The 243793-nt window shown below is 47.9% G+C and overlaps 5 protein-coding genes and 1 long non-coding RNA gene across 7 annotated transcripts; 3 read left to right on the top strand and 3 right to left on the bottom strand.

The window, feature by feature from the left end:
* Window positions 1-8361: 8361 nt before the first annotated feature.
* NPM2 (nucleophosmin/nucleoplasmin 2) lies at window positions 8362-16938 on the bottom strand. Its single transcript, XM_054021138.1, has 10 exons — window positions 16853-16938; window positions 15502-15585; window positions 14080-14165; window positions 12998-13117; window positions 12101-12194; window positions 11335-11468; window positions 10331-10359; window positions 9787-9823; window positions 9071-9142; window positions 8362-8424 (listed from the first exon to the last, which is right to left on the bottom strand). Exons 2-9 carry the CDS (start codon window positions 15563-15565, stop codon window positions 9098-9100), a joined length of 609 nt encoding a protein of 202 aa, XP_053877113.1. The 5' UTR covers window positions 15566-15585; window positions 16853-16938; the 3' UTR covers window positions 8362-8424; window positions 9071-9097.
* Window positions 16939-19559: 2621 nt separating this feature from the next.
* PBDC1 (polysaccharide biosynthesis domain containing 1) lies at window positions 19560-24761 on the top strand. Its single transcript, XM_054017705.1, has 6 exons — window positions 19560-19635; window positions 20580-20645; window positions 21840-21899; window positions 23070-23210; window positions 23863-23974; window positions 24334-24761. The coding sequence occupies exons 1-6, from the start codon at window positions 19603-19605 to the stop codon at window positions 24453-24455; spliced, it is 534 nt and encodes a 177-aa protein (XP_053873680.1). The 5' UTR covers window positions 19560-19602; the 3' UTR covers window positions 24456-24761.
* Window positions 24762-25332: 571 nt separating this feature from the next.
* On the bottom strand, window positions 25333-118832 carry XPO7 (exportin 7). 2 transcript variants are annotated; one of them, XM_054017703.1, is made up of 28 exons: window positions 118798-118832; window positions 68006-68152; window positions 65780-65873; window positions 62636-62802; window positions 59850-59942; window positions 56145-56249; window positions 53589-53754; window positions 52571-52644; window positions 50338-50457; window positions 48973-49119; window positions 47347-47519; window positions 46513-46706; window positions 45644-45749; window positions 44056-44191; window positions 42551-42624; window positions 41367-41447; window positions 40349-40412; window positions 38929-39037; window positions 38349-38455; window positions 37769-37857; window positions 36661-36768; window positions 35261-35343; window positions 34354-34568; window positions 32406-32544; window positions 30529-30689; window positions 28482-28580; window positions 28003-28130; window positions 25333-26907 (listed from the first exon to the last, which is right to left on the bottom strand). In XM_054017703.1, exons 1-28 carry the CDS (start codon window positions 118813-118815, stop codon window positions 26814-26816), a joined length of 3291 nt encoding a protein of 1096 aa, XP_053873678.1. In that variant the 5' UTR covers window positions 118816-118832; the 3' UTR covers window positions 25333-26813. The 2 variants fall into 2 exon arrangements, with proteins under 2 accessions (XP_053873678.1, XP_053873679.1); XM_054017704.1 differs by having other exon boundaries at window positions 59877-59942.
* A 5570-nt stretch (window positions 118833-124402) lies between these two features.
* Window positions 124403-131792, top strand: LOC128832013 (kazal-type serine protease inhibitor domain-containing protein 1-like). The gene is made up of 4 exons (XM_054019012.1): window positions 124403-124949; window positions 126584-126744; window positions 127071-127218; window positions 128020-131792. The coding sequence occupies exons 1-4, from the start codon at window positions 124427-124429 to the stop codon at window positions 128115-128117; spliced, it is 930 nt and encodes a 309-aa protein (XP_053874987.1). The 5' UTR covers window positions 124403-124426; the 3' UTR covers window positions 128118-131792.
* A 2864-nt stretch (window positions 131793-134656) lies between these two features.
* DOK2 (docking protein 2) lies at window positions 134657-157212 on the top strand. Its single transcript, XM_054020225.1, has 5 exons — window positions 134657-134908; window positions 140524-140820; window positions 141326-141422; window positions 154567-154748; window positions 155613-157212. Exons 1-5 carry the CDS (start codon window positions 134846-134848, stop codon window positions 156555-156557), a joined length of 1584 nt encoding a protein of 527 aa, XP_053876200.1. The 5' UTR covers window positions 134657-134845; the 3' UTR covers window positions 156558-157212.
* LOC128832674 (uncharacterized) lies at window positions 144900-151601 on the bottom strand. The gene is made up of 2 exons (XR_008444031.1): window positions 150836-151601; window positions 144900-147314 (listed from the first exon to the last, which is right to left on the bottom strand). It is a non-coding gene; the product is annotated as an uncharacterized LOC128832674 (long non-coding RNA).
* Window positions 157213-243793: the final 86581 nt, after the last annotated feature.

Here is a 243793-nt window from a genome sequence, read left to right as displayed (position 1 = left end):
AATTCTCAGGGCGACCAATCAAAGGAGCGAACCAAGGACCGAATTGCTCAATATGACCAATAATGGAATCATAGACTTCAAGGCCAGAAGAGACCATCATGATCATCTACACTGACCTCATCCACAGCACAGGCCACAGAACCTCGCCCACTCATAATCTCTGGCTGCATTACTGAAGTCCTCACATTTTGATTTAAAGACATCAAGTTACAGAGAATTCACCATTTACACTAGTTTAAACCTGCAAGTGATTCATGCCCCATGCTGCAGAGGAAGGCAAAAAAACCCAGGGTCTCTGCCAACCTGACCTGGGGAAAAATTCCTTCCTGGCCATAAACATCAGTTAGATCCGGGGTCGGCAACGTTTGGCATGCGGCTCACCAAGGTAAGCACCCTGGCGGGCCGGGCCAGTTTTATTTACCTGCTGACACGGCAGGTTCAGCCGATCGCGGCCCCCACTGGCCGCGGTTCGCCGTCCCGGGCCAATGAGGGCGGCGAGAAGCGGCGCGGGCGACCGATGTGCTGGCTGCGGCTTCCCTGAGTTAGACCCTGAGCTTGTGGGCAAGACCCACCAGCCAGACACCTGGGCAAGAATTTCTCTGTAGTAACTCAGAGCCCTCCCCATCCAGTGTCCCATCTCCGGCCGTTGGAGATATTTGCTAATAGCCATCATGGACGGGCCATGTGCCATTGTAGGCCATCTCATTATAACCTCCTCCCCCCCGAAATGTATCAAGTTCAATCCTGAAACAAGTTAGACTGTTTCCCCCCATTATTCCCCTGGGAAGGCTGTTCCAGAATTTCACTCCTATCGAATTTCAAGCCTAAATGTACTGATGCCCAGTTATATCCATTTGTTCTTGTGCCAACATTGGCCTTTACCTCTCCCATCCTGGTGTTTATCCCTCCGATGTATTTATAGAGAGCAATCATATCTCCATTCAGCCTTCATTTCATTAGGCTAAAGAAGCCAAGCTCCTTAAGTCTCCTCTCCTAAGGTAGGTTCTCCATCCCTCTGATCACCCTTGTAGCCCTTCTCTGCACCTGTTCCAGTCTAAATTTATTTTTCTTAAACACAGAAGACAGAATTGCACACAGTATTCCATATGAGGTCTCACCCAGTGCCTGTATAATGGTAATAACACTTCCCTGTCTCTACTGGAACTACCTCGCATCATGCATCCCAGGACTGCATTAGACTTTTCCTCGGCCACATCACATTGGCATCTCACAGTCATCCTGTGATTGACCAGTACACCCAGGTCTTTCTCCTCCTCTGTTGTTTTCAACTGATAAGTTCCCATCTTATAGCAAAATTCTTCTTGTTGGTCCTGAAGTACATGACCTTGTACAAGGCTTGCATCTGAAGACGTGAGGTTCTGACCCACAAAAGCTTATGCTCCCAATACTTCTGTTAGTCTTAAAGGTGCCCCAGGACCCTCTATTGCTTTTTCCAGTTCTCAACGTCATCCAAATCTTCCTGTATGATATTCTGGTCCTCCTCCATATTGGCAATACCTCCAAATTTTGTGTCATCCACAAATTTTATTAGCACACTCCCATGTTTTGTGCCAAGGTCATTAATGAAAATGTCAAATAAGACTGGTTCCAAGACCGATCCCTGAGTAACTCCACTAGTACCTTCCTCCAGCCCGACAATTCACCTTTCAGTATGACCTGTTATAGTCTCCCCTTTAACCAGTTCCTTATCCACCTTTCAATTCTCATCTTAATCCCCATCTTCTCCAATGTAACTAATAATTTCCCATGTGGAACTGTATCACATACCTTACTGAAATCGAGGTAGATTTCATCTACTTCACTTCCTTTGTCTATCTTCTCAAAGAAAGGGATCAGGTTGGTCTGGCATGATCTACCTTTTGTAAAACCATGTTATATTTTATCCCAATTACCATTTACCTCTATGTCCTTAACTGCTCTCTCTTTCAAAAGTTTGTTCTCAGACCTTGCGTACAATTGAGGTCAAACAGATCAAAAGAGAGATCCCTCACCATCTCCTCCTGTGGTCTCCAGGCCAGCACTAAGCTCAAGAGAACTGGGCAGCCTTTCTAATAAAGGCTCTGTTCCCTACAGGCCAGCCTCTGGGATTATTCCTCGGCTCTAGCACCCCCAGCACTGGGCCTTTGGGGAGCCCCGGGGCTCTCTGCACAGATCTCTGGCACCGGGGCACAGTCTGCTGGGCTGCCCCCACCCTGACAGGTCCTGTGTCTCCCTTCGTCATCCCATGGGCTTCTCAGTTCTCATTGTGCAGGGAGGGAGGGGTGGTGGGGACATCTCCAACATGCTGTGGGCTCAACACATGGCCAGCAGACATGGAGGTGCTGGAGAGCAAAGCGAGGAGGGGCCTGTTTGTGGAAGCGGGCTGTGCAGGGAGAGGCTAGGTGGGGCCGTGCCTCCTATCAAAATCTTCTGCAGTGATGGCCTGCGGGGAGCCGCCGCGCCCGCCTGGCTGTGAGAGGGAGGGGATCTCTCGGCACATCACAGCCCCACCTGAGAACTGCAGCTGCCACAAGGAACTGGATCACAGGCAGCCCGGCAGGAATGAGGGGCTCAGCTTCCTCCAGCTGCTCTGCCTGCCCGGAGAGGCGGCCTGCTACAGGAAGGGACCTGGAGGCTGTAAGGCAGAGTTAGCTTCCCTACAGCAATACCCTGCCCACGCCGGCCATCCAACAGCATCCCACAGTGACACCTGGCTCCTCTCATGACCTACTGGAGACAGAGCTGCTGCTGTAACCCTCATTTCTCCCTTCTGGCTTCCTCCAGCCGCCTTTCCTCTCGCAAAGTCTCCAGGCTCTGTGCTCTGAGGAGCGTTTTCAGGGGAGGGGCCTGAGTAGCCAGGAGGCCCCACCCCGGAATGAAGCCGGGCATTGGACCTGTGTGGGCAGCTGCTGTGACTCACCCTGCACCGTGGCCTGGCCGGCAGCTACCCAGTGGTGGCTTCACGCTTCCAGCGTTTATGGCATCCCCATTTGTCTGCTGCTGGATGTGTGACTCCAGCTCCCGACAGGTGGGAGCCATCTTCACAGGGGCCGAGCCCTTCACACAGCCCTGCCACTTCCAGCCTTTGATCTCCCCTCGCATGCTGGGGCCAAAATAGATCATTAACGGCAGGGCAATGCCAGCGGGATGCTGGGTCCCTAGAACGTGCCACCCAGGGCTCATGCCTGAATGGGCTATGCTGGGACATCCCCTGGCTCAACAGGGACCTGCTGACACATCAGCTCCCCTGTTGAGAGGCGGTGCCAGTGCAGGGTAGGAGGTACCCATGCAGGGGGCTGCCACTGGGACCATGCGGTAACAGCCTTACTGTGGCATCCCCATGCTGCGCCAGTCCCCCAGATACTTTGGGGCTGCTGCCAGTGGCCAGCAGGGAGCAGGAGGGCCACATCAATTCATGATTGTCCCTGCAGTCCAGCGGGGAGGGCCATCCCAAGAGATGACCACCCTGCCCTGCAGCTCTGTCTAGCGCCCCATCTTCTGGCTCACAGACCGTTGCCCAAGGCCTTGGCACTTCAGCGGAGGTGGGAAGAATATGCTTTAGTTCAAACTGTCCCCTCTCCCCGGCCCATGCTGGGACCTGGCTTCTATTGCCCAGTCTAAACAACACTGCCTCGGTTTCTCCTGTAAGGAGCATCCTGGATAGGGGATGCAGGTACCCTCTGTCTTAGTGATTTAAGTAGCTACCCAGCTCAGGCCAGGGAGAGCAATGAGACGAGGGATGAGTATTAAACAGCAAGATCTGCCGGGATCAGACTGTAGAGAGGGAAGAGCCCCATTAAGCCCCATCTCATCTCTCGCCCAGAAGCTAGGGCAGGCGCATCCCCCTCCCCCAGTGCATTCTCAAACCAGATAGTATTATGGGTTCGAAGGGATGGGGATCCCAGCCTTTCCCAGGAGGCTGGCTCTGCAGCCTGGGAGATCTTGCTGCTGGAATGGTTTTCTCGGAGACTCCATCTTTAATCAGTTTCATCTCTGCAGGGAGAATGACAGGCTGAGTCTCATGGCAATACCTGGGGCTCGAGGGGGGTACATTGCGTGTGTGTGTGTGTGTATGTAGTAAACAGCTGATCAGATATTCCCTTCTGTGCCCCTAACCCTCTCATTCATTATCTCTCTCTCTCCCTCCCTCCCCCACTCACCCCCTTCCCTCCCCAGGGATAGCAGCAATCCCTTTTGGTTCATCCTCCTCCCCCCAGTCCAGTCTCTCTGCCACACACCTGGAAGAAAATTAAAGCTGGCCATTGTGGAAGGTTTTGCTCCCCTCTTGGAGCCAATCTCGCAGCACAGCAGTCTCCCAATATGCTCGGAGGGGTGGCAGACCTGCCACAAATACCTGCTAACTCCAGACCAAGGCCAGGTCAATGGGTTATAATTGTCTCTCCTGCTGCTTGGTAATCCACTATTGTCTCCTATTCACAGCCACACTTGTTACTCTGGGGACAGACTGTGTGTGTGTGTGTGTGTTTGGGGGGAGTGGGGGTGGCGAAGGGGGTTCTCCTAGAGGGACTTTTGAGCTGTCTGGTAGGGTATGAGCTTTTAAGAGAGGGGCATCTACTGCTTCAGAGAGAAACTCCAGAGCATTGTGGGGGTGATCTGTGCAGGCCCCACTGCTAATGGCAATGAAGATGAATGTTTTACAGAGTAAGGGGTGCCAGCTATCCTAAAGCACTTCACAAACTGCACCAATAAAAGGCTCCTTCACTGAAATGCAACTGCATCTGGGGTGCAGCATCACAACCAAGCCACACACAGGAAGGGGGCAGTAAGGGACATTTTGGCCAAGGATGGTAGGGTAAACATCTACAGTTTGGAAAAGCTTGGGAGGTGAGCTTAACGTCTGGGTTGGATGGTCTTGTAGCCAAAGCAGAAGGCAGGACTCCTGGGTTCTGGATACCCTGCATGAGAGCCTCACTGTGCTATGTTTCAGAGTGGTAGCTGTGTTAGTCTGTATCAGCATAAACAACAAGGAGTCCCTGTGGAGCCTTAGAATCTAACAAATTTATTTGGGCATAAGCTTTCGTGGGCTAGAACCCACTTCATCAGATGCATGGAGTGGAAAATACAGGAGCAGGTATGTGTCAGTTTCTGCCTCTGTAGAGTGAAAGCTTGTCCTAGCACGGCTTTGGGGTCAATAGAAGGGGCTGTCAGATCTGTTTAGCATGGAAGGCAGATGCTGCGGCCATGCCGGGTGGCCAGCCCAGCACTCCTAGAGCCAGCAACCCACTTTACTGCTTCCCTTAAATGGAACAGCTGGGTTTGCCTCTGTGGGTGACCTGGTAATTAGGGGAGCATGTGATGCCCCAGCTGGCATAAGAGGCCTGGTGCTGCTGGGGTTATCAAAACAAGACCCTGGCCAATCTAGCTTATTAAAGGTCGCATGGCACCTTGGCCGGCAGTTGAACGTTACCCCGCTGTTCTAGCCACAGTCACCAGTGATTCCAGGCAGGGGCAGTGGGTTCTTCAATGGTCAGATAGCTCCAGTCCCCTTCTGGGAGGGGCAGGGGTGGAACTGAGAGTGGGGGTCAGGCTTAGGGCCATAGGAGCCAGCAGTGGTGGCTGTAAGTCAGGTCTGAGGGGACATCATGGGTCCGTCTGCACTACGCTAAGAGACGGCCCAGCTCAGTCTTGGGATGCGGCGCTAGAACATGGGAGTGCCGACGTTCCGGCTTGGCCTGGAGGCCCTGTGAGGGGTCAGGTCTCAGAGCCCAGACTCTAGGCTGTGCCCCGCTCAGCTGACCCAGCCTCTGGAAGTGGGCACTATGGGGCCTTTTAGTGGAGCGTAGCCATCCCCAAGAAAGGTCTCTGAGAGGGGCAGTGGAGAGCTCAGGAATCTCTGCCCCTTACTCTCACCCTGACACAGCAGCACTCCCAGGCCCTTGTATTCCAAGCAGAAATGGGGTGGCCCAGCACGGCAAGCTGAAGACCACCCAGCGTCCGCGGCCATCCGTCTCTAGGACTGCAGAGTTTTTATAGCCCTGGACAAATTGGGAGCCTGGCCAGCAGAGCAGCAGTTGGATTCAGTAGCAGAAGCCTCTGTTCCTGCTTCCCACCCCCCAGCACTAAACCTGTCACCACCTCCATCAGGCTCTCTGCAGTCAGGTCCCAGCTCACATGTTAAGTGGCCCCTATTTAGCTTCCCTCCTGCAGATGCATTGCAGGGGGAGGGGGAGAGATGGGGACGCCAGCTACTGCAGGAGCAGCTGGGCAGAGACCACCCTTTAGAGCAGGGGTCGGCAACCTTTCAGAAGTGGTGTGCCAAGTCTTTATTTATTCACTCTAATTTAAGGTTTCGCGTGCCAGTCATACATTTTACAGTTTTTAGAAGGTCTCTTTCTATAAGTCTATAATATATAACTAAACTATTGTTGTATGTAAAGTAAATAAGGTTTTTAAAATGTTTAAGAAGCTTCATTTAAAATTAAATTAAAATGCAGAGCCCCCCGCACCGGTGGCCAGGACCCAGGCAGTGTGAGTGCCACTGAAAATCAGCTTGCATGCCACCTTTGGCATGTGTGCCATAGGTTGCCTACCCCTGCTTTAGACATCCCCCTCCTCACAGAGCTTCTGCTGCACATTCCATGCAGGACAGCAAAGGGTCTCAGTCAGGCTGAGCAGGGAGGTTTGTGCACAGACAATGAGGTCAGAAGTAGGCCAGGGATGGCAGAGGGGCAGGCTGCCCTCTCGTGGGGGTCACCATCCCTGGGAGGAGAAGCCCTTGCATTAGGTGGATGGCACCCAGCCAATGCTGCGCCGCTCCAGCCAGCATAGCCCAGTGAGCACATTGCTCACTCCGCAGTCCCTTCCCTTTGTACCTCTCCCAGTTAGGTCATGTCTGCTGGCTGCCAGTGCAGCCTGACGGCCCTGTGCACAGACTGGCCTCTGGTGCATGCCAAGCAGCAGAGGCTGCCCTGTCTCCTCACTGCCATGTTCCCAGTTCTAGGTGTTGTACTTCCTAGCTGCACAGCTACAGGCCGGACAGCCCATGGGGAAGGCTAGCATACCCCATACGGACCTCAGTCTACGGCTGTAGCAGATGCTGCCCCAGGTCCTGACAGATATACAGGGTTATTAATAATCTGAGCTGACTCAAGGGGGTAGAAGGAAGCTGGCAGACTAGGAGAGATAGGAGAGTCTGCCCTAGCAGCCTCCAGTCACCGTCTGAGCAGAGACCAGTGCCATTTCTGGGGCTTTAGCCTGACGGTGTGGGGTGACATTTCTGAACAAGCATAGGTGCTGGAACGAGAGGTGCTGGGGAGTACTGCTGCACCCCTGGCTTGAAGCGGTTTCCATCATATACAGAGTTTACAGTTTGGTTCAATGGCTCTCAGCCCCCCTGTGAACAAGGCTGGCTCCCTGCCACGAGCTGGTTCAGGATCAGAACCAGACTGAGTTTGAGGCTACGCATTGTTACCAAAGCAGATGGGATCTCTCTATGGAAAACAAGAGATCTGTACAGCGGCTCACTTAGACAGCATCCCTGCTCAGCCAGAGATGCCGTTCCAGTCTCACTGGGCTCAGAAAGAGCTGGCAGACATCCGCCCATGAAACTGCGTTCCATACTCCAAGGCGCTGGGAGCCCAGCCTCCAGCAAACCAGAAGGCTGCTGAGCTCTTTCCTTTTGCAGTGCTGTCCTCTACAGCACCAGAGCAGTACTACACTGCTAGAGACAGCAGGGCGTTCACTCCAGCAGAGCAGCCTTTTGGCACAGCTGATCAAGCTGCTCAGAAGGTCAGGACTCCAGCCCAGGAGGCTGGAAGCTATTTCTCATCCTGAAGAGGAAGGGTCTAGAAGATTTAGCGAGGGCTTGGAGCATGCAGCAGGAGGGGAGTCAATGACTAATCAGAGGTTTCTACTGGGGGTTCAAGGTGTCTTACACCATGACCTGCCGTTGTTCATGAAGATCATGCCCCCTCCACATGATTTGAAGGGGAAAGTCTTAGGTATTCTCATCATGTGACCCTATACAAGCTGAGCAATTGTCCCTACAGCGTAACACCCACTGCTGTTGCCGGTTTGGTAGACGACCTGCAGCTGAAGCATTAAGGCCTCGCCCTGGTGCTGTTGTATCTGAAAGCCTCTTACCAACAATGCCTGCAAATCCCAAGCTATGGGGAGATAGTGGAACATGGACTGGTCTAAGGTGTGCCGCCAAAACTAGACTATGGCTAGAATTTGAAGCTGCTGAAGGAAAAAAATCTGATCCTAGTTGTGGGGCCTGAGTCCATCCTGAAATTCTGGCTTTGGCTCCTTGGAGTCTCTTGCTCTGCCCAGAGGTGCCCCACCCTCTTCCAGGCTTAAGAAGAAAGCGAAACCCAGGGTGCAAAATAAAAGGCCCTTTATTTTTTCTAAAGACATTTACAGAAAACAGCACAAAAATCTCTCTGGTCTCTTCTGTACCAGGCCCTAGAAGGCAAGGGGAAACAGAAGTCAGATCTTCGCATGGCATAAGGGCAAAGTCCTGGAGCACTTCTGTGCCAGATGAGTTCTCCAGAGACAAGTCACTAGTTTGTACCTCCCACAAAGTTACCTTGCCCCACAGATGGATTCCAGTTGGTTCGGAGCCAGTGCACAATATGAGCATTTGTATAGCTTCAGAGCACTACAGAGCAGTGAATGACACAGTAAGTCAGTCAGAACCTGGGAGTCCTACCTCCAGGCATAGGCTGCTAGACCATTTTGCTGGCAGCTAGATACTATGCCAGTAGCTTCCTGCCGGAAGGATTCTACTTAGTGGATTATCCGAATCCCGTTGTGTTGTAATCCTTAGTCCTCTCCTTAAATACCCATCCCCAATTAGGTGGCATTTGATTAGCCATTTTCCTCACACAGCACCACTAAATATAGCATAGTGCATCCAGCATTTGCCCCCAGGGAGGACAATGGAGTGGCCAGACGGTTATGGTTCCCCTAGCCGCTGCATGCATGGGGAACCTGGGACACAATATTGGTCTCTCCATGACAGTACAGCCATCAGCTCATCTCCTTGGCAAGGCCTCATCTTGGTGGCTTGCTCTACTCAGCCAGCCTGCGGTTTGCAGAACAGCCTTACCTTGTAGATACCTCGCTGCAGATCAGTCTATTTCTTCACTGCTGGCTTTCTCCCTCTGCCAGCTCCTCTTCCCTGCAAAGGGAACAAAGCAAGGCTATGGCTTTAGAGTAGCACAGGCCAGTGGCTAGGCACCCCCAGATTCAATGGCCCCACTCACTAGGCCAAGATGTTAATGCAGAGCGACTCTGCATTGCTCCCACAACAGCACATGGAAAGTGATGAGGCATTAGAACTAGACAGCAAGAGCTCAATTCACGAGCGTGCAGATCTAAGCCCAGGTTTAGTTATCCATATGCCTGTTGGTTATTTTTCCTGCCAGGGTGGTGTTTTCATGTTTGACTGTCTGCCCTATTTCAGGGGTTGCCAGCTAATTAGAAGCAGATAGTGGCATGTGGCAGACACCCACCAGCTGCTAGAATATCTGGTACTCATTTTTTCAGCAAGTGATTTAGATAGACTGTGTCATTTGCAGAGTGACTTTTTACCTTTGACTAATACTAGTCATTCAGCTCTAGAGACAGCGACGCAGAGATAAAGCAGCCACAGATGAAATGGAAACGGGAGCCCCGTGCAGAACAGAGGGACAGCTTTAAAAACCACGTTTGCTTCAGAAGAGACTGCCACAGTGAAACACTTCTCAAGCCAGCATTAATGCTATTCATGTTTCTCCCTCAGTCTGTCCCAAGGGGCACAGAGATCAGTGCTTGGCTTCTTACCTTGCTGGGAAGGACATCATCATCAGAAGGAACGCTGCTACTCGGAAAAGAAGGGAAGAGAAGGATTGAGATTAGCTTCACTCCTGAAAACTCATGCCATACGTTCACAGATCTAACGACAGATACTGAGCTTCTGCCTCTCCCTGGGACAATCCAGATGTTAGTGTTTAGGTTTTTAGCATGAAGTTACTTAGACCTAACTGGTGGCTTTGGGCACATGTGATGGGGATAAGGGCATGCCAGTGTTCCTCTAGGATTTCCCATAGCAATTCACAGGACAGTTATCCCTTTGCTCTTTACCAGAGTTAGGCACCAGCGCAGCACTGCCGGGACTAGCCAAAAGGCTGTTATCTCCCATAGACCTGGAGGTTAGTCAATGTCACTGTGTGTTTCCTGGCCTATGGAATTCTAGTCCCCTCTTGCCCTGAGATCCTTAGCTTCCACCTGTGCCAGAGATCGGTCAGGCAGTATTCCCACCATCTCATCTAGAGGGTGCTATCCAGACTGTTTGACTCCCCTGCACCGCACCATTGATTATACTCACTTCTCTTCCTCTTTCTCCATCTTCTTCTTCTGGGAAGAAGAAAGATTGAGTTAAATTTGACAAGGCTAGCACAAGTTCTATGTCACGGGTGGGGAGAGGACATTTTTTTGAACTGCCCGAGCATAGTTCTCCAAAGTAGGAAGAATTGTGTAGCTTATCCCTATAGCAGGAAAACAGGTTATTGCACAGGCATAGATCAGCTGTAGCAGCAAGAAAACAGTCTATCCATGTGGGACTTTCCCAGGTGAAGGGAGGGCTCCAAGCACCATAGAATACATTCCAGAGATAGCAGTGACTTGGAAGCTATATGCCCACCACTGAAATGCAGCCACCTCTGGGCTAGAGCATAGCTGTTAAACCCTTAGCAATACTATGCAACAGGTTAGGGCAGCAGCATTGGAGGATGCAGTGTTCATTTGACAGGGGGCGGGGAAGAGGAGGTTAGGGAGCAGAACATTACATATAGTTAGCTACACTGGAATTTAACCAAGACACTCATTACCCGGCCTGCTAAGCCCAGGGTTGTGAGTTCAATCCTTGAGGGGGCCATTTAGGGATCTGGGGCAAAAAAACAAAAAAAAAAAAACAAAAAAAAAAACAGATAGTACGTGGTCCTGCTGTGAAGGCAGGGGACTGGACTTGATTACCTTTCAAGGTCCCTTCCAGTTCTATGAGATAGATATCTCCATATTGATACCCCCAGGACTCTTGGGGACAGCAATGCGGTCTTCAGTGGTCACAAGCACTCAGGAGTCTCATGCTGGAGAAATCACCTCCAGCAGAACATCAGCTGCTTCTCAGGGTTCATTGGGTGAGCCAGCAAGATTCTGCAAGGCCCAGGAGACTAGATAGGCTAGTTCACTCTACTCTCTCACTAGTCACCTCCACACCCGGGGACAGATTCAGAACCAGCAGGTCCACCAGGGAATTAGTGGTGCCGCCAGGGAGGAATTGGGCCATGCAACTGACAGTGGGTGCTCCTCGTTTGACAGTTCTTGCAGTACCTTGGCAATGCTACCCCGCTTGTTGGAAGCTGGATGCTTGATGGCTTTGGGGGGAGAATCCTCCTGAGATTCTTCTTCCTCAGCCACCTCCTCCTCTTCCTCCTCCTCCTCATCCCAGGAGAGATCTGGTACCACTGCAAAGCAGAGCAGCCTTGGCTCAGAGCTGTTCACGCACCCTTAAAGCGGCTAGACACGCTGATGCCTCTCAGTGACCTGCTGCTCATATTGGGGGACTTACACACTTGGCTTTATTCTGGGCCCTGATTAGAGCAAGCCCAACAAGCCACAGTTAGTAATGGCAGAGATGCTCCTCATTCCAAAGAGACGCTAACTTGAGCCGATTTTGGCCCCATTGAGAACGTAGGTTGCAGCACAGCTCAAGTTACCTAGATGTGTCACTGAGGTTAGTGGCTCCTTAGTAGGAGTGGGAGTCTTTAGAACTAGCCACTATCCCCAGAGCACACCTGCCAGCCATCCTGCCTGGAGGAAAGGGTAGGGAAGAGAACCTGTGGTTAGAGGCATGCAGCGCCCCTGCTCTGACAGTGGGACGTTGTGCCGAGGTTGTGGCCTTCCTGTGCCTGGAGATGGTGGAAAGTCACTGAATTCCCAAGGTGCTGGCACGTGGGTAGGCCTTGGACATCCTCTAGGGGACAGAATAGATCCAGCAAGTGCAGCTCCCATTGGAGCCAATGGGCATTGCATTACATTTACACAAGGATTGACTTGGGCTCAGATCCCCCCTTCCTACCTCGCTCCATTCGCTTACATGTAACGTGTTGTCCAGTGATGTAGACTGGGCCAGAGCCAGCTCTCAACCTGAAGGTGACAGGAGGAGTCAGCTCAACCCCCACCATGGTGGCCTGGAAGAGATTAATGTCACAGGTTATATGGGCCTTCAGCTTTCCCCCTCCTCCTCCTGCACTGCCTACAGACAAGTGCCAGAGCCTGGCAGGAGGTTCCCCCATGCATTTCCCTCCTAGGAGAGACTAGGGCTAGTTAATTTAGAGACAACACAGGAGTTGGTTTATGCACAGCTGAGCATTATCAGTGCTGGATTTTCAGTGTCCTGGCCTGTTGGGAAAGCTACCCATCTCCCCAGTGATAGTCTTCGTAAGCTCTTCAGGGCAAGGACTGAACCGCCTAGAAGGGCTGTTAGCTGGGAGAGCCATGCATGCATTGCTGCCCCCTTGGGCAGCGGTGAAGCAGCAGTGTCTGGTTGATAACAGGTTATGCTGAGTACTCAATTAGAAGCTATATCTGGAAAGCAGGTGTGCTCTCAGGCCTGACAGGATCCTAGAGCAAGTCTTCAGGAGGAAAGGGAAAATGAAGGCACACTTATTTTGCCAGGAGCTGAAGGCTGGGTGGATGCACTCAGCCTTCAGCTCATACATTTTCTCCTCCCTATAGGGCTGTTGCCACATCAAGCTTCCCTTTGCTATTTCAACCTGTCCACTGCCCAGGGCAGCATTCGGGTTTGCTCCAAGTCTGGCCTTTTCTAGTGAGCTGAGCCAAACTACAGGGTTCTGTCCACAAGCCATTCAGATCTTGTGTTTTTGTTCAGGCCCATCTCTGGTTGGACTTTATGCTTGATCTGAGCTAACCCCAGATCAGTGTCATTGTCCCCCACCAGAGTCCTTTAAGAGACTGATGAGTGGGCACTCACCATTGGCAGTACTGAAGGTTTCAGAGTTGCTAGGGGCACAGGCGTGGTATCCTGGCTGTCCTCAGAGGGTACAATCTCCACAACATTGAACTCATCTTTGGCTTTTTCTCCTAGGCAGATCTTTGGGTGAAAGCATGAGTCATCAGTACCCCTTTAGTGGTAGAACTCCAGCAACATCTGTGAAGGCTCCAACTCTAGACTTCTCCCCCCCGCCAAACTCCAGACCTGGGAAGGAGGGTTCCAGACAAGTCTGTAGGGCCCTAGCCTAGGGTTGGTCCCATCCAGGTTCTCAGGACCGTCCCTTTGGGGTCCCTGTCCCAGGAAATCTGGGAGGGTGCTCCATACACACTGCCAGCTGTCCAGTTTTATGGGTTCAGGAAAGGTCTTGGTATTTTGTGCCTCAGAGATGGCAACCCTACTAAAGCCTATAAGCCAATAAGGAAGACCCTGCCGCTGCTCATTAGAGCTCCACCACACTTTCTGCCAGTCCCAAGGGAGAGTGGCTTCCTTGACTGACTGATCAGGGCAGCCATTTACCCTGGCAGAGATCAGGGGTGGGAGAATTAGGGCCTATCACCCCGCACAGGTTGTTCTTCCACAGCAGCCCTTGTGGACATGAACACAGGAGCAGACAGTGGGGGACAGAGCATAGATACTCCTCTGCAAAACATGCCCCTCCCTTCTATGGCTGGAGCAGGCCAGCCTTGCAGGAAATGGTTGCACTGAAGGGACTTGGGCAGGCTGGTCTGGTGGCAGTGCCCTTTGAACTGCCATGCAGAGACCCATGTTACAGGTGCTCTAGGGCCAGTAGTGTCAACAAGCATGAATGAGTGCACGGCCCCAGGCAAGGGAGTAATGAGGCTGTTCTCTTCTCTCCCTGCAGGGTTTGCATGCCAGATGGTTCTAGAGGTGGGATTGGTCATATCTGAACATCATGGTACCTAGATTAGGGGTCTTCTCTTCCTCTCCATGTCCTTATATTAGCTTCCTAGGCCAGCCTGTGCTCAGCTACCCACTTCAAACACCAGCGCCCACACCCTGCCCGATAACCCTCTACGGGCAAGGACAGGCCAGGTACTCACTGTCCGCAGGGCCAGCTGCTGCTCATACTTCCATTCATCTGGGATCTTGAATGTATAGGTTTGCTTCTCATGGTTTAGTTCACATCCTGTGGATGAGGCAGAGGCCCCATCAGGTCAGCTCAGCCCACCGCCCGCCCCATTCTCGGCTGAGTCACGTCTAGGCTGAAGTGTCAGAGATGGTGCTTTCACCACACCTCGTTTTTGGTAAGGGGGGGTAGGAGAAGACATGAGAGAAGCCACCAATACATAAGTGCCCCCAAACTAGAGGCAGCAGTTTGGCTCCCCAAAGCTCCTCTCTGCTTCCTGCACCCATCAGGAAGGTTGATATTAGAGCCAAAACATTGTCCCGTGGAGCTGCCACAGGTGTTGACCAACGGGAGCTAAGAGATGCTTAAGACACAGGGGAAGAGTTCACTTCCTAAGAGATTAGGGAGAGAAGAAGAATTGGGTGGCAGTTTAAGGAGGTACAAAGTAATTGGACTGCTCAACTCAGAGATAGACTAAAGAGGAGACTGTACTGAGATGATTTTCAGGCAGATGGCTGTCCTGAGGCCCACAACAACCTAAGCACATCCTCATCTCTAGATGAGAGCACTCTCCAGATACCTACCACTGGAGCCTGCCTCCCTCCAGAGGGGCAGGTTTTCAAGGGTTCCAGTTATTTGGTTGGTCACCGAGAAGCAGAGCCTCTCAGCCCCTTGGAAGAATGGTTTCATTTCAGCTGAGGGCTGTGATTGTCAGGGGAGCCTTGGAATACACTTCCTGAAGTAGCCCGAAGCCACCTAGTTATTACAGCTTATATTGCAGTAGTACAGAGGTTGGGGCCCCGTTGTGCTAGGCACTGGACAGGAAGACATATGGTCCTCCCTGCCCTCCTGTGTTTGTACGGTTCTCAACCTTTCCAGTCTACTGTACCCCTTTCGGGCATTTGATTTGTCTTGCCTACCCTAAGTTTCACCTCACTTAAAAACTACTTGCTTACAAAATCAAACATAATAAAATAAAAGTGTCACAGCACAGGAGTACTGAGAAATTGCTTACGTTCTCATTTTTACCATAGAATTAAACAAATTGATTGGAATATAACTATTGTACTTGCATTTCAGTGTCTAGTATATAGACCAGTATAAAGTCATTGTATGATATTTTAGTTTGTACGGACTTTGCTAGTGCTTTCCTACATAGCCTGCTGCAAAACCAGGCAAATATCTAGATGAGTTGATGTACCCCCTGGAAGACCTCCGCGTACCCCTGGTTGAGAATCACTGGTCTAGACAACAAGATGCAACAGGTGGACAGAAACAAGCAGATGGGAGGGAGGACAAGTCAATGGAAACTTGTTTCAGCTGCATTCATGGCTCTTAATCACAGTATACACAGAAATTATATCCCCAGAAGCAGTCATGAGAGACAGGTTCTTACCCCAGATTAGAGACACTGGCTTCTCAGATTTACTGCTGCTGTTGGCACTACTGTTAAGAGCCATGGTTCCTAGGATTTACTTTCCTGGGAAGGAAGAAGATGTTATTTAGAGTGGAGTCTTTACTAAGCTAAAAAACTTTGCAACAGCCCCACTGATATAGGATTTAAGTTTTCCACAGAATTCAGGCCAGAAAGAAGCATTAGATCATTTAGTCTGACCTCCTGTATTTTACAGGCCATTAAGTTTTCACCCGATTACCCCAGTATTGAACCCAATAATTTGGGTTTGACTAAACTCTGTTTGGATCTGAAGAATCCACCATTCCCATCCCAGTTTTTTCCAATAGTTAACACCCTCACTGTTCATTTGGGCCTTGTTTCCAACTGGAATTTTTCTGGCTTCAGCTTCCAGCCATTGGCTCCTGTTATACCTTTCTCCACAGGATTATAGACTCTGAGGACCTAGTATTTTCTCCCCATGAAGCTACTTAAACACTAATTAAGTTACCTCTCAATCTTCTTTTTGGTAAACTAAAGAGATTGAGAGACTCAAAGAGCACAAGGAGAGACATTTTCCAGCCCTCAAATCTGTATGGCGCTTCTCTGCACCATTTCTAGTTTTTCCAACAACCCCTCCCCGCCATTTATTTTGGAAGTTTAAAAAAAGTTTACAAATCCCTGCCAGGTAACTATCAGAAACAAAACCAATCCTTGTAAAAGTGAACTTTTGTTTAGCGAGATATAATACATGGACAGTCATCAGATCTCTCTATAACAGGGTGTTACCATATCCTAGAACAGGGGTCATTGCATCTGAAGAAGTGAGGTTCTTGCCCACGAAAGCTTATTCTCCCAATACTTCTGTTAGTCTTAAAGGTGCCACAGGACCCGCTGTTGCTTTTTACATATTCAGACTAACACAGCTACCCCTCTGATACTTGCTAAGAGGGAGTTGCTCTGCTGGTCCAATGAAATCAGATCCCTGCTTGTCCCCAGCACTGGCAAGATAGGGCAAGTTACAGTTTCATAGCATCACTGTTGTGTCCCTGGTTATTCCTAGGGGATACCCTCTCCAAACAGCACAGCTGCAATTTTCAAGTCCAAATCCCCCGACCATCAATGGTGTTGTGAGCCTAATCCCTTTGAGCTCCTACAGCAATCCTACCACTACATCCGTAGCACTAGCCACACATAAGAGGACAGCAAATCTCTGCCTTCCAGGAGACATTTAGGACACACAATACAGTACCCTCAGGTTACATCTCTTCCCAGGACACAGACATTGCTAACTGCAAGAGGAAGCTTTAAAAGAAAAATAAGTGTTTGCTAACATTTGTATTTGATAACTCACCTCACTCACACAACTTAAAATAGTCTGCTAAAGGGACTGGCACTAACACTCCCTGCAAACAGAGACCTACCCCCCTCAAGCCATTTATAAAGTCAGATTAGGTGAGTGGGGTCAGTACTTCACCCAATCAGCCTCAGGCTTGTTGCTAGAAGCTGAAATGTGGCCTTAAGGAGGAACAGCCCTCTCCAAAGAGAGACAGTTCCACAAGCTCACCCTGGCCGAATGCAACTGTGGAAATAAAATCTTGATCATTAGCATCTAGCACATCTACAGCACTTTTCATGCTGCAAATAGTTACAGATACTAATGAGTGAAAGAAACCCACTGATCAAAATCCCAGGTTTCCCACAAGAAGGGAATTTATAAAAATCAATCAAGGCCTCAGCCCTGTAAACTGATCTTCATGTGAGCAAGAGTCTGTTTGTGTGGAGAAGTTTGCAAGATCCAGGCCAGTAGAAAATGAGCCCAGAATCAGATATGCAGAAGTCAGAGGGACTCTAGGCTGTTTGTACTGTTGTGACCTTTGTAGTCTAGTAGTTATGATGTTGGACTAGAAGACTTGACTTCTAATCCTGACTCTGGTGCTGTGTGAGCTTAGGTGAGTCACTTTTTGTCTCTCCTACCAGTTGCCCGTCTTGTTTCTTTAGATTTTGAGCTCTTCAGGGCAGGAACTGTTTCATACAAAGCATTTATACAGCTGTGAGCATAATGATGTGGGTTGGAGCCCCTAAGCCCCACTGTAAAAACTAATAGGTGACAATGAGATTGTAAACTCACTGAGTCAGGGGCTGTTTTTATTTTTATTGAATGGCACCAAACAACACATAGGAATAATAATAATTGTTTATAAAAAGATCCTGTTGTGTGACTGTTTTTCCTGTTAGTTTCTACTATTTGCCAACTTCCTTGGAAGCTGGAAAAATAACAGTTCACTCCCTTGTTGGCTTTGCTCTGCACATGGACCTGTCACCGATTTTTATTTCCTTAAGCATGTGGCTGACTATATTTAGGGCAATTTTATTTAATTCAAAAACCTTACCAAATGCTGTGTCCAAGAGTTTGGTCAAAACAGCGCCTTATGGGAGCCACACTGTTGATCTGAGCAAAGCCCTAGGAATAGGGTGTCCATATTTCCCCAAGTGAAATGTGACTGGCTGGCCTGAGGGACTCCCCACCCCCTTCTTCCTCCACCCCCTGCACAGGGCTGGCCCCAGGGGACCCCACCATGGTGCCGCTCACCCAAGACCCCCCCTGAATGTTCTTCCATGCCCCCCTATGGAGGATGCCCGGAATAGGGCTTAAAAAGGGGACTGTCCCAGCCAAAACAGGACATATGGTCATCACCCTGCCTAGGAATAGGGCTTGGCATGGGGATTGCTTGGACAGAACCATCATAGCTTTGTATAGTGTGGTTAAAGAGATTGCATGGGAATTATGTATCAGAGGGGTAGCCGTGTTAGTCTGTAAAAGCAGCAAAGAGTCCTGTAGCATCTTATAGACTAACAGACGTATTGGAGCATGAGCTTTCGTGGGTGAATACCCACTTCCCATGCATCCGACGAAGTGGGTATTCACCCACGAAAGCTCATGTTCCAATACGTCTGTTAGTCTATAAGGTGCCACAGGACTCATGGGAATTATGACATACTTAATTTTTGTAGGTCCCACAAAAACAATGGCTGTTGGGCAGTGCTTAATTTGTAATGAAAGAGATGCTGGGGCTGAAGCAATTTTTTTGATTTTCATAACTGATGCGGCAAGCTGAGGTGCTGGGGCTACAAGCTGCCAAGCTTTAGAGGTGCTGGAGGCTCAGCGTTGGCATGTCCTGGCACAAATTAAGCACTGCTGTTGGGAGCCTTTGCTATGCTTCCTTTTGGTTAGTTCTCAGCAGCAGAGTGGAACGCAAGGGAATATTCTCCGCCCATTAAAAATTGAGAAGATTGTGGAATTTGGGCCTGAATTTTGACAGCATATGGCTCTGTAATTTGCAAAAGACCCAGCCACATTAGGGAAGAAATACTGGCTTTGTAATTTACCAGTATGTGTGTATGAGAGAGCCCTGCTCGCGGGTGCGTGATCTCCTTCTGCAATTCAAAGGACGTCATTGCAATTAATACAACTGCAGGTACTGAGAGTCAGGTGTAGCCCACCTGGTGCAGGCCAGTGTTTGGGGATCAGAAGAATTGGGATAGAAAGCAAGGTAGGTTTGAAGAGGTGCTGTGGCTAGTGCACTGGCTCAGGATTTAAGAGAGCCAAATTCTCGACCAGCCTCTGCGGCTGGGTAACTGGCAAGTCAATTCTCAGCCCTTTGTCTCAGTTTCCCCATCTGTAAAATGGGGATAATGGGACAGCCCTCCTTTGTAAAGTGCTCTGAGTGTGATTGCTGAAAAATGCTACCCACCGGCTGGGTGCTATTATTCTTATTAAGGTGGGAGAGAGACCCTGGTGTCCTGGCGGGAGCTTCCTGGGATGTGGGCGGCACTGGGACCTTGGGGCCTAGGGACAGGGTGGAGAGGGACAGGCTGTGATGTGCTGGAGCTGCCACCAGAGGGAGCCAGGGGGCACCGCAATACCACGCAGCATCTGCCCAGTAAGAAGCGAATCAGGCACCCCCCCCTGCGCATGCGCCATTCCCTGCACGCTTCGACTCCCCCGAGCGCGGCTGTGCGCATGCTCAGTGACCACACTGGCTGGGCAGCTTCCGCTGTGGGCGGAAGGGGGACGATGGAGGGTCAGAGGTCACAGGCAGCATGGCCGATGCTGGAGGCGGCCTGGGAGCCTTGGTAAGGAAAAGTGGGTCCTAGAGGCCCGGGGGTCGAGCTCCGGTGGGGGGACTAATGGGGAGGCCGAGCCCCGGGCGGGGAGTTTGGGGGGAAGGTTTGATGGGGGGGGTCGAGCTTTGGGGGGGGGTGTTGGGGGAAGTTTAAAGTGGGGGGGGGCGGGGTTAGCAGATGCCAAGTCGGGGAGAAGATCTAGGGATGGATTTAGAGTCTTGGTGACTGTGAAGCCCTTGAAAGGAGGGGGGCACAGTCCTGGTTTTGGGGGTGCATGGGGCCGATCTGCGGGGGCTGCAGAGCCCTTGTAAGTAGGGATCATGGTGAAACAAAGTCTTTATGGGGGGCTGGAACCTTTGGAAGGGCAGAACAGAGGGTGTGATGCCTCAGAGAGCATCTAGAGGGGAGTTGTGTCCTAGGACGCTGTCCTTATGTCACATCCCTGTTTTCTGCCTTCCAAAGGCAGAAATTTGCTCTGTAGGTGAATTTTCATTGTGTCTAACTGGGGCTGAGCCCCACAGTGTCCTGTAATCGCTCAGGCATAGAAGGGAGAGCATAATGTGTACCTCCATCTGCCCCCCTCCCTCTGTGATGTCACCCAGCCATAGACTAGCGTTGCATGTATGTGTGGGTCTCGGGGAGCTGCTCTTTGTAGTGAGGAGTAAAAGGGTCTCTGCACATTTAGGGCTGCATGCCCAGTACAAGTGCTCTTTGCTTTTATGTTACAACCCTTTCCCCCTCCTTTGTGAATTATAAACTCTTCAGAGCAAGGATTCTGTACAGTCTTCTGCACCCTGACAGTGCTCGTTTGACTCCTTTGATTTATATATTTGCCATTTAGTTGTGCTGATTTGTTTCAATACAACTCAAACTCGCCCCACGTTCTCTTTATTTCTCTGTGTGGTTCCAGTTGTGGCTCTAATAGCAGCCATCTCTCTTTGTTTCATGTGCAGGGGGCCGGGGAAGCTGTGGCAGCAGCCCATGCGTTGTCCCTGCCAGCTGAAGCCTATGGCAATGATGTGAGTATTCCCAGAAAGGCTGGAGAGAGCACTGATGAGGGACTAATAGGGTTGTCTTTCTGCGGGTCCAAGAAAGGTGTTGAATAGGAGCAGCACTTAGTTTTACATTCGTTGATGTGTAGTTGTTACCCCTGAGGTCTCAGTTTCATGATGTATTTGACCTCAGAGTTGTTCCGAGCTGTTGCCTGAAAGTGTGTACTCCAGGTTTTTTAAACTTCCCAGTCCTTGTTTGATGCTATCTCAAATGAATACAAAGAACCACTTGTGATTGCTAAAAATCCCGTAGCTTGGCAGTGTTTGGTGGGTAGACAGGGGAACGCTTGCACTGTCAATGCCCATTTGGATATACACAGTATTTCAGTCTCCAAAGCTGTCAAATGGGCACTTCGCATCAGTGCTGCATTCACACCAGACCCCATCCCCTGTCCTATTTGTTAGTTCAGTGTCCCATCTAAATTCCAACATGAATAACTACAGTCTGCCTCTACCACAAATTTAACCATGTTGAAATATGGTTGTGAAACACGGAGGTGGCTAAAACCTGGTATAAATAGCTTATTCTTGCCTGGGTGGACAAGAAAAAACTGCTATCCACATTAGGGAAATATGTTCTTGCCTAGATGTGTCTGCTTATAACATTGTTCTCTAACCCAGTTATAATGTAGTCCCTGTAGGCAAGGGGGAGGGGAGGGAAACACATTCAGACATGATTTGGGCAGAAACATGTAAACTTTCCATTTTTGGAATGTAGATGGGGCTTAGGTTTCCCCTATAGTTTCATTTGTCTGTGTTCTTTTCCACTTCCTGTCTGTTTGACAATACTGTACAACTACTGTATTTCCATGTTCCACCCAGAGGTGGTTGCATTTTAGTGGTGAGAAAGTGTAATTGATGTATAGTTTGAATTGCATCTTAAATTGATAAGGCACTTTAGCATGAAAGCAGCCCTAGAATGTCAATGAATTGTATCTCCTCAGACTGATGCTACTCTTGCAGCTTTCTTCATATGCTCACAAGCCTTCCCCTGTTTTAGACAGGAAGTTGAGAAGAATATCAACATGAAACTAGTAGAAACCTAAGCCCTATCTATGTTACAAAAACGTCTGCAAATGCTTAGGTAATGGAAGGTGCTGGACACAGAGCCAGGTCAGCATTTAAGGGGATGTTACAGCTTTTTTTCCTCTTTCTCTGCAGCCCAACATTGAAATGATCTGGGCCATGAAAGCATATCAGCACGCTGAAGTCTATTTTAATGTAAGTCCATGGAGAATTGCTTCTCAAGCTTTTTATTTTAATAAAAATAACCCACTGATATTATCCTTGTAATAAGCCACTACCCGACTGGCGTATTTCACAGTCTCTCTGGAGAGAGGCCTCAGACTAAAATAGCAGAAGGGGGCTCAAGGTCAGGATTGAGGGGCTTTAGCACAGCAGTGTGTGGGGAGCCCAGGGCTGGAATAGCAAGGAGTGCTGTAGACACTGGAAGCAAGTTTGTTTCTAGCCAATGAGTTCTCATTTCCATGGGCACTGGAAATGAAGACTGAGATGTGGTAATTTTGTGAATGTGACTTGGTCAGTGAGGGGAAGGGATTGTGTATTGGCTTGTAAGATTTTCCCTTATGAATGTATTGATCTAATAAGGAGGTTGTGGGGAAAGCAACACAATCTGTATCGATAAGCAACCTCCTAACAAACACTGGGTTGGGGAATTACAGGACACACTCCAAACTGAAGTTGGGTAGTGCTGTAAATGGTTGGAGTGATCAAAGGACTGGGTAAGATTACAGTGACAGTGCCTAAAGCAGGGGAGAGTGGTCAGTCGCTCTAACATGGGCAGGTCCAGCTCAGATGAAGCTTTCGCCTTCCCCAGCTCTGGGGAATGGTAAGTTTCAGTATCAGGCTGAACATGCATATAGACAGCTGATTGTTTTCAAATCACTTGAACCATTTGCAGCCCTTCCCATTTTAGCTTCCAGCAGTTTGCTCTGAAATGCTTCTGTGCTAAATAAATACTTTGCTTGAAGAAAGCTGCTTGGTTACTGGACATCACTGTTACTGCTCCTGGAGGGAACAGAATTGCTGGGTATGGACCTAAGTCAGGCCTGCTGAGGTAATCAGGGTTGACATGTGGGGGACTGCAGCCCAGTCTGAGAAAGTGAACCACCAAGAGAGGTGACAGCGAGCTGTAACTGATAGACACTCTGGTCCAGAACTGAGGCCAGGTTGTTGGGTGAAGGGCTTTTGTTAAGAGCTGGTGTCACTGTCTGGCTGTGGTTCATGATGGCAAGGGAGTGGTAACTCTGTTACCACTGTGTTTGAAAGCCCTATGTATTTTTCCTCTCATTCAGCATGGATGCTGTGGCGACCCACCCCTCTGCTGCTTGCCTGGTCTCATTTAATCTGATTCTCATGCTTCCTTTATAGCTTATTTCCTCTGTTGACCCCAAGTTCCTGAAACTTACAAAAGTCGATGACCAGATCTATGCTGAGTTCAGGAAAAGCTTTGGTGACCTCAAGATCGATGTGCTTGATCCAGAGGAGCTCAAATCGGAACCAGCCAAAGCGGTCAGTGCTTTATGCGTATCATCACCCTTTGGGACTCAAACTGCCTACTGGTGAGCTTCTGGATCTGAGTGGTTGTGAGGGGGAAGGTCCCCCTCTCCGTGGAGAGCGTTTGTCTGGCCAGAGTGGGACTGGATAGTGGTATGCTGATATTTAGCTCAAAACAAAAGCTAAGGTGCTTTCCTTAGCTGCCAAATATTTCAAGTCATCTCCTGTTTGGTGTTGCTTTCTGACTGCTGTGTAGTGCAAGCAACATGCTTGCTATTCTCTTGCACAAGTGCTCCCTGCTACCCATAGTTTTGAGGCTCCTTGGTTAGCCTGCCTGTACTCTACTGTGTCCTAGATTTGTACATATAGCTCTCGCTCCCAACCAGAATTGCACTATTCAGAGAGACTTTCCCAAACTGAAGCCCCCTGCAATCCATCCCGTTTCATTGAGGAAGCCTGAAGCTCATCCCTGAGCGCCAGCTCTTTAGAGAAACCTTGGGCAGGATGTCTAGGAACCCCTGCAGTGATTCTGGCCTCTGCTCACTCTAGCTGAGTCCAGTGGCCGTGGAGCTCCCCAGGCCCTTGTAGGAAGGTGGCTGGGAGACTAGAGGACACAGTTTATCTGCCTCCCGGAAAGAAGGCTGAAAGCTCTCTTTGCTGTCTCCAGAAATGGCGCCCCTTCTGTATGCAGTTTGATGGAGTAGTTGAAGACTTCAACTATGGCACCCTGCTCCGTCTGGACTGCACTAAGGACTACACGGAAGAGAACACAATATTTGGTGAGTAAGCACCTGCGTACACCCTCCTCTTCTCAGACCTGGGCAGTGTAGACATTGAGGCTTGCTTGGTGCTGAAACTGCTCTGTGCCAGGGAGCCTGCCAGCCCCCAGAGCATTTGGCTGGATCAGGACCTTCGGGTGCATCCACAGTCCCTGCTGTAGTGCTGGAAAATCCTAGCTCCCAGGGTTGATGATTTTGAGGCAGCCTTAGGATGCCAGACTTCTGACCCAGAAGTCTGGAAGCCCTGGTGTCTCTTGTGCAGGGTGGTTTGAATAAAGCTTATATTCGAGTAAATCTCTGTTTCTTTGTGTATGCTGGGGGCTGTTAGGTAAACAGATTTTTTTTTTTTTTCCTTTCAGTCACCAGGATCCAGTTCTTTGCTATTGAAACAGCTCGTAACAGAGAGGGGTATAACAATGTTGTTTACAGCCAGGCCATGGAAACAAAGTCTGTTGCTGCAGAGAGGGGAATATCTGCATGAGGACTGGGATGGAAATATTTTGTCACTTTACTAGCCACGCATGGAGATGGACAGGAAAGGTGAGGAGGAAGATTCCCTGGTGCCAGGAGCATTCCTATTAATTGTTTAAAGTGGACTCTTACCCAGGAGAGGCACATGAATTCATGGTGGAGGGATAGAGAACAAAGCAAGACTCTGCCCACTTTGGGCCTGGACAACTTGGCTTCAATGTGAGAATTTGTTTGTGGTGCTCTTAGGGCAGCATTTCTGCCATGTTAACTACCAAGCACCCTGTAAATAAATGTGTGCGCGCGCGTCCTGGCTTAATTTGACATGAGTTCATGAAAGCAGTGTGGGAATCTAGCAGAGCAACTGATCCTGGACACAGGGAGAGTCTAGATGGAACTGCAAGCTATTTTACAGGATAAAATATTGACAAGTTTTTATCCAGCTATAATGGCAAAACCCAATGAATGAGCTCTTACTTTCATCTGTTAGATAGCTGTCATTAGCTTTAACAAGTAGTGCCTGAATGAGTTTAGGGCACAAAGGGCAGGTTTCACAGATTGAAGACCAGATACTAGCCTGTGGTTGACTTGATGTGGAACACTCCCCTCCCGGGAGTAGCAGCATGAAGCACAACAGAAGATTGTGTATTGTATAATGGCTACCAGTCTCCCCTTGGCTGTGGTAGTCCTGCTCCTTCTAACAGCCTAAAAATCTTAATATTTTATTTAAAAAGTGAAACCAAACTAATGGATGCACAGCTGTTAAAATACCTCCATCTCTAGCAGGCAGATCAGAGTGAGGGACATAGTCATCCTCTCATAGCAGCTCCCTTCAGGGGAGAGTAGAGGTGATGATCAGTACACAACAGTCAAGATCCAAAAAGACAAGCTCAGTAGAAACCATTGAAGTTTATTTGCAGTCACAATGCTTACACTGTATGCAGCAAACACCCTTACAAGTCAACCAGCAATCTGCTCACACAAAAAAGGACCCAACACACAATCGCCAGAGGAAAGAACAAAAAATTTTTTTAAAAATTGAGTGGGTGGTGTCAGGGAAGAGAAATTGAAATAAAACCTAAGGACAGTGTCTGTGGGCTAGAGCTGAGCTAGAGATGCACACAACTAGCAGCAACAATAGTGGAAAAGTACAAGGCAAACAGGTTGTCCCCTCCCCCCCCCTTAACTTTCTTCTGTAAGTAAATTTTATATCCAAAAACATTTAATATGGTGGTTTAGAAAAATGGATTTGTTTTAAGGGGGATGTTAGGTACTTCATGCTCTGTAGACCTTGTTATTAAGAACCCTCCATGGTGGTAGATTCAACACAAAAATCTTATGTTCTTGGCTGTGCCATACATTCAGGAGTGCACTCTATATAAATATACACATGCACTACCTCAAGGGAAGTCGCTGCAGTTCTTTTGCTCAGTGGGAGCGCCCCTTATGTCCTTTAACAAAGGGCTGGGATTTTTTTTTACAAGTACTAGGGAGAAGCTCAACCTTTAGAGGGCTCTTATTCCACCTGCACTTCCAGCTTTACAGAAGGGGAAGCAAAGGGACAATTTACAATTAAAAGGAAAATGTGTTGTGGGGTTTCTGGGGACAGGCAGGGGGAGAAGCATCCCAACCCACATGTTGAGTGGGAAGGGCCCTAAGCTGAATGACAACCGGACAGCATCTACTGTTACAGAGGGGAGACACCCATGGGCTAGCACAGCTGGATGATCGTACAGCATGGCTTAGAGTTCCTAATAACAAAGGGGAAACAGTAACAGGAAGTTGTGATTTAAAGGGCCGTATAAGAAAAAATATACATTTGGAATTTTACATTTTTTTGCTTCTCTCTACACTTGTCACTAAATATATCTCTGCACTTTCACACCCCCTTGCCCAGGAAAGCTTCAGGCCAGCATGAGACACACCTTCCTCACTCACATACACAACCCTCACGTCAGCATTGGTGCACTAGACTCTGTAAAAATTTCAATCATACTTTTTTTAAACTGAGTCAATATAAACCTTGTTCAAAATGTTATGAAAAAATGTACATGTTTATACAAGGCAGGCTGCAGCAGAGTGCTAGGGTTCCACCCAGACATTCTGGTAGGGAGATGTTGGATTCTCACCCCTGGGCTATGCCCCTCCACCCCCTCCCAAGGAAACAGAAGCACCCTGCCCTGGTGAGTTTTAACACTGCTCCTGTTCCCTCCTCCCTTGGACATGGAGTACGGCCAAACAGCACCGCAGTCCAACCCTAGGGAAGAGCAGGGATCAGAAACGCCCTCTTATCTTTCCATCGGAAACGTTAACCCCTCTGGTCCAGGCCAAAGAGATGCTGCTCTGTACAGGTGGGAGTCAGGGGAAGGTGTCAGCTCATCATGTCATTGCTGTTCACGCCATAGGTGGAGTTCTTCATAGAATCATTTACCTCTCGTCGGAACGCGGACAGGTTCTGAGTGAACCTACAGAGAACACAGACCAGCATGTTAGAGCAGGGGGCAGCCAAACAAGGGGCCTTGCGGGCAGCTTGCCAGCACTTACAAGGGCTACATGAAACTTGCTCTCTCCCCTTTAAAACTTTGCTATAGCCAGGAGGCTCCAACTCCCAGCCTATAATGCTAATTCTGGGACAAAGATGGAGCAGTGCATGCCGGGATCTATAGTGTCTGATCATGCATGAAGCAGGAGAGTAGCTACAGGACTGCATTTTGGTCACTCAGATGTGACAGGCTCCGCATTTCCACTGAAGGGTATCTGGTCAGGGACCTTTCAGGTCAGGTAGTGTTGGCCCTGCAGGTTTCAGTGAGAAGGCAGCAGAGGAGCAGTGAACATATCAGCCAGTGTGATAATGTAACCTGCAACTACCCAGCCATTCCCTCTGCAACAGGGCATGATGCACGAGTATCTAATCAGCAGTGCATACACAGAGGGGCCTGCCAGTTGGAACCACGTACAAGAGAAGATGCTATAGAGGCGGTTTTTGGTGAGGGAAAGGGAAGGGCCAGCAGCCCTTTGCCCCATCTCCCATTCCACTGAGCAGATGCACAGGTTTAGATCCTGCACCCCTGCTTTCTGCATGTGAGATGCAGGGGGAACACTGCAGCTTGTAGGAGGCTGCCATGCTTGAGTGCAAGAGTGAAAGGGGAGCCAGTGACAGTTCCATTATTCCTGCACATCAGCCCTAGGAAGCCAGTTTGCCTTTGAGCTGCTGCTTTTGGAACAATTCTAACATGTACACAATGTGTTGGACCCACCTGAGCTCCATATAGCTCCTGGGCAGGTGCTCAGGCTTTTAGGCCCTGGAAGCTGGTGTTACACCAAGGAATTCAAGAGTTTACTCCCACGAGATGCAGCACTTGGCCCCCAGGAGGCAAGAACTGTCCAAGGCATGACTACCACCTTGGGCACAAATGCCTGATGTGTCCACGGAGCCTAGCCCTTTCCCATGGTGTTCTGGGGGCCTTGACACATGCAGTGCCACCCCTTGAGGGGAGCTGTCAGCTGCACTGCCTGGTCATGAACCAGGTTCTTTGGCCAAGGGATTTTTCCATACTGACCTGTCCCTATTCTTGGTTAGCAGGTTGCGTTCAATGCCTTCCATGAGGTTCTCAAAGCAGAGGTGCATCGCCTGTTGCTTCTCAGGGGGCTGGCTGTTCACTATACTGTTCCGTAAGTCAGAGAAATACTGGGAGGAGACAAGAGAAGGAAGATCAGCCTTCAGAGGAGAGTGCTGAATGGCACCAGCTCATCTCATCTGGGCAAGGCAGAGAGCGCAATGATTATTTTGGATAGATTCTAGGACTTGGGAAAATGAGCAGCTCACAGGACTTAGAATTAATCATGGTGCAGGCAAGTGCCATGCAAGCTTCCCTGCTCAATCTGCAGTGCGCACAGCCATGCCAAGCCTGGCTGCCCACACCCCAGCTCTGCCTGAGTACCCCTTGTTCATTTGTAGAATACGAGACTGGGCTCAAGTCCTTGGGTCACTCCTGATTAAAGTCAGCTTAACCCAGCCAGAGGGGTTGGGCCTGCCTACCTTTTCATTGAGCAATATCAAGCCCAGCAGAGGTCGAGACATGGACCACTGATTCCTGCAGTCCTCAAAGATGATGATATTCAACACGGTTGACAACATCTGGAAAGATAGAGGGAAGTCCGCAGAGTTAGGCTGTTCCCTCAAACCCACCTCTTGCCCTGGGAGCATGTGTCAGTATTTACCATCCCATCCCCCTCCTGGGCCATTAGAGCTGACTGTGGGTTACCAATAGCATAATCTCTTCTCAGGTGACCCTTATTTGAAACCCAGGTTTGCCGCTGTCTCCCACTAGTCCTGGGTGGTCTCACTTTCGTTACTTTAATTGGAGGTCAGAAGCTGCCCCAGGTGTTGAGGCTATAGAGATTAACTCCAGTCTGCGCAGAGCTTCCTGGACTATTCACGTGTCTCCTATTTGAGCCTCAGCAGGTTGCCTCTTAATCCTGCAATGCTATCATGCTGTGGTAGGCAGAAATACCAGGAGAGACCAGGGATGCTCCCAATAGATTACAATGAACTCTTATGTAGGAATGTGTGCAGCAGCTGAAAGCCATTTGGGGCTCCATGGCGGAAACTCCCTCTATTGTCCCAAAGGGATCCCTGTCTAAGAACCACCTCAAACTAGATGCATGCAAGACCTAAAATGGAGTGCATGCAGGTGAGCATGCCCTTCAATCCATTGGAAAGCCTCTTCTCCACACTCTGTCTTCCCCACCCATGGTCTGCCAGGCCAAGTCAGAACTAGACTCAAAGGTAAGCCCAAGATCTTAACACTGTTGGTTCACACAAGCAGCTTCCAGTCTCTTCCTGTACCAGACTAAGGCTCCAGTTTGTGCTGTAGCAACTTCCTCTAACCAAACACAAAGCCTGCTGCTTTTTTCAACCAGATCTGCCAGGAGGGGGCAGCATGAGAGCAGCACAATGGTCTCTGATCCTCCTCGAAGTCAGGGAGAAGTGCTGGATGCCTCCATGGGAATGCAGTGTGCCACCACGGAAGCAAGCAAGTGTTGGGGGGGAGAAGAAAGGGGCACACGGGGGACAAGTGTTTCACCAAAAGGGGTGAATGAACAGATCCCAGTAATGGAACCTCTGGTGAAAAAGGGGCAGACCCACCATCCCAGGAGACATGCAGCAATTCACCTGGCAGATTAACTGAATGACAGAGAGAGAGGAAGTCAGTCTACAAGGAGCTGGGATTGATTCAGGCAAGGAAAAGGACTATTGGACTGGTTTTACAAGTCGTATTACAGATCTTACATTCTATATTCACGACCAGCAAAGGAAACTGGCCAGTTCTGTGTTCATGGAACAGCAGTAAGAGGAAGATGACAAAAGTGCTAACACGACTGCAGGAACAAAACCAGATTAAATGTATCCTGCAGAGGTGATTATGAACTCCAGCATAATGGCACCAAGGTAGTGTTTGCTGTACAAGGTAATAAACACAGCTTGAGTAGATAAAGCAAAAGGCTCAAGGCAGAGTGTTGATCCCCACAGGAAGAACCTGGTCATTGCCTCATTAAGCAGCAGGATTGTGCTGTTTCTGTTCTGTTGTGAACATATAGCCTCCTGAAGCTTTCTAGCCTCTTTTGAATTGGCTCTTGTGTTAAAATAGTGTAAGATTACATGCTTGCTGCTGGCAGATATTTTTCTGGTTTCAGCTTTACTAGCTACCAGTAAGTCCCACAACACAGGCTATACCTATTGGGGTATTTTTAAAATTATATTTAAAAAGTTTAGGTGGTTTTGACTATTTTTTTTTTCAAATTTAAGTTTAAAAACAGTGCATCCAATCTGTGGTGGAAAGGCACAACCTGCTGATTCCTAAAATTACCCCAACCCCATCTGGCTTCAGGTAAGTCCTTTAGCCCCGCTGGACTTCAGCTATAGAATTGGGGGGAGCAGTGCTGGGGACTGAGGATTAGCAACTGTGAGAGAAGATGAAAAGCACAGATAAGAGTTCAGCATAATCATATTTTTGACCACCAGATGGGGACAGCACACTGCAACAAGCAGCATATCCCCCCTACTGGTCCCCTGCCCTCTTTACCTGTTGAATCATCTCTGGGTGCTGCTGCATGATATGCAGGAACCGATCACTCTCCTGGGTCAGGGGAGTGGTTCTCTTCTTGGTGCTGCGGGACAGCTGCTTGAAGAGATACGTGACAATGTGGTCCAAACAGGAACAGCAGCCCGTGCAAACCATGGTGTCTATGAGGATAAGAAAAAGGGAATAGAGTGGGACAACACGAGCATTTCCCTCCATGAGACACAGCTGGGAAAGACCCCCCCCCCGCCCCCCAACAAGCCCATCACCACTTGACCAGCCCTTCTCCCCTCTGAGGCCTACCCAAGTAGCACAAATTTATCCTAAGCCAGCCAGCAGCAGACAAGTTGACACCCTAATGATTCTCCAGTGTGCAAGCCCACAGTAACTGGAGTTGAAGCAATATGGTACCCTGCATTAGCTCACTGTGCCCTGTTCATGTGTGCAGGACATGGGAAGCCATAAAAGTGTTCACTTGTGTTTGCACGTACCTAGGGTAACTCAGCACAGCTTCCCATGTAACCAGCAGATGTCTGGCATGTGATGCTCTCAGCTGCCTGCTGTCACAGTTTGGGTTGTGGGAACTGCAGTGCCTTTTTAGGAAGACTAAGCAGCACATTAAAACTACCTCTGTTGTATATAAGCAGCTCTTTCCCTTTAACAGACTCATTTGGAGGGAGCAGACCCCATTGGTACAGGGGTCATTTTTGTTGGGCCCACAACATAGTAGTTTAAAACGATGTTATGAAGATAAATCTTGGTACCACACATATCCATGTGAGTACAGTCACCATTAGCAATATAAAACTAGATACATCAAGACATGCATCTAACTTCCCAAAGTAACCACATGATCTTACTGATGTCCTCTCTGCACCCCTCCTTGTCGGTCATCACCACGTGTTATGTTAGGTATGACTATAGGGCCGGTAATGGGAAACTCGTTGCAGTAAGTGCTATTCCTGCCCATGTGCGTTGGCTGGGAAGGGTTCTGAGGTCACAAGTTATTTGGGACTATCTTGTGTGTAGAGCACCAGGAATACTGACAGCTAAATTAACACTCAGCCTGTTCATCTACAGAGCTCCATTTTTTTACAGCTAGATTTTTCTATTACGTTACCCACTGCTCTATTGCAAATTTAAGGGATTAAACGGAATTCCCCTTCCATATGGGGCATTAATTTAGCGAGGATTGCCATGCACAGTAGAGTTCAAAGTTGTCCTCCTCGTTTGCTCCTCCATGGACTCATTTCAGCCATCTTTATAGACCACATGTCTTTCTTTTCTTCCCTGGTTATGGCACTGGTCTGGGACACTGGGTGTAATTCCTGGCTCTACCTTCTTAGGCAAGACACTTAACCTCTCTGTGCCTCAGTCCCCCAGCTCTAAAATGGGGACAAAACAAGCTCTCTAATCTCGTCTATTTAAACTGTTAGTTCCGTGTGTGTGTGCACGCGCGCGCACACACACTGGGGGCAGCCTGTGTGTGCCAGGCTGGGGACAGCTGTCTCTGGTGGCCTCTAGGTACACCTCTACCCCGATATAACGCTGTCCTCGGGAGCCAAGTTTTTTTACGTTATCGGTGAAACTGCGTTATATCGAACTTGCTTTGATCTGCCGGAGCGCTGCTTTACCGCGTTATATCTGCATTAGTGTTCTATCCGGTCACGTTATATCGGGGTACAGGTGTACTGCCATAGACAAAAAAAGGTGTGCCATGAAAATTAAACAAACTCCCTCCCAATCTACATCATAAATAGTTCTGAACTCTAGTTCGTTAATGGTTTAAATTTATGCTAATTTAAACTAAAATCCTTAATCTTCCCCTCATTCCCAAAAGAGCCCGTTGCATGTATCCCCAAAAGAATATAGATGGTTACCTAGTGCAGTCAGACCTTCTGAAATGGAAGAAAGAATATACATGATTACATGGGGCTCTAGACTGGCTATAAAGTTCATGTGGTCCTGGGTAAGAACTTCCAGTAAGGAATAGTATGACTGGCTGAGTTTGGGGTAATCCTGCAGAGAGAGAGAAAGAGAGAGAGAGAGAAAGAGGGAAGAGATTTTAGGGTCTAATGGTTAATTTAGAATCAAGCACAGGACTTCCTGCAGAGCAGAGCAAGTCTAATCACATCCCTTTCAACCCACTTTTCAACCAATTGGAAGTTGCTCATTGAGAGAGTCTACTTGACTAACGCTTATGAAAACATTCCCCATGGACAACTTATGTGCGCTATATTTACATTTTTTAGCTCATCACTTTTATGTACTCAGTGTCACACAACAGTATCCAGCCACCTTTCCTTCATTAGTGTAATACTGGAATATCTTTTTCATCCAGTTTTTGGCTTGGGGACTTAGTCAGCTAACTCCAGTGCTGGACGTGCAGCCTTCTACTTTGATGGGTCAGGGGCAACCTATCAGACAAAGAACCCCCTGTGTGAGCCCTTGGGGCATTACGGTCAGGTTCTGCTGTGATAGGAAGTCTAGTGAGCACACAGGCCTGGATAATGATGCAAACTCTCACCAACCCTGCAGAGATTCTGGCCAAGCATGTCAGCACAGGCAGGCAGTGGGCAGAGAATACTGTACTCCAGGCTTGTATAGAAGACAGATGTCAGGCTGGCCTCTAACAAGACTGTGTTGATTGCTGATGTGCTGAGAGCTCGGCTCACAGCCTCAAAGGGTAAGGAAAAGTCTCCATTTGCATAAAGTGTTTTTCAGAGAAGAAAGGGATTATTTGGGTCGCTGCTCTACAGAGACTTGCCAACGCCCCCGATGAGAGAAGGGAAGAGAGAAGCTGCAGCATAACGCCCTAGGGAAATGGGGTGGGTGAGGAGGAATGGGGCTATTTTCAGACAGGACTCTGGGCATGCAGCAGACTGCTGAATATGAAGTAGTTCTGTCTTGCCCAGAATCCCAGGACCCTGTGGGAAAGGCACAAGCTCACTCATCTGTACAGTTTCACTATTTCTTCAAAAGCCACTGTTTAATTTCCCATCCTGCACTCTTCACCCTTTTAATAGTGCTTCCCTTCAAGGCAGATCTTACTGCAACTTGGAGTCCGAGCAGCTCTGCTGTAGAACAGAGAGATGATATGCAATGGATACCAGCCCATCAGAATCCCCGGCACTTGTCCCAGCTCATACAAGGCTGCACTGCCTGCTTTTCAGGAGCAGAGGGAGATCGTTGTGTGTACTGGGACCTGGCAGGATTGGCTGGAGCTGGGGCAGATGGGAGGGAAACTAGACACATTTGGAAAACGGGAAGACTGCCTAGAAGGCTGTAACTGCCCTGTTGTCGAATTAACTCTTTAAAGCTCAGCAACTCGGGCTCAGTATTAGTGCTAATGGCACTTGGCATTAGGAAATCCCTTCAATGAACACCAAAGGTCCAACGTTTCCCTTACTACAGTCCAGCTAGGTTTGTAACTCTAGTCTCCAAATACGTTACTGCAAGCAGCAGCATACGGGGAGGGGACAGGACAAGTACAACTCCTGTTTGTCAGAGTGAGGAGTAGCCTTCTGAGCAGCAAGACACTGAAGAATTACTTCATAGGAACACACACACTGGCACTATATCGTTTTCACTGCTGAGTTTGGCATATCTAATTGTGTGGGCCTTTGGGCATGAAGCACCGAACATGACCTACAATTGCCCTCTAGAGAGAGAAAAGCAGATGTACGTATATGAACATCCTAGCTAAGTCTGCAACAACAGGTATAGGTGTCAGCCGGAATCAGCACACAGGGAATGGGTGCTCTGCAGTTGGCACATAGCTCGTGATTAGATGAGATCTAGTGGTTAATCACAGGTGTGTTGGCTTACCAGAAGATCACTGTGCGGGATGGAGAGCAAGAGCTTAATAAAGGTTTGCAAGGCATTGTCGAGTGCATCGTCCCCGTACAGACGGAAGACACCGAAGTTGACGTAGCTGCCGCTTAGCGCAGCCTTCAGCATAGAGAAGCAGATGGAAATCCCCTTGAGCTTCAAGGCATAGACTTGATCCTTTGGGACCTCCCCTAGCGTTAGGATACGATTTCCTGCACAAGCACAGAAGGAGACTCAGTATCACAGCACTGCTTCCAGACCCCATCTCAGTGTATTGCTCAGTATGGGGAAAAAGCAGTAAAGCTGTCTGTCTGACCAGAAAATGGACACTTGGTGCTGAAACTCTGGGCCGGTTTCATGAGTAAAGCTTACAGCAACCACTTGTCCTGTTCTATGATGTGATAAGTCCCAACAGGAACTGGTTAGTAGCAGGGCTCTTTATCTACACACCACGCTGTTAGAAACCGTGAGAGAATTGGTCTGCCTGGCTGAACGCAAGCGTGTGGCTTTGCTGATGGAAACAGGACAGTGTTAATGGCTTCCCTTAGCGGTAGGATCCAGTCCCCAAGTAACCCCCAACTCCATACAGAAAGGCATTTGGTCATGTGAAGCTCAGCACAGCTGCTGCTTAGCCTCCACCAGAAGAGCCATGAGCTACCCTCTCCTTCTCTCAATCCCAGGCAAAATCCCTAAGCTCTCACCCGTCTGTCTGGCATCAGGTCGCGGAGAGAATCCTCCCCCTTTATACAAGCAAGGCCAGTAAGAATGTGGCAAGTTACTTCACCCTGCCTCTCACCCCAGTCTCCTCCTCAAAACCCCAGGCAGCACTGACCAAGGCACCAGCCCCTGCTCACGAAGAGACCAGCAGTCAGGAGCTAAGTCAGGGCAGACGCTGGGGACTCACCATATGTAGTTATCATTTTACTAGTTTCCCGGAAGAGCAAGATGCCGTTTGGTGAGGACACATCAAACTGTAGCCTTTGGGACCTAGAAGGGAGAACAGAACAAAGTAAACACAGAGCTGCTCACACAGGTGTGCGAAGGAGAAAGGAGTGACCATCGGCCCTGCTGATCTATTTTGTGGTATTCTTGAGCTTAGAGCCATTTGTGGCAGGTCAGAAGCAGTTGCCCCAGTCTGGTAATAATAATGGCACTATCTAAGCCAGACAGCTCAGAGATGGAGACAAGAGAGCTGCTGTCTCCAAAGAAAAGGCCTGTGCTTCACATGGTTTAAGAATATTAAGTTTCGCACATGCCAGAAATCCCACCTCAGCAATAACTGCTATGTTACTGTCATCGAAACCCAAGGAACATCTTGGTAGGCAGCCTTCCAGCAAGGTCTGGCAGTGCTGGGACTAACCCCTAGCCGTACTGCGCTGTAGGCACTTGGCAATTAGATAGTTTGCTTCCCTACAGATGAATACATTTTCAACTACATTTAAATGTAGTAAGGGAATCTTTTTTCTAGCTTACACCTCAACAAATAAGGGGGAGATTCAATAGCTTTGAGGACTTCAGTAACTCAGCCAGAGGTTATGGGCCAACTACACGAGTGGGTGGGCAGGGTTCTGTAGCCTGCAATGTGCAGATGATCATGATGGTTCCTTCTGGCCTTAGTCTATGAGGGTTTGTCCTTTCACAAATATCTCTTTTGTCTTTGGTCAACAGCACAACAATATGGATCCTCAAGAGCAATAAAGCCCCGTGTCTGTTCAAGTCTAGTTTCCTTCTTGCATGGCTATAACAACGCTTAGCAGTGCTCTCGCGTACAGAGTTCTGTTCACCTGGCAGTACTCCAGAGCTAAACGTTGGACAATCTTTCACTCACATGTTAGGCAGCTTCCCAATTATCTGAACAGTGGCAGAGATCTATCTATCTGCTAGCAAAAAGAACCACTGGTCATCTGACCACCAGATGGAACAGCACTCATTTTAACTGCATGTTTTGAAATCAATGTAAATTTCTCAGATGTTATGGCGATGGGCCCAGAAACAGGTACTCCAATAAACAAACACTGGTTTCTGATCTAGTCTCTCCACACATTCTCTTCCATTAAGAGCTTACAGAAGGACAGCTCTTTGGTTTAACTGGGTCATGATGCAGGATTAATATGTGAACTATTATATTTGCTTCCCTACTGAGAGAGTGGCTGCTTTTTTTGCTGGCAACTTGCAAAGCATAAACAGAGGGAAATGGAAGAGACATGGCTTGGCAGCAGAGAACATTATCAAGCCCCAAACTAATGGGTGACAGAGTGAAGAGACAAGAATTCCCATTTGCTTTTGGATGTTGGAGTCTCATACCTGTTATGCACCAACTCTGCCATCAATTTGAGCACAGGTGTAGTGCAGGCTGGGTCGTGGTACCACAGTTCAATCGCCCGCTGTAGAATTGGCATATAGGATGGATAGCTGCAACTCAGAAGCTAAGGAACTTTGTTGTTTCAATTATGAAGGAAAGCTCAGCAGTTTAAACTCAAGTCAAAGGTCTTGCCCTGCTCCAGCCTTTGGAGAGAGGCTCTCTTCCTCCTGGCCTCTCTCTGGGCACTAAACTCAGCCAATGGTGCTGGCCGGGGCTTACTCTCCTGGAGAACAGAGTCATTTGTTTCCATTTAAACCATCATTTGGCTGGTAATATTTATCTACACAGTATAATAACTGCAATCCATGGCTGCAAAATTTCGGGGCAAAGGGACATAATGGGGTATCTCTATGCCTGCATCCACTGCTGCCAAAGCCAGCCATGATCATTTTACGTTCACCTTTTCCAAGCAGCCTGCCCCATGTTATGGCCATGTGGCCTCCACCAGGCAGAAGACTACAAACAACACCTGGAGTCCACAGGTGTTGCTCCTTAATCAGCCTTATTTGGGGAGTCACCAAGGTGAACAGGCTACTTCCCAACTACTGCCAGCCCTAGGGAGCAAGAGATGTAGGGTGGCATTTTCAGAGGAGCCTAAAGGAGTTGGGTGTCTAACTCCCATTAAAAGCCAGAGGAATTTTGGTGCCTAAAGCCTTTAGGCCCATTTGGAATTCAACCCGAAACCTTAGAACTGATTTCTAGTCTCCTTTGTGGCAGAATGTAATACGAAACCACAGGCAGGGCTCCCGAAAGGAGTTTTTTCTTAAAGCTTGAGAGAGATGCACCAGGAGCTGTAAATTCTCTTGACTGCAAAGAGAAGAACTAAACACGAAGAGTTAACTGAATACAAAATTAACTGGGTGCTCAAGGGGTTCAAATCCTGCATCTTGGCAGGGGACTAGACTAGATGACCCTTATGGTCCCTTCTTGCCCTATTGTTCTGGGAGCAACAGCCCTGAACCACAGATCCCTCGATTCTAATGTATGGACGGCTAATGCCTTTAAGTCTTCAGTTCTGTCGTGGCCAGTGGGATTTTAGGGTGAGGATACATCCACTCAAAGAGCATCATAAAGCTGGTCTTGGCATTGAAGGCAAAGGCTATTCCCCTCAGGTCTCTCACAAGGCCGACCAAGGTCCTCTGAATTGGGAAGGGAGAGACACATTACATGTTTAGTGACATACTTCCTGACATTTCCCTCTCCTGGCCAGCACTAGCCCGCCGCCCTTCCAACCAAGAGCAATAGGGTGTTTCTTTGGTGGCCTCCAGTCTCAAAAATTGGACACTCCTTCTCCTTAAGCAACAGGAATGCACCCAAATTAAGCCAAGGCAGAGAGGATACTGAGAGGTGTCACTGGTTAAAGCCATGCACTGTGTCTGAGCTACTTTGGGTGAATGAGACACCTCCCTTCCCCAAATGCCTGGACCCCTTCTAGCAATCATTTGCCCTGTCTCTAAGAGATCAGGGTCTCCCCAACCTTGGCTACCACCTCCCAAAACATTGGGAGTAAAGCACTAAAGGAAGTTTTGATTAAGTCATGGATGACAAGGCCACTGTTGGAAAAAGAATGGATGCAAAATCCCCAGGCACCGATTAACTAGAAAGTTTGTCTTGCGCAATTCGGACTTACTTTTGCCTCTTGTTCATTGAAAGTGTTTGTGCTGAACATCTGTGCCACAGCCTCGAATGCAGCGGTGAGGGGCAGCATGAACTGTTCATACTGATCCTCATCTTCCCCTGAAAGAGAATCAAGAGAGAATAGACACCTTCCAGCCAGACTCCACTTCCCACAGCAGTGTGTGCGCAGGGGAGGGACAGGCACTGAGGGTGCTAATTTTAGGGAGCCTGTGTTCCTCTGAATAAAGATGGTGCCTTTATCAATCCCTAACATGGAGAAAAGACTAGGGATGCAGAAAGAACTTTGTGGAATCAAGACTGCATATGGGTTTCTCTGTAAGAGTCAGCTTGTGAAGGAAAACTTAGCTCTAAATATTAGTGGCATGCATCTCTCTCCTGCTAGTACACAGTATCACAGCAATCCCTCCCCCCTCAAGACTTCTCGCCCTTCCTGGTGGGGCTTCTGCTGTTTCCAATAGCTTTTACTGGCTAAGGCATCACCTTCCACAGTCAAGGGGACTAGAACATTTAAGAGCCCTGTGTACAAAAGTTAGCAACCCAATTTCCCCATTTGGTAACTGGGGTTGCAGTACCTAAGTCCACCATGAGGAGGCGCCCAAGTGCAGTGTAGAAAGTAGTCCGACATCTCATGTCAGTCAGGTTGGACTGATTGTTAATACCCAGGAATGAAAAGTGCTCACTCTGTCAATGAAAAAGCAAAGTTAACAGTGAGTGGCAGGTTTACAACAAGGCTTATATATTAGAGGTTCATGGGCATTTAGGGGCCCCTGATTATTTTGACTCATACTCTGTTCTTTCGAGGGCCTTGGCAGGACTGAACCACTCTGTTTACTTTGCTAACCACTTTACTTCTGCGGCTAACCTCAAAGAATAAATCATTAGAGGGCCACTCTCCCCAGTGCTGCGTGTATTACACAGATAACATTAACACATGTTCTTTGGCAAGGATACTTGGCCCTTTACCTTTAGTCTGAGGATTCCGAAGTGCTATATAAACAATTAAGTCTTGCTACACCTCCAATGAGGGAAATTAATTTCCTCATGTGTAAGATAGGGATGGTAAGAGGTTAGGAGAATTGCCCAAGGTGTCACAGCGAGTAGGTGACAGACCCAGGAGTCCTGATTTCCAGGCCATTGATCCTATCATATAGGTATTTCTAGGAGTCATCATATCCAAGCACCTGTGGTTGATATTTCCTCCCAATGAAAGCCAGGAAAACAATTTAATGCAATGTTATTTATTAATTTCCGGTAGCTCTGCAAACAGTAGAGGACCAGATCCAGGGCCTGCACAAGTACAGGAAACCTCCAAGGAAAACCCTTGAGTGCTGTTGTAACTGGTGTTGATTCTGAAAATGATCTTTGAGTCAACACCCCAGAACAGTATGAGAACATACTGCATTGCTGGAGGACCACCTATTGGCAGACCTGTAAGTCCGAGGTCCTGGCCTCTGCGGCAGCTAAACATCCTTTGGCCCTTTCCCCCCCAAAGGTAGGGGTGTCTATTAGATAGAAATGTGACCAGGATGCTAGAATGCTATTACATTTCATCTCCCTGAATTCCCAAAGTAGTTCCATCTGGATACAGTGTTCTTCACTTTCTGCCTTTAGGCTGTAGCAGTGCATCACAATGCCATACATTCCTCCCCAGAGTTGGCTGCCTTTCAGTGACGGGAATGACTGAGTGAGTGAGAGAGAGAGTCCTGTATTATGTTTGTAAAGAAGCAGGAATCATTTGGATGAGAGGGACTATATAAATCCAGGACGTCAGAATTAAAGTGCAGGCTTTGGAAAGAGGCAAAGAGAATAGAGATCATCATCATAAAACAGTCTCTCTTATGACGCAAGTATTCGGGAGACTTATAGTTAGACTGCAGAAGTGTCTCTGCGTGTGAAAACACACAAGGCTGGTTCTTGCTTTAGCGTGCACGCAGGCACCTGCATGTGAGGGTTTGTTACATGAGAGAGGCTGGAAGGGAATGAAAGACTTACCGTGTGATTGTTCAGCATGAACTGTACTGCGCTCAGTTTCACCAATTTCCTAACACTACTGTATGTAGAAAGGGTGTTAAGGAAACAGCAAGCAGAACCAGTCAGTCACTGGACGGTTCCAAGTGCCTGCAAAGCACATACAAGGGAATACTTTCCAGAGTACGTACAAGTTTTACACAATGCTTTCTGGCCTTCTGAATGGTTTCTCTTCTCAACCACGTTTTTTTGGACCAAATCCTGTTACCAAGGCCTCGTCTATACGAACAGTTGGTGCGCAGCAAGCCGGAGTGTAACTCTACAGTGCACAAGCCTTCCATGCAGTAAGTGTCTGTGTGGACCCTGCTATCGCGCATTACAAGTTCTGGAACGCGCTGGGATCTATTCTGCTTTGAAAGAGGACGCTGCACATTTTACCCTATTCCAGGCTCCATTTTCATCTTATTTTGGAAGGAAGACGTAACCCCAACCTGTACTATGCTCTTCGACACCTCAGCAGCACACAAATGAAGGCTGTGGGCAATAAGCTATGAAGTAGCCATGACCCATGGTTACAAAGCTTACAATACTACAGCCATCTACTGGGATTCTTTGCAACCAGGTGAAAAGGGTACCAAGTGTCTATGCTCTCTTGGCTACTCAGATGTTTGGGGGCTATGGGAAATTGCAAATCGGTGAGAGGGGCGGGAGAGGTGTTTTTTTTTTCTTTTAGATAAGCCAAGTTCACATGGAGAGTCAGCCAAGAATTGGGAGAGTGGATGATGGATGATAAAGTCAGGCCCAATATTATGTGGTTGGAATTTGTGGTTGGAGATGTCTCTCTCCAGCTTTAGGAAGTTCTTGGTGAACTGACAGACCTACCGGAGCATCCGTTAAAGATGCATTAGCTCAGTGGATGGCAATAACTAATGGACTTATGCAAAATGCTCCCATTTCATCTGAACACACTGGTGTAGTGCTCCCCAAATTCCACCGTAGAAGTGTGTTTTACACACCCAGGGCTCTCTACAGAAAAGGATATCCAATGGAGAGGTCATTGAGAAGCTGCAGCGTCTTGGAGGTGATAGGTTCGCATCGACCCCAGTACTTCAAGTTGGTGATGCTAGAGGAGAGGAGAATAAGAACAGGTCAGAGGGACGGCTTGGATTTCTTTTGTTGCAAGGTGAAATCTTCCATCAAACGTCACCCAATACCATCTCCACCCTCCAAGAAGTCACAGACATCACAAGCCACAAAATATTGGTATAAAATTACTGTACTTACATTTGGTTGACTAGAAAATTATCCTTCAGATAATCTTCACTACTTGGGTCCCAAGCTACACTGGCCCATACCCAGGCCCTTGGAATTCTGTGGCACTCCAGGGCTGATTTCTGCAGCAAGGGTAAGAGAATTCTGCGGCAGTGACAACATGCAGACGTATGCAATTCTGCACCTGCACCATCCACTGTCAGCTGCAGAATTCTAGTAGCCCTTGCTTCTTCCAGGAGAGCCATTTAACCCCTTGTGGATGTGCAGCTCAGGTGTGCAAGAGTGGACAGGCACCATGCACACCAAGGCAAAAAATGATGTGCGGAAAGCCGGTGGCCATGTGCATCCAGGCGCACGGCACTGGGCTTCAGCCTTGGAGCTACTGAAGTGGTTAAAATTCTAATGGTGACTGCCAAAAAGACACGACAAAACCCAATTGATGTGTTCAATCTGGAGGCAGCTGCCAAGCAATTGGCCAAGCAGGGAGTAGCCTACTAAAGTGGAAGAGTTTTAAGAATGGTACTGGCACTACTTTTGTACTGAGTTCTGCTATTTGAAAAGAAAACCTTTGAGAGAGCAGTCCCCTCCCCACAGTGCTTTCTTGGCTTGTGATTGGCAATAATGGTGTGGCAGTGAACGATAGTGGAGACTGCTTCTTGTAACAATGATGTCAGACAGCGGATTAAGTGGGCACTGGAATAAGAATCCATCATCCTGGTGTAGCTGGCAGGGGATTACATTTGTGTGTCTCCATGGCCCAAACTAGATTCCATGGTGGATAAATAACCCTGGATGCTGCACAGGACCTAAACCCCTGGCCACAGCCTACAATTCTCTCAAATAGCCAGAGGTTACTTTCTCAGTCTGAACAACACTGTCTTATATTGAGGTCGTCCCAGTTACACTTTCAAGTGAACCCTGGGATCCCCGATGACTGCAAGCAGAAATACTTACATTTTCCCTATGAAGACGCTCAGGACCATGGTCTCGTCATTCAATCCCAGGACCTCGGAGAGACGGCGGTACAGCTGGAAGGAAAAGAGAGCAACACAAGTTAAAAAGAAGCCAATGGAATTAGTGATACTTTTGCGGTAAGAGGGTGGGACTCTACTGGGGATGCAGCCTGAGCTTAAAAATAGCTATTTCGTTTCCCTGAGCACTAGGGCCTCCGAGCCGTTAAGCATGGAGAGCGTTTGATCCATGACCCACATTTATGAAGTGGCATGATAGCTCTTTCATTTTCTTCCCCGCTCCATGCGGCACTGATCCAGGGATCTATCTAGTCCATGCTTTTCAAGACCACCAAGAGAAGGTTCCTGCCCTGAGGCACTCCCATTCTAACTTAGACTGATACGCTACATGGGGTAACAGGTCAAACGAGAAGAAAATGTTGTTGACCTGCACAATTTTTCCATCCTCCTTTTCATTCTAGCGAAGTTCATCCCCAGCCAGGCTCACAGCAGCTACAGATGTTGTATACAAAGTGTGGGCATTCACTTTCTTTCTGAGAAGGGGGATTCCCATAGCTCCAATACGAACGCAGTTCCTCTACTGACAGCTATGAGTTCAAAGAAGCAATGAACTCTGCACTCATATCCCTGTGATCTAGCCCCACTCTCAAACACTCTTAAGCCCTCTGCACCTTCAGAAGCAAGAGTGTCACCCTGGTGCTTTAATCCGTGTCCCTGGGCGATAGTGAATTATGGGTTATCAGAATGGCTGAGAGTCAATTTTTGGAATAAAGCTCAATTCCCTTTTCCTGGGCTACTTTAAGCTCCAAGTACACCGATGTTAACTTCCAGTGTATCTTGCGAGAGAGAACATAGCAGGAAAAGTGAAAAAGGCCCACTTCCACAAACCCTTCCTTGTCTGCAAAAGCTGCCCTTTTAGGCAGCCAACGTGTCATGTTTCACCTCAGCGCAAAGGCTAGGGGTTTTTCAGAATGTCTGGAAAAAATTCCAGTAGGTTTTAACCAAGTATCCGAACTCCACCCCAGCCCTAACACCTCTCTTAGGAACTTATATGGTTCCCCATTACCCTAAACACTGAGAGGCACTCAGATCCCAATGCATTTCCCCCTCATGTCATCCCTGTGAAGTAGGGCAGGGCTATTAATTCCCATTGTACAGATGGGGAACTGAGGCACAGAGAAGCTAAGTGACTTGCCAAAGGTCACACAGGAAGCCTGCGGTGGAGCAGGGATATGAACCCAGGTCTCTTAAGTCTTAGGTTAGTGCCCTAATCAGACATTATCTTACTGAAAAGCAGTGCCAAAGCTGCACTGCTGAAGCTATAATTGTAAGACTGGGAATGCAGAAAGCAGGAAGGATGGGGGCTGCTAATAAGCTTTTTCTTAAAATGACAAGAGCAGATTAAGATCTAGCAGCTCATATGCCAAAAGATGTGAAGACATTATGGTAGCCAGCAATGCCTCAAGGCTGCATGGTAGAGGGAATTACCTTGGAGGATTTCTGCACCTGGTCTCCAATGTAGATCTTTCGGAACTGCTCAAAGAAGCTCAGCATGGCAAGCTCCAGTTTCTCGTTCCCAGCCTGTGCCAGGCGAGAGTCCGTCAGGTTCATCAACTGCAATACCCTGAAGGGAGGGAAAGAAGAAGCAACAGATCTACCAACCACTCCAGGAGGACAAGAAATACCAGCCTGCCTGAACACTGACAAGGGTGAGCAGAAAAGCGATTTCAGGCAGCTGGTATCATTTCAAAGCTGCATATGGCTGAGAACCCTTTTTGCTCTCTAGGAGGTGGCGTGGTGGGCCAAGAGCGATCGAAACACAGGAATGACGTTACGTTAAACTAAAGAAGATGACCCCACCCTCCCATGAAAAGGAGCCAGCAGAAGGCTATGCATCACTTAAGTCCCACTTAAGATATGGGCAGAGGGTGGGGAGGGGAAAGGGAGAGGCCTTGATGCCTATCCTCCATACAGAGGGGAATTTTCACCCCCCTATAGAGCTTATCAAATGCCAAGGTTCAGTACATTCTCTGAGCTATCCCCTGAGCAGAAGCCTCCAGCTCTCATTACAAGACTGAAGAGGCATTTAAGGGGTCACCTCCACCCCCACCACACCGATTTTTGTTATGGCCACGTGGGCCTTGTGGATAATGCCCATGAATGATCTATTGGGGTAAGAAAGGGTTTCACTGATTGAGGTTATAAACACGTGGTGGGGGGCAAAGCAAAGGTCAACTCTTTTTTGCGAGGTGGCCCAAAACGAATAGGGAGAGAAAAGGTTAAAGTAAACAGACTAATATGAGAAAGTCTCTTGTGTATAATATAAACGGAGGGCCACTCAAAATGTTTGAGGTCTCATATCTTCCCTCTACTAATGCACCAACTGCAGGAGGAGCTAGTGCCTGATTTACAGTTCCTCATTAACAACACTTATCACATGGCCACCTTCCATAAATTCTCAGATTCAGTCCTCTTGATCCCAGAGAAGCAGAATTAGCTTATGTTCTACATGGAATTTTGCTCAGCTTAGGGTTGTTTAAGAGCCATAAACTACATATTAATTACCTATACCAAATAAATCAGTAACTGTGCTAATAGAAGGCTTAAACGGTTCTGAAACAAGCTACAAAAATGTACCGGTGCCACCCTGTATAAGAATTCCATCTGCTGTAAGGTACTGCGATATTCACAAGATATTTACTGTCAAAGCCACTTTGGTTGATATCAGAAAAAAACATCGTTTCCCTAAAAAGAACCAGCATGCACTGGGTTCTACTCTGCCGTGGGTATTAAAAAAAATAGGAAAAATTCCACCCTTACATACTGTCCCCATGCTTATTTAGATCCCTTGCCAAACACCTATGCAGACATCCAGGTTTAGACAAATCCCACAGAAGTTTGCTCAGTGGGTCTAGCCACTGCTATCAATGTCTTTGTTCAAGGGCCAATTCCATCCAGTTATTTTTAGCGAGAAGAGAAGAGGGAAGGGAGAACACTTAAAGCCCCAAAGAGAATTACTACCATGCAGCCACAAGAATGGAACATAGCGCAGCTAGAAAGCATTCAACATTCCTACCGACAAACCAACTCGCCGTCCATTGCATCCTGCTCATCTGTGCTGGCGAACGAAACCCTGCCACCAATCACTGCCCCGATGATATAAACGAGCCATGTCAGGCGCCCTGAAGCCAACAGATGACATCAGAAACAAACACTTCACAGGCCACGTGGTAGAGAGAAAGGGATTCTTCGGGTTTTTCCTCTGGCAAAGCCAGGGTTCACGAAGAAAAAGATTTCTTAAGAGCATATTTTATTCCTCTGATCAAGAAGCTAAAGTTATGCCAGTGTTACTTGTTTTTCCACTTAGTGGAAATTATGTACAATTTCCAGAATCAGAACTGTAGTCTGTTTGCTTCAGAGCATCATTTCAAGCTACAGTGTGCTCACAACTTAAGATCACCCTCACCCCAGGAAATTCCTTTAATACAAGACCAGATTCTGTAGACTTTGCACATACAATGTTGTTTCCAAAAGGGGAGCACTCATTCTCTGAAAGCACACGAGGTTGATATGACAGATAACTCAAGCCCTAACCATCTGAAGTTGTACTGATTTAATTACAGCAGTGCAGTAAAGCAGCATAGTAAAGCAGCCCAAGGCCCACCCAGTGTGGATACATTTATACTGGTGTAACTTATTCCCAAATGGGACGAGGGTTATACCTGTGTAACTACAATAGGTAAAAAACCCACCCCTCTAACTGAAATAGTTATACCTGTACAAAAGCGGTGCACAGACCAGGCTGAATGCCCATTTTCTCAAGGGAATACTTGTAGGATCTCTCCTGATATGATTCTATCAGGAAAATGGGCTTCTGGAGCTGTAGTTTTTGGAAGGGGCAAACTGGTCAGGGCTCCCTGGCCACTGTTCTTGGAGTGCACTCACCTTCCTGCACTGCGATGTCCATGGGGCTGGCGGTGGCACTCTGTAGCAGCTCCTGGTAAGTCTGGGCTGACTGGTCAAAGAGCTGTACGAGGAGAGCACAGGTCTTTTCATACTCACACCGGCCAATGGTGGACAGCTGATCTAACTGCTGTTGCACAAGGCCAGTGTCGTCTAGTGGATCTTCCAACCCGTCTCTGCATGGGGAGGAAGCAGCATTATAAAGGAGCTTTTATACCAGTGCTAGCCTAACCCACAACACAAGCTTATTTCCAGCATGGAAGACACCTCTCCTAGGCACATGGCTATTTTTTAAATCTGATCATCTGATCCTTTGCCTCTAGTAGCAGTCATGGTGGAGCATTGCACAGACTGATGTAATACAACCAAGTGATCATCACTAGTGTCCTCTTGTTTTATGGGCACAGAAATAACTAACAGAATTGGCAGGGCCATTACAACCTGCAATGAGTAAGTTCTTATTGCAGGCTTAAGACAATATTTGTCCAGGGCTTTAGAACACACCACTTTACGTGTTTAAGAAGTGCCAAGTATTAAGGCATCTGGTTGTCGTTGTGCTTTAGTGTTTTCCATCTTTCATATTTTGGTTTTCTTCCATCTAATAAATTAACTTTAATTAAAATATACAAGGATGGCACATCTGATTCTGGACATCCCTACCAAGACACTCCATTGACAACCAAAGCAAAAACATCCCGGGGCCAGAGTCAACACTATTTGCCTATACATCTAATGCCACAGACCCTTGCGAGATTTTCCCTTATGTGCTGCAGGCACTGTGGTAGAAGTGTTCATGCGTCTCTAGGCTTCCCTTACCTCAGTATGATGTGCACAGACTCCAGCCTGGACGTGATGTAAGCTTTCGTGACCTCTGGAGTGTACGTTTCTAGCATATGAGGCTCTGTGGCTTTAACATATGGCACTGATGCTGCCAGCCGCTGCCATAGGCTTAGCAGATAATGTACGCTGTTTGGTGCAAACTCCCAGTGCTACAGATACCAAGATAGAGAAAGGAAAGGAAGCCAGTGAATTTAGGATCTTGCAGAATGTCACATTTGTCTTGAACGGTTTGCTGTAGGAGAGCAGATATTCAGAGGCTTTACACAGGATGCTTTGATGCTTCATTTTCCTATATAGCACTGAATTTAAGTCAGCATCCAAATTCCAGGAGTGCCTAAGGAAGAGAACTGTTCAGCAAAAGAGCCAGAGATACTCCAAAATATTCAGCTCCCAGTGCAGGTCTGAAAATACAAGCTTGCAGGATTAGAACCTTGGTGCCCTCCCTCAATCCTAACAGTCTTGCTGCTTTCTCTCCTCATTCATCTTAGCATTGTAGCGTAGTGAGGAAAACATGCACTGGTATTGCAAGGATACAGGCAGTGCAGGAATCATCATTTGCTGAGCTCCATCTCTATCATGACTCACTGTGCACAGCTTCTCTAACGCAGCCCCTTCAGTGGTATACACCTTCCACAGCTCAGGGAAAGCCACAAGAGAAGGACTGTCAAACGCTGCTGCACTAGACTTTCAATTTCTGGAGACCTGGGTTAAAACAGGTTTTTCTTGAAGTCATTTGGGTGGCCTGGTCCAGCCACTGCTGCTGGACTCCTACATAAGAAAAACAATTCTGTCCTAAAGGGAAGTTACATAGCTGCACAGTAATATGCATAATTACTGACATTTACATTACATAAAGGCAATACAGCAACACACAGTTCTGGTTTGATGAAGCGCCAGTAATACAATTTAGTCCCTCACCTGGGGCCATGCACACACAGCTTTCCTGCTTTTTAATATCCTAAACTGTTTTATTCAGAGCTCTTAGAAATCTCTATTGTTCTATCAAACATGCCCAATCCTAACTCAAGCTGTAAAATTCCAATGCTCCTGTTTGCCTCCCACTAAACCACTGAATTCACAAGTCATCCTAACAACACTTGATATTTCTAAAAGCTACATACACCCCAATTGTCTACAGATCAAGCCTGCCAGTTTGCAGTAGCTATCATGGAAGAATTTTTAAAATACCATTTTATTTTGTACAGAGATGTAGTTGTATGCTGCACAGCAACAGAACACACAGAGGCAACCTCTGCATGATATTGATGGTATCAGCAGTAGAACCACCCTCTAAACTACATTTTGATAATGGGTTGATGCATTATACAAAAATAACCTTGAATCAGCAGTTGCTACTGATGGGACATGGGAAAAACTTCAGAGCTGTAACTACAACCCTCCCCTCATGTGTTTTTCAGCCAGAGTTCATAGTACGATCAATATTGCACTGCCAGATTCTCCTGTTACAAAGCCTGTGTGAATGCTGCAGTCTTCTTGCCATTGGGCCTGACAAATTGGCATAGCTACTACAAAATAAATGCAAGGAGGGGAACTGCTCCATTTTGAGAGGCACCAACAAGGCCAAACGCAATGAGTTCCCACCTGTAGGCTGGTCACGGTGAAGTTGGCAATGAGTCGGATGACCTCAGGGTAGTTTTCCACCTTCACCAGCTCTCCCAGTTGATAGTTGCTTTTTAATCGAGCCAGCAACCTGCAGAACTCATGGTAATTGTTTGGGTCTGACAAACTCTGGGGAGGAAGAGAACAAACAGTATGTCAAATCATGAGACCGGTAGCACTGTCTAGTGTTTTAGAGCACAGGAATGGGAGTTAGGAGACCTGGTTTTTATTCCCAGCTCTGCCACGGACTCATTACGTGATTTGGCAAGTTATTTTATCACTCTGTGCCTCAGCTCCCCCATTTCTAAAAAAGGGGTAGTGCTTGCCCACCTCTAAATTGCTTGGAGCTCCTTACATGCAAGTGCAAAGTATGATCTCTCAAAGCCACGTGGTACAGATCACCAGCTAAAACGAAACCCTACCATTTATGGCAGGCCTTGGAACACGTCTAATGTCTGGCATCCAAAACACCAGCCTGCAACACACTTAATTCCCAGTAGCAAATTACACAAAGTTTAAACCACAAGACTCAAGTATCATTCTTGAGAAAAGGAAAGGTAATCTTCTTCCAACACAGATAAGTGATATTTAAGTGACTGGGAGCAGGAAACTAGAGGAAAAAAGTTAAAGAAGACAGACATCTTTCTTCCTTGGCCAGTGCAAGATTGTTCCCCTAAGCATATTTTCAGCAGTTTTGTCCAGTGAAAGTCTCACCTCTCTGTTCTGTAGTGGGGTAAACCCCACCATTTGTCTCCCAAGCCTTACTGATCTCAGTGCTGTGAAGTTTACCATATATTTAGCCTAAATTTCATCCCACTTTGTCTGGTTCTAGCCCTACATACCATACCAAACAATTCGCTTCCATCCCTGGGGTTTACACTTTTTAAACCTTCACCTCTGACCGTTATTCTCTCCTCTACCTTTTAGTCTCCCATTTAAATGAACTATACATATTTAGTTCATTAAACATTTTAGTTGCTCTTCTCTGATCTCTCATCATCTTCCTCTACATTTTTCTTGTAACGAGGGTGTGACAGGTTCCCCCCGGGGTGCCGCCTGGAACTGGGGTACATACAATCCAACAAGATATTAATGTCTAGCAGATCAAGACATTTAGAATGATACCTCACAAGGCATATTTTGTACAAAACATATCCTAATTACATGATCCAGGTGAATATTTGAGTGCCAGGGTGTGTCAGAAGGTATAATTTTTTTTTTTTTTTTTTTTTTTTTTTTTTAAAAACAGAAAAACAGGTTCCCTAACAGAAGAGTAGTTTATGGAAGCAAATGCAGTAAATTGGACAAGGAGTACTCTAAGAAATACCTGGCTTCCGATATGCTCACCTGGGGGTTTTCCAGTATTCGTTTAACGCCATCAACAAGATGAGACAGGAACTTTGCTCTCTCTGCATTGTTAAAAAGGGATCTGCGGACAGAAGCTATCTGGACTAAGCAGGACAAGACCTAAAGGAAGCAAAAGGAATAAAGTGGAAAGACTTTATTCAAACTGAAGGGAATGGTTTGAGTTGTTTCCCTTTCCAGAGAGAGTAGTTCATTCAAGTGTTCACCATACTCCTTAGCAATCAAACTCAGTTGCTATAGTTCAAAGGATGATTTTAAAATGAAGCAACCACCTCCAAATGTTCTCTCTATGAAAAGAGAAAAATAGGAGAAATCCAGTGGAAACAAGCAGCAGGGATTAAGAGACTACATTATACAAGGATCATCTCTCCAGCTTCAGGGCTCAATGAACACCCAGCTTTAGGAAGGCCCTTCCAGCCTTAAACTCCATTACTATGTTACAGTCTCCACTGTGTTGTCATGTGGTGACAGAGAAAAAAGATTTCCCCAAATAGTGAAAGCAAAAACGCAGGTTGTGCCCTCTCATCTGACTCGTGTCATCTGTCATTGTGTGTAAACAAAGGCTGACTTGAAAAATACTGGCAGTGGGAGAAAAGCCTGCCAGCCTCTCCATACAAGAGTTTACCATGGTCTAGGGAAAATATGAGAGAAGGAAGAATGGCAAGATGCACATTTGTTTAAGTTAAAGCGCTCCCATCTCAGCCTCTATTAAGCTGAAGGTAGATTCCAAGGATGCAGTTATGCAAGTGAATCCATTACCGCACTGCTGAATGGGATTATGAACTTCATGAACATTAGAAGCAAATTAATTATAGACTCTTCACACTGAGGCGAGCCCCGATTCCCCCAACCAGCCTAAGAGCTACCTGCTCTGCTGTTAAAGCCCCTCTGATTCTTGCTAGCTCACATTTTTAATGATCAAAGCTCAGAGCAATTACTGGCTTAATTGTTTTAAATTTCTGCTTAACAGTGTGTTTCTTTTTAAACTCTCTTGAATAACTGAGGCTTAAATCTCAGACTTGGCTAGCAGCATATAATGAAGTGACCAGCTCTGTCCTACCTCTCCTAGAAACATCCTTTTGAAGAAAGATCCTCCCTTCTCCAGCCAGAGTTAAGAAGTGTTTCCATTGCAGCATGCGTCTACGTTAACTAGGAAAAATATTTAGCCCACAGTATTTAAGTGCCTATACAAGCAACTGGTCCAGTTCTACCCCATGCTGAAATATTTAGTGCTTTTAAGGGAAACAATCTATCAACAGGGAAACTATGTAAGTTTCTCTCCTCCCTTCCTTTCTTTGCCTGTAATGACCAGCCTTGTTGATAACGAATTTTTAAGGTTTCTGGAGCAAAGATGTTTAATGCTTTGCTGGGCTTCTTCCTGAACAGCACCTGAAGGGCATTTGCTGATTCTGCTTCCCACCAGACCACAGACGCACACAGATCAGAGCAACTTCCAACTGAGAAACATCTTAGCGTGGGACTCTTGCTGACTGAGCCAGCGTGAGAGAAGTTTCCTGGATTTGAATGCTTTATGCACACAGAGTCCAGCCAGAGTGAGCAACTCCATGCACTGACACAGTTATTGGATCACCTGGTTGCTGGTAGGCAGACAGTATTTTAAAAGAAAACATCCAATCACGTGAATCCTTTACTTGGGCTGATGCTATTGGCCCTTTCCCCATATGGGAACACAGTCTTGTCTAGTGGATAGAGAATGGGACTAGGGGTCAGGCTCTTGGGTTGTACTCCCAGATTTGCCCCAGACTTGCTATGTGATTTTGGGCAAGTCATTTCAACACTCTGCTTAGCTTTCCCAGACTACAAAATGGGCATACCATCACCTAGCTCCCTCACAGGCAGTTGGGAGGCTTCATTCACTTAGAGCACTTTAAGATTCTCAAACGGAAGGGGCAAAAGAAGGGCAGAGTAGCAATATTTCAAACAAATGGGGACTGCTCCTTAATCCACTCCAAAAACACTGGATGTACCAAAACTATCAACACTAAGGAGGCTTGGCACAGCCTCCCTTTGGTCTTTGCGGGATAATACTATATTATCAAAATAAGCAACTGTTCTGAACATATTCTACATCATTTTAATCGAAAGGCCAGTATCTCAGGCCCATATACCAATGAAGTCCTTCGATATGGCTCTCCTGGTGCTGTAAAAGCTTTCTGATATTAGGCGTCATAAGAACCATGAACTCTGAACTCACCAGAGGTGAAAACGATGGAGGGATGGAATGATACAGGTCAAAAAACAACTGTAGGGTCGAGGAATCCAAGAATGCTGAAACAGACAGAAAGGAGCACCTTACTGTGAACATCTGCATTATTGCACTCTGTGGAGTACTTTGTTTACAAAGACACTTTTATGCTTGTCTGTCCAAAACTACAAGGGCATCCACACTCTTTGCGCTAGAAAAGATTACATGATGCAAAATGTTTTCAAAGAATTATAGTGCTATACTCCAGAGCCTCCTCTTCCAGAATACACATATTAAGCTAGAGAAATATAGCAGGGCATTTAAATGAAGCAATCTGTGACTGCAGAATGACTGCTAAGGGCCATGAGGATGTCAAGGATGGACGTTGTGCTCCAGGTGTCCCTAACCACCCCCGCCAGAAGCTGGGATTGGATGACAGGGCACGTATCACTCAAAGTGGCCCTGTTCTTTTAATTCCTTCTGAAGCATCTGGCACTGGCCACTATCAGAGACAGGATACTAGGCTAGATAGACCATCAGTCTGACCAAGTACAACCGTTACATCCTTAAGTGACAAGTGCGGAGGTACTGCCAAATAGTGCAACATTGTCTTAACAATTGCCTAGTTAGGGAATCCCATTTTGAAGTTGGGTGGCATGAGAGAAGCTCTGGATTTCAGAACTGACAAGGCTCCTTTCTGGCTTATTTTCTTCCCTTCTATGAAAAGTGTACTAAAAAAAAAAAAAAATTGAGCTGTCCACATAAGCCAAATTTGTGATTTCTGAAGTTCACATAGTGTAGGATTGAAGGGCCAGGAGGAAGGATGCTTGTGTGGTTTCGGGCCAGCAATACTAGCAATATGAATCACATCTGTAATCAGGTTAGGGGACAATGGGGCTGTACACCTGGTTCCCTGACACAAAGGTCTATTTATACACTGTGGACAGAGTATGCTGGCCAGCCAGCATATTTTCATTTGGCACACTGAAGAAGATAAGCCCGCTTCCCCCACCCCCCGGAGCATTACCTGATCTCCAACTGGTTGGAATCTGCACTGTGCAGAGATCATCTGAGGACTCATCTGTTGATGTGCCAATGAAATCAAAGTTCAGGCAGTTGTGTGTGAGCTTGAGTAGCTGCATGAGCAGGCCGTGTTGGCTTTCATCATTCAAGTTCAGGTTCTTCCCTGAAGCCTACAGAACACAGTGGAGAAAAAGAACAATGCAGTGGCTGAGGCAGGAGCAGAATTCCATTTCAACAGGAGATGACATTTGTAGGTATCACATGCCACCTTCATGTCAAGGCTGAGACAACACCCTAAATATCCCTGGTGCCCCACACTTTAACAACAAAGAATCTGTATTTGGCTTTTTAGTCCTTACATGAAGAGGGTGGACAGTGCTTTCTTTTCACTCAGTTCTCCTTGTACAATAGAAGAGCAGCAATGATTGCCAGCCAGTAATTATTCTGGAAGATCCATCAGATTAGGAAATTCTCAGCTGGGTAGAACACAGGAAAACACTATCTGCTTGACATGCAGCAGGGTCTCCTGTTACTCCACCACCCCAGGTAGGAAAACAAGTGCATTCACTTTGTTGCACAAACAATCTGGATAAATCCTACTCCAGAGTCAAAGCTCTGGGACTAGACAGAAGGATTCTGAAGCAACACAAGGTGATTAGTGGGTTTGTGATGCTAGATCAGCTCATAGTTGTTTTATAGCAGCACATGGGTCTGGAGACAAACCAGAAGGCCTGTGCTTTGCACAGTTGCTCTATGCTTTTCATAGAGCAACTAAACTTCTTCTACCCTAAATCTGCCACAAATTGATCTGGGCAGTTGCAATGGGACCCAGTATACTGTTTCACTGATTGTTGGAATTGTCTGCCACAACCACTCCAGAATGTCTACCAGACGGCATTGTTCTTAAATGACTGCCTAATTGCACTGTTTTATGACAGTGATATAGACATAATCATTAGTTCCTAGCAGCCCAATCCCTTGCTCCCTCCAAGGGAAAACAACTAGAGTCATTGGAGGATCACCTTGGAAACATCTGGTTTTATACACAGAAGCTTGTGCAAGCTGCCAAACAGATAAAGGAATAACTGGGGTAGTGGGCGTTAGTGACAGGAAAATAAGGACATTAAATGGGACAACAGAAAACATCACAATTTGTCCTTAAAATTGGGGCATCCTGGGAAACAAAAGCAGGATGATTGAGAGATAAAGACATATAAAACTAGAGGCTACCCCCCCAATGAGTCATGTCATTCAAGCCTCCAAGTTTCATTTCACCTTGAGGGACAAATCACAAATAAATCACACAGGCATATGGCACATGCAAGAGTTCTCGGAAACATTTTAGTTTTAGTTATGAATCCATGGTAACATTAAAAAGGACAAAGGCAAGAGAGACAAATCTTGTCAAACCCAAACTCTTTACCTGTATGACTAGCACAACCAGAGATTATTCAGACTGAATGGTTTTTCCAAGTGAAACTTGCTTTTCACCCTTTATGCAATTTGTTTACTTTAATACTTCAGTTTGAAGAGTAAAACTAAACTGGTGAATTTCACTCTGTTTCTATTCAGTGTCATCATTTCCCGATTTTCACACACTAGCACAACACTAGTTGTGATGACGGTCCAACGTGATGTTGCCACTTTGAGTGGATCTGGGGACCCTGTAGATCCATTTCTTGTTTGGAACAGAAACCAGGTGTGAAGTCAGGATTTTATCAGTGTAATTTCTTTTCTTACAAAAACATACACAATTGCTGTGTTCTTGAATAGAGGTGGTGAACTGCATAAGGCAACTTTCTCTTGCAGAAAAACCTTTGTGAAGGCACTGGTGCCCTATTGCAAAAAGCATGCGCCTTGGGCCTCTGCCTCTAGAATTCACACCAAACTGCACACACCTGTGCACCTTTTCCTTCTTCACTTTATACCTGGGAAACCACTAATTCAAAGCTCCCTTCAGACTGCACGGACTGGGAAAGGTGTCAGGGCCATTAACCTTCCTTTTGTGCAGCTGCTCAGCAGCATCAAGGAATTTTGGCAATACCTAACAACCCAGACAAAGGCCTTGTCTACATTAGAATGTTGTACCTGCTTTAATTATACCAGTATAGTAAAAGTGGTACAATTCCCTGAGTAGGAATGCCATTAGATCACTATAACAGTGCTTTATACAGGAATAGCTATCCTGGTACGGAATGGGGGAAATAAGCTATCCGAGGTGTTTTCATTTGAAAATTTTCAAAAAGGTCATGACATTTCTATCTTAGGTTTGTATTAAACAAAGTGAATACACAAAACCTAAATCAGGGCCTGACTTACCTAATAGGAAAATCAGGCTGTTCTATAACCTTGCCTGTAAATGAACAGCTAAGCACTTTTGCAGTACAGAGCTGTTATGAAGAGAAAGGTAGGAATCTAATCTGAAAATCTCCTTAAAGGCAGATGTGCGGAAAAACTGCCAAATCTAGAAAGAAAGGACTAGTTCCAAGGGAGTTACAACAGGAAGGAGTTTACACCTAAGTTTGATACAGGCATTTGACAAGAACTGCAATCTCCCTACCTGTTTCAGTAAGTTACACGAAAGCGTGAAGATATCAAATAAAGACGAGTCTCGGAACGAAGAGGCTATTTTCCTGTGCTTGGTCAGGGGATGGGTGGTGTCCGCCTGGATAGAGAGACAAGCAACTTTTAGAACTAGTTTATAGGAAGGAAACAAGGCAAATAGAATTCACAGGAATGTTGCTAATAAAACATTAGTGGCACACCAAGGCATTCCTCCCCCATAATTGCATTGCATCAGTTGATTAAACTGAAGGGACGTTCTCCAATTGTATTACATTCTATTAACATAAAATAATGGTTCCTATACTGCCATTAACTTTTTATTGAGCTGCTGATAAAACTATATTACCTGTCTTGGGTATTAAGTGAGAACAATGTTCCTAAACTGCTTAAACACACAGTTTCATCTCAAGCAAAAAAATCAAGTTTACTTGAGCTGGTTTTAAAGAAGGATTAAGGGTAACATTTTCAACAGCACTTAAGTGATTTAGGAGGTTAAAGCCCATTTTCAAAAACAATTTAAGCTGTTAATGTCTAAATTATTTTTGAAAATGGAATGTAGGTAAAATTTTCAGAAGTCCCCAGTATCTAGTTTGGGTAATAATTCTTGACCTACTTAAACTAGATCCACTAAATAATTCCTGATAGCTCATTACTCTTTCCACTCCCATATATGAAAGTGCTGGCCAGATGCAGAGTCCTCTACCAGCAGAGGATCACAGTCACAGTGAGAGCCAAGTGACAAGATACCTGGATGCACAGAAAATTACAAGAAGCCCTTAGCATTGGTGTGCATCACTTTGGATCTGGCCACATTGGTTTTTAAACTCATGTATGTGACTTGTAGCTGCATGACAATTAAGTATGCCAAGTGTGTTAGGAGAAGTAAGTGGATGTTGCTCGATATAGGATACCACAACCACATACTAATTTGAGAAATGTGCTCTAAACTCTGAATATAATACAGGTGATGTTGACCGCATCCTATGTATCATCTTGTAAACTACAGTGTTATCACTAGAGATTTTTTAAAATTCTGAATATTGCAAGGCTGGATTAAAATAAATGATCTATTCCCCCAGTGGCCTATGGTGAATTACTTTTTGGTGTGCAAGTAAAACCTTCTTCCCCCCACCCTCACAATCACTCATGGTACACAGGGAAAGAAGGCTTAAATGCATACCATAGACACATACTTAACCTGAAACCGCCTCTCCATTCAGAGTTTCATTATTAGACTACTGCTTGTTACCCTCGTTTATATACACTATTTATCACCTACCATCTTATACAGCCCCCGTTACTGTAGGATCCAAGCATCTTACAATCTTTACTGTATTTATCCTCACAACACCCTCCTGAGGCAGGGCAGTGCCACTATCCCCATTGTGCAGATGGGGAACAGAGGCAGAGAGAGACAGTCACCCGCCCAAAGGCACACAGAGTTTGTGGAAAAGGAGAGAATTGAACCTAGCTCTCCCTGTCCCAGAGTAGTGCCCTAACCACTAAACAGATATTTCTCTCATCTCTCCCCTATCAATTATCTATTCGATGAGGTCTAGAAAACAGGCACCCTGTATTCTCTACATGCCCATTGCTGATCTCATGCACTTTTTGCAAGAGTCAGGATTTGCTTCACTGTTGCTGGCAAGTTTCCCAGCTCTCCAGCGTTATGCCACACGCTACAAGCCAGTTTGCTGCTACTCTCCCCATACTAGACAAGGCAGTATTTCAGTATGTGTATTGTTTGTACAGCTCTTAGAGACAAAAAAAATGCTATATTAGTGTATATATTTTTATATACAAAAGCTACCAAAAATTCACTTTAAGAAAAAAGACTCATACAAATTACATGGTAATGAATCTGAAATTCACAGTTATGAAACCCCAAGTAAATCACCATCCACTGTATTTGCCACATACCAACCCAGTGACTGCTAGCAAGTGAGCGTGCTTTTAGCAATACAGTGGTGGCAATTTTAGGAGGGTGTCTTTAACCCAAAATGTATTTAGATAATATTTTGTGGTAGAATTATTCCTCACATATTTAAACAAGAGATTCACGAATCATGGCCAAAATTTTCTAACTTTGTTGCCTACAGCTAGGCACTTAAATATGGATTTAGGAAACAACTGGTGAGAGAACTTTTCTGTTTATCCAGTCTCCTGTTAGGTATTCGACCCAAGCAGGGAGATGCTGATCAATATATACTGATTCACTGCGTCTTGCTGGCTTGTTAGTTTTGCCCTTGATATTTGGGAGGTGGGAGTGGTTCTCTGGGCACAGGGAACTAAGGTCTGAGACAGAGAGGTCTCCTGCAGGGAAACTACAGAAGCATCCAAGGCTGAGGAGAAAGTCCAGCCACAGGTTTACAGTTACTTTGTTGTCTGAGTAACCAATGAAGCCAAATCCCAAGAAGTGACTTAAGTCTGGACTAAACACAATGGGTGGGAATAGATTCTCTGTTTAGAGTAGGGTGGGAGCTTGCAGGCTCCTAAACAAAAAAAGTGTCCCAATTTTTAGAGAAGCTGAACTTCACTTCAGTGTGAGCTGTGGGTGCTTTGCACAGCTTTAGACACCACAATGGGAAAGTTCTGGCCTATATTCCCTGTACCTAACAGACTGCAGACAATCATTTTTAATTAAGTTATTCAACGCCATGGTAGAGTTTCAAAGCCTGGGTTATTTTCAAGTGTTTACACATGTATTAGCAAAAGCAAAGTTAGTTTCCATATTAATGAGAACTTAAAAGGCTAAAACAAAACTAATTAGGATTGGTCCTTTCAGCAAAAGTCTAGATAATCTATCATCTAAACTAGAAGGGTCCCCAAGGAAAATTGCTCCTTGGGGTGACTGGTGGCAGTCTGGAATGCACTATTAAAATCTGTCTGAAGGAGTCATAGCTAGAAAATAAATTGGGCTTTAGGAGTGTATGATTATTTCCTTCATGCTTAGATGTGACCAATTAATGTCTCTAGTCCCAGCTTTTCAAATAAATACCAGAGAGGAAGAAAGATCTAGCAGAAATCAGACCATGGGACTGAAAGACAAGAACTCCTGAGTCCTAGTCCTGCTTATGCCACTGATTCAAATGTAGGCTTGGTCAAGTTACTTAACCTGTGTCCCTTTTTGCCCTGTCAGTGCTCCCCACAAAACCCAAAACAAAACCAAAAGTGCAAGAAATAGGGTCAGTATTTGTAAGGAGCACTGAACATGTAACGTTATGTATTCGGAACAGAAACTCAAAATATTTACCAGATTTGCTATGATTATATCCTATATTTATATCCCATGAAGAAGTTATTGTAATGATTGACAATGCAAAAAGTTAAGACATTTTTTAAAAATGAGACTGCATAAAGTTAAAAGAATGTATAGGAATGCAGGACAAAAGATGCTAATGATGCTTTGCTAATTCATGCTGTGGGGCTTTATCCTCACAGGCAAGATAGTACTGGACATGAACCCATTTGCTATTTTAGTGTTGCTTCATTTTTATCATGGAGCATTACATCCAGGTACTGGAGAAGATGAGAGATGCTAAAAGAGCAGGAGATGGCAAAGAAATTCTTAGATCAGAGGAAATATCAATATCTTACCACAAAAGTGCATGATAGCATAAAAAAAAAAAAAATCAGCGCGCGCACACACACACACACACACACACAGAGAACAATACAAATGAGAAAATTGGACACTTACTTCACTGAAGAAGGCTGTAGCACTTACTTGATTAATTTCATTCGTTAGCTGAGACAGGATTGTCACTCCTATGATGCAGTGTTCTACGCTATCCTGATAAGCGAGATTGGAGGGGAGAAGAGGAGGAATAAGCAGTGTCAAGTTGTTCTTGCCAGTTTTCACTGTAATTCCGAAATCCTTCTGCCATGCAGAAGGAAGTACTTGCACACCGTAAATCAGATATATTTGGCTAGATATGCCATGTCCTCGTAGAACAGTGATTGGAAAAAATGTTTAAGCACCATGTTTTTAAAAAACCCAGGAGTTCTATATTTAGATGCATTAAAAAAAAACTATTCATATTATTTACAATTTGATACGTTTGCCAGACTTCTCAGCAGCTAACAATTTCTATGAAATGCTCAAACAAAAGCACATGTTATTTAATGGCTCATCTATCTATTCTAAATCACATTTTTGGTGCCTACTTACCCCTGATTCGTCGAAGATTTACATGTGTGCTTAATTTTAAGTACTTAGTTCCACTGAAATCAATGGTAAGCTTAAGTGCATAAATCTTTGCAGAACTGGGACCTTAGTGATCATGAAAGCTGCCAATTGACAGCTCTGAAAATTGAAGTCTTAGAGCCACAGAACTCCTGCAGCATGAGAAGTGGCAGTTAAATTTTCCCCAACCACCACACAATCAATATCTCACTCCTGACAATGAGGCCCCAACTCTAGCAGTCAAGAGAGTTCATTCTCCATGGCCCTTACAGTCTTTGGCTTCTCTTTTATAGACTAACACATTGTTGGCAGTCTTGATACAAAACACCTGCTCACTGGGAATGAGACTTTACATACCAACTAACTTCACATAAGAGCTACCTCGGTCTCTTCTTTTGCCACAAGGAGTTCCCTTCCTGTAACTAGATGGGGTTCCCTTCTCGGGCTCCATTTTGGTTAGCACCCGCCTGCAGTAATTGTCCCAATTTCTTCTCTGATCCGAGTCTAAGTTCATCCCCTTTGCAGGAGTCGAAACACACTGCAGTTTTGGTGGGGAAGAGGCTACGATCACAGGCCTCTGTTTTGAACAATGGTCTCAAGCATTAACATGATACTATGTGGCTGTAGCCAGGAATCTTTGCTGAACCCATGACCTAAAACCAAATACAGCCTTCAACATGTCTCAGGAGACTGAGTTGAGAATTGAGTGAAAAGCAAAAGAATTGTCTCAAAAAGCTAGAAATCATTTGAGCTGTTTATGGAAAGGTGTAATACTCCGGCATTGTAATATTTTCTAGATATCACTTCTTGAATTTTACTTTTCTGCAGCAGTTTTTAAGTGCAGAGATCCCCAAACTCATCATACTATTCAACTGCCTATCCAAATAAATAAATCCCACCATCACAATATAGAAGTCCCACTCTAGTTCCTTTCCTCTTCTCCCACTGCAGCCATGTACTCTGGGATTATTTACTACTACTCTTCCATCTTCCTCTAATTTGTGGAAGTTAAGTTGTAAAAACATTAAATTAAAAAAAAAAAAAAAAAAGAAATGAAGTTGAGTGTGTTGTGAGAACAGTGCGATTTTATGCCATGCTAGCCTCCTCGGGAAGAGAGTCCCACAGTTTGGGGCCATCTGCTGAAAAAGTTCCATCTTCTGTCTGTAAAGCTATGCTCTTGTGGGCAGGGACTGTCTTTTGACTGTTTATACAGCTTCTAGCCAAATGGGTCTCTGATTCTGATTGCAATAGCACCCTGAGACCCCCATGTCTCATAATAATAATCATGTTATGGGATGGGATGTTTCTACAGATATATCTAGCCACGATGTTCCACATAAGATCTATGAAGATCTTCTATAACCAACCCCCCCACGTCTCACACACACACTATTAAAACTTTCCTGTCACACCCCCAACTCATATCTTGCACTCTGCAGCCAATGAGTTGTAGCCAGTCTTTTTCCACTTCTTCACTGAAGCTATGTTGGCCAGCCAGAGCAATGAGAGGTTCCCCCATGCTTAGTCTCTTTTCTTAGCAGTACTACCCTGATGGCTGCCCAGGGAACCCCCTCTCCTCCCTGGCACGGCACATTAGAATTTTAAAGGATCTCGCGGTCATTACAGCCAAAATTAATGACCTAAAAAAACAGATACACCCAAACTGATTGACTGATCGTTTTCCCATACTAAAGGGTCCAAATTCAAAATTGAAGGCCCTGATGGTTCTGGCTTAATACTAAAAGATTGGTATTTAAAGAAACCAAGCAGTTTGTCACATTCGAAGTAACAGCTGCAAATGAGGTGAGGTGAGGTGCACAGATCAGTTTAATGGGAAGTCATCCTGCTTTTCATTTTGGATGGATCATTTGGATTTGGGGCTTTGAGAGAGGAATTACATACTTGGAATCCTAAAGTTCTGCCATATTATTAAATACTTATAGCACACCATGAGTGCCAGGCATTTTACAGAAATCAAAATGACAGTCCCTACCCTGAAGGGCTTACAATCTCATATGGGACAGTTATCAGCAATAGCTATTAGCTATATTAACTAATTATTATATTATAATATATATATTATATAATATATTCACTAATTATTAACTAATAAATAGTTATTAGCAATAGCTAATGCAGAGGAAGTGGAAGAATAACTGCACACTTACCCTCAGAGCATTATATGGCAATTATGCACAACAAGAACACTCCAATCACACCAGGTTTTGGTCGTCCCCCCCTCCCCCCCCCCCCCCTTCACCCCCGCCCCTACCTCTTTGTTTTTTAAAGGTGTCCCTGACCTGTAAAAACCTTGTGACATCTGTGATCACATTTCTGAAGACATATTCATCCTTCTGACAGTCAAACCAGCCCAACTTTGTGATCCTGGCATATAACTGAATTAGTGCTTGTGTTACAAAAGTTGCCAACTTTGGCCTGGTGGCAAGGTAGTTGAGCACGTAGTTCCCTGCAAGACAAAAAATAAAAATAAAAATCAGGAAATTCCTAGACAAAAAGACCATTAAGCTGGACATAAGGTTGTGAATCTGCATTAGGAAAAATATCTTTATAAAGCTTACACCGAAACACAGGGAACAATCACCATGTTGGAAAGTATGGAAATGCAGTTATGGTATCCAGACAACCATAACTGATCTTTTATTCATGTCTTTTTTGAGAGACTAGTCATAATATAATACAATACACCAAGGGTTTGGAGGTTCTAGAGATATGAAATTGTGGGTGGGTATTCATGTAGAACAGTTTCTTCCCACACACAAGTGTGTTATTTTGTATTACAAGAGGAGTTCAGTCCTTTGAAAGAACACGTCTGGCAAGAACTGCTGAAAGGTTTAAGGACCATTCCTCAGAAAAGGCCCCCCCAACATCAGGACATTCTGTTGTCCAGTGAGAAAGGAGAAGCTGATCAACTCTGGCTTGTTAAAGCACCTATAACATGCTTTCTCAGGGACCCCAGATTGCAAGTCACCTTGCTATCCCCCTCCTACATCCAGTGTGACAGTCTTGTGCATGGTAGTTAGAGGTCATTCCTTCAGTCACACACACACTCTTCTGAGGGCTCTGGCAAGCCCTTACTCAGCCTTGCAGGTTAATAACAGGTGCACCCCAACCCACGAACCACCCTGAAAGCATCCCTCTTTAGTATCCAGCCTCTGTCACCAGACACTCTCAGTAATTACTACTCCCAAGGGAATAGTATATACACAACAGCTTGTTTGATTCAGCTGAGTATCAGCTCTAATATAACAATACAACACTGTAATCTATGTATAGTAAAAACAAAAGTAAGTTTAGTAACAAAGGGAAAGATTTAAGGTGCAGTAAACACAGATAAAAACAATGGGTTACAAGTAAAACAAAAGTATGAAATGCTTGTACTAGACTAAGACTGAACTTTAACAGACTAAACTTGTCTAAAGCAATTTCTCACCTACGCCCTTTCTTGCAGCATTTCAACCAAGGCTGGTTGAGATCCTGTTTTCATGGATATAACTGCACTGCAGGGTCACCTGCTCAAGTGCAGGATAAAAGAGTGATCCTTGTGCCTCTCTCTTATACCCTAGAGTCAGAAAGACTGCCTGGGGTTTCCTTCCTGGTGTGCTGGCACCAAAGTGTCTCCCCACACAAGTTTATTTCGCATCCCCTCTTGACCTGTTTTTCCTGTTGATTCTCACATGTAAATGGGGCCTCCTCTGTGCTAGGCTTTACAATGTTTGATTTACATATAAATACATGAGGTAGGTGATTCCACATCCCTTGTCTGGCAAAACCCACTTGCCAACCCTGCCTGAGACACAGATTCTAAAACATTTTCAGTACGTACATACAACTTCTTAAATATCACCTGTACATACATCACACAACTATTATGAGGATCCGTCTGACACAAGCTTCCATCTGACACCTCACACATACTATGAAAGCAGTGTGTTAGGACAGAGAGTTTGTCAGGCCTGATAAGAGTTGCTGTTATAGAACAGTAAACGCTTTGCCAGTTGGCACCAAAGGGTTCCTAGGGTCACAGCCACACTAAGAAAAGGAGATATCATAGTTACTCTCCCAACAAGACACTGGTCAGAGATAGCCTTCTACCCCATCCCATCAGAATGACTTTCCCACAGGAACTACTGCAAATGACAAGTGGAGTCCCACAAAGCATTCTCAATTCTGAAACCATATCTGCCATTCTCTGCCTGGTGGGTCTTGCGCACATGCTCAGGGTCTGATTGCTATATTTGGCGTTGGGAAGGAATTTTCCCCCAGAACAGATTGGCAGAGACCCTTTGTCTCTTTTGCCTTCCTCTCCAGCATGGGGCACAGGTCAGTTGCAGGTTTAAACTAGGGCAAATGGTGAATTCTCTCTAATTGGAAGTCTTTAAACCATGATCTGAGGACTTCAATAACTCAGCCAGAGGTTATGGGTCTATTACAGGAGCGGATGGGTAATGTTCTGTGGCCTGCAACGTGCAGGTGGTCAGACTACATCATCACTATAGTCCCTTCTGACATTAAATGTTTATGAGTCTATATCCTTGAAAGAGACTGCCCAAGTGTCCTATTCATTCTCCCTTCCTTCGCTGGTGCACTTTTTAGGGCAATCAGACCTGCTCTTACTCTATCACCCCTTAGCATGCAGATCACTGTCTGAAAAGACAGAACATACAGTAATCTGCAGTCACAATCAGGGTTTAGTTTTAGTCTTGGATTACTAGAATCTTAGTTTTCCAAGTGGCTTTCCACCTTGGCCCACTCTTTAGAGCTAGCTTGGATCAGAGCTGTGGCTGAGATCCTTTGTCCCTTTGATAGTAGCAGAACTGTGAAACTCACCAGTCTCAGTTCAATGCAATTTCGTATAGACAATAAAACATGAAAGTTATCCCTGTACTGGGTCATAGGCAAAAAGCAGATTTTAGCCAGTATCTGTCTTCAATGACTTGGGAGACAATGAACAGAAAGAAACCCCTCCCTTCTCTCCCCCTCCTGGCAAAGTAGAAGAACAAAGAAGGGCAAATACAAAATAATCACCTTTCCTAATAACTGGATTCATTAAGATACCCTTTGCTATTAAGGAACAAGTAGGGAAGAGAAAGGAATTAGAAGATGAATAGCCTAATTCATAAAGAACTGAGTTACTATCTTAAAAATTTGTTCATTCATAAGGCCACAAATTTGTGATTACTTTGGACCTGAATAACTCCTATCTATCTGGCATTCAAACCCAGTAGTCTCTGGGCTAGGAAAAGATATTGTCTGACAGCAAAGTTGCCTTTTCACTATACATTTTAGGCTACCAATGTCCATACATCTTAATAGCTTGCAGAAAGACTTCCTGTCACCATGTAGTACTGTTAATTAGTCATTATCCATAGTATTTGCTGGCTATGCCAGTGGCTTGGCTAGAGAAAAGAAAGCTTTCTACTTACGAATGTCTATTCGCTGTTCCAATGGCAGGGGGTTGTTTGTGCGTGACACAAGTTTTGTAAGGCATGTAGCTGCCAATAATTGGGAGTAGGATGACTGTAAAGAAAAAAACACAACAAGCAGTGGTTTAATGCAAGTTTCAGTACAAAAGAGGCCACAGCTGAAGACAAGGTGGTTGTGCACTACGTTAACCTAGTAACTTTCAGGTCTCTGGAAACCTGGGCTTCAATATTAGCTTAGTTCACAAGTCTAAATGCTCTGGACTGTCTTAGTTCCTTGTTTCTGTATACACCAAGTTTATCCAAAATATTTTAAAAAGAGCATTTAGAAGGAAAAGGTACCAGGGTGACGACAGCAGCAGAAGGATAACATACCCTCCACCTGTGTGCCCCCACATAGGGGTGGAGAGAATTATGACAAGCAAGAAGGAACAAGTGCCAATAGTAATATGCTGCAGGCAAGTGTTACTGCACACTCAGTCCTAGATTTTATACAAACACTTCAAACTCTTCCACTTGACTACAAAACGGGTTAGTTTTCCCTTCCCCTTCATATTTTATTTATATATCATACAGAACAGCACTCGGACCAATGGACATTACTAACTAATTTAATCCAGGGAATAGGATACAAATAATGTGAGTGAACCATCAGAAATCCTAGGTGGTATGAGATTCTATGAATTACAGGCAGTGTAATTGCAAATGTTTCTTGTGTTAAATAATACTCAGTACTATGAAAAGGATTTGCCTCCATAACCTATTCCAAGAATCCAAGAGACCAGAAACCCATTTATAGTAATATGCCCAAAGAGAGTTTAATGTAAGTGAGTCAGATCATCCAATTTGTGCATCAGCTTTACAAAATGGCAATATGACACAGACTACACATACATAATGGGTTATATTCAAAGTAATAAAACTGTGCATTAGAGACTTTCCATTAAAATTGACCCCTCCCTTTTCCCCTGTGCTAGTTGCTGGTTCGTCCATGGTAGACACAAATGCAATTTGAAACCCAGAGGCTAATTTATTTTTTATTCCAAAGAAATTAAGGAGTCCACACACACAAAAAAAAAAAAACTTACAACACAAAGAGATAAATAATTCAGCTCTTGTGTTCAGCTGGAACTGCACTGCACAGTGCCCAGTCTCATTCTGGTTCCTTGATCCTTTGAGATAGGGTGGCTAATGTTTCCTGATTTTTGTGAGCAAGCCACTGATCTAATAGACTCAAAGGGCTGAATGCACATTGGGCCATAAATCAAACCTCAAAAGGTCCTGTGGCCAAGCAATTTTAAGCATGATTTATCCTGCCACAAAGTGACTCAAGTGACCACTTGGGGAAAAAAAAAAGTACTGTAAAGATAAAAATTGTTCTTATTTCCCATGGTTGAAATTGTTGCTAGATTGCTTTGAGGACATTATTGGAGAGGCTAACCTTTGCTTTAAGAGATTCTTAGTAGTAAGCTAAAATGGCCCAAAGCAAACTCTGTTTTAATCCCATCCGAGTCTCAGATCTCATGCTGGGATTTTAATCTTTGATCACATCTTCCAAGCTATTTTAGAACTCCTAAAGCAGTAGAAAGAAGAGAATTTGCCTTTTAGAATTAACGTTGTATTCAGGCTGCATAATGGATTGGCCCATAAGATTAATCAAGAACCAATCCATCAAAAGACAGGTTCTTTTCATGTGATTCACACTATTGGTATAAACAGACACATGGACAAAATTGGAATGATTGTGCAACAATAGCTCTCCTGCTAGAAGTGTTAATGACACTTTAGCCCAAATTCACACAGTTTCCTAGCACGGTTATAGAGCCATACTTTGCACTCCCAATCACAATAACCCCTTCCACAGCTCATCTCCCACCAACCCTCCCAAAAAAAAAAAAAAAAAAAAAAAAACCTATGCTATATCAAGTCTGGACCACATTTCGTAACTGTGTTTAAGCATACTTATCTTTGTACTTTAGGATCTAAGCAGGATTCCTCAAAAGGGAAACCTCTTAGTGGGTACACTCCAATTTTTTTCTAAACCAACAGAAAATGCAGGATCAACTGAAGGTTTAATTCTGGCATGCAGAAGATGTTCATGAATATGACACGTTCCAGCTTACTGGGTATGCATTACCTAATGTGCTTCCCTGTTTTATTCAGAGCATTCACCCAAAATGCCAAATTTTAATGCCAGTTCGTTTGAATCTATTATGATTTTCTACGTACACTTCCTCTTTCAAGGAGGAGCTGGCACTTGCTCAGACAGTCCGGGCTGTTGGTGAACTCGACCAAGGCTTTTTCTGCCTGGAGCCGTGTCGCGGTGTCGGTAGTTTCATACAGCTGCTTGCACAGGTTCTCTAGCTGGGCTAGGCTCTGTAATGGAATGACCACAGGAAAAAAAAAAAATCAGTTAAAACAATAATTTCTTTTTACAGTTTTGTCAGATAGGTTGCACGGCTGAGTCGCTATCTCATCTTTTTTAGGGAATGAATATGTTGAAATTATACCTGGCTTTTCAGCCTATGCTACTTTTTTAAGACGTTTCATGGCCATCTTCACCTGAAGTAGGCACAAAACAATTGCTGCTTGATGGGCACACGAGAAATCCCCTCGCACTACCATCCTGTCCAAGAGCAACAGATAGCCTGCCAGACACCCTACCTAAGAATGTGTCTTGCACCATCTCTCTACCCCTCCCTAGCATATTGCAAGAGAACGAATTCCAGAGCTCTGCCACTCACTCCCAGGAGTTCAACTTTTATTCAGAGTGTGGCCTTTTTCTTAATGTATTGAGGATGGTCAGGAGCCTGGGTTCTATTCCCAACTCTACCACGTTTCTTGAGTGAACTTTAATAAGTCACACCTTTGTATCTCTGGCCCCAATCCCACAATAAGCTCCACGCAGATGGAGTCATATGCCTGCATGGAACCCCACTGACTTCGATGGGGTCTGCCCACCTAGCAATGACAGGATCAGAGTCCTGTAAAATGGGGATATAACACTTACCTACGATGCAGGGTTACCAAGAGGCTAGAGCCATTAGCTTGTAAGTCATAGATCTTTTTATAGAAGGAGTTATGCAATCACTATGCACACCTATGGTTCTCTATTATAATAATAAAAGTAGGATACGGATTTGGGGGTGGGGGCAGAAAGAGGGGCAAGCTGAACCAATTCTGCGATATTCTATCTTGAAAAGTAAAGAAGCCTGTACCACAATGGGACACTAATTGCTTTTCTGTGGCCAACATTCCTTTTCCTTTCCACTCCAAAACCCCCACTAATTTAGGGTTACCATACGTCCTCTTTCTCCCGGACATGTCCGGCTTTTCGGCAGTCAAACCCCCGTCCGAGGGGAATTGCCAAAAAGCCGAACACGTCCAGGAAAATGGCGGCTCTGCTCCTCCCTGACTCTTCGGCTCTGTTTAAGAGCCGGGCTGCCCGAACGCTACCGGCTTCATGGTTTGCCGGGCAGCCTCCAGACCCTGCGCCCCCGGCTGGGCGCTTCCTCTCCCGGGCTCCAGCTGCGCTGGGGAAGCGCCGGCCGGGGGCGCAGGGTCTGGGGGCTGCCTGGCAAACCGTGAAGCCGGTAGCGCTGGGGCAGCCCTTTCCCCGTGGCTGGGAGTGGGAGGGAGGAGGGGGCGGAGTTAGGGCGGGGAAGGGGTGGAGTTGGGGTGGGGCTAGGGGTGGGGAAATGGGTGGGGCCAGGGCCCGTGGAGGGTCCTCTTTTTTTATTTATTAGATATGGTAACCCTAACTAATTCCTTCAGTTACTGATGCTCCCATCACATCAGCCCTTCAAGATATAACAAGTTACAGAGCTTCCTCCAGGAGAACCACTAACGTAGTTCCAAATATCAGGTATCCCAGGGGCATTTTCACAATCATTTTTGCTGCTTCTTTTGCTTTCAGACTACACACAACAAGCTTTCCATTATACCCAATCCACTACTGGCCAGGGAGCAGGAGTAACTACGTGTCTTCTTGAACAGGTAGCTACCGTGTAATAGCATCATGTATTGCTGCCAAGACAGCTTGCCAGCCTGAACATCGCCATGAATGTATCTTTTGAGCTGGTGCCCTTCCTATCCCCCTACTCTTTATTGTCATTCTTGCCTCTAAACTTTGGTCTTCGCTCTCAGAATAAACTACTCTCTGCACACACTAAAACCTCTCTACTAAGAAGGTCCTTAGAATTACGCTGAAGTTATTTAAAAGTACAGATTATTAGCACAGCTTCCCCTCCACCATACACGTCGGCCTCCTCCTCCAGCGTAGGACTGGAAGCATTCTGTGCTTCGTAAACATTTTTAATTTATTTGCTACCAAAGGATTTCTAATATTAAAATTTCAGCTTGTTTTCCTCCCTTAAGTTCCAAGCGTTTGTGCCTGGGCCTGAAGGATCAGGAACACGGAACACTGCATTACAGAGATGTTTTATCAGGGGAGGAACTCAATAGGATAGGGGAAGAGAGAAAGAACTTCTTGAGGGGTGAGAGATGAGATGGGATCAGTAAAAAAGGCTGAATGCTTGAGAATGAAAACCCAGTGTGTTATTCCAAGTATATTTATATAGCCTTTGCCAGTGTGTCTCCTAACACCTCCCCCTCTCACCCCAGATGGCTACTGGTAAGCAATGAATCTCTGAGCTGCATGATTAGTTTAAGGTCTTGGTTTTGACCTATGACAGCCCTGTCTGGCTTGAGACCTGCTTGCTGGAGACACCCTCCCTTCCCATTCAATACTGACTGACTGAGTCAGCAGAGGCACTCCAACTGGAGTACCCCCTCCTCTGTTTAAGAAACAATTGCCAGCAAGATATTCTCTATGAAAGGCCTTCAAATACTCAAATTTCAGAATTTATTCCTCCTCCCTCCATCCCATAATCCAAAATGGATTATATCTGTGTAAATCCCATCCATTTACTCAGGTTCCTATGGAACAAAAGACAGCTGACATTTGTGGGTGAAATGTGGTGTTTTGAGTTTGATTTTCTCTCTGGTTCTAGAGGAGATTATTTTTATCAACTCTTAGACTATTTTAATTGAAGTAAGCGCTATCTAGAGCTCATATGAGATTATATATTTCAATACAGTTTCTTTGTGAAGGTGGCCTCTGACTATTCATATTATTATTTCAAATTTCTGGAGAATCTAATTTCTCTTCCACCCCAACTACGTTTATCGCTGTTACCCTCTAATGTTATGCAAAGGTGGGGACACACTTGTTTGTTGGAGGATTTTGTCTCAGATCGACTACATTCTTGAGAATACAAGTCTATGATCTGGTCTACTTTAGAAAAGTTGCACTGGTGTGACTAAATCAATTTTAAAAATCTATCAATGCATACCCCTAACATTCAAGTACTTAAACAGGTTTAAACCTCACTTGAATTGATTTAGCTTAATTCACTAAATTTACGAATTTATACTGATTTATCTTAAGGAAGGTTTAAACTGGTTTAAGTGCATCTATAGAGGTTTGCATCGGTGGAATTAAATTAATTTAAAATCTATTTAATTCTCCGGGTGCAACTTGTCTAATATACATCTACACTGACTTCAGTTTGTATTTGTAAGTGGTGACCTTTTGTTTTTAAAATAAATCTGTGTGTTTATTACCTGTAGTTGAGCAAGAGATTGTTGTTTCATTCAACAGTCTAAATTAAGGCTACGTCTTCACTAGAAACTTCAAAGAGCTGCCGCGGCAGTGCTTTGAAGTGTGACTGTGGTCATGCACGAGTGCTGGGAGAAAGCTCTCCCAGCGCTCCTGGTAATCCACCTCCATGAGAGGAACGGCTCCCAGCGCTTGGAGCCTGTCCACACTAGCACTTTAAAGTGCTCAAACTTGCTGCGCTCAGGGGGGTGATTTTTCACCCCCCCCCCCCCCCCGAGCGCAGCAGGTTGAGCACTATAAAATGTAAGTGTAGATAAGTCCTTAGTTTCCTTGAAACAAAAGCTGCCACTGGGCTCTCAAAGAAATGGACATGTGCAATGCTACGTCTGCTGTAAAAATCGCTTACCTCACTCCCATGTCTCAGATCAAGATTAAGATTCAAGGCTGCTCTGATCTGGTAGAAGACCACTGGCGCCCTTCACAGGCACACTCTCATGCGGCCTCAGAGATCAGTTTCACATCTTCTCAAATAACACTGGTCTACAATTTTTGAGAAGTCGTCTGCTTCAGAGATAAAATGTGCTATTTATTATGTATTTTGATGTGCTGAATTCAAATATGACAATTAAAACAACTGATTGGCTACTGTTTCTAAGATATTTAAGTTTTTACATTTTATGTCTATGTATATTGTGTAGATAGTAGAGTTTTAATCCTAAATTGTAAACCTAGGTCTTTTCATGTGTTTATGGTTGCTTTACGTGATAATATTTCACCTGTCGTGTTTATGTAACACTTTAAAAATCAGCAAAAGGATTATATAAATAAAATTTATTATGAAACAAAAAGGCAAAAAACTATTACGTACATAGTTTAGTCCTATTCAGTGTCTACTCGGCGCTTCTTGGCTTGTCTCTTGTATTCATTAAATGGAGCATCTCTTGTCACTGTCCAGCAATAGTCTGCAAGCATTGATGGGCTCCATTTGCCCTGATAGCGTTTCTCCATTGTTGCAATGTCCTGGTGAAATCGCTCGCCGTGCTTGTCGCTCACTGCTCCGCAGTTTGGTGGGAAAAAAAAAAAAATCTAGATGAGAGTGCAAAAAATGTATCTTTAGTGACATGTTGCAACCAAGGCTTTTGTTTGCTTTGAGGAGGTTTTCCACCAACAACCTGTAGTTGTCTCCCTTGTTGTTTCCGAGAAAATTTATTGCCACTAACTGGAAGGCTTTCCATGCCGTCTTTTCCTTGCCACGCAGTGCATGGTCAAATGCATCATCTCGAAGAAGTTCACGGATCTGAGGACCAACAAAGACACCTTCCTTTATCTTAGCTTCACTTAACCTTGGAAATTTTCCACAGAGGTGCTTGTGTTTAGTCAATGGCCTTGACAAAGTTCTTCATCAGACCCAGCTTGATGTGTAAGGGTGGTAACAAAATCTTCCTGGATTCAACAAGTGGCGGATGCTGAACACTTTTCCTCCCAGGCTCCAATGACTGTCGGATTGGCCAATATTTCTTGATGTAGTGGGAATCTCTTGCACAACTATCCCATTCGCAGAGAAAACAGCAGTACTTTGTGTATCCAGTCTGCTGACCAAGCAAGAGAGCAACAACCTTCAAATCACCACAAAGCTGCCACGGATGTTGGTCATAGTTTATGCACCTCAAAAGTTGTTTCATGTTGTCATAGGTTTCCTTCATATGGACTGCATGACCAACTAGAATTGATGGCAAAACATTGCCATTATGCAGTAAAACAGCTTTAAGACTCGTCTTCGATGAATCAATGAAGAGTCTCCACTCATCTGGATCGTGAATGATGTTGAGGGCTGCCATCACACCATCGATGTTGTTGCAGGCTACAAGATCACCTTCCATGAAGAAGAATGGGACAAGATCCTTTTGATGGTCATGGAAACCCTAACATCACCTGCCAGGAGATTCCACTGCTGTAGTCTGGAGCCCAACAGCTCTGCCTTACTCTTGGGTAGTTCCAAATCCCTGACAAGGTCATTCAGTTCACCTTGTGTTATGAGGTGTGGGTCAGAGGAGGAGGATGGGAGAAAATGTGGGTCCTGTGACATCGATGGTTCAGAAGTTTCATCCTCTTCCTCGTCTGACTCAAGTGAGAATGATTCTGGTGCATCAGGAACCGGCAGTCCTTCTCCGTGGGGTACTGGGCGTATAGCTGATGGAACGTTTGGATAATGCACAGTCCACTTTTTCTTCTTTGACACACCTTTCCCAACTGGAAGCACCATGCAGAAGTAACAATTGCTGGTATGATCTGTTGGCTCTCTCCAAATCATTGGTACTGCAAAAGGCATAGATTTCCTTTTCCTGTTCAACCTCTGGCGAAGATTTGTTGCACAAGTGTTGCAGCGTATGTGTGGGGCCCACCTCTTGTCCTGATCTCCAATTTTGCAGCCAAAATAAAGGTGACAGGCTTTCTTAACCATAGTGGTTATACTGCGCTTTTGTGATGCAAAAGTCACTTCACCACAAACGTAGCAGAAGTTATCTGCACTGTTCACACAAGTACGAGGCATCTCTGCTCACTTTGGCTAAACAGAAATGTGTCCCTTTGCAAAATCAAACACTGACAAATAAGAGAGCACGACACTGTATGATTTCTAGAGCTGATATAGGGCAATTTGTTCAGCAGAGTGATGTAAGCTTCGTTATGATTGCATCATCCATGACTTCTAGGAATAACATGATGCAATTCATATCATGTATGATGCAATACCAGCTTCAGATTGCATCATTCATTGTTTTGCCAAAAAAGCAAGTACTGTCCAAACCCAGTCAGATTTATTCATAGATCCAGTCAAAGATGTATTTTAGTCATTTCTGGTTTAAATTGAGATCCCTTTCCTTTATAACTCACTTATCCTCCACCATTCCCAAGTCAAGGGTTGTATATACTGACCCAATAGCATATCTTGAAAACTAGAGCCAATCAACAATTTTAAGCATCATTTTCGTTCTCAGTGACCCAAAATTAGTAAAATTTGACTACATTTATTTCAGAAGCATTTTGGCTGTAGAGCAGTGTAATCAAGAGGAAAATTTCCACTAATCAAATTCCAGAAAGTATTTTGAATCTTGTGAAATCTACTTTGTTTTCAAGTTTTAAGTGGCTCTTTTTAACTCATACCCAAAGGTATCAGTTCAAGATGTTTAACTCCAGAGACACAGTTCTGCCCAAGGGCCTACTGAACAAGAGAATCACACAAATCCCAGTGTCTCCCCAAATGAGAAGCCAAGGATATATTGGCATAGAGTTTAAAGTGAGCACTGCTGTGCTCAGTGAGAACATATTGCAATAAAAGATAAGGTAAGTAGCAATGAAGACAGTTTTATTACAGTACAATCCAACTGGTATATCCCAATAGAAGAAAGAATGTACCAATTAAGCAATCGAAGGCTCATTGGAAATATGTCATTCTGGAAAATGTTCACTTATTTCCATGAATTGCTTTATAAATAATTAATGTCTACAGCACTGAAGAATTACAACAAAACTAGCTTACTGCAGGGCTTTAGGCAGGACACGCATACCACTGATGTTCAAACCAAAGTAGGCCAGTAACAACCTCTCCTTTCTGGGGGTGAACATTACTGGATTAACACACATGTCCTTCTTCCCACTTTGGAAACCTGGGTTCAGGTAGTGGCGAAAGTCACAAGTATAATGAGTTAGGTCATTTTAGTCTCATATCGCTAAATCTACAGGGCACACTGGAACAATGCAGAAGAATCAGTAATCTTGGCTCAAGAAAAATCTAGCAATGGAGTAGAAGCGGGTGCTGCAGGATAACATTACAGTGCCTCAGTAGAGCTGTATGGGGAGAGCTTGCAAAGCTCCTGTTCATATTATGCCTTACCTTTGAGAGCACTCTCAATGGGCCACTTTCACAAGCACCAAGTTAGTCAGAGTTCAAGACTAGAAGAGTCTGTGACGGGTTGGATCACAGAAACCCCCTTGGGAGCTGCCACCTAATGTACCAAGACTACTTCTATTCCTGTTTTCCCTGCCAGCTCAGGACTCCAGCACCCTGTCTTGCTGAGCCAGACACTCCCATCTGCTCCAACAAAGACCCAGGGTCTGAATTACTTGCCCCAAAGCTGCAGGTTTACCTGAAAACAGCTCACAGTATTGTGCTTGTCTTTAGCACTCAGATACCCAACTCCTAATGGGGTCTAAACCCAAATAAATCCGTTTTACCCTGTATAAAGCTTATACAGGGTAAACTCATAAATTGTTTGCCCTCTATAACACTGATAGAGAGATATGCACAGCTGTTTGCTCCCCCAGGTATTAATACATACTCTGAGTTAATTAATAAGGAAAAAAATGATTTTATTAAATACAGGAAGCAGGATTTAAGTGGTTCCAAGCAGTAACAGACAGAACAAAGTAAGTCACCAAGCAAAATAAAATAAAATGTGCAAATCTATGTCTAATCAAAACACTGAATACAGATAAGATCCTCACTAGTTCCAGAATGCTCCCTTTTACAGGCTAATCTCCTTTTAGCCTGGGTCCAGCAATCACTCACACCCCCTGTAGTTACTGTCCTTTGTTCCAGTTTCCTTCCAGTATTCTGGGGGGTGGAGAGGCTCCTTCTTTAGTCAGCTGAAGACAAAATGGAGGAGTCTCCACGGGTTTAAATAGACTCTCTCTTCTGGGTGGAGACCCCCCTCCTCAGTCCTATGCAAAGTCCAGCTCCAAGATGGAGTTCTGGAGTCACCTGGGCAAGTCACATGTCCCTGCATGACTCAGTCTTTACAGGCCAAAGCCATTGCCCAGATGGTATCCTGTATGTCTCCAGGAAGACTTCTTATGTGGATTGAAGCATTCCAAGATGCATTGTTCCCCAAGTGCTTCCTGATTAGGTACTTAACCTTACGAATTCCTTCCTAAAGAAACTGACCAAATGCCTCACAAAGCTTACTTAGAAACCAAGCAAGTATACAGCCCATATTCTTAGCCTCAAGTAGAAAATGATATATGTGTACAAATAGGATGAATAGATATAGTAGACCATAACCTTTACGGAGATATGTTACATGGCACAGGCAGCACAAAACATATTCCAGTTATGTCATACATACATTTATAAGCTCCCCCCCAATAAAGCCTTATGGGGTACACCGTCACAGAGTCCACTATACCTAGTCTGACCCCCTACAGAGGATAGGCCTCCCCCACCTACCCATCCCACTAAACCCAACCACTGAAATTAGACCAAAGTATTGCAGCACTCAGAAGACTATAGACTATCATGTGCCATAGGCAGAGAGATGGAGCTGCACCAATTATTGAGGTCCCTGCAATGGCAAATTTCAAATGTGGTTTTACTTACTTATAAGTCATAGTAACATTGTTTAGGGGTCTATCACCTCAGAACATTAGAAAACATTACTGTTAAGTGAAAGGTCTCCTTTAAATGAAATGAAAGTCATTAGGCTGCCACTTATCCTTAAATGGGACTCTTGCAAAGGATGTAAAAACCTGGGGTGAAATTCTAGCCCCATTAAAATCAATAAGAGTTTTGCCAGCGACTTCCATGGAGACAGAATTACACTCTTGGTGAGTGCTTTTGTTTGTTTGTTTTTATGATGAATGAGGCAGATCTGAAAGTTACGTGTTCTTTCAAATTTAGAAGCATCAGGAATACAGAGTCTGGTCTTCCCTAGTTTTGTTGGAAGCCCAGTGGGAGTAAGAAAAGAGGTTTATTTTTGTGTTAATATCTTAATTTTAGGGGAACAGATGTTCAGTCTTTAAACACAGGCTTCCTTTATTCAATGTGTTAATAAGTCAATGAAGTTAAAATAGGTGTTACCATATACAATCCACCAAAGAGTTTTAATCTCCTCATTAAAAATCATTTCCCTCTTAACAGTTCAATTTTCACTCTTGCCTTTTGTGATATCATTTGCACCGGCTCTGCAAACATCATAGTCTTCCAGCCTAGACCAGGACAAGAGAGTTTTTAAAACACTAAACAAAAACACCCTGTGGAGAATGAGGGAGATGGCTTGGTTAGTTGTTAAGAAATCGCTATGTACTTCAGTTTACCTCTGATATTTGCCTGTCTCTCTGCATGCATCTAAGTTAAAAAAAAAAAAAATTTAAACACTGACATAGAATATCAGGATTGGAAGGAACCTCAGGAGTTCATCTTGTCTAACCCCCTGCTCAAAGCAGGACTAATCCCCAGACAAATTTTTGCCCCAGATCCCTAAATGGTTGAACTCACAACCCTGGGTTTAGCAGGCCAATGCTCAAACTACTGAGCTATCCAAAGGAGGCAGTTAGGTGGAACCAAGCAGGAACCTAAACAATGAGATAAGACACCGATGGTAAACAACTAGGAGGGAGTTAAGACAACAGTGGCAGAGCCAGTAAGTGGGAAGATGCTATTTTCCAGATGACAGGCACAGTTGTGGGATACCAATGCTGAAAAGCGTAGAGATGGGGAAAAAAAGACTACAGTTAAAACAAGGATGGGGATACTGATTGTCTGTAGCTGCCTGGGAGTGGGGTCCTGACAGAGAAACTGCAGCAAGCAAACTGACTATCCTCATCTAGAGATGGAAGTAACAGGGGTGAGTAGAGCTTACCAAAGCTTGCAAGAAAAGATTAAGGCTTAGGTCAGAGGAAATACATGCACAAGTCTTTGTTTTAACCCCTCTCTCGGCTGTGTATCCTTGGGTAAATAAATACTTGGCTTTGAAGAAGCCGAGAGAGTCAGAGTCACTTTAATCGGTTGCTAGTCCCAGGCTCCCAGAGGGAAAGGGTTTACTGGTGCCCAACAGGTGTTGGACCTGATGTAAAGTTGGTAAACAGGGGACTGCAGATCAGAGACCCAGGCCTTGGCTATACTCGCGGATTCAAGCGCGAGTGTAGTCGCGCAGCCAGCGCTGCGAGAGCTCTCTCGCAGCACTGCAAGTACTCCACCTCTCCAAGGGGAATAGCTTGCAGCGCTGCAGGCGCTGATTACACTGGCGCTTTACTGCGCTGCACTCGCTGCGCTCGGGGTGTGTGTGTGTGTGTTTTTTCACACCCCTGAGCGCAAGTGCAGCGCTGTGAATTGCCAATGTAGCCAAGGCTCCAGTCTAGGAGTGGGAGGACTGCATGGTTCCACCCAGAGAGGTGAAGGTAGCGAAATATGTCAAAGGGGTGCACTGGAGAGGATCTAAAAGGGATCTAAAGTGCAGCTTGCCTCATATCTAGACAGCCCCAAAACCTTGCTTCCCCCCAGATTTTGAAGAGATAGCCTTCTGGCCTATTGTATATACACATCAAAGCAACCCATTTTTTCCTGCTTTGTAGATCAACTGTAACATATTCAGGTATTGGATTAGATATATTAATGTGCACCAAAATAACCAGTGCAGAACAGGGCAAGTGAAGGATGAAGGAGATGCTTTTATTTGGCATTTCCTTGCATTTGTCGGTTAGAAGTAATGCCGGAATAGTAGTTTTACTGTTAATACGCTCAGACACCCAGAAAACATCCACAGAAGGCAGTACTCCAATCAGATCATTCTCTTTGATGAAAATCTTATTGATTCTAATTTTAGAAGAGTTTCACTGATGGATATTTATGCCCTCACGCTGGTAAAGTAATTACATGAATAAATGGACTCTCTCAACAGCCCTTGTGCTGCATTCTAGGTTTGCAGTGGTGAATTGTAAGTGAACCTCAATCTTTGTACCTTAGTGTCCTCATTTGGAAAATGAGCATCGTATTACTCACCTAACTTGTTTTGGAGAGAATAGATTGCAAGGCAAAATTAACCCTGTTAGCTAGTTCAGCCATCACAATAGAGTACAGGTGGACATGTTCTCTTGCACAAATAGAGCTCTGACATACAACAGTCACAACAGAAATTTTTGATGCTCTGTTGTTGAAACGGTTGACTAAGAAGCCATTAGGATGTCACTACCAGTAACAAACAGTGAGGAATTTTGTGCAAGTTGTTCTTCCCTGTCCCACATTATGTTTATTGGAACTTTTTGCTGCACTGCAGATTTTGTCTCCTCAATTCAGCTTCTTGAGAAACTGACAAAATAATCACAGCACAAAGAAACTTTAGACAGAAACAGGAAGACTTCAAAACAAAGCCCTGTGATTCCATCTTTGCGCTAATTCCAAAGGAGTGGGAATGTGGAAGTGTCTGAAAGGGACTGAGCTGGTGTACACCGAATCTCCATGCTCTCATCATAACAAGGTGCTCCTTGCTATATGGAATGCAAAACAAATCAGTTAAGGGCAGCGTACAGCTGCTACATTCAGTTCTCGAATGCCCTCATGCCAGCAGATAGAGTGCTCGCTAACAGGAGCTTGCCCTCTGATTTCTAAGCCTGTATTACACGTGTTCTCTGCAGTGGAAGGACTCACCTTTCAAACCAGGCCTCATACCTTGTTTTGGGAAGCTACAATCCAGCAGATAAGTTTCCATCATAAATTCCACTAGCTCACCTATAATCCTCTGTAATTCAGGCAAAGTGCCTGAAGAGCAGGAAAAGCAGCACACATGTGGTTGGTTGTGAAGTTCTAGCCAGAGACCTGAATCCAGAGATCGCTTAGGCCTTGGCTACACTTGCGAGTTACAGCACAATAAAGCCTCCCCCAGTGCTGTAACTCACTCCCCGTCCACACTGGCAAGGCATTTACAGCGCTGTATCTCCGTGGCTACAGCTCTGCATGTACTCCACCTCCCCGAGAGGAATACAGTGTATTGCGCCGCTGCTGCAGCGCTGCGGCGCCAGAGTGGCCGCCCAATGCACTGTGACTGGCCTCCAGAAGTATTCGGCAGTATCCCACAATGCCTGTTCTAGCCACTCTGGTCATCAGTTCAAACTCTACTGCCCTGGCCTCAGGTAACCAACCAACCATGTGACCCGCCGCTGGGAATTTTAAAAATCCCCTTCCTGTTTGCTCAGCCCGGCGTGGCGTGGAGTGCTATCAGCGAATCTTTCCAGGTGACCATGCCTCCACGTGCCAAGCGAACCCCAGCATGGAGCAAAGGCGAGTTGCTGGACCTCAGTGTTTGGGGGAAGGAAGCTGTCCAGTCCCAGCTGCGCTCCAGCTGTAGGAATTACGATACCTTCGGGAAGGTATCAAAGGACATGATGGAAAGGGGCTATGACTGGGACGCCCTGCAGTGCAGGATTAAAGTGAAGGAGCTGCGGAGTGCCTACCGCAAAGCCCGTGACGCAAATGGCCGCTCGGGTGCTCTCCCCCCACGACCTGCCGATTCTAAAAAGAGCTGGATGCGATACTTGGGGTTAACCCCATCTCCACTCCGAGCACCACCATGGACACTTCAGAACCGGAGTGGGAGGAGGAGGAAAACGGGAGGGTGGTGGGGCGGATGGAGACACCCCGGAATCCCTGGAGGCATGCAGCCAGGAGCTCTTCTCGAGCCAGGAGGAAGGTAGCCAGTCGCAGCGGCTGGTACTTAGTGGAGGACAAACAGAAGAGCAGGTTCCCGGTAAGCGGGCTTTTTCGGGAAGGAATTTTTTCGGTGCGGGCTCTTTGGGAGAGGAGGGTTAGGCATGCATGCCTAGATGCGGAATAGTGCATTGATGTGGTTTATCACATCATGATAATCGGCCTTGGTAATCTCTTCGAATGTCTCATCCAGAACATGTGCAATGTGCTTGCGCAGGTTTATCAGGAGAGCCACCGTGGTCCTTGTCCCAGCCAGGCTAACGTGTCCACGGCACTGTGCCACGAGGGGACCACTGCTGCACACAGGCAAGCTGCATATGGGCCAGGGTGGAAGCCGCATTGCAGTAGAAGACCCTCCCTTGCTTCCCAGGTCATCCTCAGCAGCGAGATATCGTCCAGGACAAACTCCTGTGGAAAATGTTGGGACAGTGTTCAGTGTAGGTGCCCCCTGCAGCTGTTGGCTCTCCCCAAGGCACAGAAACCCAGAGGACAGTACAGCCCTGAAACAATCAGTCCCCCTTACTCATTATTTTGAGGCTCCCGTGGGTTGTGTGTGCTCTGTATGGGACAGGAAAATTATGCTATTGTGTAGACCCTGTGTGTGCCCTCCTTAAGTGCGGGGGAAATCATTACTGTCTGGTTTAAACAATGTTGCCTCTGTTAAATGTTGCATTTTGCCTATACAGCTGCATCAACCTTGAGACTTCAGCCGTCCCTCTTATCACCTGCTCAGAGACTGCAAAGACTCAGGAAGAGACCGCGAAAAACCAAAGGAGACATGCTGCAAGAAGTGATGCGGCAATCTATTAAAGAGAATGAGAAAGCACAGAACTGGAGGGAGAGGGAAAGCAGCATCCGCCAGGAAAACACAGCGCACCAGCGGCAAAGCACGGATTGGCTCATAAGCAGCCTGGAGCGCCAAGCAGACGCTATCCAGGAGCTCGTAGCCATGCAGAAGGAGCAGTACCGCAAATGCCGCGCCCCCCCCCCCCGCAAGCCCTTGTCCCAAAACTCTTTCCCTTGTGCCCAACTGTTACCTCCAACCCCCTTTCCCCAACTTCCAGGTTCTTCATGTCAACAGCTGCCTCCAACACCATTATCTTCACCACTCAGCCCTGAAAACCACAACCCTTACCCTCTGCACTCAAGCCCCATCACCATGCAGTATAGCTATCCTGAAGTGTAACACTCACTGCACAGCACACCAGACAGGACAGAAGCGAATCTGTGATTGTACCGTTCTCCACTCCACCCCCTTACCCTTTCTGATTCCCAAGCAGTTGTGTTTCTTTTCAATAAATAAATTCTTTTCAATAAATGGATTTTTTGGCTTTGAAAACATTCTTTATTATTGCATAAGAGAAAAAGATTCCTTAGCCCACAAAAGCAACAGGCACTGCAAGTCTGCTTAGCAAACGCTGATTCCTAAGATTGGAACTACTGCACTTCACTCCCATGCAGGGCACCAGATATCACTGCTGGTTTTCAACCTCAAATTGCTCCCTCAAGGCATCCCTAATCCTTGCAGCCCCACGCTGAGCCCCCGTAATAGCCCTGCTCTCTGGCTGTGCAAATTCAGCCTCCAGGTGTTCAACCTCGGAGGTCCATGCCTGAGTGAAGCTTTCACCCTTCCCTTCACAAATATTATGGAGGGTACAGCATGCGGATATAACCGCGGGGATGCTGTGTTCGGCCAAGTCCAGCTTCCCATACAGAGATCGCCAGCGGCCCTTTAAACGGTCAAAGGCACACTCCACAGTCATTCGGCACCGGCTCAGCCTGTAGTTGAACCATTCCTTGCTGCGGTCAAGGCTCCCTGTGTAGGGTTTCATGAGCCACGGCATTAACGGGTAAGCGGGATCTCCAAGGATCACAATGGGCATTTCAACTTCCCCTACTGTGATCTTCTGCTCTGGGAAAAAAGTCCCGGCTTGCAGCTTCCTGAACAGCCAAGCGTTCTGAAAGATGCGTGCATCATGCACCTTTCCTGGCCAGCCTGTGTTAATGTCAATGAAACGCCCACAGTGATCCACAAGCGCCTGGAGAACCATAGAGAAATACCCCCTCTGATTAACGTACTCGGATGCTAGGTGGGGTGGTGCCAGAATAGGAATGTGCATCCCATCTATCGCCCCTCCACAGTTAGGGAAACCCATTTGTGCAAAGCCATCCACTATGTCCTGCATGTTACCCAGAGTCACGGTTCTTCTGTGTAGGATGCGATTAATGGCCTTGCAAACTTGCATCAACACGATTCCAACAGTCGACTTTCCCTCTCCAAAATGGTTTGCGACTGACTGGTAGCTGTCTGGAGTTGCCAGCTTCCAGATTGCAATAGCCACCCACTTCTCCACTGGCAGGGCAGCTCTCAATCTCGTGTGCTTGCGCCGCAGGGTGGGGGCGAGCTCCTCACACAGTCCCATGAAAGTGGCTTTTCTCATCCGAAAGTTCTGCAGCCACTGCTCGTCATCCCAGACTTCCATGACGATGTGATCCCACCACTCGGTGCTTGTTTCCCGAGCCCAAAAGCGGCATTCCACAGTGCTGAGCATGTCCGTGAATGCCACAACCAATTTTGTGTCGTACGTGTTACACGGCTCGATAGCATGGTCGGACTCCTCACTCTTACTGTCACTTTGGATCCTAAGGAATAGTTCGAAAGCCAAACATGACGTGCTGGTGAGACTCGTCAGCATAAGCCTCAGCAGTTCAGGCTCCATTTCCCGCAGACAGATCGCGCTGTACAGAAACCATTGAAAGATGGTGCCAGAGGTGGACGTAAACAAAGGGATTTCTGGGATGCGAAGCGATGCATCACGGGGCGTTGGGACAGGACCCAGAATGCCCCGCACCCACGCCCCCTTCCCACAGCGCCAGAATGGGAAGAGGTGCTCTGTGGGATAGCTGCCCATAATGCACCGCTCCCAATGGCGCTGCAAATTGCCGCAAATGTGGCCACAATAATGCGCTGGCAGCTGTCAATGTGGACAGACTGTAGCGCTTTCCCTACGCAGCTGTACCAAGACAGGTTTAACTCACAGCGCTGTACAGCTGCAAGTGTAGCCAAGACCTTACTCTAGGTCCAGTAGCATATTAGATCACTAGTGAGTTTTAGTTAGACAACTACCTGTAAACTTTTTGCCAACTAATAGGTTATACAGAAGACTGCTTTATCAGTCCGGGATACATTGATAAAAATAAAACAATCTGAAAACCCCAAGGCTTGAGCTCCTCAAACAAGGCTCAAGTTAGAATTTAAAGTTTGCATTTACACTTCAGCTCCATAAACAAATTTTAATTCCTCAGATCTGAGACATTTCTGTGCTGATATATTTTCCTCTCTTACTGGCTAAGTCTGAAAGCGGAACAGATTAAAGATGTAACTAAATTAAAAACAGGGAAGTCAGAGGACATTTAACCATGGATTCCTCTTTGGCCTAAAATGCAAGACTTCCTTCTCTGAATCCAGTGTCAGAAAGTGGCATCAACAAGACATTCTAAAGGGACAAATTCCTGAAACAACCAGGCTACTTAAGGTGCAGCAAGTTATCCGTACAGCTTTCCTTAACACCTGATCCATCGGTTCCACTACTTTTTCAAATGAGCTTCTCTGCTGATGTTTAAGACTACGTTTTAGTCATGGGTATTTTTAATAAAAGTCATGGACAGTAAACAAAAATTCATGGCCCGTGACCTGTCCATGACTTTTACTATATACCATATTCCAATAACACTGTTCACACAACCATGGTGTTAAGCATCTGTATCTGTCGTTTTTCACTACAAGCCTATTTTCAGTCATTTGTAACTGGCCTGGCAAAACTGACTTTGTAGAGAAGTCTGGCCATGTAAGTTCAGTCCAGAAGCAAATATACTGTTTATAAATGATCGAGTTGATTGTAAAATAGCAAGAGGTACTATGAAGTGGTAGTTCTGTTCTGCTGCATTACTCTGTTCCTGAGGAGCCAGTCTTCTGTGCATATCTGTTCAAGCAGGCTGCTGAGGCAAGCAAATCCACAATAATTCTGCTTTGCCCTCCCCACACCACCATATAGCCCATTAGAAATGCCAATACCAGCAACATGGAGCTGAGGGCACACAGGGATAAAAGTTTACGCAACGGACACACTTCTAGGACAATTCAGAACAGTCATTCTTCTGAACATCCTTAGTCATGAGGCATCTTTTTCAGTCTCCTAAGCAATAGCATGGTGCTATTCAATATTCATATTCTTTATTTGCTATGTTTTTCTGTTCTCATTGAATGAATGAGCAAGATAAGCACCTACAAAGACTGGAGAAACCACACAAGCAATTCCATTACCCATTAAGCAAGATCTTAATAATGTAGTTGCCTTGTTAAAATCTACCACCTGTAGACACAATCATAGAAATGTAGACATGGAAAGGACCTTGAGAAGTCATCCAGTCCAGTCCCCTGTGCTGTGGCAGGACCAAGTAAACCTAGACTATCCCTGACAGGTGTTTGTCCAACCTGTGTTCTAAAAACCTCAACTCAAGGGAGGTTGTAGAATCCCCATCAAAGCCCATTCCAGAGCTTAAGTTATCCTTATAATTAAGAAAGTTTATTAATATCTAACCTCAAATCTCCCTTGCTGCAGATTAAACCCATTACTTCTTGTCCTACCTTCAGAAGACACAGAACAATTGATCTCCGTGCTCTTTATAACAGTCCTTAACATATTTGTAGACTGTTACCAGGTCCCTCCTGAGTTTTAGTTTCTCAAGACTAAAATGCCCACCCCCCACCCCATCCCCAAGGTCAGGTTTTCTAAACAGTCTATCATTTTTCTTATTCTCCTCTAGACTCTCTCCATTTTGTCGACATCTTTCCTGAAATGTGGTGCCCAGAATTGGATACATTAGTCCAGCTGAGGCCTCTCCAGTGCCAAGTCGAGAGGGACAATTACTTGCTGTGTCCAACATACAGCTCTCCTGTTAATACATCCCAGAATTATATTTGCGTTTTTTGCAGCTGCATCACGTTGATGACTCATATTCAAGCTGTGATTCACTATAAACCTTAGATCTTTTTCAGTAGTACTACCATGTAAGCCCATTATTCCCCATTTTGTAGTTGTGTATTTGATTTTTCCTTCCTAAGTGAAGTACTTTGCCCTTGTCTATTAATTTCATCTTTGTGATTTCAGATTAATTCTCCAGTTTCTCAAGGTTGTTTTGAATTTGAATCCTACCCTCCAAAGTGCTTGCAACCTCTTCCATCTTGGTGTCATCTGCAAATTTTATAAGCATACTCTATACTCCATTACCCAAGTCATTAATGAAAATATTGACTAGTACTGGATCCAGGATTGACCCCTGCAGGTCCCACTAGATACATCCTCCCTGTTTGACAGTGAACCATTGATAACTACTCTGAGTATAATCTTTCAACTAGTTCTGAACCCATCTTATAATAATTTAATCTAGACCACATTTCCTTAACTTGCTTATGACACTGTCATGTGGGACTGTGTCAAAAGCCTTACTAAAAAAATCAAGATGTGATATATCTACTACTTCCCTGTCAAGGAAGAAAATTAGGTTGGTTTGGCATGATTTGTTCTTGACAAAGCCATGCTAACTATTCCTTTTAGCCTTAGTATCCGCCAGGTGCTTACAAATTGATTGTTTAGTAATTTGTTCCAGTATTTTTCCAGGTATCCAAGTTAGGCAGACTGGTCTAAAATTCCCAGGTCCTCTTTGTTCCCCTTTTTAAAGTTAGGTAGTATGTTTGCCCTTCTTCAGTCTCTGGGACCTCAGCCAACCTCCAGGAGTTCTCAAAGATAATTGCTAACAGTTCTGAGTTAGATTCAGCTAGCTCTCAAGTACCAGAGGATGAATTTCATCAGGCCCGGCTCCTTTGAATACATCCAACTTATGTAAGTATTCTTTAACTGGTTCTTTCCCTATTTTGGTTTGTCTTCCTTCCCCCTGAGTTGTTAATATTAACTGTGTTGAGCATCTAATCACCACAACTTTAGCGAAGACTGAAGCAAAATAGACATTAAACACCTCAGTGTTCTTGATATCACCAGTTATTAGCTCTTCTTTGCCGCTAAGTAGAGGGCCTACACTTTTCTTCTTCTTTCTCTTGCTTTTAATGTATTTAAAGAACATCTTCTTATTGCCTTTTATGTCCCTAGCTAGGTTTAACTCATTTTCTGCAAGATCTTAATAAAATACCAGTTATTTTCACAATGACAATGGACCAGATTCTCAGCTGCTGTAAGTCAGCATAGCTGCATTGGCTTCAACAGAGCGATGACAATGTACACAATCCGAAGGACAGGCCCTATATATGAACTATTAAACATTTATCTAATATTATACTTCCAAAGTTAAAAACAAAAGGATACACTTAAAAAAAATTGACAACCAACTGTATATAGTTTCACACTACTGTCCATTCTTTAATATTTTGTTAGAGGCCTGGATATAACATTTTCCTCTTAATGAATGGCCTCTCTGCCCTCTGGCAAACATTGATTCTTCTCCTCCAGTGTTCTGAACTTTGTTGAAATAAACACGGCTCCTTTTGTTTAACACTGTTTTCCACTTATGACAAATCATCCTTGTTTGTACACAAAACATGATCAGTGTCAGCCTAGCACTCAGAATAAGGTTTGTAAGTTAGGCTAACTAATCAAGCTAAGTTTGTTAGTAAACATACATGAATGGTTAGGAAAAATTATACAGTTATTCCATCTGCTTTCATTCTTTAAAAAGTTTTTCAACGAAATAGAAGAAAAAAAAAAAAGATATGGAATCAGGACCTCCACGATCTTGAACTTTTGAGCAAAGTTTCAAGTTGGACTGCCGATGTCCCTTTATTTAAAAGATAGGCTAAACCACAACAACAGCCTGACGAGCTATTACTAGCTCCAATGTTGCAGGCAGCAGTACTGAAATTCCTTTTTTAGCGATTGTTCACTGCTTAGCAGGTAGAAATGCAGGCCAGCTGGAGCTGAAAGGGAAAAGATTTTGGGTAGGTCTACAATGGAGATGGAAGGTGAGAGTTCCAAGCTCAAGCAGACACACCTGCCTTTGCTCTGATCCAGCTAGTGCACTAAAAACAGAACAGTTGCTGTATGGTGCAAGGGGCTAGCTGCCTGAGTATGAGCCTGTCTGAGACCCTAGGACTGCATTCAGGGTAGCTACACTTCACAGCTAGCACACTAACCATTGATCGAGCTCATGTGAGTATGTCTACTTGAGCTGGAAATTACACCTTCCAGCTTTAGTGGCGACATACCCATAATCACTCTACAATTACTGAGCATATGCTGTGATGTATAACAAATGTTCAAGCAGAGGTGAACAAAGCAAAGAAAGATGAAGATTTGATTAATTTAAAACTCGATCAACAGGCAGAAACATTACCGCTATCCAACCCCAGAAGAGTCTGCAAAAAACTGTCCTTGTTGGGGATGAAAGTTAACACACTGTCATGCCATTTAACACACAAGCTTTCCTTTCCACTTTGGAAGCCTAGGTTCCAACTGTAGCATAAGCCACAAGGTGAAGTCGTTTTAGCCTCTGAAGGGCAATAGGTCCATATCTATAAATTCACAGTGCAGTTGGGAACAATGCAGAGGAATTAGCAATCTACTCAGGAGAAACAGGAGGTGCACGAGAAAGCGTGCAGAGCCCTGGTAAAGTTGCGGAGAGGACGGGGAGCTTGCACAGCCCCTATTCTCAATGGCCCCCATTCAGAAAAGCATGTAAGCATGTGCTTGAAGTTCCTATGCCTATGACCTTAGAAACATCATCAGTTTACTACTTTCACAAGCACCAAATTCAAACACTGAAACTATTCCTGCCCATTCCTCTGGAGTGCTTTATTTTAATTTTGTGTCACAATAATGTTGCTGTCAAGGTTCATCATCACATACAGTATACAACATTAGAAGACACTACCATTAAGTCTCAGGGCTTGTCTAACTTTCCTGAGTGTGTCTGTGCAAAGTGATAACACTGTCAATTTAATGCACATTGGATTAAATCTGGACTAAACCAGTCTAAGGCCACTTTACTTCCAAACGACAAGCTCCACATGGGGGTTTAGTGCACATTAGCGTCACATCTTTAGTTAATTCATCTTAACTTTGAGTGTCCCCATGCAGACATGCCTCATGTTAAAATTAGCCTGACACTCCCTTAGCTTGCCCAAAGTATCCAAGTGCAGAAGGGACATCATGTAAAGGAATCTTTTATGGCACATATACAGGAATACCAAAGCACAATAGGGCAACTGAAGGATGGAGTGGATGGCTGAACTTGGAATTTCCTTGTATTTGTCAGATTCAGTCCATGAATGGCAATATTATGTTTTAATTGAATGTGCTCAACAGCCAGAAAACATTCACACTACACACTGTAATCCAATCAGATGACATTCTCTGATGAAAATCTTTTAGGTGCTATTTTAGGGAGATCCTCACTGATGGATATTTCTCTCCTCGCATGCCTTAACTAGATCACCTATTCCATTAATAAGCAGAACACTTCAACTGTTCCAATGCTATATTCCAAGTTTGCAATGCTAAACCTTCAGCATACTCTACCAAAGTTGCAGTGAAAGAATACAGGAGTTTCTTCTCCCTCCTCCAGCAGAGACCAAGAGAAAAATCAGACTAGCTTTCCTCTAGCAGTAACTAATTTTCTGAATGTTGCATGATCTGCTGTTAGGAGTAACAAATAGGTGGGGATTATTTAACTTCAGAAACTAGGCAATATCTGGTGTTTTTAACCAACATTAAAATACCATGTAGTATAGTGATTATGTAGAGCAGGAACCCTGTATATATTAGATAAGGGCTAAAGTGTGAGACAGCAAAGTATTCAAAAGTTAATATGCTAGTTGAGTTCTACAATTTAAACACAAACAATACTAAAATGAGTGGAAGACACCTAAGCAGAAGGGGACCCAAAGGAGAGAGGATGTCAGAAAGTTACAAAACCACATTTATGTCCATCACAGCTTTCATTCAAGAAATGCTTTTTATAAACACTAAACCTCACAACACACTTGAGATCGGAAACGATCCATTTAACATGTGTGGAAACAGAGGCAGAGCAGTTAACTGACAGTGTCAAATGGACGAGCATCCAGTAATCCTGGCTGCCGATGTTCTGTTCTTGTCACTAGACGATACTTCTACTTAGTAACACACTACTTTGCAACAGTGTCACAGCAACTTAGGTTGCCAATTTGGACACAAAGAAAAGAATAACTGAGTCACTCAAAGTAGTGAGGAGGTCATCAACTCTCTCCCCTGCCAATGCAGGATTGTTCCCAAAGTTACAGTATTGTAAAATACTCTGCTGTAAACACTCTACTTAGAGGCCTAAAGTATCCTATATAAAAGTGGTAAAATGTCAAATTTCTCTTATATTTCACATTGTGTTAAGTAAGGCCATAAGATAGCTTGAAACTTCAGTCATTTCTTAGATGGAGTATTTGTTATAACCTCATGTTTAAACGTCTCTGATCTAGGAGTGAATTTTTCATATAACCACATCTCGTGACACCATAGGACACTAGATGAAAAAGCAAACCACTATCACATCCACATTTGCTAACAGTTCTGCACACTCACCGTTTCTCTGATTAAATACTTAACTAGGGTTACCATATTTTGTCCCTCCTAATGGAGGACACTCCCGGGGGCCCCGCCCATGCCCCCAGCCCCCGCCCCAACCCCGCCCCCTCCCAAAGTCTCCGCCCCCTCCCCTGCTTCCCGCGAACATTTAATTCGCGGGAAGCCTGAAGCAGGTAAGGGGGGGTGTGGGGGGGAGGAGGCGCGGCCCAGCCCAGCTCAGCCCAGGCTGGCTCCCCCGGCGGCTCCAGCCTGGGTCGGCTTGGGCCCTGGGGTGCCGGCCCCGGCCGACCACCCCCGGCTCCCCGACCCGCGGGCCCGGCCCCCGGCTCCCCGACCCGCGGGCCCGGCTCCCCGACCCGCGGGCCCGGCTCCCCGGCTCCCCGACCCGCGGGCCCGGCTCCCCGGCTCCCCGACCCGCGGGCCCGGCTCCCCGGCTCCCCGACCCGCGGGCCCGGCTCCCCGGCCCGGCACCATGCCCCCGGCCCCGCACAAAGAGGCCCCGGCCGAGCCTCCCGATTTTCCCGGACATGCCCGGCTTTTGGGGATTTCCCCCCGGACGGGGATTTGAGCCCCCAAAAGCCGGACATGTCCGGGAAAATCCGGACGTATGGTAACCCTAACTTAACTCATTTAGCATTTCCATTTTCTAGTAAATTATGTTTAAGTTTTCCTCCCCTAGTCTTCCTGTTATCTTCGCTGCACACAAATGATCAGGATTACAATTTATTTGTAAACAAGCATTTTATTGCACACACCGGATGCATGCTGAAGACTTTCCATGTTACATGGATGGTATTTTCTAAATGTGGGGTGAAACTTATTATTCTAAGACTCATAAGTAAAATGTAACAATAGTGCATTGAGTCAGTAGCTATTCACACTCCTCAGACCAGACCTACATCTAAAGAAGAATAGACTCAGAGCAGAAACAGCTATAAAGAAAGTTGACTATAGCTCCTTCCCATTTGACGGTATCTATTCCTTACTAGCTCATCACCCTGTACGAATCATACAATTTTAACAAGTTTGTTTGTACACCTAAAAACCTTAAAAATATGCAGAGATAAAAGAGCAAACATTTTTTCCCTCTACCCTCCTGTGCTCCCATTAAGCTAAATAAAATTTAAGTGTTGAATTTTAACTGACAGGGTCCCCCATCACAGCTGCAAAGTGCTTTGAGATCCTCTGACGAACGGTATTACACAAGTGCAACACACTATGGCACTGTTTGAAATAGCAAACTTCTTGATTCAAAGACATCATTCCATCTGTTGTATAAATCTTCTCACTGAGGAAGAACACATGAAACACAAACCTGAGAAACAAATGAACAGATACATTTCCCTCCCCAAAAATGGATATTGAAGTTCTCTCTTGGGCCAAGACCACTGTAACATGTGTTTTGAAACACCCCATCCTGTTAGCAGGCGGGGATCTTGTTGGGGAAATAGCTAAGGGGATACCGTTGACTGACTGAGGCAGGTAGCTCATTATCTTAGCAAGATTAAGGGAGGAATTCTACAGATGATCTAGAGTGTGGGCTGAGCATTCCTCAGATAGGAAACACCAAACCTTTGAAGGCCTGAGATGAACTTTGTGTGCATCTGAAGAAGTGGGGTTTTTACCCACGAAAACTTCTGCCCAAATAAATCTGTTAGTCTTTAAGGTGCCACCGGACTCCTCACTGTTTTTGGGTTATTTGTTTCTTTCTTTGTTAATACGCCAAACTCCAGGAAGGGAATGGGCTTTTTATCCTACAGTGTGTGAACTTTGCTTGAGAACGGTTAGGGAAAGGCATCTGCTTACAGCTGCATACAGTTTTAGCCCTAAGCAAATTTTAGCTAGATATAGTTTCCAGGTTTTTTCCCACCCAGGTCATCCATTTCTGAAGAGTATGATGGTATTTTTTTTTCATCTTTTTGTTTTTAATGGAGTTGCTGACATAGGCTCAGTGAGAATTGCCTCAGTACTGATGAAAAGCCAAAAGTTTTAGGCCAAAAAAAAAAAAACCCCCACCACACTATTCAGGGGTCTCAAGTTAGGTGCCCAACCAAGTCTGATCTTCAAAAATTCTGAGTTTCAGAGTAACAGCCGTGTTAGTCTGTATCCGCAAAAAGAACAGGAGTACTTGTGGCACCTTAGAGACTAACAAATTTATTAGAGCATAAGCTTTCGTGGACTACAGCCCACTTCTTCGGATGCATATAGAATGGAACATATAATGAGGAGATATATATACACACATACAGAGAGCATAAACAGGTGGGAGTTGTCTTACCAACTCTGAGAGGCCAATTAATTAAGAGAAAAAAAACTTTGGAAGTGATAATCAAGCTAGCCGAGTACAGACAGTGTGATAAGAAGTGTGAGAGTACTTACAAGGAGAGATAGAGTCAATGTTTGTAATGGCTCAGCCATTCCCAGTCCTTATTCAAACCGGAGTTGATTGTGTCTAGTTTGCATATCAATTCTAGCTCAGCAGTCTCTCTTTGGAGTCTGTTTTTGAAGTTTTTCTGTTGTAATATAGCCACCCGCAGGTCTGTCACTGAATGACCAGACAGGTTAAAGTGTTCTCCCACTGGTTTTTGAGTATTTTGATTCCTGATGTCAGATTTGTGTCCATTAATTCTTTTGCGTAGAGACTGTCCGGTTTGGCCAATGTACATGGCAGAGGGGCATTGCTGGCACATGATGGCATATATCACATTGGTAGATGTGCAGGTGAACGAGCCCCTGATGGTATGGCTGATGTGATTAGGTCCTATGATGATGTCACTTGAATAGATATGTGGACAGAGTTGGCATCGGGGTTTGTTACAAGGATAGGTTCCTGGGTTAGTGGTTTTGTTCAGTGATGTGTGGTTGCTGGTGAGTATTTGCTTTAGGTTGGGGGGTTGTCTGTAAGCGAGGACAGGTCTGTCTCCCAAGATCTGTGAGAGTAAAGGATCATCTTTTAGGATAGGCTGCTAGACAGCTCTCTAACACCACATTCTACAGGCCATTATCCTCTGATCCCACTGAGGATTACCTAAAGAAACTACACCATCTGCTAAAAAAACTCCCTGACAAAGCACAGGAACAAATCCGTACAGACACATGCCTAGAACCCCGACCAGGGGTATTCTATTTGCTACCCAAGATCCATAAACCTGGATATCCTGGACGCCCCATCATCTCAGGCATTGCCACCCTAACATCAGGCTTGTCTGGTTATGTAGACTCTGTCCTAAGACCCTACGCTACCAGCACTCCCAGCTATCTTCGAGACACCACTGACTTCCTGAGGAAACTACAATCCATCGGTGATCTTCCAGAAAACACCATCCTGGCCACTATGGACGTAGAAGCCCTCTACACCAATATTCCACACAAAGATGGACTACAAGCTATCAGGAACAGTATCCCCGATAATGTCACAGCTAACCTGGTGCCTGAACTTTGTGATTTTGTCCTCACCCACAACTATTTCACATTTGGGGACAATATATACCTTCAAGTCAGCGGCACTGCTATGGGTACCCGCATGGCCCCACAATATGCCAACATTTTTATGGCTGACTTAGAACAACGCTTCCTTAGCTCTCGTCCCCTAACGCCCCTACTCTACTTGCGCTACATTGATGACATCTTCATCATCTGGACCCATGGAAAAGAAGCCCTTGAGGAATTTCACCATGATTTCAATAATTTCCATCCCACCATCAACCTCAGCCTAGATCAATCCACACAAGCGGTCCATTTCCTGGACAGTACTGTGCTAATAAGCGATGGTCACATCAGTACCACCCTATACCGGAAACCTACTGACCGCTACACTTACCTACATGCCTCCAGCTTCCATCCAGGACACACCACACGATCCATTGTCTACAACCAAGCTCTAAGATATAACCGCATTTGCTCCAATCCCTCGGATAGAGACAAGCACCTACAAGATCTCTATCAAGCATTCTTAAAACTACAATACCCACCTGCTGAAGTGAAAAAACAGATTGACAGAGCCAGACGAGTACCCAGAAGTCACCTCCTACAAGACAGGCCCAACAAAGAAAATAACAGAACACCACTAGCTGTCACCTTCAGCCCCCAACTAAAACCTCTCCAGCGCATCATCAGAGATCTACAACCTATCCTGAAAGATGATCCTTTACTCTCACAGATCTTGGGAGACAGACCTGTCCTCGCTTACAGACAACCCCCCAACCTAAAGCAAATACTCACCAGCAACCACACATCACTGAACAAAACCACTAACCCAGGAACCTATCCTTGTAACAAACCCCGATGCCAACTCTGTCCACATATCTATTCAAGTGACATCATCATAGGACCTAATTACATCAGCCATACCATCAGGGGCTCGTTCACCTGCACATCTACCAATGTGATATATGCCATCATGTGCCAGCAATGCCCCTCTGCCATGTACATTGGCCAAACCGGACAGTCTCTACGCAAAAGAATTAATGGACACAAATCTGACATCAGGAATCAAAATACTCAAAAACCAGTGGGAGAACACTTTAACCTGTCTGGTCATTCAGTGACAGACCTGCGGGTGGCTATATTACAACAGAAAAACTTCAAAAACAGACTCCAAAGAGAGACTGCTGAGCTAGAATTGATATGCAAACTAGACACAATCAACTCCGGTTTGAATAAGGACTGGGAATGGCTGAGCCATTACAAACATTGACTCTATCTCTCCTTGTAAGTACTCTCACACTTCTTATCACACTGTCTGTACTCGGCTAGCTTGATTATCACTTCCAAAGTTTTTTTTCTCTTAATTAATTGGCCTCTCAGAGTTGGTAAGACAACTCCCACCTGTTTATGCTCTCTGTATGTGTGTATATATATCTCCTCATTATATGTTCCATTCTATATGCATCCGAAGAAGTGGGCTGTAGTCCACGAAAGCTTATGCTCTAATAAATTTGTTAGTCTCTAAGGTGCCACAAGTACTCCTGTCCTTCTTTTTGCAAAAATTCTGAGTATCCAGCAGCCTCTGTTGACTTCAGTGGGAGCTGCTGGTTCTCAGAACTTTCGAAACATCAGCCACTGACTTGGAGGCCTTACTCTGGTGCCCATTCTTTAAAGTCTCGGCCTCAGTGCTTTCCCAGTGAGAATGAATATCTGTGGAGCTGACAGAGTGATAAAGCATAAAAAGGAGACTGAAAAAAGTTAAGGCAGAAAGCATAAACAGTGTGTGATCATCTTCAAATGATAAATACCCCCAAGAAAACAGCTACTGAAAAAGGAGGCTTCAGGAAATGGCTGTGGAATTGATCCTATATTACATGGTGGCTTAAGAAACACTCTTTGCATACAAGGGCTGCAATAAGCTTTAAGCAGGTTTAGTTCAATGGATTCTGACTTAGCCGTGCTGACAGTTCCCGTTTCAGATAATCGAGGAAATGTATGCTGCATTTGGCACCTCTGGAATGGTGGTTGAAGCATGAAGGGACATATGTCTCTTCAGCGCATCTGGCATGTAAATATCTTGTGATGCCGGCTACAACAGTGCCATGCAAACTCCTGTTCTCACTGTCAGGTGACATTGTAAATAACAAGAGGGCAACATTATCGCCTGCAAATTGTAACCAAACTTGTTTGTCTGAGCGATGGCTGAAGTAGGACTGAGTGGACTTGTAGGCTCTAAAGTTTTACACTGTTTTATTTTTGAATGTAGTTTTTTTGATATATAATTCTACATTCGTAAGCTCAACTTTCATGATAAAGAGATTGCACTACAGTATATTTTTATTAGATGAGTTGAAAAATACTATTTCTTTTGTTTTTACTGTGAAAATATTTGTAATCAACAATATAAAGTGAGCACTGTACACTTTGTATTGTGTTGTAATTTAAATCAATATATTTGAAAATGTAGAAAACATCCAAAAATATTTAAATAAATGGTATTTTATTAGTGTTTCAGAGCGAGATTAATCGCGATTAATTTTTTTAATCACTTGACAGCCCTACTATTTATGCACTTCCAGCACATTACAATTATTTATTGCAGTAATATCCGTAGGGATCTCCTTGCATCTTTCAGGGAATCAATAAAAATTCCCCATTTTCTCCCCTAAAGCAAACATTCTTTTGACCAAGGTGGGCTGGATGGGATTTCTTTGAGAGAGTCTAGCAATGCCACTCCTACTCAGGTACTGTAGAACAACTCGAGGCACCTGTTACAAGGTGATGAACATATTGCCTATGCAAAATTCCCAGCACTTGCTGACCCAGAGAGGTAAATACCAGACTTGGGAATCCAACAATGATTTGTGGCATCATTTCTGATTTAGCACGGGCTTGTGCTGTGCACAGATTTTCCTGAGACGCAAGCTCAGGGGATGAGTTTCCTTACGAGTGGTAAAATGTGTAGTGTTTCCAGGCAGATCACTCAAAAACCTACAAAAGGGTACATATATAGTTTTAGACATGCTGCAAGATCTGTCCTTCCTCACCGACACCTACCATAAATGAGCTAACACAGCTTATCACTTCTTTAGGACCAAAAAGGCACTCAACCCTACATTGCTCATAAACAGAGGCAATCCCTGCACCAGGGAGCTTATAATCTAAAGAACAAGAATGAGAGAGTATAAGTAGGAGGTGAAACTGCTGACATACAAAGTAGAAACTATTCAATAAGCTACTCAAATGCAAACAAATATCACAGCATAATTTCACTGAGACTCAGCTCTGGTTTTCCAACAAGGACGACAGTTGGTTACAGGGTATTAAAAGGAGGAATGATAATCATGTGCTTAGTTTAGTAATATAAAAGCGTGCCTTCAGTGAGTATGCGATGCTTATGCTAGTGGCACTTACATATATAGCAAATTGCATCCCAATTTGCAAGTGAAAACAATAATGAATTTAAAAAAAAAAAAAAAAAAAAAAGAGGCGTGGCAAAGGCCCATTTAGTCCCACAAAATGAAATGGATAAAGATAAACCCTCCTATGAAGGAGCAGATCAACTGACTTCCACTTCTGTCTGATCAGCTGGAAACAACATGTATTTCAACCAGTTGTGTTCTGGGTTTGCAGTTTTGTGACACACTTAGAAATAGCAAGATCCAAATAAACACAGTAGAGACTCCTCAAGCTCAACTCAAATCATAGTGCTTTAATGAAGCAGTAACCTGACCCATTGCATAAGTGGAGCCCTGCAAATCTGCGGATATCTGCTTTATATCCACATCTGTGGATATCTGCGGACTATGTTTGCAGATCACGGACCGTATGCGGATACACATTTTTATCCATGCAAGGCTCTATGCATAAGTACCCCAAGAACTTGTAAGAGGAAAAGAAGCGCTTGCAACTTACCCTCTGTTTTAGAAACTTATGAAGCAAGAAATATGTATAATGTGAACAATTCTTAGTTGCACTTACATAGACTAGGAGCTTAATCTGGCTAGAAGTTTTACATGAAGCAAGTCTGAAAGTCCTGGCTCTTGCAGATAGTTAACTAAGATTTAGATGATCAATCCAAATAATTCATATTAAAAATATACCTCATTGCAAGGCACTTAGATCAGGGGTTCTCATACTGGGGGTCGGGACCCTTGAGGGGATTGCGAGGTTATTACATGGGGGGGGGGGGTCACGAGCTGTCAGCCTCCACCTTGAACCCCGCTTTCCCTCCAGCATTTATAATGGTGTTAAATATATATATAAAAAAGGAGTGTTTTTAATTTATATGGGGGGGGGGGGGGGAGGAGGGGGAAGGTCACACTCAGAGGCTTGCTGTGTGAAAGGGGTCACCAGTACAAAAGTCCGAGAACCACAGACTTAGATGTTCAGACACTAGTAGTAAGCTACTTCACAAGAATGATGTATGTCCAGGGTCTCTTGTTATCTTCCCCACTTTAAGAAACCTTTTGGTGCTGCTCATTACATGAAAGTGAGACACTACCTTATTCGATAAAATTGATTTTAACCAATTAATTCCTGTAGAAGTTAGCACTTCCTCTGTATTCCTACCCACTACATTTGATGAAGGTCAACCACCATTTCCAACTGAACTGGAACAAGGCAAGTAGTGCAGCCACTGTGAGCATCACTTGTTCATGCAGGAGTGAAACCACTTTGCTGGATATACAGTATAGGGTGATCAGATGAAAGATGCCATCATCTGGACAAGTCAAGGTCCTTTTTTCAAGTCTCTGGTGTCTGTTTAACCACAAGTTAATAACCCCATAGTGTTTTATGAAAACAGGGAATATAATCCTATGTAATCCAAGTAAACATTCCCCATTTCAGTAAATCAGGTGCTAAGATCCAGGCTACTCATGAGTAGGGCCCTATCAAATTCACAGACCATTTTGGTCAATTTCACAGTCATAGGATTTTATAAATAGTAAATTTCATTATTTCAGCTATTTAAATCTGAAATTTCAAGGTGTTGTAATTGTAGGGGTCCTGACCCAAAAGGGAGTTGTGTGGAGGGGTGCTGCAAGGTTATTGTAGGGGGGCTGCAGTACTGCTACCCTTACTTCTGCACTGCTACAGGCAGTGGTGCTGCATTCAGAGCTGGGCGGCTAGAGTGTGGCAGCTGCTGGCCAGGAGCCCAGCTCTGAAGACAGAGCCACCGCCAGCAGCAGTGCGGAAGTAAGGATAGCATGGTATGGTATTGCCACTCTTACTTCTGCGCTGCTGCCTGCTGAGCTGGGCCCTTGGTCAGCAGCTGCCACTATCCGGCCGCCCGGTTCTGAAGGCAGCAGTGCAGAAGTAATGGCATGGTATTGCCACCCTTACTTTGGTGCTGCTGCTGGCGGTGTGCTGCCTTCAGAGCTGGGTGCCCGACCAACAGCAGCCACTCTCCAGCCACCCAGCTCTGAAGGCAGTGCAGAAGTAAGGGTGGCAATATCGCAACCCCCCCTAAAATAACCTGGTGACCCCCCGTAACTCCCTTTTAGGTCAGGACCCCCAATTTGAGAAATGCTGGTCTCCCCTGTGAAATCTGTATAGTACGGGTAAAAGCACACAAAAGACCAGATTTCATGGTCTGTGACTTGTTTTTCATGGCCATGAATTTGGTAGGGCCCTACTCATGAGACATTCCTAAGCACAGAGGCTACTTCCACACAGTTACTACCAATATTTAACTACACACATTTGTAAAGGGGTTGGAAACACTTTTTAGATTTTCCTATTGAAAAGAAATCTATTCCTGAGACATCTAGCTGTTAAAAGCATTTTAGAAAAGAAGTTTGGTTTTTAGAAAAATCCAAATACATATCGCTTTTTAGACACCTTGAGTGGCAGGGTTGGAAGAAGATGTGCAACCTTTGTTTTCAGAACTCAAAATTGGACAAATACGGCAAACGCTCACTGTGGTTCTTCACTTCTTGAGGTCTCTTAACCATAGATTCATTAACACATCAGAGGCTTGGACAGAATCATCACCATTTACAAGCACAAGGAGCAACTGTGAAAAAATGGGTTATCTTGGTTGACATGGATTAAAACCACACACACACAGTGCCCCAAACAGATCAAGAGTTAGGGAAGGTAATATTCTGATTGGTAAATTGGCAAAATAATCCCTGGAGTGCACCATCTGAGAATACCGCAGTTCCAAAATCCTACTTTTTAGTTAGTTTTTAACTAAATAAGATTTCTTTTGTAAATCCAACAAGAAGTCTTATAGGAGTGAACTGCTTCTAAAGACACAGATCAATTTTCCCATACAGACTTGCATTTTGTTATAAAGAGGGGGAAAAGGTTTTGTAATCTCTTCCACTCTGTTTGGGACACAGGAGTGGAAGATAAGGAATTTCATTGGGCTTTGGTATTTACAATGGGAAAATAAGATGAGTCAACTACAGTACTAACAACGTTTGCTTTCAAATTGCTTTCAAATTTCAAATCCATGAAGAAACAAACTGGCTTTCAAATTCCTGGATCATATTTCCCCCCTAAACTAACAAGCGCTACAGACAACATTTGGGGCTTTAGCTGTGCAAAAAGAAGCCAGCCTTCAGGTGCAACAATCAAAAGCGCGCAGAGTCTTCCCCTGCTATACATTTCACAGTCACATTGGTGATTGACAGTATGTTCCAGACATGCAAGACACTACAGAAGTAATATTTTACCTAAATGGGAACACATTACAAAGAAGCCAACATTTAAATCAAGCACTCTGCATTGACAAGCCCGAGCCATGCCTATGCAGATTCCTTAGGGGTGCAGAGCTGCTCTCTCATCCAGATTTAAAAAAAAAAAACCCCAAAACAAAAAAGCCACCCCTGAGACGGGTGCGGAGTTCCATAACCAGTGAACACCCTGGAGGTGTAAAGCCTCTATGGTACTGCTGTATCTCTTCATCCATAAAACTGCAGAAGCTCAGCAAAGCTTGCAAACTTATCTTTAACTTACTGATTTAACTAGAGGCACTTTAGAACATTATCCTCTACTGATATTTCTTCTTTAGCAGTGTTCTCAAGTACAACGTCCAAGGACTATAACTCCTGCAATCACCAAGTTCACAAACACACCCAGCTAATGATACAAAACCACAGAGCCTTCAAATAGGAAATTAAGCCAAAACACCTGGATGATACAGAAATAACACTTCACTTCTACCTAATGTGAACATAGAAAACAAAACTATTAATTCAAAGTGACAGGTTACTGGATAGACCAGTAAAGAGGTATATTTGAGAACCATGCATTAAGTACCGAAAATGCCACTGCAGGAGAAAAATAAATCCTTCACAGATCTGAAAGTACAGTGTAGAAGGTATACCAATGAAGAGCTCATTTTACTGGCAACAGATGAAAACGATGGAGGGATTAAGAGATGGCTCTGAAGTGGCAGCATTCCACTAATAGGAAAATGGTGTCTGCTGTTTTTATGTATCAGGGGGTAGCCGTGTTAGTCTGTATCTACAAAAACAACAAGGAGTCTGGTGGCACCTTAAAGACTAACAGATTTATTTGGGCATAAGCTTTCGTGAGTAAAAACCTCACTTCTTCGGATGCATAGAGTGAAAGTTACAGATGCAGGCATTATATACAGACACATGGAGAGCAGGGAGTTACTTCACAAGTGGAGAACCAGTGTTGACAGGGCCAATTCAATCAGGGTGGATGTAGTCCACTCCCAATAATAGATGAGGAGGTGTCAATTCCAGGAGAGGAAAAGCTGCTTCTGTAGTGAGCCAGCCACTCCCAGTCCCTATTCAAGCCCAGATTAATGGTGTTGAATTTGCAAATGAATTTTAGTTCTGCTGTTTCTCTTTGAAGTCTGTTTCTGAAGTTTTTTTGTTCAATGATAGTGACTTTTAAATCTGTAATAGAATGACCAGGGAGATTGAAGTGTTCACTTACTGGCTTATGTATGTTACCATTCCTGATGTCCGATTTGTGTCCATTTATTCTTTTGCGGAGGGACTGTCCCGTTTGGCCAATGTACATGGCAGAGGGGCATTGCTGGCACATGATGGCATATATGACATTAGAGGATGTGCAGGTGAATGAGCCCCTGATGGTGTGGCTGATGTGGTTGGGTCCTCTGATGCTGTTGCCAGAGTAGATATGGGGACAGAGTAGGCAACGAGGTTTGCTACAGGGATAGGTTCCTGGGTTGGTGTTTCTGTGGTGTGGTGTGTAGTTGCTGGTGAGTATTTGCTTCAGGTTGGGGGGTTGTCTGTAAGCGAGGACCGGCCCGCCTCCCAAGGTCTGTGAGAGTGAGGGATCATTTTCCAGGATAGGTTGTAGATCGTGGATAATGCGCTGGAGAGGTTTTAGCTGGGGGCTGTATGTGATGGCCAGTGGTGTTCTGTTATTGTCCTTGTTGGGCCTGTCCTGCAGTAAGTGATTTCTGGGTACCCGTCTTGCTCTGTCAATCTGTTTCCGCACTTCCCCAGGTGGGTATTGTAGTTTTACGAATGCATGATAAAGATCTTGTAGGTGTTTGTCTCTGTCTGAGGGGTTGGAGCAAATTCGGTTGTATCTTAGGGCTTGGCTGTAGACAATGGATCGTGTGATGTGTCTTGGATGGAAGCTGGAGGCATGTAGGTACGTATAGCGGTCAGTAGGTTTCCGGTATAGGGTGGTGTTTATGTGACCATCAATTATTTGTACTGTAGTGTCCAGGAAGTGGATCTCTTGTGTGGACTGGTCCAGGCTGAAGTTGATGGTGGGGTGGAAATTGTTGAAGTCCAGGTGGAATTCTTCAAGGGCCTCCTTTCCGTGGGTCCATATGATGAAGATGTCATCAATATAGCGCAAGTAGAGGAGGGGCATTAGGGGACGAGAGCTGAGGAAGCGTTGTTCTAAGTCAGCCATAAAAATGTTGGCATACTGTGGGGCCATGCGAGTACCCATAGCAGTGCCACTGACTTGAAGGTATAAGTTGTCCCCAAATCTGAAGTGGTTGTGGGTGAGGACAAAGTCACAAAGCTCAGCCACCAGGCTTGCTGTGGCCTCATCAGGGATACTGTTCCTGACAGCTTGCAGTCCATCCTCATGTGGAATATTGGTATAAAGTGCTTCTACATCCATGGTGGCCAGGATGGTGTTTTCAGGAAGAACATCAATGCATTGTAGTTTCCTTAGGAAGTCGGTGGTGTCTCGAAGATAGCTGGGAGTGCTGGTAGCATAGGGTCTGAGGAGAGAGTCCAAATAGCCAGATAATCCTGCTGTCAGAGTGCCAATGCCTGAGATGATGGGGCGTCCAGGGTTTCCGGGTTTATGGATCTTGGGTAGCAGATAGAATACCCCTGGTCGGGGTTCTGCGGGTGTGTCCATGTAGATTTGTTCCCGTACTGTAGCTGGGAGTTTCTTGAGCAGATGGTGTAGTTTCTTTTGGTATTCCTCAGTGGGATCAGAGGATAGTGGCCTGTAGAATGTGGTCTTGGAGAGTTGCCTGGCAGCCTCCTGTTCATAATCTGACCTGTTCATTATGACTACAGCACCTCCTTTGTCAGCCCCTTTGATGATAATGTCAGAGTTGTTTCTGAGGCTGTGGATGGCATTGCGTTCTGTACGGCTGAGGTTATGGGACAAGTGATGTTGTTTGTCCACAATTTCAGCCTGTGCACGTCTGCGGAAACACTCTATGTAGAGGTCCAGTCTGTCATTTCGACCGTCAGGAGGAGTCCACGCAGAGTTCTTCTTCTTGTAGTGTTGGTAGGAGGGTTCCTGTGGGTCAGTGCACTGTTCAGTGGTGCGTTGAAAATATTCCTTGAGTCGGAGACGACGAAAGTAGGCTTCCAGATCACCGCAGAACTGTATCATGTTCGTGGGGATGGTGGGACAGAAAGAGAGTCCCCGAGATAGGACAGACTCTTCTGCTGGGCTAAGTGTGTGGTTGGAAAGATTGACAATGTTGTTAGATGAGTTGAGGGTACCATTGTTATAGCCCCCAGTGGCAGGTATTAGTTTAGATAGCTTACAGTCCTTTTTCCTCTGTAGAGAAGTGAAGTGTGCATTGTAAATGGCTTGTCTCATTTTTGTAAAGTCCAGCCACGTGGAAGTTTGTGTAGAAGGCTGGTATTGTATGAGAGTCTCCAGTTCTGAGAGCTCATTCTTGATCTTCTCCTGTCTGCTGTACAGGATGCTGATCAGGTGGTTCCTCAGTTTCTTTGAGAGTGTGTGGCACAGTCTCTCACCATACTCAGTGTAGTATGTTGATTGCAATGGATTTTTTACCTTCAGTCCTTTTGGTATGATGTCCATCTGTTTGCATTTGGAGAGGAAGATGCAGGACAGGCCCAACAAGGACAATAACAGAACACCACTGGCCATCACACACAGCCCCCAGCTAAAACCTCTCCAGCGCATTATCCACGATCTACAACCTATCCTGGAAAATGATCCCTCACTCTCACAGACCTTGGGAGGCGGGCCGGTCCTCGCTTACAGACAACCCCCCAACCTGAAGCAAATACTCACCAGCAACTACACACCACACCACAGAAACACCAACCCAGGAACCTATCCCTGTAGCAAACCTCGTTGCCTACTCTGTCCCCATATCTACTCTGGCAACAGCATCAGAGGACCCAACCACATCAGCCACACCATCAGGGGCTCATTCACCTGCACATCCTCTAATGTCATATATGCCATCATGTGCCAGCAATGCCCCTCTGCCATGTACATTGGCCAAACGGGACAGTCCCTCCGCAAAAGAATAAATGGACACAAATCGGACATCAGGAATGGTAACATACATAAGCCAGTAAGTGAACACTTCAATCTCCCTGGTCATTCTATTACAGATTTAAAAGTCACTATCATTGAACAAAAAAACTTCAGAAACAGACTTCAAAGAGAAACAGCAGAACTAAAATTCATTTGCAAATTCAACACCATTAATCTGGGCTTGAATAGGGACTGGGAGTGGCTGGCTCACTACAGAAGCAGCTTTTCCTCTCCTGGAATTGACACCTCCTCATCTATTATTGGGAGTGGACTACATCCACCCTGATTGAATTGGCCCTGTCAACACTGGTTCTCCACTTGTGAAGTAACTCCCTGCTCTCCATGTGTCTGTATATAATGCCTGCATCTGTAACTTTCACTCTATGCATCCGAAGAAGTGAGGTTTTTACTCACGAAAGCTTATGCCCAAATAAATCTGTTAGTCTTTAAGGTGCCACCAGACTCCTTGTTGTTTTTGCTGTTTTTACAGTGATCTTACTAACAAGTGAAAGTGTGTGGTCCACTGATAACTACAATAAGTTGTTAAAAGGATACATTTATCTTCTTGAATAAGATTTTTATGATCTTATCCACTTATTGGATGGATTTGCTGGGCACCGGTGTACAGTAACTTCTCACTTAAAGTCGTCCCGGTTAACGCTGTTTTGTTAATTAGAGAATATGTTCATTTAAAGTTGTACAATGCTCCCTTATAACGTCATTTGGCAGCCACCTGCTTTGTCCACTGCTTGCAGAAAGAGCAGCCTGTTGCAGCTAGCTGGTGGGATCTTGGAACCAGGGTGGACTGGCAGCCCCACTATCAGCTCCCCGTTCTCCTAAGTTTCCTGTGCCGTAGCCGCCCAGCAGGCTATTAATTGCTAGCAGTTCACCTGTCCCTCCCCCCACTGCCATGTGCTGCTCCTGCCCTCTGCCTTAAAGCTGCTCTCCATAGCCTCCTGCTTGCTGTGCAAGGGGGGGCTAATGTCAGGGTGACACCCCTCCCCCTGCTTCTGCACCCCGCTTACCACATTTCCATAGAGCGGGGGGGACACGACAGGGCTCAGGACAGAGGGACCTTGCTGGCAGGAGCTGCTGTCTCAACTTTCTGATCTATTTTAAAAAGGCAGTGTACTTAGAGTGGGGTCAGCGTACTTAAAGGGGCAACGCGCATCTCTCTCTCTCACACACACGGTGTGTGTCTCTGTCTGCCATGCTGTCCCCCCTCCCTCCATTCCTGCTGCCTTGTAGAGTGTGAGGCTACATTAACAACGTGTTAACCCTTGAGGGCTTGGCAGATTGCTAGTTCATCATTTAACAGTAAAGCATTCCCTGGGAAATATCCCACCCTCTGACTTCACCACCTCAACCAAGCTTCACAATCATCATCGCTGTGTACCAGTATTAAATTGTTTGTTTAAAACTTAGAGAGAGAGAGAGAGAGAGAGAGAGAGAGAGAGAGAGAGAGAGAGAGTGTGTATATATATATATATATATATATATATATATATATATATATATATATATATATATATATATATATATATATAGATTTTTTTAAAAATATATCTAAAAAATTCCCTGGAACCTAAACCCCCCTACTTACATTAATCCTTATGGGGAAATTGGATTTGCTTAAAGTCGCATTTTTCAGGAACATAACTACAACGTTAAGCAAGGAGTTACTGTAGTTACAACCCCATACATGGGTGGCTTTGGTAGGTTTGGCAATTTCCCAGGAAAAACTAGTTTAGAACATGGCACTGGTAAATACCTGTTTAAACAGGAAAACCGGGAAAATAATCGCATCAGTGTCTAGCAAGTTCAGCAAGCATAGAATGAATCTTTTCAAACTTCAGATACTTCCATTCAAAACTGAGGAATAGGCTTGGTCTATCCACTACATCAAAGTTGGTCTTCCTATACAGGATGCTGCATAGCCAAACGGACCTGGACTAGAAGTCTGCAACTCTGCATAATCCTAATTGCTTAGTGCTTCAAAGCCTACAACTCCGCATTATGTCGTTTTCATCTAATCAAAAAAAGTTTTGGACATTTGCTTATATCAGAGGTTCTCAAACTGGGGGTCGGGAACCCTCAGGGGTTGCGAGGTTATTACGGGGAGGGATCACGAGCTGTCAGCCTACATCCCAAACCCCACTTTGCATCCAGCATTTATAACGGTGTCATAAATTAAAAACACTTTATATATTTAAGGGGGGGGGGGGTCGTCACACTCAGAAGCTTGTTATGTGAAAGGGTCACCAGTACAAAAGGTTGAGAACCACTAGTTTATATAATATTGAAAAATGAAATGAGTCATGACATGTGTAACTTCCTTGAGAAAATACTGAACCAAAACATAGACGTTCTGATGCTCAGTATTATAGTTACATATATTAGTAGAACATCCACTGCAATTTTACTTTTTATCTGTACATTAAATTAATCTACATATCTACAGCCTTATGTAACCACAATCTGAATACGGTAACTAAAGTTAAACGTAACGTGGAGTGCATTAACAAAGTTTTTAAAACATGGAACTAACTAGTTTTTCCTGGGGCAGTAAAAAAACCTCATGATTTTACCTGGTAAAAATCACCTCTGGTAAATACCATCCCATCCCTGGGCTTTGGAAAAGGGTTAAAAAAATTATAGAAAACAATATGGGTCACTTCCTGCTTAAAGAAGAGAGGCTGACCTAGAGAATTCCAGCCCTCCCTTCCATCCAATGATCTATTCAATAGCAGATATGGGGAGCATTACAATTTATGCTGACAAGTCATTTTACAAACGGACAATCAGAGGAAATATCGTATTTTAAAGAAATCTGAAGAATGTACTTTATCTGTTACCTTACTCCCCCAATGTTTTCCTCCACCTGGGGAAAATTATTTTGACGAGACTCAAAAATATACAGGCATACGGTCTGAATATAGCAGATTAAAGTTCGTTCCTCTAATAAGTGTTGAGAGTTACAAGGTCAATATACATTTTCTGGCATTTGTGAATTAAAAGAGATTTCACATTAGTGAGCACCATAGAAATGCTCATAAAATATTTCAAGAGCTTTACATTTTTACATCAATTTTCAAGTATTTAACACAGAAGTGCAGAGAAAGCTTTGATTGCAAATGCCTTCCAGTCCAGTCACTATGGATTATTCAGTTTCATTTTTTTTTTTTTTTTTTTTTAAGTAAAGAGGATACCTGGCTGCCAACTGGACCTTAATAGTTTCAATTTATAAAGCAACCTTGCACCTTTATAAAGCATGCCACAGGCCAGACAGTGGCTGCCTGAATGATCAGCCAATTAAACCCAAGACTGTACAAGTGATTAATTAAAGATGTTAATGAGTACATTCTCAACATGCTTATACCTGATTTCATAAGGAGGCACAAAAGGAAATGTGGCTCAAAGGACTCAGGAGAGGGGTTGGAGCTCCTTGTTTTCACCCCAGGTTTTACATTAAATCATTGCGTAGTCTTGGACTAGTCCCTTAGCCAGTCTCAGTTTTTCTCTTCTGTAAAATGGCGATTGTAACATTTCCCTCCCTCTTTGTAAAGCACTTGGAATATGTACAGCACTTTGCGGGCACGAAGTATTATGAGGAGAAAAGAAAAGAGCAGAGGAATTCCATGATGACACAAGGTGTGGTGAGGGGAGCAGGAAGATTTTTAATCTAAGAAAAGATTTTTAAAAAAGGACAACCTTGGGGAACGGGAGTGGCTTTAGAAAGACAATCGCTTACCTCGTGAAAGTGCATAACTATTCCATGTATTTAGAAAAAACTGATAATTAGAGATTTGTACTTGGGCAGTTGAAGCATGAAATGGAGAAGGGAATAGTGTAATTGTTACTGACCACGTTATCATCTTCCTGCTTGTCTAGCTAAACACATGTACATTGTCTTACCGACACCTCGGACTTGACAAGATGGGATTTTCACAGGCACCCAACTCCCATTTGAAAAGTCTCCCCTTACACAGATGTGCTATTAGCGACCGGTTCTCCATCACTGGAAATCAAATATCAGCTTGCATTCAGACAACTTCAATCTACTTGATTTAGGCAGCCAGCTAATTACACAATCTGCCTGTCCTGTTCTTGCATACAACTTTTTGTTTGATTTATGTTGTTTCTGTGTTTTTAATAAAAATATATATTTTTAAAAACGTCTTTAGCAATGTGGGGCAGGGAGAGAAGAGGGGCTAGATGCTAATTTTAAGAAGTCTTGGTTTGGAGTAACACAATTAATCTTTAAATAACAAAAGTTAAAAGGGAGACAGGGTAAAATGCTCTACACATGAGCAGCCCAAGTCACCTTAGAAACAAGGGCATGGGAGGAAAGTTTAGAGCCACACTTCTCATTCACTGAGATTACAGCACTGAAATGCAATTTTATGGCTTATATTACTACAAACTGGCTGTGGGTTTAGGTGTTTGCCACACACAGGGTAAGTTTTCAGTTCTCTGGAACTCTGCAGCCAGAGTATTATGCGGGCACACAATATAACACTCATTAATTTGGCACAGTGTCAACAGAAAGCTGTGATGTAAAACAAGTGTTGCATTTCGGATACAAAAAGTGATTTGAAGCAGTGCACTTCATTCCATGCCCAGCTGTAATTAGCCAGGTTTGCAGCTGATGTGATGCAACCCAGACCAGTGACAGGTAACAAGATACTCTGTTAGACACAGTGGGTATGCCTACACTGCAATGAAAAACCGGCAGCTGGCCCGGATCAGCTGACCCAGGCTCACAGGGCTTAGGCTGCATGGCATAAAACTGCAGTGTAGATGCGCTGGCTCTCGAGGGTTAGAGCTCTGGGGCCTTCCCTCCTTGCAAATGTCTCAGCGCCTGGGCTCCAGCCCGAGCATCTATGCTACCACTTTATAGCCCCCAGCCCAAGTCAGCTGACCTGGGCCAGCCGTGGGTGTTTTATTGCACTGTAGACATACCTACCCCCAGTCTTGTCACTGGCAAGTGCACCCCAAAATGCTGAAACTGTCAATTAGCTGCTAAAGCATATTTTCTGTTTTGCGGTGCCTGGCTAGTCGACTGGAATCTGTTAGCTCTTAGGTGAATGGCCCTCAAGCCCACTTTTTACACTGTGACATCAACTCATTTTTCTAGAATAGAGTAACTGATTAGAAAAAAAGATAAGTAACTGAGCAGGTACATTCACTATCTCCATTCTATACATGCCATCACAGCACAATGAAGGGATGAGTGCCTTAAAGAGCAGATGCAGAACCCTACCTTTACTTCCCAAAATGCTTTTGGCTTTCAAAATCTACCATAGGGGGGAAAAAAAAGATTTTCTTGGGCCCAACCCTGAAAGGTACTGAATGCCTCCAGCAAGGTGCTGAGCAGCTTCAGTTCCCACTGGGGACAATGGGACTTGAGGATACTCAACTTCACCCAAAATCAAGTACACTGTCAATTCACGTGAAAGATTCATGTTTTGAAACAGACTATTTAAATGGGAGGCTGATGCCCTGGTTCTGATAACGAAGGGGCGAACACAGCCCCACAATATGTCACAAAATTACCACATTAGTTATAGGGAGCATGGAACAGACTTCAGATATTATGTTTGCTTCCATATCAAGCTGCAGTCTTGACATTAGCAGAGATGTTTTCTAAGTGGGTGGTTACTACCTACCTTTCACCAAAAGTTCTAGGAACTAGTGTGCACTTGGGGCAGAGCGGAGAAAAGCAACAACAACCAGAATTCTTATCTATCACCTACCTGCATGCAAATCTGAGGATATCTATTACTCCTGGGGGAATTCTGCGCCAAAACATTAAAAATTCTGCTTTATTTTGACAAATAAAATATGAAATATAATCACACTGATTTCAATTATTTTGGTAATATATTTAAACTACAATACAATGGATGGAGAATGGGAGTTTGGAGCATTGGAGGAAAACCCCAACCTGCCCTGTCTAATAGTAGTGTAATGTAGCTACTCTGAAACCTGTAGCTAGTATTGACCATTTACTTCTAGTTATTAGTCAACAACTATATGCAGCCATATGCTCCATGTTACATCATATGCAACCAAAGAGCAAGTGAGGGCTGGGGACTCAAACTCACAATTTATATTGACTACTGACCATCTCCAGAAAGGTCAGTAGCAAACAGTTCATGGAGCACATTTTGATAGGAAATTTTTTCAGTTCAAAAATTTAGACCAATTCTAATCACTAAAGCACCATAAGCATTTATAAGGCCACACTGTCCTTTACAACTGACCACTCTGGCAATGTAAAGGAGCTTTAAAATTTTTACATCTGTTTTATACTCCTGGGTGGAATTCACGGAGAACAATGGGAACAATTCACTAAGCAGGCAGACTGCTACACACTGCTCTGCCTGAGGAAGCCTGCCCCGCGCCCTCCTCAGAAACACCCCAAAGCCCTGCCCCTCCATGCCAAACGTGCCGCAATAGTGAGCAAGAGGGACAGTGTCTCTCACACACACGCACAACTGCCCAGCCCAACCTCCATACCCCCTGAAGTCATTTTTTCTGCAGGGAAGCAAAGAAATCTGCAGGGGCCATGAATTCTGCGCATGCGCAGTGATGCAGAATTCCCCCAGGAGTACCACATGCACTCAGAATAATGCAAGCCAACAGACACAGCAGGTGGAGTTATCCTTGTACTATATTCCAACTCCTAATGTCAAAATATTATGAGTAATATTTTCTCCATAACAAGCTTGCTTAACCCCAGTAGGCAATCAGGAACATGGTGAGCATTAGCAAATAAAAACATAGCCAGCAAGCACCTGTAATTGCATACTAAATGTCCATTCAACAGAACCAAACCTCAGAATGTAGTAGGTACTACTGATAACCATTTATGTGGCATCACTATAGTATATGGGTTCACTTTGCATGTTTCAGTGAAGGCCAGTACAGGGAGCACATATTTATGGTTGCACTGTACAGCCACATTTGCTGGATTCACTTAGTACTTTATGCAATGGCCCTGCTAGGCTGCAGCTCCTCTAAAGATCTTATTCAAGTCTGATTGGGGTCACAATTATGCAATTCTTCAGGAATTATTTCCATCAAAGCACAAAACCACCATTTAATTTAGACCAAAAAAATAAAATAAAATAAAAAAATCTAACAGTGCCACAGTTAGATGACATAGGGAAACACAGAGAGCCTGTTGGAGGTCAAGCATGAGGTACAGTGAGAACTATATAGATCCTCTAGACTTGAACTGGCTAAACTGTGTTTGGAGGATTGGACAGCCCCTGCCCACAGCGTACATGGCTAAATTCAAAGCTAAGGTTAAGTATTCCCTTCTATTGACTTGAAAAAGGAAACACAGGCAACTAAGATACACAAACTATTTAGTCTCAAAGAGCATCACAAATGATTTACAAGTGTCTCCTTGAATCACACAGCTGAATCAAAACAGCAAACTACATTTTACCTCTTAAATCTGCCAGCAAAAACAGGACTTTTTTGTACTTTGCTATAATTGGACTGAGCATTAGACCAACTGCAGTTCATAGCGAGACACTGCCCAAAACCAAGGGCAACAGGACAATATGAACAGTAAAGGAAGTGATTTGCCGTATTACAGAGGATCCAGTGTTCTCTTAATACTTCCCTAATGGAGTTAGTGTTGGTACTGGAGAGAACACAGTCTGTTAGAACGGGGGCTAGGAGTCTAGACTCCTGAGTTCTAGGGTATGTTTATACTGCCCACGTTACAACACGGCCACGCTGTGACGTGGGCAGTGTAGACACGCTTTATTGCCGAGGGAGAGCTCCCCGGCAATAAAACCCCCCCACCGCTAAACAAGCGGTGGTAGCTTTATCACCGGGAATCATCGTTGTCTATACTGGTGCTTTTCGATGCTAAAAACTTTTGTCACTCAGGGGGGTGTTTTTTCACACCCCTGAACCACTAAAGTTTTAGCACTGAAAGTGGCAGTGTAGACACGGGATTGGCCTTATTAGCCACCTGAGGACTCATAACTCCCATGGAAGATGATCATACTCGGTAACGAGTGATCACCCATCACATCACAGACACAGCCTAATCTCAGCTCTGACACTCACTCATTGCAGGACCTTGTCATTTCACTACACTATGCCTTTTTTCTCTCTGTAATATGGGTCTCAATGTCATGGGGGAAGGCAAGACTTAATTCTGTAAAGTGCTTTGAAATCTTTAGATGAATTATAGAAGGTATTCCTACCTAGAAACTGAGGGCAAGATTCTGAACTCATTGAATCAATGGTAAAACCTCCCACTGATTTGATGGGGATAGGATTTCACTGAAATCCTTTTCTTCTCAACAGGTTACTAATGAGTGTGAAAAACTTTGAAGAAGCCAACACATTTTCCTCCTCTCAGAGATAACGGTTTCATGACACAATCATCTGAACAGAGGATAGAGGGAGTACATGCTTTTATATATGGTGCCTCTGAGATCAGCTGTCTCTTACAAAAGGTGTTTTACCTGCTTCCTAGGAGAGTAGCACATTCTATAAGACAAGCCACCCAAGCAGGCTAAGAGGAAGAATGGAAACAGCCAGCCAATTGCTAGTAATTTGGTCCCCCAAGCTGAAAAGGAGCTGGAGCTTGAGCTTCCCCTTGTTTTACTTTCAGACTTTTGACACTGAAATGATGATAATCACAGCACCAAAAATGTATGTATCTAAATCCATGAATTCCTGGGTTCCTTTTAAAATGCCATTCTGATCCACTTGCCACAAAGTTATCCAGTAATTCTGTTGCTCAGTGGCTGGACAGTAAAATCAAAATCTAATTTGTGAAAGAAAAGCTGGTAACACTATTTTAAGGTGCACTGTGTGTTTTCCCCCTAGGTTCTTGAGCAGATCTCAGACTATTCTGGGGAAAAGTCCTCCACAAGAGCTGTCAGACAGCCCAATGACACGCCAAAGGTAAAAGCATGGACTAAAAAACAAACAAACCAAAAAACCCAAACCAGTATTGTAAGCAAAATTATAGTTGGACAGTGGGCTAAATCATGATTCTTTTACCAAGCAAACATGAGATTACAGAGATAGCAAATAGGAAATACACATCTAGTCTCAGGGTTTCCCTTGGGGCAAAATGTGTTACATGTTCCCAGAGCCAAATTATTTTTGTGTTTGATCCAAGACAATGTCCTTTTGGAATACAGAAATACACCAACAAAATTCAGGAGCTATTAGGGCTTGGGAGTGGCAGGGGATTGGCCCTGCAAGACATTCATTAAAAAAACAAACAAACATTACTTTAAGAATCATGCATAAGAGGCTATTAACATGCATGCACACAGGTGTGTGTGTTTTTTTTTTTTTTTTAAACACTCACTCCAATTTCATGCTTCAGGTTATATGCACTACATACCATATTTTTATGGGAAACAGTCATTTTTCTTGATTTCAGTCTCAAGTTTTCCCTTCTTAACTCTGCTCCTCCATTCATCCAAACGACAAATGTTATCAGAATGCCTCCAACCACATTTTTCCACTGTTTCCAATACAACAGCTCTGAGGTGAGAGGGCTTTAGTTTACAATGAAAGAAAACATTTCATCCTGCCTCTTCGTTTGCTTCCCACCAATGCACTTCAAGGACCTGGTTCCACATCTGAATCCATCTTACGGCACAAATATAGGCTTCTTCTGAGTCTGATTTGAATTAACTGCTGCCAGTTTAATTAGAAGTTGCAATCAGATGACTAACATCCCTTGAACCTAGGTTTTTCATATGCAAGCAGTCAGTTAAGTTCTCTGTTTCATCAAGAGAACGACCACCTACTACTGTACCTATGAAGGTACCTCTACAGCACCTGACCTGTTACATTTCAAGAGCAAAAGATCTTGCACTATAAACCTACAAGTCGGGTTACCCAGAGCAGGTAAAGATAATATGATCACCGATAAAAGTGAGGCAACAATTGTTAATTGATGTAATTAGTTCTTATATTTAGGTCCAGGGGAATCTTTAGGTACAACTCAGTACACAAATTTCGGAGTAGCAGCCGTGTTAGTCTGTATCTGCAAAAAGAACAGGAGTACTTGTGGCACCTTAGAGACTAACAAATTTATTAGAGCATAAGCTTTCGTGGGCTACAGCCAGAAGTGGGCTGTAGCCCACGAAAGCTTATGCTCTAATAAATTTGTTAGTCTCTAAGGTGCCACAAGTACTCCTGTTCTTTTTTCTCAGTACACAAAGCCACAGAAGCAAGTTGTTACCCTTGCCCTACATCAACATTTTCCCTAAAGGCATATTCTAACTCATCAGGTATCTCCTAATAAGTTTACCCATTTTAGGTTACAATAGGATATCAAATCCCAGATCTAAGAAAGGAATGCTGTACAGAAAATCTGTTTCCAAGGAAAAAGAAAAAAAGAGGACTCATCACTACTTTCCCCACAAAGTTATTTCTAATGTTATCTCTTCATCTCCTGTTTCCATCACATATATTGGAGTTGGAATGACATTCACAGACTGAAAAGAGCAGGTAGAAACATTAACTCAATTAATCAAAGACAGGAAGGGAACAGCATCTATACCAGTCCTCTAAGACCACATAGCTTTCCACAGCCACACACAACGATACAGGATTATCTGCTACTGTATTACAGTCCTTTTCATTCCAAGACCCTGCACAGTAATTCTGAAGAGCTGTCCAGCAGAAAACTATCCCAACTGGCTTTGACTATGTGGATTGCACTCAGAAAAGAAGTGGAATTTTCTACATTCACCAAGTTCTGTTTTTAAAAAGCTACAGAACATGATGCTACAGTCCTTCAGCTGTGGTCTCAAAGAACTCAACTCTGCTTCCACTTTCATCAACTTGCATCATATTGTAAACTCCATAACTTGCAATAATTATAAATAAATCTACACTTTTGCACTTTGTTAAGTATTAACATGCAAGTTCTAATGACAGTAACTCTGGGGAGTCAATATTTAATAACTGGACTGGAAGTTTGACAAAATATGGCCACTCTGGTGCTAGTCTTCTATACTATATCATCCAGATATCAGTTATCTGAAACACCCTATTATCCAAAACAGAATCAAGTCTCAAGTTATATGCTAAAAAGAAAATGCTCACTCATCCAAACTTATATTCAATGTCTCCCTATATCAAGGGTGTTCCAGTTTTTTAAACAAGCATAGTTTATAACAGAGCCCCATACAACCTACTCACAAAATATCCAAACAACTGGATCAGCATTAGAAATAGCATGTTGGTTGGTTGGTTTTTAAAAAAACACTATAACAAACAGGAATTGAATCCACTCATCGAATCAGTGATTTTCCCCTAGCCATAAAAATCCAGAAATCCTGAGGCAGCTTTGAAGGAAGCTAGAAGAGCCTCTTCAGAGGTAGTGCTATACCTTTTTTGCCCCAAAGCAAAATAAAAAGGCAAAAATAAAATGAAAAATAAAATAAAATCATCCCATTACAGATAAGTAACTTGTCCATTAGCAATAGTTGTAAAGAGTTGCACTGATGCCTTCTGATAAGTCTCCTGTAGCTTAGTGACAGGTTAACAGTACTTGCAAATAAATCTCCATTGGAGTGGAACATCTTCAAGCTTCTTATGTTAAAGTTTAACTAGTGCACCTGAAGCTAGCAATATTAATTATGTTCTTATGGCCCTAAATTCCATTTGCTTGACCCAATATTTAAAGAAGAAAAAGCCTGTTTTAAAATGACAAGAACAGCAAGAGACACTGTCACCGGATTCTGTGGGTCTATCCGTAAAGTCACAGGTTAGGTTGTGAAGCTGATGTGTCACTAATGACAAACCAAAGAATACAGCCGTTCTCCAGTGTCTTTATGGCACGTAAAGTGTTTAGTAACACAGCAATCCCCAACAGATTATCTAGGCTGCATTTGATAAGATTATTTCAACCCCACAAGACAACCTCAGAATTACACGGGCTATATTCTGAGTTAATAAACTACTCACCCTTGTGGTTCACAGAGGTACCAGATGCAGAATATATTTAACAGTTACATGAATAATAAGTAACTATCAAAACATTTTTTTTACTCTGATATCATGCATATAATCACAAATTAAATCATCACTATTATGGGAAAACATTATTTCCTCTATACTACCATTCTGCTGCAATATTTCTAATTCCAGGACGAGTCCTTTACAATGTTCTTCATGAAAATGTGGCTGTGTAAATTGTTAACAGGGGCACTATCAGCTTAGATTTGGCTCAAAATTTAAATTTTGTAAGATCTCCAAATGTATCTCCACAAGCTTTTATTTTGAATCCAACTGAAACAGTTGTTTTTAAATAAATAGTTCCCATTCAGTGTTTCAAATGTAACCACTGCAAAAGTAAGACCCCGAAAAAGAAACTGACTTACATAAAAGTGAAATTGACTACATTGATTTTAGATGCCCAAGCAAAGAGAAATAAAAAACTGAAGCACACACATCATGTGAAATGGAATTTTGAAGCTTTCATTTTTAATACCTTATGGTGTTATTAGTGATAGACAATAGCTTGTTTACATATGATTTTTAATTTGACAATGTCTCTTAATAAATAGTTTAACAATAGTCACTTTAAAGCTTGCTTTGAAAGCCTTCAGAAAAAGATCACCAATACCATCTAGTTAAAAAAAACCTTGATCTGTTAGTTAACACTACCACTACCAACCACTGCTATGCTCTTCAATAAAGTATCACTGAAGTTCAAGATGGAAAGTTAACTATCAGGTCAGCTCCTCCAACCCCTGGCCTTGTTCTCCACTGCTGACACAGAGAGACTCATCCAATCTGTACAACATACAAATAAAGGTATTTCCACTGCTTTCCTTGCGAGACTATGCCACCCTATGACATATATCAAAGGCAGAAAGTTTCTTTCTGATACTCAAGTTACATTTTCCCTTTCTTAATTTCACCCCATGATTCCTGGCAATAGGGACCAGAATCCGAATGTAGCATGTATTTATCACCTCATTCTCAAACCATATGAACTTCATATCAGCAGACATTTTATTTACTTGCCTATGGGAGACAAATAATCCAGGCCATGGTGTCAGACCCAAAGCCAAGACTTCTGCCATGTCAATTTTGAAGCTCCCAAAGTTCTTCTCACTTTGGGGTTGGCAGTCCCTTACTACTTTTAACAGGAAAGGGGGTGAACACAAGAAGGGCTTAGCAGAGTGCAGGCAAAAGTTTCCAGTCATCTCTGCCTATAAAATAACCCAGGAAGACCTTCAAAGCCCTCTGACACTAAGAGTGACCAGCTACTCTAGGGAACGCTGACTCTACAGTGCTTTCAGGCATTATTTCCTGGAGCAAAGTGCTCAGTTGCAGTAGCTGATGGCAGATTGAGGGCTCCAATCCTGGGCAACTGTGTCCCAAATGCCCCTTCTCGCCACCAGCTTTGCAGTGATAGGCTCCCTCTGATGCTGCTGCCCACCCTGGCCTGTTACCCACCACTCTTGGGCAGCTGCTAATTGCTGGCACCTGGGAAACTAAAGTGAGTGGAGGCTATATGCAGGTAACATAATACAGCCCATGCTCCCCCCCCGCAGCGGCTGCCTTGGGTGCAGTCTGTGCTCAGGCACCCCTTGCTCCTGCAGGGCCCAGCACCCAGTTGCCCCTTGGTCTGCAAGGCCTCTCCCCTGGCTCCCACCAGTCTGCACAGGGCACGTGTGTGTGTGGCGGGGGTATCAATGCTCAAGCACCACTCAGTCTCGGGGGGTCCATGCGCCCCTTGACTTCCAGATGCCCCAGCACTGGGGGGGGGGGTAAGCCCCCCTCCCTTTATCAGAGGGGAGCTGCCCCAGCAGGAGGCGGCCCGGGCCTAGGAGGAGGTGCTCAGTCTCAGGGGCAGTCCGTAACCCGCCCCCCGAGCGCTGGCACCGCCGCCTCATGTTGGGAGCGCCGCGCCTCGGGGGCCAGCTCGCAGCGGGGCCCGGCGCCCCCAGATCCGAGCCACACCCCGGGAGGTGCCCGCTGCCGTGCAGCCCCCGTGAGGGGAGCCGGGCCCCGCAGCCCCAGCAGCTCCCGCGGGCCAGTCTCCCCCGCGCCCGGCCCAGAACCCCGCGGCCCGGCTGTCCCCTCCCCCCCCCGCGCGCTCCCTCCTCACCTGCACATGATCCGCCATTTTGCTCCATTCATGCTCCTCTCTCTCCTCCCCCCGGCCGGGCCGCCGCGCCTGCGCGCTGCACCTTCTAGCTCCCGCACTTTGCGTAAAGGACCCCACCGCGCTGGCGGCGGGGTTTAGAGAATGGCGCAGCCCGCTGCGGCGGCGTAAGCGACGCAGTAACGTCGGCGGCTAAGAGAGGAGCGGGGGGAGGGACGGGGACTAGGCTTTGTTTACATGGCTCTTAAAGGGGCCGCGCACTGCAACGGCAGCGCCGGAGCAACAGGCCGGGAGCGGGCTGTGAGCCAAAGGGGCAGCCTGCCCTGCTACCCTCCGCTTGCCACTGTCCTAGCTCTGCATCTGACCGTGCACTGCACCCCCAGCTAGCCCTGTGCTGGGGGCAATGCCCTGCCACTGCACCTGGCGTTGTCCTGCCCCCTCCCCTGCCTGCCTTGTGCCAGGGTCACTGCCCTCCTACTGCATCTGGCCTTGTCCTGCCCTCCCTCCCCCAGCGGTGTGCCAGGGTCACTGCTTTGCCACTGGATCTGGTCCTGCACTGCACTGCCCACCTGCCTCATTCCAGGGGCACTGCCCTCCCACTGCATCTGGACCTGCCTTGCACCCTCCCCCTGCCCCGTGCCAGGGGCACTGCCCTCCTACTGCATCTGGCTTTGTCCTGCACTCTCCCCCACAGCTGTGTGCCAGGGTCACTGCTCTACCACTGCATTTGACTGTGCACTGCACCCTTATCTGCATCTGACCATGCACTGCATCTCCAACTAGCCCCTTGCTGGGTTCACTGCCCTCCCACTGCATCTGGCCTGGTCCTGTCCCGCCCCCCCAGCCGTGTGCCAGGGTCACTGCTCTGCCACTGGATCTGGTCCTGCACTGCACTGCCCACCTGCCTTATTCCAGGGGCACTGCCCTCCCACTGCATCTGGCTTTGTCCTGCATTCTCCCCCACAGCCGTGTGCCAGGGTCACTGCTCTACCACTGCATTTGACTGTGCACTGCACCCTTATCTGCATCTGACCATGCACTGCATCTCCAACTAGCCCCGTGCTGGGTTCACTGCCCTGCCACTGCATCTGGACTTGCCCTGCACCCTTCCCTTGCCCCGTGCCAGGGGCATTGCCCTGCTACTGCATCTGGCTCTGTCCTGCACTCCCCACTGGGTGTGTGCCTGGGGCACTGCTGTACCACTGTATCTTACCAGCACTGCACTGCCTACCCCAGCCCAGAGCTGAGACACCCTCCTCACATATGCAGCTCTTGTAATGTACCTTAGTCCTCACCTATGTACTATCATATTCCCTTGGTTCTTCACTCAGCAACACTGAGGTATTTGCATCCTGATCTGTATCCTCCGCCCCGCCCCCCCCACTATTCCAGCCCTTCCTACCCCAGTTTGTTTAATGTACTTTACCAAACCCTACAGTACAACTCCTCTTCCCCTTGCTATCCAGCCCTACATTGCTCCTCTATCCTGACTTACAGGACCCAGCTGCTTTTTCGGTCCTGAGGCCATACACAGCTCTGATGAGACATCTTAATTGTGACTGGCAATTTCCAATCCAAACTGCATATTGGTTCATATGGAAACATCTCTATTATCATTGTTGTTTTGTTGGTTGCTGTTTATTTATAAAGTACCATACATCTACACCCCTTAGAACCGCTCCTCTACCTAAAATCAGATGACCAGCTGGCTGTTTTGTTTCTGAAGTCATTATAAATCCAAGAGACATTACCTCTGCCATGCTGGTTGTGAGCCTAGCCTGGCTGATACCATCTCTCTGTCTATTCATTTAAGCACATGGCATTACCAGGCCAAGCATTTCAGGATCTTTATCAGCACCAGAGACGGCATGCATGGAAAGAAAGGAGATTTTTACTTTTTAATTTGCCCTATTCTCCTTCCCATTTCCCCCTTGCCCAACACACACACATTCGCTAGTTTCAACCAAATCATGACTCCACAGACAGGGATGATGCAAACTTTGGTGCCCCCTCATGGTTCCAGATTGAATATCGGCTATGATGCAAGATGTTTGTATTATTTAGTCAACATTCTCACCTGGGGAAGGAATAGATGACAGCGGTGGATGGAAACATTTCCCCGATGGATTGTATTTTCTAATGGACAACCTATCCTAAATTCTCAATTACTGCAGGACAATCTTCACTCATTCATGTATTTGCTTTCCACAACCAACTCCCTGTATAACTTTCCATGAGTGATGTACCCGAATGCTTGGCTGCTAATATCTAAATTGTATCATTAAATGTATTAATCGTATTTGGGTTATTGCTGATTGTGTACTATATATATTGTATTACTTTTAAACCAACCTTTGTACTTTTGAATAGAGGCACTGTCTCATGCAGTGACCAAGATGCAACAATAGGTAGAGAACTATATGGCTCCTGATAAATGAATTAACATCAGGAACTTCCAGGCAACCATGTTCAAGAGTGCAGAAGCTCATGGTGCCAGCACAGGACTCACTGGGAAAAGGAGCTCAGGGAAGATGTTGGGGAGTGGCTGCTTGCAGCCAAATTTTCACACACAGCCTCTAAGTTTAGGTGACTAATTTTGGGTGCCTAATCTGAGACATCTTGGGTCTGAGCTGTAGAGGGGCTGAGCCTTTACAACCCACAGTCATTTGAGTCGGAGCTGTGGGTACTCATCAAAACTGTAGTCCAGGAGGTATCTCACATTGGGCATTCCAAATCAGAGGCCATTATTGAAAATGTTGGCTTTACCCTGTACTATGTATGGACCTTTAGCCCCCAACTCTGAGCTGCATGCAGCTTTAGCTAAGTCTCAAATTTTTAAAGCAAAAGGCAAACAAAACAAATCCTAGCCTCATGTCCTAGGAACAGATTATCTATCTATCTATCTATCTATCTATCTATCTATCTATCTATCTATCTATCTATCTATCTATCTATCTATCTATCCCAACAACACAGTATCCAGATGCCATATACACAACTCAGAGGTACAGCAAAGGATCAGACTTTCACCCCTTCCTTGTTTTATGCCACTTTCACAAGTGCATCTCCTCCCTTTTCTATTTCCCCCTCCCTCTAATGAGTTGAGAGTCCTTTTGTTGCTGGGTTGTGGCATGATTTTGCTATGTAGCCATGTGCTTTATTTGTCTGGCTGTTTTTTTAGGTTTGAAATGCTTTGTATTTGCTCTTCATTGCACGGCATTTATAGACCCATCACGGCAGGCACCCTGCGAATAGACAGCAGTAGTTGCAACTCTATTTTAACTTCCTTCTTGGTATCTCTTTTCTGTCTCATGTCAGGTTTACAGGGCATGCGTGGGCAGAATAGGAGCTTGGAAGCAGTGAGCACAGGTATATGATGTATGTGGGCGAAGGTGAGATGAAGACTTTGATCATCAGAGTTTGTAGATCTGACATACGGGCTGTGGTACCCCCAACAATAAGCTCTGACCTTTTGCATTCTTGCCAGCCCCAGAAATCTTCCTAGCTCTGAACATAGCCCACCAACGATGAAAGATCTCAGCACTTTTAACTCAGTACCACCCAGCCTGCCTGTGCCTACAATCCTTGCCTCAACTGACACAGAGAGTAGTTCCCTTCCACCAGTTTATCTCCTTTCCCTATACTTTCTTCCTGGAAAATTCTCCAAAGAACAGAGCAGCCCCACATCCAGCTGTCTTTCCTTCTTGAAAGAGCTCTATGATCACTCAAACTGCCCAAATGACCTTGATCTGGGGCCAGCAGGAACTTGAAAAGGAATCTGGGAAAGGCAAAGCAAAGTGAGGGGCAAGTAAATTTCCCCTTTGATCTGAGCAGCTCAGCAGGAAGGAGTCTGGCCTCAATTATCAAGTCGAATTCCAAACAAAAGCTAGAATGGAGGCCAGGGGCTGAACACACAGTGCTGCCTCCAGGAAAGGAAGAACAGCTGCTTGCTAGACTCTGTCAGGCAAGCTGTCACAGTCACACCTGCTGTCTCTGAGGGTGCCACCTGCACAACTGATCAGCAGAGATAAATACAAGCGGAGGGAGGATTTTTCTCCCTTCCCCGCAGGGATTGTGCTGGGCTGTGTTTGGAGGTGGAAGGTCCAAGATCGCTCTGTGGCTGCATACAGCAGTGAATCAACCTTGGTCTTAGCATTTGCGAAGACAAGATAGGCTATGGAGACTCCTGGGGCTGGGGGAGATCTCAGAAAAGTAGGGACAGCTGAGAAAGGAAGAATCAATGAGGAAGGGAGGTTGGAGAAAAGAAAGGAAACAGGTTGCCCTTATGCACAGAGAATAATACTTTGTGCCAGGAATAGCCCCTATGGAGCCAGTGACACTGCTTGTGGAGTAAGGTACTAATCAGTGTGGTAGTGAATCACAATCAGGCCATAGGGAGTGTGAGGGAGAGGGAAGGGATCCGAAGGAAAGAGAGGAGGGTGAGAGGAGGAAAGATAAAGGGAGGAGACAGAAAGAGAAAACCCCACTGCTTCTTTAAAATACTCCAGTGTTTCACCAACTGCACTCTGTCACTAATGCAAGAGCTGAGGCCTAGTCCTGATCTCCCTTACACCAGTGTAACTCCCTTGATCCCAATGGTACTGCTCCTGATTTATACCAGAATGAGACTGGTTGGAGACTTGTAGGGTTTGGGAGCTTACAGGAGAATGCGGTAATACTTTTAGGGTCTGGCTACACTTGGAGCTGGGGGTGTGATTCCCAGCTCAAGGAGACACACTTGTGTGAGTTCTCATCCAGCTAGAACGCTAAAAACAGAGGGTAGCTATGGCAGCATGGGCGGCAGGATGGATTAGCTGCCCTGAGTACATCCCCAGCCCAGCACCTAGGCACGTACTTAGGGCAGCTAGCCCATCCCGCCGCTCATGCCACCTTGGCTACACTCTCTTTTCAGCATGCTAGCTCAATCAGAGCTAGCGTGAGCATGTCTCCTTAGGCTGGGAATTGTGCCCCCAGCTCCAAGGGTAGGCGTACCCTTACAGAGAATCTTTAGGGGAAAGTCCCATAGAACTGGATAGATCACCTTTCTATAGGTGTTGTGAATCCCTCAGCTAGGACTGAATAGCGAATTCTGTCCCTGCTATAGAAGTCTATAGGATGGCTGAAAAACCTGGACAAAGTCTACAAGGAGCTTTATCTCTATATAGCTCTTATTGCCATATATAGATAAAGAGGATGACAGGATAAGAGTGAGGGTGAAAGAGCAAAAAGATAAATGCAGAGTACTGGAGAGGAGGAGAGACCGAGGAGAAAGCAGGCCTTTCCATGTGCTTCCTGCTCACAAACCCACCCAGCCGACTACAAAGACAAGGCAAGATCCTTTTGCATTTATCTCCCTTTGCAATGCAACTCTTAATGGGAAGCATCTGTGGGACACAGATGGTCTCCGGAGGAGCCCAGCCAGGGCTGGATTGGATCCCTCCAAAGACATCCTCTTTCCTCTTGCTCTGTCCTGTCTGTTGATTGAAACCAGAGCCTGCCTGCCATGGGGGTGTGAGAAGAGGGCGGGGAGAGGAGGGCAGCTCATGCTGCTGGATTTATTAGTGTTCAGCTCTGAGTGAAAACAAGAGGATCGGGACATGGGGCTCCATCTGCACCCAGCTCACGCTTCCAAATGGGTCAGAGGAGATATAGTGCCCTGTTCCTTGCAGGGAAGAAGAGACTCCCAGAGATAGTCTGCAGGATGTTGCTACTGCTGGTAATGGGTCTGGCTTGGTCCTTCCATGGAGCCTCCTGCTTGCCGCATCCCACCGGACTCAGATGGGCAGAAGAGGGTGCAGAAGGGCAGTGCCAGTGTGTGCCACAGCTGTGCCCTAGAGCCACAGCCTGCCCAGCAGGCTTGGTGCGTGACCACTGCGGCTGCTGCCTGGAATGCGGGAATGCCGAGGGGCAGCCCTGCGACCTGGATGGCAGTGGCACCTTCTATGGGAGGTGCGGAGAGCACCTGGAGTGCCAGCTGGACATCCAGGAGCTAGGCTATGGGGAGATCCCCAAGCCGCAATGTGTGTGCAGGTCCCAGGGGGCCGTGTGTGACTCTGATCACATCACCTACCAGAACATCTGCAAGTTCCAGGAGGCCGTGCGTGAGAGAGAGAAGTGGAACCTCAGCATCATCAGTGATGGGCCCTGCCAAGCAGGTAATGGCCCACCTCCTTGTTTGCCCTTTGCTGCTTGGGGAGAGACTGGGAGGGGGAAGGTGTCCCAGGGATAGATGAGGGATCCAGCCACTTTTCTAGCATACCTGGGGTGAGGTGAAGAACGACACAGGAGTTATCTAATCCTCCAAGCCATGGCCAGATTCAGTTGGCCAGGTGTCTATCATTGGACCGCTTGGATGGCTGGGAGGGCCCTTCAGGGATGTCTTTAGCATTCTGGGCCTCTCAGCAAGGCTGTTATTGGGCAGGTGGAGCCTCTCAATCTCTCCTTCTGCCAGCAAACCCTTTCACCTCCTTCCTTGATCAAGCCGCACAAGAGATCAGGGGACTTGAGTGTCCTAAAGGGCTTTCAGAGCTGTCCTGCAAATCAGGTTTCCTTGTGTGCTGGGCTCCCCTGTGAGCTAGCTCCCCAACCCCCTCCCAGGCGTGCCTTAAAAGCCAGAGCCGGATTCCTTCAGGTGCTGATGTATAATGAAAGGAGGTTGGGCAGAGAGAATATTCAGGTGCATGTGTACATGAAAATCGAACACATCCATTCACCATCCCATGCACAGGCAGCTGCACTCCAGTTATGATTTATGTATGTACCGTGTGTGTGTACCGTATATATGGTCCATATGTATTGTTTGTATATATATATATATACTGTATGCAAGTGCCATATGGATATATGTACACAGTGTCTTATGTGCCATGTTATTGTATATATGCATGTACCATAGGTATATTGTATTAGTACTATATGTATGTTCCATATGTGAATGTATGTACTGTGTATATCTGTATGTACCATAAGTAGATAACATACATATGTACTGTACATAAGTATATGGGGTCAGATCATCAGCTGAGATAAGTTACTGGAGAGGTGCTGATTTATCCCAGCTGGGGATATGGCACTTTAAAATGTGGTTATGTATATGCCACATGTGTATTTGCTCCATATGTATTGTATGTATCATATGTGGGGGTTAGGGACAGAAGGCCCAATCCTGCAACCCTTACTCACACCAACAGTAGCCCTTACTCATGCAAGTTTTCCCACTGACTTCCCTGGGGCTACTTCTGTGTGTAAGAGTTGCCTGTAGCACAGGGATCCTTTGGGATGAAAGGCTCTAGAGAAATGCAAGCTAATGGTAGTGATTATTATTAATGGCTAGAGATGGGCCAAAAGCCAAATCGCAGATCTGATCGCTCCCAGATTTCAGGGAAATTACAACCTGGATCCGAATCCGAACTCTGTGGCTCAGACCCATCAATGACACCTAAAATCAACAATGAATTCAGGGTATTTCTCACGTTGTCTGTTTTCTCTGATACGGTGGGCTGGGATCAGGCAGAGGGCGTGGTTCATTGCCGTACTCATTACAATATAAGGTGACTTGTGTTATCTCCTAGCCATGTAGACTGACCAGGCAGAGTGAATGGTTAGATAGGATAGGAGTAGCTGCTGCTTAATAAGATGCTTTGATTGTTTAAATCTCTGCCAGGCTTCCTGCAGCAGCCTGTATGATTCTGGTTAGGGGAGGTTCATTTCTGTCTGGTGATGGAGGCGGGTTAGGTTCTGACCTCCTGAGCTTCTACAATCCTCGGCCTTTTGTCTGGATTCTGTGCAGTTCCCCAGATCAAGCACCATCCCCAAGACCAGGTAAACGTGTCGGGCCATGATGTGATCTTCATGTGTGAGGTCTTTGCCTACCCCATGGCCCTCGTGGAATGGAGGAAGGATGAAGAAGAATTTGCTCTACCTGGAGATGATCCTCACATCTCCATCCAGGTGAGTGACACAGTCACAGCCCCACCTAGGCAAAGGGTCCCCCAGCTCCGCTCCACCCAGGTGAGGGTCCTTGAGGCAGCTCCATGCAGGTGAATGACCCTGACTCAGCTCCGCTCAGGTGAATGATCCCAACTCAGCTCAGCCCTCGTGAATGACCCTGACATGCACCTCTGCCCAGGTGCATCACACACTTATCTCCATCTCGGTGAGTCTCCTCCACGCTCAGTGAGAGCTGGAGGCCCTCTGGGTGTGTGCATTTTCCTGAATGGCCCAGCTTGGCAATCAACTGTGGGACTCATTTGCCCTATCTCTCTTCCTGCTCTCAGTCCAGGGGTGGCCCTTTGAAATACGAGCTGTCCAGCTGGCTGCAGATTGAAGGGGTGAGGAAGGCGGATGGAGGCACCTACTTCTGCATTGCACACAACAAGCTGGGCAATGCCACTGCCAAAGCTACTCTTCTTGTCGCCAGTGCAGGTACCCTGTGTCCCTGCTCACTTTGTGTGCATGCAAGGAAACAGTCTCACGCTCTCAGTATGAGGCCTCCTGAAGGGCCCAAGCTCCATCCTTGACCCAAAGAATCAAAGGCAGGCCTGGCTGCAATGAAATGTTGGTTGTCATGGCTTCGTATGCCAGGGCAAGTTTAGGCTGCCCTCAGTTACACCCGGGCAGCTCAGCTGACTTCAACTGAGTTGCATCCGTGTAACCATCGGGCAGGAGATCTGATATATTCCCTGGAAAGCACCATGTTACGCCGGCAGAGTTGGTGGAGAGGGGAGGGGTAGACACAGGGAGAAAGGAGGAGGGGGAGCGAGATGAAGGCAATCAGGGATAAAGGGAAGGGGGACAGAAAGAGGGAGAAAGGGAGGTTGGGAGGGAGGGAAGGAGGCCTTTTGCAATGAAATCCTTGGCTCTGTCCCCATTTTTAGGGGAAACTGGAGGTGAAATAATAAGATCTGAGGCTGGGCCCCTGTCCCACTCATTCCAGAGGAAGAGAGGTGGAGGGGGAGAGAGATTCGGGATGTGCCAGCCCATGTGCAGACAGTCTGCAGAGCTCCCCTGTGAGCCAGAGGCAGGGGCTAGTCTCATGTCTGCTGCATGGCATTCAGTGGGGAAAGGCCTGGGTCAGAAACACCCTCCCAAGATGCTACGCTATGGGCAGAGGCAGAAACTGGAACAATTGCTACAGAGCCCACCTGGGCTTCTCTTATCCCTTTCACTGATCCTGCCTCTCCCTTTCCTTTATCCCTCTTTCCCGCCCTGTGTGTCCTGCTGCAGAAGCTGCTCCCCCTTCCCTGTTTAGCTCCCCAGTGAACCCAGGAGAAGAGGCTCCCACAGCCAGCGAGGAAGAGGAGGATTACTCTGATTATTACTAACGTGGTGCCATCCCTGCCCCCGGCTAACTGACCCTGCTGCAGAAATCAGAATTGGCCGCGTCAGGACAGGGGAAGCAAATGAGCCTGGAGGGCAGGGCTTTTCCAGCTTCCTCTGGCTGGTGCTGAGATGTCCTGGATCCTGTGATGCCAACAGCCATGGGCCAGGTCTCTCATGAAGGACATTAGGATATGGACAAGAAGCTCCGAAGCTGACTCTCCTGCCACTGGCTTGCCTGGGGAACGGGTAAACGGACTCCTGAGGGTTAGGAAGTGCCCCTACCTAGCATGCCCTAACCCCGTACCCTTCATTCAGGCAGTGGTGTTCAAAGAGATCAAAGGGGCCATTTGACTGAAGGAGCCAAATGGACATTAACTAGATGCACTTACTGCTACTGAACGCTGCAGTAACACAGCTGTCCTCTAGAGAACCCTGGAGAGCTACTGCGCAATGTGGTGAGGAGTGAAATTCCACTCTGTGTAGCGGGGTCAACACAAAGCCTGGGCATCGCTTCAGTCCCACTTAGTCCCTGCTGTGCAAAGGGCCAGCACGAGGGCTGTGCTTAAGAGAAGCACAGGCTTTCTCTCACCTTCTGTACACAGGTAAATGTCACTCAGGGCCTTCATTTTAATGCTCCACATTCTGCTGGGGAGCAGGGGAGTGCTGCTGAGGTTACAGTTGTAAAGATGCTCCAGTGCTCCCGGGATGGTAAGGGCTGGGTTGTAGGGGAACAAAAAATGATGTGCGTGTAGTGCTGGGGAGCACAGTTGGCAAGATTTCCCTCTAAGCTAGCCGGGGGAGACGGGGGAGAAGATCAGAGCTGGATGCATTTCAGGGGAACCTTAGGCAGGTGCACAAGTTCTCTGCACCCCCCTGCAGTGCATCGGAAGCAGGACTGTACCCAAGCCTGTCCCAGCAGCTGCAGGATCCTAATGCAGCCTGGGCTCTCCTCTTGCTAAAGGATGCAGAGGGTGGAAGGGATGGGGGTGGGAGCAAGGGAACAGAACAGAACAGACTGGAGAGTGGAGCACCTAGTTGAAAGGGGGCTGTATCTGGTTTGCAAGCACTCAAGGAAAGAAAATGATTAGCTGTGAAAGATGCTTCCTATGAGACCTGTAACGGTTTATATCCTATCTGCAGCGAGGGTATAAATAACAGCCTGTTTCCGGGTAGAGAAGAGCCTGGGTCTCATGTATATTTTAAATGATTCCAAAGAATTTCATTCCTAGTTATGTCCAGCTGGTGAGGGAATGTGATCTCCTGTGGTTTCTTGCAATGATAACACTTTGCCTGGCTCTGGTGCCTTCCATCAGGGCCCATTGCAAACATTAGCTGATTAGCCTTCAGCCTCATATCATTATCTTCATTTTACAGATGGGGAAACTGAGTTACAGGGAGGGCAAGTAAGTGACTTGCCCAAGGTCATGCAGTCATGAGCAGAGAGGCATTAGTCCCCTTCTGTGGGCCAGGCTTCATTGTCAGAAAAGCTTGCCCTTTAATTAGGTGCTTAAGCAGGAGCTGAAGCTCTTCTGAAAACCTGGACCCAGCTGTGGATGCTGAGGCTTGCTGCAAGTTCTGGCGTCTGATGTCTCTGGGGTAACCACATCTGGAATATCATGTTCAGTCCTGGGCACCACATTCCCAGATCACATCGACAGACTGGAAGGAGTTCAGAGAAGAATGACAAGGCTGATCAAGGAGGTGCGGAAAGATTAAAAGAGCTAAATCCATCTGGTTTAGCTAAGCAATGACTGAAAGGGGACGTGGTAACAGCCTGTCACTATCGGAAGGCTGTGAACTCCAAGAAAGGAGAAGGGTTATTTATGGTGATTCGGGATTAACTAGGAGGAATGGGATAACAGTTATTATTTGTTTTGCAGTAGCCTGAGAGCCTGCAGTCCCATAGTATATAGCAAAGAGACAGTCCCTGCCTCAAAGAGGTTGGAATGCAAGTAATGGTACTAGGAAAGGGACTATCAGGACAGTCTTCCCGATGGTGAGATCCGTAAGGTGGTCTGCGAACTCCATCACTTGGGATATTTAGGACTAAACTCTAGAAAACAGGCAATAGGGAAGAATCCTGCATAGGTCTCTTCTATGAACCCAGGAGTCCTGGGTCCCAGTTCCCTGCTCTAACTGCGAGAGCATGTGAATGCTCACTTGCCAAAGGTCTTTGCAGTAAATCCCCTGTATAATATTAGGACGGGCACAAGGTGCTCCCACACGAGTACTTCTTGGGCAATCACAGCCCCTTCCACGTTCTTGGGGAAGAGGGTGTGTTGATTTGAGTTACAGCCTGGTACCCCCCCTGAAAAGCCCCAGATCTGAAAGGTCCATTGCAAAGACCCTTGCACTGGTCTGAACTCATTGGAATCTCTGGATAACACTTCCCCATCCCAGGCGCCATCTCCTCTTTCCCCAGCCCTTCATCCCAACTCAGGACCCCCCAGGCAGAACAGGAGCAGGTATGCTGCCTGCTGCTGTGCCTCATGGAGGAAGCTCTGGAAGGATGGCAGCAAATCGAGATTATGGCCCTTGTGTGATCCATAGCTGGGCTTAAAGGGACAGTGGTCTAGGATGGGCACTTACTTTCCCTCTCCCACCCATGATTGCTCCCCAAGACCGTTTCCCTCTTGCCCAATGGCTACTTCTGTTATTCCAAACACCTGGAACAGAGTAACTGGCCTGTCACACGACTTTAAAGTGCCAGTGCCCCATTTCAGCAGGGATTATATTTTTCTGTAGACCGAGCACATCATGCAAAAATTATTATAATTATTATTAGAAATAAAGTGATTGAAATAATAAAATACGATCGGTTTAATTTCATTTAGCTTAACTACAAATGGGCCCGAACAGCTACCCTCAAGCCAAACTTGCCGAAATGTGAGAGACGATCTGGATCTGCAGGCTGCAGTGGACCCAACGTGGACACTGGATTCACATGTCCCCAAATTTTGGGAAAGCTCAGATTTGGATCTGTAACTGAGCTTGGGGATTCAGGCCTGATGGTGATGGTCTCTCATCCCGCGGCCCAATCTGTGTTTCAAGTTAAAATGAAATATGCCAAAGAAGCATCAGGTCTGCAGTGTAAGTCCTTCCCTCCACCCCAGCAGATAGCAAATTGGAACGTTCAGTATTCAGGTTGCCCTGTGTCCCAGTGAAGGGAGTATAGATCTGATATTCTTGGGATTTAGCAATATACTGATGAAGCGGTTCCAGTCTGATAGTCTCTGGGTAGCCATCCGGATGCTGAGGGAATGTGGACCACATACTTCCCAGCTTCCCATGCTCCCAGAGAATCAGTGTGGCTCAGAAATATTACAGATGCCCCCAGTGTGGTTGAAACAACATGGAACCAGATATATTCACCAGATGCCTAATGTGCCAATGCAATGGCATGGGATGAGCATACCTCGGCTGCCCAATCTGCCAGCAAAAGCATACTGCTCAGATAGCATCTGGCTGTGTAATCTGCTAACAAGATGGTACAAATCTTCAGTCCCCCAGCTGCCCAGCATGGGGAAGAGATTCCGCTCAGATATTCGTAGGATGCTCAATATGCCAGGGAAGGGATGCAGGTTGGATAGTTCACAGACACCTGGAATGTCATGGCTCTGATATCTCTGGATGAGCCATCTGGTGAAGTATGGATCCTATTCATAGTGTGCTCGGTATACCAGTGAAATGATGGAAAGAGAAACAGCATCTCTGAGCATCACTCTAAATAAACCAAAGTGCCTTCAGCTTGCTTTCTCCAAGAGGAGTTATTTCAGTGTCAGTTTTCTTGTCCCTGTAAAATACAGCGCCACTGGAATTTGTTTGCAGAAACAAAGCTGTGTGTATGGGGGCTGCATGGAATAATCATTGGGGCATCTTCAGATGGAAGTCCTGAGCAGTTATGGCTGTTAAAGATCCCATGGCACTTTCCCTAAGAGTCATGGAGCCAGACTTTGATCCCAGACTTTGTATACCAGGGCAAATACAGAATAGCTCCACTGAAGTTGATGGAGCCATTCCAGTTTTACACTGATGTAACTGAAATCAGAATCTGGCCTTTTGCATTAACCCTGGCGTCCTGACCAAATCTGTTATTCTATTCTGCCTCCTTAAATCCCCCTGGCGGTTTCAACTGGGTTTGGGATTCTTCTTCACTTGCTGTCCTAAATTTCTGTGCAATGATGCCATATTGCATAGCTACTGCCTCCTGCCCCAGAGGTGGCTGTGTTTCAGTGGGATGGGGGTGGGTGGTGGGTGAAGTGATTCTTGGACATCTTGTTTGCAATGTATTATAGGTTACTTATGGGTGAAAGATGCTATATAACATTATGCAGCATTATTGTCAGTCTCGTTAGAGACCTGTCCCCTTGATTGGCGCCATATCCAAAAACTTAACTGCCTGCCACAACACCACCTATGCAGCATAATGGGAATCAAATGACCCGACAAAATCACCAACAATGAAGTACTATGCCAGCGCGGCGGAAAATGACTTGGGTCAGAACAATCAACTGCCTAAGAGAGTTCTGTACAGTGCATTTGAAAAAGGCAGTAAGAAGATTGGCCACCCCAAACTCTGCTGCAAGGATTGCATCAAGCAGCACATCCAGTCTGCCAGGCTGGACTTAGTGACCTGGGAGGATACGGGCCATGACAGGCGAGCTTGGTACTCTGCTATGAAGGGAGCAGAACATGCAACAGAATGTCATCACTCCATTTTGCCCGACAGTCGGAGGGAACGTAGACACCAACTTGCCTTGACGTGTTTCCTGAACCCTACATGTGGAAACTGATTGCCAGTCACAGTTCTATTCCAATACAAGTGACAGTCATTATTATTATTTATTATTATTATTGTCAGACACATAGAGAACACGGGAGGGGTGAATTGGCCACTAGAGGGTGCTCTGACAGATGTAGACCTACATTTGCAGGTAGAAAGGGTGCTTAGTTCATGCAAAGCGCATGCCACCTGCTTCTGCTCAGACCCTCCCTTGCTTGTCCAGAGGGGCCAAGCCAGCCCCATTTGCCAGCAGGGTGCAGGGAAGCCCATGCAGTTAGCTAATGTGTGCACTTTCTCCCCTAGGGTCTCTGTTGTAACTAGTGTGTCCCAGCCCTATTGTCTGAGAGTGTAGGATCCCCTCACACACACCATGACCCCGGGATTCCCAGAGCAGCAGCGCACAGCACCAAGTTAAATCAAGTTCCATTGTACCAAACATAAGCGACCTGTTTCCACTGTCCCTCAATTTCAAAGACAGGCTACATTGCTTGCCTGGCCCTGCTCTGTGGTTAAAGATAGGCATCCAGCCTCCAGGAAGTGAAGCCAGTGTCTCTCAGCACCAGGACACTTGCTTTCTCCTGCTTTGCATGACTGCCTGTTGCCCCATTACCCTGGAACCACCTCATTTACCTGCTCTGAAGAGCAGGCATCAAGGATGAGGTGGCTGTTTCTTTAAAGCTCATAAGTAAAGCATGAGGCAGGTGCAGAGAACCAATGCAAGCAACAGAGAGAGAGAGAGCACAGACCCCCACCAAACCCATCCCCCAAGAGCCCCACATCCCTGGGACTTGGGGCTCTTCACAATCTGAATGTACTTGGGACAACTGGACCCTGACTTCATAATGGATTAAACAAACTTTCTGGCTCCAAATGATCCCCTCTCTAATCTAGATGGGCCTGCAGATCCCAGGGCATGTTGGGGTATTGTGCAGTAAGAAAAGAGCCCAGAGTCTGTCCAAGAATAGTGGAGTTGGGTGGGAGAAGTGGGTTCTGACCCAACCTGTTGCCTGTGCCTTTTCTGAATCGAAGGAGGGTGATAATAAAGTAAAAACAAAAATGTATAATCAGTGCGTATGTGGAGTGTGTAGGAATTGGGTAGGATTCCTTTAAATAGTTTGTGAGCCCTCTAGCGATGCTCACTGAGCTCTGTGTTTCAGAAGCTGCCAGAAATCAGCCAATGCAGTGGTGCTATTGTAACCCATACCTTGTTGCTAGGCCTGGCATGTTTGTGTATAGTTAGTAAATACAGCTATTTGGGATCCAGTATGTCCCCTGTGGGGTCTTCAGATTGGTGTTGTGGTGTAAAGAGCGAAAGACTCAAGAGTGTCTGTGTGTACAATGTGCAGCCTGTGGATCAGGGAGTACAATCGGTGTGTGTGTGTATCTCTGTGTGTCTGTGCGTACAGCCTCAGTGTGTCACTGTCTGTGTGTCTCTGGCTGTCAGTGCGGACAGTCTCAGTGTGTCAGTGTCTGTGTGTCTCTGTCAGTGCATACAGTTTCTGTGTGTCAGTGTGTGTATCTCTGTGTTGGCATGTACAGTCTGAATGTATGTCAGTGTGTTAGTATGCAGTCTGTCTGTGGACATAGCAGCACTCAACAACAGCGTCTGTAGCTGCCCTTTTTGGTAAGATCGCAAATACAGGAAGCTGAAGTGTGAAACGTATATGTTTAGGAAAAAAAAAAAAAAACCCGGCCACACGTCACATGCTCATGAAGTGAGATCGGGAGCAAACCCAGCCCTGAAGGCAGAAGCAGGACGGCGTCTGGGGAGGGAATGAGTTAAACTGAAGGGTAGGGAGCCGGAGCTAGAAGTGGCGTGGGCTAGGTGACCGAGAGGTGCTAAGCATGGGTCAGAGGTGGGAGGTGTGAAAGATCGAGAGAGATAGAGGGGAGGGCTGGGACAGGAAAGTGCGTGTGACAGAGTGAGAGGATGCTCCTTGCTAGAAGATGGACGAGACGGTTGTAAAACAGGGATTATTGTACCTCCAGCAGCAGCAAACCTTCGGGAAGGTAAGGACCGACTTGGGCATCTCCGCTAGTTCCGGAAGCCTCTAGCTGCTCTTGACTGGGGATTCCCATGCCCTGCCTGGGGCCTGGGCTTCCTCCATCCTGGACTCAGACAGTGCCTGCCTCTATGCCCCTAGTTCGCCATCTTGCCTTATTGCAAAGCGGGACAGTTTGCAGGGCTGGCCCCTCATCCCTGGCAGGGCCCTGTTGCTGTGCTGTACCTGGGCTGGGAATGGCAGTAGGGTCACAGAGCCACACGGGTTTCCTAGGGGTTTAAATGCACCATGTATGGGCCTCTCTGGGGAGACGAGTCCCCGTTTCACACTCTCCGCCCCATTAAGAACCCCCTGGATGTTCTGCCTAAACAGTCCCTTGCCCAGTTTCACCCTATTGATCCTACTGTGACGTGCCCTGTCCAGCATCCCCCCTCCTGCTACCCGTCTTCTGCCTTGGTGACTCAACTGGGCACAAGCTGCAGCTCACCAGATCTTCCTCCCTCTTGTAGGAAGCCCTCATCATGCCCGGTGACTCCCAGGAATGAGTCACATCCCTTCAAACGAGAGCCCTGGCGTAAGCAGAAGCTGAGGTCTCTGGCTTTCGTTGTCCCTCCGCTCAAGACATATAGGGCCTGAGACTCACAGTACAGAGACGGGGACAATCTATGCTGGGGAAGGGGAAGAGGAGAGCGGCAGGGATTTGTCTTCATGGCACTGACACAGGCAGCTTGCCAGGGGCCTGACAGTGATTGGCATAAACATGGGCTGGGCTTTGAAAAAACAACACCACTGTTTTGCAACTGCAGCAGGAGCTCCCCTGCTCCCTGCTTGCTCCTGCGTTGCAGGAGACCCCTGTTTCCTCAGCTCAGTTCTGATCTACGGTGTCACAGGACCTCCCCTGTGCTCAGCATCCGTGCTCACACCCGCCTGCTGTGCTGCAGGGGCAACCCCAGCTCTCCCCCACCCTGGCTCTGTTCCCCTGCTTCTTTGCAGCATTTTAGGAGCTTTCATACTTCCTGCCCAAAAACTGGGCAGGTCTCAAGATGATCCGGTTGCAAGGATCCGGGCCGGGCTCAGGTTGCAAAGAGCTCCCCTGAAAGCAGAAGTCTGCACAGCTAGCTTTCACCTGCTTGCAGCGCATACTAGTTCGTGGAAAGGTTCCTCTGGAAATGCTGCAGCCAGACCAAAATGGGAGTTCAAACCCCAGAGCACTGCCTGCCATTTCCGGTGGGAGCTGAACAGTCAGGGGAAACTCACAATGAGACCCCCAAAGATATACCCACACTGCCGTAAAACCCCACACTGCACTGAGTCTCAGAGCTGGGGTCAGCTGACTTGGACTTGTGGGGCTAAAAGCAGTGTACTCGCTTGGGCTGGAGCCCAAGGTCTGACCCTACCCCCCATGGGGTCTCACAGGAACCTCTATACTGCAATTTTGTAGCGCTGAAGTCTGAGCCCTGCAGCCTGAGTCTGCTGACCCGGGCCAGCTGCAGCCGTGCCGCAGTCTTTTATTGTAGGGTAGATGTACTCTTAGATACCTGGGCATGAGCCCTGGGATGCAGGAGGTGCACTGTTAATAGAGATGGGCCCTAACTGGACTCCTGGGTCCAACAGCCCCCTAGACCCCGGGAAGTTCAGAACTGGGTGCAGGCATTGGCTCCTGGGCCCAGGTCTAGCTTTCAAAGAAAGACATAGGGCCAGACAGGGCTGGCTCCAGCCTTTTTGCTGCCCCAAGCGGCAAAAAATAAAAAAAAAAGCCATGATTGGTGGCACTTCGGCAGCAGTTGTACCGCCGCCGCTTCATTCTTCGGTGGCAAGTCGGTGGCAGGTCCGATCTTCCGAGAGGGACTGAGGGACCCGCCGCCGAATTGCTGCCGAAGAGCTGGATGTGCCGCCCCCCTCCGTTGGCCACCCCAGGCACCTGCTTGCTGCGCTGATGCCTGGAGCCGGCCCTGGGGTCAGATCATCAGTGGGTGTCAGTTGGCCTAAGCTCCCTGGGCTTCACTGACTAACACCAGCTGAGTGTCTAGCCCACAATGAACAGTGAGAGGTGATTGTTTCCCCAAGACCTTTTCTTTGGAAAGGCTCCTCTGCAGCACAGTTAGAAACCTCAGATTCCTCTTTCTCTTGCACTGGTGTAACTACGGAGTGACTCCTGATTTACCCCAGCGTGAAGGAGAAGGGAGTTAGGCCCCTGCACCACATTTAGAGACGGGAGGACGCAGAAACAGGCTCTTTCTCCTTTTGGTCAGCTGATCAACGTAGCCAGTGCTGGTGATAACCAAAAGGCATTTCTGTGTGCGGCCTGTGGGCACCAGAGAGGGAGGATCTCAGTCCAGATCCCTGCCCTCAAGAGTCTGCATTGCACAAACCAAGCATGGTACTGACTAGCCCTCTGGGGGTGGACAGCCTAAACGGGGGCTGGAGTTCCTCTGCTATTTCCAAGTGGCTCCCTAGGGTTGCCAGCCCTCCAGGACTGTCTCCAGGAATTAAAGATGAATCTTTAATTAAAGATTATGTCATGTGATGAAACCTCCAGGCAGGGCCGGCTCCAGGCACCAGCCCACCAAGCTAGTGCTTGGGGCAGCACCTGGAGGGGGGCGGGGCGGCGCAGTGCTCCAGCTCCGGCCGCCGAGGAGAGCGGAGCCGCAGTGGGCTCGCCGCCCTCCCCCGGCACTCTGGCCGCCAGGGAGAGCGGAGCCCCGGCCGGGCTCTCCGCCCTCCTCCTGGGGCTCCGGCCGCCAGCGGAGCCGTGGCGGGCTCGCCGCCCTCCCCCCCGGTGCTCTGGCCGGTCGGGGAGAGCGGCCCGTGGCCAGGCTCGGCGCCCTCCCCTGCCGCGCTGGGGGGGGCGGAGCAGCGGGAGGCTTTTTTGCCTTGGGCGGCAAAAAAGCCAGAGCTGGCCCTGCCTCCAGGAATACGTCCAGCCAAAACTGGCAACAGCTCTAGGCCAGGGTAGGGAAGGTTGCCTGGCTGTGGCTTCAGTTTCGTGGCTAAGCAGCAGATTCCAATCACCAGCACTAGTCGTACACGTGAAATTGAATAGTAACCCCCACCCCCCGTCTGCAAATGTCAGCGCCGCATGTGTGATCTGTGTGCGAGAGCCTGGCTAGCAGGCCACGAGCATAGATGGAGCATATCTTCTTAGCAGATAACCAAATGAATGTTTGCAACCCTTATTATTTCTGTCACTGTCAATAGCTCTCCGCCCACCCAGTGAAACACCACCCCACCGCCAAGACTGGGCTAGACAGAGCATCCTGGACTCCCCTCCCCTCCCCTCCCCTCCCCTTCCCTCCCAAGGAAGATGGGTGTGGTGTTGTAACACATTAGAGCAGAGCAGGCAGGATACCAGATAACCATCATCCTTGACCTATGGCGGCTGTTCCCCCATGAAAGTTTAACCCAAGCAAACAGCCTGTGGTGACACTGTGGAGATCAGTGCAGGCAGATGGGGAAGCTGTTTGGTGCACTGCATATGCATGTTGCAGATTGTCCTTCGCACCACTCTAGACTGAGCCATGTACACAGAAAGGTCAGGTTATCCTCAGTTAAAGTGAGGGCTTTGATTCAGCTGGTGCACAGTGGGGAGGTAAACTGGACCCTATTTCCTTCGGCCTACTTATTCTCCAGAATCTAAACGTTCATTTTGTAACACAAAGGAAGTCTCCAGCTGTTCTGGTTGTTGAGCTAGCTTCAAAAACGTGACGCAAGTGTCCCTGATGCAGTGACGTCTGCCTGTTTTTACAGAATCGGAAACAATCTAGGGCCTGATCCAAAACCCATGGTATTCAATGGCAAGAGTCCATTTCACTTCAGGATCCTTTAGATCATGCACTTAAGCATCAACTGGGCCCTAAGTGAGAAAGCTGCCACAAAGACGTCATTTGCAGGGTGAAATTGCTGTCTTGGCAGCAGGTCATCTGGTCAATTTGGCAACAGTATTTCTGACAGAGCCATTTCAGGGCATGTACACATAGATAGCCACTCTGAGTCCAGGTTAAGAGTATCTATCTATCTATCTATCTATCTATCTATCTATCTATCTATCTATCTATCTATCCAGGGCCGGCTCTGGCTTTTTTGCCGTCCCAGGCAAAAAAGCCTCCGGCCGCGCCCCCCAGCGCGGCAGGGGAGGGCGCGGGGGGCGGGGGGAAGGCGGGCGGAGCCCCAGGGGAGGGCGGCGAGCCCCAGCCGGAGCTCTGCTCTCCCTGGCGGCGAACACCGGCCGGGGCTCCGCCCTCCCCGGCGGCCGGAGCCGGAGCGCCGCACCATGCCGCCCCCCTCCAGGTGCCGCCCCAAGCACAAGCTTGGTGGGCTGGTGCCTGGAGCCGGCCCTCTATCTCTCTCTCTATCTATCTCTCTATCTCTCTCTCTATCTATCTATCTAAGGATTTTATCCTGCTGCCTATCACTGCAGTATCTGAGCTCCTTCCACATAAAATCAAGAGCACTAGTGAAGTCTCTAGCAGACTTTGTGGAGTCTCTGGCCCTTCAAGCTAACGTAACCTGTACCAACATAATGAAAGATCTGAATGAAAACCAATGTTGGTGTTTCGTGTCCACCATGTTTGTGCTTAGACCAGCCCTTTGAGGTTACCTCTACACAGCCAGCAGCCACCCACAGAAGCAAGCCCCCAAGCCTGGGTCAACAGACTCAGGCGTGCAGGACTTGTGCTTCAGTGCTAAAATTAGCTGTGAAGACAGGAGACAGCAGTTTGAAGTTGCAGCTGGGGCTGGAGCTTGGGCTCTGCTGCCAACCCCCCTCTCTAGGTTTCAGACCTCTGCAGCCTTGACCTAGGTATTTTTAATGTGATAGTGTGAGCCGCGCAAGCCCACATCTGTCAACCAGTGCTGAGAGGCTCGCTGCCACGAGCAGTGTAGATGCACCCAGAGTCTCAGTGTCTTTGTGGGTTGTCGGGGATGTTTACAGGAGCCAATTAAAAGTAAACACTTAGGGGAAAATTTTCAGATGCCTCTAAGGCACAGAATGGGAGTTACGTGTCTAAATGCCTTTGAGGATCTGGATCTAAGTGACTTAGGAGCCCAAATCCTGTTGACTTGCAATGGAACTTGGACTCCTAAGGCACAGGTGCTTTTGAAATTGTTACCGTCATGGCCCTTTTTAAAACAGCACTCCAGGGTGGAGACAAGGACCGTGTCATCCCTGCAATAAGAGGTGTGTTTGCTTTGATAAACCTTAGTGGAGAGAAGGCACTGCAGTTTTTACTGTGATGGAGCTAGGTGAGCTTAAACCCAGGTATGTTGATATATGGTTAAACTCCACTAGTTACACCAAGGTAAAAACTGCGGGTGGCTTGTTTCCCCTAGGGTTTGCATTGAGCTAGCTAGCAATGCAAACACACCTCTTATTGCAGTGAAAATAGTCCGTGGCTCTAGATCTGTCTTGATGTAAAAACACAACTGTTTTTTGCCATGAAGAGGTGGGAATAGCTTTAGTTTTCCATGTAAAACAAACCAGCTGTCCCCGGGAGGCCATTTACAGCCCAGACATTGCAGCCTTGGGCTAGTGCATGAGAATCAGAAGCAAAACTTCCTAGGAACCCAAAGGGAGAGCTAATACCCGCATGTTTCTGTTCCTTTTGCTTCCTTCCCCCCGGTCAGAAATGGAGGAAGTTCTGGGCAGTGCTGTACCGGGAGAGTGCCTGCTCCTGCGCCCACCTGGAGCTCTTCGAGGGCTCCGGGCCTCCCACTTCCGAGAAGCCCAAGAAGGCTGAAAGTGGCAAGAAGCTCATCAAGTTGAGTAACTGTGTGCATGTGGCTCAGGCTAATGGGGACACCAGCAGCCCCAAGGAGACTGTCCCCTTCATCCTGGAGACCACGGACAAGCGCTACTTGCTGGCAGCTGAAAGCACCGAGGTGGCCAACTGGGTCCTCACCCTCTGCGATCTGGCCTTCGCGGTAAGAGTGGCGGCGTGCTCCCTGTGGTGGTGGGGAGTGATGTGGGCGTATGGAAGGGTCCTTAAGAGTGAGGGGGATGCCAAGGATCTGGAGGGGGGTGTTCAGGGGTGGGGGACTCCAAGAGCTGGGGTTTCCATGGAGGTGGGTGTTGGAGGGTGCCAGGGAGAATGGATGGCCCAGCTTTGCTCATTAGTACTGAGCTTTGGCCTACACTGAAGTGTTGCTCAGAGTCCTCAGGGTGCTCTCTCAGGCCAGCTCTGGTGTCCCCTGTGTCCTTCACAGGGTCTCCAAGCCCCTGTTGGTCTGGGGAGCGGGAGGAGCCTTGGCAGTTCAACAAAGAGCCCCAGGCACTGGGAGATGAGGTTGCAGGAAGGGGGATGCCCTCTCTATCAGCTCTGGCATCTGGATCTCAGTGCTGGGGAGGAGACACCACATGGGCCCAAATCAGCGTGGCTGGACTTGGGCTGCCCCACACTCACCCATTTCTCTTCCCTGCGGGTTCCAGAGGAGCAGGGAGGAACGGAAGGCAGCAGTGGGGAAAGACAGCCACCCGGTCTCGCTATCCATGGAGGAGAACTCCCTGTACAGCTCCAGGGCCAAAGGTAGGGTGGGAATGAGAGAGCCTGGCTCTGCGTGTGCGTGCGTGCATGTGTGTTTGAAGTGCATCTAGTTCTGGTGGAAGGTGTTGGGTCAGCAGGCACTGGAGACTGGACCTGTGTGTTCACCTCCATAGAACTCACAGGCTAGGAGATGAGATACCTAGAGCCATGGATGGAGCCACTATGAACATGCAGGTAAATAGATGCAGTTTTGGGCATGTGTGTGTGTGTGTGAGAGAAAGAAATCGGATAGACTGATAGTTGGATGTGTATGGTGTGGGATGGGTATTAGGATGAATATGTCTCCGTAGAGAGACAGGCGATGTGTGGCGAAAGCCAGCAGCCAGCCGGATGAGCGGAGTGGGCACAGCAGGGGCAGAGGCAGGGCACAACAGAGAAGAAGCCCCCAGCAGAGCGATTCAAGTGGTTTTGCTTTCTTCTTTCTGAGAGGAAGCGAGGGGGGGGGGGCAGCGGGAGGGTGATGGAGTAATAACACCTTGCCCTGGTGGAACCCGAAACCACAGTCAAGTATGACTCAGCCGCGATCCCTGAGCCCTGCTGGGCGCTTAGAGAGGAGCAGACCTCTCCCTAGCTCTTGCGGGGGCTGCTGGGAAATGTAGGCTCTTGCCCTCTCTTTGCAAACAGAGACATGCCCTCTCCTTTGCCTGCCAGCCCCGTACTTACTTTGGGGGACACTCACACGCACAAGCAGGAGCTTAATATCCCAGAGCCCTGGGGACTTGAGCCAAAGCCCATTGAAGTCAATAGAAAGAATCTCATTGATTTCTGTAAGCTTTGGATCAGCCCCTAATCTCTTGCCACCAGCCCCAGCTTGGCTGCCGTATGCCCCTTTGTTCCTTGCTCTCCCCTGCATACTGCCAGAACCAATTGCATTGCTCCACATTAACCCCTCGGTTCCCAGGCTATCGGCATCCAGACCTGCCCCCCAGTGCACACGTTGGAGCATTTTGCCTTTCAAACCCACCAGGTCCCATTTCTAAGTAGACTCCACTACTGACCAGCAATCAGGGAGTAACAACTTCCTGCTACTTGGGTAGCTGAGCTAAGGGGGGCTAGAACCAGCAGCCTAGAGATCCAGGGACCATCAGCAATCACCTCATTCACGTTACCACCAACATGCCACTGACTCGTAACAAAGCAGCAAATCGACATAATGATGACATAATATGAATATAACAATGCTTCCCAAGCCTCACTCCCTGTGACGTGTTTGGTCTCTTGGGGGACCCTTGTCCTCTGGGGTCTCCTAACCTGTTTCTGCCTCCTACTTCACCCCCTTCCCTTGGGCAGCAAGCTTTTGCTTATGACATTCTTCAGGTGGGGGAACGTGACATCATTAGAAACCAGAAGCCTGCAGCCAGCCTCTGGGTCCAAGTGCCCTTCAGCGAACTGGGAACGCACCTGAAACTGTTGCAGATCTAGTTGCAGCGCATCAGAGTTGTGTCCACATTCAAAGCCACATTACAACCACTTTCAGAGAATCCGTAGCATGGTTCTCAGAGCACAGTCCCGGGATTTACCCAGGCCAGGGAGACTGTGTCTGAATTGTTTTAGCAGCAATGGTGCTGGAGACCCATTAGCACACGTCGTTCTTCCTGATCACTGTTTCTGAATACAGTTCTTGCTAGCGCGTCTCAGGCCATGGCGACAGAACCTCATCTAGTTTAAGTCAGCACAGTCCCATTGACTTCATCTTCTCTGCCAGCTGGAGGTCTGGTCCTACCCAGTCAGAGTAGCAGATGCTCTCACCCACTTTTCCCTCGTGTAACAGATTGCATGCAGGGTGGTGGGTCCCAGCCACTCTGAGCCACGAGCCGCCAGGAGTCGGGGACCAAAAGGAGTTTTCCCAGGCCACAAAATTGCACTGGTTTAACTAAAGGGGTGATGCTGAACTTGTGTGCAAAGCCAAGCCCTGACAGATAGAGGAAAGGCAGCTACAGACATCGGGAAGGAGGGATTCCCTGGCCCACCATTCCAGTCTCACTGGAGCGCTGCACTGTACCCAGGTAGGAAGGAAGGGAATATAATGGTGTGCTCAGAGGAGGCCCTGGTCAGTATCACTTGGCTATTATTATTTGCCTTGCCTTAGTGCCTGGGAGCCCTAGTCACAGACCAGGAGCCCATTGTGTTAAAGTTAAAGATTAAACCTGGAGCCTTAGCCCATATGCCACTTAAGCGACGCTGCTAATTTTGAATCGGAACATGGCTGCAACAACAGCTCAGCCTTGCTCTTTGCAAGAAGTGTAATGGAAAATCAGCTTCATAAATAGCCCTCCTGCACTTCCTGCTTTGTGGTTTGGTAGAACTGTGCCTCGCGCTGATAACCGGCCGCTCGCAACTGTCCAGAGCGCTTAGAACCCTTGTCGGTCTTGCACCATTTCCCATGAGAGCCCCTCAACCCTGCTCTCCTGTGCTGAGGAGTGACTGAAGGCACAGAGCCCATGCGCCCACTCCCACGAAGCCACGGGAACAGGCCATCAACCCTGCATGCCAAGTAGCGCAGCTGGGCTGGGTGATTTGAGTGAAGGGAGAGGAGCGTGGGATGGGGGAGTGAGGCAGCCGGCAGCCATGTGGAAAGGGAAATTGAGGCTCTGGCTATGCCGCTGACTTGCAGGGTGACCTTGGATCAGTCACTTCTCTGTGCCTCACTTTCCCCATTTGTGCAATGAGGGTAATGTGACTGAGTCAGCGCTGTCCACAGCTCGCGGATCCTCAGAGGAAAGGACCTGTCTGAGGGCCAAGTGTTCTGAATGTTTATATAGGGAAAAGATTGAAATGCAGGGGCCAGAAGGGGCACTTTCTCCCTCTGTCTCCATCTCTGTGTCTCGCCGCCTCCTGAGTGCTGCTAGGAAGGCATGTGGTGAGCCGACAGAGCTGGTGTCCACAAACACAGTAAGAGTGTCACACACACTTGGCTCGGGCTCAGTTTACCAACCGACCCGCAGATGTTGGCCTGTTGCAAACATACTGCTCGATCATCAACGTAGCAACCTCTCCACGTCAAAGGCAGCCTGAGCAATGGACCTGGGACTCTTTCAGGGAAGTGGAAGGGCGCACGGGGTGCTGGGAAAGGAGCAGAGATTAATCCTCCCAGTGCATGGTCCCTGCCTTACAGGAACCCGTAGGGTGGGCTGGCAAAGGGAAATCACCCCCTCTCCAGGGCATTGCTCCTGTCTTGAGAACAGGCATGCCAAGCACCCTTGCTAACTCACATGCTCGTGTGTATGCACACAGTTGCACATTTGCACACCTTCCCACCTGGAAATATATACCTGGGGACTCTCAAATGCAAACGCACACACAAACTCACTTGCATGGGCACACTTACATGCATGCACACACGTGTGAGCAGGCGCAGTCACTCTCTCTCTCTCTCTCACACACACACATGTTAGCCAAATGGGCTCGTTTCCCCCTGGAGCTGCCCAATTACCCCAAGGAGGCACGGGAGTCTAGAAGACGGCTTCAAGTTCTTTATTGATCAGTCAGCTGAGCGGGTGTCCCCCTCGACTCATGCCAGAGGGAGGAACACACCTTACAAGCACAACTGGGCTTCTTTTATACAGAGAGACAAACAACTTAGCGTGTCTAAATTCTGCTAACCTATTCATTGTTTAAATTCAGTTCTAGTAGTAATCAGGATACATCTGTTTAGCTTCCCGTCCTTCACATTCCTTTCCCAGGGTCCGTCCAACCCCCTCCCCTTTGCCATATATCTTCTATACATCCTGTATACGTGCAGCTTTATGCATGGGAAACGACAGTGAGAACTGAGATAAGCATCTTTACTGGGATAACAAGCAGAAGCCGAGATAAACATGTTTTTCAGTTTTTGGGCCTAACAAGATTCCCCCCTAAAAAGCATTTTGAGAGCCTTATGGCCCCCAATTCTCAGCCTTCACCGGCTGGTATAGGGCCATCATTTGTTGGTGTATAATTTGATTAGCCATTCGTCGGACTAATGCAACTATACAGGGAGCTAAGCAAGCTAGGGTTAATAGGGTTGTAATAAAGAGTACAAAGAGAAGAAGGCCTTCTCGGAGCCATCCTAGTTGCGGTAACCAGGACGTGAACCAGTCCGTATTCCACCCACCCCATGTTTGGACCGGGACATGGGCTAACTTCCTCATTTCTTTTGTTAGCTGTTTTACCGCCTTTCCATTATCATTTATTTGTAAACAGCAATTAGATTCGTTTAATTTTGCACAAATTCCCCCTTCTTCTGCCAGCAAATAATCAAGAACTAGATGGTGCTGGTAAAGCACATTTCTCATCTGAGTGGACTGATCGGCCAAAAGATCAAGAGCTGCAGCCGTCTGATTAGTTATTATTTCTAAAATGGCTTGCAGCCTAATTATCCGGTTCAAGTTGTAAATGGGCTCCCTTGCCCCTGAGATCCACTCATTAGGATTCCATGTAGCTGGACCATAATGTTTTATAATTCTCTCAGGGGGCCACTCCTGAGCCCCCCATGTTTGGGAGCTTCCGGCGGTCAGGGTGGAATCCACGAACCGCCTTTCTCTAATTAAACCTTAATTCCCAATTTATTTCCCTGCATCTGGGGTAATAGAAAGAACAAGGGTCTTATATATCCAACATAACATATCCCAGACCAATTTGGAGGCAATCTTCAGTAGGCATAGGACCCGCAGATCCAATAATGGCCCTTTAGAGCCCAGGTTCCATTAGCAAAGGGGCCATCCCAGGTTTCCTCATTCTCATCGTCCTCTAGATGGTCAAAATATAAAGGATTACCTGGCCCTAAAGGTCCCCCCACCATTCCATCAGCTGAACTGCAATAATCACATCTCCACGCCCCAGCTCCTGCTTTCCAGACACAATCGCAGCCCCATTTTGGCTGATTGGTGCTAGACCAGAATTGTTTAAAACCCCATACTCGAGTTCCATTCTGATTCTGCCATGCCCATTTGAAACCACCGTACCCCGTGGTCCTTGCTAGTGGTATTGTCTACCTGGCAACTCGTGAATAGGGCGTCAAAGAACCCATCCTGTCCTACCGCCCTGCAACCTTCGGCCGTAGGGTAGTATTGTTTGGAGCATTTCACCCAACTATTATTGGTGAGCCTCACATGGGTCTGGTTCCATTGCCCCTGATATTTAGAACAGTCATACAGATGACAATAAGGGTCCCAGCAATCAAACCCTGGGGATAGAGTCCAATCATACTTGCTTTCTCCCAAGTACACTCCCTCCCGCCTTGTCCAATTAAGGCAGAGAATACCCTTTCCAGAAGAATACAGTCGCCAGGGGCTACTATCCTCAGTCCAAACCCCCGTTCCATCGTGGACTATACTCAAATTGCTGAGCCACCATTTGGGCTGTACCGGCTGGGCTACCCAAGGCCATTCATTTAATTCCCCTGGGCCTCCGCATACCCAACAGTTACTGAGGTTAATGGATTTTGCTATTGTCTCCCCCCAGCTGTAAAAACCTATTTTCCCAACCATAATAGTGGTGGAAGCACATAAACAAAAATATTAACAATAATTTCATTATCTTTTTCTAAACAGTCCCTTTAGTCCGTCTAAGTACTGATACTCCCAGGTGGAGTCTTCACCTGTGCCACCCCGGGCATCCGGAGCCGGGGCGGGCAGAGGGCTGGTGTCCTCTTCCGCTAGTTCAGTCTCCGGGTTAGGGTTCAGAAACCGCTTTACCCGCGTATGGTGTGTCCATTTGTCACTCCCAAGAACTTTGACTGCAGCTTGGCTGATGAGCGAGACAGTGTGCGGGCCGTCCCACCGTGGTGTAAGGGGGTCACGCTTCCACTTCTTGACGAGGACCTGATCACCGATCTGGAACGGGTACATGGGCTGGTCCAAGGGAAGGGCCTGAAAAGGCACTGCGTCGATGCAGCTGTAACAAAACAGATTGCAACCCAGAGACCTGTTTCCATAAGGAGTCCTTCCCCATTTCCCAGTTTACATCCTCCCGGAACCCCGGGATAATGGTGAAAGCTTAAGACCCTTACGTGGGGCCCTTCGAATGCGGGTAAGGGCGAGCGGTAGCGCATCAAGCCACTTTAAACTAGACTCTGTGCATAGTTTAGTGAGGGTATCCTTGAGAGTCCTATTCATTCTTTCCACCTGTCCCGTGCTTTGCGGCCTCCAGGGGGTATGCAACTTCCATTGTATACCGAGTGCCTGGGACACCTGTTGCAAGACTTCAATACAGTCATGAGTGGGGCTGGTCTCATAGGAAACCCAAGGGTCAGGCAATAGGGTAGCTAGGTTGAGGGAGCTAACTGTCCTAGAGGTTAAGTTAGGGGCTAGCAAGGGCCCTACCTCATATCTGGTATGTCGACTGGGATTTAGATGCTTTTCCCCAGCACCTGTCCCCAGTATTTGAGGCACCCCATGGGGAACCACAACCTCAGTGTCCCCTCCCAGGGTAAACTTTTCAGCCTCCTGTACAAGGAGAGCGGTTGCTGCAACGGCCCATAAGCAGGCAGGCCACCCCTTGGCGACAGGGTCCAAGACCTTCGAATAGTATCCAATGGGTCGCCAGGTTGGTCCTGACCTTTGGCACAGGACTCCAGCTGCCACCCCTCCTCTTTCATGAACGTATAGGGTGAATGGCTTCCGGGAATCTGGGAGGGCTAGAGCGGGAGGCTGAACCAAGGCTTCTTTAAGCTCTCGAAATGCTTTTTCCATTTCCCTGGTCCATTTCCAGTGGAGCAGACCTTCTTTAGTTAAAGACTCATATAGTGGTCTGGCTTTTCCACCATAGTCAGGGATCCAGAGTCGACAGAAGCCAGTCAGTCCCAGAAAAGCCCTTAATTCTCGGGGGTGCCGGGGTTAAGGGCTGTTAAGTATAACCTGGATTCTTTCTTTACCCAAACTGCGACTCCCTTGGCAGAGGTGGTATCCAAGGAAGGTGACCTGCTGCTTAACCAACTGAGCTTTTTCCTTTGATACTTTATATCCCTGTACCCCAAGGGGATTGAGGAGATCTACAGTTTGCTCCTTGCAGACTGTCTGTTTCAGTACTCAAGAGCAGATCATCGCAGTACTGAACTATGTTACATGCAGGATGGTTAGCCAGGAATGGGGCCAGGTCCCTTTTTAGCTGGCTGCCAAAAATCTCTGGTGCACAGGTGAGTCTCTGTGAGACAACAGTCCAAAGATATTGGGCCCTGTAATGGGTGTCCGGATCCTCCCACTCAAAGGCAAACAGTCTCTGCTATTAACTTGTTAATTTGTCTTAGGTCCTGGACCAACCAATACTGCCCATTAGGCTTAGGCACCCCCATTATTGGAGTATTGTATGGGGACGTGTCTTCCTTTAACCACCCGCACTGCAAAAACTTTTGAATCAGGGGTTTTAACCCGATCCGAGTGGTTAGCTTAAGGGGGTATTGTCGAATTCAGACTGGGCTGCTTCCCTCCTTAAGGGAAATATGCACTGGTGTAGCATTCCTGGCTCGGGCCACGCCTCCTTCCTCCGCCCAGACCTTGGGATTTACACCCCCCTCCCAGCAGCTGGCTTCCAGGGAGTGATCTCTAGCATTTATGAGAGCCATCTGGTAATTAGAGGCTTGTTGCTTAGGGATTCTGACTTCCATTGTCCCGTTATCGAATGAGATCTCCGCCTGTAATTTAGTGAGGATATCTCGTCCAAGCAGCGCTATGGGGCAGGAGGGACTGCAAACAAACTGATGGCAAATTTGACGGTCCCCTATTTTTACTAGGAGAGGCAAAGTTTTTTTCCAAAGCTGTAGTTTGTCCCTCTATCCCCTGGACTATGGCACGTCCCCGAGCTCTATCTCGGGGAGCCTTATTAAGGGGGAGCAAACTAAGAGTGGCCCCAGTATCAATAAGGGCTTCAATTGGGCGGCCCTCCACTTTAATTTTTACTGTGGGATCCAGGCTGGCAGCTTGTGCTGTCAGGAGGGGTCGCTGGGTTCCCCGACCCCCCTATGGGGAAGACTCCTCCCCTGAACGTCCTGTACTGTTGTAGAGGATGGGAAGGGACGGGGTTTTATCTTTACGTTCCTTTCCCATGGCCTGTCACCGGGGGCATTCATTCTTCCAGTGCCCCTCTTTCCTACAGATAGCGCACTGATTTCGACCCAGGCAGGGGCCCCACCCCTACCCCGGTGGCCCTGGCCGTCCCTTAACTTTGTCCTCCCTTTCTTCATATCCTTTCCTTTGGGCCATGGCTAAAACGTGGGCCCCTTTCTTCCGAGAACGGGGGATTCTGTTGCTTCCAATTATATAGATCACTAGTGGTAAAGGGAATATATACCATAGTGAGATTACCCTCAGGGGCTACAGTTTCCTGCAGTGGATACAAATAATTCTGTTGCAGGGGCCCTTGGAGTACCGGGCCACCCTTGCTCCTGGTGTGGTTAGACACCGGGGAGCTCAGAGAGATTGGAGGGGGCTCCCGTTTGGAAAAGTCCTGGTCGCTTGGCTCACCCCTTTCAGTTGAGCCATTATCCTCAGAGGAGGGGGTGGGGATTTCAATTGAGGATACCGGAGCCAGGAGGCCGGGATACAAAGGGGGAGGGGGCATAGGATCAGGGGCAGAGGGAATCACAGCCCGCAGACAAGATTTCTTAACAGGGAAACAGGGTTTCCTAACAGGGGCATGGGCCATTAAGGTTTTAATAGTTTGTGATCTACATTTTTGTAACCATGGGGGATGATTGGCCACAAGGTCCTGCCAAATATCTATATAGGGATATTGGTCCCAATGCCCATCCCAGATCACAATGCTATGTACTGCTTGTACAACCCCTGGTTTGAGCGTCCCGCCCTCGGGCCATTCCACCCCAAATGTCATCCATTCAAGAGTACAGAATTTTACAAGCTTGTCTTTACATAATACAATTCCATAATTAGCCTGGCGTCTAAACGCCTTCCAGTTATGCAGCATACATCCCAGGGGTGTCCAGGAGAAGGTGCTTCGTCCGGACCCCATTATGCTTTACCCAGAGTTTTCCGAGACAGAGATATCAAGAGGGGGAAGAGGTATAGATCTAGTTCTAACTCAGATATCCGCTGGGTCACGAGGTTCGGCTGACCCCCCTTGCAATCAAGATATCCTGGTCATCGGGTTTCCCCTTGCAGGAGTCTTGGGGCGGCTGAAGTCAGCTTAAGCCTCAGACCTGTCAGCAGCACTCATTCATCTTTCACACAGATCCTTTAATCAGTTACAATCTCGGTTTCCAACACACCATTAAGAGGAGAAACAAGATTACCCTTCCTATAGACAAGAGTAATCCCTGAGGTTGCTCCAAGTCCCAATAATTGTTAAAAACGGCCCATGGACTTGTGGAGTTAGTTACGTTACTCATTGGCCGTTATTTGCTTACCCTTTAACCAAAAACAGAACAACAAGACATTTACAAAGCTACAATAATGTTAACATACCTTCCCGTATACAGGCTGCCTAGGGGATTTCCACTGTCCAACCCACACCTCGGGGGCGTTATTCCTCAAACCCAGGAGGTAAATGCACTTACCGCCCGAAGTGGCCGCGTCCGGCAGTCAGACTTCCCCTCCTTCTGAAGCCGTCTTGCTTCCGTGTCCTTCAGAGTTCTCTTTAGAGAGGACGCAGCCGCCCCGGCCGATTGTGACGATCCGAGGCCCGAGCAAAGCAACAGCTCGAGGTGGCCACTCCTCGGAATCGCCCTCGGCCGTCGGTCAGTGCCCTCTACAGGGAGAGAAGTCCCGGCGGAGTCGCCATTTGTTAGCCAAATGGGCTCGTTTCCCCCTGGAGCTGCCCAATTACCCCAAGGAGGCACGGGAGTCTAGAAGACGGCTTCAAGTTCTTTATTGATCAGTCAGCTGAGCGGGTGTCCCCCTCGACTCATGCCAGAGGGAGGAACACACCTTACAAGCACAACTGGGCTTCTTTTATACAGAGAGACAAACAACTTAGCGTGTCTAAATTCTGCTAACCTATGCATTGTTTAAATTCAGTTCTAGTAGTAATCAGGATACATCTGTTTAGCTTCCCGTCCTTCACATTCCTTTCCCAGGGTCCGTCCAACCCCCTCCCCTTTGCCATATATCTTCTATACATCCTGTATACGTGCAGCTTTATGCATGGGAAACGACAGTGAGAACTGAGATAAGCATCTTTACTGGGATAACAAGCAGAAGCCGAGATAAACATGTTTTTCAGTTTTTGGGCCTAACACACACACACCACACACACACACACACACACACACACACACACACACCTTTTGTTTGTAGGATTAAACAGCAGCATTGGCAGAGAATTGAGAGCAAAGGGCCAAATCCATGATAGATGTAAATCCAGGGGTGAGTCTGGCCCAATGTCTTAATCCACCTGCACCTCTCCCTTGGTCTCATCTCCAACCTGTGTTTGTCTCAGGCTTCTTCAGATGGTGAGTCACTTTTTTTTATCCACCCTCTAAAGGAGAATGGGGTAGCCTGTCCCTGCAGTTGGAGGGTTCTGATCTGCTATGCTATCAGCTGGTGAGAAGGCAGCACACTCACCTCCCTTTCTCAGAGAGGGCCAAGGGGCAGGCTGCAGGGAGCAGATAAGCTACAGGGAGATTGTGCTGGGCTACATAGCACTTGGCAAACTACTGCAGGAGACAGGCCTGCCTTGAGCTGAAATCCAGTAAGGTGCTAGGGAAGTGGGAATGGTCTTGCTGGTTTGGCAGGGCGGCGGGGGAGATCTGCTGCCTGCCGGGCTGCTTTTGCATGCAGCTGTCAGGACCATGCCTCGGCTACAGAGGGCTGTTTAACATGGAGTGGGGGTGCAAGTCGTGTCCCAAGACTGCCGGCATCCGGCATGGCTCTGGGGAGAGGCTGACCTGCATTCTCAGTGGGGAGCTGGCCTCGTAATAAGAATAAATACCATGCCTAGGATTTTCCCTCACAAGCTCTTTGCAAACTGATCACCTAAGAACCGCTTGACTCCCCTCTGTAATGCTGCTGCCTCCAGGGTGGAACCTGGCAGCTGGTAAATAGAGGCCCAGGAACCCTTCCTGGCAGCTTAGGACAGGAAGGGGAGAAGAAGCAGGATCCAGTTGAACCTGCAGGGAGCACGCAGGGAGACGGAGGATGTAATTGTCCAAGCTGGAATTTGGACAGAACACTGGGTTAGAACATCCCTGTTCTTGGGGGAAGTGCCCTGGGCTCAGGACCTGGGGTTTGTGTACCTCTGGAAGATGGGGGATGGGTTTGCCTCTACTCTGCCTTTCACCTGGTGGAGTCATTTACACTTGGGCAAAGTGAGTGCCAAACGTGAGCTCTGGTGTGAGTGGAGTATTCCAGACTGGCAACACTGTGCCCAGCTGTGAACGAAGGCACAAAGCGCCAGGGGGAGGCGAGAATCAGCCCCCTCCTCTCTAACAGATCCCATGCTCAGATGATGAGTGCGGTCCAGACAGATTGTCAGCTCCTCCCCTCCCCACATCCTCCTGGGGTAATGGAGTCAGCACTGACTCCAAGGGAAGAGCCCCCATCATCACACGAGGGCATAGGACACTGACTCAGAGAGAGCGTCCTTTCCTGAGTCACCCGCACCCCTTATCACAGCACCACGGGCTTTTTGGAAGTCTGCCATCCATGTGCCTGCGTCACGTGGCTGAAAGCACAGTGTGAATCTGAGGTGCGTTTGGATCACAGTTTGGCTCCCACAGTGGCTGCCGGAAGCTCTCGGTGAGCGCAGGGCTGGGCACAGCCCTTGCAGATCCCAGCTCCGTGGCCCTTTCAGGCGGCTGACATGCTCCATGTTCCGCTTCCGGCAGAGCTGGGGGACACGAGGGCCCCAGTGAGGCCTCGTGGTCGTTACAGCACCTGCGCTGAGCAGGCGGGGGATGCAGCATGGCAGCGGGAGCATTTGCATTTCTCGGCCCCACTCACTGAGCTGAGGGAGTCCTGGCAGGAACAGGAAGGATGTGGTGGGCTCATCTCGAGGAAAGTTCACCTTGCATTGTGCCAGCTGTGTCACACTGTGGGGACCAGGGGGAGGAGGGTGCAGCAGGGGGCAGAGAGGGGAATTTACGTCCGTGGGCGTGCTGCATGGAGGAGTTCAGAGATAGCAGGCCTTCTTCTCCGACTGGGGGCACATCCCCTCACTGATGCACTGTTAATCTCTTAACAAAAGGCTCTTGGAAAGCCCTTTACCAACATCCCAGGGTCCTGGGTGCTACAGGAGATGAGGAATCGAGTCAGGTGATCTCCCACTGAAATGCCAGTGCTGTCTCCAATCCACAGCCACGGGGCAGAACTGTGCTGCTAGGAAAGCAAACTGCGGGGAGATGATAGGCGAGCACACCGTAGCGTTCAGCTTGGGCAGCTCGAAATGGGGGAAGTGGGTTTGCGTGCGAGAGAGGCTGTCTGCATATGTGTATCTGTCTGTGTGCGACCGTGAGTCTGTGTCTCGGACGGGGAGCGCACGTGTGACTCTGTGTGTGAAGATCTTGCAGGGGAATCCAGGGGCTTTGGGGGTTCTCTGCTCCCCCTCCTGGGGAGGGGGGATGTTTCTGGGACATTTCAGCTGTGCATCCCAAGGGAAAAGCATTTGCCTTTTAGGAGCGTTTTGAGGAGTGCCAGGGATGAGTCAGAGGCAGAGGGCAAAAGCCCCCCTGAGTCTGAGGGCCCCAAAGCCTCCCTGAGTCTGAGGGCAACTCCTGGCAGCACCTCGCTAATACCCATCAGCTCTCAAGAAGGCTGGAGATTCCCTGATCTTTAGTCTTTCGCCTGCCCCCCACCCCGTGTGGGGTAAGCCACCTACCGTGCCACATGCCATCATCCCCAGTCTAACCATTGTATGATGGTGCCACTGGCCCATATGGACTTGGGCCGTAATAGTTCCCTCTCAGGCTGAGCGCCCAGCTGCACTGTCTGTGGCATGTCCTACTCCACACTGGTTATGTAGGACACAGCCAGGCCTGGTGGTAACTGCACTCCCCGCATCTCTGCGTTGCTACATTAGCAGATGACAGGCCTGCCGGGGTACATGCTGTTGAACCGCAGGCTCCCAGCAGCAGGGCTGACAGCGTGAGGGAGATCTGGGGAACTCATGTATTCATGCAAAATTCACGAGGTGCCGCGCGGAAGGGCTGTGAGCTGCAGCATGGCCGGCAGGATCACCTCTAGCACGTGTTCCTTTGCAGCCGCGGCCACTAAGGAGTTCCAAGTGACCGTGAGGGCCACGGAGGCCACCGAGCGCTGCCGCCTCTGGGGCAGCTTCATCCTCCGAGCTGAGAATGAGGCCCTGGAGCTTCAGGACCTGCAGACGGGGGGCGTGCTTTATACCTGGCCTTATAAGTTCCTGCGGAGATTTGGACGGGATAAGGTAACTACAGACCCAGAGGGAGGGAACAGCTCCTCTGAGGTGCAGGGTGGGGATGGGGGCTATCAGATCAGGAAGCTAAGCAGGAAGTCTGTTAAAAGTCAAGCCTCTTCCTGTCAGAAAGGCTGGGCCTGGAGTAGCTGTCAGCTGGCACTCGCATGCCATTTGCTGCAGCCCCTTCTGCCAGTAGCTGGGAGGTGAGTGCTTCCCACAGCCAGCGCTCCTGCCCTGCTCACTAGAGCCTCACCTACTGGGAGCTGGAAGCTCCCCCCACAGCCAGCGCCCTGCAAAAACTGGGGTAGTTTGTGAGCTTCTCCAAGATAATACATGTGCACTATCCTGCTGGGGGAGGCAGGGACTGGAGTAGCTGTGACATCCCCCTTGCACAAGCCTAGGGTGACCAGACAGCAAGTGTGAAAAATCAGGACAGAGGGTGGGGGGTAATAGGAGCCTATATAAGAAAAAGCCCCAAAAATCGGGACTGTCCCTATAAAATCGGGACATCTGGTCACCCTACACAAGCCAGAGCTCCTGCAGGGAGACTGAGCCCCATTTTGGGTCAGGACATCCTTGTCCCTCTTGCATAGGTCACATCAAGGCAAGCAAGGAGAGTTTTCTTGGGAACAAACACATCAGATAGCTAGGTGAGAAAATTATCCATGGGGGGAGTAGGTATAACAGCCCTCAGTCTGAGTCATCAGCTGGATTGATCCTAGAGCCTTCGATCCCTAGCACAGGCCTTTCGCACTTGAGAGCAAGGAGAGTTAGTTAGCAGCTGTAGTAAGTTGTTATCCTCAATGTGGCAGGGGCTACTGTACCCACACAGTGCTGGGGATATGACCCTGCTTGGCTTTGCACCCCTGCCAGGTGACCTTCTCCTTCGAAGCTGGTCGAAGATGCGCCTCTGGAGAAGGCAACTTTGAGTTTGAGACCACACAGGGCAACGAGATCTTCCAGGTCATTGAGTCAGCCATCAACGTGCAGAGGGGCCTTGGGGCAGATGAGCCACGGTGGGTTGGCCCTGCTGACGATGCCCTCAGGGTTCCTGTTCCTGTGAGGACCGTGAGCCGAGTCAGGGATGGTGAGGAGAGGGTCTCAACTGGGGGGTCCCTGCTGCACCACATGGCCAGCACCAAATGCCTCTCCCTGGAGTCTAGCTTGGAGGGGAAGCCAGCCAAAGGCAAATCAGTGAAGCCCACCAACAGCTTCCCCTTGTCTGGGGAGCCCACAAGCAGCTTCATCTCCCCTGCTGACTCCGAGTTGCCCTACGCGGAGCCACGTGACTCCCTACGGCTGCCCCCGCAGGGCAGAGCCAAGACTCTGCAGCAGGCGAGGAAGGCGGTGCCTCAGGCAAAAGAGGTACCTGAGTCCGAATATGCCGTGCCCTTCGACACCATCGCCAAGTCCCTGATGGCCACAGAGTTTGGCAGCTTTCTCTGCGGCTTTGAGGAGCCAGAGGTCCCGTACCCGCTGTATGACAGCATAGATGAAGCGGGCGTGAGGAAGCGGAGCCAGCCACCCACTCAGACCAAGCCAGAGCACATTTATGATGAACCCGAGGGCCTGTCTGCCCACACCGTGTACGATGAACCCGAGGAGGTCAAAGGGGAGGCCTGGAAGCTGCAGGCCACTGCAGAGGACCCAGTGGGTCACGAGTACCCCTACAATCCCCAGCGGGATGACTACTCTGTGCCCAAGATGGCCGTGCCCACCCTGCACCCGCTCGCCGGGAAAGGGGGAGACTGGATTGGGGAAACCGAATACGACAATGTGGCCCTGAGGTTCATGAACAAGAAGAAGAATGTGCAGTAAAAGGGAGGAGAGGGAAGAGGAGAGAGAACAAGAGAAAGGACTTTCTGTGTGGCCATTCCACTTGGCCCCGGGTTGTGCCATCTCTCTAGCCCTGGAGATGGCTGGAGTGGACATTTCCAAGAGCCTTTGCTCTTCAGCTGTCCCTTACGGTGAAAGCTGAGTCTGTCAAACTCATCTCACTAGTGACTGAAAGCCTGTTCGGGCCTGGCTGTCCAGCAGGGGGGAACGATAGAATCCAAGTGCCCTCTCCCTTAGCCTAGACTGTATAGATTTAGGGCAGGGTCATGCATTGCTGTATAGTGTGTACGGCACTCAGCATGGTGATGGCAGTTAATATACAGAGTACTAATAATGCTGTCCCAGAGGGTCTGGGTTACTCTCCCCTCCCTAGAAGATATTCCTGGGCATCTCTATTAAAAACGGCATTTAAACCGGCTGCTAGAGTGGTCTGCGGCTTCTTTCCCCATTACATCTGTTTCTCTGGCCCAGCATTACCGGTGGTGAATCCTTTGTTTCTTCATGTCATCAAATCCAGACTGGATGCCGGTCTGGAAGTTATGCTCTAGTCCAACACGAGTTACGGGGATCAATGCAGGGATAACTGGGGGAAATGTAACTGCCTGTGGTATCGCAGAGTTCAGGGATGATCTAAGGGGCCCTTGCGAATCTATGAACCTTCCTTCCCCAGCACAGCTGATCCCATCTTCCTGTGACCTGTGCTGCATCCTAGTGAGCTCACGGGAGGAGATGAAAGCTTAGGGCCGAGCAGGAGATTCAGGTGGCCGAAGAAGTGGGACATCAAGCTGAGACAGTGGTTCGGGCAGGTGACACTGGCCATGTTGGAGAGGGGCAGGTGTGATATTGGTCTCTGTGGAGCAATTTCAATAGCACATCTCACGTGTGCCATGGACACAGGCAGGCAGCTTGGTTGGGACTCTGGCTCAGGTGGAGTGGGCCAGCCAGGCCAACTCTACCTGTTCACTGACAGCTGGGGAGGGGGCAGATGCGGTGGCAGCAATAGGGCCACTCTGGCGAGTCACTGGCCCAGGTGTTGCCAGGCATAATTCATCTGTGACATTACAACTGTGCACCGGATAGCCAGCTGCCCCAGGGGGTGCATTCCCACTGCCTCTCTCCCTGGAGGGTGCATCCCCAAATCAGACTGTATCACTGCCTCTGAAAGGGGAGAGCCAGGCAAAGCAAACCTGCCCGGGCTTTGGCGCTAATCCCGCCGTCTTCAACCCACCTCGGCCCAGGAGCATCTAAACTGTAGGTTTATTTCTGAGCTGGCAGCATATGGGCAGCCAGCCTGCCTCTCTCCCACTGGAGGGCAGTGTTGGCCCATGGTACGATGCTCAGCCCAGGTCTGTAGCGCCATTGGAAAGGGGAACCAGGCTGAAACTGCCTCTGCAGCAGGGTTTCAGATAACATGATTAAACATGAGGTTCTGAAAAAGAACATGCAGGAGAAAAGAAAGGAGGGAGGGGGGAAAATCCGTGAAACCTGATTGGAATGGATATTTCTGTTCCGTTTAAAAGGGCAGCATGGGTCAATAGTGCTGGGTCCGTGGGTGAGAAGAGCATTAGTGGTCAGCAGCCAATGCAGCTCAGTGCAGGTGCGACCCAAGGCCCTGGATGTGGGCTGGTGGGGATGGCCCACTGCAGGCTGGAGCTCCGGGTTTGACCCTGTCTCCATAATGGGCTGATTAGTAGGGGGAAACGGTGATAGAGACAAAGGTAGGATTGAGGAGTGAAAACCTCGTCTAGTTTAAGGCCCTATGGGAGGGGGACCAGAAGAGAGTGAGGGAATGGGAGCGTGCCAGGAAACAAACAGAAAGGGAGCAGGAATGTGCCCAGACACTGCTGTTTTTTCCCCAAAAGCTCCACCTGAGAAGCAGCATCTCTACCCCAACTCCCTTGCCAATGCCAAGCAGCCAGACAGAGACCTCACACCCTGGCTAAGGTCAGACATGCCCACTTCCAGGGTTTTGCTTTCTGGTGATCTCAAATTGCAACCCAACATAAACCTTGCACACAGATGTCCCCTCAAGCCCAGCTAGTCCTATGGGTCCCTGCATCTACCCCTGGTTTGCTCTGAGCAGAAGGTCCCACCCACTCTCCTATACATTGGTGGAGGTAACAAAGCGCGCCTGGCACCATGACCCAGCAGGATTGTGCAGGTTTCTAACACCTGCGAACAGGGGGCATCAACAGAAAAGCTCCCCAGCCTTATTGGAGCCTTCCACCCACAGCTCCCTCACCCTGGAGCATGTGGTCTGTCTGTAGAGCACTCACATGCCCATTTTTATTGGGAGCTGGGTGTGTACCAGCAATCACAGAGTTAAAGAAACATTGCTGATAAGTGATGTTTCATAACTGACTTGGAAGCTCTGACCCCATGATAACACTTTGCTCTCGGAGCTGGAAATGGAACCTAGACATTCTACCTCCCAGACACTCCCTGCTCTAACCACTAGACCTCAATCTCTCCTCCCCAAAGTGGAAATAGAACCCTGGAATCCTGACCCCCATACCCCTCTCCAGCCCACTACTTTAAGCTCCCATCTGCACCCCTTCTGAGCTAAGCACAGTTGCTGCCTCCACCTCTCCCCAATAAATTAATGACAAAACAATGGTTTTGAAGTCAACAGCGCTCAGAATTGATTGAATTGTGTGTTCCCAGGGGACATTTGCCTTCCTATTTACACTCCATTGTTTGTGTTTTTAACTCAGCTTTCCCCCGCCAGTTTGTTCTCTGATCCTCTGCAATTTTCTTTTTGTTTTTTTCCTAGTAAAGTTTTGGTTTGTTTGTCTGTTATGATCCATTATTCAGCCAAACCTTCTCTTTCCAAGGATCTGTGATGTGCTTCAGCCTGGCTGGCTGCAGGCCAGAGGGGACAGGCATCTGGGGAGCCCAGCTCTTGTGCAGTTTACAGATCCTGTTAGAAAAATGCACAAATGGTATTCAGCATGTGTGTAACACTTTACATTGCATACACCTTAACTAATTCATCCTCAACCATCTGGGACCTAGGTCTGTTTTATTATCTCCATGGGGGAGACTGAGGCACAGAGATGCGCCGTGGCTTGCCCATGGTCAGACACTGACTCAGGGCAGAGCCTTCAAAGGCAGGAGTTCCCATCTCTCAGTCCATAGGGTCACCCTCTCTCTCTTGGGTTAAAGTGGGGCTCCAGTGTTCTATGGGAACAAATCCAACCATTACATTAGTGAGGCCAGATCCTCAGCCGGTGTAAACCAGTTCAGCGCCATTGACATCAAGAGTGTTCATCGTTTCACTGTCAGGTCAGCAAAGGGAGAGACCATTAAGACCTGCCTATCCAAGCGGCATTTAGAGGCCTTTAGAAATACCTAGCATAGGTTAGATAGAATGATCACGTAATCCATCTCTCTGTGACCACTACTGTATGTTCTAGCTTTAAGTGCCTTCCCTGGGAAGAAGACCCTATAGCCTGAGAGATCTGTTGTCTTAATTTATGGGCTCAAAGAGCCAAAGGTGTTAACATAACCCAACATTAACCCAGTCACTGCCCAACATTAACCAGTTTTAAACAAGGTTCAGAGTTCAGTATAGAGAGACCTCAGCCTGCTTAGCACCCTGGCAAACATACCATTAAGCATCACATCAATCTTTTATTAAAGATATAGAAAAGAAGGAAAAAGAGTGAAAGCATTTGAAATGAATCAGGCTTTCATTTTAACAACAGCCCTTGTTCCCTTCCCCTGTAGCTGGAGAGAGTTTTTAGAAAGAACCCTCCTCCCCTCCCGTCGTTTGACAATCTTTTAGTTGGTATCGAAGGCGATACCCAAGTGGCGCTCAGGTTTTAGCTGGAGCTAGTGGAGGTGGAGATGTCATCTGGCTCCCTCTCTCTGGCCTGGTCAGGACATCTCTCAAGAGGAGGATGAAGAAGGTGCAGGGTCCCAGGAGACAGTGAGGGTAGTAGCCATGATGTTGAAACTCGCTCCTTCCCCTTCACCCAGTGTAGCAGTAGCCTCCATCTGCTGTTCTGAGTCCCCCCCAAAGTTTAAGAACCCCAGAAGGGAATGGTGGGTGGAACAGCCCATCCACTCATTATTTTGTCCACCACCAATAAGTCTCATTTCCAACACACTGATTTTGGTTAACTGATTTTCGGTCTCCCACAGTTCTCGTTTACCAGGGATGATCTGAGCAACCCTGTCCTTGAATTATATATAGGAGGCCTTTTTGTTTGGACTAATTCACTCTGTCTCGCTTTGCAACTTTCCCCACCAACATTTGTCACTCGAGGTTGTTGTGACATTCCATGAACTTTCATTCACTTCTCACCCGCTGAGTTCACAATTAGTGCACATTTGTAGGCTCAATTATCACAACTGATCTCACGGGCAAGAGGTTTTCCCAGATAGTCAGTCTAACTTTTCCCTCTCCCATGGCCCCTAATAACATTCTCCTTCCTCCCCACCCCAGCCCTAAATAACTCCTCTCCCTCTGGGGTATTTCTACCCTACAGCTCTTTCTCATCTCCTTACCTTAGTCAATGCTTAGCCCAGCCCAGAAAGACTTAGAACATAAGAGTGGCCATACTGGGTCAGACCAAATGTCCATCCAGCCCAGTATCCTGTCTGCTGATAGTGGCCAATGCCAGGTGCCCCAGAGGGAATGAACAGAACAGATAATCATCAAGTGATCCATCCCCTGTCACCCATTCCCAGCTTCTGGCAAACAGAGGCTACAGACAACAAAAGCTTGTATGAAAGAGACAAGGTGGGGGAGATAATATCTTTTATTGGACCAACTTCTGCTGGTGAAAGGGACAAACTTTTGAGCTTACCCAGAGCTCTTCTGCAAGTCTGGAGAAGATATTACCTCACCTACCTTGTCTCTCTCATTTCCTGGGACCAACATGGCTACAACACCACTGCAAACAACATTAGCTTTTTATATCATTTGACTAAGGGCCTGTTTGAGCCAAAGTCTATTGAAAGACTCCCACTGTTATTCTTTCTATTCCAGTCGCGCCCAGAGGCCCCAGCTGGGATCAGGGCTCCATTGCGCTAGATGCTGTACATACACATAGCAAGAACCAGTCCATGAAGAGCTTGCAATCTAAACAGACAAAAGGATAATAAAGGAGGAGGAAATAAAAGCAGAGAGACAGGATGGCCCAGACCCACAGAGGTAGTTAGGCAGCTAACTCCCACTGAAATCAGCAGGAGTTAAGTGCCTAAATACCTTTGAGGATCTTGGTTCAAGTGACTGGCCCAAGGTCATGCAGCAGGTCAGTGGCAAAGGGAGGGATATGATCCAGGCTTTCTGAATTACCAGTCCTAGCCATTGAGCCACACTACCTCTGCATTAGAGGCCCCATCCTCAGTTGGTGTAAATCAGCATTGCTTCATTGACTTTGTCTTTTTTTCCCCTTTGGCTTCTAGGGCTTTTTGGGTCAGGCCCCGAGAGATCACAGCAGAGTATTTTTAACATGCTGGTTGGAAATGGGTCTGTTCTCATGAGCAGAGGCCTCCAGTGGGGCCCAGGATGGCGGCTGGGGATAGCTCGTTCTGCTGAAGGTCACGCTCGTTACATGGAGACCTCTTGTTGCAAGCGCATTCGCATAAAGAGACACAATTTTTACTGTCTCAGCCAGTTTTTTTTAAACCACTTTCCAGCTGCCTCTGAATTATAAATGAAACCCTCTGCTTTATTGTCATGGTTATTTTAGTGGCTTGCTTCACAGGTGTATGAGCAGCGCAGCAGGAGACCCTGCTTCCGTCCAAGTGCCACAACGTCAAGAGGCTTTAGGGAAAACAATTTTTTTTCTTTAAATTCAAATTGAAAAAAAATTTTTTTGGGGTGGCTTTTGTTTTTAACCAATTAAAGAAGCAGTAACGTGCTTGGGTTTGCTTCACGGTCTGTCTCTAATCTCATCTTCGACTAGAGCCGTAGCCAGAAGCCATTCATGTCAGGGAAAATAATCTGAACTGGGATTGCCCTGGAGCTGGCAAAGGGGATTCAGCCTTCGTCACTGGTTGTGTGGCAGCAGCACCTGGAAGCCTCAGCTGAGATTTGGGTTCCATTCTGCCGGGGCTGAACATGAAGATTGTAAGAGACAGTCCCTTCCCGGGGAGCTCGGACCCAGATCCTCAGAGGTATTTAGGTGCCTCGTTCCCATTGAAATCAGTGGAAGCTAGACATCTAAATACCTTTGAGGATCTGGTCCTTACAGTTTAAGTAGACAAGACAGACAAAGGGAGGGACAAAGGAAAGATGATTATCTCCATTGACAGACGTGGAAGCGAGGCACAGAAAGATTAAGACCTGGTCTACACTTTAAAATTATACCAGTATAACTATGTTAGGTAGGGGTGTGATATATATATTGTTTACCAATATAATTATATTGGTTCTAGCCCTAATGTGGGATAGTTATCCCCCTCCCCATACAGGAACAACTATATCACTAGAAACCCCCTTTTGACTGATACAACTCCCTTCACATGTCCCATTTTAGCTCTACTGGTATAATTAACACAATATAAACAATGAGGAGTCCTTGTGGCATCTTAGAGACTACCAAATTTATTTGGGCATAAGCCTTCGTGGACTAGAACCACTTCATCAGATGCATGGAGTGGAAAATACAGTAGCAGGTATAAATACACAGCACATGAAAAGATGGGAGTTGCCTTACTGAGTGTGGGGTCAGTGCTAATGAGGCCAATTCAGTTAGGGGGGATGTGGCCCCTTCCCAACAGTTGACAAGAAGGTGTGAGTATCAGCAGAGGGAAAATTATTTTTTGTAGAGACCCACTCGGTAAGGCAACTCCCATCTTGTCATGTGCTGTGTATTTATACCTGCTACTGTATTTTCCACTCCATGCGTCTGATGAAGTGGGTTTTAGCCCACGAAAGCTTATGCCCAAATAAATGTATTAGTCTATATGGTGCCACAAGGACTCCTCATTGTTTTTGCTGATACAGACTAATACGGCTACCCCATTGAAACCTTAACGCAGTATGACTCTCTAATGTAGACCAGGCTTCAGCAAGGTGCCTGAAGCAACACAGGCAGGGAATTGCAAAGGAGGGAATTGAATCCAGGTTTTCTGAATTCCACTTCAGGGCTTTAGCTAGCCACAACCCCCTCTACCTCTATTTTGATAATGAGAAGCCACCCACCCAGATCCTTCTGGTGGTGTCCATCACTCCAGAATTTAAGCACTTACAATAATTGGGTCTCGCTGCAAATTGAACTCATGACTCTTGGCTTACAAAACCAGCACACTAAGTTCCAAGCTATCAAGCATGTAAAGCCAGCGCATGCTAATAACAGACAGGGAGAAGAGCATCAGCTTTCCGATCATTCCCGCCAGCTAAAGAGAAGAATAGGCACTGGAGTTTGGTTCCCGCCTGGAATGGGCTGCAGGTGCACTCAGCAGAAATGCTGTTGTGTGACGCTCCATGTTTCATTCTCCCAGTGCCCCTGTACAAATTAAAAGGGGATTATTTCTAACTACCAGATAACCTGGATTCTGAAAATCTAATAAGATTCCTTCTGCTTCTCACATCCTCACTGGCAATAAAGATTCCAGAGTCTGGCCTGAGTGGACAGTGCTCATAGTGAGAGAGGCAGGGGAGAGTCCGGCTTGCCCAGCAAGCTGCATGGCTGAGAATGTGCAGGCATCCAAGAAAGAGCATCTAAAGAGGCCATTGGTACAGGCTCTTTTCTGGCCACACCCAGACTTTAACCCATGGTGTTTGCAGCAGCCTTGCTGCTGGATTTCATTGCTGTTCCTCCTTCGAGGTATCCAAAGAACTAGGGAAGCTCTGTCCTCAGTCCTTTCCCTCTTTACTCAAGACCTTGGCCCCAGCTCGTCACGCTGCCTGATGCACCTCACAGCAGCACGGCCATTTACTGCCATTTATCCTCACTCAAAGGTTCTTTTGTTTATTTGGTAAAATTATAGAAATCAGCAGGTCCCCAACTTTCCAGTCTGTTACTTGGGCTCTGAGCACTCGCATTCACTCTCCACACCTTTGTTACACATTTTCTTATCTCTCCCCACCAGCTCCAGATTCAATTTCTCCTCATAATGGAAACAGCAGGATCCCACACGTAGGGCCTGAAGTTCCTGACAATGGACTCTAGGGGGCAGACTCCCCCTTTCAGCCTCTGATGGCCACCTTGGCTTTCTAAAGGGATTCTTGGCCCATGCCTAGCAGGATCGCTCCTGTACGGTGGTACGACTGGATGAAAGAATGAGAGGCTCAGCTGGTTTGGAGAAGTTCAACTACCAGCGTATAGCAACAAAGACTATTCTCTATAAGGACAGGACATGGAGGAGCCGAGACCTGGCGTAGGGCTGGTAGGTGAGTAATAATTCATTGCATTCCTACAGCTCCTTCCATCTGAGGATCAAAGGCTTTCCAGACACTAATGAGTGATTTCTCTTGACCCCCACCACACAAGGAAATTCAGTATCATCACCCTCAGGTAGAGGCTGCAGCATTTGTGAGCTGGCCGTGGTGCTGAATGCTGATAACTCAATGCTTTGTCCAGCCCTAGGGAGTCAATTTCCTTGGCCTACACTGTTTCAGGGACCCAGTGAGTCAGGCTGGCTGAGTTGCAGCATTTTTACTGTTGTGGCCGTTTGGGTTGAAAAACACAAAGTGGAAAGAGGAGATGAGGAAGGACAGCAGCCATGGAGTTTGGAGAACAGTAGGAACCGATATCTTCCAAGTCAAGAAGATATGAAGTTGAGCCTCTGAACACCTGGTGCCTTGTCCCCGAGGGGAGGGAGTAATTAATCATGCTTGTCACTCAGTGGTGGATCTCAAAATACGTCACGAAGGAGGCTGAGTAACATTATCCCCATTTTACTTGTGGGAAAGCTGAGGCAAAGAGAGGAGAAACATTTTTAAAATTATTTGTTTTCCATTAGCACTTAGAGGCCTCAGCGGAGATCAGGGCCCCATTGTGCTAGGTGCAGTACAGATGCAGAGTGAGAGACAGCCCTGCTCCTGTGAGCTCACACTGTAAAGGTGACAGAGGGTGGATTATCACCCCTGCTTTACAGATGGGGAAACGGAGGCCCATTGAGATGCAGTGGCTTGCCCGCGGTGATGCAGGAAGTCTGTAGCAGAGCAGGATCCCAGTCTCCTGAATCCTGATCTGGTGACCGCAAGACTAACCGAAGGCACAGAGACGGACAAGGGATGTGCCCATGGCGTGTTGGTGTCAGAGCCTTCAGTCGTTTTTGAGCCCATCATTCCATTCCGACTGCTAGACCACGCTGCCTCATAAGCAAGTGGGCTCCGTCAACAATAATTAAAGGGACCGCAGCCAATGAATCACAAGAATCTGCCAAAGTCGATATCAGCCAGTGGGTAGTAATGAAGCCGAAATGCATATCCTTGGGGGAACCCTCCCCCATCCCCTAGCCAGGACTTTAAAAAAGGCATGAATTATTTATAATCTCTTTCAATCAAATAAACTTTGAGGTGCTCAAGTTAATTTCCTAGATCCTGAGAATCCAGAGTGCAGAGTTTTAATAAGGCAAATTAAGTGCTTTATATATTACACTGATTAAAGCTTCATATCAATCTATCCAAAGCTGGATCGAATATAGCCCCAGCAATCATGGTCTTGTGGAGCAGAAACCTGGATGGCTGCGGGCAGGAAACAGCCCAGATCAGAACAGGGAAATGCACCTTCTTGATTTTTTATTAAAGGCCAGAGTTTCAAAGGAGCCCAGCTCCCATTTAGGTATCGAAACAAAGGCCAGAGTTTCCAACCTGCACCCAGAAGCTCCCATTGTGACACTTTGGATCAAATTTTCAAAGAGGTCAATGCTCAGCCTGCACCCAACGTGCTGGACTCATATGAAAAACTGGCCTCTCGTTTGGTGCCTAAGTAGGAGCTGAGCTCTTGCAAATCTGGCCTCAAGGATGTGTGCCGAGAGACTGCGGAAGAGTAATAAGTTGCCTGAGGTCAGACTTTCTCTGCAGGCAACAGGATCTTGTTGCCTGGAAGTCCTCTCCAACCCCTCCAGGTTGGCCGGGTTTCCTTCTGCAGAAGAGGGCCCTTTTCTTGGTTTTTTATAGGGATATGGAGACTATCCAGAATTATATTAGTAAATTCTCAAAAATAACGATGGGTTATGGAAGGGATTGGAGAGCAGCCAGGGCTTCCTCCCATACATGCAGCAGGTACTGAGGGATCCATGGGGCAAAAAAGGTCTCCACAGAGATAGGAAGAGCAGAGAGCAGCCTGGGGTTGCTATGAATTAGGCCCTTCCCCTATATCCAGCAGATAGAGGAGACCCTGGGGACCCCCACCACACACACAGACAGGAGCAACACGGAGCATGGAGAAAGTACCATGTTCTCATAGACTCATAGACTTTAAGGTCAGAAGGGACCATTATGATCATCTAGTCTGATCTCCCGCATGATGCAGGCCACAAAGCCGTCCCAACCCCTTTCCCTTGACTCTGCTGTTGAAGTCCCCAAATCCTGTGGTTTAGAGACTTCAAGTAGCAGAGAATCCTCCAGCTAGTGACCCCCGCCCTATGCTGCGGAGGAAGGTGAAAAACCTCCAGGGACTCTGCCAGTCTACCCTGGAGGAAAATTCCTTCCTGACCCCAAATATGGCGATCAGTAGAACCCCGAGCATGTAGGCAAGATTCTCCAGCCAGACCCTCATTGGCCATTGATACTATTTACCAGCGATGGCACGCTGTTCATTTGACTAAAATCATGTTATCCCATTAAACCATTCCCTCCATAAACTTATCTAGCTTAATCTTAAAGCCAGACAGGTCCTTCGCCCCCACCATTTCCCTCGGAAGGCTGTTCCAATATTTCACCCCTCTGACGGTTAGAAACCTTCGTCTAATTTCAAGCCTAAACTTCCCCACGGCCAGTTTATATCCATTCGTTCTCGTGTCCACATTAGTACTGAGCTGAAATAATTCCTCTCCCTCCCTGGTATTTATTCCTCTGATATATTTAAAGAGAGCAATCATATCCCCCCTCAGCCTTCTTTTGGTTAGGCTAAACAACCCAAGCTCCTCGAGTCTCCTTTCATACGACAGGTTTTCCATTCCTCTGTCCAACAGGCACTCTTATTTCTCTGTGATAATTCTTCCACTGCTTCTCCTCCATGCAGCTCAGTACATTCCCATGGCAGGAGCTTGCACCCCCTCCACCATCCCATCTGAGTACCCCCGAGAGCTCATCCCCAGAACAGGTCAGTGCCCAGCACTTGCCACCTCAAGTTCTCTTGCCAGCTGCAGGGCGGAACCCGCAAGTGCCAGGCTCGCCAGCCACAAGGAGGCTAGTCCTTGATCCGGGTATGCCCGGAGAATGCGATCAAGCCCTTGCCCCCTTTGTGGCACATGAGAGTTGCGCAGAGAACAACATCCAGTTGAGACCAGCTCCTCCTCGCCTTTCTGATTCAGCTGGTGGAGCAGCTGCCTATGGATTGCCAGGGACACAGAGCGAGTTTTAGCTGCAGTAGCACGAAAGGCGGATGTCACTCCCTCGCTCTGCATGGGGACACCACTCACTAATTAGGATACTGTCACACAGGTCGAGAAGCAGCTTGACCTGGGGGAATATGCCCAGGAGCTTCAGTTCTACTCCCTGCCATCCATTTGCTGTGGTACCTTAGGCAAATCCCCAAACCCCCATTGGTGCCTCTGTTTCCCCACCTGCCAAATATGTTTATATGGCCCTCTTCACTGTAGCGCCTAGGTTTGTCTAGACTGGAGTCTGTGGTCCTGTTGTAACTCCAGTTAATTGGTGGCTAACTCGAGTTCACTGCGTGATGTAAATGCTAGTCTAGATGCTCTGTGAACTGGTGCATGCAGGAACTAAGCTTTGTGGAATGTCTAGATCTAGTCCTTTGTAACTACAGTTCACCGGAAATCAGACAAAACACAGTCACAATTCTAGAGTAGACAGAGTGATGAGGATTCACTGGGTTAATGTCTGAATGTGTACAGGGCTGTAGAAGTATGATTAGTTCAGACCCCAGTTTTATTTTATTTAAAGGAAAAGTTGTATGAAGGCTAATAATCAGAGAAATGTTTGGGTGGAGGGCTGTAAAGGGGGCAATGAAAACAGAACTTTTGTAGAGGATTTAGAGGCCTTCCCCTGCTGTGTGGAAAACTCCAACAATCCTAACGGGCCGGTGTCAGAGAATTGGGAAACGAAACTGACACATGTAGCTGCATTGGCCACGCTGAACAAACTGCAGAGTCACATTAGAGTAAATTTAGACTCATGGGCCAGATTTTGCTCCCACTTAACCATGCTTTACACCAGTGTAACTCCACTGAAATAAATTGGCCTAATTCTTCACTGCCTTGCGTACAGTTATTTACACCCGTGTGCCGTGGGTGTGAAATGCCACCATTGATAGATCACGACTTTCCAGTCATTTTGCGCTGTAAAGGTGTAAAGGACTCTGGGAGGTGCAAGGTGAAAATCAGGGGAGAGCAAGAGGAGAATCAAACTCTTTCTGCCAGGGTTAGTATGCTCAGCTGTTGTTAGTGATCAGAGCGCAGGGAAGGGAATTTAAAACTAATGTAGAATGTCGCTTTAGTTCCACTCTGTGTGTGAAAATCCTTGCCCCGTGGAGTCAAAGGCAAATCTCTCGCCGATTTCAATGGGGTCAGGATTTCACCCCAGATGTGGACCTCACTGAAGTGATGCAGCGTGTGCTGGATGGAATAATTCACCTTGTGGATTAGTGCACTAACAAACTCACAGACAATGGCAATGAGGCTCCTTAACTCAGACATTGGCAACAGAATAAACAGATGCTATCTCTATTTTCTCCTGCCTAGCATCCCCCATGGGCCTGTTAAATGCTTGACATGTACCAGGGAGCCTTAGCAGAGGCAGAGAGTGATCATCCTTTGTCCTTCTCTAGTACTGTGCATTGGGGACTCTCAAAGCACCTTGCTGTGAAGGGGGTCTCTACAACTGCCCCCAGTTTACAGATGGAGAAACTGAGGCAAAGAGGCTGAGGCATTTTCAAACCAGCCTATTAGTGGCTGATTTATTATTTGCATTGCAATAGCACCTAGACACCCCAGTTGAATCATAGAATATCAGGTTTGGAAGGGACCTCAGGAGGTCATCTAGTCCAACCCCCTGCTCAAAGCAGGACCAATTCCCAGCTAAATCATCCCAGCCAGGGCTTTGTCAAACCGGGCCTTAAAAACCTCCAAGGAAGGAGATTCCACCACCTCCCTAGGTAACCCATTCCAGTGCTTCACCACCCTCCTAGTGAAATAGTGTTTCTTAATATTCAACCTAGACCTCCCCCACTGCAACATGAGACCATTGCTCCTTGTTCTGTCATCTGCCACCACTGAGAACAGCCGAGCTCCATCCTCTTTGGAACCCCCCTTCAGGTAGTTGAAAGCAGCTATAAAATCCCCCCTCATTCTTCTCTTCTGGAGACTAAACAATCCCAGTTCCCTCAGCCTCTCCTCATAAGTCATGTGCTCCAGACCCCTAATCATTTTTGTTGCCCTCCGCTGGACTCTTTCCAATTTTTCCACATCCTTCTTGTAGTGTGGGTCCCAAAACTGGACACAGTACTCCAGATGAGGCCTCACCAATGTCGAATAAAGGGGAATGATCATGTTCCTCGATCTGCTGGCAATGCCCCTACTTATACAGCCCAAAATGCCGTTAGCCTTCTTGGCAACAAGAGCACACTGTTGACTCATATCCAGCTTCTCACCCACTGTGACCCCTAGGTCCTTTTCTGCAGAACTGCTACCTAGCCATTCGGTCCCTAGTTGGGACCAGGACACCATTGTGCTAGGTGCTGTGCAAACCAAACAAGACAATTCCTTACCCAGAGCTTACAACCTAAGTAAAAGAAATCTCAGCCAAGTTTACACATGGGATCAGCCTCTGTGCTAGGGTAGAACCCAGAAGCTCTACCTCTCAGTTCTCAGCTCTAAGCAACTTATATATCTCCCTGCCATCTATCCTCTATTGATTAGGCCATCTATCCATCTAAAGTATCTCCAAGGTGCCCTATCATGGTGGTATCTAAGCACCGCAGAATAACACAGACGCTCGATGCAGCCTTCGTATTCTGTGAGTCACTCGGCAACATGAGACAGGGCGACCGGGCTCTCATCAGGTTGGGAATGCGGCTTAGAGTCACTGGGGGTGCTTGTGTCAAGGCTGAGGAGGGGCCAGGCTGAATTTTGGAAATGCACTTTCCTCTGACGCGCCCTCCCCCACCATGGTCCTGTTTCTATGGCAACAAGGAATAATCTGTGTTAATTACCACATCGGTTCTGCCTGCAGAGACCTGGCCAGAGGACATATTATTTGGGTTATAAAGCAAGAGCTCCGCTCTCTCACCCAGGGACAGCAGGTGGTGGGAAGTGAAGCAAGGGGAGATCCTGGCTCTAGCAAGGAAAAAACCAGCACGGTGGTGTGGAGGGTCTGGGGAAGGGCAGTCACCTGTTCAAATCCAGCAGCAGTCTGGGAGTGAAAATTGAGAGCAGGTGACCTGTGTAGACTGAGTGGCTGGGCTTGGTCTGTTTCCTAACAGAGAGATGGCTCAATTGTGAAGTCCATCTGCTGTCACCCTCATAACCAACCTCCTTGCGAACAGCTTCATTGGAAAAGGAAGACAACGGTTAGGCAACTGGGGTGCTGTGGCCACTGCTTTCCAGGTGGAACAGTGCCTCCCCAGTCCGCTGGTTGTCTCATCTTGTAGCGTAAGCTCCTTGGGGCAGGGACTGTCTTTGTTCTGTGTTGGTGAGGCACCCAGGACAACAGCATCCCTGCAATACAAATTAATAACAGGAATGACCCTCAGTTTGTAAGACTAGGCGACAGGGACGGTGATGGTGTTCTGCTATTAACCATTAATCAGTAATTAATTAATCTCCCAAGAATATTCTATTATCACTTTGCATTAATTATGATGGCTATTTATTATTAATTGCTATTAACACAGGCCTCTCTTTGCCCATCTCACAGGCTCATCTTCTCTCCCCAGCGTATTCCTGGCAGGTGTAATGTACAAACTGCGCTTCTCCTCTGAGAGTTTCCGCTGTTGTTTTTCTTCATTAACAGAAGAAATGGAAACACCTTCCGGACTGTGCTTGGTCCAAAGCCATAAAGATCCTGTGGGCCTAATGAGATTTGTACAATGCCAGCTAGGCTATTAACAGAGCCAGTGGGAATCCACTAATCAAACAGAGCAGAGGTAACTACATGGAGCTGGATGGCATCGTGGCTTTTACTTGCTTAGCCAATTTCGCTCACCTGCTCACACCTTGCACACTCAGTCCCACACCTTCTCCAAGCGCTCGCACACTCGCCACATCCTGACATACCCATAATTGCCACACACAGACCTTTTCACACTCACACGCTCATTTGTTCCACTTACATGGACATGCTCACATGCCCTCCCACCCTGCTGTTTGTCACGAATCCATAGGGAGAGCTGGCGGTGTGTGTATATGTGGGTGCTGGATGCAGAATATGAGGGCAGGGACAAGCAAGGTTTGATGTTAATCGTCAGAGTTGTGTTGGGGCCAAGGGTTGGGATAGGAGGGCTGTGCCTCCCCAAACAGCCAGGCGTGGCCCGACCCCGTCCTCTATCCGATCCCCCTGCTTCTTGCCCCCGACTGTCCCCCCGGGACCCCTGCCCCCATTCAACCTCCCTGTTCCCTGCCCTCTGACTGCCCTGACCCCTATCCACACCCCTGTGCCCGACCACCACCCTGAACTCCTCTGCCCCCTTACCGCGCTGCCTGGAGCACTGGTGGCTGGTGGTGCTAGAGCCGCGCCGCCCAGAGCACCAGGATAGGCAGCCGCACTGCCCGCCAGGAGCCAGCCATGCCACCGCACAGCACATGCCACCGCACAGCTGCGCTACCCTACGAGCTCCCAGCCCCACTGCCCAGAGTATTGCGCCGGTGGCGAAGCGAGCTGAGGCTGCGGGGGAACAACGGGGGCGGGGCCCGGGGTGAGCCTCACAGGCCAGGAGCTCAGGGGCTGGGCAGGAGGTTCCCGCAGGCCAGATGTGGCCCGCGGGCCGTAGTTTGTCCACCTCTGTGCTAGACGCTGCACACACGCAGAACACAGACAGTCCCTGTTGCAGAGAGCTTACTGTTACATGCAGCAGGAAAGCTACAATGCTCTTATCTTGCCTGTTGCCTGAGGCCATCTCCTGTGGCTAGAGGACACAGTTGGGGGTGCCCTGGTGGCCCTGCAGCAGGGAAATGGTTCTGAGACAAGCCTACATGTTCAGCTACCAGTCTGCATGTAGAAGGAAACTACAGCCTGGCAGCCAGTTGTGGTCTCATCAGCTGTGCTGGCTACAGTCTCACCGCAGAGCAGAGCAGGTCAGGTCAGGTCAGGGTGCCCTTGCAGGAGTTGGCTGAGTGCCTCGGAGAGAGAAGGCCCATTAACTGTCCTCTGCCAGCAGCATTAGCCGTGCAGGAGAAAGGGGGGAGTCTCCAGCCCTCTGAGCCATGTCATCTTCCCCGTGCACATCTCCCCAGATGGTGACCTCATGTACTCCAACACCCTCGATGCCAGCAAAGTCAGGTGTCCCCTTGGCCAGGTTCAGGGTGGAAAGAGCAGAGTGGACAAACCAACAATTTAAAAAAAAACGATTTAAACTCTTTGTACAGAACCTGATGTGGCAGGAGTCCAGCTGCTTTAGGTTAACCAGAGGTGACGTTTTACCAAGGCCTGTGATTTCCTACAGGAATGCAGCTTAGAGACTCCCGTATCCAGCTCCTCTATTGTCCCAAAATAGGAACCAGGGCTGGATTTTGCTTCTGGATCCAATCCTCCCTCGCAAAGTGATAGGCAGAGATGGAACTTTCCTGACTCACGTGTGCTGTTATTGCAAGACAGACGGGATGCTGACAATTTTGAGGTGGAAATAGGGGCCAGGGGAGAGGCTGCTAATTAGACCTGTCAGTTGTGTCCTTAGCTTTTCAATTCCTAAATATGTCACTGTTTTATAGTCCTATCTTGAGTCCTTCCAGGGTTAGAAGCTGGACCCCCCGGGAGCTGGGAATCTCTTTTCCATCGGGATAGGACTCCTGTCTTTAGCCCTGATATCTCAAGGGTCAGATCCTCTGTTGGTGCAAACTGACGTCAGGGTTTGCCCCTAAGATGTTAAAGCCAGGACATCTTTGTGTCGAGGAAAACTGTCACCGGTCTGCAACTGAAGCTTAAAGAGATGGGGTGGGGGTCCAAGCGAGGGGATGCTAAAGTGAAAAATCCTTTTCTTACTTGTTCGGAGGCTCAGATCAAGGTAATGTTCTTTTGGGAAAATTCCGCAACTTGAAGGAGGAGGAAAATGTTTGCTCTGGTGGGTGGGAAAAAGAAGGAAAAAAAGGCAGGTGTCTGAAGCTGCTTCAGGGTTTGGCCTGTTAGAAGAAGGGAAATGGATTGGAGGACCGAGTCCACGTGAAGGGCTCGAAAGGTTTAGCACCTGGCAAATTATTATAATTATAAATTATTATTATTATTAATTAATTATAATTAAATTGTCCCATGGGGCCTGATCCTGCAGTGAGCTCTACCAACTTGTGGCCACAGCTATCACCTTTCTTCTTATGTTACGGGGATACCTTGAGGGCCCAGGCAAAGTCAGCAGTCCACTATGGTGGGTGCTGTAAGGGGCAGCTCCTGCTCCAAAGAGCTTACAAGCTATGTAGACAAGACAGAGGGGTTGGAGGGGAAAAGAGATGACCAAGGTCACGCAGCAGCTCAGTGGCAGAGCTGGGAGTAGAGCTCAGCTCTCTGGAGTGGGAATCCGGAGATTGGGGTGCTAAGCTCCATGTTTGTACAAGCAACGTATGAGTGAGCATATGTGGATAGCATATCTGTATACAATACAGATTAAGCAGTGCTGTGATTCCATTTCCCCCAGCCTCCGCCCCACCCGTGTGGCTGATGCATAAGTTGTTCTCTTCCCCCCCAAAGAAAGCTAGCAAAATATTGTCTGCAAGCGTAGCTCCCGTGTAATCCGCCCAAGAAAAGTCCCAACTTAAAACCAGCTGCATGGCTTCTTTGTTATAAAAAAGTATTTCATGCTTAATTCACAATTCCTTGGCTTAATTATTTAAGAGCATGACTGAGCCAGAGTGAAAGCCGTATATTTATGCCACAAAGAGATAGCTGTCAGCACTAGGTCCCCGGGCAATGGGCCCAGCTCACTGTTTCTATAGTTGCTCCGAGGGATCTGTCAACAACTGATTGCATTGATACTCCCTGTCCCTCTAATCCCCTCTTCGGGAGTGGTCCTAGAATAGATAAGAAATGAAGGGTCTGATTCCCAGTGATTCTGTGCCTCTGCTTGGGGCAGGGATGGAGGGTAAAGGGGTGGGGAGGGGGGAGCAGAGCTGTAAGTTACCTTTGCCTTCTACACATTCTGCCACTTGTTGGGATCTCAGTGCTAGTTGATGCAACTTCAGGGCTCTACAATGGCTGGAGGGACCCTCAAGGCACCATTTCTACCTGAAAGCCTTAGTGTGACTGGAAATCAGGCCCAAGTCTAGGCCCTGATGCAGGAATCAGGGTCCCCAGTTCAGGGGGAAGGGCAAATTTTCCCTGTCACCCAAGAGCATCTGAGTAAATGGTGGAGAACAAGATCTCCAGCTATTTGTTTGAATTGAAACCTTCCTCTTCGGAAAAGCTTTCCACCATAGCAATTCACCCCATTGACACCCCATCTACACCCCACCCTCACTCCCAAATAACAAATACATTTAATAAACCCAGTGAAGTTTATAATAAACTATTCAACCAAACCACAAAAATACCCCAAGCAGAGGTATTTCTACCCCCCAAGAGGGAGAAGTGCTAAAAGCTCAACAAACTTGACTAGGGACATTGTGGTTACTCTCGATTTTACATGGAAGGCACTCAGATACCACCGTGATGGGCGGCAGGATAAAACCTGTAGAATAGATAGCAATTATATAGAATCATACATAAGTAGGCGTGGAAGGGACCTCAAAAAGTCACCAAATGTTCAAGTCCTTGGGCATTCGTGGGTAGAATCCTCATGAACAGTACATTTAAAGCCTTCGATATTCACCCAAAGCAAATTTTGAATTCACCCAAAGCAAATTTGTTCATTGGATTGTCCTATTCAAAATTCCCCATTTGCATGCTGTTGCTTAGCTACCTAAATCCTCCAGTCGGGGGACAGAAAAAATGATGCCATGTGACATGCAACTCACCAACACGGCAGTCCACATTTTAAATATTCACAGCAAGCTGATTGCGATAAATTCCCAGATGGTGAGATTCCCCCGCCTCACCCCACCCGTGTGGAGGAAACAGGGCAGGACCTATGAACTGCTTAGATTCCAGAAGAGGGTATAAGTAGAATGCTAGTTCCTTGTCTTAGGGTAAATTTCTCCAAGAGGGAGAGGGTGTGGTAATTTTCTGAAGAAATTTGCATTTGTTTTGAATAATAAATTAGCTACACATGTGCAGATGCACACCCTGACTAATATTGTCTCTTTGTTTGCTCGGACTCCCCTGTCTGTCTGTATCCACCCAACGTCTCGTCTGAGCTTGCAAGCTCTTTGGGGCAGAGACCATCTGTTTGTTCAGTGCTTAACTCAGTGGGGCCCTGGACACTATAATAGCCAAATAAATAAATAATAATAATGATAATAGGCCAGCAAGATGTGCACATGCCGGAAAAGAGACCTTGTGCCACAACTGAGCTGTGGACAGCCAGGTCTAATGGTCAGAGCAGTGGCGGCCAGGAACAGCATTTGAAGGTCAGAGCTGGAGTCAGAGCCAACGGTCAGGGGTCTTAGAGTGAGTGAAGAGGCAGGCCCATCACTACAGCTGGCAGGGTAATCAACCTTGTTGCATAGACATTTTCTGGAACTCCTCCTGGGCTTAAATAAGGCTCCTGGACTAATCAGGGGCCACAAGGGAAGCTGTCAGTCCAGCCTTCCAAGGCAGTACCGCCAGTAGTGCTTATCTGTGTGATAATGCAGACGGCCCCATCATAGCTGCCATGTAGCAGCATGAAAGGGTCGGCCAGCCTGTCGACCCAGGTTCTAGTCCTGGCAGAACTTCACCCCTTGTTGCTGTGACTTTACATGGGGTACATAGAAAGAAGGGCAAGGGATGCTGTGGTGGGTGTGGAGAGCCCAGGTCTGGATAGTAGTGAGGCTGTGGGTCGGGATTACAATGCACTGGTGGAGTGGGGGGAGGCAGGGGCTAGAACTGGATAGCGGGGGACTGCAAATCAGGGGAAGTTCCCTTCCAACCCCTCAGTTCAAGGTTGCCTTACGATCTGAAGCAAGAAGGTTTATATTTCAGTCCATTGCTGCTTCAGCTATTAGGAAGCAACTGGAGCCCCTTTCACCACTGAATTAAACTCCACGTTAGCATCTGGCCCGCTCCCACGCAGTGCGGTTGATAAAGCCACGTAGGGTGTACCTGCTGGACAGAGAGATCTTTAATTGGGGCCTCAGCAAGGGGCTGGGAGGGAATGGGAGCCTGAAAATAAAATCAATGGCAGAGAAGAGGAAGAGATTAAAACCCAAGCCCCAGACGGAGCAGAGAGGCTTAATCTGATTAGGGAGTTCTCTGTTATTGTATTATGCTGATTATAAATCATTTAGGAGCTCAGCTAATCAAAATAGAGATTTGTTCTAAGCTGTAAGGGTCACTTTCTTTGGCAAGGGCCCTCAAGGCAGAGGGCAGTAAACAAACACGGAGGAATGTCCCTTCGGAGGACAGCAGGGGCCCTGCTGATGTTATTCCTTCATATTGTGTGGTATGGTAGGACAAGGACACAGCGCAGCCAGCAGCATCCCTGCTCAGCACTCCTATAACGCGGAAAGCACAGGGATGGGCTGAGGGGAGCAAAACATAGGGGGAAATGGGGGAGCCGGGGGTCTCCAGTAACGTTGCAGGCCAGGGCTGAGCTGGGGAAGCAGGGCATGGGGTTAGGAGGCAGCACGAGGTCCCAGGGCCAAGTCATCAGGATGGGGCTTGGGGGAGAAGTGGTTCCTCAGGCATCATGCCCTGGGCAGGAGGCTTTGAGGAAGCAGGAACATAGAGCTCAGTGGGAGCTCAGAGTGTCACCTGTCAGGCACAAGGTGCTGGGTATAAGCATGTTCCCCTTCCCCTCTGGCAGCTCAGCTACCTCATCACGGCAGCCGCTCTTCTCATTACTGTCTCCTTGCATTAGGAATCTCCTCATTTACAGCGGGCGCCCCGCCCGGCGGCCCAATCCCAGGCGCCACGGCGCAGCTGCAAACTGCATTAGTGGCCTGCCACAGAGGCCATAACACTGTTACCCAGGAAGCATTAGAGGTGCTAAACGACAAGCCCCTAAAATACCCCGCGATTTATGTCATCGGGAGGAGGAGAGGAGCGTGCCATTCAGAAACGTGACCTAAGTGGAAGGGTCTGGATTCTCTCTTCAAGTCCCATTGCAAGCTGTCCAGTGCTGTCTCAGACAGCCTTCCACTCCATGACTCCAGGCCCACTATCCCAGGGGCTGCTCTGGGTTCCAGCCCCGGGACCCTCTGACTAGCAACCTAGGTGTGCTCGTTCCCAGCCCCTGTTGCTATTTCCCTGGGCTCCTCCCTCTCTGTCCCCTGGCCTGTCTCTGGTTTACCGCTGGAAATGCCTCTGTTCCCCATGGCTACTTCACCCTTCTCAGCCTCTTGCCAGACTCCCCAGGGCTTATCCTCCCCCTGGATATCCTCCTTGCCCCTAGCCAACTCCTTTTGCATCTCCGGAGTCACTGCAGAGCTCTCTCTGCACTTGCTTTCTCATGATAGCCCAGTTCTATCCCACAGCTGGGCTTTATTGGCTATTAGGACATCTCTAGTCCTGACTCCCCTCCAGGCAGGGCCGCCCAGATTGGGGAGGGGCAAGTGGGGCAATTTGCCCCTGGCCCCGGAGGAACCCCCACGAGAATATAGAATTCTATAATATAGCAACTTTTTTTATGGAAGGGGTCCCCAAAATTGCTTTGCCCCAAGACCCCTGAATCCTCTGGGTGACCCTGCCTCCAGGTGCAGCAGCTAAGGTTAATTGTTCCCTTCTGGCCCACATTAATCCACTGGGAGGGGGGAACTGGTTGGTGGCTCTGCTGATCAATAGGGCTACTGGAACTATCCACAGCTTCCTTCCAGATATCATGCTTCCCCTACACCCTCCTGTCCAGGTTCTCCTCCTCCCCTGAGCTACAACCTGAGCCCATTTCGAGTGGGCACAGAAATCCAGCCCAGGTTATCTGGATAACCCTGGACTGCCTCAGGGATTGATACCAGACCACAGGCCATTCAACATTTTCTTCAATGATCTGGAAGTAAACATAAAATTGCTGCTGATAAAATGTGCAGATGACACGAAGCCTGGCGGAGTGGTAATGATGAGGACAGGGCAGTCATACAAAATGTGTTTTAATACAGACATATGCAAAGCAGTACATCTCAGAACAAGAAACTCAGGCCATACGTACAGATTTGGGGACTGTGTACTGAGAAGCAGCGATTCTGGAAAGGATCCAGGGGTCATAGGGGACAAGCACCTAAATGAGCTCCCAGTGCGATGTTACAGCAAAAAGGGCTGATGCAGTTCTTGGATGTATAGAGGAGGAGGGAGGTGATTTTATCTCCATATACAGAATTGATGAGACTGAGACTGAGACTGGAATAGTGGTGTCCACATTTTTAAAAGAATGTTGAAAAATTGGAGAGGGTGCAGGAAAGAGCCATGGAATGATTCGAGGACTGGAGAAAATGCCGTACAGTGAGAGATTCACAGAGCTCGATTTGTATAGCCTATCCAAAGGAAGATTGACTGGTGACTTGATTACAGTGTGTAAGTAACTTCCTGGGAAGAAAATAGCAGCTATCGTAGGGCTCTTTAATCGAGCAGAGTAAGGCAGAACAGAAATCAATGGCTGGAGGCTAACGCCAGCCACATTCCGACTGAAAGCAAGGCACACGTTTTTAACAGTGAGGACGATTAGACATTGGGACAAGCTACAAAGGGAGCTGGTGGATTCTCCAGATCTTGATGTCTTCATATCAAGACTGGGTGCTTTTGTGGAAGAGATGCTATAGCCAAACACATTATTGGGCTCGGTACGGGGGTAAATGGGTGAAATTGAATGGTCTGTGATCTACAGGAGATCAGACAAGCTGGTTCCTTCTGGCCTTAAACTGAGCCTATGACACCTCCTCCCAGAGTCTGCACTCTGAGCCCACGGCAGGTCAGCACTGGTATCCAGAGCTCTCCACTGGGGCTGGAAGTGATAAATGCTCATGCCACTTGTTCCCTGTGTCCTTCCCTCAATGAATCGTCAAGTGTTTCACACACAAGTCAAGTTTCACACCATCCCCATGGGCCGCGCAAGTGTTGTGATCCTTTCCTTTTACAGATGGGGAAACTGAGGCACAGAGCCACAGCTCTAAATTAGTAGCACAATCTGGAGTAGAACCCAGGAGGCCTGTGCTTTGAGTGGTGTCCCCCACTTTTGGAACCTACCATCACCTCCCTTCGCCACAGGGACTCCGGTGAGAGCAAAGCTGGTTCTGTGGAGCAAGGTTTGCTGCTGGGAAGCTTATCCAAGTGTAACTGAGGGATCTCATGGGGAAGCCTCTGCAGGTAAGCTCTTTGCATTCTGCCCCATGATCGCGTCCTTTCCACCAGTTTGGCTGGGGGGAGGAGGGTGAAGGGGAGAAGCTGACAACAAAAATAAATGCCACCTGTGTGCTTCCCTGCTAAACCCCAGGGCGCTGCAGCTTGGCTTCCTCCTCTCTGCCCTCCGTAAGGTCTGCACGGGGCAAGCCCTGCTCCTAGCACCAACCCAGCCCAGACTCTGCTAATTGAGGGAAGTGCTGGGAATCTTGCAAGAGGGCTCTGGCCTGGAAAGAATCCCTCCTACTCTCCTGGGGGAAGGGAAGGCTGGAAAGCTCCAAACCTTTGGGTGGTTCTAATGGCAATCATTCGTACATCTCTAGCATTGTCCATCAAAGGACATGGAGGGGAAGCGCCTTGCTCAGGGTCACACAGAACAAGAGCAGATCCCCCAATAGAACCCAGGTCTTTTGACTGTCCGGCTGGTGCTCCATCTGCTCAATCCCACTGCCGCCTTGGGAGAGAGGCGAGGTAGCTTTGCCTCCCCTACTCAGGGACTGTGGTGGTGAGGACAGTTCTGAGCCCACCCCAGAATGTCCTGGACATGGGGGTGCTGCGGAAACTGCATAGAGCCAGCTGTGGACATGGGCATAGCTGCCCTGCTGCAGTAGGGGTATCCCTGGCTCAGCTAGTGTGAAGGGAAATCAGGGCAACATTGAAGAGGGCCCATGTCTGGTGAGTGCAAGGGCCTTTTAATAGCACCGGCTCAGAAAGTATCTGGATCAAAGTATGGTGGCACAAGCATTTCTTAGACTCCCTTAAGCACCAAATTGACCCCTAGTGCAACCCCACCGAACAAGGAAGAGAGAGCACCCCTCTCAGATATTACTCCCTACAAGCTATGTACCTAGGTCACTTGTCTGGCACCCCTCAGGGTAGGCACACCCAGGATGTTTGCAGTAGAACAGGGACTTTATCTCAGAACTCCTACAGCCCAGACTAGCACCCAAACCACCAGAGCAGCCCTATGTTAAACTTACCCCTTAGCAAGTTCCCGCAGCCCCACTCATCCCAGCATAGGACCTGTTCCCTGACTTCGAACATGCATCCCGTATAAGAGGGAAGTAGGCAGCTTCCCGGTTCCTAAGGAACCAGTCCTAGATGCTGATCAGAAGCAGCATTACTTGAGAGAAGCTCCTATATTTGCATCCAAGTGACTTGGTATTGAACTCTCCCAAAGGGTTCCTAGCCCTGATGCACTCCAGGGCCTGGGCTCTTCTGCTGCAGGAAACCAGTGACCGCCATTGGCTTCATCCTGCAGTGGGAACAGCCCTCTAGGAACTCTTCCATCTCGCTGGCCCCTTCCCTCTCCTGGGGGACCATGCTGTCAGCATGAGCAGGGGGAACGGGCAACCAAGGGCAGAAGATGGAGGAAGAGAGATCCGGGGATGGCTGGGGGGGGGGAGAAGGAATGAATGAGAGATGGGAGAAGAAAGATGGAAGGGGAGAAGGGGAGTGGCAGAGTCAATGAATGAGTGGGAGTAGAGGGGGGATGGATCAAAGAACCCGTGAGGCTACCGTGCAGTAGCTCTTGTGATATACAGCAACACTCCGCCCCCACAACTCAGCAGCCTGTGAAGCCCAAGCAAACTTATCAGTGCTCTGACAAACTGTCTGACAGCAACACACGAGCCTATTAGAGGCGGCTCTTTGGGGCTGGGAAACCTGTGGGGAGGCATTTTCTGCTTGCTGCGCCCTTTAATAGATACATCTTAATGAGTTCCTGTTGGGATTCAGTACTGATGATGGCGCTCAGGAAGGCGAGGGCAGCAGCTCAATCACAGCCTTGTTAGGGAAGGCACGGCAGCTCCCAATGCTCCGGGGAGGCCTGCACGGGAGTCCTGCCAGTCGGCAAATACCCAGGCTCTGTGCCCAAGCCGTGGCCTGCCACAGGGCTTGGAGCATGGCTCACCTTCTGGATTTGTGGCACTTCTGGCCAACTGGGCCCAGTGCCTCCCACGTGTAGCTGCTAATCATCCTCAATCCTGCAGCACCGTCTGCTACTTCAATTCTGGGCTCCCCACAGACAGCTCCTTCGGTGCACACAAATCCTGATCTGCAGCACCCCTTGCTCTTCCAGCCCTGGCAATCGGTCCCCACCCTTCCAGCTCTGCTGAGGCCCCTCTGTCCCAGCCTGCAGTCCCCCTCACCCAGCTCTTCTTTCTGTCCAGTCTGTTTTTTCTTTGTATTTCTGTACCACCCATCACCAGGATGTCGGGGTGCTACTGATGCCTCACGCGGGAACTGCTCCTTGTGGCACATTGGGTTCAGGCTTTGTGAAGTGGGACCCCCCTGCTGTGGAGAGGTTCATGAAGCCGATCACATTTGTCACTGGGCCTCTTTGAAGCAAAAGGCTGGCGCCTTGACCTCTCTGTACCTCCCTGGGCCACCAGGTGCTGTTTGCTAGAGGATTGCCTCCTGAGGGAGGCCACTTCTGAGCCCAGTAAAATATAGAGAAGTAACAGGATGGATGGGGAGAGGACGGGAAGACAGGAAAAGGGATGGCGTGAAGATGGACTGATGTGGTGGTATGAGGGGTGATGGAATGGAGGAAGATGTGCTGGGATGAGGCAGACTGGAGTCTGTCTAAACAACAATATACCTGATGTCTCTGTGTATCCTTGGGCTCTTTCTCTGTGGGGTTTCCCTCTCCCTTGGAAATGTGTGCGCAGGCGGCTAGATTGGAGTGGGAGCGAGGTGCTTCTCGTGGTGAGAGTTAATGATGGCACCAGTTCTGAGATTAATCCCAAAAGCAAAACATTGGACGTGCCTGAATTTCCCCAAGTTCCGGGAGGCTGCAGAGCTCTCTCCTGGTGAGGTGCCCCTAGTACAAGGCCCATGCACCATGTACGTCCCTCTGAAGCTCTTGGGGGCATGAAATGGAGCGTGGTCCTCATGCTGCCCATCTGTATGGGGTGAATTCTCCTTCCTGGGCAAAGCCAGTCTCCAGTCAATAAGACTGGCAGTGCCCAGCGTAAGCTTCCACAACATGCTAATCCAGTGCTCAGCGTCCTGCGCAGGTGCTTTCTGATTTCCTGTCCCTGCTTTACAGCAGCTTCGGTTAAATTAATTGGCAATTACCAAAGGTCCATAAAAAAACGGACAAGTGTTTCCTCGGAAAGGAGGCTGCGTCCTCAATCATATTTCCTTCATTCCTCATTGATCCCTCAGCCTCCTCCGGTCACTTAGCAGCCTCTGGGAGGTGTGATTATTCCGTCCCTGACAAACACCTATTGATCCGGGGTGGCTGCTGTAAAGACTCGGGGACGTAGGGTAATGTAGGCACCTTCCCCAGCATCCACTATTCAGCCTGCAGATGGAACGAGTTCTTCACTCTCTCATCTGCTGCCATATCTCATTAGGGGTCTTTGCTAGCTCTTTAGATGGGGGCCTGAAGTGAGGAGCTGGCTGGGCTTGGAAATTCACCTGCACTGTTTCTCCAAGGAGTAGCACAGTTTGCATTACAGACATTCCTAGAGGGTAAAACTGAGGGGATAAGACACAGGAGGAGGACTTAGCAGACCTGGATGCTATTCCTAGCTCTACTCTGCACTCTGTGTGTGACCTTAAGCAAGACTCATCTTATCTCTGTTCCTCAGTTTCCCATCTGTAGAGTGGGGCTAATAATCCTTTGTCTGTCTTGTCTAGTTAGACCGTGAGCTCTTTGGGGCAGGACCATCTCTTGCTATGTGGCACAGTGGGGTCCTGATGTTGGTTGGGGTAGCTAGATGTTACTGTACAAGAAATGGGGTGGAAGACTCATCTTTTGGATCATTTGAAACTGGTCTGAGCTAACACCTGGAGAACAATCCTGCGCTGGCCATCCAGGAGGTGGGGCATGAGCTAGATTAGATGGGAGCTAACAGCTCTCTTTCCATCTGTAATGTAAAAGGTATGGTCCTGGTCACTCTGAGTTATCCCCTGCCCTGCTGCAACTCAGATAGGGATGGTGGGTCCTGCCATTGGTCACTGTATTTTCACAGCAGGAGACAAAGGAAGGTCCCAGCTTGGGCTGGCTGTATCCCTTTAAGAAGCAATGTCAGCCCATCCTCTTCCCAGCAACTTGCCACCAGGGTGACCGGCGATGGCTTCCTGAGACCGGCAGCCTCAGCAGACTCTACTACATGGTCAAATTGATTCTTCCTGGTGCCGCATTCCCTCCCATCTCTCTTCCCTTTGACCGGGTGTTTCTGAGCCATGTGGGCAGACTGTACTGTAGTGATTGGCAAAGGTGTGTCATGGCTCCCCAAGCACAGGGGAAAGGAATGTGAACTGCCTGCATCCTGGAACCGTGAGACAAGCAGGGAAGCTTTACAGCACCTTCTAGAATGCTCTCCCCAATTCATATCCTCCTGCTCTCCCCTGGAAAGGGAGATATTCCTCTGACAATGTAAAAGGAGCACTCCTATACTTCCTGATTGCTGGAGCCCCAAGGTTACCAATCAGTGGGGCTGAAGTCGGATAAGATCAGGGCCCAGGACTGATGAGAGAACATTAAGTAGCGCTCTGATTGATATGTGGATAGCTGGTAATCCAGGCAATCAGCTCTTTGGGAATCAATTAAGGGGAGTGAGGTCAGCACTGGAAATAGAAAGGTTGTTAATCAGCGAGGCTGCAGCAGGGCGGGGGATAACCAGGGGACCCGGAGCCACATCCCTCTGCATGAAGGGCACAAGCAGAGGGAATTAGTGGCTCAAGACACCCAGCAGTATTGGGGTTAAAGAAACAAGTCTGGCTGCTGTTGCTAAAATGCGTTTTGCCACATGCCCTGATTCTGGAAGAAGTGAGGAAATCACTCCGTGATTGCTACAACCAGGTCAGGTAAAACGAGGAGTTGCACCCAAATGCAGGAATGAGCTCCTCTCCCAAGCCCTGGTTAGAGGTACACAAACACACGAACATAGGAGCTGCCAGACTGGATCAGAGCAGGGCTCCATCTAACCCAGAATCCTATCTCTGACACTGTCCAGACCCAGCTGCTTCAGACGAATAGTGAAGAAACCTCACCTAATAGACAGTTCTGGAATAACCCGGCCAGAGGGGAAGTTTCTTCCTGACCACTGCCAGTCAGTGGCTGCCTCTTGCCCTGAAGCAGGAAGGTTTATGCCCTTTATAAATGTGTATCACCAATGGTGCAGTTGCAGGTGATCTTATTATCCTTACAAGCATTTAATCCTTTCTTCAATCCTACCAAGCTCTTAGCCTCAATGATACCTTGTGGATAGCAAGTCCCCGCCCCCCCCCCCCCGCTTTGATTTATAAGTCGGAAAATGTGCAGGGAAGTTTTGTTTTTCTTACCTATCGGATGCTGGGCTGGGTGCAGAGGATGATACCGCTCTGCCCTTACAATCTGATCCCTGTAGATGTGCTGCAAATCCTAGCAGCTCCTATTAGCTAAGCAGAGTTAGAACTTAGCAAGGATGTGGCTAGGAACCTATTTAAGATCTGCCCTCCAGACCAGTATCAAATTAGTTCCCCCAGCATGGTGTTTTGGGGGGTAGGTGGGATGGAATTGTTCCCTTTTCATGAGAGACATAAACCAGAGGTGGTGGTAGTGCTCTTGTCCTGTCCAGATTCCACCGAGGAGGGTTATACTGTGACTCAGATTTTCCCCCTGCAGTTTTAATGGGATATGGGATTCTTCTTTGCTTCTTCCCCTGCAGCGTTGCCGTGCTCTATTAAACAGCTGCTGTGTTCCACCTCAGCAGTGGGTGATGTGGTCCCTTCCCATCCTCCCAGGGAGTGTGTGAAATGTAATTAGTTAACGCCTGCAAATTGCTCTGAGATCCTTGGATGGCGCTCAAGCCGTGTAAAGTATTCATTGCTCTCGATGGGGAAATGACCTTCCCGATGACCCTGTGGCCTAATCTTCAACTCCCAAGAACCTGCAAGGTCGCAACGACTGGATGCATCCTGAACCCCCAAGTTATAAGAGCTAAGGCCAAGATTTTCAAGGACTCGTGATTTTGGGTGCCTTGGGGCATTTGCTACAATGGTGATGCTGTAAAGGGGTTTGATATTCAGTAAGTGCCGAGCACCTGCCTTCTGAAAACCAGGCCCCAGAATGTGGCTCGGGTTAGGCAGCCAAAATCACTAGTCATCCTTGAAAATCTCAGCCTGCATATGTATCTTATATGACAACCATGCCTAGAAAGGAAGTCGCTGTCTCTAGGGTTCTGGGTATACAGTGGGTCTCTGTCACCAGGATCTGGGTAGGGTAGGGAGGAAACACAAACTATAGGAGTTCTTTGCCTTGTTTGGCCTAACCCTGTAACCTACTGGCCTTTTACTGCCTTCACCTACGAGAACTGTCCCCTCACATCTACTTCTGCTGTGCCCATTGCTGCAGTATCTCTGGCAGATCATCCCTCTAGGAACCAAGCCTTCTCCTGCTGCTAAATAACCCACTTGGCTGGAATTAAGCGGGAGGGAAGCCATAGAAATCCCAGCACAGATTCAAAATCCTCCCCCTCCACAAGCAAGGAAGACGGCATGTGTTTCAGCCAGGCAGCCAGTGGTAGTGCCAACCTCAGGTATTCAAAACTGATGCATTAAAAATAATAAACATCCATGAGGGTTTCTGGGTTTTAGTTACGGACATGTGCTGGTGGGGCTTGTGCTAGCTTGCTAAAAATAGCTCTGCAGAAGGTGCGGCTCAGGATGGAGCTGGGCTTTCCAGCGTATGCCCCCCTAGGCGTGGGCCCCTGAGCTCCAGCCGGAGCCACAATGTCTACATAGCTATGTTTAGCATGCTGGCACAAGTCTGTGGACTCGGGGTGGGAGGCTTGCTCCCAGATACCGTGGAGACATACTGCTTCCATGATCGTGAAGAGCTACAAACCTCCTTTGGGTGGGTGGGGGGGAGTAGATAGTCTCATGCAATCACGTGACTTTAAGAAAAGTACCAAATATTGTGAGATAAAATTGCAAGAGTTGGCAACATTGCCTGATGCAGGCCTCAGCTTCTCTGGCTGCTGGTGTGCTAGTGAATACCCCAGAGTGATTTCATACCCTTCCATTTCCAACCCATCCTCTACTATCCTATTGGTTGCTGCTGCTGCTTCATGCACGTCCTTTTGCTCCTCTTCCCAAGGTTTGTTTCAAGGAAAAGACCCTCCAGCCCTATGTGCAGAGACTGTTGTCCATTTGGACTCTGACCCTGTCTACTGCAAGTTTCCCCCAGTGCTTCTCTGTTGGATTGTAGTGCCGAAGCAGCTCAGACTGAAAAAACACATTTTTTATTTTTCAACGAGACGAGAAAGGAAGGAAAAATACTAGGAGTCAGCTATTATTTTTTCCCAGGGAATCTGCTAAATGTTCCCAGTGTGACCCAGTTGGGTAACATGTCATTTATTACAGCATGTTTCTAGTGGAGTCGCTCCAGGCTGACGCCAGTGTAAAAGCAGAATCTGCCCTTGTGTCTTAGGCTGGTCTTCTGCCCACGCCCCTTCCCCCCCCACACACCTCGAAGCCTGAAGTGGGGTTAATGAAAAGCAACAACATACCTGAATAGACCTAAAGTCTTCAAGGTATTTAAAGGCTTACAGTCTGCAATAGATAGAATCATAGAATAGAATCATAGAATATCAGGGTTGGAAGGGACCTCAGGAGGTCATCTAGTCCAACCCCCTGCTCAAAGCAGGACCAATCCCCAAACTAAATTATCCCAGCCAGGGCTTTCTCAAGCCGGGCCTTAAAAACCTCTAAGGAAGGAGATTCCACCACTTCCCTAGGTAACCCATTCCAGTGCTTCACCACGCTCCTAGTGAAAAAGTTTTTCCTAATATCCAACCTAAACCTCCCCCACTGCAACTTGAGACCATTACTCCTTGTTCTGTCATCTGCCACCTCTGAGAACAGTCTAGATCCATCCTCTTTGGAACCCCCTATCAAATCCCCCTTCATTCTTCTCTTCCGCAGACTAAATAATCCCAGTTCCCTCAGCCTTTACTCACTGCTGAAATGCAACCACTTTTGAGGGTGAAATACACTGGAGACCTGCTTCTGTCTTCACGCATCCCTTTCTTACACCGCTGTGGCTCCCTGGGCTTCGCCAAAGCCATGACTTGCAGCCATGTAAGAGATCAGACTCTCTGTGCACAGCATTACTGCAAAGCAATTGAAGGCAGGGCCAGATTCTGATCTCTGTTGCCCTATTGTAGATCTGCGATAGCTGTACTGACTTCAGTAACCGAGAGCACAGTCCGCCCTAGGAATGTAAGAAGCTGGAGGGGGACCCCAACACAGTGCTCAGAATGAGAGGCGCATCTTGCTTGCCTTACTCTCGCTGCAGTCAATGGGAATACATGCATGAGGAAGGAAAGCAGAATTTTGGTCTGCGGTATGTTACACCCGTTCCAAGAAGCCGCATTCTGCCCGGTTCCGGTCCAGTTCATCTTAAGCATAAGCGGGCGCAGGAATGGCGACTGACTGCAGTGTCGGTGGTCTTGCCCTGATTTAACATCGTTTGGGGATAATGGGAGTTCTCAGCTAATTGTTTCCATATTTCACCGCTCTGTTAGTCTGGAATTTCTTTCGAGTTGTTGTTCTAGTGCTGAATATTTGACGAAGGATCAAATAACAATAAGCTGTATTAAAGCAGTGCTGGATGGAGCCCGGGAGAGTATTTCAGCTCTCTGGATATTGCACAAACCTCCTACACTTTCATTATGGAAATACCATTAAAGGTATAAGCCTGACCCTAATGATGACTAAGGGGGAAATACAATAACCACCTACAAGCATTTAGAGCGGTGTATACACCAACAAGGAGGGGATTGTACAGGGTTGGCCTCTTGGGTATAACCCAGTGTAATGGGATGGGATTAAGCAGAGGAAAATGTAGGCTTGAATAACAGGAAAGATTTGCAGTGAGGTCTGTCTTACTCTGGACTGGATGAACCCATAGGGAACACACTATGGAGAACAATCCTGCATTGGTTAGATCCCTCCAAGATCTTTTCCGGCCTCTTGATTTCTGTGATTCTCTTACTTTGCAGAAGATCCCAGTTTTGGCCAAGATATTTTTATACCATCTGAAGCTGTCCTGCCTCCTGCCCAACCCTGTTCATCCTGGGTAAGGTGTGCAGCTGTTGGCTTGGGAGACACGGGAAACTCCAGGCATTGCTCGTGGCTTCACCCATGTCTTTGCAAACCAGTGATGCCGAAGGCATTGCCACGCTTCTCCTGGAGCAAGTGGCAAAGAAACACTAGGCCCAGTCCTGAAATCCTTATCCAGGACATTAGCCCCCTTGTCTCCCATGGACATCACTGATTCCCATTGGCTTCGTGGCCTCTGTGGGTAAGACACTGGGGTCCCAGAGCCCCCTGCTCCTGGGCTGTCTCTGAAGCTCGCTCTCCCCCCAGATGGGGTTTTGCTTCCTGTTCTGCTCCCAGGATGAAACACTACTGAGTTTTCACCCAGCGTGCGTGAGTGATAAACTCAGAGTGCAATGCTAATGGAAGAGCCAGCATGAGCCACTGACGTTGACTTATCCCTGGGAGTATGAACTGCGGCGAAACCCTCTCAAATGCACAGTGCGGGTGCCAGCAAAGCTACCCTTCATGGGAGGCTCCTTCCACGGAATGTCAAGTATCAGGGGTAGCCGTGTTAGTCTGTATCCACAAAAACAACAAGGAGTCTGGTGGCACCTTAAAGACTAACAGATTTATTTGGGCATAAGCTTTCATGGGTAAAAAACCTCACTTGCATCTGAAGAAGTGAGATTTTTTTACCCACGAAAGCTTATGCCCAAATAAATCTGTTAGTCTTTAAGGTGCCACCGGACACCTTGTTGTTCTTCCATGGAATGATGTCAGAATCACCTGGATCAATGATAGCCAGTGTGCACACTCTGTAGTATTTTCCACATGCTGTACCCAATTCAATATTGTTGCCGCTGTAGTGATGCACGCCAGTCTTTGCCAACATAGCATAGTACTCCATCTCTGATTTTCTCAAAGCAGGACAGTTGTTGGCTAGAATGACCAACTTGGCTTTGCTCTGCCGAGAACCATGGAATGGTTCTTCAGTGAGCTCAGCACACCAGACTAGCACAAATGGCTCCAGAGCACAGAAACTGGGTTCCACAGACACACACAAGTCAGAGAGGGAAGAGGCCCATTAGCCTACTACCCCTGCCAGTCCAGGATGGATTCCTGTGGCACAATTTTATAAGAGGCTGCCCTCACAGCCATCTTGCTTGCATGGCATGGGAGGCTTATTCTGTAACCTCTGCTAAGCAGGCTCAGGGAAACAGTGTCTTACATCTGTTAGAGATGAAGTTCAGGAGTCAGGGTCCCTGGGTTCTGTTTACGATCACTGTCTGGCCTTGGTCAAGTCCGCTCCTCTGTGTCTCAGTTTCTCCGTCTGTAAAATAGGAGTGTAAGGGGGTCCAGTAGGGTGCTGTGAAAATGTTGTACATTAGAGTGTTGTGGAAGCAAGGAGCTATACGAGTGCGATTATTGTGCAAAATCCCACTGTACTTAAGAGGTAATCACCAACCTTCTAAATGTAGGTCTCTTTTGGCTGGAAGGCCATGCCACTCATCAGAATCTGGCCAGATTTTCAAAAGGCTTCTGCGCATAGTTAAGAATTGAGGTAAAGAGCCGCCAGAGAAAGCCATTTACAACCTACTTTTGGTTGGTCCTGCAGAACCCAGAAACGACGCGACCTGTTTTTGAGCGCCATCTATTGGCCCCGTTACCCAGTAACTATTTACAGCAGTACTCGTGTAGAGCACTGCTGTAACATAATGGTGGGTGCTGAGCCCCCTGGGAAATCTGGCCCTCCTTGAGGTGTCTAAAAGGCAGCCTGAGCTCTTTTGAAAACCTGGCTCGTGTGTGGCTCTGTTGCGGCAGATATGCTGGGTATGTTTCCATTTGCTTAATGTGCACTGTTTTTACAAAAATAATATAGCGTATAGTTCCCCCGTGTTCAGAACTTGTCAGCAATGGAATATAAATATCTCTAACAGCCTCCATTTACACCCACCTGCCTAGACCATGATGTGTAAGCCAGAAAAAGTAAAAATATATCCTCAGTGTTCATCTGCTGCTGACAGCAGTAATTACATTGTAAATGAGGCTTCTAAAACGGGTCCATTTCCGACCCCAATCATGGTTCTGTGTTTCCTTAATGGGAACTAATGATAACGCAAGTAACCAAAGCAATGGAGTGAAATGATGGGTGTGCCCCTAACTATGTGTGGGTCTAGCTATCTAGCTAGTTATTTCTAATGCATCCATCACTGTGATGTCAGCAGGACTGTCAAGCCATGGCAATTGATACCAGGGTGATTTCCAAATCAGTACGAATGAGGCTTTGAGTGTCTCATTGTGAGAAGCATGGCAAAATCCTCGTTTCTTAAAGCTTTTCCGTTTAAAGTCAATTACAACTAAGGGAGCTGTCCCTTTAGCTGAGTGAGATGTGGCAGGTTGGCACTGGGGTCGTTGTGTGATTCTCCTCTTCTCGCTGGTTCTACACTACTGTTATTCTCTTCAGTGGGGCTAGTCTAGGTTTACCATATCTAACAAATAAAAAAAGAGGACCCTCCACGGGCCCTGGCCCCGCCCATTTCCCCACCCCCCAGCCCCACCCCAACTCCGCCCCTTCCCGCCCTAACTCCGCCTCCTCCTCCCTCCCACTCCCACCGGCTTCACGGTTTGCTGGGCAGCCCCCAGACCCTGCGCCCCCGGCCGGCGCTTCCCCAGCGCAGCTGTAGCCCGGGAGGGGAAGCGCCCAGCCGGAGGCGCAGGGTCTGGAGGCTGCCCGGCAAACCGTGAAGCCGGTAGCGTTCGGGCTTCGGGCAGCCCCTATGCCTCCGGACCCTGCGCCCCTGGCCGGGCACTTCCCCTCCCGGGCTCCGGCGGCGCAGGGTCCGGAGGCATGGGGGCTGCCCAAAGCCCATAGTGCTCGGCTCTTAAACAGAGCTGAAGAGTCGGGGAGGAGCAGAGCCGCCGCGGCTGGAGGCTCTGCTCCTCCCCTGACTCTTCGGCTCTGTTTAAGAGCCGAGCTGCCCCAGCGCTACCGGCTTCGGGCAGCCCCCATGCCTCCGGACCCTGCGCCGCCGGAGCCCGGGAGGGGAAGTGCCCGGCTGGCGGCTGGGGTCCGGAGGCAAGGGGGCTGCCTGAAGCCCATAGTGCTCAGGCAGCTTGGCTCTTAAACAGAGCCGAAGAGTCAGGGGAGGAGCAGAGCCGCCGTGGGAGGGGAAGTGCCCGGCCGGCATTTTCCCGGACATGTTCAGCTTTTTGGCAATTCCCCCGGACGGGGGTTTGATTGCTGAAAAGCCGGACATGTCCGGGAAAAACCGGACGTATGGTAACCCTAGGCTAGTCCAGATTTACACCGGTGTGAGGGGCGAATCAGGCTTGTTGATTCTTGCAGTAGCAATATGGATCCGTGGGCTCAGGACTTGACAGGGGCAGGGGGTGAAAGGAGGAGCTGATTTTTTTTCCTGTATTCAGTTTTTAACCATACTAAAAGAACAGGAATACTCCTGTTCTTTTTGCAGATACAGTCTAACACGGCTGCAACTCTGAAACCTTTAACCATACTGTGATGGATCGGTGCTCTCAGATGCTGCCAGAATGGTGCCTGGAAAGGCCATGTTTGCACTTGTGAATGGGCCTTTTCGCACATGCAAAACAGACAACTGTGCATGCAAAAGGGGAATTGCATTTACAAGTGCTGGCAGGGCTAAGCAAAGGCAGATCTTGCACGTGCAGTGGGAATAAAGGTAGTTGTTGCACTTTGAGGGTCACCCTTTGCAAAATGGAGCCTCTGAGCCAGCACAAATCGGACCAGACCTGGCTACTCAGCAAGCACAGGCTTATGTCAGGGTTTTCCACGTGCGGAGGGGGAGATTTCGGCCGTGATTCAGGTTTTCACATAACTCCTAGAGAGGTTGCAGAGCAATGCACGTGCCTCCTGAACCACCAGCGGCCCCTGTGTATAGCCCCCTGTGCAATGCTACTAGTAATAATGCTTTGCACATAGAGATCTGGGAGAGTGGTTCCTGTCTAGAATGGCCCTGACAACTAGCAGTCATGGAATCTGCCCTGTATCCTTTCAAAAACAATTGGGGATCTTAAACGTGTGTGCATGCCATTTATCTTCCCCATCCCTTCTGCTGCTGCTCCCCCCGGCTCTCCTCTCTCTAAAGGTGGCAGCTGAGCAGATAAACAGGGTGGTGGAAGCAGATATACTAATGCAGCATTAAAATTCCCCTGCACACTGCCGGCCTGTAAGCTGCTCCCGTCGCCCTGCTCCTCTCGCCCGTTGGAGCGCCGGATGCATGTATACAGTTATTAAAAACCTATTACCCTGCCTCTATCATACTCCCCTCTATAGAACGGCCTCCTTCCCAGGGCTGCACACTCATCTCATTAGAAAGGGAGCCAGGAAGAGGCTGAGTTTCCACCCTGCTGCTCTCAGTTATCTGTGTGAAAGGGGAGCCAATTACCAGCAGCTGGTGAGAGCCTAAAATTATTATTAATTTCTAACAAAGCATATGCTTTGTGTTAACAATCCTCTGTGGTGTGGCAGGAGGGCCAATATCAGCCAGATGGCTCAACATGCAATGGGAATGATTAATGCATCACGCTGCAGCCTAATCAGGGAGCTCTTGCAGGGGACCGGAGGGCAAGGAGGGAAGGAAGAGGGGAGCGGAGATGTAGTGAGACGTGGGAGTGGTGGAAAGGCCCTGCTACGCCATTGCAAGGGGCGCTGCTCAAACTTTCCTGGGAAGAATCTGTTCCTCTCGTGGTGCAATTTGCTAAGGGCAGGGAAGGCAGAAGGCTGGGTTACTTGATGGCTTTATGGGATCACTATGAATTCCCCCTCTGTTCCCTTGGCAACATCCCCAGGGCTGGGATGGACTCCTATTGAGCAGGGCTGTGTGGGGATCCTGATGGTAGGGGTCACTGTAGAGCAATGAATGGCTCCCCCGTCTTCCAGAGAAAGGATTGTGCCTTAGACCTGCTCTCAGGTCTCTCTGGCAGCGAGTGAGAAACTGCCTTGGGGAATCAGACCTGGGTCTTTTCCATGGCAGCATGGAACCTCCCAGACAGCGATGGGAATGGGCCCCGGTGTAGCAGTGTGAGCCGTGGGTTCTGGTGACCCCTGAGATCTATTCTACCTCTGCCACTGACTAGCTGTGGGACCTTGGAGGCAAGGCACTGCTGCGCCTTGTGCCTCAGTTTCCCCACAGGGACATTTAAGTCACAGGAGTATGGTGAGGTTGAACCAGTCCAGTTATTGATCTTAGTTTTTTTCTATAGGGCCCATCACTCTAGGAGCTAAGAGCTGATTGTCGTCTCTTCTCCAGCCCCTTCCATCTGAGGATCTCAAAGCACGTTGCAAACAGTAAATCGAGCCTCATGAATGTCCTGCTGAATTCAGTGGCCCCGTTGTACGGATGAGGAAGTAGAGACACAGAGAGGCTAAGGGCCAGATCCTGCATTGATTTATGCCCCATGAACCCCCATTGACTTCAGTTTGGCCTTTAGGGCCAGGTTTTCAGAAGTGTGAGGTCCTGGGTGTGGAGCTCTCTGGCCCTTAAGGGCTTTCCCAGGACACACGGTGGGACCGTGGGAATAGAATCCAGGCCTCCAGACTAAGTCTTGTGCCTTTACCATACACATCTCTCTGAGATGCTTGGATGGAAGTCCCTAGAGAGATTCCCAAGTATTATTTACAAAGACAAGACAAGGTATTGTGTACCTGACAGGGACCTACCATTTCTTGCTCCTGCAGATGGTGGGAATCCACTGTCATGTCCTAGAGGAATTGCTACAAGATGCAGGTGTCTTTGCCTTTGTTACCTTTCATCCATCCCTCTGTGTCTCCTGCACCCCAACCACTACTTCCAGATTGGAGGGATGGTCTAATAAGTGGACGGAGACTCAGGAAACCAGGGTTTGATTATCGTCTCTGCCACTGACTCCCTGTGTGAACTTGGGTAAATACCTTCGCCTCTCTGTTCCTCAGGTCTCTATCTGTACAAGGGGAATAATAGAGGAGACATACACTAGAGAGATGCTCAGATATTACATGGATAAAGGCCATGGAAGAGTCTTGATAAGGAAATAGGACCAGCCACCACTTTTCATTAATCCCACTTGGATTACCCAGAAAATCAGACTGCAGGTTGTTTTTAGCCGCTTCACTCAGCATCAGAGGGGATGTGAACTAGGTTTGGAGGAAGTCCAGACAAACTAGCTAAGCGAATGCATGTGCTGGAGGGTGGTGAGGGAGAATTGGGGGAAGTGCTGGTCTCTGCAGCTGGTATGAAGGGATGGCTCAGAGCTGGGAGTGACATGCAACTTGTAGCATCAGCTTGGTCACAGGTGTAACTCCAAAGACTTCAGTGCATGTGCACCAGGGATGCATTTGCCTCTTCTTGGTCAGTAGTACATATAAGGGAAAAGAAATCTGTGTGCAAGGGAACGTGCGTGAGTGTGCAAAGGGGTGTGCATTTTAACTGCAATCAGGTCAGCCATTTCATCAGTGGATTTCTGCCTGGAACTTAGGACCTGGCAGAGGAACTGAATTCTGTGCCCCGGAGGCATGGCCTTTGGGTGCTGATCCTGGAAAGAAAAGTACCAGAACTGGATTACTGTGCCCTCTGGAAAGGGTTCTGTGTGCACCACGAGAGAAAGCTCTGAGTTAGAAGCGGGCTACCGGCCAGCTGGCTCAGGAGAATGCTTTAGGTACAGTCAGGAAATGCTGCAATTCTCTGAAGTGTTCAGTTTTTTTCTTCCAGGAAAAATGATGAGAAATCTTTAATCTCCCTTTTCCTATTAGCTCTTAGCAACGGAGCGACTGGGACCAGGGAAGGTTTGAGAACTGATGCTTGATGAGTATCCCAAAGTGCCTCTGTGAGGAGATGCTCTCATAAAGGGGTTTGCTTCCTGTTGGGGGTCTAACAGGAGCACTTCCCCTTGGGCTTGGAAGCATGTGCTTCTCTTCACCTACCGGGGTAAGAGCTGCTGATGGAAATGAGGGCTATTGCCTAAATCATTACTACTTCGGTGGTGCCTTTAACTGGGGTTCTCAGAGTTTTACAAACACTAATTACTCCAGTCTCACAAAACCCTCCACTCCCACAGGGAGGTTGGTGGGCAACACTAACCATCTTTTCCAGATGGGGAAACTGAGACACAGAGCATTGACTTGCCCAAGGTTATATGGCAGAGCCTGGAATAAAAACCAGGCCTCCTGAATCCCAGTCCCGTTTAAGTAACCACTTAGCATTTCAGCTAATTAATTCTCCCAGTGAGGTAGGTAAAGATCATTCCCATACTCTAGATAGGGAAACTGAGGAAAAGCCGCTTGGCATCAGTGTTAAGAAGCAGGACTAGAACTCAGGCATCCCTGATACCCTGCATTGTTCTCAGACTATTAGGCCATGCTGCCTCCTGGACAACACTGCCCAGCATGTGCTTTCAGCTTATTGCCAGCCTCTCCTGTAGCTCAGCCGGTGGGTGGAGGGGTCTCAGGAGAGTCTTGTGTCTTGGTCTTGGCTGCTCAGTCTCCACCCTGCATGGACAGAAAAGGAGCAGTGGTAGAATCTAGACCCCTCTGCTGACAGTGGGGCCTTACTGTGCATAATGAGAGAGTCCCTGCCCTAAGGAACTGAAAGGCTTCACCTCAGATGATCCCATCCTGAGGTGTGGGGGTAACTCAAGCAGGTGCGGGCTGTGTGTGTGAGGCAGGGACCAGCAGGCCCAGGAACACCAACGGCAACCTCTTGAATCTCTCCGAAGTGGATATGGCAGCTGCAGGATCAGATGTGGAGTATGTATCTGCGTGGGGAGAGCAGGTCTCTGGTCTTTATCTTGTCTATTTTTGATGTTGCGGGCACTGTCAAAATGTCAGTCTGAATAGATTGGCAATTGGGTATCATCAGAGAAACTGTCTCCAGCCATCAGACGGGAGAGAGACACTTTCCAGAGAGGAGGAGCAATTAGTTGTAATTACTGTGCAGGGTTTTCAGCTTGCTCGGCGTAATAGGCAATGATCGCATATTTATATTAAAAAAAAAAGCACTTGCACTAATGTTCTTCTCATGCATCAACAAGTGATTGGGGAGATGGGCAGGCGGGAGTCGCTGAGACCAGGTAAAGTGCATTGACTCCCATCAGCTGAGGCATCCAAGCTGCAGCTGGGAGAGGAGGGGACTGGGATAGCAAATGGTGACTGCTCCAGACGCTTGCTCATCTCTGGGTTCTCCCAGTCCTGGTAGGGCGACCGGCAACGCGAGTCTGGTCTCTGCCTGGTTCCTGATGGCTCAGCACTGTTGTGATACACACATCACCTGAGTTGTCCCATAGTCTAGGGAGCAGATGTCTGCTGTGTAGGAGGAGGTTTTAGTCTTTGTCCCCTGTGTAGGAGGAGGTTCTATTTTTTGTGGTGGTGTGTGCCAGGGTGGATCTCTGCGTTGGAAAGTGGGTGTGCGTGTGTCTCTAAGAATCGGAGGCGTATGAGGTAGAAAAGACCCAGAAGAACATCCAGTCCCTGTCCCTGGGGCCAATGTAGGGTTGCCTCCCAAGGCACATATTCTACTGCTGTGTCCTGTCCAGCTATAAATATCCCCAGCAAGGTGCCTGCTGCACAATTCCCAAGCTTAGAGGTGGAATGAGATGAGAGCCTGTATGGGGTGGAGGGAAGTTTGGGGGCTTTCACAATCAGCATCACCTCTCTAAATGCCTTGGCTAACCTTGAGCCAGCAAATGCTTAAACAGCTTGATACCTTCTCCACAGCCCTGGGTTCAAATCCCCGGAGAAGCCAGCATCTGACTGCCGCTGCACACAGGTGGCTGCATGAGAGTTGCAGGGAGGTAGAGTGGCAGCAGCAGCTGTCTCTTCCCATCACACTTCCTGGCAAGGCGAAAGGGCAATCACAGAGGCTGATTAGTGGAGTGGGGGCTCTCCTGATTAGCCCATGATTGCACAATCTGTGAGCATCTTGTTTATGCCTTCCATGTCACTCGCCGCACCACGAGCTGGTGCAAAAGAGCTAGAGGATAGTCCCTGCCCTTCCAATGAATGCTGTTCTTGGGGCAGCTGCTGTCTCTTGTCCCTGTGTTCCATCCGCTTGCTGCCTTTGCACGTGCCAGCTGCATATATGTGATCTTCCCATGGCTGGTGCAAGAGCCTTCTCTACAGTTCCAGCTGACTGGACCAACTCACCACTCCTCCACCTCCTCAGACTTTTTCCAAATCTCATCTGAGAACGAGAGATGAGCCTGATCCAAACATCCCTGTCATCTGGGGAGGAGGAGGGGATTGAAATCCAGATCTAAGTCCTGAGGCTCCCCCTGGCATCTGCAGTTGTTGTTGTTGTTGATTATTTGTATTGCTGTAGGGCCTAGGAACCTGCAGCGTGGACCAGGCCCACATTGTGCTGAGGGCTGTACAAAGAGAACAACGGATGGTCCCTTCAGAGCGGATGATCTAAGACAAGAGACAACAGAAGGCTACAGACAGAGGGGGGAGCGGAAGGAAATGATGCAAAGGAAGGGTGTTCCAGTGTTCAGATGCTGCATGGGACTCTTGCAACCCGGGTTTGATGCTTGACTTTACTCCAGTGTGAGCTTGGGAAAGTCATTTCGTCTGTCTGTGCCTGTTGAAAGGGGACAGTAGCACGGCCCTACCGCACAGGGAGGATACACGCTTTAAAGTTGGTGAGGGGCTCAGATGCTCCAGTGATGGAGGCCAGATAGTTACCTTAGATAGAATGAGACTGCACAGGTCAGTATGATGGGCAGTGGTCACAGCACACCATCTGCGTAACCATTGTCAGGGTTCTTGCAGGCATCCCAGCAAAGGAGTTTTAGGGAGGGATTTGGAGGAGGTCAGTGAGATGGCGGTGTAGATAGCTCTGAATCTCTCTCTCTCTTGGCAATTCCTTTGCCTTTTTCAATCTTTCCACACATTAACTCTGTCAATATTTTGAAGACACCCTTCCTATGAAGGACATGCTACTAACTGAAGCTACAGGATTATGTGCAGAGCGCTGTTGCGGTGCACCATAATTCACAGACAAATAAGAAGGGAAGATCTTCTTGACCCAAGAAGCTTATAGCCTAAGGGTAAAATCTTGAGCTCCTCAGCTAGTCACCACTCAGGCAAGGCTCCCAGTGAGTCCGGGGTGTTGTTTCTCCCAGTGAAGTTGTGTATGAGCAGAAGCAGGATCATTCCGTCTTTGTTCCCTTTTATTTCAGGACTGGGCTGATTGTGCAGAGAGAACGCAAGGCATTTTCCTCCTTGCTCTGGCTGCGTCCAGGGGGGTTTGTGTGGGTCTGAGCCATTTGCAAGCACTTTGGCATGCACAGTTATGGAAAAGCCGGAAGCCCAAAGTGCCTCTCTGTTTCCTTAACCGTTCAAATTATGTGGATGGGTGTTAATATGGTCTGAAGCTGTTTCCTCAGTGAAATGCTGCCATTGCTTCCCAAATGGCTGGTGTGTAGGCAGAAAACTGCATCCATGTCTTTGGGTGATGGGTCCAGCTACTCACAGAGCATCCTTCTTGATGCACAGAGCCATCACAGGTACCAAACTGCTACTGTTTGTAATGTCGGTCGCTGACTCTCGCTTGCAGGGGTGGGTCGCTTTGGGGGAATTCTGATCTGGGCACAGACCTCCCCACTGGTCCAGTACTGGTGTTGGAGACCTTGCTGAGGTCAGAGCCCCATGGCGCTGGGTGCTGTACGAACATGTCACAAGGGATGGTCCCTGGCACTAACATTTAGTCTAGATAGAGGAGACAGCATTATCCCTGTTTGTAATGTCGGTTGCTGACTCTCGCTTGCAGGGATGGGCTGTTTAAATCACGTGGCTCAAATCAGGGCCAATTAATCTTTTGGGGGGTATAACTAGCAGCTGCTCTCTGTGTCAGTGACTGTAACGGGGAGGCGGAGTAGACTGTAGTTTTATTGAGGGTGAGCTGCAAATACTTGGCTAAAAATAGGAGTAAGCACTGGAGTGGAGGCATGCTACTTAATAAGGGGTTTCAGTTGACACTGGCATTCTGGTTTCATGATGACGCTTCCCAGCATAGGTGTAAAATCTATTTGTACATCAGGGCTAGACCCTTATGGGAAAGTCTCAGGGAGTGTAGTAAGACTGGAACCAGCCGAGTCCTACAGAAACGTGATAGGGTTCTAGATTTATTAGTCTGTATTGTGGTGTCAGCTGGGGCCCCATTCTGCTAGGCATTGCACAAACATGTGGGAAGATGCAGCTCCTGTCTCAAAAGCTCCAGAAATAACTCCCCCAGATCCCGGAGAACTCAGAAGAGAATGAGATCCTGTCTATAGGGGTTGTGTTGGAGCAGCCTGTAGAAATCTAGAGCAGGGGTAGGATCAAAGACCTCTAGAGAGGGACTGGCTCGCTATTAAATTCGCTAAGGCTTTTCTACAAGGTGACCGCTGCTGAAGCTTGGGATTCGCTCACAGACTTGCCATTGCTCCCTCACTCACTGGCTCTCCTAAATGCTCATTGATGCCGTCTGCCCCTTCTCTCTCTATTTAACCTTTTCCCACAGGGATAGTGACCCGGTGCAGATGAATCCAACTCTTTTTAGCCTCAGCTTCATTTCACCGCAATTCCTGTTGTCCAAGCCCTCAATTGTGCTGGGGTTTCAGAGAAGTAAAAGGCCAGGATTACGGCGGCAGGCGCTGGCTTTTAAGTGGCTTGGTTGTTCTTTGACATTCTAGCTGGTGTAACGAAGAGGCCTGTTGCTAGCTAAGCCCTGTGTCTGCGTCCCATGTGCATGAGGGTGAAGATACTGAGAGGCAGGCTCTGGCAGTAAGTCATGGGATTGTGCGCTCTGACATTTCCAGGCAGAGGGGAGCTGCCCTGCTTGGAAGAAAGGGAAGAGGCTTCATTGCTGTGTAAAGAGTCACAAGAAGCAAAGCCTGCACCTTTCCAGGCTGACTTGTGGTACTGTGGGCGATAGGACACGACTGGAGAATTGGGCTGGCCTCTGTCCAGCAGTAAAGAAGAAGGCTAACGGCATTTTGGGCTGTATAAGTAGGGGCATTGCCAGCAGATCGAGGAACGTGATCGTTCCCCTTTATTTGACATTGGTGAGGCCTCATCTGGAGTACTGTGTCCAGTTTTGGGCCCCACACTACAAGAAGGATGTGGAAAAATTGGAAAGAGTCCAGCGGAGGGCAACAAAAATGATTAGGGGTCTGGAGCACATGACTTATGAGGAGAGGCTGAGGGAACTGGGATTGTTTAGTCTCCGGAAGAGAAGAATGAGGGGGGATTTGATAGCTGCTTTCAACTACCTGAAGGGGGATTCCAAAGAGGATGGAGCTCGGCTGTTCTCAGTGGTGGCAGATGACAGAACAAGGAGCAATGGTCTCAAGTTGCAGTGGGGGAGGTCCAGGTTGGATATTAGGAAACATTATTTCACTAGGAGGGTGGTGAAGCACTGGAATGCGTTACCTAGGGAGGTGGTGGAGTCTTCTTCCTTGGAGGTTTTTAAGGCCTGGCTTGACAAAGCCCCGGCTGGGATGATTTAGTTGGGAATTGGTCCTGCCTTGAGCAGGGGGTTGGACTAGATGACCTCCTGAGGTCCCTTCCAACCCTGATATTCTATGATTCTATGATTCTAAAGATCCACTGCTGCCCCAAACCATGCAATGTGGGGAGAGCTGGCCTCCATGCCCAGCTGAATCAATCAATTAATTAGGTGGTTGGTGGGCTGGCTGGCATAACTATGATCCCAACTCCAGTAGGGCCACTCTACTGTGGGAGGTGTGGTTCAAACAATCCTCTCAACCTGCTGGTGTCTTCAAACATTCCCTTGACTGCTATTCCAGTCCTGGACAACCCCCTCCCCACCAGCCATCCGTGCTAACTCCTGACCTGCTGCCCTGGGCTCCCCATTTCCTGAGCTCCCCCAACACAGCTCTGGCAATGGTGAGACAGTGCAGGTGGGTTGCCATGCAGTCCAGGAGCGAGGGCATTGGATTAGGAGTCAGAGGACCTGAGTGATATCTCCCGCTGTGCTGTTGGGCAAGTTCCTTACCTTCTCTGTGAGATGGGTTTGAATGTCCTTGGTTTGATAAGCCCTCAAGGTACCTGCATAGGGGGAGAGGGTTCATCTGAGCTATTCAAACCCCCTTAGTGACGCCCTTGAGTTGGAATGACCATAAATGCAAGATTGAAGTAGGTGAAGATACTCTACCAGTCTACAGATCCTGCAGGTACTGTATTCCTGGAACAGCTGCCCCGTGTGTGTCCCAGAGAGATGCTGGAATCTTGTAAACTTCCACAGGTATCTACTGGGTTTAGCACATGAACCTGTGCCTGGTATTCACTTCCCTCAGGCTGTGGGTCCCAGCTGCTCCTGTGTGGGCATTAACGTTCCACAGAGAACTTTTGCTTCCTGCCAGGGCCCAGGTGGGGGCTGCAGGAGGAGGAATATCCAGTTCTTAATTACAGTCTCTGTCAGCAGAGTTGGTACCTGGTGACTTAATAATTTTGTCCAGGAGTCGCTGGCAACGGTTAATTTTTAATTAAAATCTGTGACCATGACTGTCTATTTTCTGCACAAAAAATGTCATATTTTGCCTCAAGCGGGTGAGCGAGGTCTGAGGAGATGGGGCTTCTCCCTGACAAATGCTCAAAGCATGGGGGCAGGGATAGCTTGGGGTGTGTGTGTGTCAGGAAGTGCAATTGAGACATAGGATCTCTAGCTTCTAGGTTGCTCGCATGAATCCAGCCCAGGTTGGTAGTGGGCAGGAGTGATCGCTATCAAGGCTGTGCAGAGATTTGGCCTGCTGGCTGGAGTGGTAAAGCACCTGTAGTTTTGCTTGGCGGGTGGCTGAGATCTGTGGAATGTGGGGATCTGCACTAGGATGCAGCCATGTCAGCTGCGACCTGTGCTGGTAGGAGAGCAACTTGCAATGGGACCCAGCCATCATCCTGTAACTGCTTAGCCTGTGTGTGGGGCGGACCGATGGAGCCTTGTCTGCTGATTGCTGCCTGCCTTGTTGGTGTAGATTGTAAGCTATTCAGCCATGTCTTTCTTGGTTGTCCGTATGCCACCCAGCACAATGGGTCCTGGTCTGATGGGCACTAATGCTGGGCAAGGGGATTGCCACACTGGGTCCGAGTAGAGGTCCCTCTAGTCATGTCTCCAGCAGGGGCCAGTGCCAGCTGCTTCAAAGGAAGATACAAGAAGCCCTGCAGAAACAGTGATAAGATAACCTGCCCATTGGAGAAGTTTCTTCCTAGCTCCCCTTAGTGGCTGGCTCCTATCCTGAGGCATGAGGATTATACCCCGTCCACAAGACTTGGACTCGGGTCTTCAGCTGGAGTAATTCAGCACAGCTCCACTGATGTTAGCCAGTGACCTCACTGGAGGCTCTGTCTCGCAGGTTTTTTAAACCCTTACTGCTGAAACCCTGGATGTTCTTGTTATCCATATAAATGCCCAGTCCTTTGTTTTTAACCCTGTTAAGCAAGCCTCAGTCTAGCTCCCTGCAGATAAGAGCCCGTGCCACAAAATCCCCCAGCATAATTGGCACTAACTGGCCTACGTTGCCAGCAGCATCAGCAGAGAGACTGTGGACTGGCTGGGCCGTGGGCATTGAACTAACTCATCTCTCACCCCATGTATCTGAGCCCCTCACAATCACTCCCGCCACCCCCGGGAGGCAGGGAAGCGCTGTTATCCCTGGATGAGGAGTAAGGCACAAGGCAGACCAGAAACCCAGGTCTCAGGGGTCCCCAGGGTGAGCGAGGCACATTGGTGGAGCAGGGAATGGAGGGGAGAACAGGTCCTGGTGCTGCTCTTCACTGAACAAAGGCTTCCCTCTCCAGGGCGCTTCTCACTGGCACAGCATTCCCTTTTCAAAGCCACCCCCACCCCTCTCAGGTAAGCACCAGATCCTGTAATCGTGGTGCTTTCCCTCAGGATGGGCTGGGAAGCCATTCGCCAGGGGAGAGAAGGATGCTTCTCTCCTGTGGCCCACGACGAGGCGAGTCCCTGACTGATGTTCCATCACCTCAGACATGCCACCCTCCATTGATTTCAGATCAAAGGCACTTGTCTCGTTTCGGCTCTGGGAGATGCCTCAGACAAGCGCTCGATTGATGTTCGGTGGGGAGCTGGGGGAGTGGGGGGGAATAAGCTCGCCCAACGCTCTCCTTCCCCTCCCCACCATCGCACGCATGCTGACGTGGCCAGAGACGCAGTGCAAAGCACCCCGGCACTAATAGACTCAACTCCTTCCCTGCTTGCTCGTGTGACAGGCAAACGAGCGCCCAGCCGGTACCTGTCTTAAGTCTGCTGTGCCAGCTCCCCCTTTGTCATCGTTGAGCCAGGCACTCGTGAGTGCCGAGTGCTCCCCTAGCAGCCTGGTAAATCTGCAGAGCCATGCGTCTTTATTTAGCCCTTGCTGCTGCCGCGGCTTTTTATCTTCTGTTTCCCTGGTGTGTTTTCTTGTAGCTCCATCATGCTGGCTGGAGAGAGGGAAGGGGAGCTGTCTCCAGAGATAATGGAGTCCCCGGCCACTGGCCTCTTCCCCAGCCGACTCTTCTGCCATGATCTACAGGAGGGGGACACAGGTCATGATCACAACCCATTATCCCCTTCCAGCACCTCTTTCCTTCCCCTCCAGCTGGGCAGAGACCAGGTGAGTCAACCTGCCCGAGTCACAGGGGTAAGGGGCAGAAATGTTTTTTGTCTTGTAAGGGCCCCTCCTGTCTTTCCAGCTGAATATAAGGATGGATAGTGCAGGCTAGAGCCAGGCTGGTGCTGTACAAACTTCCCCTTTACTGCTCTGCTTGTGCTTCACAATCCTGCTCCGGGCCCCCCCTGCTATCCCAGTCCTGGGCTTCCCACACCGCTCTCTTCATGCCCCTCAGTTCCAGCCTGTTATTCCAGGCCTGGCCTCTCCAAAGCAACTCTGCAAATGCCCCCTCTGTCGCTCCACCCCTTCTCCTCCAGGCCTGGGTTCCCACCCACACAGCTCTGCCCATGCACCATCATCCTGCCATATCACGTCCCTCGTTATTCCAGTTGCAGCCCCTCGGATGCACGACTCTGCCCAACACGCTCCTGTCCTAACTCCCCGCAGTCCTGTCCTGGCTGCCCCTGCCTCCCATCGCAGTTTTGACTCTTCTACATCATCTGCTTCTGTCCTCCAAAGAGGTGGACAAGCATCCGCAAGGATGGAAACAACCAAGGGCATTTCTGCGGTGGGAAGTGGGATGGGACTTGTCAGCAGAGAAGGCTTGCCCCGGGCCCCACTGGGTCACTAGTGAAAGGCGCTGGCAGGTGGCTGGCTGTGAGGACCATAGCCCATGTCACGAGGGAAGAGAGACAAGATGGCACTGGCAGCATGCGTAGGGCCTCCTGCTGTCCCCTTCGGTTGGGTGGAGTTACACAAGTGTTTGAGAGAGCCAATGGCAGAGAGAGGGAGAGGGGATGAAAGAGGGAGGGAAGAAGGGTCAGAGAGAGAGAGAATGGGGAACTGAAAGAGAAGAGACAGAGCGAGAATGAGTGAAAGAGAAAGCCAGGGAGAGGACAGATGGGAAGGAGGGAGTGAGAGAAGGAAAGGCAGAACTTCAGGCTGCGAGGGCAGAATGAGAAGAGAGAGAATGGGGCACTGGAGATGAGGGAGAGGCAGAGAGGAGACGGTAAAGAACAAGACCAGAAAAAAAGAGGAGAGGAATGAATGTGAGAGGAAAAGGAGAAGTTGGAGGCAGACTCTGGTGGGGGTGCCACAGAAGAACCTAGACAGACAGATGTTGGGGGGCGGGGGGCAGCAGAAGGCTTTGAGTCAGCAATGACCCAGAATTGCTTGGCTCCCCCTAGAACTCATGATTTCCTTTCACGGATTTTTGCGGAAAGACTGTTCTGTTGCCTGGTCCCCTTGTCCTCCTACCCCATCCCGGTCCCCTTGCCTCCTCTCATACCTCCTTGACAGACCCTGGATCCCAGGGGCTGTGGGCAGAGGGCAGGCTGCCTCCGCGCCATAATGGGAATGACCTGTCTTTGTTGCAGTCCCATAAAATATACATTTGAGTGATAATGGGGCAAGCAGCGACTGAGCGTAATCTTGAAGAAATATTGGTGCATTAAAAGATAGCAGAAGCTGTTATAGCTGTTGAAAAGATTGCAGTGGTGGAGCCCTTCCCCCCAACAGCTGGCTCTCCTGCCATAAATTCCCCGCTTCCCCGCCTCATGAAGGTGAACCTCAGAGATGATCGAGGGGATGGCTCAGAGCCGGGAGAGTGGTGTGGGTTTGGGGTAGAGCAGTAGGGGGCTGTCCACAGCCTGGCTTCGTAACAGTCCTTTCCCGGGGCTTCGTTGTCCTCGAGAGGGATTCTTTATTCACTGCGGTCCTGTGTAGATGGCACTTTCTGCATCTTCCACCATCACTCAGGTTCCCAGGGATCAGAAGAAGGGAGGAGACCCATGGACTAAGCTGGTAGGAGATGGCAGGTCAGGGAGCCGGTTATGGGGCAGGCTTGGGCCTTGCTTCCGAAGTGAGGTGGCACCTAGGGTGTAAAGGCAACTGCTATGGGCAGAGATGTGTGTTCTCCCAGGTCCCTGGGGTCCCTTGTGGTGATCTTAGGAGTTTAGCTGCCAAGGTGAGGAAGGATGGCCCCATGGTTTGGTGCTTGCCTGGGACTCAGCAAAGCTGGCTTGATTCCCTGCTCTGCCACCACGGGTGAGTCACTGAAGCAAATCAATGGAAGTTAGGAGCCTTTGTGGATCTGGACCTCAGTTCTCCATATATAAAATGGGGAGAATACCCCTGCCTGGCCTCCTGGGCCGTGCGGGAGATAAATACGTCACAGAGTGTGAGTGCTCAGATAATACGGTGATAGGGGCCAGATAAGCACATAAATAGAAGAGCAGAGAAAGAGTCTTCTAATTAGGGTGTGTCACACTGTATAGAGTAGCTCACAACTGAGAGTGCCAGTCTCCGGGCAGGCACCCCAAACTGGTGGTAGGTTCTATAACTAGATCTCACCGTGCCAGTAACACACGTGCACCCCGATCACTATATTCATTTTACAAACAGTCCCCTTAGGCCAGAGGTGGTCAAACTACGGCCTGCAGGCCACATCCGGCCCGCGGGACCCTCCTGCCTGGCCCCTGAGCTCCTGGCCCAGGAGGCTCACCCCCGGCCCTTCCCTTGCTGTTCCCCCTCCCCTGCAGCCTCAGCTTGCCCCACCACTGGCACAATGCTCTGGGCAGCGGGGTTGCGAGCTCTTGCTGGTCAGCGCAGCTGCAGAGCCCGGCCTGACCCGGTCTCTGTGCTGTGCGGTGGCATGTCTGGCTCCAGCCGGGCGGCGCGGCTGCCTGTCCTGGTGTTCTGGATGGCGTGACTGTAGTGTCACCAGCCACCGGTGCTCCAGGCAGCGCAGTAAGGGGGCAGGGAGCATGGGGGGGTGGATAGAGGGCAGGGGAGTTCGGGGTGGTGGTCAGGGGGTGGGGGGTGGATGGGGTCAGGACTGTCAGAAGGCAGGGAACGGGGGCATTGAATGGGGGCAGGGGACCTGGGGGGGGGCAGTCAAGAAGGAGAGGACTCATAGACTCATAGACTTTAAGGTCAGAAGGGACCATTATGATCATCTGGTCTGACCTCCCGCATGATGCAGGCCACAAAGCAGCCCCTACCCTTTCCCTTGACTCTGCTGTTGAAGTCCCCAAATCCTGTGGCTTAGAGACTTCAATCAGCAGAGAATCCTCCTGCTAGCAATCCCTGCCCCATGCTGCGGAGGAAGGCGAAAAACCTCCGGGGCCTCTGCCAATCTACCCTGGAGGAAAATTCCTTCCCGACCCCAAATATGGCGATCAGTAAAACCCCAAGCACGTAGGCAAGATTCTCCAGCCTGACCCTCATTAGCCATTATACTATTTACCTGCCACGGCACGCTGTTCCTTTGACTAAAATCACGTTATCCCATGAAACCATTCCCTCCATAAACTTATCAAGCTTAATCTTAAAACCAGACAGGTCCTTCACCCGCACCATTTCCCTCGGAAGGCTGTTCCAATATTTCACCCCTCTGACGGTCAGAAACCTTCGTCTAATTTCAAGCCTAAACTTCCCCACGGCCAGTTTATATCCATTCGTTCTCGTGTCCACATTAGTACTGATCTGGAATAATTCCTCTCCCTCCCTGGTATTTATCCCTCTGATATATTTAAAGAGAGCAATCATATCCCCCCTCAGCCTTCGTTTGGTCAAGCTAAACAATCTGAGCTCCTCTAGTCTCCTTTCGTACGACAGGTTTTCCATTCCTCTGATCATCCTAGTGGCCCTTCTCTGTACCCGTTCCAGTTTGAGTTCATCTTTTTTAAACATGGGAGACCAGAACTGCACACAGTACTCCAAATGAGGTCTCACCAGCGCCTTGTACAACGGAAGCAGCACCTCCTTATCCCTACTTGATATACCTCGCCTAATGCATCCCAAGACCGCATTGGCTTTTTTCACCGCCACGTCGCATTGTCGACTCATAGTCATTCTCCGGTCTACAAGGACCCCGAGGTCTTTCTCCTCCTCCGTTACTTCTAACCGATGCGTCCCCAGCTTGTAACTAAAATTGTTGTTTGTCATCCCTAAATGCATCACCTTACACTTTTCACTATTAAATTTCATCCTATTTCTGATACTCCAATTCACAAGGTCATTCAAGTCTCCCTGCAGAATATCCCTATCCTCCTCCGAATTGGCAATACCTCCCAGCTTTGTGTCATCCGCAAACTTTATCAGCCCACTCCTACAATCGGTTCCGAGGTCAGTAATAAATAGATTAAATAAAATGGGCAGGAGCGGGTGGTGGGGGGCAGTCAGGGGTGGGGAGTCCGGGGGTGGGCAGGGGACAGGGAAGGGTGGATGGGGCAGGGGTCCTGGGGGTGTGTGTGTCAGGGGGCGAGAAGCAGGGGGGGTTGGATAGGGGGTGGGGGCCTCCCCTAACTGGCCCTCCATACAATTTTGGAAACCCGATGTGACCCTCAGGCCAAAAAGTTTGCCCGCCCCTGCCTTAGGTTCGCCAGCTAATCTTGGCACCCAAACAAACTGGATTTTGTGCTGAAAGGTTATTAAGCCAAAAAAATCATCTCGCATTAGGTTACTCCTAGTCCCAAGGGATTGGTCACTTATCTGAGGTCAAATTGGTACTCTGTATCTCAGCCAAGATAACGCTGAAGCCAATTTCTCTAGTAAACTAACTAAAGGTTTATTAGCTAAGAAAAAGAAATGAGTTATTGAGAGGTTAAAGCAGATAAAATACATTAACAGATGAGTCCAAGTTTGTAAATGCAAAGTGTTGAGAGGTGTAGTAAATCTGCTAGATTTCCAAAAATTCCTCAGGGTTACCTAGTGTAATTCTGGGGATTTCTGTCCATTTATTCAGTATTCCACCCTGTTAGAATCCAAAACAGTTCAGAGATACAGGATCGCTTCCTGGATCCACTCTTGTAGCTGTCTTCCCCGGAAACCAACCTGGCTAATGTCTCCATCACAGCATGGGTTTTTCCTCTGTTGAATAAACACAGACTGGGTGAACACAATGGCCCCTGCTTTTGAAGTTCGCATGCTTCTTCAGTTACAGTTCCAAGTCTCCAATCTCGTTTGATGGGCAATCCAATTATAGACAGACAGACAGACAGACAGACACACACAGAGTTACAGCAATCCAAACCATCTTTCACGAGTCTGGCAAGTCATTGTCCTGCTCTGTGCTTCCATTTCCCCTCCTTTGTCTATTTAGGAGCTCTTTGGGGCAGGGACCATCTCTTGCTCTAGATCTGTGCAGTGCTTAGAAGAACGGGGTCCTGATCGTGGATGGGTTCCCCGGGCGCTGTTGTAATTCATATAATTATAATGAAACTTGTCTCCATAGTACAATTCATAACTGCCCTCAGCCCCAGCAACCACGATGCTCCAGGAATAGATAAATCCAGCACGGCTCTGCTCTGTCTGCATGCTGTCTGGTTTTGGACATACACACAGCGTGTCATTGTCAACAGGGGGAGGAGAGAAGCACTGCTTGGTTTGTGTTTTGAATTTGCACTCATCATTAGCTGCTCATCTCTCTCCCTCGCTATCGTTTCCAGCCTGTGAATCCCTCAGTATTAATGGTCATGGCCTGCCAAGGAGAACAGGAGCCAGAGAGTGCAGCGTGGAGGTTCTGGGGGAAATTGGCCACTCCATCAATGGAGGCAAAAAAAGGGGGAGGAAAAAAAGGCGAAAGAATAATCAATCAGAGCGGGTAATGCTCTGTACTGTAGAGGTAGCAGGTGATGGAAAGTGTGAACACATCCTGATTCCTAATCAACAGCAGCTGGAGGGAGGCAAGGGGCATCCAAACAGCAGTGGAACGCAGAGCGATGGGAGCCCAGAACTCAACAACATCCCCTGGGGAGCAGGAGTGGTGGGAAGTCCAGGGCTGGCACTTGGCATATTCCACTATCAACCAAGTATCCTAAAAGGCTTTTAACAAAGTGATATCAAATCTTTGCACAGATGGGGAAACTGAAGCATGGGAAGGGGACTTGCCCAAGGTTATGCAGTGCATCAGTGGCAGAGTACAGAGTGGATTAGAAGCCAGGTCTCCTGACTCCCTAGGGTACGTCTACATTGCAATAAACAAACCCGTGGCACTGAGGGGGTGGGTCTCAGAGACCAGCCTCCAGCCCCAGCCCAAATATTTACACTGCAGTTTTATAGTCCTGTAGCATGAGCCCCATGTACCTGAGTCAGCTGACCCAGGCCAGCTGTGGTCGAGCTGCAGGTCTTTTAATGGAGTGTAGTCGTCCCTCCAGCAACCAGTTCTCACAACCCAGTCAAGCTGCAATCACATTAGGCGAGTGAGTGTTCATGTGGACTAACCGATGGACAGAGCTGGTCACCCGGTGGTCTTTCCCCTTGTGACATGGTGCTGGGCAGACTCTGCAGCAGAAGGGCTAGCTCACACGTTTCCATCTGGCCTTATGTGGGGGTGGCCAAATGCCTGTTCCTTTCCCACCAGACAAGGAAAGATCAATATATTCCTTTCTCTACACATTTGTCAATGAATTTAGTACTTTATGCAAGGACTGTTTAAGCTTCCCCTGGCCCCTGGTACTACTAATGCACTTCAGTCCTGGTCTAGCGCTCTCCCTGCTACTTCAGTGCTTGTACCCTACCTTTGCCAATGCCTCTGATGAAGCCTCACCTGCGACACTCTTGCTTCTTCACTCCTGGGTCCCCCAACTACTCTAGCAATGTACCTCAGTCTCACCCTGTGGCCCTGAGACTCCACTCAAACAACTCTGCAAAGGTCCTTCAATCTCAGCCTGCAGCCCTCCCTGCTATTCCAGTCCTGGGCTCCCCTTTGCACAGCTCTGTTCTGACCCCTCAATTCCCCCCATCCCTGCAACTTCCATCCTGGGACCTCCAGCTCTACCAATGCCCCTGAATTTCAACCTGCCGTACTCTGTGCTGTTCCAGTCCTGGGCTCCTCTGGCACAGCTTTTGAGTCCCCCCATCCTGCTATTTCAGTCTTGGTGCATTTCTGCTCTGGTGTGCATGGGAGTGGTGCTGGGGGAGCTTATCCATTGCCTCAGTGCTGTGGTTGAAGAAGGTTTCAAATTCCCTTGGTTTCACCAGGCAATAATTTGCTTTTCCAGCTCATAAAACCCATTGAATCCAAGAGATCAGAGAGGGGACATGCGCCAGACACTGCTTTCTGAGCTGCTCCTTCAAGCAGGATGATACCATCTTGGGCAGGGAGCATTGGGAAGGACGGAGAGAGCAGGGCAAGCAGGGAATCAGAAAATTCAATGTAGCCATGAAATCCTTCCCTGCAGAGCAGCCTGAAGGCTGCACGGGAATGTGCAAAACATGGAGATTCCAATCAGGGCCTGGCTTTACCGACTGAGAACCATTCCCCGTTCCCAGCTTTAATTGGGTAATCATTCGTGTCACCTCCTCTTCCCCTCCATTTCCCCCCCCACTCCCTGAACTCACCCCCCCACCCCCAGTGCATTGGAGTTGTCCCCCACTGTGTCAGCGCTGTAATTGTTTGACCTTTAGTTCTCTGGGCAGTGCACGGAAAGAGGGAGAATGTCATTGTGACGAGCTAATTGGGGAGGCAACGGAGAGTGAGCTGGTGGTGGTGGGGGAGGCTGAGTCTGTGGCAGCCCTGGTGACCTTTTTCAGCCATGTGCTGTCACCCAGAGGAATCTGACCGGAGAGGATAGCGCGTTTGAATGAGTCCCTGAATGAGGAATGCTTCATTGGCACTGGGGAGGGTGACGGACACTGAGAACTGCTCCGACAATGGGTGAAAGGGGGGCGAGGAGGGGACATGTGGGGGAGAAGGTAATGGGGTGGGAGGGGAATGGGGGGGAGATGGAGAAATGGAGTAGAAGCGGGAGTGGGAATAAGGGGTGAAGGGAAAAGGAGTGGGTGGGGGATAGAATTGGGGATATGGAGAGGAGATTGGCTCATGAGGCAAGAGGGGGAGGGAGAATGGGCTGAGAGAGTGACAAAAAGCCCCTTATACTCAGAGGGGGGCGGCATCAACCTGTCCCTTTAAGAGCCCATGCCGGAGCGCTAGTGCCTGGGCCCCTGCTAAGAATGAGAGCTGACAGCAGTTCCTTTTTCCTGCTGACCCAGCCGGGAAGTTTGATTCATGGCTTTATCAATACAGTGTATTTATGCATAAGGAAGTAATAATGGAGGTGAAGCAAAACTGTCCTCTTAGCAAGCACTCTGCTGGATTTATGGAGTGGAGCAGGGCTGGCTTGACCTTTTGGGCTTTAGGGCTGCATCTAAGCATGGCTAAGTACTAACCTATTAATGGCTTCTGACCGCTTGCAGCCCACAGGGACCCCGTCTTCCTGTGCCGTGTGCAACAGTGTAACTGGAACGTCCCTGGGGACTGTCTGTCCTTGCTGCCCGGACACCTTATTGCTTCCCTCTTGTCCATCCAAATGCACCTGCCTATAGCTCAAACCACACCCCTGTCCCTCCTATATCCCTCCCCTGGTTCTTCTGTTCCTGACATAGGAAAGGGAAACTCTCCTTTCCAAGGCTCTGTGTGACTCTACCCCACCGTACCTCTCAGATTGGGCCCAGATTTCAGTGGCACAAGGCTAATTTACACCAGCAGTGACTCTGGCTCATGGTCTGCAGTTCCCTCCCTTTCCCGGGCATGATGTTCCCACCCCTCACATACACAGCATTGTCTTGTGCCCTGCTGGATCATGTCCAACTAGGTTGCTTTTGCTAAGCGATTGCTGGCGAGATTCAGAGACCACCTCAAACTCTCCTCTGGCAACACCATGTGCAATTATTGTTCCAGAGACCTTTGCTCCTAGGAGCCAGTCTCCCTCCCCACTGCCTTTGACCCCAGGGAGATGAATCTGTAGTCCTGGCGCTGTCGTTCTTAAGCTGCTCTCTGGATTTACACAGCAGTTCCTGGGAGGAAGAGATCCCAAGTGCCTGGGGGACCATGGCAGATACGGCAGCCTGCAGGGCAGGCCAGGGATGATCTAAATGCAGTTCTTGCTCTCTCTGCTTTCAGCATCCCATCTCCTCCCTCTGTATATAACGGGTCCTAGGAGATATCAAACACTTCTTGTGTGTAACAGAGGATATGGGTCTGGGTCTGGGTGAGGGCCCGGGGGATTCTGGGTAACAGAGTATGGTGCAGATGCCAAATAGGGCCCAGTCGGATTCTGGGTACTGTTATTTATTATTATTATTTATATTACCATAGCACCCAGGAGCTCTAGTCACTCACCAGGGCCCTATTGTACTAGGTGCTGTACAAACAGAGAACATGGCTATGGGCTGGGGTAGGACCCTGAGGACTTCTGGGTAACAGAGAATGCAATGCTGGGGCTGGGCAGGCCCTGGGGGATTCTGGGTAATAGAGAATGATGCTTCCCTAGAGGGACCCTGTGAGACAACAGAAACACGGCCCATCTTTTGCTGAGTCTCTCAGCCCTGGGCAGGGGGTGGCCTTATTAGAGGGGTGCGGGATTCTGGCTGCATTTGTCTTTCTCCGGAAACGTCACAGCTGCTGTGAGTTTGGGCCCGGAGGTGCTCGTGCCAGCCTCAGTCTCCATCCACGTCTGTAGACCTCGCCACGCTCTGCAAGAGGAGAGGTGGGCGTCCTGCGTGCTCCTTCTCCTCCGCAGGAGATCAGGGGAGCCGGGTGGCACTAAGCCTGTTGCTTACACCTGGTGGCTGCTCTCTTCACCGTCACTTGAATGATCCTCGGTGCGTCTGACACACAATCCCTCTGTACACACCGACAGAGCGGCTGGCGGGTGGGATTAGCATAAACCTGAGCACGCGTCGCAGATGGGGAGAGTGGTCTTGAATGTGGTGCAGCAGATTAGGAGGCTGCCGAGTGCATGCACCCCCCTAACAGCGGGATGGCTGTGATTCTAGCAGCGTGGGGAGGCACTGAAACCCCTCCAGAGCTGCACACCCATCTCCGGTTCCTGGTAACCCCCGGGGGAGACTATGCTGTTGACAAAAGTTGCTGCTGGTGTGTGTGAACTTCATGCCTTTGAGTGAGGCTGTACTGACAGCCCTGCAGATTGCAGACCTCTATCCAGGGAGCACCAGGGCAAGCTTCCCCCACTCACGCTGCTCCCACCCTGACCTGGAGAGAACACCTCTAGGGGCGAGAGGGGCAGTCGGTCTCCATTCAGTCCTGGGCCTCTGATCGCCAACAAGGGAGGGCTGTTAGGAACATAGGACTTGCCAGACTGGATTAGACTCAGTGGCCACTTATCCCAGGATCTTGTCTGTGTCAGCACCCAGCACCAGATGTATCAGAGGAAGGTGTAAGAACCCCGCAATAGCCAATGTGGCACAATTTGCCCCCACATAATTCTCCTAATCTCTAATAGTCGGAGATCAGCTTGGCCTTGAAGCCCAAGGTTTAATATCCTTTCTAACATGTTCAGTGTCATTAGTTATGATAACTGGATACCCTTGATATCCATATAACTATCCAGTCCCTTTCTGAATCTTTAGGATTAGAGCCTGTTATGGCGCTGGGTTTTTGATGGGTCTCAGTTCTGTTTAGAATCAGATCAGATCTGATTTCTCTCATTGGAAATAGAGTCTGTGTCCATAGCTGGATGTATGCTACTACCTGAATACCACCCCGTCCCCATACAGACACACATCCCTTCTATGGCTTAAGAACCTGCCTCTTTTGTCATTTGTTCGATTGACATCGTCTCAAATAATTCTCCTCTTCAGTCCCCTCTGAATTTGCTGCTGGGTAACACTTTCTGCCTCCTTAACTCCCCTTGCTCCTGCAGTTTCAATCAAATATGGGGCAGCTGTTATCTCCTGCCCCAGAGGCAGCTATTTTCACTGAGGGATGTGTGCTATGATCCCTGTAGAGATACAGCCAGTAGGATTCAGTGGGCTTAGGCCAGCTTTGTATTGGCCCTTGGTCCATACAGCCCCTTGGGATCCTACGGGATACACGGGCTATAGAAGGACATGATCATTTCCATGATAAGCTCCCTCTGTGACTTCTCTTTCCCAGAAAACCAGTTCTGCGCCTGACTCCGGGCTAGCACCCCAGCGGGCTTGCGGTCTCTGGCCTCTCATAAAGGGCTGGCATCCCTTCTCTCTATTTTCATATCCATTACCAAGGATTTGATTGCCTGTCCTAGCCTCTAAGTGCCTTTCTCCCAGCTCTCCCCTCAAGCCCTTCGGAGCATGCTGTAGCCTATTGAGCATTACCACAGCCATCATCTATTTTCTGTCCCCCAAAGTCCCATTATCCACTGCCTCTTACCCACCTCCTGTGCTGGCTCTGTCTGAATTTTATGACCCTTTCTCCTTTGTGCTGGCTGCTCCCTCCATGCTTCCCCCAGTTTATTGTCATCAGCAAATTTCATAGTCAATGCACTCTCTACCTCCTGGGTTATTGATCCCAAACACACCCGCATGCCCACCCTTCAGGGAAGCACTTTCCTTAGTCTCTTCTAACCTCTCCTGTCTGCAGTGCTCTCACTGGCCTCTGCACAGCAGACCCTCCCTACTTGTGGCCAGGGGACCTCGCCATGTGATTTTCTTCCATGGGCCTTTCATTGCTATGGCTTACAGAAATGCCACCACCCGGGGACTGCATCTCATGCCTCCTGAGGACCAGGCCCCAACCCACCTGCTGCAGACTGCTCTGAAGTGGTGTGGGTGTGTGATGTGCATGGCAGATACCACTCTATGTCCGTTTCTCCAGGGGACTTTATTGTGATGGGTTGAATCACAGAAACCCCCTTGGGGCTGCCAACTGATGTGCCAAGACTACTTCTGCCCCTGCTTTCCCTGCCAGCTTGGGACTCCAGAACTGTGCCTGGTTGTGCTAGACATGCTTGCTGGCCACAAACACAGACCCAGGTCTGAACCACATCCCACAAACTGCAAGCTTAATTGAAAGCAGCTTAAGAAGTGTTCCTGTCTTTAACTCTCAGATGCCCAACTCCCAATGGGGTCCAAACCCCAAATAAATCTGTTTTATTCTGTATAAAACTTATACAGGGTAAACTCATAAATTGTTCGCCCTCTATAACACTGATAGAGAGATATGCACAGCTGTTTGTCCCCCCCCAGGTATTAATACATACTCTGGGTTAAATAATAAGTAAAAAGTGATTTTATTAAATACAGAAAGTAGGATTTAAGTGATTCCAAGTAGTAACAGACAGAACAAAGTGAATTACCAAGCAAAATAAAATAGAACACGCAAGTCTATGCCTAATACAGTAAGAAAACTGAATACAGATAAAACCTCACCCTCAGAGGTGTTCCAGTAAGCTTCCTTTTACAGACTAGTCTCCTTCTAGTCTGGGTCCAGCAATCACTCACACCCCCTGTAGTTACTGTCCTTTGTTCCTGTTTCTTTCAGGTATCCTTGAGGGTGGAGAGGCTATCTCTTAAGCCAGCTGAAGACCAAATGGAGGGGTCTCCCAGGGATTTAAATAGATTTTCTCTTGTGAGTGGATACCCCTCCTTCCCCCATGTAGAATTCCAGCTACAAGATGGAGTTTTGGAGTCACATGGGCAAGTTACATGTCCATGCATGACTCAGAACTCACAGGTAGCAGCCATGGTTCACATGCTACCTTGAACATCCTCAAGTAGACTTCTTATGTGGATTGGAGCCTTCCAAGATCCATTGTCCATTAAGTGTTTCTTGATTGGGCACTTAATTTGCACATTCCTTTCTCAAGAAGCTGACCAAATGCTTTACTAAGGTTACTTAAAATCAAGCAAGTACACAGCCAATATTCATAACTTCGAGTACAAAAACGACACATGCATACAAATAGGATGAATATATTCAGCAGATCATATCCTTTACAGAGATATGTTACATGGCATATGTAGCATAAAACATATTCCAGTTACGTCATATTTACATTCATAAGCATATTCCCATAAAGTCTTACGGAGTGCAACGTCACAGTTATAACTCACCTGTATGTGTGCTTGCTAACGATGGCACATTTGGAAGTGCTCCTGTGGGCCCTGCCGGGCTGTTCAGCATCATGTTGGTGCGGGGTGCTTTGGAGCACTGTAGCAATGTCCACGTTCTGCAGGCTGAGCCAGGCAGAGTAAGGACCAGCTTCTCTCCTGCTTTTCACTTGCACCTGTGCCAAGCAGGCATCAAGCCCCGCCAGATCAGAATGGCAGCATTTCACAGCCACTCTTCACAGGTGTGAATGGGGACTCAAAGTGCCAGCCAGGGGAAATCAGTTAGTTCAACAGCAGTGGGCAGGGCATAGATTGGAACAAGGGGAGATAGACTGAACTTTTGGGGGCAGGATCAGTCATTTACTATATGCACAGCACTGTAGGCGGCAGGAAGGGGTGTAAATCTTCTCCCTCTAACTTGACCCAGAACCCCCAGTAATGCTTCCCCAAGGCTCACAGGGTGTGCCCAGGCTACAATTAAGCACCCGGAGCTGGCCCATGCCAGCTGAGGTGTGCTCAAGGGGCTCGGGCTAAGGGGCTATTTAATTGTGGTGCAGATATTCAGGCTTGGGCTGAATACTGGGCTCTGAAACCTTCCCTCTTTGTGGGGTTACAGAGCCTAGGCAGGGGATCCAACCCGAGCCCGAACATCTACCCTGCCATTTTCTAGTCCCGCAGCCCGAACCCCACGAGTCTGAGTCAGCTGACCTGGGCCAACCAGGGCCATGCCGTAGGTCTTTTATCGCAGTGTAGACTAACCCATGGAGGCCCCCCGCCATCTTCCTATTCTCCCTATCTGGTCTACTTGCTGGCTGTTAGAATCACCTGATACCTACCTGATCAGTCTCCGCTGATACATCACAGGTGAGGCTGGACCTCGTGCCTCTTAAAGGGCCAGTCACCCAGTGACAAGCGCCTAGCACAAGGAGATCCTGGCCTGACTGAGGCCTCTCGGCACTACTGGAATGTGCGTGTTAATAATAACAAGTTCTCCTCTGAGGCAGTATGTCGAGGCCGGAATTGTCACGGAGGTGGGGGTGACTTTCCTATGGAATCCACCTGGGCCAGAAGGACCAGTGGTTGCGCAGGGACTGTGAGCCATGCGGGGAGAATGACTCCTTGAGGAATAAATAAGAAAAATGTGACCTCAAAGAGCTGTTTTTAATCCGAGCGAATGGTGTTTTCTTTTCTCTTTCTCAGCCCCTGCTATCTCCTTCCCCTCCCGGCAATGCAAACCTGCCTCCTGATCTACAGCATCCGAGCCCCTATGCTTGTTTGTTTGTTTGTTTGTGTCTGCTGGCTTCCCCCTTCCCCAGCGTCCCAGCTGAGAACAGATTGCACGCGAATAAACTCTGGATTGGCAGCCGCTCCCAGAGAAAGGAGCAAGCTGCCTGAATTATAAAGGGAGCTTCAATCCCACACCCGGTCTTTCTTCACAGCCCAAGTCTCCACCAGGCCCTTCTCTGTCTGACCCCAGAGGGAGCCGGCTTTGCATCACTGTTCCAAGGCCAGTGTGCTGGGGATTGTAGTTTTCTTGGGCGTTGCCTGAGACGTAGAATGGGGGTGGGTCAGGGGAGGTGAAATGACAGAAATCAGGGACCTGGATAAAAGAGCAGCAGGCAATGGGACCCTCAAAGTCAGCTGTTTGCTTTAATTATTCTGAGGACAGGTTTTCCCCTCTACCCTCATTGGCACTTGACTGGAATTTAGAGCAGCTTTTAGCTCTGTGTGTGTATGAGAGAAAGCGAGCGAGAGAGCTGGTGTGTGTGTGGATGTGTGCATGAGAGTGTAGGGGTGTGTTTGTGTGTGCATCTATTGCTCAGCCTTCACCACCATGCGATGTAGCTGTGAATTGATGTATGAGGGTAGTTTGAGATATGGGTTTATGGGTTCATGTTCACGAGTGCCTAAGTGCATGGGTGGGTGCATGCATACAGATGTGCCTGAGTGAGTGTGGAGGGGCCTTTCTGGGTGACTATGTATCCATATAGATGTATTCATATGTGTGTGTATAAACGACTATGTAAGTCAGTGGCTTGCATGGGAATAGATATGTTCATGCATGCCTGTGAGAACACATAGTCACGTGTACCTATATGGATGTGTTCATGAGCATGTGTGCACATGGGTGTGTAAATGTATGCATGTGTTCATCAGTGGATGTGCCTGTGTCTATGGAGATGCCTATTCATGTGTGTGTGTGGGTACAGAAGTCTGTATATATGTGCATGTATGTACAAATGGGTTCATGTGTGCAGATGTATGGAGATGTGTCCATGCTCTGGGTACATAGGCGTATAGCCTTGTTCATGCACACACATGTGCATGTATGGTGCCGACTACTTCCAGGCCACTGCTGCACAAACAACAAGCCATCTGAAGCCGCTTCTGCTGGGCCTTCCCTACACAGCCCCCAGGATCCTCCACAAAGTGGCAAAGCAAAGATTAGGGCTGTTTCCTTTTTGCCAGGAGGAGTGTAATCCCCCCTTTGAAAGGCGCATCCTCCGCTTGATGCTTACTGACATTAATATTATCATCTCAAACCAGCCGCAGAACCCAGCTGTCGCCTGTGATTAGGGCACCGACACAGATCGGTGCAAGATTTCACAAGCGTCTCATTACTGCTGACTCCGGTTCCGCGCGGCTTATATAACTCATCTTGCATAAACCTGTCACCAACATGAGCTGTTCCTCCCTCTGAAACTTAGTGCATGCTAAACGTGGGATGATAGATGGCTGCCGTGCCTTCCCCTCCTGCTCTCTCTCTCTGTGCCCCGGCCCCTCTGCCTCACCTGTCCACCCATGCGTCTCCCCCAGCTCCCCTCCCCAAGTGTACACACTGCCATACCTGTCCACCCACGCATTGCTACACCCTCCCCTCCTCTCCTGATTCTGAGTTTGGATGCTATTTCATTTGCAGCAGCAGGTCTCTCTGCTGGTCCCCCAGTGGGTTGGGGGAGAAGGGCTCTTCATCTGCTGAGCTAGCAGGACTATGGCCTTAACAGTGCATAGTTCTGGGGAAACAGCTGTTCTAAGATCTCCTGTTTCCCAGATAGAGATGGAGGCTTGAATCTGGGTATTGTTACAACCGTTAAATATATGTCGTGGACTGGGTGATCCAGAACTGTTGGGTATCTTGAAAACAGATTGGAAAAGAATCTATGGCTGGAGAGAGTTACATGAAATAAAACCTGGGGCTGGAACAGGGCTTGGCCCAGCTTCATCGTTCAGTACCATGGACAGGGCCACAATGGGGAGGGAGGCTGGGTGATGCATAGCAAAAAAGGGCAAATGTTGGGCCCACCTCTGCAAGCTGCTCAGCAGCTCCAACTACCTCCCTTCCCAGAGACCTCCCTGCTGCTCCTGATTCCCTCTCCTTAATCACAGCCAGACTCTTTATGTGCCTCTGTAGCTGCCTCTGGTCCTTAAAGGGGCAGGCCACTCTGTTACTGCTCTTCCAGCGACTTGCTGAGCCTGCCAGCCCCTCTGGCTTTAAACATATAGTGCACGTTTCCTGTTCTGTGGCTCAGTTGTTGTCCTTTCCAAGGGGAGAACAAGCCAGTCCCCCTGAGGAGCATCCCCCTCAGACTCTGTGCTAGATCCAACTGCAATTACAGCCCCCTAAATCGCCCAAGCAAAGCGATGACATTCCAGGGCCTGCCTTACGCAGGAGGTGCTTCTAGACGGTGGCACTGGTTCCTTCTGGCCTTAGCCATTGACAACTCTCTTAACTCCATCGAGTCCCCGCCTTTCTGAAATAGAGAGTAAGCCCCATATGGGAAAGCCCCACAGAATGTAACAGGGATGAAACCAACAGGGTGCAGTAGAAATTCTATGGGTGGAGTCTCATGGATGCTAAGGTCAGTTCATCCCACACTGGCAGCGTAAAGGGGGACTGAAGGTGAGTGTTGATACACTTCATGCCTATTTGAAGGCCTTTTTACACAGCTGGAGTGGTGTAAAGTGACCCATCTCTGAGAATCAGGCCAGATGTAGTTCAGTCGAGAGGTGAGCCCCTTTCTACAGATTGCTTGGACCATCTTTCAGAATTTGATTAGCAGGGAAAGGGATGCTTCATTAAGTTCTATAGGATGCCTCCAAACCCATAGGGCAGGGAGAGCATTTTCTGTGACATTCTATAGGCATTTTCCATGAAAGCATGTGAGACAGAGAGAGAGGAGTCAGCATTTCTGTGCTGTCTGGCTTCCGTAGCCTCTCTGAACTCAGGGTCCTTCATCCCACTTTGTGGCCAAATGGCAGAGCAACAAGGAGAAGCATCAGGCTTTCCACTTCGCCTGGGAGCTGCTGCCTGCCCTCAAAGCATATCTTTCAACCCACATGAGAGAAAGAGAGAGGTGTATGGGCACACACACACCCACCCTCTTTTTATGTACTGTTGCTCCATTTGTGTTTCTGAGAGCATCAGTTCCAGATGCTGGAATGTGTTTGCCCTTGAACGTGTCCCCTCCTTTCGCTTTCTTGCCTCACTCTGTCTCTGGTTATTGAGGAACTTTTAAAGTTCTCCTTCCCTGTTCACTCCTCTCCATCTTCCTTCATCTCCTCTTCTCTTCCCCTGGGACATGGTGTCGGCCACAAGGAGAGTTGACTCTGCCATTGCTTTGCATTTCCTTGACATTCTGTCGCTATGGCGAAAGATGTGTTAGAAATAGGTAGGCTAGTAGGTAAATTGGCAAATAAGTAATTTGAGATGTTAGACAGGTAGGTTGATTAGCTACCAAGGGGATTAGAAAGGATGGTTTAGTGGATAGGTCAGTAGACTGGAGAAAGAGATGAAGGGTGGTCCAGATTAGAACACTAGCCTAGAACCTCAGTCCCATTTCCTGTTTCAGGTTGAAATGAAAACAAAATTATTTGAAATTTATGGTGAATCAAAAAGTTGGGGAAATAATTAATTTAGGGCGAAATGAAACATTTCATTTAGATTTTGAACATTTTTGATTTTTTAAAAATACAATGAAAGGAAATTTTGAAACAAAAAGTCATTTCAAACCGAGAAGTGGCCATGTTTCGATTTCCCTCCCCCATATTAATATTATTAATTAGTTTAAATGCATTAGTTTTTTGTTTTATTTTTGTGGCTGACCCAGTTTGTTGACATTGACATAAATTCACAACACATTTCAGTGTTGCTGAATCTGCATTTTTCACTAAAAAAAAGAATAATTTCATATGAAAAATGTCACCCGGCTTTTGCTGTGGGGCTCAGTTCAGTGGCGGGCTCAGAGAGCCTTGACTGGAAGGCGCCAGAGGTGCCCAAGTGGTGTTGCTGCTGCTGCCTTCTGGAGGAAATGGGGGATCTTGACTCTGAGTGTCTTTGTGCGAATCTCATGTCTTTACAAAAGCTGAGCAGCAATAGTACCCCGAGCCACACAGTGCCCCAACTGTTTCTTCGAAACATGAGAGGGAAGGGATCAGAGGGCAACACGGGGCTTTTGGTAACTGCCTGGCACTGGAATGAACCTTAACAAATCTGCTGCAGGATTCCTGGGAAGGGGTTAGTGTAACTCGGGGCTAAGGCGGCATCGACAGATCCTGCAAAAACTACCCTAAAGCTGGAAGACAAGGGGAGTGGGTGGTTCAGGCAAATGTGAGAGGAGAATTGCATGCCAGGAGGCACCTCTGTTTGTCAGAGGGTGGAGATGGATGGCAGGAGAGAGATCACTTGATTGTTACCTGTTAGGTTCACTCCCTCTGGGGCACCTGGCATTGGCCACTGTCAGGATACTGGGCTAGATGGACCTTTGGCCTGACCCAGTATGGCCGTTCTTATGTTCTTATGAGAGAGAGGGATGGCAGAGGGGGTGACATGGGGGCTAGGTAGGGAATGAGGGAACACTTTTGGGGGGCTATTATTATTTGCATGCACCTACAGGCCACAGCTGAGATTGGGGCCGTGTTGCACTAGGTGCTGTACATACATAGGGAGATACAGTCCCTGCCCAGAAGATCTTACAGTCCCCCGGCCAGAGCGCAGCAACTCCGCGGCCCCGCTACCCTGGCCAGAGCGCGGCAAATCCCGCGGCCCTGCTACCCCGGCCGGAGTGCGGCAACCTGAGGTGCTGCCGAAGACTCGGAGCGCTGCCCGGTGAGTACAAGCCCCACGAATGGGACCCCGCACTTTCTAAAGCCGGCCCTACCCACCAGTGTGCTCAGGAAAGTGCTTAGCCTGGGTTCAAATCCAGCTTGCAGGTGTGTGTGTCCGTGTCCCCAGCATCACGCAAGCTGTCTCCCCACACTCACAACCCCCCCAATCACACATAAGCCTCCATATGTGCCCACACAAACGCCCCACACAAAGCCATGCCCCTCATTCACACGTTTACACACGCTCACACACATGAACCCCCAGCACTCAGTTATACACGTCCCCCCCACTTACACATTACACCCCTCGCTCGCTTTCCTGTACACACTCACTCCTATCCATGCCCACACTCAGCACTCCCCCCTTGCACACCCAGACACCCCCCATGTTTGCATACACGCATGCTCTCCTGGATTCCGCCAGCCCACACTGGCTGTAACACACACACACACGCTAACGAGGGCACCCAGACTCACCGGCACATACCCACTGATGTATGAACATGTGCATATATTCAATGAAACACAGATTCATGCACCTGTACTTTCACCCTCATTCCTCTACATACGCCACCCCCACACACTCACTCACTCACCCTTGCGCCCACTGAGCCCCTGTGCTGTGCTAGTGAAAGAACAGCCCGAATCAATCTAAAGAGACAGCCTGGGACACCCATCCCCTGGAGAGGAGGGAGTCCGTGTTTCCAGTTACAAAGTCAAAAGCTGCCTTAAGGTCCCTGTCCGCCATGCCCAGCCGTTTGCATGGGGATTCTTGTCACTCCTGCATGAACGTGTCCTCCAGCAAAAAGATCTGCTCAGATCTGATGTGGGTCTTTCAGGAGCCAGCCCTGATTTCTCTGGACAGCTGGAGTTGCCAAAGCTCTGAGAAGGAGCTGCGAGGTTAACCTTTTCCTTCCGAGCACGTCACTTGGTGTCACCCCAAGCGCAGTGTCCATGTCCTGCTGCTATGAGTCCCAGTGCCTATCATTCCAGTCTGGGCTTGCTAAATGGGGAGCATTGTTTGGGGGTGCAGTGAGGGGGCTGGGCCTGGAAGGAACTCACATCCCCTTTCAGCTTGCCAAGCGCAAGGTCACGCAGCCAGAAGTGCTGCATTTGATAACTGTGGAGCTGGCTGGCCCCAGGATGGTGGGATCTGAAGAAGAACCCATTACTCTGGGAATCAGTGCTTGCCTGATTCACCTGGTTATTCTAGTGCTGAGCTTGCTAGTCTTGACAATAATTCCTCTTCTGTCCAGTCTATTAAAGACCATGGAAGTCCTCATTCTCCTCCATGGGCCGACTATACCAAAGGAGCTCAGGGCCAGATTTTCAAAGGCTCCGCACTCACAGTGAGGGCCAAATTTTCAAAACTGCTCAGCAGCACCCAACAGCCACCCATTGCCCTGAGCTCTTTTGAAAAGTGGGTCACGTATTGCAGCATCTAAAATGGAAGCTGAGCTTCTTTGGCTCTGGGGGACCATTGATGGAAGGCATAATATGCCATCAGACTGCAGTAGGTCGACCTTGTATATTGTGAACAAAACTCAAAGCAATCGCAAGTACATAGATACACCTCCCAAACTCCAGGAAGCATTAACAGACCCTATGGAGTGATGGGAGCAACGCCACAGTTAAGGCTGCAATTCACTTTCCATTATTAACCCAGTTTCAACCAGCCAGATCATTGGACCAGTGGAAGCCCTTGTGCAGCCAGGCAGAGCTGCTATTTGCACTGACTGAAGCTAAGGGAAGTTGAACCAGAGCAAATTATGGCTTATAGCAGCTTTGACTGTCTGCTAAAGCCAGTGGGAAAATGCCAGCTAATTTCTGGTGGGGAATTCATTTTATTTTTCTTTCCCTTGACTTTTTTTTTCAACCATAGCAACAACGATTCGAAACCAAACCACACCAAATTTACAAAAAAATGTTTACAGATGATTTTTGGTAAAAACTTTTGGTGTTCAGTTAAAAAAGTAACCATTTTTTTGAAAACCCTAAAACCCTAAAAAACCTTTGTACAGAAAACCCTAATTCCACCTCCCCACCCCAAAAATAAAAACAATTTTTGATTTCTTGGGTTTTCGCTGAAAACTAAAACATTTTCAACCAAAATGAACAGTTTTCCATGACAATTTTCATTTTGGTCAAAGAGCCATTTTTCATCAACTAGTTTTTGACCAGCTCTGCTGTCCGCACTAAGGTCATGCGGGTGCAGCTGGCTGGGACCAGAACCTACTTAAAGTTTAGTGCCTGATGTATTTAGGAATCTAAAGACATGGAAAGATATCTACTGGTATTTACAAAAAGGTTTAAGCAAATTAGGTGCCTAACTCATGTTGGGCTTCAATGGGAATTAGGTATGTACCCGATTTAGGTGCTTTCGTCAATCCCACTAAGCAGCTATCTGCATCTTTATGTACCCAAATGCCTTTGTAAATCTGGCCTTATATCTCTAGCCTTTCTCCTTGCAGAAATAGAGGTCAGAATGTGACTGCACTCTCTACAGGTCTTGCCAATGGGGAAAGGAGAACATTTCCATCTATGTTGCAATTAGTCAGAGAAGCTATTTGTGAATTAAGACAAGCATTGCTCATCAGTTAGAAAATGTGTCTAACGTTCTTTTTGCCAGACACTAGCCGGAGAATGGAAAGTGGCAGACAATTAAAATGAGGTGTCTTGGATTTATCTAGAGGCTGTTTCTTTCTTTCAAATGTTTGAGTTTATTGTAAGTTTATCTCCGAATTTCCTCCCCTTATCATGGGTATTATTCTCCTAACAGCAGTGTTCTCAGAAGGATTTTTACCCTTAAGTTACTGTTAGGTGTGATCAACCTAACAAAGTTTTTCATGTATGGGAATTGCCTAGTGTTAATGTTCATGAATACTGGATAGTGCTGATCAGAGTTGGGCACATCCCGGGCAAGTGCTGCTCAAGCTATTCCAGAAGTTCTGTCCAAGCACCCCAGTCTTGTCCGGCTATTCCAATCTTGGAGTCCCCTGGTTGTCTATGCTGATGCACCTCAATCGTGGCCTGCAGCTGCCAAGGCTAATTCACTTCTGGAGCCCCCGGCTGTGGCTCTACCAACACACCTCAATCCTGGCTGGTGGAACCCTCTGCTACTCCAGCAGTGGCTCCCTACCCCAAGCTGTGCTGATGCACCTCAGTCCTGCCCTACAGAAGCCCCTGCGACTCCAGCTCTGGGTCCCCATTACACAACTCTACTAGCAATGGGAACTGACACAGCCCCAAGGCATTTAGATGCCCACATCACACTGAAGTTCACTGGGATCTGGGCATTGAACTTTCAGGCTCCTTTGAAAATCCCAGCTAGTTTTCAAAGGAATGGGCTGAACTCTAGCAAACTCATACCTGTTGATGACCTTGGCTACCTTGCCCAGGATGCCAGAGGTGAAAGCATGTTAATGTGTCACAGTTATACAAACCTCTGGGTAGTATTTCCACCCTGGGAACTTACCTAACCCTCGCCTTCCAGATCCCTGCTCTCCGTCCCTGAGCCTTGTCTGCACTTGGAAACAGCCCCATTGGTTTAGCTTAACGTACTGAGCGGGGTAAGGGTAGATTGCAACAGACCATGGTCCGTGCCAGTGCAGTGAAGCCTGCTTGCTGCAAGGATGCTGTTTCCTAGAAAATGCCTGGCCTGAGAAACAGGCAGGAAAGTTCTGCTCACTAACCTAGCCAGAGAACTCAGCTGACCAGTCAGTGGTTCCATCTAGTTTTCCTAGACTCCAGCCAGCAGCATTTCTATTTGCTGGGCATGTCTTTCCCCACCTCCCTTCTCTTCCTGATGCTCCCCATAGCCATGCTCCCCCCAACACAGGTCTCTGAGGTTCTATGGAGCAGGGGCATAGCAGGGGCTATAAATGATGGAACTAGGAGTGCTGGGGGTGCTGCTGCATCCCCTGGCTTGAAGTGGTTCCCATCATATACAGCGTTTACAGTTTGGCCAATGGCTCTCAGCACCCCCACTGTACACATTGTTCCCGCACACCTGGCAAGGGCTCTTTACCTCCAAGTAACAGCTCAGCATTATCGACCTTAACGGACAGGGATTCGTTAATCCTCCTCGCCGGCATCCTAGCCGGTCAGCGTGATTCCCCTGCCACAGCTGCTGGGGATGAGTCTTCAAGGGCACGTAAGGGGCTAGCCAGCAATTTCTGAATTATTTCCCCTCTCCTCCTAAGAAGGCAGCGGCTGTTGAAGAATTTCACCCTCCCTGATCCAGCAGGATCAATTTTTCCTCTGTGTGAGCTCCGCTCTCGGAATACCAAGCGTGCCGCTAGCTGCCTTCAAGACTCCAGGGGTGGGGTGAGATGAGAACAACTTGTTACTTGTGGGAGCGGGTGGCGGCTGAGATCTGGCCGCTGACTGGGAAGCTGGGGCAAAGGTGGTACCTGTGGGAGGGAAGGGGTAGAGATGTGTTGGGGAGGGCATCCCATCCCAGGACAATGTCACACACACCAGACTCCAGCAGGTGACTTGCTCGTCACATTGTGATACTCCCGTTAGACTTTTCAGTCCTTGGTGCTGATGAGGACCACAGAAAGGCCCAAGCATTAATACCGATGATAATCCTTGGGTTTTGTCTAGCCCTCTTCATCCCAGGATCTCAAAGCACTTTATAAACATGAATGAATGAATGAGAGGTGAGGCTCCCGTTTCTAGCTGGGGAAATTGAGACACTGACTGAGGGAACAACTTGCATGAAGTCAAGCAACGAGTTAAATAGGAATACACCCCAGGCATCCTGACCTCCAGTCTCCTCCTCTAACCACTCACTCATATTCCCGTCCAGAGAAGGGAGTAGGATCCAGGCATCCATGGAACCGACCCTTTGCTCTAACCCCTAAAATTAAACCTTCCTGCAGCGGGATATAGAACTCCAGTGTCCTGATTCCCAGGGCCCTGGTCTAACCACTAGACCATGCTTCCTCCTTGGCTGGTGTAAGGCCATGTGGCAGGTCTGCTGACTGGATTCATATTGAAATAGAGATAAAACATCTCTAGTGTGACTGCAATGGGGTGGCTCCAGAGATTAATTCTGGCCCTTTTCAGAAACTTCTGCCTCTGTGGAGACAGAATAGAATTCCCTTTACATCCCCCCACCTTGATGTTGATTTTGAAGGGGGTAGCTCAGAGGTTCAAAGTATGAAACACAGAATATTCCGGAGACCTTCACCACCCTTCCTTCTCCAAGGCCCATCAGCACGGATGCCCGGCTGTCACTTTTGGTAACCTGTATCGTGCCTGCTGGTGCCTTTACCCTGCGCTCTTCAGGGCAAGGATTTCACCTGATGTATCTGCTGCCAAGCCCCGTGCACAGCTGCACTCACTCACTCACTCATGCCCGTCACCCCAATAGGGGTATGGGCCGCCAACCACAGATCTCCAGAGTCCTCTATCCTGGGCCATTTGCTCTAATTGGTTCCAGGTATAGCCCATTTTTATGCTATCAGCCTGAAGGTCGCGTTGCTCCTCATCTCTGCTGCGACTTGCGCCATCTTTCTTAATTCGTACATGGTCCTCACATTCCATGTACCGATGATAATCCTCCTGGTTGCAAGAAGGGTAATCGGCTTTGTGGTTTCCTCACGACTTTCACCACCCAGCATTATGCGTCTTCGAGTTGAAGACCCTTCTTTTTCCAGAATAAAAGTCTCTGTTATCTCTATTTTTGGCGTTTCTGTAGCAAGTTGATTTTTACGGGGTGGAGTTGCTAGCCCCACGCCCAACCCTCCTCCTTTATCCTGACTTGGGACAGGCAGATGGCCCCAAAGGACCTCTCTGGTGGAGTTTGCACAGCTGCAGCTCTGTGTAACTAATGATCACTGATAAGGAGTCAGTGCTAGATGCTAAGCTGGTGCAAACTTCCATATAACGACAATGATTTACACCAGCCGAGGATCTGGCCCTCTGCCATTGATCTCCCCCAGTGTCAGCACTGAAACCCCACTTTGCATTGGGTTCCCTGACCCTCTTCCTATCTGCAATATGAATAGCCCCCCAACACCGCCCCATGTTGCCATAGCATTTCAGCACCTTGCAATCTGTAATGCATCTCTCCTCACAATACCCCAGAAAGGAAGGACAGTGGGAACTGAGGAGAGACCCTCAAAGGCATTTAGGTTCCTAACTTACGCTGATTTCTAAGTGACTCGCCCAAGTTCACACAGGTTGCAGAACACGGGACTTGACTGCAGGGCTCCCAAATACCAGGCTAATGCATTAGCCGGAAGCCTGTCAGGCTGGGCTGAGCACATTCCTACATATGAATGTCAAGGGCAAAAGTCCCAAGGTCTCTTCAGTCTCCAGATGAAAGTCGGCCTCTCCCTGCTTCAAGCTGGCCTCCTGGTTCAGGCTGTCTCAGCATCCGTGAGAGGTGATGCAAAGCAAGTGTCTTGAGCATTGCCTTGGGGTTTTCTCCCATTAAAGAACAGGGGGGAGCTAAGCTGACTCTCGGGCCTTCGGGGTTTGAAGACAATCTAGCCGGAGCTCCAGAGCGAGCAGAGAAAAGAGAGGGACAGAAAGAGAGACAGAGACCAAGGGCAGCCAGAGTGGTTGAGCACCCCGCCCCCCCCCACCTCCTTCCCTGCAAACAAGCATTAGTGTGTACACTGCGGGTGCCAATGCTCGCTCACATAAAGCCTAGCTCCTTGATAAGGTCACCGCCGGATAGGGTGTCGGTGCATCGCTCAGCGTATCCGGCAGCAAGGGCCTGGCTCCTAGCTCTTTAAAGGGAGGGAAAGGGAAACTGAGCCTAAAAAGAGAGTACGAGGAGAAGGAGCAGGAAGGAAAGGTGAGGAGAGCACGGCTTCACTTACTAACAGAGACACGGCTCAGCTGGTGGTGGGAGCTCTCCTGGCAGGTATGGAAGGGGGTGTTTGTGTGTGCCCAAGAATATGAGTGTGCATGTGGGGACGTGTATGTTGACAGGCTTATGTGTGTGTGTGTTGTGTATGCATATAGGATCAGTGTGGTGAAGGGTTCGTGTGTATTTGTGTGTATGCATGAGGATTTGTGTAACAGCTTTAGTGTGTGTTTGGGTGAGAGTGTACATGCACCATGGAAGGTTTGTGCATGTGTCTGAGGTATTTCTATGGCACAGTGCATATGTGCCTGTGTGTGGAAGGGTGTGCATATGTGAGTATTCATAGGTGTGTGCACATGCAGGTATTCACCCGTGTGTGAAATGTGTGTCTGTGGAGCAGTATGAGCAAACCTGTATCCATGTGACTGTGTGTGTGTGTAAGCTATCTACCTATGTGTGGGAGTGTGTACATGCCCAAGGCGTTTGTGTAGGGGTGAGTATGCCACTGTGAGGGCATTTGTGTGCATTTGCTGGAGGGCGTTGGTGTGATGCGTCTGTCTGTGCGTGTATCTGGATGACAAGGAGACAGTGTTTGTGTGTGTGTGCGTGTTTGCCATATCTATTACTCAGTACATTTGGGATTATGCACTTGGGTGAACAAAAGAGCTTTAGGAAATCTGAGCTCACCTTGTTGCTATGTAATTATTTCAAACACTACCTAAGCATTAGATAGATCATTTCAGTCTGGAGCAATATACTTATTTTCCCCAGACAACTTGGTGCCAATGAAGCCAGAGCACCTAGTGCACTAATTAATAACAAATAATTAATAACGAGCACTTCCCTGCTGGAAAGACAGCTGGGAGCTCTAGGGTCCTCACCTGGAGCAACTGGTCACAGAGCAGCATTCAGAGCTGGCTCTGATAGGGATGAAATTGACAATGCGTCTCACCTGAATTTGGACACCTCACCCAAGCCCCTAAGGTACTGGATAATCTGAGCACGTGTGGTGGGATTTGCTGCCTTGTTGCATGTTCTCAGTAGCACACAAAGGTGTTGTTCTCCAAGGACTGGGCCAGAGCTGAGTGAGTGAATTCCAGATGCTGTTCCAGCGCGTTGCCTGAGTTGAGGTGAGTGGAGTCCAGTCTCTCTTTTGGCTTTCAAGCCTGTGGGCACCCGCTAAAAATCAGTTACTGATCAACTCCCCCCGCCTTTGCTTTTCCATTGCCTAAGAGTTTCACTTCTCTTTTCAGAAAATGTCATTAATAGTCATTCACCTTATTGGTGAGTCTCCTGCTTGGCTCTGTCCTAGTGCAGAGGAGGCTGGGGCCCCATCAGTGCTAGACCTTCTGGGCATGACCCTCCAGAGAAAATGCACAACTGATTGGGGTAAGGGCACCTGATTCCATGTCAGAGAAAAGGTGGCTTTTGGGGAACTGAGCCAAGGTGATCCACTGGTGTTTCATCACCAAAGATGGATTTATTCTCATGGTTGCCAAGGGCAATTACCCAGTAGCCCAACACCCAACAAAGCCAGCTCCTCTGGTGATGTGACATCAATGTCAATGCAGCTGTGTGCTTTTCCTTCAGCTGGGGATCTGGCGCAAAGTGTTTAGGTGACTTACCTGAAGCAGCACAACGAGCAGTGACAGGGCTGGAATGTAGCAGTTCGTGGCCGCCAGTTCCCTAATCTGTCTGTTACCTTTCTGTCCCCACCGTTGGTAAGGAGAAGAGGCGTGGGTGGTGACTGCACGGTCCCTTTGTGGAGTGTGTTATCAGTTACTTGCATAGGGCGGAATCCCGATTGCGATGAGGTTAGAGGCAGTTCTGCCCTGACCACACTGGCATTAGGATTTGCCCCCGGGAACTGGATTTGCATCTTTGAGAATGGTTGCAACTCGGGAAATGGCTCAGCAAACCAACATTTGTTTGCTAGGGAGCTGTCTGTGAATCATCTTCCCCAGGGGAGCGATGGGAGCCCCCTATACATAGGACACTTGACAAAACAGACTTGGCAAAATGCTAGAAAATGGAGACCAGAAAAGAGGAGGCAGGATGGTGTTGTGCTTAAAGTGCTGGACTGGCATTCCAGAGACCTGATTTTAATTCTTGGTCTACCCCAGACTCCCTGTGTGACCTTGGGCAAGTCACTTCATCTCTTGAGCCTCAGTTCTCCTTCTGTAAAATAGGGCAAAATAATCCTTCCATTGTCTATTTAGAGTGTAAACTCTTGGGGGCAGAAACTGTCACTGACTATTCCTGGAGCACAATGGGGCCCGGAGCCTGTCTGTGCCCCTCCTTGCTACTGTAGCACGGCTAACAATAGCAGTGCTGTACCTCGATGCTATGTGCTGACAGGTACTTTGGAGAGACAGATAGATTAGATGAGACAGAACAAGCTGGCATTAGCCCCCGGGAGATTAACTGAATGGACTAGCAGGCCAGTGAGTCTATGTGCCTTGAGTGCTCTGGGAGCTGAACTGGAACAGAGGGAGACAGTGCGGCTGAGAATGGCAAATGTGTGAGACGTGTGTCTGTGTTCGGATGCCCACGCCTGGCCATGCATCTCCCTCTCCATGTGTATCTCATGGTCTGGATGAGCCTGGTTTCTGGAGGCAGAGCGAACTCCGGGACTGTACCCCATCCCGTGCGGGGTCACAGCAGCCCTGAGTGAAGGGCTGCCTCTGGCTTATCGCACACAGTGTCTTCTCTGGGCCCACAGCAGGCAGGGGGCAGGGGGATACGAGCCAGGCCTCCTCCCTGCTTCTACACTTGTTAATGAAGTTTCACCTGAGTTCCCCATATGGAGGCAATGAGCCGGCAGCGGATAAAGAGCCAGGTGAGCTAGTGGAGATCAAGGCAGTGCTCGAAAGTGCCGACCATCTGTTAAACAAGAGGGGTGGCTCTCCCCACGCAGAGGATACAGTTCCAGTTGCAGATAGATAGATCCTTGCCTCTCTGCTGGTGCGTTGCTTTGCAGCAAAATCTTGGTTTGATGCTGTTTGCAGACAGTGCTGTGCAATCATGCAGGGGAGAGTGTCTCCTAGAGGGCACAGGGCCCTTTCTCTGGACAAAAACCAGGGAGGTTAAGGATACCTAGCACTTATATAGGAACTGTTCATCTATAGATCCCAAAGGGAGGATGTATCATTAGCCCCGTTTTATAGAGGGGAAAACTGAGGCATGGGGGAGTTGAACTGAGTCACACAGCAAGATGGTGGCGGAGCTGGGGATGGAACCCCAGTGTCCTGGGAAAGGCCTGTTCACTGAACCATGTTTCCTCTCCAAGCTGGGCAAGGGGTAGGTTATGCAAGTACATTGAGTTCCCAGAAATTGAGTTCCTCCTTGAGAGGTGTGACCCTGCAGCAAACAGCCCCCGGGCCATGCCTGATAGGGCCAGCCCTGGGTGAGATTGGCAGTGGATGTTATCACCCTACAGTAATTCCGTGCCAGCAGTGGAATCAGGGTGCAGCAGGAAGGCAAAGAGGTTGAAGAGAGCTCCAGAAATCCAGCCTCAATCCAGGGTCCGTGGGGGGAAGAGGGGTCCAGTTTGGCTGGGGTATTCCTATCTGAACCACACAGGGAACCAGCCTCGTCCTCTGCAAAGGGCCAAGCTGCTGGAAGAGAGCAATAGAGTGAGTGTTGTAAGGGGGGTTGGGTTTGACCCAGGGCCTTCTTAATGCCAACTGGCAGAGGGCTGAAGGGGTGAGTAGGAATTTACAGGGACCACTGGGTCTGATGTTGACATAATAGTGTGACATAGGGTGCCATGTAATGTCTCTATCAACAGACTGCTGCACGCTGGTCACCTCAGCCCTTGTGAAATGTGTGTATGGGTACTATTGTATTTATACTGTAAATTATGTTCTTAAAGCCTCGACGTTCAAAGCAGCTCACCAGGAGGTGACTAGCCTTGGACAGAGTCTGTTGAGACAGGGGATAGGAGACAGTTATCTCCTTTGTCAGGTCAGGTGTGTATCGTGCATGGTGTGTCTCACAAGGTAAGCCTATCTGCATGTACAACCAGATGCTAATTTAACAGATTGCAGGGTCAACAAAAGAGGGAGCCCCCAGGGATGAACAATCAGATGGAGGAAGGGGCATTTATAAATAAAGATCAAAGGACTGAGCTGATATACCTGGGGTTGCAGAGAGACAAGGGGTATCCTTCCGCGTAGGAGGCAAGAGGACAGCGTGGTTTGTCTCATGAATGGAAGATCACAGCTGATCCTGGGCTGTGATACGCTGGAAGAAGTTTGGGTGAGCCAAGAGCCCGTCTGTAAGGAAGGAATTTGGGTGAGCTTTTGCTGTGTGTGACATGACAGTAACTAGTTAAGTAAGTTTAGGCGTGAGGAAATGTGTTATGATTTTATTGTAGCTGGAACTATTCATATCCATTAATTATCTTTGCTCCTTCTTGGATCTCTGTTCTTTGTTAAATAACCTGACTCATTTGAGCGCTGTGTGTTAAGTGGAGCAGTGATCCTGAGGTGAAACTGGTAAGCTGGTGTGCTCTATTCCGTGGGGATCAGTGGGTTTGTGAATGCTGGTGTGCTCTATTCCATGGGAAGCAGTGGGTCTGTGAATTCTGGTGCGCTCTATTCTGTGGGGAGCAATGGGTCTGTGAATGCTGTGAGAGTCCAGCAAAGCAGGGGCTGGACACTCCTGGGGGATGCACAGTGGGGCTCAACAGCTGGAGTGTGCCTGTTGCTGACCTGCAGAGGGACAGCAGAGCCTAGCTGGGCTGAGAGGGGAGCACTTGTGTTGTCAGTAGCTGGTGGGGTCAGGGAGCTGACCCCCGGCAGACACAGACCAGGAGTCTTCCTACTAAGGGCAGGTGGTGGCGAAGTGCCTCACAGCCCTGGGTCCTATGGGAAACATCAGAGTGGGATTCCTCCTGCCAGAGGGGGAAAAACCGAGGGTCCAGGTGTCACAGGATCTTTGGGGATCACTCTGACCCGCTCATGACTGACATCTGGACTCTCCTTCCATCACCTGATTGGCTTGATCCAAGCACAGCTGGTTCTCAGGGCTGGTTTCTTATCCTGCTCCCCTGCACTCACTTAGCATCCTCCTGCAGGGGAAGGGAAGAGGTTGCTCAGCAGACACAGCCGGAGAGGCAGAAAGCAGTGGAGTGAAGGAGAGAGAACATCCAAGCAGCCAGCAAACTGATCAGGGCAAATTAGCAGCTGCAAAGAGGTGAATGAGGGTGCAGGGGATTGTTAGTCCCTCTGTTCTGTGGCACTGTCTTTTCTCTCCCTCACTCGCTCTGCCCGATACAGGGAGCGGCATTTCTATTAGCGCTCCAGTCATGTGACATCTATTCAAAACACCCAGCGAGTAGTGCCCTGGCTTTATCATTAAATGCAAATACTCTGGAGTAATTGCCAGCAATAGCAGCGAAGAGAGAAAAATGACAGCGAGCCCAGGAGCAGCTATTAGAGGGGAGAGTGGAAAGTGTAAACAAAATATGGACCATTAGCCAGCAGTAATAATGGCCATTTTTCCCCTCCTAATGCCTCGCACAGCTAGCAAGATGGGTGGCCTCTCTGACTTGTGTCTGGCTGAGGTTTCTTCTTTACTGTTTTTAGAAAAGGGAAGAAGAAAGGGATTGTATTTTGTTCTGAGATTCCCCAATGGCAGGGTTGGGCACTGGGACCTAGTGCCCCCGGATGAAAGTTGGCACCGACTCCTGTATTCTTATTGTTGTCAGGACGCTGCCTGGTGAGAGAGGGGAAGGGGCATTGGCTGCACCAGCACTTCCTCCTGGCTGACTTCCCTAATGCGAGACATAAACTGCTGGCACTTTGTAGCCCTTCCCTGCTCCTTTGCCTAGTTATCACTTGAATCTGCAAGGTGCCAAGCACCCTCCTCTGTGAGATTAGTGGGAGCTCAGCACCGCCGTGGCCTGGCTATTTACCTGTAGAAGCAAAGCTGGGACAGCCCCACCTATGTCAGTTATAGCCAAGGATGTCCTAGAAATGCCTAGAGATTATCTGGATGGGGGGTGCAATAAGTATTCTGTGCCCTGTGGCAAAGGGGCAGAGATGGTCTCATGCCTAAGGCCCTGAACTGGAACTCGGATGCTCTGGATTCAGTTCCTGGCTCTGCCACATGTTCTTTGTGTGACCTTGGGCAAGTCTCTTAATCTTAGGTCTGCGCCACAAAAAGCTTTTATCTTGGTTTGACTACTTTGGCTAGAGGTGAGATTTTTTTTTTTACTAGTATAGTTATACTGGGATAAGCCCTAGTATCGTCCTAGTTCTTCTGGTGTATGGCTTATTCCTCTTCCTGTACAGGAACAGCTATACCAGTGTAAGGGCCCCTGCTACCAATATAACTGCATCTGCTCTCCAGACCATATACTGGTATAACTAGCCTGGTCTAGTCACAGCCATAACATTTTTGTGTGTAAAGGAGCTGCTAATCACCAATTAATTAGTCCTTGTCTATTTATGCCCAGATCTGGCAAAGACTTATGCACTGTAAGAGTGGTCCCCTTGACTTCATAGGAAGCAGGTGCATATGTTTTTGCAGAATTGGGGCCTAAGACTGTGAGCTCCTGGGGCAGGGACCATCTCTCACCGTGTCTCTGTACAGAGCCTGGCATGGTGGAGGCCTGATCTCATTTGGGGTCTGAAGGTGTTACTATACTGCAAGTGATATGTTCCAATCAAAGTGCAGCTGCAGGAGTTCTTCTGTGAGCTGGCCTGATTTCTGGGTCTCTGATGTAATGCTAAGCAGAGGGGAGTCCTAGCACTGAGTTGAGATGCAAGTCCCCTCCCAGCCGATGCCCTGTATACCAGCTGGATCTTTATGTTCATGAATAAAAACACCTGTGAAATAATCTACTTGGACACTTCTAGCGACTGAGCTGGTGTGGACCCAGAGCTGTCACGCTGCTCGTTAGCCCCATAGGAGCCCTTTCCTGAAATCAGCAAGATGCTTTAGAAAGTGAAGCCGTGTGGAAACAACCTTGGATTTTGAGAGTGTGAGTTCAAAGGGCCTCATGTGGTTCTCAAGGGAGGTGGGCAGTTTTCTTGGTGTAAACACACACCTTAAAACAGTCCATCAGAGCAGATGAGTGAGCACTCTCCACTCAGCTCCCAGAGCCTGCATTCTGCCATCTAGACAGCTCTGATGGGCAAGTAAGCGCTCCCCACCCTGTGTGTCAGGAGGGAATTAACCCTGCAGGGCTAAGCTGGGGGAATGGAGCACAGGGGAGAGGTGGGGGAGCGGAGAGCCCCCGTCATGATGCAGGACAAAGGTAAGCTACACTGATGGGGGAGCAGAGCTGGTGCAGAGCTGAGCTGGGCCTGGGGGAGCAGAGCACAGAGGCAGAGGGGGCAGGAGGGGAGCCCCTGTAATATCCGAGGGCCTGCTGGTTTTCTGCCTGTCTCGCCCCACTCATTGCACCCAGGGAGGAACTGGATGCTGGGCTATGTTGCATGATAGATGGCAGGCACTCTAAAGAGCCACTGGGAGGGCACCTTGGAGTGCGGGGGGGTGGGGTGCCTCCAGAAAGTGCCCCCTATCGCAGCCTAGCGGAGCTAATCTCTGCTTGTCAGTGTTGTCAAGGTCTTGTCAGCTGCCGGCGAGAGGATCTGAAATCTGCCTGCTAAATCCGACAGGATAATTAAAAGCAGGCAGGGAGATGCCTATCAGCTAATTTTGTGATGCCCCTTTCCCCGCCCCCCGCCCTGCCCATCACTGCATCTTCCTGGCAGTCTCAGCCTCCCTGGCCAAGAAAGCAGACGGCTCTAATTAAAATTTCAATGGCTGTGAGTAATAGAACCCCCAAAGTAGCTGCTAGCACGATCCCCGCTGCTTGTGAAGTGGCCTGGGCTGCCTGGTGTTTGGCTCTGATGTTCAAAGGGTTCCTGAGATGCGCTGGTGCCTCCACCTACCTCCCAAATGGATCAAGGAGCCTTTGTTGGTTATTTACCTCAGCTCCAATGTGCAGCATCTCCCCCCACCCCAGCTGTCTGAGGGAGAGTGGATGGGGACACATGGGCCTTGAGTTCTTTAAGCACACGTTGTGCCATTGGAAGTTAGGTTTGCATGGGGATGTGCCAGGAAAGGGGGAGCCTGGAGGAGGCCATGGGCTCCATATTGTGAGGGTGGGTCAGTTGAGCGGATGGGGAGGTGCTTACATATCTTGTGTTAGAGGGGAGGCGGAGGGAAAAGGCATTGCTGTGGGGCTTTTTGGAGCCCCTTTTTAAATGTGGCACAACATACCCCACCTCCCCTGCACGCCTCCCTGCCCCGCATGGACGGACAGCTCCAGACACACACACACACATGCTCTCACACCCAAAGACACACCAATTACACACACCCATGCCTCCCGTTTTCTCACACAGATCATCTGTGCTAGACCACCTCAGGAGCTCTTAGCCAGCAGAAGTTGGGGTTTGAAATAAAGCCTCCAAAATCTCCCATCTCTCCCCTGCTTCCCCATCTGTAGTCCCTACTCTTCTCCGCCTGCACTCAGTGTCGCAAGAGCTGTGCCCCTCCACAAGCAAACATCAATCACGGCACATTCCCCTGACTCTGTTGTTGTCTCAGGTTAACTCAGAAGCCTCGTCTCAATCTCCTTGAACAAATTCTACCGGGCACGGCGACATTCTAATCAATTAGAGGCATAAAAGAATAATTTTATCAATAGCAATATCTGAAGCAGGGAGGCAGGATTTCTGTCCTGGGTAATGGGAGCATCATGTCTCCAATTAAAGTTTGAGGATTCATCTTCAGACTTAGCCCCTGTCTGAAATTGACATTTATTAGAATGTCAAAGTCAATTTCCTTCAAGAGCTTCTTTCCCAAACATCACAGACTATATTTGATTTATGGTGGGCTTTTTTTTTTTTTTTTGGGCGCTCTTTTTTTTTTTCTTTAAGGGAAATAAATTCAGTTGCAGAAAATGATTTTATTTTTGGATGGCTATTTGTTATTGTTACGATTGCTGCACATAGGAAGTGCAATCAAGGATCAGGGCTCCCTGGTGCGAGGTGGTGTACAGACACATAACAAAGTAGGCAGACCCTGTCCCAGAGAGCTTATGACCTAAATGTCAGACACACAAATGAGGGTGGAGGTGGGTTGGAAGGATTAGATTACAACAAAATGAACAGAGTTTAGTGGAAAAGCAGAAGTTGCAGCTCATCACTTGCCTGACCAATAAGAGATGGGAGTGATTCATAGACATTGCAGCAGAGGTAGGTTTTAAGCGAGGGTTTAAAGAAGATAAGGTGGCAGTTTTGAGAATTTTGATGCGGAATTTGCCCCATGTATTGGGGGTGGTGTAGGAAACAGCTTGGAGGGGCTTGCAAGCAGAGCAAAGGCTTGAGGCAATAGCTAGTAGATAAGAACGGTTGAAACATTTTGGTTGAAACTATTTATAGGCAGCAAATTGGGTTTTTGAGGAGAGCTGATCAGGAAGTTTTTGACAAAATGTTCTTTGGTCAGCAAACGATGATTTAACAAAACTGAAACTTTTCATGGGAAAGTCAGTTTCAACAAATTTCCATTTTGAAACATTTTTGGAAAACAAGCTTTAAAATTGTTCCATTTTGACATTTTTGAAATGAAAAGTTCACTTTTTTTGATTGAAACAACATTGTTTTGAATTTTACGTTAATTTATAGTGAAAATGTAAAAAAAAAAAAGTTGAAATCTAAACTAAACATCATGATTGAAATTAAATGTTTCAACTGAGCCAATCCAAATATATATTTTTTTATTTTTAGTTTGCAATTTTTTTTTGAGATTTTGACTTTTTGTTCCAATCTGAGATGAGAAAAATGTTCAAAATCTCAAAAATTCTCATGCGACTGGAAAACCATTTCCTGCCCAGCTCTATTTTTGACTGCCATATGTCTGTCTATAGGAAGAGTTTGGATCAGTGAAAGTCAGGGGTGAAGAGGAGAATCCTGGACTGAAGTTCACTGCCAGGACAGCAAGCACAGGGACTCTTGGCGGTGGTGAATGAAGGGGATGCACATGTAGAGACATAAACACTGGGATTTCCATGAGACAGATTTAGGAAATAAAAGCCCTTGGCTGGAATGCCCTCTGCAGAGCACCGGTCTGGAAGTGGATGTCAGCAATTGAACTGAGCTGATTTAAAGACATTAACTTAAGAATGGGGAGCTGAAAGGCAATATCCAAACATAATCAGTCATCTAATGACATTAGGACACCACTAGGTTGCTTTAATTTTCTTCTCCGCCCACCCCTTCCCTGGTTCCTGCAGTAAACTTGGCCAGTCTTATAATGTTCAGTGCTGTCAAACTTACCAGCTGGGGAGGTAGATGAGCTGAATCCCTCTTGAGTCAGCAACTCCCTAGACCAATCTAGCTCTGCTAAATGCCTAGGGTCCATTTCCCTGGCCCTGATACTGGAGCTGGATCTGATGTTGGCTGGAGAGTCTTGCATGGCAGATCTCTCTTTCTCCCTGTGATAGACATGGCAATTTCCTGCAATATCTTTGACAGATTTTACTGTATTAAGCTTATGTGTCACTGCGGGCCAGGGATTGTATGTAGTTCCATGGGGGAGACTGACCACAGTCCTCCAGGAACTAAGAGCAGTGTGGGATTGTGACAGAATGTACCTCTGTGTCAACGCCCCACACGCTGCTGACTGAGCTACTGATTAGTCTAGACTGTATGTTGGATATGTCACAGGGATGATTAGGTGCATTCACTCCAGTTGTAACACCTCCAGAGAGGTCCTACCTCATGGAGGCACTCCCATATACTGACTCAAACTGGATTCTCTAGAGACCAGCAGACAAAGAAAGGACTTTTTGATAAATAGCCTGAGTTCAAACTGATTCAGGGCCTTTGTTCTGATCCAGGAAATGGACAGGACCTTTGGCCCAAGGCGGCCACAACCCTTAAGGAAATGTTGGAAGGACTTTGGCTTACTGAGGCCCCAAAAGACTGAGGGTTCATATTCTGAGCTAAGGCTCTTACGAACTTGTAACCAGAGGAGAACCCCAGGAGGCGGGTTGCGACAGCACTTTGGGGTGCAATCTAGAGCGGTGATTAGTGGTGTACAGACAATCCAGAGCGGGATTAGTTATTAGTCTTCAAATGAGACCTCACAAAGCATATATTGTACGAAGATCATTGTCCAATTCTACAATTATTATTATAATAGTGTGTTGGGTGGGAATGCAGGGGTGCTTAGGATCACAGGGTTGAGGAACTGTTCACTGGTCAGATCTCTTGCTGGAGTTGGGGTGATCTCTGGTAAGTGTATGAGCGTGTCTACAGATTCTTCTATTGTTTTAACTTGCTTTTTCTGCAATGCTTGTACTGTAAGAATAAATTCTTGCTTAGAAAGAGCAGTGTGGTAACTTAACTGTGGTGATTACATTGTTTACCATCCCTGAGGAGCGAGGCGAAGCAGACAGTCTTTTGCTGGGAATAACTCAGTATAGTCAGGGAACTGTGTAGACTGGAAGTATCCCTGCTGGGAGAAAGAGAGAGATGCGTGTCTCCACCCAAGATAGATGATAGCTGAGGAGCCAGAACTCTAGTGTGGTTGTCCTTGACCATAGAGGGGGAAATTCAGATGCACTTGTCCTGAACTGTGATGCCGCCTTTCCTCCAGCAGTTGCTTTTTGCCTGGAACAGGGAGAGCTGCAGTCAAGAACCGCATTTGCAGAGTTGGGTGAGTAGGAGCATGACTCAAATAGCAGAGGGTACTGCTAATTCCTTGTTTTGCTGAGTCAACCATGGTGGAACAAGCAAGCAGTGACTAGAGTTGATGAGAGACCCTGGCTGTAGTTCTGCAAGCAAAGGAATAGCAACACACAGGAGAAGGCAATTTTACATACTCAAGCAACGGCAAAAGAAAAAGTTGCTTTAATCAAATTGCACAACAGAAAGGAGACCATGTGACTAGTACAACCAATTGCAATCAGGCAACTCAGCTCGAGTTGTGAACATCAAGTGCTTGCAGTGAACCCTTTGTGATCAATCCAAATGGTGGAAAACCAAACTCCATTCAATAACAAATCCTTTTGAGGCAGCCCTTGATCTGTTCCCAGCCCTGCCACGAGTGGAGAAGGAGGTGAAACTCATGCAATCATTATTGGAGGTGAGCTGTTTGCATGACTCCGAGAAAAGAAAGAAAATAGCCTCTTGAAGGGACCAAGAGGTGAACAGACTGTGAGAGGGGAATGATTTTTGGTAGGAACAACAGACAGTGAGTGCCTTGGAGGCACCAGGACATGTCTGCTTATTAATAACATAGAATGAAGAAGAAAGCGAGTCTGGGCTGAAGCACCCCGGAGATGTGGCGCTTCTCTCCGATGCATGAAAGAGAATGGCTTCTGAGAACTGCAGGCTTCCTCCCAGGAACAGCCAGGGGACCTCAGCACGGAATGAGGGATAGTATTAAGAATTCTTTGCTTTTCATTTGTTAGCCGGTGGCAGCGTCAGACTCCCCTCCAACATTGCGCCATGGCCAGCACGAGGCACTGAAAGCTCTAGGATGCTGAAGAATGTCTGCAAGCCTGGTAGAGATGGGGCACGCAACTAAGCAGTTGTTCTGCCAAATTCCTGTTGGATTTACCACTTGATACGATCCGAAGGCATGCAGGGAGCCTGCTGTGAGGTGGTGAGCTGGCAGGATGGCCCCGCACCATCAGTTACAGGCAGACAAGAAAAGGCAAGAGGATGTTCCAAGGCCAGACACCGACAACTTCCCAACCAAGCAGGGTGAGTATGGGATGATAGACACTGTGACAAGCCCAGGGAGATGCAAGTAGTGACTCAGCAGGGGGCGTGGCTTTATGTTTTACATGGAACGTTAATACAGGATTGTTGCATCCTGACTCAAGGTCTTATAGTTAAGGCACCAGCCCATGATGAGCACACACAATTAATTCCACTGAGTTCAGTGGAAATGGCGGGAGCACGAGAATCCTAGGAACATAAAAGCAGCCAGACTGGGTCAGACCAATGGTCCATCCAGCCCAGTATCCTGTCTTCTGACAGTGGCCAATGCCAGGTGCCCCAGAGGGAATGAACAGAACAGGGCAGTTATTGAGTGATACATCCCCTGTCATCCACTCCCAGCTTCTGG

Source organism: Malaclemys terrapin, chromosome 2, assembly GCF_027887155.1.
Source record: "Malaclemys terrapin pileata isolate rMalTer1 chromosome 2, rMalTer1.hap1, whole genome shotgun sequence".
Lineage (NCBI taxonomy): Eukaryota > Metazoa > Chordata > Testudines > Emydidae > Malaclemys > Malaclemys terrapin.
The sequence above is the reverse complement of the archived record's forward strand: the minus strand, read 5'-3'. Positions and strand labels throughout refer to the sequence as shown.

Coding starts and splice junctions, on each gene's coding strand:
- NPM2 (XM_054021138.1), bottom strand. CDS start 15,565: ATGGCTCTTAACAGTAGTGCCAACAGCAGCAGTAAATCTGAGAAGCCA. Junction 11,469..12,100: donor CACTGGACAACACGTTACAT/GTAAGCGAATGG, acceptor TCTGCTTTGCAG/TGGTACCAGATCTCTCCTGG. Junction 9,143..9,786: donor ATGATGTCCTTCCCAGCAAG/GTAAGAAGCCAA, acceptor TTCCCTTTGCAG/GGAAGAGGAGCTGGCAGAGG.
- PBDC1 (XM_054017705.1), top strand. CDS start 19,603: ATGGCCGATGCTGGAGGCGGCCTGGGAGCCTTG. Junction 19,636..20,579: donor GAGGCGGCCTGGGAGCCTTG/GTAAGGAAAAGT, acceptor TTTCATGTGCAG/GGGGCCGGGGAAGCTGTGGC. Junction 23,975..24,333: donor GGAAGAGAACACAATATTTG/GTGAGTAAGCAC, acceptor TTTTCCTTTCAG/TCACCAGGATCCAGTTCTTT.
- XPO7 (XM_054017703.1), bottom strand. Junction 56,250..59,849: donor CTACAGCCTTCTTCAGTGAA/GTAAGTGTCCAA, acceptor CTCTCTATCCAG/GCGGACACCACCCATCCCCT. Junction 26,908..28,002: donor CTAACCAAGAATAGGGACAG/GTCAGTATGGAA, acceptor TGTTCTCTGTAG/GTTCACTCAGAACCTGTCCG.
- LOC128832013 (XM_054019012.1), top strand. CDS start 124,427: ATGGGTCAGAGGAGATATAGTGCCCTGTTCCTTGCAGGGAAGAAGAGA. Junction 124,950..126,583: donor TGATGGGCCCTGCCAAGCAG/GTAATGGCCCAC, acceptor GATTCTGTGCAG/TTCCCCAGATCAAGCACCAT. Junction 126,745..127,070: donor ATCCTCACATCTCCATCCAG/GTGAGTGACACA, acceptor TCCTGCTCTCAG/TCCAGGGGTGGCCCTTTGAA.
- DOK2 (XM_054020225.1), top strand. CDS start 134,846: ATGGACGAGACGGTTGTAAAACAGGGATTATTGTACCTCCAGCAGCAG. Junction 141,423..154,566: donor GTACAGCTCCAGGGCCAAAG/GTAGGGTGGGAA, acceptor GTTCCTTTGCAG/CCGCGGCCACTAAGGAGTTC. Junction 154,749..155,612: donor GGAGATTTGGACGGGATAAG/GTAACTACAGAC, acceptor CACCCCTGCCAG/GTGACCTTCTCCTTCGAAGC.